The sequence below is a fragment of the Sinohyriopsis cumingii genome, unplaced genomic scaffold (assembly GCF_028554795.1).
Source record: "Sinohyriopsis cumingii isolate HCF-2022 unplaced genomic scaffold, ASM2855479v2 utg002173l, whole genome shotgun sequence".
In the NCBI taxonomy this organism is placed as follows: domain Eukaryota; kingdom Metazoa; phylum Mollusca; class Bivalvia; order Unionida; family Unionidae; genus Sinohyriopsis; species Sinohyriopsis cumingii.
In genome coordinates, this window is record NW_028316146.1 from 111,154 (window position 1) to 352,243 (window position 241,090).

General features: G+C 36.8%; 2 protein-coding genes across 2 annotated transcripts; one reads left to right on the plus strand and one right to left on the minus strand.

The window, feature by feature from the left end:
* Window positions 1-32,012: 32,012 nt before the first annotated feature.
* On the plus strand, window positions 32,013-129,518 carry LOC149770965 (tetratricopeptide repeat protein 12-like). Its single transcript, XM_089948931.1, has 17 exons — window positions 32,013-32,090; window positions 36,905-37,048; window positions 41,575-41,658; window positions 44,554-44,702; window positions 46,869-46,979; window positions 50,464-50,596; window positions 54,349-54,537; window positions 60,979-61,048; window positions 66,646-66,740; window positions 70,663-70,843; window positions 72,596-72,688; window positions 95,377-95,437; window positions 99,175-99,306; window positions 101,399-101,680; window positions 106,326-106,422; window positions 108,972-109,197; window positions 122,447-129,518. Exons 1-17 carry the CDS (start codon window positions 32,033-32,035, stop codon window positions 122,514-122,516), a joined length of 2,175 nt encoding a protein of 724 aa, XP_089805057.1. The 5' UTR covers window positions 32,013-32,032; the 3' UTR covers window positions 122,517-129,518.
* A 2,702-nt stretch (window positions 129,519-132,220) lies between these two features.
* Window positions 132,221-204,130, minus strand: LOC149770966 (serine/threonine-protein kinase SIK1-like). Its single transcript, XM_089948930.1, has 9 exons — window positions 203,705-204,130; window positions 190,192-190,308; window positions 186,671-186,734; window positions 168,415-168,530; window positions 164,660-164,705; window positions 152,077-152,201; window positions 148,489-148,612; window positions 144,821-145,041; window positions 132,221-144,223 (listed from the first exon to the last, which is right to left on the minus strand). Exons 1-9 carry the CDS (start codon window positions 203,960-203,962, stop codon window positions 142,145-142,147), a joined length of 3,150 nt encoding a protein of 1,049 aa, XP_089805056.1. The 5' UTR covers window positions 203,963-204,130; the 3' UTR covers window positions 132,221-142,144.
* Between the last annotated feature and the right edge of the window lie 36,960 nt (window positions 204,131-241,090).

Sequence of the window (241,090 nt, forward strand, 5' to 3'; positions counted from 1 at the left end):
TTTTGGTGCTACATTGGATCGTCAGAGGCCAAACTTTATTCCCAATAGTGCTACATTGGATCGTCAGAGGCCAAACTTTATTCCCAATAATAATAATAATAATAATAATAATAATAATAATTCTTCCAAATACACGTGTATGGGTGTAATAAACACTTGCCAAGGAAGTACAGAACCAGACTGACCCCACAGATTTTTAATAATGTCCGCACTTTAACGCATATTGAAGAATTACAATACGCACTTCTACATAACCCAAAACGACCCATTTCTCTATTTGCAATATTTTTAAATTTACTTTTTAAATATTAGCATTACTACAAAATAAATGTGACAGCATTATATACAGGTATACTCATATAAAAAAATGAACATACTCATGGATACATATATATACACCTACATATATGAGCATATCTACGTATATATACTTGAAAGACAAAGGGTGAGATAGAAAGGGTTATTTTTTCAAAGTCAACTTTTTATTCAGTGATCATATGAAAAAAATATGGCATTATTCATCAGCTATTCCACTTTCATAATCACATGATTCCATTTGGTAAATATCTTTTGTACTTTTGGCTCTCCCAGGTCAGACTTATTAGATTCAAAGTTAAAATGAAATATTAATTCAAAGAAGAGTTCTTGTAGACTTGTGCGGGGGGGGGGGGGCGAAACTTCGATCTAAATATAACAGATTTTGCTAGTAATACTATTAGATTTACGAAATTTGACTAGATTCATTGTAATCTCCAAATAAAATAAGATTTCAGAAATCTCAAAATCTACTCCAATTCTCAGTTATAAAAAAATGTAAAACCCGACCCCAAAAAATGTTTCACAACAACAAAGTTGTAAAATAAATGTTACATCGTTCTTTCGTCAATATTACAGAAAGAGTTCCCTTTATCAGCTACAAAGCCAGTTTTTTTTTTTTTTGGGGGGGGGGGGGTTAATACGAAACTATTTGTAGTCAGTATGTTAAGGTTAATTCTCAACTGGAGCCACCATAATTTTGTATTCAAAGTAGTTTTATGCGGAATCGAATATATCCCATTCCACCATTCCGTGTTTTGTGGAATGTTAAATTTAATTTTAAAATGGTCTCTTGATCTTTGGGGCACTGAAAAAAGACGTTATGAAACTTTCGATACATCTCTCGAAATCCTTGTCGATTCCTGATTAGAACCTCAATATTATTCGTGAGAAAAGGTATACATTTTTTCTTTCTCATGTTGCTGATTTAATATTTTTAAATAAAGCCTGACTGCAATTACAATACGATAATATTGTGTAATCGGGGGGGGGGGGGGGGAATCATATGATTCATAAAACCCTTCATTTGATAAACTTCTACCTTGCTTGGGTTCTATAAATTTTACCCCCTTTGACAGCCACGATCGATACAGAATTGATATGTTGTTAATCATTATATTTTTATGTTTCAAGATACCCTTGTATGAAATTTCAAGGAACTTTCTATTTCTTTCGTGGTATATACGTTTTATCCCATTCAACAGCCACGATCGATACAAAATTGGTATGTTGTTAATAGTTATATTTTTTTGTTCCAGATACCCTCCTGTGAAATTTCAAGGAAGTTTCTATCTTTGTTGGATTGTCATAATTTCTGCCCATGCTAAACCTACATCCTTCCAAAACGATTTGGATACATTTTTGAATAATTACCATATTTGCAAATCATTTAATTGAAGAAAAAATATAATACGACGAATCATATTTATTAAGAAAGCATTCAGAATGATGAATCAGCAGGCACATTATACAAGGTATTTTTTAAGATTTGACATAGGAATTGCGCAATCTTCATTTTTCTATCTAATTAATAAGCGTTGTTCTACTTATTATTCAGGACCGTTAATCCAAATACATTTTTTACATATTTAAAAAAAATTAAAAAATAATAAAAAAAAAAATTAAATTGGTTTTAGAGTACTTGCTATTGGATTTGGTAACATTAAGAATAAATGTTTCAGGCTAGATAAAGCCAGTGATTTTAGAACAACAATTTTCCCATATATTGTTAATTTTCTTCGATTTCATTCCTTTAAAAATTCTTGTATATCGTGAATTTTGTTTTCAAAACTAATTTCCACAATCTCTTCTGTATTCACACGAAGGGGTGTGGAACAGCTCCCCGTAAGAAGAAATTTGAAACCCTTAAAATCCTAAATTTGTACACGTCTGTGTCTTTGAATTCTTAAATGCCCCTATTTTTACAGCTTGTTTTGTTGATATTCACTTTTAGTCCCGATGTTGTTGCAATTGCGTCTAATGTTTCTACCGAAGCATACAAAGAATTCTCTGATTCGTCTAATAAAAACGATGTCTCATCGGCATGTTGTGCCACTTTATTTTCATATCTATTAATGCATATGCTTTTGATATCATTATTGTTCTGAACCATAGTTTTTATTGCGTATAACTGCCCCAAAATGTTGTAGGGCATTTGACTATCTATACTAAATGATGAGTGGGAAATTTGTCCCTGGTAAACAACAAAGAATAGCTATTTCGACCTCTTTTCAAAACTGTGTATTTAGTTTGCAGGCATTGTCAATACCTTCACTTCGGAGTTGGGTTATTTTTGTACACATTTTAATAAATATATTCATGGTCAAAACTTTGATACCGGAAAGGACACACGGGTTGTTCCGCCGGCGATGACCATAAAGATAATAATAATAATAACAACAATAATGCGATTATTAAACATTTACTTCCACTTTGCAGAACAGATGCACCAAAATTACCTCTGTGGGGCTTATACAGTTTATGAAGCGAATTCAAAAGCACTATGCATGCTAAAAGGTGTGTGTGTCAATATTACTTTGTATTTGTGTCAATATTACTTTGTATTCTTTTCAATATCACTATGTATTTGTGTCAATATTACTTTGTATTTGTGTCAATATTTTCAATATGCTTTTACTGTATATATATAGAGAGAGAGAGAGAGAGAGAGAGAGAGAGAGAAGTAACTGCCTACGATCTGATGTGTAGAGAGCGGTTGGCAAAAGCATGGTTCATGAGGTTAGCCATACAAAATTATGGGGTGGTCTGGTGGGGGTGAGACAAAGATCTAAGGCGCTCTCCTATACGACACACGGTACTAATGATATGGAAAAATGGGAACCAGCCTAGAAATGGCTGGACATAAACTAGAGTATATAATGGTTTAGCTGACCAGGATTGGTTAGTAATGTAAGTTATGTTTTAGGAAAAAGAATCTTTTGAGAGCTTATCCTAGTTGTAAGTGAGAACAAAAATCAGAGACATTGTTTTATTGATGGAATTTCAGTCCTTTAACAGTCATCAGTTTGGAACACTCATTACTAAAATTAGTTTTAAGTTACTGAATTTTGAATATCATGGTGTTTGCATAGGTTACTATGGGAACTGAATTAGTACCGTGAGTCCTTTACAGATCACTGCCATCTCACCTCTGTCCGCATGGATTGGTGTGTAGGGCTCGGTCATCGTGGGTATGAGAGAAAGCTTGCCAGTAGCTTCCCGTGGATCGGTGGTTCTTCTCGGGGTTTACCCGAGTTCTTCTTCAGCCAATTGTACTGAACGCCTGTATACAGTATATCCTGTCATGTACTGTTAAAGTCATACCAACAACAAAATAAAGGCTTACTTACTTAATCTGAGCACCGCGACAAATTTTGTGCCGCGGTTATTTCTGAACATACCGTGTAACGTAAGTACCACGGTATACCGCAGTTATATCAGGGACCATCTGTAATGTTATTTGTTATTGAAGAATAACTGCAGAAGGCGTTCTACAATATTTATTAAATACAAGACATCAATACAGCTAGGAAGGGGAGTAAAGACTGCCCTGAGAGTATGTTTCCCATGGAACATAAACTCTAGTGAATGTATAACATAAACCAGCTGTTGGTGTGTATCAGTTCTAATCCAGTGTGGAATATCGTATTACTTTCCATGTCAATTGATATTACAAAGCTGATGCTTCAGAATAAGGGTTTACTCTACAGTGCACTTATTATTATTGTATATTTCCACTGATTTCGAGTCTCCTTTAAGGCTTACACTACATCTCCCTTCCTGAGAAGTTTACATTAAACTGAAACGTGATCTGATGACCGCAAGTACTGAAGTGGGATACTCTACGTACAATGGGAATTAGCATTACAGACAATCTACGTACAATGGAAATTTAACATGGCGAAAAATCGTGGGTCAGTCTACGTACAAGGGGAATTTAACATGGGAATAAATCGTGGGTCAATCTACGTACAAGGGGAATTTAACATGGGAATAAATCGTGGGTCAATCTACGTACAAGGGAAATTTAACATGGGGAATAGATCGTGGGACTGTCTAAGGACAATGGGAAATTTAACATTACGGAAACCCCTGGGGATATAGCATCAAGGGAATTTAACATATGGAAATTGAACATGGTGGATCTGTATAGCGTCAAGGGGAATTGAACATGGTGGGACTATCTAGGGACAATGATGGTAGAGGGTCAAACACAACAGAGACAGAAACATACATACACTAGTACAAGCGTGGGATTTATATATAAAGCATTACCAAGACCTGAAATCTTGCTGGGGTGTTCAAAAATTTGCATAATTGTAATGATGCTATAAATAGCTATAATCAAGGAAATGCTCAACGACAAAATGGATGTGACTAAAAGTAACGCTAAAATGACGAAATTGTCCCAGAATTTAAAGGAAAATAAACATATCCCCGAAAATTAAGTTACAATGGTTTAGACTAAAATGGATAAAATTAGTAACTACTTACAATATCAATTTCTGTGACGATCGTGGATAAATACCTATGTATCTATAATCAGCTGAAATTCCTATGAAATCCCACTATCTATTTATAGCTCCAACTTGTGGGTTTTTCCTTTGGAAAATCCCACTATCTTTTTATAGCCTCAGCTTGAGTGACGTTCCTGTTTATGAATTCTAGTATATATGTATAGCTACAAAATGTGGAAATCCCCAAGTCGATATTTATAGTCTCAAAATTTCCAGCGTCAGTGACGTGACTGTACTGAACACTAGGGGATAAATGGCAACAGTGTTGCAAGTGGCTGACCTGAATACGCGCTACTGTAGGTAGGTAGGTAGAGTGTATCTGATAGGGATAAAGTGAGTTTTATAGGGACAAACAGAGACCAATACACACACACACACACACACACAACATACGCGCGCAGACACACACACACACACACAGAGGGAAGAGGAAAAAACAAACCCCAAATATACTATCCACACTCGGGAGGAAGAAAAAAAACAACCAAACATACGATCTACACAACGTACGCTAACACACACACACACACACACACACACACACACACTATAAAATGGATAAAATTAGTAACTACTTACAATATCAACTTCTGTGACGATCGTGGATAAATACCTATGTATCTATAATCAGCTGAAATTCCTATGAAATCCCGCTATCTATTTATAGCTCCAACTTGTGGGTTTTTCCTTTGGAAAATCCCACTATCTTTTTATAGCCTCAGCTTGAGTGACGTTCCTGTTTATGAATTCTAGTATATATGTATAGCTACAAAATGTGGAAATCCCCAAGTCGATATTTATAGTCTCAAAATTTCCAGCGTCAGTGACGTGACTGTACTGAACACTAGGGGATAAATGGCAACAGTGTTGCAAGTGGCTGACCTGAATACGCGCTACTGTAGGTAGGTAGGTAGAGTGTATCTGATAGGGATAAAGTGAGTTTTATAGGGACAAACAGAGACCAATACACACACACACACACACACACACAACATACGCGCGCAGACACACACACACACACACACAGAGGGAAGAGGAAAAAACAAACACCAAATATACTATCCACACTCGGGAGGAAGAAAAAAAAAACAACCAAATATACGATCTACACAACGTACGCTAACACACACACACACACACACACCACACGCGCGCGCACACACACACACACACACACACACGCGCGCACCACAGAGGGAAGAAGAATAAAACCATTATACACTATCCACACGGAGTGAAGAAATAACCCTTTACATATACTATCAACAGAGAGTGAAGAAAATAACCCATTATATTCCATCAACACAGAGTGAAGAAGAAAAAGTTTTTTGAAAGCACCTAAGCCCTCACCTGCAATGACCAACTCTGCCAAACACCTACACCCCACCCACCCCCACTCCCAACACTACAAAACCCATTTAACCCGTTATTTTATGGCATCAGTGTGTGATTTAGGAAACATCAAGACACAAAAATGATGGATGAATAGACTGACTATTGTTTACGGACTTGCATGCCTAAAGAGCGTGCGTGAAGGAAAACATCCTTCCATTTCAATTCTAACTAAAACATGATCCAGAGGGATAGAGAGAGGTGAAGGAGCACAATTTCATAAAGTGTGAGTAAAAACAAAACACGCCATCCTTATTATACAATGTCAAGACCAAGAGACACTTATGTTTTCTTTCTGGTCTATTCTCTTTTAGAAGGTAGTATGAAATTTCACATCAAGGCCAACGCATCGGCTCACATTGTCAATTTTTCCATTTCCATGTCTTTACTGGCACAAGTTCTTCATCATCTTCAATTTCTTCTTCTTCTTCTTCTTCTGAATCCCTCTTCTCTGTTTCGTCTTGTGTTTTGTTTCTTCTCTTTTCTCGTAGGGCACTCTGAATTCCAGTGTCCTTTCTCCTGACAACGATATTAGGTATCTTGACTTTTGTCTCTCTTTCTTAGACGAAGCAGGTATTCTGGAGACAAATACCCATTTACCTTTGCAGATATAGCAAACTTCATTAGCACACACTTTCGTATGACTCTCATCAAATCAACGACCAAAAGAGTAAGTTTTGTTGCCACTTTCGCCTGTGAATCATGCTTTCGTATGACTTTTAGCAAATATTTGACCAGCAGGTCGATCTGTGCTGACTCTTCCATCTTCTTGATCGTTTGAGAGCGGAATGAATACTCTGACGCTAAGACACTCTCCTTATATACAGGGACCTGCTGCGTATGAAACCTAGTCAAATGTAATTTTGCAATAAGATGAAACGATTTCATTGAGGAAGTAAAAGGCAATGATGTACCGTATCGCCTCACACAAAACCTGAAGTGTTAGCTCAGATCCGTGTCAGCAATTTCGAAGACGACATAACTGAGCTTTCATCAATGTTCTCCAATTATGCCACAAAACCACGAGTCCTGATTCACGCCAAAAGAAATTTCGTTCGGTCCATAAAAATTAGTATCACATCTGAGAAACTCAAAAACGAACTTCCAGAAAACTGAGAACGACGGCTTACACCTACAACGTAAATGTATGAGTTCAAGTAGTGCGTAAAACTTAGTCAAATTAAATTTTTATAGTCAAGACGAAACGATCTCTTTTCGAACAAGAAAGCAGACACCAAGCGACAATGGCAATCCGTGTCACACAACACTTTTCAAAATGTATATGATCAGAGGTTTGTTCTAGCGATCTGCACGGTTAAATTAAATGTTGATGTATTTTGCAATAAGACGGACACAATTTCCATGGGATCGCCCTTGGTACGATTGTTCGTTCATTAGTTTAATTTTTTAAAATATTTTTTATATAAATCGCCTATAGGATAGACCCAGTAAAGCATGGCCATTCTCGTCACTGTCTGAATAGCTACTCAAGTCAATTCGAAGTGAACGCGGTAAGAAAATAAGTATAGCCAATGAAATGGCTTACAACGGGTGATGCATTGTTTTGTTCTAGGACTGTGTGGCATAATAATCCCTATGTTCTTGCGTTGTTACTATTACAGTACAGACAGACTGAAATGTGAACTTACAAGCCCTCTTTGTCTGTGTTGTACCATTTCTTCTTACCACATCAAAATACTGAGCGTCACAGTATTGGTTCGCGTTTTCAAGCTGACCATTTTTTTTTTATATCTCACTTAAACATTTTAACATAAACACTCACACTCACATCGGTAGAGTCAGAACAGATGTGTTACAGTATTGAGGGGCATGTTATCTTTTTTTCCAAACTAATAAATTTGGGGTTTGTATGAAGTAAAGAACCGAAAGTACAGTGAAACTCAAGGATGATGACCCAATCTGTCTGTCTATTGATGCGTGTATTTACTTAAGAAGAAATATGACCTCTAAAACACAAAGAGATACGGCAAGCATGATTAGAATGAACATAACGATGTTTTCCTTCCCGCCCGTGTAATTTAGAGCTTCAATCCTCTTTGAAGACAAACTTGGTCTCCTTTTGTAGGGCTTGAAATAATAAAAAACCTGAAAAAATCTTAAGCACTTTGCTATAGATAATTTCATCAACAGACTAAACAACATAAATACCGTTACAACACTAGAAAGCCTTAAATCTTCTATCAAAAAGAAATGCATCAAAAAATTAAAGATTAACGATAACTAACCAATGAAACCGAATTTAACAAAGGCAGTGACATGTGAAGAAATGGCTCTCACTTTGGAAAGGTAGGCGAATGTACTCTGTCATGCACCATCAACTTGAAAAAAAATTATAAACAGAGAGAAACCTGAATTCAAAATTCAGTTGTTTTTTCTTATAAATTGTTTCGTTTCTTTTTTCTTTTTTTGGAACAAATCTAAGCACTAATATAGAGTGGAAAAGGGAAAATGCACATGCAAGCTTTGATATTTCTGAAAAAATGAGGGGATATTCCTAACGTTCATAACCACCTATGGACTTGGACTTGTCTGTGACTTATCCACAAAACAAGATGTACATATTTCTGGTCAAGCTGCAAGTGTGTGCGTGTTTTTGAAAATGGTAAAAATTGGATATACAATTTTCTCGTGACACTTATAAAGTGAAGAGTCTGTGCAAGTGTCAAAAGCCAAAGTCATATAAGTTTTGTATTTTGTACGGCTTGTAAAGATTTCCACTTTAGAAAATGTGAAGTATCACAAGTTATTATCACAAACAGAAGTGGAACATAGGGGCTTGCAAGAAAGAAAATAACCCATACAGTTGGTGTCATCAAGAGTGCTAGAGACGGTACCCGAACTTGCTTGCTTGCTTACTTGAATTAAAGTGATTTTCGCTCTAATGGAGCATATATCACTGGTTTAATAACGCACCGCGTGATTTTTAATTACTCCTGGGGAAGGAAAGAGAGCCTCATCCCCCAGGCTTTTATGTACTCACAGACTACTTTTAAATTTAGCCACTCAGGTGTAGGACTAACTAATCCTTAACAACCTGACTGAAAGGCTTTAAACATGAGTGGGAATAGTCTCACCACACACTCATTTTTCTGTCCGAGCGTGGTAAAGGAGGGAAAAGGTGCTCAGCAAGACAGCCATGGGTGTTAAGTACTCAACAAAACGCTAGCCCGTACTTATTTCAAATCAAGTCCCGTTTTTGCTAATAGACAGTAAAAAGTACCAATAATGTGTTAACCACTTGTGCAATTAGTTCAAATCCTACGATTCTGTTAAATTTCCTACTTCCTAACATATCCATCTAATATTAGTACTTAGTGTACATAAAAATAGCCATACTGATCTTATTTAAATTATTATGTCTAAGCGACACAACACAACACAACATTTTTGAATTCAAAATTGTTTTTGTGTCTCCAGTCTGTCCATCCATTGTTGACTCATCTTCCTACGAAGATGTGCTCAAGATAAGCCAAGTTGAACGAAGCCTATGTGAATTTGCATAGGGTCATGACAAGTCTGATACCGAGACCTGAAGAGATAGACAATATCATAATGTTGAAAGTCACTGAAGACCTGAAAGAAGAGCTCTTCAAGGAGAAAGAAGAGTGGACGGAGAAGTACAGACTTCATAAACAGCAGAGAGAGCAGCAACAGCAGCAGCAGCATGAACCTGGCAGAGGCTTTGTTAACAGTTTTATCGACACCAAAGAGTTCTTGTTCTCTTTCCGAAGAAGCAGACCTTATCCTGTGAGAAAGCCTGTCGTCAGAGGAGGCCGTCATCTTATAACCTAAGCGATCGCCATAGCTTCAACTTCCCCCAAAAAAATTTCAGGGCTACCCCATACTCTCGAAAGGAAATCACATTCCATTGCCTATGATACGTTAGTCAGTTAGAAGAAAAAATACAGAAGTGAGTCTATCAGCACATGATTTCTTTATCTAGGTTAGAAAGTGTGACTCTAAGTTGTTCGTTTCCGTCGCTTATCAAAATTTTAAAAATAGTAATGTTCTGTAAAAAGTGAATGAGTGTTTCTTTTAGGTCTGTGCGTTTTGTTTTCTTTTGTTGGTGATAATATAGATAATGTAAGTTCGGGTACAACGAAATTTAAAGAATTAGGTCCAGAACTCGGTGTGGAGGGAAGAAATATACGCAACAGCAGCGGGAGCAAGAAATGCAGACCTAGCCAGTTAGCACTCCACCCACCTCGAGAACACAAATAACAGCTAGTCAACAGCCGACTATACCTAACAAACAACCCGTCCCGGAAAGAGTGGTGGCAAAACAAAGGTCCAATTATGTTACACAAACGGTATGGCAAACTCAGATGTAATTATCGGAGGCACTACGTTCTTTTCTCACTCCGATACTACAGGCAATCTCAGCTGAAGGAACAACTACAACAACAATAACAGCGACAGACACCATAGCAGCGGATTTGAAACTATCTACCTCAACTGAAGAATTAGTATCAGAACCAGAAGAGGAAATTGAGGCGGTTGAGGAGGAGGGGGGCGCTGACGCTCGTTGAGAAGTACACCGAAATGGGGCTAGATCAAGCATTGTATGACGTCAACATAGCAGGGCAGTTTATTACCGCCATACAATACGTTGCCTACAAATCTCTAGACACCTTTAAACCAAGACCTTCTCAATGGGGATTAGGGGTCAAAGTTCTTCCCCAATTCTACAGACAAGCCTACACTGGATACACCCTCAGTCAACTGGTAGAAACCGCTGCTTACATTACCGTCCATCATGGCTACGCATTTCCTGATATCAAGAATCATGAGACTAGGAGTGCGGGAAAGAACGTGAAAGCAAAAGAGAGACGTGTTACCTTCTAACAGAAAAAACAGACCTTTTTTTTAGGGCTCCAAAAGATTGCTTTTTATTAACTAGGGAACCATATTTGGCTTGGTATCCCTCCTTGACTAAACTATTCTCGAAACAAACTCGACCAATTGGAACACCACAACAAACTTAACTTTTTAAACCTAACAGTGACCAAACTGGTATATGTCGCTTAGACATAATAATTTAAAATAAGATCAGTATGGCTATTTTTATGTACACTAAGTACTAATATTAGACAGATATGTTAGGAAGTAGGAAATTTAACAGACTCGTTAGATTTGAACTAATTGCACAGGTGGTTAACACATTATTGGTACCTTTTATTGTCCATTAGCAAAAACGGGACTTGATTTGAAATAAGTACGGGCTAGCGTTTTGGTGAGTACTTAACATCCATGGCTGTCTTGCTGAGCACCTTTTTCCTCCTTTACCACGCTCGGACAGAAAAATGAGTGTGTGGTGAGACAATTTCCACTCATGTTTAAAGTCTTTCAGTCAGGTTGTTAAGGACTAGTTAGTCCTACACCTGAGTGGCTAAATTTAAAAATAGTCTGTGAGTACATAAAAGCCTGGGGGATGAGGCTCTCTTTCCTTCCCCAGGAGTAATTAAAAATCACGCGGTGCGTTATTAAAACAGTGATACATGCTCCATTAGAGCGAAAATCACTTTAATTCAAGTAAGCAGGCAAGCAAGTTCGGGTACCGTCTCTAGCACTCTTGATGACACCAACTGTATGGGTTATTTTCTTTCTTGCAAGCCCCTATGTTCCACTTCTGTTTGTGATAATAACTTGTGATACTTCACATTTTCTAAAGTAGAAATCTTTACAAGCCGTACAAAATACAAAACTTATATGACTTTGGCTTTTGACACTTGCACAGACTCTTCACTTTATAAGTGTCACGAGAAAATTGTATATCCAATATTTACCATTTTCAAAAACACGCACACACTTGCAGCTTGACCAGAAATATGTATATCTTGTTTTGTGGATAAGTCACAGACAAGTCCAAGCATATATAGGTGGTTATGAACGTTAGGAATATCCCCTCATTTTTTCAGAAATATCAAAGCTTGTATGTGCATTTTCCCTTTTCCACTCTATATTAGTGCTTAGATTTGTTCCAAAAGAAAAAAAGAAAAAAGAAACGAAATAACTTTGAAGAAAAAGAAACAACTGAATTTTGAATTCAGGTTTCTCTCTGTTTATAATTTTTTTCAAGTTGACGGTGCATGACAGAGTACATTCGCCTACCTTTCCAAAGTGAGAGCCATTTCTTCACATGTCATTGCCTTTGTTAAATTCGGTTTCATTGGTTAGTTATCGTTAATCTTTAATTTTTTTCATGCATTTCTTTTTGATAGAAAATTTAAGGCTTTCTATTGTTGTAACGGTATTTATGTTGTTTGGTCTGTTGATGAAATTATCTATAGCAAAGTGCTTAAGATTTTTCAGTTTTTTTTATTATTTCAAGCCCTACAAAAGGAGACCAAGTTTGTCTTCAAAGACGATTGAAACTCTAAATTACACGGGAGTGAAGGAAAACATCATTGTGTTTAATCTAATCATGCTTGCCGTATCTCTTTGTGTTTTAGAGGTCATATTTCTTCTTAAGTAAATACACGCATCAATAGACAGACAGATTGGGTCATCATCCTTGAGTTTCACTGTACTTTCGGTTCTTTACTTCATACAAACCCCAAATTTATTAGTCTGGAAAAAAAGATAACATGCCCCTCAATACTGTAACACGTCTGTTCTGACTCTACCGATGTGAGTGTTTATGTCGAAATGTTTAAGTGAGATATAAAAAAATGGTCAGCTTGAAAACGCGAACCAATACTGTGACGCTCAGTATTTTGATGTGGTAAGAGGAAATGGTACAACACACACAAAGAGGGCTTGTAAGTTCACATTTCAGTCTGTCTGCACTGTAATGGTAACAACGCAAGAACATAGGGATTATTATGCCACACAGTCCTAGAACAAAACAATGCATCACCCGTTGTAAGCCATTTCATTGGCTATATTTATTTTCTTACCGCGTTCGCTTCGAATTGACTTGAGTAGCTATTCATACAGTGACGAGAATGGCCATGCTTTACTGGGTCTATCCTATAGGCGATTTATATAAAAAATATTTTAAAAAATTAAACTAATGAACGAACAATCGTACCAAGGGCGATCCCATGGAAATTGTGTCCGTCTTATTGCAAAATACATCAACATTTAATTTAACCGTGCAGATCGCTAGAACAAACCTCTGATAATATACATTTTGAAAAGTGTTGTGTGACACGGATCGCCATTGTCGCTTGGTGTCTGCTTTCTTGTTCGAAAAGAGATCGTTTCGTCTTGACTATAAAAATCTAATTTGACTAAGTTTTACGCACTACTTGAACTCACACATTTACGTTGTAGGTGTATGCCGTCGTTCTCAGTTTTCTGGAAGTTCGTTTTTGCGTTTCTCAGATGTGATACTATTTTTTATGGACCGAACGAAATTTCTTTTGGCGTGAATCAGGACTCGTGGTTTTGTGGCATAATTGGAGAGCATTGATGAAAGCTCAGTTATGTCGTCTTCGAAATCGCTGACACGGATTTGAACTAAAACTTCAGGTTTTGTGTGAGGCGATACGGTACATCATTGCTTTTCACTTCCTCAATGAAATCATTTCATCTTATTGCAAAATTACATTTGACTAGGTTTCATACGCAGCAGGTCCCTGTATATAAGGAGAGTGTCTTAGCGTCAGAGTATTCATTCCGCTCTCAAACGATCAAGAAGATGGAAGAGTCAGCACAGATCGACCTGCTGGTCAAATATTTGCTAAAAGTCATACGAAAGCATAATTCACATGCGAAAGTGGCAACAAAACTTACTCTTTTGGTCTTTGATTTGATGAGAGTCATACGAAAGTGTGTAAGTGCTAATGAAGTTTGCTATATCTGCAAAGGTAAATGGGTATTTGTCTCCAGAATACCTGCTTCGTCTAAGAAAGAGAGACAAAAGTCAAGATACCTAATATCGTTGTCAGGAGAAAGGACACTGGAATTAAGAGTGCCCTACGAGAAAAGAGAAGAAACAAAACACAAGACGAAACAGAGAAGACGGATTCAGAAGAAGAAGAAATTGAAGATGATGAAGAACTTGTGCCAGTAAAAACATGGAAATGGAAAAATTGACAATGTGAGCCGATGCGTTGGCCTTGATGTGAAATTTCATACTACCTTCTAAAAGAGAATAGACCAGAAAGAAAACATAAGTGTCTCTTGGTCTTGACATTGTATAATAAGGATGGCGTGTTTTGTTTTTACTCACACTTTATGAAATTGTGATCTTTCACCTCTCTCTATCCCTCTGGATCATGTTTTAGTTAGAATTGAAATGGAAGGATGTTTTCCTTCACGCACGCTCTTTAGGCATGCAAGTCCGTAAACAATACTCAGTCTATTCGTCCATCATTTTGTGTCTTGATGTTTCCTAAATCACACACTGATGCCATAAAATAACGGGTTAAATGGGTTTTGTAGTGTTGGGAGTGGGGGTGGGGTGGGGTGTAGGTGTTTGGCAGAGTTGGTCATTGCAGGTGAGGGCTTAGGTGCTTTCAAAAAACTTTTTCTTCTTCACTCTGTGTTGATGGAATATAATGGGTTATTTTCTTCACTCTCTGTTGATAATATATATATAAAGGGTTATTTCTTCACTGCGTGTGGATAGTGTATAATGGTTTTCTTCTTCTTCCTTCTGTGATGTGCGTGTGTGTGTGTGTGTGTGTGTGTGTTTGTGTGTTCGCGTACGTTGTGTAGATCGCAAATTTGGTTGTTTTTCTTCTTCTTCCTCCCGAGTGTGGATAGTATATTTGCGGTTTGTATGCGTTAGCGACGTTGTGTGGATAGTATATTTGGGGTTGGTATGCGTTCGTGTACGTTTGTGTGGATAGTTTATTTGGGGTTTGTATTATCTCCCTTCTGTGTTGATAGTATATTTGGGGTTTGTTTTTTCCTCTTCCCTCTGTGTGTGTGTGTGTGTGTGTGTGTGTGTGTGTGTGTGTGTTCGCGTACGTTGTGTAGATCGTATATTTGGTTGTTTTTTCTTCTTCCTCCCGCGTGTGGATAGCATATTTGGAGTTTGTATGCGTTAGCGACGTTGTGTGGATAGTATATTTTGAGTTTGTATGCGTTCGCGTACGTTTGTGTGGATAGTTTATTTGGGGTTTGTATTATCTCCCTTCTGTGTTGATAGTATATTTGGGGTTTGTTTTTTCCTCTTCCCTCTGTGTGTGTGTGTGTGTGTGTGTGTGTGTGTGTGTGTGTGTGTGTGTGTGTGTGTGTGTTCGCGTACGTTGTGTAGATCGTATATTTGGTTGTTTTTTTTTTCTTCCTCCCGAGTGTGGATAGTATATTTGGGGTTTGTTTTTTCCTCTTCCCTCTGTGTGTGTGTGTGTGAGTGTGTCTGCGCGCGTATGGTGTGTGTGTGTGTGTGTGTGTGTGTGTGTGTGTGTGTGTGTGTGTATTGGTCTCTGTTTGTCCCTATAAAACTCACTTTATCCCTATCAGATACACTCTACCTACCTACCTACAGTAGCGCGTATTCAGGTCAGCCACTTGCAACACTGTTGCCATTTATCCCCTAGTGTTCAGTACAGTCACGTCACTGACGCTGGAAATTTTGAGACTATAAATATCGACTTGGGGATTTCCACATTTTGTAGCTGTACATATATACTAGAATTCATAAACAGGAACGTCACTCAAGCTGAGGCTATAAAAAGATAGTGGGATTTTCCAAAGGAAAAACCCACAAGTTGGAGCTATAAATAGATAGTGGGATTTCATAGGAATTTCAGCTGATTATAGATACATAGGTATTTATCCACGATCATCACAGAAGTTGATATTGTAAGTAGTTACTAATTTTATCCATTTTAGTCTAAACCATTGTAACTTAATTTTCGGGGATATGTTTATTTTCCTTTAAATTCTGGGACAATTTCGTCATTTTAGCGTTACTTTTAGTCACATCCATTTTGTCGTTGAGCATTTCCTTGATTATAGCTATTTATAGCATCATTACAATTATGCAAATTTTTGAACACCCCAGCAAGATTTCAGGTCTTGGTAATGCTTTATATATAAATCTCACGCTTGTACTAGTGTATGTATGTTTCTGTCTCTGTTGTGTTTGACCCTCTACCATCATTGTCCCTAGACAATCCCACCATGTTCAATTCCCCTTGACGCTATACAGACCCACCATGTTCAATTTCCATATGTTAAATTCCCCTAATCCCTAGATAGACCCACACTTTATTCCCCCATGTTCAATTCCCCTTGACGCTAGAGTTGCCCACGATTTTTCTCCATGTTCAATTCCCCTTGAGGCTAGAGTGACCCAAGACTATTTCCCATGTTCAATTCCCCTTGAGGCTATAGTGACCCAAGACTATTTCCCATGTTAAATTTTGTTGAGGTTAGAGTAGCCCAAGACTATTTCCCATGTTAAATTCCCTTTGAGGCTATATTTGCCCACGATTTTTCTCCATGTTAAATTTCCATTGAGGCTATATTTGCCCAGGGGTCTCTGTAATGCTAATTCCCATTGAGGCTCTAGTGCCCCACCATACTACTGTTGACTGAGGGGGTATCCAGTGTAGGTTTGTCTGTAGAATTGGGGAAGAACTCTGACCCTAATCCTCATTGAGAAGGTCTTGGTTTAAAGGTGTCTAGAGATTTGTAGGCAACGTATTGTATGGCTCTAATAAACTACCCTGCTTTGTTGACGTCATACAATGCTTGATCTAGTCCCATTTCGGTGTACTTCTCAACGAGTGTCAGCGTCCCCCTCCTCCTCCTCCTCAATCGCCTCAATTTCCTCTTCTGGTTCAGATACTAATTCTTTAGTTGAGGTAGATAGTTTCAAATCCGCTGTTATGGTGTCTGTCGCTGTTATTGTTGTTGTGGTTGTTCTTTCAGCTGAGATTGCCTGTAGTATCGGAGTGAGAAAAGAACGTTGTTGTTGTTGTAGGGTTTAACGCCATTTTTCAGCACACGATAGGCTATACATGGCGGCCAGTATTAATGGGGGAGGAAGAACCCGGGAAAAAACCCGGAAAGAACCACCGACCCACGAGAAGCTACTGGCAAGCTTTCTCACATACCCACATTAGCCGAATCCGAGACTCGAACCCACGCAGACAAAGGTGAGATGACAGTGATCCGTAACGGAGAGCGCTTTAGACCACTCGGCCACTCGGGGCCCCAGAAAAGAACGTAGTGCCTCCGATAATTACATTTGAGTTTGCCATACCGTTTGTCTAACATAATTGGCCTTTTGTTTAACCACCACTCTTTCCGGGGCAGGTTGTTTGTTAGGTATAGTCGGATGTTGACTAGATGTTATTTGTGTTCTCGAGGTGGGTGGAGTGATAACTGGTTAGGTCTGCATTTCTTGCTTCCGCTACTGTTGCGTATATTTCTTCCCTCCACACCGAGTTCTGGGCCTAATTCTTTAAATTTCGTTGTACCCGAACTTACATTATCCATATTATCACCAACAAAAAAAAACGCACAAACCTAAAAGAAACACTCACTCACTGTTTTTTTACAGAACATTACTATTTTTAAAATTTTGATAAGCGACGGAAACGAAGGACTTAGAGTCGCACTTTCTAACCAAGATAAAAAAATCATGTGCTGATAGACTCACTTCTGTATTTTTTCTTCTAACTGACTAACATATCATAGGCAATGGAATGTTATTTCTTTTCGAGAGTATGGGGTAGCCCTGAATATTTTTTTTGGAACTTGAAGCTATGGCGGTCGCTTAGGTTATAAGATGGCGACCTCCTCTGACGACAGGCTTTCTCACAGGATAAGGTCTGCTTCTTCGGAAAAGAGAAGAAGAACTCTTTGGTGTCGATACAACTGTTGACAAAGCCTCTGTCAGGTTCATGCTGCTGCTGTTGCTGCTCTCTCTGCTGTTTATGAAGTCTGTACTTCTCCATCCATTCTTCTTTCTCGTTCTTGAATTCCTCCTTGAAGAGCTCTTCTTTCAGGTCTTCAGTGACTTTTAGCATTCTCACATTTTCTATCTCTTCTGGCTTCGGTATCAGACTGTGTCTGACCCTATGCAAATTCACGTAGGCTTCGTTTAGCTTAGCTAGTTTGGAGCACATCTTCGTAGGAGGATGAGTTAACAATGGATGGGCAGACTGGAAACTTCCCCGGTTCTTAAAGTCAAAGCGCGGACGTGAAGAAAAACATTACTACACGGTTTTCTAGCCGGAACGTTCAAATAGTGTTATGGGAGGGATAGAGAGAAGTCAAAGAGCATGAATCAACATTCCTATAGCCAAACAAACCACAAAGGCATTGAAGAAAAAAATGTCTTTGTGGTTTGTTTGGCTATAGGAATGTTGATTCATGCTCTTTGACTTCTCTCTATCCCTCCCATAACACTATTTGAACGTTCCGGCTAGAAAACCGTGTAGTAATGTTTTCCTTCACGTCCGCGCTTTGACTTTAAGAACCGGGGAAGTTTCCAGTCTGCCCATCCATTGTTAGCTCATCCTCCTACGAAGATGTGCTCCAAACTAGCTAAGCTAAACGAAGCCTACGTGAATTTGCATAGGGTCAGACACAGTCTGATACCGAAGCCAGAAGAGATAGAAAATGTGAGAATGCTAAACGTCACTGAAGACCTGAAAGAAGAGCTCTTCAAGGAGGAATTCAAGAACGAGAAAGAAGAATGGATGGAGAAGTACAGACTTCATAAACAGCAGAGAGAGCAGCAACAGCAGCAGCATGAACCTGACAGAGGCTTTGTCAACAGTTGTATCGACATCAAAGAGTTCTTCTTCTCTTTTCCGAAGAAGCAGACCTTATCCTGTGAGAAAGCCTGTCGTCAGAGGAGGTCGCCATCTTATAACCTAAGCGACCGCCATAGCTTCAAGTTCCAAAAATAAATATTTAGGGCTACCCCATACTCTCGAAAAGAAATAACATTCCATTGCCTATGATATGTTAGTCAGTTAGAAGAAAAAATACAGAAGTGAGTCTATCAGCACATGATTTTTTTATCTTGGTTAGAAAGTGCGACTCTAAGTCCTTCGTTTCCGTCGCTTATCAAAATTTTCAAAATAGTAATGTTCTGTAAAAAAAGTGAGTGAGTGTTTCTTTTAGGTCTGTGCGTTTTTTTTTTGTTGGTGATAATATGGAAATGTAAGTTCGGGTACAACGAAATTAAAAGAATTAGGCCCAGAACTCGGTGTGGAGGGAAGAAATATACGCAACAGTAGCGGGAGCAAGAAATGCAGACCTAACCAGTTATCACTCCACCCACCTCGAGAACACAAATAACATCTAGTCAACATCCGACTATACCTAACAAACAACCTGCCCCGGAAAGAGTGGTGGTAAAACAAAGGGCCAATTATGTTAGACAAACGGTATGGCAAACTCAAATGTAATTATCGGAGGCACTACGTTCTTTTCTGGGGCCCCGAGTGGCCGAGTGGTCTAAAGCGCTCTCCGTTACGGATCACTGTCATCTCACCTTTGTCTGCGTGGGTTCGAGTCTCGGATTCGGCTAATGTGGGTATGTGAGAAAGCTTGCCAGTAGCTTCTCGTGGGTCGGTGGTTCTTTCCGGGTTTTTCCTGGGTTCTTCCTCCACCATTAATACTGGCCGCCATGTATAGCGTATCGCGTGCTGAAAAATGGCGTTAAACACTACAACAACAACAACGTTCTTTTCTCACTCCGATACTACAGGCAATCTCAGCTGAAAGAACAACTACAGCAACAATAACAGCGACAGACACCATAACAGCGGATTTGAAACTATCTACCTCAACTAAAGAATTAGTATCTGAACCAGAAGAGGAAATTGAGGCGATTGAGGAGGAGGAGGAGGGGGACGCTGACACTCGTTGAGAAGTACACCGAAATGGGACTAGATCAAGCATTGTATGACGTCAACATAGCAGGGCAGTTTATTACCGCCATACAATACGTTGCCTACAAATCTCTAGACACCTTTAAACCAAGACCTTCTCAATGGGGATTAGGGGTCAGAGTTCTTCCCCAATTCTACAGACAAACCTACACTGGATACCCCCTCAGTCAACTGGTAGAAACCGCTGCTTACATTGCCGCCCATCATGGCTACGCATTTCCTAATATCAAGAATCATGAGACTAGGAGTGCGGGAAAGAACGTGAAAGCAAAAGAGAGACGTGTTACCTTCTAACAGAAAAAACAGCCTTTTTTAGGGCTCCAAAAGATTGCTTTTTATTAACTAGGGAACCATATTTGGCTTGGTATCCCTCCTTGACTAAACTATTCTCGAAACAAACTTGACCCATTGGAACACCACAACAAACTTAACTTTTTAAACCTAACAGTGACCAAACTGGTATATGTCGCTTAGACATAATAATTTAAATAAGATCAGTATGGCTATTTTTATGTACACTAAGTACTAATATCACTGGACAACAAATTTTTACAAAAGTCATGTTACTGAAATAAAATTAGTCAATTCTTATCAATTTTTATGTGCTGAACACGAATATGACAGTCAAATTGCAAAATTGGCTCTAGTTTTTTTGTAATCTGCAAGAAATTAATGTTTACATAACGAAATGCATTCCAATAGTAAAAGGTCAACTGTAATAGCCTACCTATAAAAAATCAAGTCATTGACTACATCTTAGATTTCTTCGCCTGTCTCTTGTACAGCTGTTCGGGAGCATCTCTGAGGAGTGTCCAGCAGTAGTCAGCCAGCATTGTAGTGGACCATTTTCCCTGGTATCTTTGTTCCATTGTTGCGATATCTTGATGAAAACGTTCGCCGTGTTCATCACTAACAATACCACAGTTGCTAGGAAAGAAATCCAAATGGGAATGAAGGAAGTGAATCTTTAGAGACATATTGCAGCCAAGTTTCTTATACTTCATCAACATGTCTTCTACTAGTTCCTTATAGTTTTCTGCCCTAACATTTCCGAGGAAGTTTGTAGAAACTAGGCGAAAAGCATTCCATGCTTGTTTCGCGTCACCTTCCAGCAAGTTGTTGAACCGGTCATCTTTGAAAAGCTCTCGAATCTGAGGACCCACAAAAACTCCCTCTTTAATCTTTGCTTCGCTGAGTCGAGGAAATTTTTCATGCAGGTATCGGAATGCTGGCAAAGTCCGGTCAATGGCTTTCACGAAGTTCTTCATCAAACCTAGTTTGATGTGAAGGGGTGGTAGCAAGATTTTCTGAGCCTCAACCAGAGCTGGCTGTTGGATATTCTTCTCTCCAATGGCTACATTCTGCCTGTGAGTCCATTCCTTCCTCATGTAGTGCATTTCCCTTGCTCGGCTATCCCACTCGCATAAGAAACACATGTATTTTGTATATCCTTGCTGCAGTCCCATTAAAAGGGCAACTACCTTCAAATCACCACAGAGGTGCCAGCTGTACTTGTTATACTCAATGGAATTCAGTAGCTGCCTTAAGTTATCGTATGTCTCTTTCATGTGGACAGCATACGCTACTGGAATAGATGGAAGAATGTTTCCATTGTGCAAAAGCACAGCCTTGAGACTCAGTTTCGAAGAGTCCACAAATAGTCTCCATTCTTGTGGGTCATGAGTGATTTTTAAAGCATTCATGAGGCCCTCAATATCGGAACAGAATATCAGATTACTTTCCTTTCTGAAGAAAGGCTCCAATTGCTGGTGGCGCTTTCGATATGCAGTAATTGTGACATCTTCTTCTAGAAGATTCCATTGTTGGAGTCTTGATCCTAGCAATTCTGCCTTGTTCTTTGATAAGTCCAAATCACGAATCAGGTCATTTAGTTCTTCCTGTGTTATTCTGTGTGGGGTTGATGATGCACCACAGTGAAAATCTGGATCACTGCATGCTGATGGACCAGGAGAAGAACAGGTCGACTCACCTTTGTCTTCGTCAGATGAATCAAGAGAATATTCTGCTGGAGGTTCTGGAATAGGAAGTCCCTCACCATGTGGAACTGGTCTCAATGCAGACGGAATGTTTGGGTAGACTATTCTCGACTTCTTTCGCTTCGTTATTCCGCCGGAAAGAGGAGGAACCAAGCAGAAGTAACAGTCATTTAGGTGGTTGCTTGGCTCTCTCCACACCATTGGGACTGCAAACGGCATTGATGACCTTTTGCAATTCAACCACTGTGAAAGCTGTGTTGTACATGTAGCACAGCATATATGCGGAGCCCAAGGCTTGTCTTGGTCACCAACCTTGCATCCGAAGTAAAGATGATATGCCTTCTTCACTTGAGAATTGATACTTTTCTTCTGGTTGGCAAATGTCACTTCCCCACAAATATAGCAAAAATTGTCCGCGGTATTAACACACTTTCGAGGCATTACTGTTCTTTATTGTACGTAAATGGATAAAATAATAAGTTTTATGTAACAGTAGCTTGAACTGTCTCGCACAACGTCTAAAATATTTTAAATGCTGAACCTATCTGATTGGGCTTTATATAGTACACTGCTTACGTCAGCTTCAGCAGCCGCCTGGCATTAGTATAATAGGCCTACACATGTATAGTACACTGCTGACGTCAACTTACTTCAGCAGCCGCATGGCATTAGTATTGCATTGCATCAGAAAATGATGCAATCAACTGTGGATGATGTGAGCATGATGGTATTATGCAATGTTACATCATTATTCCGGATGTTGCTGCAGTCCTACTGGAGAAATTTACACAGTGAAACATAGAAAATGAGGTATATGAATATCTTCAAAACGAGAGCCAATACAAATTTTTCACGGTTATATTCGTGTTCGGCACACCAAAATACTACAGATTAGGGCCTTTTCAAGTCAGTAATGATTTCACTGTTGACCAGTGTATTAGGTAGATATGTTAGGAAGTAGGAAATTTAACAGAATCGTTAGATTTGAACTAATTGCACAAGTGGTTAACACATTATTGGTACTTTTTACTGTCTATTAGCAAAAACGGGACTTGATTTGAAATAAGTACGGGCTAGCGTTTTGTTGAGTACTTAACACCCATGGCTGTCTTGCTGAGCACCTTTTCCCTCCTTTACCATGCTCGGACAGAAAAATGAGTGTGTGGTGAGACTATTCCCACTCATGTTTAAAGTCTTTCAGTCAGGTTGTTAAGGATTAGTTAGTCCTACACCTGAGTGGCTAAATTTAAAAGTAGTCTGTGAGTACATAAAAGCCTGGGGGATGAGGCTCTCTTTCCTTCCCCAGGAATAATTAAAAATCACGCGGTGCGTTATTAAACCAGTGATATATGCTCCATTAGAGCGAAAATCACTTTAATTCAAGTAAGCAAGCAAGCAAGTTCGGGTACCGTCTCTAGCACTCTTGATGACACCAACTGTATGGGTTATTTTCTTTCTTGCAAGCCCCTATGTTCCACTTCTGTTTGTGATAATAACTTGTGATACTTCACATTTTCTAAAGTGGAAATCTTTACAAGCCGTACAAAATACAAAACTTATATGACTTTGGCTTTTGACACTTGCACAGACTCTTCACTTTATAAGTGTCACGAGAAAATTGTATATCCAATTTTTACCATTTTCAAAAACACGCACACACTTGCAGCTTGACAAGAAATATGTACATCTTGTTTTGTGGATAAGTCACAGACAAGTCCAAGTCCATAGGTGGTTATGAACGTTAGGAATATCCCCTCATTTTTTCAGAAATATCAAAGCTTGTATGTGCATTTTCCCTTTTCCACTCTATATTAGTGCTTAGATTTGTTCCAAAAAAAGAAAAAAGAAACGAAACAATTTATAAGAAAAAACAACTGAATTTTGAATTCAGGTTTCTCTCTGTTTATAATTTTTTTTCAAGTTGATGGTGCATGACAGAGTACATTCACCTACCTTTCCAAAGTGAGAGCCATTTCTTCACATGTCACTGCCTTCGTTAAATTCGGTTTCATTGGTTAGTTATCGTTAATCTTTAATTTTTTGATGCATTTCTTTTTGATAGAAGATTTAAGGCTTTCTAGTGTTGTAACGGTATTTATGTTGTTTAGTCTGTTGATGAAATTATCTATAGCAAAGTGCTTAAGATTTTTTCAGGTTTTTTTATTTTTTCAAGCCCTACAAAAGGAGACCAAGTTTGTCTTCAAAGAGGATTCAAGCTCTAAATTATACGGGCGGGAAGGAAAACATCGTTATGTTCATTCTAATCATGCTTGCCGTATCTCTTTGTGTTTTAGAGGTCATATTTCTTCTTAAGTAAATACACGCATCAATAGACAGACAGATTGGGTCATCATCCTTGAGTTTCACTGTACTTTCGGTTCTTTACTTCATACAAACCCCAAATTTATTAGTTTGGAAAAAAAGATAACATGCCCCTCAATACTGTAACACATCTGTTCTGACTCTACCGATGTGAGTGTGAGTGTTTATGTTAAAATGTTTAAGTGAGATATAAAAAAAATGGTCAGCTTGAAAACGCGAACCAATACTGTGACGCTCAGTATTTTGATGTGGTAAGAAGAAATGGTACAACACAGACAAAGAGGGCTTGTAAGTTCACATTTCAGTCTGTCTGTACTGTAATGGTAACAACGCAAGAACATAGGGATTATTATGCCACACAGTCCTAGAACAAAACAATGCATCACCCGTTGTAAGCCATTTCATTGGCTATACTTATTTTCTTACCGCGTTCACTTCGAATTGACTTGAGTAGCTATTCAGACAGTGACGAGAATGGCCATGCTTTACTGGGTCTATCCTATAGGCGATTTATATAAAAAATATTTTAAAAAATTAAACTAATGAACGAACAATCGTACCAAGGGCGATCCCATGGAAATTGTGTCCGTCTTATTGCAAAATACATCAACATTTAATTTAACCGTGCAGATCGCTAGAACAAATCTCTGATCATATACATTTTGAAAAGTGTTGTGTGACACGGATTGCCATTGTCGCTTGGTGTCTGCTTTCTTGTTCGAAAAGAGATCGTTTCGTCTTGACTATAAAAATCTAATTTGACTAAGTTTTACGCACTACTTGAACTCATACATTTACGTTGTAGGTGTAAGCCGTCGTTCTCAGTTTTCTGGAAGTTCGTTTTTGCGTTTCTCAGATGTGATACTAATTTTTATGGACCGAACGAAATTTCTTTTGGCGTGAATCAGGACTCGTGGTTTTGTGGCATAATTGGAGAACATTGATGAAAGCTCAGTTATGTCGTCTTCGAAATTGCTGACACGGATCTGAGCTAACACTTCAGGTTTTGTGTGAGGCGATACGTACATCATTTCCTTTTGCTTCCTCAATGAAATCGTTTCATCTTATTGCAAAATTACATTTGACTAGGTTTCATACGCAGCAGGTCCCTGTATATAAGGAGAGTGTCTTAGCGTCAGAGTATTCATTCCGCTCTCAAACGATCACGAAGATGGAAGAGTCAGCACAGATCGACCTGCTGGTCAAATATTTGCTAAAAGTCATACGACAGCATAATTCACAGGCGAAAGTGGCAACAAAACTTACTCTTTTGGTCGTTGATTTGATGAGAGTCATACGAAAGTGTGTGCTAATGAAGTTTGCTATATCTGCAAAGGTAAATGGGTATTTGTCTCCAAAATACCTGCTTCGTCTAAGAAAGAGAGACAAAAGTCAAGATACCTAATATCGTTGTCAGGGGAAATGACACTGGAATTCAGAGTGCCCTACGAGAAAAGAGAAGAAACAAAACACAAGACGAAACAGAGAAGAGGGATACAGAAGAAGAAGAAGAAGAAGAAGAAGAAGAAGAAATTGAAGATGATGAAGAACTTGTGCCAGTAAAGACATGGAAATGGAAAAATTGACAATGTGAGCCGATGCGTTGGCCTTGATGTGAAATTTCATACTACCTTCTAAAAGAGAATAGACCAGAAAGAAAACATAAGTGTCTCTTGGTCTTGACATTGTATAATAAGGATGGCGTGTTTTGTTTTTACTCACACTTTATGAAATTGTGATCTTTCACCTCTCTCTATCCCTCTGGATCATGTTTTAGTTAGAATTGAAATGGAAGGATGTTTTCCTTCACGCACGCTCTTTAGGCATGCAAGTCCGTAAACAATAGTCAGTCTATTCATCCATCATTTTTGTGTCTTGATGTTTCCTAAATCACACACTGATGCCATAAAATAACGGGTTAAATGGGTTTTGTAGTGTTGGGAGTGGGGGTGGGGTGGGGTGTAGGTGTTTGGCAGAGTTGGTCATTGCAGGTGAGGGCTTAGGTGCTTTCAAAAAACTTTTTCTTCTTCACTCTTTGTTGATGGAATATAATGGGTTATTTTCTTCACTCTCTGTTGATAGCATATGTAAAGGGTTATTTCTTCACTCCGTGTGGATAGTGTATAATGGTTTTATTCTTCTTCCCTCTGTGGTGCGCGCGCGTGTGTGTGTGTGTGTGTGTGTGTGTTAGCGTACGTTGTGCAGATCGTATATTTGGTTGTTTTTTTTCTTCCTCCCGAGTGTGGATAGTATATTTGGGGTTTGTTTTTTCCTCTTCCCTCTGTGTGTGTGTGTGTGTGTGTGTGTGTGTGTCTGCGCGCGTATGTTGTGTGTGTGTGTGTGTGTGTGCATTGGTCTATGTTTGTCCCTATAAAACTCACTTTATCCCTATCAGATACACTCTACCTACCTACCTACAGTAGCGCGTATTCAGGTCAGCCACTTGCAACACTGTTGCCATTTATCCTCTAGTGTTCAGTACAGTCACGTCACTGACGCTGGAAATTTTGAGACTATAAATATCGACTTGGGGATTTCCACATTTTGTAGCTATACATATATACTAGAATTCGTAAACAGGAACGTCACTCAAGCTGAGGCTATAAAAAGATAGTGGGATTTTCCAAAGGAAAAACCCACAAGTTGGAGCTATAAATAGATAGTGGGATTTCATAGGAATTTCAGCTGATTATAGATACATAGGTATTTATCCACGATCGTCACAGAAGTTGATATTGTAAGTAGTTACTAATTTTATCCATTTTATAGTGTGTGTGTGTGTGTGTGTGTGTGTGTGTGTTAGCGTACGTTGTGTAGATCGTATATTTGGTTGTTTTTTTTTTCTTCCTCCCGAGTGTGGATAGTATATTTGGGGTTTTTTTTTCCTCTTCCCTCTGTGTGTGTGTGTGTGTGTCTGCGCGCGTATGTTGTGTGTGTGTGTGTGTGTGTGTGTGTGTGTATTGGTCTCTGTTTGTCCCTATAAAACTCACTTTATCCCTATCAGATACACTCTACCTACCTACCTACAGTAGCGCGTATTCAGGTCAGCCACTTGCAACACTGTTGCCATTTATCCCCTAGTGTTCAGTACAGTCACGTCACTGACGCTGGAAATTTTGAGACTATAAATATCGACTTGGGGATTTCCACATTTTGTAGCTATACATATATACTAGAATTCATAAACAGGAACGTCACTCAAGCTGAGGCTATAAAAAGATAGTGGGATTTTCCAAAGGAAAAACCCACAAGTTGGAGCTATAAATAGATAGTGGGATTTCATAGGAATTTCAGCTGATTATAGATACATAGGTATTTATCCACGATCGTCACAGAAGTTGATATTGCAAGTAGTTACTAATTTTATCCATTTTAGTCTAAACCATTGTAACTTAATTTTCGGGGATATGTTTATTTTCCTTTAAATTCTGGACAATTTCGTCATTTTAGCGTTACTTTTAGTCACATCCACTTTGTCGTTGAGCATTTCCTTGATTATAGCTATTTATAGCATCATTACAATTATGCAAATTTTTGAACACCCCAGCAAGATTTCAGGTCTTGGTAATGCTTTATATATAAATCCCACGCTTGTACTAGTGTATGTATGTTTCTGTCTCTGTTGTGTTTGACCCTCTACCATCATTGTCCCTAGATAGTCCCACCATGTTCAATTCCCCTTGACGCTATACAGATCCACCATGTTCAATTTCCATATGTTAAATTCCCTTGAGGCTATATCCCCAGGGGTTTCCGTAATGTTAAATTTCCCATTGTCCCTAGACAGTCCCACGATCTATTCCCCATGTTAATTTTCCCTTGTACGTAGATTGACCCACGATTTATTCCCATGTTAAATTCCCCTTGTACGTAGATTGACCCACGATTTATTCCCATGTTAAATTCCCCTTGTACGTAGATTGACCCACGATTTTTCGCCATGTTAAATTTCCATTGTACGTAGATTGTCCCAAGGGTGTCTGTAATGCTAATTCCCATTGTACGTAGAGTATCCCACTTCACTACTACCGCATTTCTAAACAAGCTACATCAGCTTCATTTTTACAAGTTCAGTCTCTCACGTGGTTTTGACAATCTTCCGTTTTGACTGGTTGGCACTGCTTTGCTTTCATCTGAGTCAGTCAAGGTATCAGGGTTTGAAACAGGGAAAGGTTCCGATAATGTAGTAGGCATGGGAATTAAATTTCTATTACGCCGTATCTGTCCCTCGACAGTTACTACCATGTGTGAACGAGGTGTAGATGCCTCAGATTTAATAATTCCTTAAGAAAGATGATCTTTAATCCATACTTAATTCCCTGCCTGAAGTATTTCATATTTCAGGCGCGATGTCGACGATACTAATTTCTTTTTTGAGTTTACTTTTGATAGTTTCCCGATTTCTTCAGGGAACACGATCAATTGTTTGATCCAATAACATGCACGGGGATTTCCAACCAAGCATTTGGTCATCCCTAACGAGACTACGCTTTACTACGACGCCTGTGCACCCGGTGTCTCATAAGACCGTGACTTCTTGTCCGTTGGCGGTACCAGTAGCAGTTGGTACCCTCGCCTCGGGAAAAAGGCAAGTGCCGATCGACTGAATAACATCCTGACTGATCTGCACACGCGCTGCGGACTCGTATACCTTATTCGCGTTATTAGATGCTGAATTATCACGTGGAAAATCATCGCGCTTACCACCTCCTGGCCATGCTCTGCTTTCGATAGCAACCGCGACCCTCTGGACAAACCCTTTCCTTTTCGGACAATCGGGCATGATGTGACCCCTTTCCTTACAGGTGAAACATTGTCTATCCCTACGATTTGTACTCTTCCCAGATTGAAAGTTTCCACCCTTATTCGTACCAAGTTTCTCAGGTTCTCTGATCTTTATCTTGATTACCTCCCTTGTTATCCCCTGAGATCACATTCTGGGTACCTCTCCGAGCTTCGGCAAAATGGTCTGCCTGGGTAGGCATATCAGAGATATTATTGAAGGACTTTTCCATCAGGAATAAATACAATTCCTTACCACAAGTGTTTAACAGCTGGTCCCTAAGTAAAAAATCGGTAAGGCCCTCGAATGTTTTTTGTATCTTGCCACATTCAACCCACCGCTGGAAATAATTTCCCGTCCTACTGACAAACTGGGTGAATGTCTCACCTTTCTCGGGTTTACCATATTTAAACCTTTTGCGGAACCCTTGCTCTGTCAACTCGTATCTTTTAAGGAGGGCCTGTCTTAACGCGTCATAGTTCAATGCGTCGTTTATGGGTAGACGCGAATACACATCTAGCGCTTTACCTTTAAGTAACTTGCTGAGATGGAGTGACCAATCATCTTTTTTCCACTTCTGGATGGTGGCATATCGCTCAAACCTGTGTAAATAACTATCCAAGTTATCTTTGTCATCTTCAAAAGGGGTTAATTTAACGCCTCTTAACTTAGACTCTTGTTTCCCATCTATCTTAGCCTCTAATAATTCAAATTTCCTTTTATGTTCTTTTTCCATATTCCTGTCTTCTAACTCTTTGGTTTCTAACTTTACTCGTTTCTCTCTCTCTCTAACTTTCTTTCCTCAAGTTCTCTTACCTGCTCTATTCTTTCTCTTTCTTCTTCCCTTTCCTTCTGTGCCAGCTTCTCCAACTCTATCTTCTCCTTCTCCAACTGCTTCTCAAACTCTATCTTCTCCTTCTCAAATAGCATCTTCTCCATTTAAAATGCTATTTTTCTTTCCACAGCCTTCTTTTCTAGTTCTGACTTATCCCTCTCCATATCTCTCTTCTTTACCCTTTGATCCCTTTCCCGAGCCTGCTCCTCCTGAACGAATTTTCTAAGGGTCTCGCCCTCATACCCAAACTGTTTGCCCAACTCCACTAGATCTTTGAGTGACGACATTATAAATACTGTTGGTAAGAATACCAATCTTAAGTGCACTATCATATAACACAATTTTAGGATTACACGAACCAACCGTATATTCCTTCTTCAAATATATGCAATATGTATATATAATAAACAAATGGCAAATAAAACGGAATAAGAGTGAGGCTTTTATGTAATTTTGTCTTTCGTGTTGTTCCATTTTAAACATGTATTAAAATAAACGTGTTCTGAAAAAAGTATAAAAACTCTTGTCTTGTCTGTCTTCGCGTCAAAAGTGGCATTCCCTGCACTATGGCTACCTCTGCTGTCTCTGCTCCTTCTTTCTCCACTTTCAAAGTCATCGATGAACACTTAGATCGTGCCAGTTGGGAGGCTTTGTATCTTCGCCATCCCTTTAACATGCTCACTGCTGGACCTAGCGGTTCAGGCAAAACCGAATTTGTCAAACGTTTGATCAAACATAAGCATCTTTTGATCGATCGTCCACCTCAACGGATCATGTGGTGTTACAAAGAGTGGACAGGTGATTCCATCGTGTTTGTGGAATGCATACCTGGCGAAGACGACGGGATCGTGTCTGACCCCAGTCAAACCCATCTGGTCATCTTCGACGACATGTTAGGAGAAGACGAAGAAGAAATTAAACTGTGGTTTACTCGCAAAAAGCATCATTGTAATGCCAGTGTCATTTACATCACTCAAAATTAGTTTCAACAAAGTAAAACCCATCGCACCATCAGTCTCAATGCTCATTACGTGGTCTTGTTTAAAAAGCCCACGAGATAAATCGCAAGTGCAAGTCTTAGCCAACAGTTTAGAACACCTTGGCTGACTCATATAAAGTCCATTCAGTCTATCTTCCTGTCTAATTGATTCGTGCATAGTAAGGCATCAGTCGCGAAAAAATCCACCAATACATGCCCGTGTCTTAGAACCCAGTCTGAGAGAAGTATTCCTATGGTTTACGGTGACAACACGTCAGTTATTGCAAGACATCATTCACATTCCTCATCAAACCAAACGTTTTTTGAGAGAAACAAAGTAGTCTTGACGCAACTGGCCGATCCTCGCATCGTCACCCAAACCAAAAAACAAATCATTTTGAAACCTGTAAGTAACGGTTCTTTAGGATGTGTCATCATTCGCTCCTTCTTAAAATGGCATCTTAATGCCCACAAAGTCCTGCCCAAGAATAAAGCCACTCCCAAAAAGCCAAACGAACCCAAAAGAAGAAAAAGTGCAACGGTCTCAAGACCAGGTCACAGGCCCAGAAAAAGAAACGCCCACATAAAATGATAAACCCCCAGAAAACAGCTTCTACCGCAAGAGATGCACTTCGGCCAGGTCGCAACCTTATATTCACAAACGACGATTTGCAGCGACTAGCTTCCTGAAACCCCAGACAACAACACACACCCCTCCATCCAGCCCTGGTATTTTAAGTAATAGGAAGAAGAAAAAAATACCTGTCGTTTCAATCAAATAGTAATGAGAATTATTGCAAGCAATTTCAAAATCAATTAAGTTTGTAGATTTCAAACTATCAGATAAAGCGCGCCCTTTTAGAATTTATAGCAGACGATGTTAAACAATTAATGAATTATATTAGCTGCCATGAGAACATCTGTCTGTGTGTTTTCATAGACCTAACTGCAATTGGTTCCCATAAAACAAAATAAAACCATGTTTAATAACAAGCAAAACCTGCCGTTGTAGGTTTGTATAAAGAGCCTCGTTTTGACGTAACCATAAACAAGCAAGATGGCGTCCAAAGATGCGGAGGAGTTAGATGACTTTCTAAGTAAAGTGGATGAACTTGGTAATGTGCCGCGTAGAAATTGCAGTGTCAAGTTGTAGGAATTAACATACAATTTCTGGGCAATAATTATTTAATATTGCCGGTGTTGTCTGGAAGTTCAGGCCCCGATCCACGTAACTCCTTTGCATGAGTGCACGTTCAAACGTAAAATTTGGTTACTTACAAGAAATAAACGAATGGAAATACAAGGGATTACAAGAGGGCTACGCGTCTTCAGAATTAAAGAATTTTTAAAGAGGCATATTTAAAGTTTGGTTGAAAAAGGCATATTTAAAGTTTGGCTGTACACGAGTTGAGAACCATTATGACTAGAGGTCTCAACAAGCATGTTCTTCGGGTATGCCGGCCAACGGACTGGGAACAAAACTATTGAGGAAAAAAAATTCAAAAATATTTTTGGCCAAATTTATAAAATGAAAAACATAGAAAAGTTGTGTGAATAAGCTTGTATTCTTTTATATGCATGTCAATGAAACTTATTAGTTGAGATTTAAATGAATTTTCTTATACTAAGTCTGTTGCATCTTAATTTGAGAATAGAAATTGTGCTGATGTACTGAGTGTTTTGACATTTCGTGCTCATCATTTCCCCATATGAGTGGGATTCATGGAATGGATGTGAAATGCATACAGTCCATTTCGATCATACCTGTTGACTTTTCAGAAGCCATGTTGGTGAATGAATAATAAATAGAGAGATTGGGACCTAAAACTTGGAGGTTTTGTGACATTTTTTAAGCAGTGTTTTCACTAAATATTGACTTAAATTTTGGGTCCAATATGCATGAAATTCTCAAAGGACACTATTTCTGCCTGAGACATGCCTTATTTTACCCCAGGACATGCCCCTTTTAATATTTTGCTCATCTGTGTCCAGACTGCACAGTTACTAAAGGTTAGATTTAAATAAACAAATAAGAAAAGCCAGTGTGACTAATTAACAGTTAATCTTTATCATAGTAATTATCTTGTGAAAAGGACTGGCCTTATTTACATGCTTAAAAGAAACAATATTCTACAAAGTTGTACGTGAGCACCACCAATGGATTTGCAATTAAATCTAACCATGTTCTACAGAGTGTATATGAGTACCACCAATGGATTTGCAAATAAATCTAACCATGTTTTACAGAGTGTATGTGAGCACCACCAATCGATTTGCAAATAAATGATGCCTTATTTTTTTTGTAACAAATGGTGCCTGAAACATGTGTTAATTTTTCTTGACATTTCAAATCAGCAGTCTTAAGCTACTGTAACTATTTGTTTTTATATCCCACCTTATTTCCTTACTGTCAACTCGTGCATTTAACATTGTTTTCTAGATAACGTATTTATGTTGAATTAGTTTTTTGAGGGCATGTATGCTGCATGGTGTGTTTTTTCATTCCTTTTAATTTATGTTTATATATAAAGTATTGTATTACTCATGTAAGTTTCTTTGGAGGGAATGGAGATGCCATATTGTTTGTCAAAAAAATTACACAGCATTCACAGTTATCATTCTTTGAATTAAAAGTAATTGCTGACAATTTTTGTGGTTTATTTTTTATGTTGTCTATATTTTTTTTTACTGTAGTGTTGTTTTGGGGGTAAAAATAATTCATAAATTTATGTGAATAATATGTAAACTTAGCATTCTGTTTACTAAAGAAAAAATTCTTTATAGTGTGATAATTTTTTAATTAAAACGATATTCACAGGTGATCGAAATAGAACATGGCTTCTGTAGCTTGCGTACAATATATCTATTCATGTAGGATTTTTACAGGAGAAATAAAAATCGATAGACATATATTGCAATAATCAGGAGTTCTCAGCAAAAATCAGAGATATTATAAGATTGGGAGGTAGGTGTGCAATGACCCAAAGAATGGGGAGTTTTTTTCTCCCACCATGAGATTAGATAATTATGATTTTGATGTATCAATGTACGTAAGAGTTTCAACAAGATTTCCAAACCTCTCATAGTAACTTTATACAGCTACAATGTTTTTGAAACTTTTTCTGAATACTGCCATCTATTTTATCAGTAATCATGTAATATATAATATATTATTATATAATATAAAGTGAAATAAAGAAAATTAATAGTGAAAAATGTATTATATTTCTTCAGTCATATATTATTTGGGCATTAAAAATAAATTCTTGTACTTTTACATGTGAAAATACAAGATTTCCCATTGTGCCATGCAAAGATTTAATATAGATACATAGAACGCTTTTCATTACCTCAGGCAGTCAATGGAAACTGTTACCTTTTAGAGCAAAGAAAATATTATATATTCAAGGTCATGCTGCCATTTAAAGTGGATGACTCAGTTATCTACAAAATGTCAACTTTTGCCGCCTTCTTTTAGGAAAGCAAAACGGACTTCACCATGCAGTGTTTTCGAGGTACATTGAGTGACCATAGTTGTTTTAGATGATCCTTCACCTTAGCCAGTTTGGTTCAAGTGTTGTATTGTACCTCAAGGCAAAATGTTGGCATCAAGCCATCAAATAGCAGGTGTTGATATCGCTTGCACTGACAAACAAACTCGTATATTTACAGGCATGTGTTGTGATATCTGATTGACCATTAAACCTTTCCTGAGTAAGTTGGCAACTATCAATACCTGATTTCCACAAACTATCCTTTGATGATGAAAAAATACAGAGTTATGTTTTGAAACTTAAACAATAGTGTGTAATTAGCCATTTGTGTAAAACAAGAATATAATTTGTGATCTCAAGATTTTAACTGCCACATATTCATTAATTTGTTAATTAAAAAAGATTTGAACCCACAGGTGAACCTGTATGGGGAAATAATTGCGGACATTGCTGTGTCTTGGAAGAACCACATTATTAGATTGTCTGTTTTCATAAGCCGTTGGGCAAATATATTCAGGTAATTATACAATTCATAGAAAGCAAAGTCTAAATATTATGTTACTAAAGATTTAGCTTTAATGCAATTATGTAGGTCAGAAACTTATGGGACAATGCTGTGTTGTCAAATTCATGAGAATGACTGTAAGGTCAAAGTTGACTTAAGTCATTGTTCTAAAATTACAAAGAAAAGCAGCAAAGCAAACACTGTTTAATCACTTCCTAATAGTACTGCAATCACATAGACAAATAATTAAACATTATATTTGCAATTCAGTCAAAGAACTGTTGTAATGAAGCTATAAGGTGAGTGATTACATTATGTAAACCCCTCTTCCTACAAATAGATTTGTCAGTTTGTTTGGAAAGACTGGTTTAGTTCATTTAATACTTATTTGTGTTGGCTATGAATAGTTACGGTATCAAGAAATTGGGATGAACCGTATGATCTGAATATACGTGTGCATTTGAATGAAATTGGTACAGGGGTTGTTTCAAGCAAGTTTAGAAATCTCTTCAAGTGCCATTTTTTATAGTGAGCTTTCAGAAAGTAAAAGAAAAATTGAATTCATGATTAAGATAAAGGATTTTTGCTAACTTGCAATTCCAATGCAGTAATGTATTTACTTAGTTACAATTCATTACAGTGTATAGCTTCTATTCTCTTTTAAAATCATATGGCAAAAATACATATGAGTATCTTAATTTTTATGCACTTACAAAATATGTTCATAATATACTTACAACTCAGAAAAAAAATTCTTTGAAATTAAAGTATTTTTTACATCCGATGTTAAATACAAACATGCATAGTGGGAATAAAGGGCATAATTTAGATAAGAAGACACAAACACACACACACACACACACACACACACACACACACACACACACATTGTGTTTCTTGCTTTGTTCCCACTTCTTCCTGTTCACCTCTCACTTCTTCCAGTTCTGTCCTGCCAAAACGTCACTTTTCCCTAAAATTCAAGTCTAGGTTGACCTCTGATTTTAAATCTCCACATAATAAAAATTTAACGGACGTTCTTTTTGCACTCCCTCCAGCTGTACCCTTGAGCTGTCTAATGTATCAGTACATACACAGTGAAATTCTTGCCAGACTTTTTAAGGTTGTGTATATGACACACATAATCATGTATGGTAATTGGAACTACTAATTAAAACCGGACAGCAGTTTGCTCTGAATAAGGATGAACTGTAAAGCAGGAAGAGTGAATTCATGTATAAATGTTTTTGTGATTGTGTGGATAATTACATTTTTGTAGGTACTTAAATCTGTGGCGTGGGAAGGGTACATCTTATTGTTTATAAAGTTGATTCATTGTTTGGTAGGTTCTAAAGTTTTGGTTTGTAGTGGACACATAGTTCACCAAAATTGATTATCACACAAAAAATAGTGTATTCACAGTATCTAAAGAAAGAAAAAGAAAACTATATCACTTCTGTACAGAGGCACAAGGGGGTCAATACTGCCCATGTCACTTACATAGTACATGGGGTTTAGTTCTGCCCATCTGTTTGCAAAGTACAGACACACAAGAGGGTCACTTCTGTTCAGGTGACTAACAAAGTACTGGCACACAGAGTCAATTCAAGGTGACTTACAAAGTAGAGGCACAAAAAGGGCCATAGTCAATGCTACCCACATACATGTAATTACAGGTCACAAGGGTGGTGGTGGTCACTAACAAAGAATTTAAACTGATGATAATTGAGGGAATGAGGCTGGACTTAATGATTGGAATTTGTGTCCTGGTTTTAGTAGCCAATCATGACAAATGATATTTGTGGGTCATAAAAGTTGGTTGCCATCTTTAATTTTCAAACATGCCAATGCTCATATACATTTTGCCAACTGTTTGTTTAAAATGAAATTATCACAAGACTGATAGTCATTCTTGTTGATTATATTTTTTTAGAATCTATAGTGAAAGGTCTGCAGGCAGCTGATGATAACACTCTTCAAAAGGCCATCCAAAGGGCTGATGAGATGATTGTAAAGGTGGAGAAGGATAAGGGGATAAAGAAAGGGAAAACTGAGGATTGGCCACAGACCAAGACAGGTAACTCAACATTAGATAGGTTCCAACCAGCACTCATGAATAGAAGTTACTTCCCTTAGTCCACCAGTATGCAGGTTAGTTAAGATAAGTAGATCAGTTCATCTTTGTTTACCAGAAGGATTTAAATGCTGTTTCACCAATTTATAAACTTTACTTTGCCTAATATTTTTATGTCCAGCTCCTAATGACACTAAATGAACAGTACTCAATCCAGACTTGACTGTTTCCTGTTCCTAATGACACTAAATGAACAGTACTCAATCCAGTCTTGACTATTTCCTGTTCATAATGACACTCAATGAACAGTACCTAATCCAGACTTGACTATTTCCTGTTCCTAATGACACTAAATGAACAGTACTCAATCCAGATGTGACTATTTCCAGTTCCTAATGACACTAAATGAACAGTACTCAATCCAGACTTTACTATTTCCTGTTCCTAATGACACTAAATGACCAGTACTCAATCCAGACTTGACTATTTCCTGTTCCTAATGACACAAAATGAACAATACTCAATCCAGACTTGACTATTTCCTGTTCCTAATGACACAAAATGAACAGTACTCAATCCAGACTTGACTATTTCCTGTTCCTAATGACACTAAATGAACAGTACTCAATCCAGACTTGACTGTTTCCTGTTCCTAATGACACAAAATGAACAGTACTCAATCCAGACTTGACTGTTTCCTGTTCCTAATGACACTACATGAACAGTACTCAATCCAGTTTTGACTGTTTCCTGTTCCTAATGACACTAAATGAACAGTACTCAATCCATACTTTACTATTTCCTGTTCCTATTGATGCTAAATGAACAGTACTCAATCCAGACTTGACTGTTTCCTGTTCCTAATGACACTAAATGAACAGTACTCAATCCAGACTTTACTATTTCCTGTTCCTAATGACACAAAATGAACAGTACTCAATCCAGACGTGACTATTTCCTGTTCCTAATGACACTAAATGAACAGTACTCAATCCAGACATGACTATTTCCTGTTCCTAATGACACTAAATGAACAGTACTCAATCCAGACGTGACTATTTCCTGTTCCTAATGATGCTAAATGAACAGTACTCAATCCAGACTTGACTGTTTCCTGTTCATAATGACACTCAATGAACAGTACTCAATCCGGACTTGTCTTTTTCATGTTCCTAATAACACTAAATGAACAGTGCTCAATCCAGACTTCACAGAGTGAAGCATGAGGTTGACTTGTTCAAGAATTTGTCCCCCAAAATGTTGGATGTTTATCCTTTGAAATGGTGGAAAGCTCAGCAGTACAAGTTTGCCCTCTTTGCACAAGTATCCAGGAAAAAGCTATGCATTCCTGCAGCTTCCATGCCATCGAAGAGATTCTTTATTACAGCAGGAGACATTGTTCTTGTACAGAAGGCTGCTTTGAGTTCAGACGCTGTTGATGTGTTAATTTTCCTGAAGAAAAATATGCAGTGACTTATTTAATGTCTTGCTGCAAAGATTAGAAAGGATAATTAGATGTGTTTTGTCATTTAAAACAATGCTCCTGTGAAGTTTAAATTAAAACACAGACAAGAAATGGCAGTGAGATTTTTATTTGCCGATAATTTTACCAGGTGCCTAGTTTCATTTTTATGTTAATTTTATATGTTCAGTTCACTACCATTTGAAGTCTTACAAAGCAACATCACTTACAGATCTTGTATTTTTTATGTTCAGTGGTCCCCATCTTATACGGCCACCCCTTCTGCATCGGGAAAGTGGTCTTATAAGACAGGTGGCCTTTCCAGAGGGGGACTAAATTTTTTGTGAGAAGTATATGTAATGTACATAGTAAGAAAGCTACGTACTCCAAAGCATTTAAAATCTTCATTTAATATTTTCATTTTAAAGTAACATTAATTATTAAAAGATAATTCTTGTGATATTAAAAAACTTATTTCAACTGAATATACATTAATAGTTCTTATTCTTGATGTAAGCATGATATGTGAGCGGGTATTGTTGTCATGCACATTACAAAACCATTCAGAAACGTCATTTAAATCCTTGTACATACATAGTTCTCTTTCCATTTGCTCCATTTCCCCAGTGCTGCTGTATAATCTCCTTATCGGTTATGACATTGTTTATTCAAATCTTTTCAGCACAAAATTGTTTTATTCAAGTCTTATTTACATAAAATTGTTCGGCAAGTCCCCCCTCCCCACCCGACTTGATGTTGTCGAGTAGAATAACTGACTTTCTTCTAAAATAATACGTCTCTGTTTACGTGATGACATGTTAATAATTGGTAATGATTTATTCAGATGTTGCTAACTCGATGGGATTTAATTATGCAGACAAAACTTTTGTAGAGTGGACGAAATGCCTTCTTCATAAAGGAAGCAATGAATGTATTGTTGCATGATTTTTCGGGCTTTTTCTGGTACCTTGTTCCGTTCAAGGTTAATTTCTGTGTATGTGTGTGTTAATCCACAAAATCTATTTTTAGCTTATGCTGACCATGTTATGATCTTAAAAATTACATCCAGTTGTAATCATCAAAGAGAAGAACTTGACAGATGTGTGAAGCCCAAAACTCTATTATAACATTGTTGAGCCTGTTTCCTGTAAACATCAGCTTTTAGAGACAATGATGTAATATTAATCTTAGTGTTACATGTACTTTAGTCAACGCCTCTTTCAGTAACGGAAACTTGACAGTGGGAGACATGTGTCAACAATAGAGATAATCTGATTACTTACCTTACGTAATGATATGAATTAATTATTGGTTCTGGACATATTTGAAATAAAAAGTTGCCTCTTGTTTGGGGAACATTTTACATTTGTTTACTAAAATGCTGGCCGCTGGTCGCGTTAGATGGGTGGCCATTCTTGAGGGGTACTTTTGAACACAAACTCATCTGTGCCAAGGGATTCTGGCTGTAAGAAGTGGGTGGCCGCTGGTCAAAGGGGCTGTTTTGAGAGGGGGACTAATGTAGTAAATATTATAGAACAAGTGTTATTGTATTGCGAGATGGGTTTGTTTTATTGCAGTATGTGTTAATATGGTTTGGGGTGTATCATTGCAACCCTATGATCCATGAGCAGTGCTGTTCAGGATCTGATTTTGCAGGAGACAGAAATATACAGTTTGAACAGAGTTTTTAGTAGGACTCTGGAATGCCTCGAGATATTCTTAGCTAAAAACAATATATTCATTTTTGGAGGGAATTTGTTTGTATACAGGTTTTTTAATAAGTTAGTGTCTTTTTATAAATCTAGTTTCACTATTTGTCCTAATTTATAAAAGGTGTAATTGGAGGGGGAGGGAAGAATCATTTAGCCAATTCTTTCCCCAGGAGGGAAACTTCCAGCTGGAAGGGGAAAGAATTGACAATTCCATTGTTTGGAGGGGGGAAAGAACATCCAGCCAATTCTTTCCCCAGGGGGAAACTTTCAAAAGAATTGGCTAGCCAGTTATTCTTCCAGTTAAGATGACTAGCTTTATAAATAAAAATAAAATTCTATTACAAAAATAAATAATTAAAATATAGATGTTACAATTGGGTGCCAGGTGAATCAATTATGCAGATTAAATTTGATTTTCATCCACAAAGGGTATATGTATTCTTTACAACTGTATCATCACAAAACATAGATGTATGATCATTGCAGAAAATTATTATTTTAATTTACCAGACCAGCAGACTGTTGTTCAGAACTATGCCTTAATCATAAAAGCAACCATTGAATTAATATATTTATTATGAGATATTATAAAGAACTAAACAGATTTATTTCTAAAGAAATTTTGGGGTTGGAGAGTTTGGTCCATACCATCATCTGGAGAAAATATAGTTGAATAAATCTTTTAATGTGAAAAGTATAATCTGTTTTCCTTCAAATATAGTCAGCGAGACAACCATGGACCATCGGTCATTGGCTAGAACACCATAGACCATGGATCCTTAGCTAGAACTCCATACATCAGTGGCTAGACCACCATGAATCATTTGCTAGAACTCCATGGATCAATGGCTAGAAATCATTGATTAATGGCTAGAACTCCATGGATTAATGGCTAGAACTCCATTGATTAATGGCTAGAACATGATGGCTCATTGGCAAGAACACCATGGATCAGTGGCTAGACCACCATGGATCAGTGGCTAGACCACCATGGATCCATGGATCATTTGCTAGAACTCCATGGATCAGTGGCTAGACCACCTTGGATTAATGGCTAGAACATGATGGCTCATTGGCAAGAACACCATGGATCATTAGCTAGAACTTCATGGATCAGTGGCTAGACCACCATGGATTATTTGCTAGAACTCCATGGATCAATGGCTAGAAATCATGGATCATTGGCTAGAACTCCATGGATTAATGGCTAGAACATGATGGCTCGTTGGCAGGAACACCATGGATCATTAACTAGAACTCCATATAGCTATGGATCTTTAGAAAGAACTGCATGGATCATTCACTACAATTTCATGAATCTTGCAGAAGCGATATATGCAGTTTTCCTTCTACAGGTTTTAGCAAGACTGTAATAAACAAACAGGCAGCAAACTCTGCATCACCCATCCCAACAGGAACAGATGAAGCAATGGGTCAAGGTAAATCTATTTTTTTTGTATAATTCATTTTACATAATTAGTTTTGTATGGTTAATTATCCTAATGAGTACAGTGCTTACTATATATCTTGGGACAAGATAAAATAAAAGAACTATTTTCTTGTCCCATAACTTACAGTTAAACTTTTGTTACTTAGATCATATGTCCCAGAACTTACAGACACAAAACAAATTGTGTTGAATTTGCTGCTCCTGCCGTCACATGTTACAATAAAAAGGGGTAAATAGAATGATTATTTGGTAGCAAATAGAAAGTAACTAACCTTGTACTGTACTGTTTTTATTTATTTTTAGTTTTGTTCTTCATAACCAGTTTATATCTAAAATTATTAAGTACATTCACCAAGTGCAAATGACTAATTTTGCTTGCACAGGTTACAAAGGTATTCTGAAAGACCATCCAGTATATGCTGTTGTATACTGCAGACATCAGTGCCTGTTTTTATCAGTTATGATAACAAGGTGGCAAACAGTGAAAGCTTAGGCAGTGTCTAAACAAACCTGGTAGAGAAAAATAAACCTGTTGTTTCAACTTGGTCTATCAAATACAGAGGTTATTTTATTTACATCCAAGTTAACAATTTTACAGTATTCTGCAAATAAAATTATTGTCTACTGCAGACATCAATGCCTGTTTGTATCAGTTATGATAACAAGGTAGCAAACAGTGAAAGGTTGGGTGGTGTCTAAACAAACCTGGTAAAAAAAATAGAGGTTATTTTATTTACAGAGCAAGCTAACTCAGGAAGCAGTTTGGATTCTTTTAAGTATGCCAGTTTTTGTATATACAAAGTAGGCTAACCTAAGGTAGCAGACTTTGGTTTCTTTTTACCAGTATTCAGGGGAATTTCAAAAATAATTTGAAACATTTGGTGCTCTGCAAGTGACTTACATGCATTCTATGAAATCTGTTAAAGCATATGCCACAACTGATTAGGTTTAAATTGTGCAGCATGATCACAGGAAGTTCAGATAAACTGTTAACTAAATATAGAACTACTTGGCACTGAGCAAGTATCAAATTTGCAGCTTGATTATAGGGATGGGAGTGCTGCCATTACAAGCCAAAGGCTTTGCTCTGGCAGATAACTAAGGAAACATTGTTGGGTAGTTAGATCTGGTGTATGAAAAGGCAAACATAAATCAGAATTTTTAATGTATCAAACACTTTGTACAGCAAAACACAAAATATGATACAAATACAAATTGTTCTGACTTTCATGAAAATGGAAGCAGTATCTTTACTAGTAAACACCTGAGGTTAAATAACATTGATGGACAATGACTTCTGTGTAAAGTAATGTTAAATTTAATAGTTTAAATTATTAAAATCAAATAAACGTAAATATCATAATAAAACAAATCAATGCAGTGCATACTCTAGTCTATACACAAATTTAAGGTTGAGGACAGTTTTGGAGATTTTCAAATGATTTCATTTTTAAATCCTACAACTAATATCTACCAGCTAAGCATCAATATTATGACTGAAAATTTGTCTCAAAACTTACAACTTAAAAATAAAGATCTGTCCCATGACATAGTGAACCAAAAAATTACTTTAAACATAAATTGATGGTGTCCCAGCATAAACTGTGTCCAGTGGTAAATATGGTACACATATTGTATATTGTACACAATATTATGGTGTATTATGATATCTTGTGCTTTCCTTATATGGTAACACAACATTGCCTAAGAAAGACACTATCTTTGAAGAGTTTGTTTAAGTGTGTATGTTTGTCTGTCTGTACATATGTATGTATGTATGTATGGATGTATGTATGTTGGTATGTATAGGGATTAATGTCAGCATAACAATGTTTGGATAGTGCCTTAGAAAGCTTAGTTCTAAAAATTTGAAGGTAAAAACTTGCAGAAAGAAACTTTAATAAGAAACCTTTTAAAGTAAATGTAAGCATTAAGTCTTACAAAATAAAAGGTAAAGATGTTAAACTTCTTTAAAAGGAAATCAAATCAAATCAAAGATGAAAATAATGAAATGCATGTTTAACAGATTGAAGAAATATTTGCACTCTTTTATTAGGCTAATTAAAAACTGACAGGTCCACTCATTTAAATGCCCATCAGTTAGCAAATCATAATATTTTATGTTCTCATGCATCTGTCTGTCAGTCATCTGACCACTTGTATGTTACCTGTTTGGTTTCCTCATATAAAATTGCATTCTGTGCCATCAGCTTTTACCAAATATTTCAAATAGCACAATGGAGGTAAGAAAGACACCAACTGATTTTGATGTCCAGCAGTCAAGGTAGCATCAAATCTAGGAAGAGGAAATAGTTTCTGTGTGAAAGCTTATGTTCTTTATCACCAACAAACCTTTTGGATGGCTTGTATTTGAGATACCCATTGATTTTTAGGTTAAAATTTTTAGGTAAGAATCTGATGTCTCCACAAAGTAAAATGTATTTTTTGTGTATGTGTGGTTTTCATTCGAGACCAAGAAAACACCAGTTAATATCAGATTCAGAAGGTCAGAGGTCATGTTAGTGGGCATAGTGCAAGAGTTAAGTGAATGCTGTGTCTTTTTGCACCTGAGTAGGTGACTAGTGAAAGAGGGATTTACATAAAAAGTATAGTTATACTACCATATATACTTGCTTATAGAACAAGTCCAACTGTAAACTGCACAGATTCAGGTGGGCTGGCAAATAATGAGTCAGCAGATCTAGGTCTGTGCACCTTGTTAGGAGTTATCAGTAGAACCAAGAACATAGACCTCACTCTGCATTTGCATTTTGCTAGGGCAGATCTGGATCTTTGTTGTTTGCAGTTTGACTTGACGTATAGGTGAGTACATATGGCTGGATATATTATGTACCATTTATGGCATTCTTGTTGTAATTTGTAGAAGCCTTTTTGGCTGCCTTGGAAAAAGATGCTAGAGAGAGAGCAGAAAGACGCAAGAAACAAGAGAAAGAGTCTAATGAGATTAAAGAACTAGGAAATGCTGAATTCCGCCAAGGCAACTATGAGACAGCAGTTGAACATTACACAAAAGTAAGATGACATTTTTAGAACTAGAGATAAAAGGGCATGTGATGAAAGTGCAGAACATGCTTAAGTGAAACATTTTTTATTGACATATTAAGGTAACATTATGGGTTGGAAGCAAGTTTTCCAACTTTGGTAACACCCTCTTCCAATTTAAAAACTTGTTATTTACTTGGTTGGGGTTTACCAGACCTTAAAACACTACCCAAACATGCCTTCATATGCACACACAACTCTTTTAGCCAGAACTCACATAAAAGTTTCTGCTACATAAAGAAATGTGCCATGGTCATGGTGTACGTTATGCAAGGAAGGTGGCTGGTAAAATCTACCATAAATTTCATTGTGTTATTGAAATCTACAACCACTCATGCATTTTGTCTCATTATCACTGATCATTGTGGGTTAAATTTTACATATGCTTTATTTAAGGCGACCAAAATTTGAAAGAATGCACCTTCTAAAATGGAGAGCATCCAACATGTACAAAGTGAGCTAAGTCTTTTGGTATGTACATAGAAATAAAATGGCAACTGTTTATGACATCATCATTGTGTGCACATCTGTGATGAACTTTAAAGAATGAAATTTGCTCAGATGAAAATTTGGTAAGCGTACTGTTTAATGTTATGTTGAATATGGTATGTTTGAAGAATTTGACAGGAGTTGATTTACGTTACCTAAACAATTTTGATGTCAAGATTTACAGCAGTGTAACATAGATTAAAATGTGGATTCATTAACTAAAATGATTTACCTCTTTGAAACATTTTATTAGCAGTTTAGGCAAACAATTTTGTCTCATCTGATATTCGGTAAGGCAGAGATGGCCATATATAATATCCAGATGTCTATTGTCAGTAGATGACAACCAGTCAATTACATGCCTGAACTGGTCTGTCTGTTAAATATGTTGGATTTTCATTGCCCAGACAGCTTTAAAATTAAGTGTAAAACAAAATATTCTGAAGAAAAAATCTTTTAGCATTTACAATTAATCACTAAAAATCAAGATGGAATGCTTGGTCATGTAGCATTACTGACGATCTTCAGTTATTTTGATTGCTCAGAAACAGCACTAATTATAGTTGAAAAATTTGGTCACTAACTAGTGCAGTCTGCCTATATCTTACTATCAATTGATTGTGTTCAATTTCAGAAACATGCTTAAATTGAAATGAAATTTCACTGATCCGGATTGATTTACTCAGACACCTTAGATTCTTAATATAACTGCTTAAGTTCCAATAGAAACTCTGTAAGTTCCAAGTTAAATTCAATGTATGACTTAAAAAACATATTTTCCAACTCTCAAATTTAATTTCCAGACACTGCATAGTCTGTTATTTGCCTCTTGTCCACTTATCAAAATGAAATAGTCAGTATTTTTTTTTTTACAGTTCACAAATAGAAGCCACATAGTTAGCTGCACTTAGAACGTGATGTGTGAAAGACTTATTCACTAACATTACAGCTGTCAATAACAGACTTTTAATAATTAGAACCTTATATTCATTGCAATAGAGGACCTATTTTATCAGTATGTATCGGCTGCAAAAAGATGGCATTGCAAGTGAGACTGTTAATTGCTTGAACCAGGTCACATGGACTCCTGGGTTTTGGTCATCGAAATTTTACTACATAGAATAATGTTCATGTTGAGACATTCAAGCAGACAAAAAGATGTGGTTTGAAATGGAACATATTCCAATTTTAGAAGATAGGTTTGCTCTTTTCCTGTTTAAGGCAGTAATCATTGGTGGTTGCTATTGGGATGTGGTCTTAATTTATGGCTGATTACAATGAGAGTTGTTGTTGTAGGGTTTAATGCCATTTTTCAGCACAAGATAGGCTATACATGGCGGCCAGTATTAATGGTGGAGGAAGAACCCAGGAAAACACCGGAAAGAACCACTGACCCACGATTACAATGAGAGGTTTTACTGCAGCAGTATTTATGCTATGTGATAGTCAGCTTTGGCATTAGTGGAATGCAACCTTTTATATTTACATTGATATATGTGCATGAAAGCTTGCTGTCTTTTACAGCTCAATTCTTATTTATCAATTATTTGAACTTAAACCACAACTCTGTGCACTTTACCATCATCTTTCATTTAAAAAAATGTAATTTGATTTTATTTCAGACATTATTCCCCATGTATCTTTCAGGCATTAGAGATCTTCAGGAACAGCACAGCCTTGTGGACAAACAGAGCCATTGCTTACATCAGATTACAGAAATATGAGGAGGCACTGAATGACTGTGATTGGGCACTCAAGGTATAGTTTGAAGGAAACCTACTTGATCATTATTTTTATTTAATTTCTATGTCAGAACAAGTTCTGACAATACTCATGAGAACCTTTAGAGGTCATGAAAAAAGTTACCATTGCAAGATATCGAGCCAGAGGATTAAACCTGGGATTTCAACTGTACAAAGCATATGTCTGAAGCAAAGCACTGTCTAGACCCCTACTGATTGAATCAAGTAGTGAATTTTGTCTCTGAAACTTCATATGTGCTACTTGGCAGCCTTGCACTTTACCACTATGATTTTACTCTCTTGATTTGCATTGATAACATTCTATACCATAGGTTGATAAAGAGCTACAGTTGAGGAACATGGAGTCAGACTGTATTCATTGAGGAACATGGAGTCAGGCTGCATTCATTGAAGAACATGGAGTCAGACTGTATTCATTGAGGAACATAGAGTCAGACTGTATTCATTGTAGAGTTGCTACTGTTGTGACACAAGAACAGTACAGCCTTGAAGACCAACAGAGGCATGACTTGCATCAAGTTACAGAAGTGCTTTATGAAGAGGCATTAAAATGAATAATAAATTCAATGTATGTCATGTACCTGAATTGGTGATCTGAAGGGACAGTTGATACAGTTCCCATTAGATTATAAGGGACAGTTGATACAGTTCCCATTAGATTATAAGGGACAGTTGATACAGTTCCCATTAGATTATAAGGGACAGTTGATACAGTTCCCATTAGATTATAAGGGACAGAGGATGCAGTGTCCCAAGATTCTAATGGACAAAAGTCATTATTAACCTGTCAATTGTCATTGCTGCCATAGTGCATTGCCTTGCTGCTCAGCTTACTGCTGTAGTTAATTGCCTGTGTGTTGCAGTTACTGCTGTAGCAATTTCCTGGCTGCTGAGCTTACTGCTTTGGTGCATTGCCTGGCTGCTTAGGTTACTGCTTTGGTGCATTGCCTGGCTGCTCAGGTTACTGCTTTAGTACATTGCCTGAAAGCTGAGCTTACTGCCAATCCTTATGATTTGATCGGTAGTCTTAATGAAATGATTCTAAAACTATTGACTTATGGAATAATAGAAAACATTAAAAAAACAATTATTGGAGTCAAATCCAGATACTGGTTCGTATAATATGTTTGATCTGGATCTGGGTTTTCGATTGGATCCAAAAGAGTTGGCAAGAGAGCCATGCAAACTTTACAGAAGTAATGCAGGTGCAAAAAGGTAACAATATATGTATTACAAAATGCCCGCTTAAAAGGAAAATGTTATCTGCCCACCTAGGTGGAAGTTAGATTGAGTTTTCTTTCCTTGATACTGTGATTGGTGCTAAATCCAGCGAAATAGTCAGTTACTTCTGGAGCGGAAGGCACTCTTTTTCTATATGGATGTAAGTATGGGGTGGCTAAGAGGGCGTAAATTATGATCAGGTAAGTACTATCAAAGAAATATATTTTAGAAGAAAATTGGTCAGTGTCCTTTGATATCGAGCACTCAGATGAAAACACTTTGTAAGGGAGTGATCTTGACAGGTGTTTTATTTGTACTTATAGAGGTGGTAGTATAGTTTTGGTTATGTTGGCTGCTTTGGCTTATGTTACTTACTGGAATTAAAACACGGTTTAAGTATTGAACTTGTCAGGTTTTTGATTTCTGCTCATATTGTAGTTATATTATTTTGAACATTAAAGTGACCACCACTTGGATTGGCATATTTTTATTCTTTTGCATTCTTTATTTTGAGTTTCTGTTGAGATTAAACCACATAATGAAATACCTACTAATATGCAACCTTTGACCATGAATTTAAGTAGCCATTAAAATGATTTTTTAACAAAACCGTGAAAATTGAGTCTGCGAAAATAAATGATACTACAGTATTTCATAATATTGTGTGCCTGATGTATTCCATATTTCTTCAATGAGGGTATCAGCCCGCTATCAAATTTGAATGGTCTCAGTGAAAATAAGAAACAAATTCAACTAATGTTTTGAGGTAAGACAAACACCTGTTTTGTTCATATCATTGATTAAAGAATTTAATTTATTGATCTTCCTAAGTCATGAGCTGCTAGACATGATGTCACCTTGATGTAGTGCCATTTGCATTTGTAAAAGCTGTCAGGTGACTACTCCGGTGGCCTAGTGGTTGGAGTGTCCACCACAGATGCAGGAGGTTACGGGTTTGAACCCCTGCCAAGTCATGCGAAAGATTTATAAAAATGGTACTAACAGCTGCTTTACCAGGCACTCGGTATTAAGAGGTTAGTGTTAGGACATGTCAGCCTTGTGTCAGGATAATGTGTCTGGGTGGGACATGTCTGCAGCATGATGCCCCAGTGCTAGACATCACTAGACATCAATATAAACTGCCACACTGCAGGCATCATATTGATATGACTGACATTTTTTTGAAGCTATGTTAAAAATCCAATACACACAGGTTTACTGAGAAATAGGATGAATTTGTTTCCCCATCCTCATAATTAGAACAAGAAAGTAATCAGAATGTCTGCAGAGATCATGATTATATTTAAAGAGAGAGTAAAACCCACAAAAGCTGAGATGAAAGTCTAACAGATAATGAAACATCTGGCAAAGATTTGGATTACAATTGCAGAACCAAAGAAGAAAATATTTATGCTCATGATCCAAGAAGGCTGTAAATATGAGTATAGTCGGCTAGAATATAATGCTGATGAAAATAAAATGTAATCTGACTTGTGCAGAAGTTCCAAGACAAAACTCTGCAATGATTGATGTCAGGACTTTAAGACATCAGTTTTATCTTGCCATGCTACGTGCAGTGACCATTAGCAGGCCATTATAAATGATGCTTTGTTCACTTATTTTGCCTTGGCAACACACAATGTAGTCATGCAGAAGACTGGAGTAGTAATACCACACATTGTGTATACTGGTTGGCTGAGGGAGATATAGTAGCCATGAAGTTTGCATCTTTGATTGATTTCTGTCATTTTCTGGACTGTGATGCTTTCATGCAATATGTTTTGTCATTGATCTGAGGTAATTCAGGAAGCCATTGCTAATTCATATTGTACTTTAACTACTGGAGCTATGCGTGCATGTATCTGACCTGCTGTGACATATTCCTGCTGCTTTTTAAAAAAAACATTCCCATTTACCATGATCATGCATACACACCAGACCAGGTATGTCACCACTGCCACCACAGTTCACTGTCAGACTGGGTCCTTCCCTAACTCAAGATGCTCTAACCACTTAAGTGATACAGTCCAAAGTATCAGACTTTTGCTTGCAGCAGATATATATTTTACTCATGGTGCTTTGAGAATATTTTTAGAAGTTTGTATGCTAGATGTTTGCATTAGGTTGTGTCTTCATTTAGCAGCGTAAAATGGTTGCATTATTTTTACAGTATGATCATAATATTGATTATGCATCTTTATTACATAATATTGATTGATAATTGATTGATAATATGTTTTTATCCTTTTTCTTTACAGGTACAAAAAAATTGTGTCAAGGCTCATATACACAAAGGGAAAGCATATATGGGACTAAAACAGTATGACAAAGCCAGAAAATGCTACAAACAAGCACTAGAGATAGATCCAAAGAAAGAATTGTTGATCAAAGGTATCTATTAGTTGTGCAGATTTGGGTTTTGGTTTACAATTAACCAAATCAGAAGGGAGACTGATTAATACACTTCTTTACAGAGCTGCCCAATGTGGGTATGTGAGAAAGCTTGCCAGTAGCTTCTCGTGGGTTGGTGGTTCTTTCCAGTGTTTTCCCGGGTTCTTCCTCCACCATTAATACTGGCCACCATGTATAGCCTATCATGTGCTGAAAAATGGCATTAAACCCTACAACAACAATAACAACAGAGAGCTACTCTTAAGTTTGCAAAATAGCTTGCCATAATGACTCATTTTTTATAGCTCTAAATTGTCTACAACTTGTAATTGTAAAACTAAAAGTGTTATTGATTATTAGCTTTATTCTCAATATATTTTGAGTGGAATTGATTTTTCATAGCAACATGGAGAGTGGAAGTTAAAGTAATCTCATAATTTTTCATGTAGATCTGTTCAGAAGGCATCAAATTGGGAAGTATTTGAGACTCAGTTGACATGCACAGATCCATTCCTACAAGTAAATTCACATATATTTGAGGTGTATTAAGTACTTAGTTTTATATTATAAAAATATCTGATCTCACATTGTCATACATACGATCAGCTGAAAATTATTAATATTATTGTTTTTATCTACGATTAATTATGGATTGGAAAAAATAATAAAAGGGGAGGAAAAAGGCTCAAGACAATATAAAGAAGGAAGATACTGTAAATCATAATTTCATTATTGCAGCAGATAAATTTAGATTTGCATATTAGCTACAAAATATTTTTGAATGACTTATCTGCAGTGCAAAAGCATATATTTTTGGCAAAAAATATTTTAGAATGTGTAGTTTTAGTGATTTTTGCAGAAGTTTGTGTTTGCTAAAATGTTTGGGATGATAGTATAGTTTTCAAATCCAGGAACACTTTATCAGAAATGTTAACTCTTATAATTGATTATGAACAGCTGACACTGCTTAAACTTACATTTGATTGAGCACATTAATGTCAATGATTACATTTGATTGAGCACATTAATGTCAATGATTACATTTGTTTGAGCACATTAATGTCAATTATTACATTTGATTGAGCACATTAATGTCAATGATTACATTTGATTGAGCACATTAATGTAAATGATTACATTTGTTTGAGCACATTAATGTAAATGATTACATTTGTTTGAGCACATTAATGTCAATGATTACATTTGTTTGAGCACATTAATGTCAATGATTACATTTGTTTGAGTACATTAATGTCAATGATTACGTTTGTTTGAGTACATTAATGTCAATGATTACATTTGAGTACATTAATGTCAACAATTACATTTGATTGAGCACATTAATGTCAATGATTACATTTGATTGAGCACATTAATGTCAATGATTACATTTGATTGAGCACATTAATGTAAATGATTACATTTGTTTGAGCACATTAATGTCAATGATTACATTTATTTGAGCACATTAATGTCAATGATTACATTTGTTTGAGTACATTAATGTCAATGATTACATTTGTTTGAGCACATTAATGTCAATGATTACATTTGTTTGAGTACATTAATGTCAATGGTTCCTTCACTTGATAGAGTAGTTGGTCAACTCTCCAAAACAGTCTCTCATGGCTGTTTCTGTTCCTTAGAAGAAAACATAATGAACTGTTCTGTTCCTCAAAAGAGAACATGATGAACACATGAGATAAACTATCTGGCTGATCACCTCATTTGATTGAGTACATGATGACCACATGAGATAAACTATCTGGCTGATCACCTCATTTGATTGAGTACATGATGACCACATGAGATAAACTATCTGGCTGATCACCTCATTTGATTGAGTACATGATGAACACATGAGATAAACTATCTGGCTGATCACCTCATTTGATTGAGTACATGATGAACACATGAGATAAACTATCTGGCTGATCACCTCATTTGATTGAATACATGATGAATGTTGTGAAATTAATTGTCCTGGCAGATTATCTCCTTGGACAGAGTACATGAAAAAGACAGAAACGTTCATGGTAGTTTTGATGAACACTTTTGAGATATCTTGGCAGATAATCTCCCATCGAAAAAAAGCATGGTTACTACTTTAAATAATCGCCAGGGAGTTTTGTTATGAACACTTTGAGACAAACTTGTCTGGCTGATTGTCTTTCTTGATAAAGTACAAGATAAATATACCTGGATAACCTATCCTAATTGATTATCTCACTTGATATGTAATGGAATGAATCCTGTGATGTACACCAAACAATCCTAGCTGAATACTTCCCTTGTTAGAGTATATCATGAACACTCTTTATATAAACTATCCTCACAGGTTGCCTTCCATTATTGAGTCTATGATTAACACTTCCAGGTATACTATCCTCACAGGTTGCCTTCCATTATTGAGTCTATGATGAATACTTCCAGGTATACTATCTTCACAGGTTGCCTTCCATTATTGAGTCTATGATGAACACTTCCAGGTGTACTATCCTCACAGTTTGCCTTCCATTATTGAGTCTATGATGAACACTTCCAGGTATACTATCTTCACAGGTTGCCTTCCATTATTGAGTCTATGATGAGTACTTCCAGGTATACTATCCTCACAGGTTGCCTTCCATTATTGAGTCTATGATGAACACTTCCAGGTATACTATCCTCACAGTTTGCCTTCCATTATTGAGTATATGATGAACACTTCCAGGTATACTATCCTCACAGGTTGCCTTCCATTATTGAGTCTATGATGAACACTTCCAGGTGTACTATCCTCACAGGTTGCCTTCCATTATTGAGTCTATGATGAACACTTCCAGGTATACTATCCTAACAGTTTGCCTTCCATTATTGAGTCTATGTTGAACACTTCCGGGTGTACTATCCTCACAGTTTGCCTTCCATTATTGAGTCTATGATGAACACTTCCAGGTATACTATCCTCACAGTTTGCCTTCCATTATTGAGTCTATGGTGAACACTTCCGGGTGTACTATCCTCACAGTTTGCCTTACATTATTGAATCTATGATGAACACTTCCAGGTATACTATCCTCACAGTTTGCCTTCCATTATTGAGTATATGATGAACACTTCCAGGTATACTATCCTCACAGTTTGCCTTCCATTATTGAGTCTATGATGAACACTTCCGGGTGTGCTATCCTCACAGTTTGCCTTCCATTATTGAGTCTATGATGAACACTTCCAGGTATACTATCTTCACAGGTTGCCTTCCATTATTGAGTCTATGATGAACACTTCCAGGTGTACTAACCTCACAGGTTGCCTTCCATTACTGAGTCTATGATGAACACTTCCAGGTATACTATCCTCACAGGTTGCCTTCCATTATTGAGTCTATGATGAACACTTCCAGGTATACTATCCTCACAGGTTGCCTTCCATTATTGAGTCTATGATTAACACTTCCAGGTGTACTATCCTCACAGTTTGCCTTCCATTATTGAGTCTATGATGAACACTTCCAGGTGTACTATCCTCAGTTTGCCTTCCATTATTGAGTCTATGATGAACACTTCCAGGTGTACTATCCTCACAGGTTGCCTTCCATTATTGAGTCTATGATGAACACTTCCAGGTGTACTATCCTCACAGGTTGCCTTCCATTATTGAATATATGATGAACACTTCCAGGTGTACTATTCGGGCTGAGAATTTCCAAAGATAGAGTGCCTAATGAATAGCAGCAAGCAGATTAACGTGGCTGATTGTCTCTTTGACAGAGTACATGACAGAGGTGGACAGGAGTGAGAAGGCAGATCAGGAAGAGGATAAAGCCAATTCCTTGTTTGAATCTGGGGACACAGAAGTTAAGGGGCTGGTCCAGACCCTAAACAAAGTCCTAAAGAAGGATCAGATCCCATTGTACTATAGTGGAGGGTTCAGAGTCCTCACTAGGTTACTTATAAATAGTAAGTATATATATTGAAGCTTGCCATAGCAGCCACCAGCATGTGAAAACCACCCATGTATAAATGTTAACATTATATCCCATTATATCAATAAATTATAATTACAGCTTATCTCTCTCATCATTCATACATGCCAACCATTATGCTTTTGGCGTTATTATAATGATTCTTTTTTTAATCCTAATTGCATACGGACTTAGGCCATACAAGCAAAAACTACAGAAAAACGATAGTTGCTGAAAAATCCAGATTATCGGCTCATCCATGTTTGATATGGATCCAGGTTTCATATTAGGATTTGTGAAATAAGTCAGGGAACCAGACTAACATTAGAGCAGCACCCCAGATGCTTTAAACTGCACTTGTTTGTTCATGCACATTGTCTGCATGATCAAACTGTTGATTATAGAATTTTTTAAAAATGGCATCCAGAAAGCGATGCTTGTTTAAGCCGAAAGGTAAAATAAGCTTCTAAAAAGTGTTCATAATCAACACAGAAGAATAAAAAGGAGTGTTCAGATTCTTGTGAATAAAAGCTGGAAAGGACACAATTACGTTTATTGGACATCACATGCCAGTTTGAGTATGTCTTGTGGCTGGAGATATGATTGCCATCGTCATGTGAAATGGAAAAAGAATTTCCAAGAATTACGTCAAGTTGAGAGATAGCAATTAAAATTGCTAGTGTTTTAATATATGTTACTTTTTTAACTTTTGCGACATTGATTTACCATTTAATTTTTATTGATATGTTCAAGGTTTCAAAACGCTAGCAATTTTAAATACTTTTCAAAACTCCCATGGCACACCTGCAAATCTCTCACAGCACACTAGTGTGCCGGGGCACACAGTTTGAGAATCACTGCCATATTCTGTAGGAGAACATTTTCTCTTACATCAAGACATGTCTTATGGGTGTTGTCTCATTTAAACCATTCATTATTGAGTTACGTATGAACCTCATCAATCAACTCCATTTCTTTACATGGCTCTTTTAAATAGCATAACTCTAAGAGTCTTTCAATGAAATTTGATGTGAACATGGTTTCATAGACATGCATGTGTCTTGTATGAGTTTTGTCTACTCTTTTTATAAAAAGAGTTAGCAGTTGTCAGTGAACTCCATGTCATTACATGGTATGTTGATTGTATTGACAGGTCTGGAGTTATGGCCCCTGAATGCCAAGTCGCTTCTAACTTTGATCTTTTTACACAAGACTCTGCTGACCTAATTGTAAAGAGCAGGCCTCCATTGCTAATAGCTATAATTTATCACAAAACTGCTGAACTTTTGATACACAAGAATAAAGAATTACCAATTTCTGCAAAGATGGCAAATATAGATATAATTGGCTGTGCATAAAACTGCATCTGTATTTTATTATGATTCATTCAACCAAAAAATATTTGATTTAGCTTAGATGGCTTTTTCTTCTTCCAAAATCATAGCAAATTACCACACGATATCATCAGTATGACATGTCATAGATCTATGTTGTATTTCTGATATTAGAAATATGTAAATTTATGTTATTGCATCATCCAGGGCAATAATTACATCATACTGACCAGTGGTATAATATCCAAAGTATAAATAATTATAATTGCCGTATATACTTTCGTATAAGCCCGTTCACATATAAGCCTACCCCCAAACTGAACAGGTATAAACACTAAAAAGTGCATGACCCACATATAAGCCGACAGATAACTCTGAGACATATCAAGATGCACGAGGTAAGTTCTAAATGCATTTATTTAGGCAAACTTATATTTTAAAAAATTACATGTATACTTATCTCGAGGTTAGTGTGCATGATTATTAAAAAGAAATGGTATAAACTTGTTTGAAAATTCATTTAATTTTTTGTTTTCTCATTCTTTCTGCCTAATTTAAATTTGTGTAATTTGATCAAACGATGAGAATTTAGCAATAGCGATTTTCTGTAACACTACCACTCCCTTTTGACTCGATTATTGTTTGTTTATGCATTATTGCATTGGACATTGGATATCAGTGCACCGGTAATTACATTTATACTTTGCTTTGAAATTGTAAATACCTAACTCATTAAAATGTAACCCAGTATGACAACACAGCAAACAAACAATATGGTTCAATTCAGTGCTCACAATTAGGCTACTGAACGTATTTACATAATGGTGCCACCACATGTACATTGTAGGTTTGATTACACGCTGAATTAAGTACATCCTTTGGAGTTTAATCAAGGGCACCACTGCACTAAACTTTAATGATATCTCGAAGTCACAATGATAAAGTTTCGGAAATAATGCATAAAAAATTATGCTAATACCGTAAAAGCTTGAGTTGTAGTTTGCTTTGATGTAAGCGACCTTACACCATACTTGTCAACTTTCACGTCATGAGGACTCCTGATTATTACATTTTGTCTTAGATTTTCATTTCTTCTAAACAAGAAAAGTCCTACATGTTCTGTTGTATCACCTGTGAATTATTGTTGTGATGAAATAATTACTTTACTACAAAGAATTCGCTTCTTCACTAAATAGAATGTTTAAACATTATTCACATAAATTAATGATCTTTGACCTCAACAATAATACAAAAATAAAATAAATAAACCAGAACAAAAAAAGTAAACCACAACAATAAAATCATCCGCAATTAATTTCAATCCCAAGAATGATCACTACAAATACTGTAACTCCACGAGTGAACACCTGGCATTTTTATACCATATATACCAATGTTATTTACCATCATTAAATTAAAAGAAGGAATGAAAATACATACCATGTATCAAATGTGTCCTTAAAGAACTAATAGTACATGTTTTATAATAAACACTACTAATTACATTAAGAATTGACAATAAGGAAATAAGGTCGGATATACAGAGAGGGAAAATAGTTGCCACATGTACGGTACCATGAGGTTAGCTATTTTGGTACCTTTGGTTCAACAAAATTGGGAATCCTTTATTTGCCAATCAGTGCTGGTGCTTGCATAACACACAATAGAGCAGAACATGGTTTCTTTGAATTACAATGGAGGGCCAATCGTTTTCACAAAATAGTTGCATGGATAAGGATTAACTTTAAATTAGTCATGCTGGCTTTCTTCCTTGTTTTTTTTTTTACTATTCTTTAGCTATTGTGCAGTTTGACCACAGCTGACCAGAATATGAAAATAGAGCACGTCCTGGGGGAAAATAGGGCACGGCACAGGGAGAAGCGTTGAGTCTTTTTGTGAATTTCATGCATATTGGACTAGGAAGATCGAACAATAGCTAACAAAAACAAGGCTTTAAAAATGCCACGAAAAACCTCCCAATTTTAGGTTCCAATCTCTATTTTTTTTATTCAGTCTCCGTACTTAGCTTTTGAAAAGTTCATCGGTATGCCTTACACCCTGCTTTACAAAACTACAGTAATTGTGCTAATATTATGGAATAAAAGGTAATTATACATCAATGTACTGGTATAGTTACCGGTCAAAATTCCATCATATCACATGCCAGTTTCAGGGTTTTAATGATTAACTGGCCTGTACTGCTGTCGCAAAACGAAAAACAAATTGGTTGACTATCAACATAGGAGATGCCGAAACATCAAGCTTTCCATTGTGTGAAACGTTATGATGTTTGTTCAGCTAAAACACAAAACTAAAATTGATTGATGTTGATCTTAGTTGATCTATATGAGAATTCTAGCCTTTATTATTACCACTCTTCGTGAACATGTAAATTATGATTGTTATGTGCCTTGTACAATTAAACAAGCATACCTTTTTAAAAATATCACCTCAATTTGTAGGATCACTAATATCATTGAAAATGAGTAACTCGTGAGCATGTGATTCAACGTAAATGAAACGGCTATTAAGGACTAGCTCAAATGTTATCTGGAAGAATGCAATTTGGTTGAAACAATAAATAAAGCAAAATCTGCATCTAATATGTTTGGGAATAAGTAAGGATTTAAGTGACGCTTATGCACGCTTTGCACTGTGAAAGTACTGTACACTATAGTTCAGCATGGTCTCCCTGTTAAACTCAACCGGCCTGCGAATTATGAAGTCTGTATTTACCTTTATTTAACTTCCTGTCAGAGTAATCAGAAAATATGCACTTGCAAAATAATAACAAAATCAGTCATAGTACTTTATAACAGTTTAATAATTGTCAGGTCACCAGAAGTTACTTTTTTACATGCCTATATCTTAGGACACGGAAAAAATTCTTGTTTCATGTCACATGGTTTACAGCCATTACAGTAGTCAACAAAAAGACTTAAAAACTGTCAAGTTTAGACATTGACCCGCATATAAGCTACCACCCCCATCTTCCAGGCTTTTATTTTTTTCTAAATTATTTGGCTTATACATGAGTGTATATGGTACATCTTACTGACAAGTGGTATAACATCCAAAGCATGAATAGGTATAATTACATCATGCTGACCAGTGGTATAATATACAAATATGAATGGGTATAATTACATCATGCTGACCAGTGGTATAATATACAAAGTATAAATGGGTATAATTACATCATACTGACCAGTGGTATAATATCCAAATATGAATGAGTATAATTATATCATGCTGAGTATAAATGGGTATAATTACATCATGCTGACCAGTGGTATAATATACAAAGTATAAATGGGTATAATTACATCATACTGACCAGTGGTATAATATCCAAATATGAATGAGTATAATTATATCATGCCGAGTATAAATGGGTATAATTACATCATGCTGACCAGTGGTATAACATCATCATGCTGACCAGTGGTATAATATACAAATATGAATGGGTATAATTACATCATGCTGACCAGTGGTATAACATACAAAGTATAAATGGGTATATTTACATCATACTGACCAGTGGTATAATATCCAAATATGAATGAGTATAATTATATCATGCTGAGTATAAATGGGTATAATTACATCATACTGACCAGTGGTATAACATCATCATGCTGACCAGTGGTATAATATTCAGAGTATAAATGGGTATAAGTACATCATACTGACCAATGGTATAATATACAAAGTATAAATGGGTATAATTACATCATACTGACCAGTGGTATAATATCCAAAGCATGAAATGCTTTTCAAATGTAAGCCACAGGACTGTTATTTGTTAATTTCATGAAGTGAAATATTTTTGTCAGATGAAGTATTGAATCTTATTTTTGTGTTCATTTAATAAGATATTTGTAAAACTGGTAGCCAAGGAATAATTGTAATCTTTGGTTTGCTTGGAAAAGGTTAATTTTTCTATATATTTCGTTTAAAAATATAGAAATGAGTATTTTGGCTTCATCCTCTATATAAATGTGTTTTTATATCCATATTATAAAGTGTTCCAACAATTTCTGTAGACATTTATTTGTTTGCATTCAGTCTGGGAATCTGTAATTACAGACTGTAAGGTCTTGTAGATAGTTCATGGAGTCATTTATATTGTGTGATGATATCTGTCCATCTGCCTATTTGTTACCAATTTTGTTTCCTCACAATAATTAAGTTTTGAACCATCTACAGCTACCAGAGTTTGTGGATAACTTGTGATTGGGGTAAGGAAGAATCTAATTGAGTTTAATGTCATAGGTCAAGGTCACTTTGAACTAATAACACTGATTTCCACAAAATAACATTTATTTTGCATTATATACCTGGATGAAACTTTGCAAGTGGCTTGCACTTGGGGAAAGGAAGAAGCTTATCATTTGGGGAGGTGGGGGGGGCAAAACTGAAATCTATTGGTTTTAGGTGCATAAGGTCAGAGGTCAATTTCACTGTGACTGAAAAAGAGATAAATGTTTTCTGCACAAACATTTTAAGTTATCTACATAGACGATTTTTAACCATTGGATGTGAATATCATACTCTTGTTTGTATTTATAACAGGCTTTTGTAGAACTATTTTGCCTCCATTACAGCTTTGTAAAAGAATTTTAACTTTGAAGAATGACATACATTTCACAAAAGTTAATCAGCCTATGTGACCAGTACTGAATTTCGGGTGCATTGTAGTATTCTGAATTACATATTTTGATGTGTATTGTATGCCGTATTAAAGACATCAAGTAAAATATTTAAGAAAATAAAACACATTTTTCAAAGATTGTCATACTGAGATTCATTGTCATACATGTATTATCAAAATTGATGACAGTAAATCCAGGAGAAAGACAGATTTAAAGGCCAACATCATTTATTGGAGATTATGCTGTGGATAATTCCACTTTGATGATGTTGCAGCTAGATTGTGTAAAATGTATTAGAATGGGATTAACAGTTTTGTATATGATTACTGTATGAAATTAGTGGCGATTGTACTTGCAAACATTTAATTTGTGATGTATGATGCCATCAGATTTTCAAATATAAGAGCCTTTTGCACTAAGTCTTTCATTTCTTTCTTTTTTCAGATGATGAAAAGACACTGTTTAGAACACATGGAGGATTAGATCTTATATCCACTCATCCAGAGTTAGCAAGGTAATATTGACGTTTGCAAAGTTGAGAAGGGATATCCTGTGTTTTGCCTATAAATTGGCTTGTATGTGTATACATTCATGCATTTGGATATTATTAATTTGTTGTTCAGTGAAGTATACCATAGTCCATATCTTTAAGACATTGGACCTAACGTTTTTCAAAATTTTACAGTGTAGAATATTGTAATATTGGGTTCACAACATGCTTTGTCATTTCGAGACCAGTTCACTGTTGCTGTACCAGAAAATGTGTAATTTTCAATTCCTGATTTGCTGTTACTTTATTATTATTATTATTATTATTATCCTACCGTGATTCACAACTTCGTTTTTCTTCTTCTGAACAATATACTGTAAATTTCACCCAGCAGTAGTATTTTGTTCCACACTACTGTTTTAAAAAAGGAATCTTTATATGACAACAAACAATCCTACTATCTCAGATATATATATATATATATATATATATATATATATATATATATATATATATATATATATATATATATATATATATACACATACACATACATAACACCTAGTTGACAGGCATTTTTGGTTAAGTCAGATGGCAAAGTTTTATTTGATCAGGTATCCATATAAATCTTGAAGTATGATGATAAAAATTAGTGGTTGTATTAGTATTTTTTTCATAATTTGTTCCTATGGTACATGTGTTTTATTGTAATGCATACTGTGCTGAAAAATTATAGTATAAAGACCGTGTAAGTTCAGACCCAGGGGCAATAGTTCAATTAAAGGTTATTTTTTATGAGTTAAGTAGGTAAGTTTTCTTATCTCATTTTTAATGTGCTTGTTAGCTATATAATGTTTAAACAATTAGGTAAAGATGATGACCAAATATGTTTAGTTTGTGACACCTCAGATCATTGCCCAACACTGAAAGAATGTTTAAATTAAACCTAGTCACCTTTGAATTTAGTTTGGCTGGTGATATCTTTATTGATTGTCTGACAGAAGCAGTCTTGTAAATTAGATAAAGTGATCTTTGAATTTTACTTTGTTTAGGTGTTTATTTGAAAGTTTAATGGACAAACAAGTCAAAGACAGTTTGATATAAAATATCTGAGGTTATCCTGTGATCAGTGTCCAGTCTGACAAATACAGTGATTTCAGGATCCCTGCTTCCTCCTGATTTGTATGCTATAATAGCCAGGCATCTCACACATCATTTCATATTGTCTTCCTTTAGATTGAGATTTGTCGATCCTATTTTCCACTAACATTATGCAGGCATGAATGATAAAAGACATCAGTTGATTTTCCATTAACATTATGCAGGCATGAATGATATAAAGATGATAGTTGATTTTCCACTAACATTATGCAGGTATGAAGGACAAAAAGATGACAGTTGATGTTCCTTTAACATTATGCAGGTATGAAGGATAAAAAGACGATAGTTGATTTTCCACTAACATTATGCAGGCATGAAGGATAAAACAACAACAGTTGATTTTCCATTAACATTATTCAGGCATGAAGGATAAAATGACAATAGTTGATTTTCCATTAACATTATGAAAGGTGTGAAGGATAAAAGACATCAGTTGATTTTCCATTAACATTATTCAGGCATGAAGGATAAAATGACAACAGTTGATTTTCCACTAACATTATGCAGGCATGAATGATAAAAAGGTTATAGTTGATTTTCCACTAGTATTATGCATGAAGAATAAAAATACATTCATAGCAAGGTTTCTTGGTCTTAAAAGTATCTCATATTGATCTATTTTTTTGTTGCCGTGGTTACATTTTAGGCTTATTGGACCATAATGCCATGTTAGTCAGTGGATCATAAGGTAATGTGAGTCAGTGGGCCATAAAGTCATGTGAGTCAGTGGGCCATAAAGTCATGTGAGTCAGTGGGCCACAAGGTCATGTGAGTCAGTGGGCCATAAAGTCATGTGAGTCAGTGGGCCATAAAATCATGTGAGTCAGTGGACCATAAGGCCATGAGTCAGTGGATCATAAGGTAATGTAAGTTAGTGGGCCATAAGGCCATGTGAGTCAGTGGGCCATATGGCAATGTGAGTCAGTGTGCCATATGGCCATGTGAGTTGGTAGGCTATAAGGTCATGTGTATCAGTGGGCCATTAGGCCATGTGAATCAGTAGGTTATAAGGCGATGTGAGACAATGAGCAATAAGGTCATGTGAGTCAGTGGGCTATAAGGCTGTCAGTGTGCCATATGGCCATGTGAGTTGGTAGGCTATAAGGTCATCTTTGTCAGTGGGCCATTAGGCCATGTGAATCAGTAGGTTATAAAGCCATGTAAGACGGTTAGCAATAAGGTCATGTGAGTCAGTAGGCTAAAAGGCCGTGTGAGTTAGTTGTATGGCGCTGCATCCAGTGTGTGAATGTGAATAATCCGTCACATGTCGACTGATGTTATTTTCAACTTCTCAAAAGAAAAACACTGGAGTTATATCAGCCAAACTTAACAGCGAATATGCTAACATGGAGGTATTTCAGATTTGCACACATGATTTTGATCCATCATTAAATACTGTTGCCATTATAAAATATATATATAAACCATTAAATGATATCTTCTAACAAATTGCTGAATAGAATTTGACCAAAGTTTACATATAGCATCCTGGCATAAGGACCTTGCACATTTGTACAAATGATACCAGTCCTGCTTCAGATATGGACACCATTTCTGAAAATAGAAATACTGTTAAATAAATTTTTCTCAGACTAATAATAGAATTTTACCAAAGTTTACAGAAAGCACCCTGGCACTGAACAGGTTTCAGAATGATGCCAATTTAATGTTAAATATGATCACTCTTACCTAATGTAGAAAATCACCTGTCGGCTTCTACTCAAAAGCTGCAACAGAGATATTTGACCAAATTTGTCAGCAAACAAAATATCCTGGCATGAAAGTCTTTCAGATTTGTGCAAATGATGCCAATATGCCAACAAGTATGACCACCATTACTAAAAATAGAAACCTTTAAATGACTTCTATTAAAACCATGGAATAGAATTAGAATAAGTTTGACAGAAAAACATCCTGTCATTAAGGCTTTTCTTCCCGTCATCAAGGCATTTCATCATGTCATCAAGGTCTCTTCATCCTGTCATTGTGGCATTTTATCCTGTCATCAATGCCTTTCGTCCCGTCATTAAGGCCTTTCATCCTGTCACCAAGGCTTTACATCCTGTCAGCAAGGCTTTACAGATTTGTTCAGATGATACTCAGATATTACTTTGAGCAACCTGTCAGAAATGACTTCATAGCATTTTATCAAATTTGACAGTATCCATGCATGAAGGCCCTTAAAATTGATACAAATGATGCTGCCATTACTAAAAAAGAACAGCTTATAATGACCTCCCCTCACAAGCTGCTGAACAGAGCTGGACATAATTTGATAGTAATTGTCCTGATATCAAGGCCTTTCATCCTGATATCAAGGCCTTTCTTCCTGTCATCAAGGCCATTTAAAAAGTACAAAGTGGTGCTAATTCAATATCTATTCATTATAATTAAAATCAGATCTCCACTGTCCTACATGAAGATCTGACAGCAGCTATTTATGGGTCATGTTCTGTTGACCTATGTTATTGCCATAAAGCAAATAAGATGACATCTTGTATCTTGACATTTAAAACACTGAGTAGTATGGCTGAAGTGCATCGGAGTGTGCTAAATGATTTGATTTCACTTTCAGATTTCTGTAAGCTGCGTTTCCACTGACCAATTCAAAAGTCACCAGAACATGAACCCCTAAGCGGGCATGTCAGATATTCATGTAGGACAGTGGAGATCTGATTTTAGTCGGATTGCTATCAGATTTGACATCTGTTCCCCAAAGAAATGTAAAACCTTTAAACAACTTCATAGAAGCTACAGAATGGAATATAACCAGAATTAACAAAAATTATTCTGTCAATAATTTGTTTTTAAGTCTGTATGAAATCTGCCAACAAATTTGACTGTATTACTAAAATAATTAACCAGAAATGACATGAAGTATTTTGGCATAAAGTTTTGCCAAGAGGATGTTGATTAATATGGTCAGTGCTACTCAACAAAGAAAAACCATTAAATTACTTTCATGCTTAAAAACACACTCCTTAAGATCTGACCAACTTTCTTCTTCAGATCACCACTACCTTGCAAATCCAGCCTGCTCAATTTAACTTTTAGCCACAGAAAAAAGCTAAAAGTTGTCTGCCTATTTTTTTGGGACCGGATGATTTATCTCCCCTTGAATATAAGTATTGCCACACAATCCTGTTCATAGCTTCAGTTACTGCTCTCACTCATGCGAGACACAATCCCTTTTAGAGACCTTGCAAAAATTTCAATATCAAGTGATATTTTCAGCACAACAAGCAAGTTGAAGGAATTTCTCACTTTAGGGAAGTATATTCCATCTATATTTCTACATATTGCTTGCTTGTTTCTTTCTAAGATAAAGTTTTCTAACTTTATTAGAACGACATCTATATTCTGTGTGATGCAATTCAGCACCATTTTGTTCTAAACTTCTTGGGGTCGCTTTTACATTCATGCAGTAACTTGCACTGACCTATTACATTTTTGCCATCACTAATTGAGAATTAACAGGCCAGAACATCTGTGCAGACAATTTCTGTAGACTTTTATTTCTTTGCATTCAGTCTGGGACTCTGTAATTACAGACAGTTAGGGTCTTGTAGTCATTTATATTGTTCACTAGTGTCCACTTCTCAGTGAGTTGGGCGATGCTTAAATAATGTCTTCTGTTTATGCTGTTAGTGTACCACTGGCTACAGGATGGCCTATCTTGATTTATTATTATAGTTCCAGCTGGTAACATCTTGATCCAGAGTCCCAATACCAAGCCCATACCATGGATGATACTTGCAGCAATTGTCATCAAGTTACAATATCACATTTTGGGCAAACTTCAACATAGAAACAACTGTATAGGCCCTATACACATTCAGATGTAAGAAAGTTTTCAAGGGCAATGATGACGGGAAACAGAGAAGATGATCATTTTTACCCTAGTTTCTCTCCATGCTAGTCTCCTTCCCGAAAGAAATGACATGCTGAGTGGGGCATTTTCTCAGTGTTGCAATCAGGAACATATCACTCCACCTAAAGTACCATCACAGTTAGCTAAATTCATCATGTATATTTCAGTAGTAACTGAAGTAAGGACCAGATTTTGGCACCAGTACCAGTATTCAAGGGACAATCACTCATAATCTAACTCCCACCTATATGTGGCAGACACCTGTCAGCTTTTTATTGCTAAAAGTTAACTTGGGAGAGATGGATTTGCAAGGTAGTGGTTGTACTCCTAAGGTATTATGATCAGGTAAGTATTATCGAAGAAACATAATTATTTCTATACACTATAAAACCATTCTTTATTAAAAAGCATCACACTAACCCAGATTTTGTGGCCATCTTCCTTCGTATTTGGCTTTTAGTCAGTTGTTAGCCAGATGAGTGATCTTAGGCCACTTGGGCCTCTTAAGTTTTATAACCTTGGCATTTTAGCAGGTCAGCAAAGCATTGAGTGACTTACCTGTTTTTTATGTACATACCTTGTTTTGCAGGTGCTATTCAGCTGTTCCAAAGAGTGTGACACAGGAGGAGTTGGATATGTTAATCTCTGCTTTTGACATGTTTGCTGAAGCTTGTTCAAATAATGGTAAAGAAACGATTGTATATGACCTGTACGTATAAATATTGTGTTGATCAGCTGGGAGAATCACAGGTACTGACTAATCAGTTGGGAGATTCCCTTATACAGACTGTAAAATTTGTTCCCCCAACCCCTTTCCAAAAAAGTTGGACAAAGTAGTAACCTTATTCAGTAATGTTCAAGAATTCATAAAATTCACTATTTGTGTGCCCTACTGCAACAGTGGTAGGGCAGGTTACTTGTCCATCCATCTCTTCATTACACTGCTTTCACTGTTGAATTTAGGTCATAGTTTATACACTGTTTTGGGGTGTCAGTGTATCAAGATGACATTTTTAGTTGTTACAGTTGGTCAGAGTCTCCAGGAAATGAAGAAAATAAATTTCCCATAAAGTTCTTGAAGTATCAAATGTATGTCAGTGTATTTAGCTAGCATTGCCAGGTTCTAATAAAGAAGTCCTTGAAGTATCAAACGTATGTCAGTGTATTTAGCTAGCATTGCCAGGTTCTAATAGAGAAGTCTTTGAAGTATCAAACGTATGTCAGTGTATTTAGCTAACATTGTCAGGTTCTAATAGAGAAGTCTTTGAAGTATCAAACGTATGTCAGTGTATTTAGCTAACATTGCCAGGTTCTAATAGAGAAATCTTTGAAGTATCAAATGTATGTCAGTGTATTTAGCTAATAGAAAAGTCTTTAAATATTATAAAGCAAACATTACTATTATGAAATGTTATTTTGATCATAATGGCAAACAATATTTATTTTGAAAATAATGTTGAAATGGTAGTAGCTGATGTAGATATAATTATTTAAGATTTTGTCATGGTTATTTATATTTTGTTTCAATATGTCGTAACCCATTCATCATCATTATGTTAAAACGTGTTCCTGCTAATTACTTTAAGTAATTATTGGATTAAAGTATAAAAAATTAATGTCATATGAAAGTGCATAAGTATCCATGATAAAGTCTTGTGTTATTCCATTTTTGGGCTGTAATCATTTCAGTAATATTGCAGTAACAATACCTCATCAATGATGGGATATCCATTGAAAGTAGGTACCATTCATACTTGCTTATAAGACAAGTCCAACTGCAAACTGCATAGACCCGGATCTGCCATTGCATAATTTGCTGGCAGAATTGGGTCTATACAGTTTGTTCGGAGTAATCATTAGAGCAATCACCGTTGACCCTGATCTGCAGGTGCACTATGCTATGGCAGATCTGGATCCTTGTTGTTTGCACTTTTACTCGACCTATAAATGGGTATATATGGTAGTGGCTAAAGAGACTCCGGAGAGAAATAGTCTTATAACGTTGTCATTTGAATATATTAAGTTGATGTTGCTAATGAGTTATATACATCAGTTAGTGATATAATTTGTTCTTGACCATCACTTGATCCAAACTTACAACTTAAGAATATATTTAGGGAATCATCAGTTTGAACAATTGTAGACCTGCCAACCCTTACAATTTGGCCATAGGTCTTACGAAAATGACCCTTAAAATACAGACTTTCTGAATAAAAGCAAAAACTACGGAAAAATGATTGTTGCCGAAAAATCTGGATAATGGTTGATCCATGTTTGATTTAGGTCTGAGTTTCATATTAGAATTAGTGGAATTAGTCAGGGAACCAGACCAACTTTGCAGCAATACTTCAGACACTTTAAACTGCACATATTTTTTCATGCAAAGCATCTGCATGATTAAGCTGTTGATTATTGAATTTTAAAAAATGGTATCAGGCAAGTGATAACATGTTGAAGACGAAATGGAATTAAGCCTCTTAAAAAGTTAATAATTAGCACAGAATTATAAAAAGGAATATTCAGATTCTTGTGAATTAAAGCTGGAAAGGACAGTTATGTTCATTGGACATCACATGTCAATTTGAGTATGTCTGATGGTGGGAGACATGACTGCTGTCGTGTGAAATGGAAAAGAAAATCCCAAGACATATATCAGGTTGAGAAATGGCAACAAACCATTGATCTGCATAGTGTTTGGAACTGAAGTTTGTGCAACTATACTAGTGGTAAATAAGGTCTATGTGTACTTTACAAACTTTTTAGTTGAACATAATGTTTACCGTTGCTGCATGTTTTGAATACCAAACTTTAATATGTTTCCCATTTTTACAATAGCAGTTTTATGATATTTTGTTACACCTTACTTCAGACTGGTCAGACTTACAGAAAAAATCAACTGCCTTACTGAGATGGTCATCAGGGTTGGCAAGTCTGCAGTTGTATACAAATATTGATTTGTCATGTGAGGAAAAGAGTGACAGAAAAGCCTGTATTGAAACATAGTTGGGGGGATTTGATCACAAAGTATTTATGGTGACTTTAAAGCTGGTGTTGAATATGGTACTGACACCATCAGTGCTAGACCTAGCATCCTAAGCAAGTTTTCGTCATGCAGAAAGAAGTGGGAAATAAGCAATCTGCACAGCCATATTTCTTTATTATATATTGGACCATTGCCCCTCAAAAAAAAGGGTGGGAGGGGGCAAAACCCCCAACTTGTACATCTGGTCAGGGAGTTTCTGTGCAGGTGCCACTGGGTAAAGATAACAGTCCAGATCAGACTGGGTAAAGATAACAGTCCAGATCAGACACATTCCGTTGAGATTGAATATGTTTGCAGATTAAAAGGTCAAGCTCTGCATGCCTAATGGTCCCTTCGTCCATCAATCTTTCAGTGGATTTGTGCACTTCAGGGGTGTCCAATGACAGATACCTTTGCAACAAGGTGGAATTACAAAACTGCCAACCTTTATCTCTGTTGTCCCAGACCCATAAGCTTGAGCTTTGGACTAGCTTATAGACATTTGGGATTGGATTTGGAGCGTTGCATTTTGGTCCATTTGTTCTGATTCCAAGAGTCATTTTGGTAGCCCCACTCAGATTTGACAAGTTATGGGTGAATGATCTGTACAAAATAGCAGTAGATATCCCTGGGAAAATCATGTTAAAAGTCAGTCTGCTCAAACAATCCCACTTGCAGTGTTTCATCACTGCCCAGACAGGCTTCTTCATTCCTGGCTCATGTCAGGAGAGCCTTGCATGGAAGAGAATTTCATCATTTAATGCCTCAGTCTCTTGAATACAATATTTTAATCCAAAAGTATAACAAACCATTGGCTGGCATGCACAGGCAACCATGTCAAGTTTTCATTTCTGAAATCTAGCATGACGGAGACATGAATTGAGACTGGTTGTTCCAGTCAATACAGTTCAAGTGGCCACAAGACCCAGTTGAGGTCAACAAAACCTTATAGGTGTAGGTTTCATCTTTCTCTGAATTTACCCAGGTATTTTTTTTTAATGAATAAGAGAAATGTCTGAATGTAGTGGTCATGGAACACATGACCATCAGTTGTTCTGCCATCATATTAGGAGAACAGTTTATAGTGCTTTTAGAAATTCTGACATTCCTTACTCAAGGGAGGGCTCATTATTTGAGGTTGGATGCTTTTCCTCCTATTTTCCTAAGTTTAGTGTAATTAGGCAATGTATTCAAAAATAAGAAAGCAAATTTATTTAGTATATAATTTTTCTCAGAGAATGCTTGCCTGATCACATTAGCAGTAAACCTTCCTACACCTTCTTGCAAATGCAAGCATCCTTGTTGATGTATTGCTCAGCTTAAACTAGGGCCACCTGGCAGGAGTAAAGGGGAGGTAATGGATAAGAGTTTATTCTCTTAGTATGGTAAATACATATGAAAGACGAAAATTTTAATCTTTATGGAATTGCTGGATTCAAGTGGTAGGGAAGCTTATATTCATAACAGTGTGATTGGGTAAGTATTCTCATAGAAACATAATTTACAAAAAAAATATTTGCATTTTTTTCTGGCTGTTTTTTGTACATCTTGCTATATGTATAACTGAATTATTTTTACTTGCAGAGACCAATATCAAACACTTACTTCAAATAGCCGGTTTCACAGATAGGATGTTGATGTTCATGGAGGCAAAAATTAAGGGGAATGGCAAACTTTTCAAGGCAGCATGTGTTCGATATCTGTATATTCTTTCCCAAATGGAGTATGGAAGGAATTCCATCCTGTCTACATTTAATGTTCCAAAGTATGCAATGTGTGAATTTTTGCCCCTGACATTTTTTTAAATAGAAAATATAGTGACTTATTTTATCCCCATCTTCAATTTCAAAATGTTTAATGTCTTTATCCATCAGTTTGGTTATCATTGATCCATCATTCACACTTTAATCTCTAGAGCAAATGCTTCATGTCCTTCACTTCCTTGTACGCCTTGTACATAAAAAATTCCAATATATGAAATCTTAGACATGTCATTTGGTCTCCAAGCTTACATTTTCGAGTATCTAGATGATTTTCTTGTTATTTTTTTTTTTTTTTCATTTTGTGTGTCATATAGAGGGATCTAGCTATCTGTCCGACTCTCCATACACATTTTTATTTCTGGAGAATAACTCAGATATTTCAGCCAGACTTAGTACACTTGTCAAGGAAATCCTCAGGCAAAGGAGACTATGGGAGACATGTGGTACATCCAGTGGCATTGGCTTTGGCATCACAACATGTACATAATGTATAACCTCACTCATTCATTCTTTCTTTCTAGATTCTCTGCAACAGTTTATAGCGGGTTTTTTGGGCACCAAGGAAGGGTGTTGAGGGGTCTAACTTTGTACATGCATGTGTATTAGTTGTACATTATTCTTGATTCAGTCTTTGTGTTTATCTCAGGTTTTATGCACAGTTGGACAAGTTCTACACCCTTATCACAAAAGTATGCCACTGTGACCCATATTTCACACTTCACTGACTTTGGTTTAATTTTGTGTTTTAAGTTTATTCTTGAGCTCTATTTGTATGCTGAAAATGGCATCAACAACAACTTTCTTGATATTTTATGTTAAACTGATTTCTGGGTGCTGTTTATGGCCCAATTTAGAAACTTGGTTATATAAAGAATATCTTTTAGTACTTTAAGCTTCAGTCTACAGTAGGTTCTGGCAGAGAGGTGAAGTTGGAAGTAAGAATAAATATTTCTGTTCACAGTAAACATTACATATTAATGACTTTATTTTGTGTACTATAACTGGTTACCCCCCAAAAAGAGGCCCCAAGTGGCCAAGTGGTTTAAAGCGCTTTCCGTTACGGATCACTGCCATCTCACTTCTGTCTGCGTGGGTTCGAGTCTAGGATTCAACCAATGTGGGTATGTGAGAAAGCTTGCCAGTAGCTTCTCGTGGGTCAGTGGTTCTTCCTGGGTTTTCCGGGTTCTTCCTCCACCATTAATACTGGCCACCATGTATAGCCTATCGTGTGCTGAAAAATGGTGTTAAAACCCCATAACAACATTAACAACCACCAAAAAGTTGACTCTTTTATTCCCCTTGTGAATGAGCAAAGGTTATATATGATTGGATTTCATGCCACATGCTGTTCATGTGAAACCCTATCATTACTGGCAACCCAGGTAAATCACTCGTGCATAAACAAGGCTTGTTCTGCTGAATCTCACACCAAGGTTACTCAAAGCTTGTAACCTAGTAAAAATCTGGATTATTTGGGTTGACTGTGATAATAACTTCGTAAGCCAATTTTAAGAATAATTTTTAAAATAAATAATACAATAAAAAGTCTTATTCACATTTTTGCCTAGCAGGTAGTGATATAGTATTGTTTTCACTTATTAGGATGATTGTGGAATAGTCAAAATTATATTTTGTTTAAAACCTTGCACATTCCCAGCCAAGATACTGTTCCATGAAACCCTTGCTTCTTAAATAATAAACTTAATTCTAAGCAACAGACTTGTGTAATAACTTTTTGTTGGTTCTTATTTCAGGCTTGTATCACTGCTTTTCACCATGACTAGAACTGTCAGACAGGCTTCAGAGACTGGGGCTTATGTCTTAAAGAATCTCTCCATAGAAAGAAAGTAAGTCAGTTTTTTAGATATCCTCAGGTCTCATAATATTTCCCCAGTACACCTCTTCATAATACCATATCAGCTGCAAAATATTCTCTCCCTTAGCATTGGCAACCAGGTGCCAGGATTACAAACAATTTTCACAATGAGAGTAACACTGAATTTGAAATTCTGACATTTGATTGGTCACTGCTTTGATGTTAGCCAATCAGACAAAAAATATGTGTTGTGTATGAGTTTAGTGTGGAAATTGTATACCATCATTGGGCCAGATGTCATGTGCTTAGATCTGGGAAGTGACCTAACCATCTGTATTGACATGTCATTGGGCTAGATTTTCATTCTTTTAAATTTAATTTTTTTTTTAAACCAGTCATAAATGAAATTTGTTACTTTTGCATTATGTAATTATTTGTGAAAATCTACCTACTTGAACAGATTTAGAGACAGAAGTTATTGATAGTGTAATTTAATGGTGCAACACTATATCAGTACAAATTGGTACACTACAATATATCAGTACAAATTGGTACACTACAATATATCAGTACAAATCGGCACACTACAATATATCAGTACAAATCGACACACTACAATATATCAGTACAAATCGACACACTACAATATATCAGTACAAATCGGCACACTACAATATATCAGTACAAATCGGCACACTACAATATATCAGTACAAATCGACACACTACAATATATCAGTACAAATCGACACACTACAATATATCAGTACAAATCGGCACACTACAATATATCAGTACAAATCGACACACTACAATATATCAGTACAAATCGACACACTACAATATATCAGTACAAATCGGCACACTACAATATATCAGTACAAATCGGCACACTACAATATATCAGTACAAATCGGCACACTACAATATATCAGTACAAATTGACACACTACAATTATTCAGTACAAATCGGCACACTACAATATATCAGTACAAATCGGCACACTACAATTATTCAGTACAAATCAGCACACTACAATATATCAGTACAAATCGGTACACTACAATATATCAGTACAAATCGGCACACTACAGTTATTCAGTACAAATCGGCACACTACAATATATCGGTACAAATCGGCACACTACAATTATTCAGTACAAATTGGCACACTACAATATATCAGTACAAATCGGCACACTACAATATATCATTACAAATCGGCACACTACAATATATCAGTACAAATTGGCACACTACAGTATATTAATTCATATCATTCTTCAGTGTCAGTATTTTCACCCTAACTATTTGTTAGACTAGTTTTGGAACTATATTTGTTTACTTAATGATGTTATTATTAAATACCATAGTGAAACATGTAAGTTATGGCTGACAGTCAAACACTACTGAATAAGCCCTAATCAGCTCTCACACTCTGTAGCAAAGATAGTTGTTTGACTCACCTTGGATTTAAATACTTAAGCATGATGAAATTGATGCCTCGATGGCATGAGATATTCTCAAGGAACTACCATTAATCTTGACACACACATTACCACTATCCTTCTGCCACACACGTTAACACTATCCATCTGCCACACACATGTTAACACTATCCATCTGCCACACACAGGTTAACACTTTCTGTTTGCCACACATGTTAACACTAACCATCTGCCACACACAGGTTAACACTGTCCATCTGCCACACACAGGTTAACACTTTCTGTTTGCCACACACATGTTAACACTATCCATCTGCCACACACAGTTTAACACTTTCTGTTTGCCACATACAGGTTAACACTGTCCATCTGCCACACACAGGTTAACACTTTCTGTTTGCCACACACATGTTAACACTATCCATCTGCCACACACAGGTTAACACTTTCTGTTTGCCACACACAGGTTAACACTGTCCATCTGCCACACACAGGTTAACACTAACCATCTGCCACAAACAGGTTAACACTGTCCATCTGCCACACACAGGTTAACACTGTCCATCTGCCATACACACATTAACACTTTTCATCTGCCACACACAGGTTAACACTGTCCATCTGCCATACACACATTAACACTCTCCATCTGCCACACACAGGTTAACACCGTCCATCTGCCATACACACATTAACACTCTCCATCTGCCACACACAGGTTAACACTGTCCATCTGCCACACACATATTAACACTGTCCATCTGCCACACACGTTAACACTTTCTGTTTGCCACACACAGGTTAACACTGTCCATCTGCCACACACAGGTTAACACTTTCTGTTTGCCACACACATTAACACTAACCATCTGCCACACACAGGTTAACACTAACCATCTGCCATACACACAGGTTAACACTGTCCATCTGCCACACACAGGTTAACACTGTCCATCTGCCACACACATGTTAACACTGTCCATCTGCCACACACATGTTAACACTTTCTGTTTGCCACACACAGGTTAACACTGTCCATCTGCCACACACAGGTTAACACTTTCTGTTTGCCACACACAGGTTAACACTGTCCATCTGCCATACACACATTAACACTCTCCATCTGCCACACACAGGTTAACACTGTCCATCTGCCATACACACATTAACACTCTCCATCTGCCACACACAGGTTAACACTGTCCATCTGCCACACACATGTTAACACTGTCCATCTGCCACACACAGGTTAACACTTTCTGTTTGCCACACACATTAACACTAACCATCTGCCACACACAGATTAACACTAACCATCTGCCATACACACAGGTTAACACTCTCCATCTGCCACACACAGGTTAACACTGTCCATCTGCCACACACATGTTAACACTGTCCATCTGCCACACACAGGTTAACACTTTCTGTTTGCCACACACATTAACCATCTGCCACACACAGGTTAACACTAACCATCTGCCATACACACAGGTTAACACTCTCCATCTGCCACACACATGTTAACACTGTCCATCTGCCACACACAGGTTAACACTTTCTGTTTGCCACACACATTAACACTAACCATCTGCCACACACATTAACACTAACCATCTGCCACACACATTAACACTAACCATCTGCCACACACAGGTTAACACTAACCATCTGCCATACACACAGGTTAACACTCTCCATCTGCCACACACAGGTTAACACTGTCCATCTGCCACACATAAGTTAAAACTGTCCATCTGCCACACACATGTTAACACTATACATCTGCCACACACAGGTTAACACTATCAATCTGCCACAAACAGGTTAATACTCTTTGTCTGTAAATGTTTGTTATTACTTATCTTTTAGTCACAAACTCGCATCTCTTGCTTGATATTTCTTCTAATTGTTTTGCCCTGAAAATAAACACATCTAGTAGAACTTGTTATTTATGATAATAAAACTTACAAATGATACCGACAGTTGGTATTGCAGGCATTTTCAGTATGGTCAGATTTGTAGCAATATCTTGAGTTCGAAATAATGACAAAAGAAACTAAATTTACGCAAATACACAATTTGTCATTTGATTAATAATTTGTTTGTTTGAAAAAAAGTAATTCAGAAAACTTAGGTATTATCATGCTGGACATTAGAAAATGAATGGTACATTAAACTGGACAGTAGAAAATGAATGGTACATTAAACTGGACAGTAGAAATTATTGGTATGTAAAATTTTAATGAGAGCAAGATCTGGAACATTCCATGATGCAGCTCATTTCAAGAGGGTACAGACAAAATCCCTCCCAGGATACAATCCCCTTGGGACAAACCTCCCTTGGACAAATCCCCCCTTGGACGAAATTCCCCAAGCAAATTGAAAGATAAGACATAATCCCGTCCTCTCCTTCTAGGTGCATCCCTTTTTAAACTTTTTTATGCCATCACAAATATACATTTTTGTGTGTCAGGTTTGGCCCTTTGTGGCAGCATTCTTATAGTAGGTAAAATTAAAAAGATAAAGATGCCATATGATTGTTTTGATCTTATGACAAATTGCATGTACATATCCTTTGTTGTCACCTCATTTTTTATAAGCATTGAGTATTCTTGTTATATTTTGAGAAGTACTCAAAAGCTAAGCCATAATTTTACTGGATAAACATGAAATTCCACAATTATGTATGAGGTGATGTCACATTTTTTTTCTTTTCCCCTATCGTGTTTCAAAATAGGCCAGTATATTTGTGATGGTTTAAAAAGATTAAAAATTTGGACTGATGTAAGGGATCATGCTGGAAGGATTTTGTCCTGGGGGATTTCATCTTTCACTCCTTTCCAGGCTTACCAGATATTCCAACATGTTAATTTTTTTCATGAGTTGTTTGAGCAAGCAGCAGGGAAGTTGTACAGACCAGACGTTCCAGACCAAATAAAGCTTCCTACGAGAACTTTCTCCGTAGAAGCCTCGGATTTCAAAAATAAGCCTTCCTACGAAAATTAATTTGCGTAAATTCACTCCCGACTGCAATTTTTTGTGTGCAAATTCAATGATTCCGGACAAGGAAAAAAGGGGGGGGGGGAATTTATTCTGGTGTCGACGAAGTTTGCAAAGATTTGGCTGCTGATCCTAATTTTACCTCGCATTAAAACAATATATTTGAAAATAATATGAGTCCGAAAGCTAGTACAGTTGGAGAGCCTCATTCTGCTAGATTAGCGCGAGAGCAATTAGCGGCATTAAAGAAGCTTATCCCGACAAAACAATTATTTAAGAGAAATGTTCGTGGTTACGAAGATGTGCAACATGGAATTGCCGAGGAATCATCGAAATGGTTGAAGCCAGTTACCGGAACAATCGAGCAAGTTGTATTTGGTGACGAAAAAGATCCAGATACCAGGAAAAAGGGAATTTTTCCCATGTTGAAAGGTATTGAGGAACAATCACGAACATTACCCGATCGATTAGCAATAGCAGCAGCAGCACAAGGGCAACAACCTGCAATTGATTCTGGAGCAAGTAATGGAAAACCTGGAAGAGGAAAACCTGTAATGATAAAAGGGAAGTTTAGTATCGAGAATTTAAGAGAAAATTTCACCGATGAGGGATGGGAAATAATATCACGACCGCTCTCGACATTGTATACCATAGATCAAATTGGTCAATTTGCGGAAGATATATTTAGTATTCGAAATGAATATTTGACTGCAATAGGAAAAAAAAGATACGGAACTCGTGATAATTGGTACAACATGATATATAAAGTTTACTCGGGAAAAACACATGTGAGTATGGTAACGGATCCGCGTTACAGGAGATTTTTAGAAGCAGCAAAAGACACACAAAGATATAATAAGCAAGTAGCAGAAGAAAGAAAACAACAGGAGAAGGAAGAAAAAGCTAAAACACGAAGAAGAAAAGTAATACCACAGGAACCAATAATTCAACTACAGGAAGAAGATATTCAACCACAAGAATTAGGAGCTAGACCAAAAGAAAGAACTCCACCTCAGAAAAAAGAGAGAAAATCAAAAAAGAAAAAAGATCAGAGTGATCAGGAATCAGTAACTCAACCAAGCGAATATAAACCATCTGTGGGTAGTAGTTCGTTTGTAATTGATCCTAAATTACCCGCAGATAATTATTTGAACAAGAATTTGTTGCATTTACTCAGTAACTATGATTCAAAAATTCAGATGGCTGCGGATGATTCTCCGGAAAATAAAAGATTTTTTTTGAATAAGGATATTGCCGATAAAGTCAAAGATTTTGATTGGCTGGCTATAATTTATTTTGGTAGTTTAGGAAAACCAATAAAATATTCTGATGAAAATTTTATAAAATTTGTATCGGATGTTAGTATATATAAAAAATCATTAATAACATTTTCGTCACCTACAGTGGTGAGTGACACGTTAATCCCCATGATCCCCCCTCCTTCCTTTTACTCCCCTTTAGAACAATCACTTAAGAGTGATAGTCCTTTTTCCTCCCCTTTTGATCTTCGCCATCCCTCCCTTTCTCCTACAATATATCCAAGGGGGGGTCCTGCAGAGCGCCCCATTTGGCGCCCCCCACCTCCAGAACCAACATCGACAAACTGGAAACCACAGGAACTTTCACCCAAAGAAAAATGGAATGTTCCGAGAGATGAGCACCCTGCTGCTAGAAGCCGCGATCCTCAACAATTACCATATTCGCCAATGACGTCGCCACCGACGTCGTCAGGGACATCACCAGGGTCATCTTCAACGCCGTCAGACGAAGTATTCCGCGTAACGCCATTGCAATCTCCAGAACCAAAAACAGGAAGCGGATATACCGTTTGCCCTGACAGCGTCGTCAATGATGTATCTCGCCTCGAAATATTAATCGGAGGAAAACGAGCCGGAAATAACTCTCGTGAAATAATCAACGAGGCCTCAGATATTTGTCAGCGATTATTCCGCGGTGGCATCATTAATTCTCACATTTACAAGGAACTTGTCGATGAGCTCATCGATTAAAACAACACAATTGAAATAACATGATTGTTCACAAACATCAGCGCAGACCCAAACAGGTCCGCATAGTAAACTCTAGATTGCCCGTGTACAAATATATACACGGTAATGGATTTGGCGATATCATTGGAAGTCTCGTTACGCGAGTAATACCTAAAATCGGACCCACAATCAAGCAATTCGCGTCAAAAGCAATAGGAAAAATCGGCGAGACTGCCATTTCTGGTATCGGTAATTTGGCTAGTAAAGGCTTCAATGCTGTCAAAAGTAAAATATTAAATTTAGTGCGCAAAAAACAACTCGTCAAATTACCCATCACCAGAGAAATGCCACCCGAAGTCAGTAAAGCCATAAACGACGCAGCAAATAAAAAAATAAATGATCTCGCAAAGGAAGTTGCTAAGACAAATATAGCGCAGGAAGTTGCAAATACAAATCTTGCAAATGAAGTTGCTAAGACAAATCTAGCAAATAAAGTTGCTAAGACAAATCTAGCAAATACAAGCTTCATTTCAGGCAGCGGTCTTCGTTTTAGATGATATTCTTAATAATAAATGTTCGCACAAGTGTCAAATGAAGTGTTCGACATGGACGAGCCCGTAGGTAGAGATACATCCGTGCGAGATTTCCAGTATTTCTCGTACGATGCAGTTGACCCAAATACAAATAATCGCTTGGAAATTCAAGTCCATGATACAACAAGATATTTTCTTCCATCTGAGGCATATATCGAAGTTGTTGGGAGAATTGTAAAGGAAGATAATACCAACTACGATCTAGATTTTGGTGTTGGGTTTGTCAACAACGGCATCATGGCATTATTCAAGAGCGCCACTTACATGATCGACGGAAGAGAGATCGAATCAATTACGGACAACGTTGATATAGCAACGACGATTATAGGCCTAGCGAGATACTCGGATGATTTTACCAGGTCAGCCGGTCCTAGTATGATGTTCGCCAAGGATAATTCCAATAACCCGGAACATTCCCCGTATGTTATTGGCAGACCGCAAAATCTCGCTGGTAATGCCGCCGCCACCAACGTCGATGTAGTACTCGGCCCCAATCCCGATTACAACCTTGGATTTGCCACGAGAAGAGCTATGTTAAGTGGAGTTGAACGAAGATTTTCCTGTGCAATTCCGCTATCTCACATTTTTGGATTTTGCAGGCATTTCCGAAAAGTTATTTACGGAGCAAAACACACGATAACTTTCGTTCGAGACGCTGCTGGCAGTGACAAAGCCATCTGGCGAGATCCCGGTGATGCAGGCAAGGTAATCCTAACTAAATTTACCTTGTGGATGCCAGCGATAACCCCATCAATACTCGAGGAAGAAAAATTATTATCATTCATGAATCAAGGCGGAAAATCCGTCATGTCCTGGTTGACAACGATGACCGACTCCTGCGATGTTAATATCAACGGAATATTTACTTGGCGAATTGCGTCACAACAAGGTGTTTCGGCACCTAGACACATCTTTGTTGCCCTTCAATCTGCAGATAGATACAATCAAAATCGCAGTCACATGATATTTGATAATTTCGATGCAACAAACGTTTCACTAAGGATAAACGGCCAGCAAGAGCCATCGGAGGAAATAGCCATCGATTTTGACAACTATTCGACTGCCCGCGCGTATCATCGATTGCTAAGTTTCATGGGACGCGATCAAAATATCGATACCGGATTGCAAATATCACAGTTGGATTTTAATATTCGCTATCCCATCTATTACTTTTCCCTGGAACATCTTGATTTGGTAAAACAATCCGTTGTTGATATTCATTTCAAAGCTAGAATTAACACAGCCGGAGCAGCAAGAGCCATCGCGGTAATCCTCAGCGATAGAACAATGATCCTGGAAGGCATCAGTGGTAGAATGCGAGTTATCGATGCTCCTGTCGAGAACATGTGACAAATTCCAAATTTAGATTAAGCGATTATTAATATGCCATACGAACACGTCAGTGTAACTCTGACCCCGGGTCAGATAAAAAAAACTCCAAACAGCGATATCAAAGCGATGTGGTATGAAATTAACACTGAAAAACGATCAGATTCACGGTGGGCCTAACAAACTGTCGCTAACTAGAGGTCAACGTGAACGATTTACCAAGGCCAAATCAGCAAATTCTGGCGTTCATGTGAGCCTTTCCATAGGCGCCATCAGAGATATGGTCAAAACAGGCGGATTTCTTCCTTTTCTTCCTCTGATAAAAATGGCCCTTCCGATTATTGGAAAGACATTAGGATTAGGCGCGCTCTCGGGCATAGGTTCCAAATTAGGAGAAAAAGTGGTGGGAGGGAGATACAGTAAAAAAAAGGGAGGATTATTTCCCGCCTTCTCTCCCCTAATCGCGAAAATGTTGCAAAAACAACAAAAAGGATCAGGCCTTTATCTAAGACGCCCCCCATACGGATCCGGTCTAAGATTAGCACGGCCTATTCAAATTTAGATTTACTTAGCGAAGCAAAGAAAAAAAAAATAAAATTTTTCAGAGGCGTATTTATGCGAGATCAACTACCGAACAAACCAAACCTTACCGAGACGGGAATAATAAATCTCGATAAAAATACCGGCCCTGGCACGCACTGGGTTGCCTACGCGATTAATCCTCGTGAAGTTATTTACTTTGATTCGTATGGATTAGCACCGCCAAATGAATTTATCAGCTATGTGTCAAAACTAAATCTTCCGATTTGGTATTCGACACTTCCAACGCAGACATTAGCGGATCCACCAATATGCGGCCCTGAATCAATTAACGTCCTCGATGCAATTTCAAAATCATCCGGTCCGTATCACAAAATTGTATTTGAATACGCCGTAGATAAATATCATGGTTGATATTTACGGTAGATTTATCTACAGGAAGGAAAAAGCAGAAGTGACTGACGTCGATCTATCAAAGTTCGCAACCAAGAGCGATATTAACAATCTTCTATCGCTGTCAGAAGTAGATCCTGGCGAAGTTGCTATTTTTCAGAACAGCGAAGGGAGATTACAAACAAGCAACGTGAAAATAACTGATATAATCAAGCGAGACGAATATAATGATCATATTAGTCAGTTTACTCGTCAATCGGAGATGGTATTAAAATCTATTGCTGATATTACCGATCTATTAGCGGTATTGCCACTAAAGGCTAATATCGCGGATGTAGAAAAATCCGACAAAGAGCTATCAGCGGCGATGCTTCTAAAGGCTGATAAAGCATCACACGACGATCTTCAGGATAGAGTGACAAAAAGATTTACCAAGCTAACTAACGATCTTAAAAAACTAGACGATACATCAAAAAATCTCAGTAAAAAACTCGACGAGGATATAAAAAAATTCATCGAAACCTCCTCAACTACACACAGTGATCTTACCGAGAAAACAAAGAAAATAAACGAAGATATCGCCCAAATCAACAGAGAGATTGAATCGGCACGTGCATTAATATTTCAAAAAACCGATAGAACATCACATAACGATCTCAGCGAGAAAGTAAAATCCATCAACGAGGAAATTACCAAAATAAATACCGCGATGGGTCAGAAAATCGATAGAACATCACATAACGATCTTACCGAGAAAACAAAGAAAATAAACGAAGATATTGCCCAAATCAACAAAGATATTGAATCGGCACGTGCATTAATATTTCAAAAAGCCGATAGAACATCACATAACGACCTCAGCGAGAAAATAAAATCCATCAACGAGGAAATTACCAAAATCAACAAAGATATTGAATCGGTTAGTGGGGCGAATCAAGGTGCCAACGGCGATATCACCGAGAAAATAAAATCCATCAACGAGAATATCGCCCAAATCAACAGAGAGATTGAATCGGTACGCGCATTAATATTTCAAAAAGCCGATAGAACATCACATAACGATCTCCACGAGAAAACAAAAAAAATCAGCGAAGATGTTACTAAAATATCCGAGGAAATTAACGTGGTACGAGAATTAGCAAATAAAAAAGACGATACATCAGTTTACGATGGAGAAATTCAAAATATCAACGCGAAACTTCTCGACGCAACTACAAAAATTGACGAAATCAACTTAGAAATATCATCGTTGGATATTCCTGCGTTGATGCGTATTTCGATACCAGATCAGGTAGAATCAAAACATCTTTCCTGCAATGTATCATTTGTGCTGAGGACACAAAATATTACCTGGACACCTGATAATGATTCTTTTAACTTTACCGCGCCAATTCAGGGTGTATATCGAGTATATATTATTTCGAAGTCAATAAAATTTAACGTGACGGCCGATAATCATGAAATTTATGAATACTATCCTGGATTTTTCGTTATTTCCATAGATGAAAATAACATCGTAAATTTCACACTAGAACCACAAGACAGAACCACCATGGAACCAGTGCATTATTTTGTAATTTTCGAATATTTATCGGTTTGGGCCGTAATTGGTCAACCCAAGTCGGTCATAGTTGTCGAAGAGGATCCCGAGCCGGTTGCAGCTGCCGAGATAGAGAATCCCCAATCAATTGGCTAGATAAATAACTAATAAATGACCGCATCGGATTATCGTTATAATCAGGCGCGATCATGGCAGGATTCGCTAAAAAAGCTCCTAGACGAATATCAAACAAAAATAAAGAAATACCAGCGTAGATTAGTTATCATTGACGTTGCTGTGTACGCGGTATCCGCGATAGTCGCTGGTGCTGGAATAATTTTATCCGCGGTAACAACAATCGCGCCAATCGTTGCAACGATAATAATCTCGTCAACAACGACAATCGCAGGTGTTCTCAATATCGTAGCGAAAAAAATCTCATCATGCGCGAATGAAAAATTATCGTTGTACAAAAACAAACTATCCAAGGTCAACGACGCGTATTCGAAATTATCATCGCTGCTTTCGGAGAGTCTCAACGATGGCGTTATCTCCGATCCAGAATTTTCGGCAATGATCAGTATTTACTCCGAGATTGAACAAATGAATATTAATAATGTCCGAACTAGCCCAGATCGTGACAAACACGACACCGCCGACAACAACGTTAATATCGTTAAGCTCAACTAAGCCAGAATTTAGCATCAATTTTCCAACACCAATCAGCGTTAAAGAAATTGCGTTAACACAATTGCGTGTCTACAACAGCTGGCCTAATGTTAGATCGAAATCATTCGGTAAATTATCATCGAATAATTCGCTTGTTTTTGCCAACAAAAACAAACCCGATGGAACACCTGATTGGATCGTCGTTGGCATACCAACAGGCAGTTACGAAATTGATCAGCTGGATAAGGAATTTACCAGTAGAATATCAAATATAACCGGCGATGCTACTCCGGGAATAAAAATATCTGCGCATGAACCAACACTATCATCGATGATAGAAGTGAAATCACCTTACATGGTAGATATTTACCAATCATCGATTAGGACCATATTAGGTTGGCCTGAAATCGCACCTCTAGCAAAACCAAAAAAATCAGATTTTATTATTCCAGGTTGGTACGAGGAAGCTCCTCCAGAACTACCGGAACCAAAAAAAGAAGATTTTACCACCGACGAAGGATGGTATGGAGATATCAAACACAAACCTCTGATCGATAGCGCCATCAACCTCATGAATAACCACAAAATTAACCTGGTAATATTCGCTTTTACTTTTATTAACGAAAGAATTCTCTCGTGGTTGCCTCTTCCTAAAATTCCCCCCGGTGTGAAAATCTTCGACGCTACCCACATTTACAGGATAATAGCCCCCATAGATGGTATCTTGGTAAGAAGAACCCTCGACGAATTTATTCAAGATCATACAATACAATTAAATTTATTGCGGGAATCCTTTCATGAATGCATCTTAAATAAATCAGGCTCATGTAGCGAAATTATCAAACGCGTGAAGATTTTAAATCAACTCGCGAATGATATTGAATATTATCATGGTATGTTTATTCAGGCGATAGTCGACGATATATCAATTGCCGATTATGTTCTTCCTATTAGCAAATTCGAGTTGATCAGAAATTCAGGAGAAAAACAAAAATTCATGAGAGTATTTGGATTAACCGAGGAAACGCTACCAAATTTCAAATTTCCTGATTATGACGTTGATAAAATGAGAAAATCTGTTACTGATACCATCGATGATTTATTTCCGAAGTTACATGCCGCGTGGACTAAAAAAATACAATCAGAATCGATTCTCAAACACGATAATGATCCCGCCGGGCAAGGGCGGCATATCTCGCCAGGTATCGTTAATATAACGGAAGTTATCGCGATTTATCTTCACGCGGATGTTGTCGAGGGCAGCTACAATGTTGATTCATCAGAGTCAAATCAGGCGCAACAGGGATTTATCTTGTATTCGTTTTCACCTAGCGCCTCTCCGGGTTATTTGATAATAAAGGAGCCGGTGAATCCGTTTTATCTGCGATGTCATAATCGATTGTTGTCAAGGATAAATTTCAAACTGACGGACCAGAAAGGAAATTTGCTTGATATCCGCGGGGAAACTGTTAGTATCAATCTACTGGTAAAATCGTAAATCCATCTGCCAGGGAAAAACGGGCCAAAAAAATAAATAAAATCCAGGGAATTTTTTTAAAATTAATATATTTTTTTATTTTTTTTTTGTTGTTTGCGGAATTTCTTCAGGAGGATATTTCCTTGGCCTTGCTCTCATCGACAAGTTTTTTCAGTTGTCTGATGCGCGAGCTTGTAATTTTTCTTGATTCATATTCGTCGGATAAAATCAATCTAGCTTTTTCTACCAGCGTTGATAATTTAACAAAATCCTCGATGCGATCATCGCTGACTGTAGCTAACGATTGATACATCGCAATTTGGATTTTCTTTATTAATTTGTATTCGGATGGTAGCGTGTATTTGTATTCGAGTTTTCCTTGAATGATTGTTTCGAATTCAGATCGGATTTTATTTGTGTCTAGATCCGAGGGAAAATTTATATTTTTTTTCTTAAGATCATCGATGGCTTCGATAATATTGCTTATAGTTTGTTCATCCATATTATATTATTTTTGTAATATTTAATTATTCTTCGTCGCTCTCCGAATCGAATATTATTGGTATATAGGAGAATTTGATCCATTCACCGAGATTATATGAAAATGTCGCGTTGATTATTTTTTCTGCCGCTCGCCGCACCGAGACTGTATTAATATTATAATATTTCGCAGCGGCCCTCATTGACTCAAATGCAAGTTCCTCGCCTGTTGCTTGATTTACCGATTTGACCGACTTAGCAGATCGTGCGCCACCGGTATTGCCGGATCTTGAATTTTCGCTCTGCGTCACTGCGCAAAGGTTAGATATTTTGTTGTTAAGTTTATTTCCGTCAATGTGGTCGATAACAAGACCTATCTTGATAGGTCCTTTGTGACATTCGAATATAAACTTATGGTTGTAATACGCAATTCTTCTCTTTACTGGACCGAAAGTAAATAACAGATAACCCGAATTATTAACATTACCAACAGGATTCTTTGTTTTTGCATTTCTGACAACACCATCCGATGACGACTCGTAACCCTCGATCGTAGGATGAGATCTATACTCGTGTGTGATTTTCATTGCAGGAATCGTTGATTTCATTTCCATATACAATATTCCATTTGTTTAAATCATAATTTGCCTTGAATCGATTAATATAATCCTCTTCGCAGGTTATCACCGAGGAAGATTTCTTTTTGTAATATCTGAGCAATTCTCGATAATTTTTCCCTCCACAGGACAAACACAATCGTGTCTTTCCTCGAGTGCCAACTTGGCAAACTAAACACCGCTGTGGTCCTTTACTGCCTCGTCGAATCGCATATATGTGAGCGCCACAATATTCGCCTCTGCAGGATTTGTCGCATGATTTTGTTGATCCGATTGGTATCCATTTGCATTGCATGATATAATTTAAACATTTGTCTAAAATATAATAATGGATATTTTTGATCTTGATGAGGCAGAATATATCATACCTGAGGTTGATCGTGCCAAGAGAGAATTCCTCGATGATGGAGCGATTCACACTTGGTCGACATGGAAAACTAACGCTGTTGATGCTACGATGAATCTGGAACGGGCCAAGAAGATAATCGAGCACATAAAATCCGAACACAAGGAAGAGCGATTTATCTTTGGGATAAAATTCATCGCACAAATGCCTGACGACACTTGGATTATTCGCGATAAACGAGATCCAATACGTGGCGGTAAGAAAAATGTTATTCTTGATAAAAATTCGAAGCCAGGATTATTATTGGGAATTGACGGTCCTTATTATGCCAGGGCGTATCCATCTAGCGCTGTTGTTTATGGAATTTATCGGCTAAATAATAATCCCGACATGAAAAATCTACCTGCGATGAAAGAATCGCCGATGATAAATTGCGTGGCTGAGCGTGTTATCGAGCATATGAAAAACGCTCGTCGTGGATCTGGATTGACACAGTTGAGATTGAATAAAATTAATTCATGGGCGAAGACTGTTGTTGATGGCGCATCGATTGACGATGTTGCTGTGTTGAGCAAGAAACTTAAATTTCCTATCACGGTGAAAACGCTATCGGGAGAAATATTATACTCGTCGCCATATAAATCTCGAGGAGTACCAATCGAGATTGTTGATCATAATTCACATGCGTGGTCGCAGTCGGTAATGATATTCCCGCGAAATCGTGCTGTTAAATTTTATCCCGTGGAAGGCGCAAAGGATAATTCCGATGCCATGTTCCGATATATCAAAATATTAGCCGCATCTGATCCGATATCGGTTTGGTTATTCTCGAGTGAAGAAAAATATGATCAGTTTATCTTGCCACGAGGAGATATTTACCGTGATGAAAAATTACATGAATCTATGAAAAATATCGCGGTGAAATATTCGTCAAATCCTGATCAATTACTGACAAATTGTTTTACTGTTCCATCTGTTGCTGCTCACGCTGCCAGAGAAAGAAATTCGTGGAAACCTACAAGGAACGAATTTCTCACTGATATTCAACTTAGCTGTATCGAATACGGCCATGGCGGATTGTGGAATACCAAGTATTATTTCGAAGATATGATCTCCGTTGATATGAGCGCGTGCTATCCTGGAAGTTTCCTCGGATATGGCGATTGTGCGGATTATTTTGCTAAATTTGGCCATCCCACCAGCGAGATGACTAGAGTGGCAATTAACGGACCGTTACCTGATTTTGTCATGACCGGATTCGCTTGTGTAACTTCATTCGAGTTTGCTGAAAATTTACATAAAATTTGTTATATTTGGTTCGGTCGGCATTTCTCTCAACGCAGATGGGTCCCTATTGTGTTATTGAGATATATGCTAGATTCGTCAATGTTAGTATCGTTGACGGTTAGCGAGGCGATTATATCGTATAGAAAACAAACTAAGGTGTGGCTACCGACGGACTGTGAAAACGCGAAGGATATCGGAAGAAAAATAATTGGCAAATTTACTCAAGGAGGATCCGTTGATCATAAACACCGACACGCTAGATTGTTTATCAATGATGTCGAGATGGACTTTATTATAGCCGATACGGTATTGCGAGGAATATTCTGCAACAGAGAAAATATTATCATTGACGGAGAAAAATTGGGTACCGTAATTAGCTATCTCGACGGAGAATCAGCGCAGTATACGCATTTGAGGTCTTCGATGCTAGCTTATGTGAGCATAAATTTACTGTCGATGATAAACAAATTTTCTGATATCGCGGTAAGGGTGGCAACGGATTCATTTTATATCGATAGGAAATATCAGTATAGGCTGGATAATTTAATCTCCGATGGCTCCTGGGGCACTTGGAGGATAAAAAACGAGGATATTCTAGATTATTGCGAAGACGCCGATGTTGAAGATTGCGATAAATTTCATCGAGATAAATTTGAGGAAATATCGACGGCTGCATCTGCATTTGACCCGATTTCACGTAGTAAATTCGTTTACCTAAATGGACCTGGTGGTAGCGGGAAAACAACGCGAGCGATAAATTTATTTGCGAAATCTGATATGATAGTGTTGACTCCAACTCACAGATTAGTGCGAGAAATAAGGCAACGCGGCGTTGATTCTGGTACGTATCACAGTTATTTCAAATACAGCGGTGGATTATGGGATTCGGCTCGCATGGGAAATAAATATATCAACAGAATTATAATATTTGATGAAATTTGCACAGTAAATTTAGTTGTATTAAAATCGTTCCTAACCTGGCTGGAGGAGAAAAATACAGCCGTGATAATGTGCGGAGATCATGGCCAACCTGATCCGATTGATGGTGAATCTCCTCACGAATGGCTCAGGAACTTTGTTGACTATTATGAGGAAATCGACGCTGATTATAGATCCGATGATATTTTACTGACTGAATTTAAGAAAATAATTCGATTACAACCGAATAAAATTCAATGCGATGTGATGAGAAGAATAATCGACGAGACTCCGATGGATATTTTTCTAAATTTGTGGCGTCCCGATCATTTGATCGTTGCTAGTAGGAAAATTGTTCGCGATGTTATTCAGGAAATGTTATTCAAGCTTCATTGTGAGAAATTTCCAACGCTGCAGGTGCCGTTGTGTTACAGGCCAGCTGATACCAGGAAACAAAATATTAGTGTTACTTTACCCTGCGGAGAGGAAAAGATCTTGGTACTGAATGATATTATTCTTGTTGATATTAATCTTGTCAATGACGCGATAAACGCAGAAAGATCACCATGGAAACTAGGCTACGCAACAACGATACATTCATCGCAGGGATTAACCGTGGATGGCCAAGTTTGGATCGTCGATGATAGAATTTCCTGGTCAAATTTAGTGTATCTGGCCGTGTCGAGAGTAAGAAAATTATCTCAGTTAGGTAGAATTCGGTTTCACATTAATGACGCTGGCGGTAGTTGAGTATCTTTCGGTATTATTTGTAATTCTTCCTTGGTAAATCCGCGTTGTGGCGCTAGCGAATCTAGAAAATAAATTGCTGGTCTCCCTGACGATCTTGTTACGGTGGATATTTTATGTGTCGTAACGCTCCAATTTGGATCGGTTGCTCTTTTTCTTCCTCCTTCGGCCTCGCCTTCTTTATATAAGTACCGGACAGTGACGTTACCTAATACAGGCGGAATTGTGGAATCTCGCTTTAGTGGTATATTTGTTTTTGTAATTGCAATTGCGGGTTTCATTGCTATTGTTCTCGTTGTCTCGTTATTTAGTGCGTTAATCACGTGAGGCAACCTCGATACCCAATCATGAGATCGATTATCTTGAATAAATTCACGCGCGTACTGGTATCCGAATAATCGTTCTGCAAGCGTTTTATTGAATCTCTCAACGATAGCTTGATTGTGATGAACACCTACAATACCGCGACGGATTTTAACATTATTCTTTTTCATCAATGAAGTAACCGCACCAAGAAATTCTCGACCTGGATCAACCTGAAGAAGCTTCGGCCATGTTAATGGAGATCGTGAATAAATTTCGCTAAACGCCTTAGCGATCTCCGTTGCTGTTTTATTCGATAACGGCTCCGCTTCCTTGTATCTGCTTGCGATATCAACAACCGTTAACACGTATTTATATGTGACTCCGTCGACGGTATCGTAAGGAAGAAACATTAAATCAGCCTGATGAACTTCATTAGGGACGCTGACAGAGAAACTCGCATATGATATTTTCTTAGGTGGGGGAAGATAAATTTGCCAGACTGCCTGTTTCGATAACCACGATTCAGCGGTGGATTGTTTTACTTTTGCTGCCTTGGCGAGTTTGGCTATTGCTGATTTTCCTCGCCAGAATCCTCGCGGAGAATAATATATCTGCTCCATTATTATTTACCAGCACCGAATACTAATTTACCTTTCATCGCGCCTTTTACCAGCCAAGTTGCCAATTTTTCTTTGAAACTTTTGTCAGGAATCGCGTCTATTGCATGAATTAGCCTAATATCAGCGAGATGTCTTTGTTGTAAATCTCCGCTGCGGTATGCGAGATCGTGATAGTAACACGCGTTATCGATGGCGTTTACTGGATCTTCGCCGGGATTTGGTTGATTTTTATCGTTGAGTCTTATATCGAGCCTTGTGCCGGGTCCGCAGTAATTGTATCCTGGCAGATGCTTTTCTCCGGGATATTTTGCCCAAGGCAGCCCAGGTAGATTTTTCATGGAGGCGGTAATGTCTCCTCCGGTTCTTCTATTTTTTTTTTTACAAATTTAAACTTGCGTGTCTTACAAACTTCGCATTCTCCTGCAATTGCGTTCCTGTTATTGCGTGTGACAATTTCGATTGGATTTATCGTAGCTGTGCGCGTGCGACACTTAACACAATATAGATCCATGTATTCTAGTAACATGAATGTAATTGATTTTTCCGCCACGAAGAAACGCGAGCAGGTGAAACACAACGCGGTGTTACCGAATTCGATAAGGATGATAATTATTGGCCCGTCGGGATCTGGAAAGACGCAGTTGTTGCTAAATTTGATAATGCGATGGTTAAAATGGGATAAGTTGTATTTGGTTGCACCGTCCGTTGATGATCAGCGTTGTTATCAAGTGCTAAAGGAATTTAGCGACAATACCGACGAAGGCACAATCGAATTCATCACAGACATCAATGAAACTCCATCCGTGGAAAATTTAGATGGCGATGTTAATAATCTTGTCGTATTCGATGATGTTATGCTGGATAAGCAAACTAATCCGGCTAGGATATTCTCGCGTGGCCGACACAAGAACACCGATGTGATTTACGTGACGCAGCGATATACGCAAATTCCAAAGGTAATTAGGGACAATTGCAATATCTTATCCGTTTTCAATGGCGTCGATACTCACACGCTGAGAAATATTCATCAGACTTGGTGCAACGGCGATATGGACATAAACAAATTCAAAAATTTCTTCAGCCGCGCCCAGGCAACACCGCACGGTTTCATCACGATTAATCTTCATGATCCGCGTAGTAGATATCGAATCGGTCTTGATCAAATTTATTCATGAGACTCGCAGCCAAACTTCGCAAACTTCATCGACACCAGAATAAATTCCCCCCCCCCCTTTTTTCCTTGTCCGGAATCATTGAATTTGCACACAAAAAATTGCAGTCGGGAGTGAATTTACGCAAATTAATTTTCGTAGGAAGGCTTATTTTTGAAATCCGAGGCTTCTACGGAGAAAGTTCTCGTAGGAAGCTTTATTTGGTCTGGAACGTCTGGTCTGTACAACTTCCCTGCTGCTTTGAGCACATGATAAACGTTTATTGCAATAAGTGTCCAAGGAAAATATTATAGTATATACAGTGCATTGCAGTTCTCAAAGGTGGCAAAACTGTTGAAGCAAATATGATGGTTCTAATTTTATAGCACAAGTATTCAATTGTTATACTATTATTTACCTTTGTCGCTCTAAAATGTGTGTCCCACAGATTTTGAAGGTAAATGATAGTGTCTACTGCTTTTGAACTCCTGTGTGCAGTGCAGATTTTATATCATAAGAATTTATTCTCACAAGTTTGTCAAGAGCGCCAACACTCAGCCTATACCACAGAATTGTTTTGATAAATTCAGGTGAGAAAATCCATGCTAACACTTAACAATTGAAATACCTGTGAAATTTCTATCAAACAAATCACGTTCAGGTTCTCTCCTTTCATTGAAACTTGTTTTGTCTGTAATTCAGCTGCTGACAGTCCTCTTTAGTTGTTTTACAAAATGTACTTGCGAATCCCCCACTCGTTTGTGCATCAATACTGATGACTGTATTACAGTTCTCTCTTTGTTGTCCATAAGGAATGCATTCATAGCTGTGACACATCATTAACATTTGCAGTGAAGTGTTAGCTCAAACAGTGAATGCATTCAAAATCGCATGGTCCAGGAATCAGTGATGCACATTTGCATTAAAAATCTATATACACTGTGCTGCATTGGCTGGAAAATCTTTGTCACATGATAACACATCAGTTCTGTACCTCTGAAGTGACTGTTGTCACATGGTTGTAAGAAACTCTTTGCAGAGGACCCAAAATCTCCTAGGTTCACAGCTATCAGCAATGTAAAAAAATCCATCAGCATGTTGCTTCATGGTAATGTACAGCAAATCACTTATTTGCAAGCACTGGTTTTCATTCTTCATATGTTTATGCTTCGATATAGTGAGTACTGCTAACCCAAATAGCGAAACTGGTACCTGTTATTGTCTGATCCAGGCATATGTAGGCCTGCAAATTGAAGAAGAAGAAAAATCATGCTGAATAATACAAATTTCTTTGACCTACTTACCTTCAGATTAAGTTTACTCAGCAACACCTTTATTAATTATCAGAACAAGAAACAATCTGTAAACTTGATATAGTGACCTTTAAATTTTGCTTCATTAAGGTGTTTATTTGACATTTTAATGGATGAACAAATCAAAGAAAATTTGTTATAATGATATTTTGGATATTGCATTACTAATGTATGGTTGCTCAGTGAAAGTTCTGATAAAAAACTTTGAACTAGCAGTCATGTCTGGGAGATTTAAGTAGGCCTGATATGTAGATAAAGTGATCAGTCCAGGCCTGATATGTTGACAGAGTGATCAGTCCAGGCCTGATAAGTAGACAAATTGATCAGTCCAGGCCTGATATGTTGACAGAGTGATCAGTCCAGGCCTGATAAGTAGACAAAGTGATCAGTCCAGGCCTGATAAGTAGACAAATTGATCAGTCCAGGCCTGATATGTTGACAGAGTGATCAGTCCAGCCTGATATGTAGACAGTGATCAGTTCAGGCCTGATATGTAGACAAAGTGATCAGTCCAGGCTTGATATGTAGACAAAGTGATCAGTCCAGGCTTGATATGTAGACAGAGTGATCAGTCCAGCCTGATATGTAGACAGTGATCAGTCCAGCCTGATATGTAGACAAAGTGATCAGTCCAGGCTTGATATGTAGACAAAGTGATCAGTCCAGGCTTGATATGTAGACAGTGATCAGTTCAGGCCTGATATGTAGACAAAGTGATCAGTCCAGGCTTGATATGTAGACAGAGTGATCAGTCCAGGCCTGATGTGTAGACAGTGATCAGTTCAGGCCTGATATGTAGACAAAGTGATCAGTCCAGGCTTGATATGTAGACAAAGTGATCAGTCCAGGCATGATATGTTGACAGAGTGATCAGTCCAGGCCTGATGTGTAGACAGTGATCAGTTCAGGCCTGGTATGTAGACAAAGTGATCAGTCCAGGCTTGATATGTAGACAAAGTGATCAGTCCAGGCCTGATATGTTGACATGTGATCAGTCCAGGCTTGATATGTAGACAAAGTGATCAGTCCAGGCCTGATATGTAGACAAAGTGATCAGTCCAGGCCTGATATGTAGACAAAGTGATCAGTCCAGGCTTGATATGTAGACAAAGTGATCAGTCCAGGCTTGATGTGTAGACAGTGATCAGTCCAGGCCTGATATGTAAACAAAGTGATCAGTTCAGGCCTGATATGTAGACAGTGATCAGTCCAGGCCTGATATGTAGACAAAGTGATCAGTCCAGGCCTGATATGTAGACAAAGTGATCAGTCCAGGCTTGATATGTAGACAAAGTGATCAGTCCAGGCCTGATGTGTAGACAGTGATCAGTCCAGGCCTGATATGTAAACAAAGTGATCAGTCCAGGCCTGATGTGTAGACAGTGATCAGTCCAGGCTTGATATGTAGACAGTGATCAGTTCAGGCCTGATATGTAGACAAAGTGATCAGTCCAGGCCTGATATGTAGACAGTGATCAGTCCAGGCCTGATATGTAAACAAAGTGATCAGTTCAGGCCTGATATGTAGACAAAGTGATCAGTCCAGGCTTGATATGTAGACAAAGTGATCAGTCCATCTGAATGTAGCTGTACCAAGATATACTGAATCATATACCGTAGTTTTATCATTGCAGTATTTTTAAATGGTTACCCATTTTCTTGGAATTTATGATTGATTAAAAACTGTAGTAGCTACCATGAATTTAAGACAATGATCCTTGTGTGAAAACAGAAGGACCATAGGACAGTTTTTAATAAGAACAAAAATGTCATTTTTTTTCTCAAACCACAAAAATTGGTTTGCATGAAAATACATGCATTTACATTACACTGTTTAATTCACTTTAATTCATTTTAGTTCTTTCATTGACTAAAATATGATGCCTTTAGAGAGGCAGTTACAGAAATCAGAGAACATAAATAGAATCATTATTCCTACATTTTTTTAAATTAGATTTCCCAAAGAATTACAAGAACATGTCTCAGAGTGGGCCACAGCATTTGAATTGCTTATAGTAAGTATAAACAGTTCTTTTTTAATTGTATACTTTATTTGATTGCTCCGGTGGCCTTGTTGTTAAGAGCTTCCACCTCAGACGTTGGAGGTTGCAGGTTTGAACACTGGCCGAATCATACCAAAGACTTTTTAAAAAATGGAACCAACAGCTGCCTTGCTAGACACTCAGCATTACAAGGTTAGTGTTAGGACTGGTTGGCCCGGTGTCAGGATAATGTGACTGAGTGGGACATGATGCTACATGACTGCGGCATGATGCCTCAGTGCTAGACATCACTATAAAATGCCACACTGCAGACATTGTAGCAATATGACTGAAAAATTGTTAAAACTACATTATTCTGTACTATGGAAATAATTATCAAATTGTAACTTTTGTCAGATTTCTTCTTAGTATAGCTTTTATACACATGTATGTGTCACTGAACATTGACCGCAGCAAATTGTGGAAGAGTAGCAGTGAAGATGATGATGCCAACATGTTATTTGACTTGTTTTAATGAGGATGGTGACAGCAGTAAAGATAAAATTTATTCATTTTAGGTTGGTAGTGTTTTGAGGTTGCTGCAAGTAGATTAGAATTAAAATCAATTCAGTAATTAATTAATAAAGAATACTTTAATAGGGCCCCTCTGTGGCCAAGTGCTCCAAGTCATTTGCCTTTACAGATCATTGACATCTCACCTCTGTGTGGGTTTGTGTCTTGGCCTCAGCTAATGTGAGTATTTGAGAAAGTTTGCTAGTAGCATCCCATGGGTCAGTGGTTCTTCCCGGGGTTTTCTACCATTTTTCCTCCATCAGGGCATCACATAAAGCCTATCTTGTGCTGAAAAATAGTGCTAGTAACAACACTTTAATAAGTATCATGTAATTAGCATCACAGGAACTCTAATTCTGATGTTGTACTCGCCACTCAAGATATATACACTCAACCTAACAAGACTGAACACTCGTCGGATTGAATCAAATTTTGAAGAGGTTTCTTCCAAATATTGATTTAATTTTATCGAAAGAAGAGAAAATTTTGTGCCAGAAAACTTCTTCTATTCAGTGGTTATTATTGTTTACTGAAGTTTCAGAATTGGAGTTTTAAAATGTTATTTATACAGATAGAAAGACAAATTTTGTGCCCTAAGGGAGACTAGATACATTTGTATTCTGATTGAGTTGTCCTTGGTAAATACAGAATTATTATTATTTGCTTGCCCTTCCTAGTCTTCGTGTGTATCCTTTTGTATATTTTGTCTGAGATAATGTGAAATAGTTTGATGTAAATGCAGGATTCAAAGGTTGCACTTTATGGAGAGCTTGATGTTTGCTGGATCTACTGGATAAAGAGTCTATGTGATGGCCTGTCATCTGTCTGGCATATGTCTGTCATCTGTCTGGCATATGTCTGTCATCTGTCTGGCATATGTCTGTCATCTGTCTGGCATATGTCTGTCCAACCATTAGCACAAGTTTGTTAGAGCTACTCCTAAATTCTTTACATGCACATTCACTCAAGAGGGGAACTCAGATCGTCACAGCAGCCATCTTGAAAATCTTACTCTTGCTACTCTTCCTGAATGGATGGTCATATCGATATAGGGTTTTCATCATAGTAATAACAGAGTTCTTATCTACCTCTGCAGTCTGAATCTGATTTCCAGTTATGGTGGATGTAAGGTGGTTTTTTTTCCTAAGTTATTTAGTTCCACCCCTTTAACACTACCCCACCCCACCAAACCACTGCTCCATTGAATTAACTGGTCTGTAAGGACCTCTTTATAGATAGAAGTTGTTTTATTAGCATTTTAAAATAAATTAAGTTGTTTTTTTTCATTCAGAAGTGTTATACTAAAATTTAGATGTTACTGATTCAGCATGCACAGATTTTGTAAAACTATGCAGGGATATAATATTTGTATAAATATGCAGGGATATAATATTTGTAAAACTATGCAGGGATATAATATTTGTATAAATATGCAGGGATATAATATTTGTATAACTATGCAGGGATATAATATTTGTATAAATATGCAGGGATATAATATTTGTATAACTATGCAGGGATATAATATTTGTATAAATATGCAGGGATATAATATTTGTAAAACTATGCAGGGATATAATATTTGTATAAATATGCAGGGATATAATATTTGTATAAATATGCAGGGATATAATATTTGTAAAACTATGCAGGGATATAATATTTGTATAACTATGCAGGGATATAATATTTGTATAAATATGCAGGGATATAATATTTGTATAACTATGCAGGGATATAATATTTGTATGAATATGCAGGGATATAATATTTGTATAACCATGCAGGGATATAATATTTGTAAAACTATGCAGGGATATAATATTTGTATAAATATGCAGGGATATAATATTTGTATAACTATGCAGGGATATAATATTTGTATAAATATGCAGGGATATAATATTTGTATAACTATGCAGGGATATAGTATTTGTATAAATATGCAGGGATATAATATTTGTATAACTATGCAGGGATATAGTATTTGTATAACTATGCAGGGATATAATATTTGTATAACTATGCAGGGATATAATATTTGTATAAATATGCAGGGATATAATATTTGTATAACTATGCAGGGATATAATATTTGTATAACTATGCAGGGATATAATATTTTTTCTTAAATCCATGGTTTTCCCTAGGCAACCAGCTTTAAAAATCAGGCTGCCTGGGAAATTGCAGATACAGTTGCACCTAAAATTGATGTAATCAATATTTTCACCAGCCTTTGGTATGTGTGTGTGTATGTATGTATGTGTGTGTGTGTGTGTGTGTGTGTGTGTATATATATATATATATATATATATATATATATGGAAAGTGTCACTCAGATTCAAAACACAATCTATTTAAGATCAACAAATAAAAGAAAGTCAAAAAATTTCCCTTTTTCTGATGGTGCCTTGTTGGCCATCCCTGATTGCAAAACTTATCCACATGTTATGTTTATCTGAGGTTCAGCATTATGGTTTATAGTGTCATTAATCTGACACTGGTAATCCAGTGTAAAATTGAAGGGAGCTGCTAATTTTCCTTGTGTATTTTTGTTTAGCTATTGCCCTGCCAGCCAGTGTATATGTAGCAGTATGCAGTGACAATTGTAATTGTTTTGATTATTTAAATGCCATATTCCTTTCACTAAAGTTAGCCAAAACAAGCATGTGTCACATGCTCTAAATTGAATGCCCGTATCTTCAGTGAGATATATCTGCTAGATCTTAGGCGTGTCAAGCTGACGAATGAAAGAAACTATTACTATATGTTGCAGCTGACAAAAGACAAACGTTTGTGATATTTTTTCTTCTTGTGGATCTCCCCATGTGGCCGGTTGTTTGGACTGCGATTACTGAATCATGTTATGAATAGTCGACACATGTGGATTAGAATGCCTTCTTAACAGCAGCAATCCCCTGAACATGTGTTAATAACAGAATTATATGGAGATAACTCATATACTCTGTTATAGGTACCCAGAGACCAATTCAGTGATCAAAGGCTTGTCACTGTAAAATATACAGAATTCTATTATAATTCTTAAATTCTTTACACAATGATTTTTAAAATATTTTTCATTTGCCCAACCAAGCTTTCACATTATGAAAAATCATTGCCTGGCAATCATTTTGAGTTGCCCCAGGCAATGGATTTTTCTACTTCTACTGTGTTATTTCTATTCCTTTCTCTTGCAGAAGGATCCTTCAGTGAAGGCCAGCATGGCTTGGTCTTGCATTGATACAGTGAATCACTTGTCATCAGACAAATATATCAAGTCCAAATTAAATGCAAGAAAAGAGTTGTGGGAATACACATCAGCTATTATTGTAAGTACAAACACATTGATGAAAACTAAAGATTGGGCGCATTTGATTGCCTAGAGACATAACACCACTGCAAAACTGTTGACATATAAGTTACCCAAGCAATAGAAGAAGAGCAATTGACATGAATGTATACTGCTTGCAAATAGAAACACTAAGGTACATCCACTTGAATGGAGAGTTGTTTTTCTGTAATTAATATAACCTGCACAGTGATGGGGAGTAATTAATAAATTAATTATTTGGATTCAAGATGGCTGCCAGTGCTAGCAGCTAATGTAAATCTCTCGCAAGTGTTGGTGTTTTTCTAAGTTACAAATTTGATGGAGTAATTCAGGTTGGAATTATTAGTCTTTGAATGTTTCCTCATAGGATACATGTATTTAGAATTCCTGAGGACTATGTGAGTTAGAAGAAAAACGTTATTTGTTTTTTAGATTTAGTTGTTGTGAATCCCATGAGTCAAACACTCATTTTGTTTTATGTAATTTTCTTTTCTTCATAATTTAGTTTTTATCAACGAGTACACTGTTAATAAATTTCCATAAACTGTTACCCGTGATGAAATTATTTGAATTCAAATACAATGTTACCATGGAGGGGTCAGACCTATAACTTGGTTTAGTTGTCACTTTTCCTATATTTTCTAGTTACCAGTTAAATCACCAAGATTAGCAAAGATTTAGTGAGCTAGTGAAGACCTTTGTTTGCACAAAGAGTAATTTTAGAGCAATTATCTACCCCCCTCCCCAAATATAAAAGTACAGGATAAATAAGAATTTGGAACAAAAAGATAAACAATCATTTTGCTATGTGAAATGAATGAGACAATGAGAACAAGTTTTTGAAAAATAGATAAAAAGTAAACCTGAAGGGGCCTCAAGTGGCCGAGTGGTCTAAAGCGCTCACCATTACGGATCACTGCCATCTCACCTGTCTGTGTGAGTTTTAAGTCTCAGGCTCTGCTAACATGGGTATGTGAGAAAGCCTGCCAGTAGCTTCTCGTGGGTCATTGGTTCTTCCCAGGAATTTCCAGGGTTCTTCCTCCACCAATTATACTGGCCGCCATGTATAGCCCATCTTGTGGTGAAAAATGGCATTAAACCCTGCTATAACAACAACAATTAAACCTGAAACCTCAGTGCTGGCTTGATAATGCACATCTTGTTTGAATATATAGCTACTACATTTACAATTTATAATTAATTATATATTTGTTTCATTTATAATAAAAGCTTTTTACGTTTACATAGAAACCTTAATATATGTCATGATATTTATTATAATAATTATGGTGTGTTGTCTGCACAAGGTATAGAAACCTTAGCACAATCATCACAAAATACACATATATACAAAATACAAAATATACAAAGATCACAATTCTTTGAACACCATTGATATTGTTCAAAAGTGGTGGTATGACAAAGTGTATAGAACACCATTGATTTTGCTCTAAAGTGGTGGTATGACAAAGTGTATAAAACACCATTGATGTTGCTCTAAAGTGGTGGTATGACAAAGTGTATAAAACACCATTGATATTGCTCTAAAGTGGTGGTTTTCCCAGGTTCTTCCTCCACCATTTACACTGGCTGCCATGTATAGCCTATCTTGTGCTGAAAATGGCATTAAACCTTACAACAACAGCAACTAATCCATGTACAGAATTAAAAGAACTTGGCATAATTATAGGTATTGTAGCAGCCTAAACAAATAATATTTAAAAAAATAGACACAAACTAGTCGTAATTTTCTGTCAGCCATGTTTTGAAGGCCACCAGGAAATAATATTACATTAGTTGCATCACACCAAAAGTGCATGTATAAACGTTAGTGTGCCCAAAATAAGAAACCATAATTTCACAAATAAATTTTAAACATTAGGTAAAAATAAAATCCTGGATTTTTAAGGAAATTGTGTTACATTTGTTTTATAAATAAATAACTTTTTTCATTGATCTTTATTTGCACCTTGAAACCATGTGCCAATATTAAAGTTATCAAAAATATTCATGTAAATGGATTTGTAGATGAGAAGAAAAGGAAAGCCCAGTATTACATTTTATTTTGTCACATATGTATTTGATTCCAGGCATATCACCAAGACAAGCAAGAAAGTACATCCAGTGTGCAGATTTTACAAACCACATTGGGCTTGCTGGCAAACCTGACGTTGGAAGAATCACAGAACATGAAAGAGTTTGCTGTTAAAATTTGTGACAACTGTTTAACAATTATCAGAATGAATCGGGACTACAATTTAGTCAATGCTCATTGTCTGGAAGTACTGAGTCATATTTTACCACACTCTATTCCTGCAACAGACAGTGTATGCAATTCTGGTGGGGCACAGATTCTGTTGGATTTTGTCAAGGTTAGTGGAGAAAAAAAATTATGCTTTTGTATGATGCAAAATGCATCAGCTTGCATGTGATTTGTTTCTTATATAAGGCCATTGTTTCTGTCAAGCAAACACTTGATCACAAACCTTTAACAAAGATTTTGACATTGATGCTGCTGTTCTCACCATGATTACATCGGCAGGATGAAAACAAGTGTATATGAAAGTGTACATGCAAAGACGATCGTCAATTTTCTTTCAAAGTCTCATTTGGGGATGTAACTACAGTCATATGGTATCGATCAGAATTTTAATATTTTCATAATGATTCAGTTTATTGCCATGCCTGAATTACAGTATGAGAAATAAGGATTGGTTGAATGGTCTAGCTTTTTATCACATTGTATCGATTTAGATGGTCTAGCTTTTTATCACATTGTATCGATTTGAATGGTCTAGCTTTTTATCACATTGTATCGATTTGAATGGTCTAGCTTTTTATCACATTGTATCGATTTGAATGGTCTAGCTTTTTATCACATTGTATCGATTTGAATGGTCTAGCTTTTTATTACATTGTATCGATTTGAATGGTCTAGCTTTTTATCACATTGTATCGATTTGAATGGTCTAGCTTTTTATCACATTGTATCGATTTGAATGGTCTAGCTTTTTATCACATTGTATCGATTTGAATGGTCTAGCTTTTTATCACACTGTATCGATTTGAATGGTCTAGCTTTTTATCACATTGTATCGATTTGAATGGTCTAGCTTTTTATCACATTGTATCGATTTTCTTCTTAATATTTTATGCCTCCACCGTATCTATGAACAGAGTATATATCTGTTTCCGTACCCATCCCGTCCATCAAAAATTTAATTTCGTCTTGTTAACTTTTGAAGGACTTAATGGAATGAAATCAAATTTGGTATTAGCCTTTATATTAAGAAGCCATCAGTTTAGTTCATGGTCACTGCTTTCTGCCAAACATATTTTGGGGTTCTGTCCCCTGTTTGAGTTAGAACATTTCAGTTCAGTTTTTGTTTCAGCTTAATCACTGTTGAATGACTGAATGCATTGAAATCAAATTTTGTGTGAGGTTTTCATCTAGACGAACTTAGTTAAGATTGATTTTCACCATTTGTCTGTAAATATTTTATAGAACTATAGCCCATGTTCGACTTAAAATGTTGCCCGTTGATTTTGTTTCTTCTGAATATCTTTTGAAGGACTAAATGCATTGGAATCAAATTTGGTTTGAGTCTTTACATTGAGAAGGCCTAGGTCAAAATTGACGTACATCTTTTTAGCAAAATTTTAAAGATTTCTGCCCCTGTTTGACTTAAATTTTGCCTCAGTGTTCTCATTTCTTCTCAGCATTTGTTGTAGGGCTTAAAGCATTTAAATTATGAAAGAAGATTTAGGTCAAAGTCAGATTCCACTTTTTGTTGGCACCCTTCATTTCTCTGTCTATTACCACTTCACTTTACCACTGGATGGAAATTTAGCAAATTTGCTAAATGGCGACATGTACGATGACAATCTGTGTTAGGGGTATGTCTTTTGGGTCTTCTGCTAAAATCCCTGCTTAGAGGTGTTCTGAGGTCAGATATACAAATATTGTAATTACAGTAAAAAAAATTATATTTTTTAGTAGATGTTGCACATGCATTCATCAGAGGACATATTTTATATGTAACAGATTTTAGTTTATAATCACTGGGTCATGGTCTGGAGGGTAGTCTGTGTCCGAGTGGGGACTTGTCAGCAAACATGTAATAAAAAATGTGTCTGAGTGGGGACTTGTCAGCAAACATGTAATAAAATCTGTGTCCGAGTGGGGACTTGTCGGCAAACATGTAATAAAATCTGTCCGAGTGAGGACTTGTCAGCAAACATGTAATAAAAAATGTGGCCGAGTGGGGACTTGTCAGTAAACATGTAATTAAATCTGTGTCCGAGTGGGGACTTGTCAGCAAACATGTAATAAAATATGTGGCTGAGTGGTGACTTGTCAGCAAGCATGTAATAAAAAATGTGTCCAATTGGGGACTTGTCAGCAAACATGTAATAAAAAATGTGACTTTCCATGGCAGAGCCATTTACATAGCTCATTTTTTGTTTTCTTTGAGTGAATTGAAATAAACTTACTAGAGTTGTTTCATATATCTATTTCCCTTGACATGTTATCAGTTGAAGCGGTCATGTATTGCAGGGGAGGATTATCAAATTCTGTACAATGAAATTTGGACAATCAGTACAGAAAATGAACAGTCAGTACAGTATTTGAAACTGATTACAATATTATTTTTTGTGTGCTTTTTATAGCAGAAAAATTGCATTTATTTATATTTTTATTCAAAACCAAACAATTTTTCAAGAACTACAGTCTAAAATGTTTCTTTGTAAAACACTGTCATTGATATTGTTCGAAAGTGGTGGTATTACAGTGTATAAAACACCACTGATGTTGCTCAAAAGTGGTGGTATGACAGAGTTTATAAAACACCAATGATGTTGATCTAAAGTGGTGGTATACCAAAAGGGGTGGTATGACAAAGTGTATAAAACATCATTGATATTGCTCAAAAGTGGTGGTATGACAAAGTGTATAAAATACCATTGATATTGTTCAAAAGTGGTGGTATGACAAAGTGTATAAATCACCATTGATATTGCTCTAAAGTGGTGGTATGACAAAGTGTATAAAATACCATAGATATTGTTCAAAAGTGGTGGTATGACAAAGTGTATAAAACACCATTGATATTGTTCAAAAGTGGTGGTATACCAAAAGGGGTGGTATGACAAAGTGTATAAAACACCATTGATATTGCTCTAAAGTGGTGGTATGACAAAGTGTATAAAACACCATTGATATTGCTCTAAAGTGGTGGTATGACAAAGTGTATAAAACACCATTGATATTGTTCTAAAGTGGTGGTATGACAAAGTGTATAAAACACCATTGATATTGCTCTTACGTGGTGTAATGGCAAAGTCATTGATGTTGTTTTGAAAAGGGTACAGGATGGTTGTATGACTGGAGAGTAGCAAACAACATGTTATTGCAGTAAAAATGATAAATAAAATGGAGGGTGTTAAGGATTCTGATGAGCCTGTTTATGTAATATTTTGTTTCTAAGCTTCTGTCTTTTCTACACGTACATTCAATACCTACATAAGTGTCCATGGGTATCTAGCTGTTGTTTATTCAATACCTACATAAGTGTCCATGGGTATTTAGCTGTTGTACTTTCAATACCTACATAAGTGTCCATGGGTATTTAGCTGTTGTTTATTCAATATCTACATAAGTGTCCATGGGTTTTTAGCTGTTGTACATTCAATACCTACATAAGTGTCCATGGGTATTTAGCTGTTGTTTATTCAATACCTACATAAGTGTCCATGGCTTTTAGCTGTTGTACATTCAATACCTACATAAGTGTCCATGGCTTTTAGCTGTTGTACATTCAATACCTACATAAGTATCCATGGGTATTTAGCTGTTGTACATTCAATACCTACATAAGTGTCCATGGGTATTTAGCTGTTGTACATTCAATACCTACATAAGTGTCCATGGGTATTTAGCTGTTGTTTATTCAATACCTACGTAAGTGTCCATGGCTTTTAGCTGTTGTACATTCAATACCTACATAAGTATCCATGGGTATTTAGTTGTTGTTTATTCAATACCTACATAAGTGTCGATGGCTTTTAGCTGTTGTACATTCAATACCTACATAAATATCCATGGGTTTTTAGCTGTTGTACATTAAGTACCTATATAAGTGTCCATGGCTTTTAGCTGTTGTTTATTCAATACCTATATAAGTGTCCATGGGTATTTAGCTGTTGTTTATTCAATACCTACATAAGTATCCATGGGTATTTAGCTGTTGTTTATTCAATACCTACATAAGTGTCCATGCGTGTTTAGCTGTTGTACATTCAATACCTACATAAGTGTCCATGGCTTTTAGCTGTTATTTATTCAACTACACTGTCAATCATCAAAGCAGGTACTAATCTTCACAGGACACAGGTGTAGGCATCAAATATCCTGGATGAAACGTTGTATATTTTGCCAATAGAATGTCATGTGATGCATTCCACATTAGTGATCCTTATCATCACTGAATGCCAAAGGCTTCATTTGTTTCTGCATTATAATTTAAAAGTATTTTGAGATACAATGTTGAATAGTTACATTTCTCAACTTAGTGGCATCACAGTCAAATTCTGTCTTTAAGATTGAGGTCACTGATCATGTTTTCTTCTGCCTCTTTTCTGCACTTTTACTGTAATGCCCTTTTAGATGGAATCATAAAACTTGCTTACTTTCAGTGTCTGTCCAGTAACTCTTATAGCTATCACAAAAGTATTAGGTTTATCACTGTTTGCTTTTAATGGCCACATCATGGCAGACAGGAAATAAAGAAAACCATTGAGTTTGTTTCTTAATTTAATTTTTTCCAAAACTTGTGAGGTATCTTGTAGTGAGATGTTAATCTTTGAACTTATTTCTGTATAATTTAAAAAATGAAATATTCTTATCTACAGTAATCTTCTTTTTCATCTTATGTTCATCTGATGATGATGATGATATGATTCTGAAGCTAATGAGTAAATGATTCATGTGTATTTATAATTATTACCTTATTCCAGTCTGAGCATGATGATATGGTGAAGGCATCATTAAAGGCTCTTGCAGCTTGCACGCAGATTAATGAAGAAGCAAGGGTACATGTGGTGGAAAATAAAGGTATGTGTTTTATTTGTTTGTGGTGGAATTATCACCTACCGTTTTGCAAAGGCAGAGGGCTTAGTATTGTGTTTCTGTCCAGCATTCATGTTTTTATTTCTGCTGTATAACTTGAATGTTATTCAGAATCAACAAATGAAACTTAGTATACTGTTATGGTTAAAAACTATGTAACAGAAAAGAGTGAAAACCAACAAGTTTTGTAAAATTCAACAAATAAGTTATTTCCCTAGAACATAAAGTGAAAATTTAAAAAGAACTTAGTATTGTATAGTAAGTCCCAAATAGTCCTAAATGTTATATCACAAGCTTAAATGTATGCAGCTCTATTAGTATTGTGTAGTAAGTCCCAAATAGTCCTAAATGTTCTATCACAAGTCTAAATGTATGCAGTTTTTTAGTATTGTATATTAAGTCCCAAATAGTCCTAAATGTTCTATCGTAAGTCTAAATGTATGCAGTTCTATTAGTATTGTGTATTAAGTCCCAAATAGTCCTAAATGTTCTGTCACAAGTCTAAATGTATGCAGTTCTAATTAAATTCCAGTGGTGTTGCATATAACTTCCAATATTAAATGTGTGACAGATATGCTAATGTGTCAGTAGCCTGGAATGTGATGATGTGTTAACAATCTTCATGCAACACAGTAATATAATCCAAAAGTCTTTGAATGAATTCACTATAATTCCAAAAGATTTGTCCAAGAAGTATTAATGAGCACTTTGAAATACCAGTGAATACTTTTAATAAATATATCCACCCAAATTAAAAACTGAACACAACAATTGCTGACTTCACTTGGATGTTAATGTAGGAATAAATAAATTTTCAAGTAAACAACACTGATATAAAAATACTAAGACACAATAATAGTGCATATACGTTGGTTAATTTCCTTTCTAAAAAGTCAAAGTTGTCAACAAGTTTAAGAATTTCCAAATGGAAAACTAATATCCTAGAATCAGATTCAAACAGCCATGTTTACCTCGGACAATAATGATTAGGGCATAACCGACTTTTGATCCGGAAATCGGATTCCACCGGATAGTATGAACTTCCGATTAATCGGAGTCGGACAAGGCAGGAACGACCGATTCGGATAATAAAATAATAAAGTTGAATTTCTATAGCACCGTGTCTAACACTGCGTGTCATTCGATAGTGCGTTAATAAAGTTAAATAAGAAGTCAGAAAAGTCCAATATGGTCAACACAACGGGGTGAAACGATAATACTTGAGTTAGACCGAAAGATTTAAATTTATTAAAATATATAATACAGTCCTACCCGTTTATGTCAACATCCTCAATAATGAAGGCATAATATTGAATACATTGACACATGCTAATGAGGTATTAAAAGAAAATGATTCTTACAATCGTAAATATAAATAAAGTTAATAAGGAAACTTTCACAGCACAATAAACTTGTTTCAATCACCGATCACTTTGGAAAATGCAAAAATCGATCAGATTTCATTGCTTTTATTTAAGTCGCCGCAAGAGGCCAACTTTATAGGACCAAACAAAAGCCTGTTTTATTTTTATTTGACCGCGACATTAAAGCATGGCGGCAAGATCAACTAATTGTTGAATAAAGTACAGGATGGAACTGGCCGCTTGCCGACATAAATGATTAAGGCGGGAAAATTAAAGCCTGGCGGCAAGATCAACTAATTGTTGAACAAAGAATGGGTCGGAACTGGCAGCTGGTCGACATAAATGATTAGGCAGGAAAATTAAAGCATATATGCTGCGTGGATGCATTGGAACTGTATGATAATGGTGTGATATGCAAAACGTGTGTAACACGGTTTAAAAAGTTAATTTGAAAAACGTTTTAATTTAGCATTTCCGATTAATTGAATCGTATCCGGAATCGGAAAAATTTCATGCCCAAAATCCGGAATCGGAAATCAGTAGAAAAATGCTAATCGGTTATGCCCTAATAATGATCTGAATATTTGTTCTATAAGTTAGATTAATATTAACTATTTATTATGTTGCTTACAAATTAAATGTCACTAATCAGGTAGATAAGTATTAGCTATCTATTATGTTGCTTACAAAGTAAATGTTACTAGTCAGGTAGACCATTACCTTGATTTGGACATAGGTCAGTTACAAAATATATACTTGACTTATTGATAATGTCAGCATAAATGTCCTGGTAAACGGGTACAGGAAACCAAAGAGAGACTTAACAAAATAGTATGTACAAGAAAGTTCCAATTCACATCTGCTAAATCTACCAGCAGAACAGAGGAAAACAGTGTAGTACAAATTTGATATACAGCCTGTTAACAAAAAGCAAAATGATAAAAATTTTGACTGTCTTTGCTTGCGTAGAAATTGCTGAGATATGACCTGAATGAACTAGGGGTCTCAGTGAGAGGGTGACGGGATGAAGTAATTTGTGTAATCTGTTGACGCATAAAAAACAGCAAAAAGTTTGCCTTAAAATCTTTTATTAAACAAGAATACTTTCAGCTGGAGATAACATGAAAGGCACTTGGATGTTATAAATGTTCTTGGTTGCTATTTTGTCAGGTCTGGGTAGATTACTGAAGATTTTGAAGTTGTACAAGGAGGAGGCCTATGTAGGGAATGCAGCGCTGTGTCTTAGCCACTGCACACAAGTGAAGAATGTGTGTGCAGCTCTTGCCAAAACGGACATCATCAAGGATCTGCTGGTGCTGGCACGTGATGGGAAAAATTCAGTGCTGCAGAAAAATTGTGCCATTCTCATCGCAAAACTAGCTCAGGGTGATTCAAGGTATTGGGGTTCAGTTTGAAGTCAATTTTCTTGGATCCAGACCTCAGTTTTGACATGAATGCATGCAAAGTATAGTCTCATAAATTAGTCTTCATGTCCATATTGTTTGTGTGTAAAACTGAAACTCCTTCGAGCTAATGGAGGGTCATGCTAAAATTCTTATTTAAAATAAAAGTAATCACCAAATTTCAAAAATATTATTTGAAATGATCACTCACAGAGGAGTCATTTGACCACTGGGTGGACTAGAAATATCCTCCAGATGACATGAATGCCCACACCACAAATAGTGTGACAGTTGAATGGCAAAGTTCTGAGTGAAATGGTGACGATAACTCAGTAATCCCATACTATAGACTCTGCATATAACATCAGAATGATTTATTAGCTCGTCTAATTGTTAGGTCCAGTGAGCTTTGTGGTATACGGCCCAGCATCCAACGTGTGATGTTTGTCATTATTTGCTACTTTAATATTCTTCACTAAAACAACTGGACAAACTTCAGCTAAATTTGGAAGGTAGTGTCCTGGCATGAAGAGTGATGTCATTCTGCCACCATTATCAAAATAGAAAGAAAAAGAGACTTTTTGAATGACTTCTGTAAGGAAGACCACCCAACAGATTTGGCTGAAGGTATCTGAGTATAAAAAAAAAGCTTTAAATTTGTTCAAATGTGGCTAAAGTTAGTAAAGACCACTTAATGAAATTTGCCCAAATTTGAGAGGAAGTACCTTGGCCTGAAGGGCTTTTAGATTTGTACAGTTTATAAGTGTGCACTATCAGATGTGACTACAGATACTAGAAAGAGAAAAACCTTTTAATAAGTTCTAAAATCAAAACTATTTTACCAAATTTCCTTAAAAGTTATATTTATAATTTATTATAATTTTATAGGTGATGTTGATCCACCATTAAGTATTATAGTGTTACTAAAAGTAGAAAAATATATTTTTTTTAAAACCACTCACTTAACAGTGTTTAACTGACTTTGACAAAAGTATCTGGCCTAACGGTCTTTCATGATGCTGATGCGGCATTAAATATGGATGAAGGTACAAAAAGTTGGAGAAAACTTAAAACAATTGTTTTCATTGCATGCATTCAACAAAATTGGATGAAATTTCTCAAAAATGCATTTTTTTAATCTTGTTTTTTGGTGAATTTTTTTAAAATTTGGTTGTTATACTGATGTCATCCAGATGAGTGATCTTCAGCCTACTAACCCTAACCCTCCTAACCCTAACCCTAACCCTCCTAACCCTAAACCCACTTACAATTCTTGTTACATGATGTAATGTCAACAAAATATTACAAATATACAAGTTTATCCTAGCATAATGGACCTCTCAGATTATACAAATGATGCTAATATGCCATGAATGAAAAAGAATAACTTTTTAGCAACTCAAAACTAATGAAGAGAAAAGCATCCAGGCATGAAGCACTTTTATGTTTAAAAACATTTACATTACTTCTCAAAAACCACTGAACAGAATGTAATAAGTTTTGACCAAAGTATTCAGGCTTGAAGTATTTTTCAATTTGTACAAATGATTTCAATCTATCAAGTATTGCTGTCATTAGTAAAAAAAAAAAATAGAAATGCTTTTTAACTTGTTCTAAAAAATCTCTGAGCAAAATTAGAGCTAATTTGACAGAAATCATCTTAACTTTAGAGACTATCAGGTTGTCAGTCTATCAAAGTTTGCTACTGTTACTAAAAATAGAAATTAATATAGGCAGCTTTATGTAAATGGAATGCTTAGCAGAAAGCATCCTGGCATAAATGACCAACAGCTTTGGAGACATAAGAGTGTAGCTCAATCAGATATACATAAAGTTTGTGAAAGTAGTGAAACCTTGACCGAATATACAGTCAACATTGGAAGAAATTTCTACAGAAAGCTTCCTACTGTCTCAGATTTTCTTGTCCATCGGCTTTTGACTGTCAGACTGATATCAGCCATATTTTCTTGTACATTGGCTTTTGACTGTCAGACTGATATCAGCCAGATTTTCTTGTCCATCGGCTTTTGACTGTCAGACTGATATCAGCCAGATTTTCTTGTCCATTGGCTTTTGACTGTCAGACTGATATCAGCCAGATTTTCTTGTCAAATGGCTTTTGACTGTCAGACTGATATCAGCCATATTTTCTTGTACATCATCTTTTGATGCTTTTCATGTCCATCAGCTTTTGACTGTCAGACTGATATCAACCAGATTAGCAATCACACCTTGGGCTTTGTTAGTTTATGCCACAGCAAAGCAGGCAAGACCTAGCATTCTGCAGAATTATTGTTTTAAATTAATGGAGTTATTTTTTTTACATGAACAATGCTGTAAACAGTGATTTACTGCTTCAACAATCTACTAACTTAACCAAAAGTCCTTCCTCTTCATTGGTAACCTGTTTATTTTACTGTTTATTCCTGGCTGTCAGTATTAAAGTGGCAACTTAAAACTCAACAGAACACCTTTACAATATTAAACACGCCCCTTTACAATATTAAACACACCCCTTTACAATACACCCCTTTACAATATTAAACACGCCCCTTTACAGAATTAAACACGCCCCTTTATTTTCAATGATTTTATTTTGAAATCTTTATTTAGACTAAATCTTACTTTAGTATAAAATCGTGAAGTACACTGAACCTCCACCTTCATTACTTTTTATGAAAAGGGTACTTACCTGTGCTAGGGAAACATTTTTCATGCAGAATAGCTTTGTGTATTGTAGCATGTGTATTCTTCACACTGTTGTTAGTGTTATTGTATAAATTGCAGTATTCGTACTCATTTTGGTCATTTGAACTTTGCACATGTACATTTTTGGTGTAAGCCCATTTCAGTTTTCAGAATTAATGTTCTTAGTTGCCATTATGAAAGAAGAAAAAACTCCTCTTAGTAGTTCATAAATAATTGATCCATTGATGACTGATTATGAATGAAAAATTATACTTTTTTGTGTAAAATCAGATGTGTTAGAATGTTTGGGAAAGAGTTGGAAACTTAAAATTGTTAAAGATTAAAATCTTCATTTATGTTGCATGCAGATTAGTTTAAATATAAATCATGCATAATCAATATTATCATTACTTAAATTATAGGATTTAAGGGGGCCTATTTGTTTCTCTGTCTGAATCCATTCCACCTTGAAGTATGTAAATATATCTTTCCATTTATAAATTAAACTAAGGGAAGCAACTCTTGCAGGCTAACTCCCTTTATTTCTGCAAAATGGCAGCTTGTATCCTGATGTAGCCAGTTTCAGCTTTCACTCACAACTGTTACCAGTGCCTCCTGTAATCCATTTAAATATGTACTTAATTTTGACCATCCACAATTTCTTATCAGTGCTACAGTAAGTCAAAATGTTGTTATACATTGTGCATACAACATTTTCCTCATTTCCTGTCAATTAATTCTTAGTTTTGCATTTTTTGGGCCTCCATCACACTGCTGTCTTCCACCAAGAATTGATCCTACTTATCAAGTCAAGGCCTCTATGGATGTAGAGGATGATGACAACAATTCATGATTCAGAATCTTGCCACAATCATGACAGATTGCATAAATGACTTTAGTAACTTTAGAGCCTTCTTTTTGGTGATTCATTTGCCCCTAACTTTCACTCCTCATTGGTATGGCATCATGTAATATGGATTTGATTGAAAGAGATGCACTCCTGCGTTCTTCTTAACTCAAAGCACATCATGTGGTGACCCTGCACTCTTGCACCTATTCCCTTCTGTTAGGGGATCAAATTGAGGAGGTGAAAAAGCAAACAGTACAATAGTCGCCCCTTTAGTTAACAGTTCAAGGCCCACTCTATGCATGACCCCATTAGCGACATATCGGAGAAGGGGCAATTGATGCCAGAGAGAGATGACAGGGGTGGTTCTCAGAATCACCATAATTAAGCAAGTTATAGGTGGCCATATGACTCTAACTTTTGCAGGCTGTTGAGAGTGGGAAGAAAGAGAAAATATTCTCCTCCCCAACCTCTTACTAGCCATTAGTGTCTTGTCCTTCCTCCCACTACTGGCGTGTCCCACCTGTGGGTGCCATGTTCCTTGTTTTTCACCAGACTGGAGAACAATAGGGTGGTGAGAGTTGTTTCAGAAGGTCTGTGGATAGCATTCATCTGGTCCCCTGCCAAGTTTGTCATCCCCATTCATAATCCCATGATGCCCTGCCAATTTGTCATCCCCATTCATAATCCCATGATGCCCTGCCAATTTTGTCATCCCCCATTCATAATCTCATGGTCTCCTGCCAATTTTGTCATCCCCATTCATAATCCCTTGATGCCCTGCCAATTTTGTCATCCCCATTTATAATCCCATGATGCCCTGCAGAAGAAAATGGAGCTTTTGCTTACCCTAGGGTTTCTTCCAGTAACTTTCTGGTGACTAATTCCAATAAATATTTGAGATATATGATAGATGTGAGCAGGCTAACTCAATTTATTTGGAGATGGCAAGGTCTGTCTGTCTTTTCACTATGATACATTGAATACATGATGAGCATCAATCTGTCCAACATGTACTTCGATATTCTGATTTATATGGCATAACTTTGCATACTGTGGAATAGTAGACTATTCTCTCCCCTTCCATTTGACCCATGTCTAAGCCCTTGGTCCTTCCTCTGCATTATATCCCATTCAACCTATGTCTAAGCCCTTGGTCCTTCCCCTGCATTATATCCCATTTGACCTATGCCTAAGCCCATGGTCCTTCCCCTGCATTATATCCCATTCAACCTATGTCTAAGCCTTTGGTCCTTCCCCTGCATTATATCCCATTCAACCTATGTCTAAGCCCTTGGTCCTTCCCCTGCATTATATCCCATTTGACCTATGCCTAAGCCCATGGTCCTTCCCCTGCATTATATCCCATTCAACCTATGTCTAAGCCCTTGGTCCTTCCCCTGCATTATATCCCATTCAACCTATGTCTAAGCCCTTGGTCCTTCCCCTGCATTATATCCCATTTGACCTATGCCTAAGCCCATGGTCCTTCCCCTGCATTATATCCCATTCAACCCATGTCTAAGCCCTTGGTCCTTCCTCTGCATTATATCCCTTTCAGCCTATGTCTAAGCCCTTGGTCCTTCCCCTGCATTATATCCCATTTGACCCATGCCTAAGCCCATGGTCCTTCCCCTGCATTATATCCAATTCAACCTATGTCTAAGCCCTTGGTCCTTCCCCTGCATTATATCCCATTCAACCTATGTCTAAGCCCTTGGTCCTTCCCCTGCATTATATCCCATTCAACCTATGTCTAAGCCCTTGGTCCTTCCTCTGCATTATATCCCATTCAGCCTATGTCTAAGCCCTTGGTCCTTCCTCTGCATTATATCCCATTTGACCTATGTCTAAGCCCTTGGTCCTTCCCCTGCATTATATCCCATTTGACCTATGTCTAAGCCCTTGGTCCTTCCCCTGCATTATATCCCATTTGACCCATGCCTAAGCCCATGGTCCTTCCCCTACATTATATCCCATTTGACCTATGTCTAAGCCCTTGGTCCTTCCCCTGCATTATATCCCATTCAACCTATGTCTAAGCCCTTGGTCCTTCCCCTGCATTAAATCCCATTTGACCTATGCCTAAGCCCTTGGTCCTTCCCCTGCATTATATCCCATTCAACCTAAGTCTAAGGCCGTGGTCCTTCCTCTGTATTATATCCCATTTGACCTATGTCTGAGCCGTTGGTCCTTCCCCTGCATTATATCCCATTCAACCTAAGTCATAGCCCTTGGTCCTTTCCCCGAATTATATCCCAGTTCAGGATGTCACCTGTAGCAATGGCAGGTGTTACCTAGGCGACATGCTGCAAAAAGTAGGTTCATTTGGGTTCTTAACATGAACAGCCTTTTTTAACTCATTTGCAGTTTGGATAATCAGTGCACATAAGTTGGACCTAGTCCCTGATTAACATTTTGTCAGTCTAGGTGTGGAGTTCTTAACACGTCTCACTCCCAAATAAATCAAAAGTATTATTCATGCATTAGTGAAGATATTAACCAAGATGTTCATTTGACAGAGGGAGTTTCTCTTTTTCAACACCTCATCCTATTCAGTGACGCAGTGGACCTTTTACGCCTAAGCTGCCTTTGCATGCACCTGCAGCAGATAGCCCTTTTCCCATAGTTATACCTGATCTTGGGTTGTTTAGAGCACCATAATATGATCTTGACCAAGATGAAGCACTCCTCCTTCAGTGGCAATATAAGGGCAGGAATACCCTTAGAAACCCATGGGAAATAAGCTGGAAATAAGAATCTGTTTAGATCTCATTCTGTTGGGTTGAGGAGCAGACTTGCTTCTGGGCTTTGAAGAGACTTTTCATATCAACTCATAGGAAATAGAGGCCATTATCAATACGTCCATGCTTATTGGAATAATTCCTAGGAAAGACAGTTCAAATAGTGTGTGTGTGTGTGTGACAAAATCACCACACCTTTGCACCTTCATTAATGTTCATAGTAACAGGTCCAGCTCACCCTGGGTTATTGTTCTGGCCACCTCATTATCAAGGAGAGGCCAGCTCCTTCATGCAGTGTGCTCTCTATCGGACTCTCTTCCATCGAGATTGGCCTATGAGGCAGACCTAAGCTAGACCTATTTGCAACAAGGTGGAACAAGAAACTGCCCACCTTCATCTGCCCATTTCTGGACCCAGGGGTTAGGGTTAACCCTAACCCTAACCCTGATCCATGGGCATGGGTTGTCAGTACTCTTTTAATCAGCAGGTAATGAATGTCAACATCAGTTCTGATTGCAAACATAATTCAGAATATGAAGGGGATAGACTTCAACTTTGTTCTGATTGACCCTCTGAGATGGGACAGTTCCAAAATCAATGGGACAGATCCAGATTCAGTGGGACAGATCCCATTCAACCTATGTCAGAGCCCTTGGTCCTTCCCCTGCATTATATCCCATTCGACCTAAATCTAAGCCCTTTGTCCTTTCCCTGCATTATATTGCAGTTCAGTATGTCACCTGTAGCAGTGACAGGTGTTACCTAGGTGACATGCTGCAAAAAGTAAGTTTATTTGGGTTCTTAACATGAACAGCCTTTTTTCACTCATTTGCAGTTTGGATAATCAGTGCACATAAGTTGGACCTAGTCCCAGATTAACATTTTGTCAGTCTAGGTGTGGAGTTCTTAACACGTCTCACTCCCAAATAAATCAAAAGTATTATTCATGCATTAGTGAAGATATGAACCAAGATGTTCATTTGACAGAGGGAGTTTCTCTTTTTCAACACCTCATCCTATTCAGTGACGCAGTGGACCTTTTACGCCTAAGCTGCCTTTGCATGCACCTGCAGCAGATAGCCCTTTTCCCATAGTTATACCTGATCTTGGGTTGTTTAGAGCACCATAATATGATCTTGACCAAGATGAAGCACTCCTCCTTCAGTGGCAATATAAGGGCAGGAATACCCTTAGAAACCCATGGGAAATAAGCTGGAAATAAGAATCTGTTTAGATCTCATTCTGTTGGGTTGAGGAGCAGACTTGCTTCTGGGCTTTGAAGAGACTTTTCATATCAACTCATAGGAAATAGAGGCCATTATCAATACGTCCATGCTTATTGGAATAATTCCTAGGAAAGACAGTTCAAATAGTGTGTGTGTGTGTGTGACAAAATCACCACACCTTTGCACCTTCATTAATGTTCATAGTAACAGGTCCAGCTCACCCTGGGTTATTGTTCTGGCCACCTCATTATCAAGGAGAGGCCAGCTCCTTCATGCAGTGTGCTCTCTATCGGACTCTCTTCCATCGAGATTGGCCTATGAGGCAGACCTAAGCTAGACCTATTTGCAACAAGGTGGAACAAGAAACTGCCCACCTTCATCTGCCCATTTCTGGACCCAGGGGTTAGGGTTAACCCTAACCCTAACCCTGATCCATGGGCATGGGTTGTCAGTACTCTTTTAATCAGCAGGTAATGAATGTCAACATCAGTTCTGATTGCAAACATAATTCAGAATATGAAGGGGATAGACTTCAACTTTGTTCTGATTGACCCTCTGAGATGGGACAGTTCCAAAATCAATGGGACAGATCCAGATTCAGTGGGACAGATCCCATTCAACCTATGTCAGAGCCCTTGGTCCTTCCCCTGCATTATATCCCATTCGACCTAAATCTAAGCCCTTTGTCCTTTCCCTGCATTATATTGCAGTTCAGTATGTCACCTGTAGCAGTGACAGGTGTTACCTAGGTGACATGCTGCAAAAAGTAAGTTTATTTGGGTTCTTAACATGAACAGCCTTTTTTCACTCATTTGCAGTTTGGATAATCAGTGCACATAAGTTGGACCTAGTCCCAGATTAACATTTTGTCAGTCTAGGTGTGGAGTTCTTAACACGTCTCACTCCCAAATAAATCAAAAGTATTATTCATGCATTAGTGAAGATATGAACCAAGATGTTCATTTGACAGAGGGAGTTTCTCTTTTTCAACACCTCATCCTATTCAGTGAGGCAGTGGACCTTTTACGCCTAAGCTGCCTTTGCATGCACCTGCAGCAGATAGCCCTTTTCCCATAGTTATACCTGATCTTGGGTTGTTTAGAGCACCATAATATGATCTTGACCAAGATGAAGCACTCCTCCTTCAGTGGCAATATAAGGGCAGGAATACCCTTAGAAACCCATGGGAAATAAGCTGGAAATAAGAATCTGTTTAGATCTCATTCTGTTGGGTTGAGGAGCTGACTTACTTCTGGACTTTGAAGAGACTTTTCATATCAATCCATAGGAAATAGAGGCCATTATCAATACGTCCATGCTTATTGGAATAATTCCTAGAAAAGACAGTTCTGATAGTGTGTGTGTGTGACAAAATCACCAAACCTCTGCACCTTCATTAATGTTCATAGTAACAGGTCCAGCACACCCTGGGTTATTGTTCTAAACACCTCATTATCAAGGAGAGGCCAGCTCCTTCATGCAGTGTAGTCTCTATCTGACACTCTTCCATTGAGATTGGCCTATGAGGCAGACCAATGCTAGACCTATTTGCAACAAGGTGGAACAAGAAACTGCCCACCTTCATCTGCCCATTTCTGGACCCAGGGGTTAGGGTTAACCCTAACCCTAACCCTGACCCATGGGCATGGGTTGTCAGTACTCTTTTAATCAGCAGATAATGAATGTCAACATCAGTTCTGATTGCAAACATAATTCAGAATATGAAGGGGATAGACTGCAACTTAGTTCTGATTGACCCACTGAGATGGGACAGATCCAAAATCAATGGGACAGATCCAGATTCAGTGGGACAGAGCCAAATTCTGTGGGACAGAGCCAGAATGAGTGATCTGCTTAATCTATAAACAGACATATCCAGAAAAATCATTTCAAATAGCATCCTGCTTTAGCAGCTGAGATTGCCTCTATTCCATCCAAGTCCAGAGAAGCTCCTCTTTAATGTCTAGCTCTTTTCAGGGATGCCATGTGCAGAAAGGGAGTTCAGAGCTTCATTCATGGAGAGAACTACAACAGGTAGAGGCATATGAATGGCAAGTTTACATTGACTACTGACATGTCAAAGATTTCACACCACTCTCAGCCTTCATTTCCCAACCAGCTAACTCCTCTTTCTCTTTGAGGACAAGAAGTCATCCCCAGTAACAAGGAAGGGACACCATTCATTGATCTCAGGCACATTTCAGACATTATGGAAGAGATGATATTGGATGAAGCATTGACCTTCTGACCTGTCCAGCATATCCAGACAATGCTCACTCACTTTGTTTGCAAAAGGGAATCAATCAGGGTCTTGAGGTGACTCGGCTCATATAAGTTCAGGCACCTCTCTCCACCTCACTCCACCTCACTCTACCTCACTCCACCTCACTCCACCTCTCTCCACCTCACTGAAGTGTCTATCATTCAACACTTGCTTTCAGTAAGTGTTAGCTTCAGCATGCATGGTAAGTGAACTAAAGGCAATGTCCATGATTCTGAACTACATGCTGTTCCATTGCAATGACTCACAAGTCATTCTAATGATTCAGCCTGGTTTTACTTTCTGAGATCAGGTTACCATCACTAGGCAACCGACAAATAACTATTTGTTCTCTTGCCTCGATTGGAGAGAAGCTAAGCCACAGGATCCTGTACTTGACATCTGAAGCACAAGGAGAATATCTGTAATGGCCATAACAGACTGTTCCTTCCACGTAAGCCTGGAAAACAAGAAAAACCCCAAAAGTTTAGGCTACTTGACTAAAGGGTCTTATTAAGTTGGTGTACTCTGAACTCGCGCTGGATCAGGTATGACAAATGAAAATTTAAACTCTTGAAATAGGAGAGAGCTCAAAAAATCTGCCAGTACAGTTGCCATGCCCCATTCATTAAAACACAATCTCACACAAGGCATCACTTTGCCTCTTTCACTCAGTTTCCTGGAAACTTCTGAATGTAAGACAATAATCAGGTTTGATATTCTACAAGGATTTATCTAACAATTGTGCAAGCACATTGCCTTTGTTTGTCTTGAACTAATTTTAGGAAAGGTTCATCATTTCAGAGTCACAATCTCACACAAGGCATCACTTTGCCTCTTTCACTCGGTTTCCTGGAAACTTTTGAATGTAAGACAATAATCAGGTTTGATATTCTACAAGGATTTATCTAACAATTGTGCAAGCACATTTCCTTTGTTTGTCTTGAACTAATTTTAGGAAAGGTTCATCATTTCAGAGTCATGTTGCTACAGGGTGACATGGGTAGAGGTTGGATGCTCAGCATTTCCTCCACCAATTACATATTCTCCAAATGTTAATGTGATGAGGTAGTGCATTGGATTGCAAAAGCAAACTATGTTTCTCCTTTATTTCTTTCCTGATCACATTACTTAAAAATCCTTCCATGCTTACTTGCAATGAGAGCACCCTGTTAAAGGTTTTGCTCAGCTTAAAACTGTTTACATCTGGGACAACAGTGGTCACCTTGAAGAGTGAAGGGGAGTTATCCTTAAGAGTTGCTTCCCCTTGCCTACATATTGTATCGACAGACTGACTTGTTTTTCATCTTTTTGAGAGCACTGGATTTGGAGGTAGTAGAGAGTAATCCAGATGTTAATGTGATTTAGTAAGTATTATTGGAGAAGAATAATTTACCAAAGAATTCTATTTACACGGAACAGTAATCATTCATTGTGTCTTTAAATTCATGATAGTGATAAGCATAAAATCCATGAAAATAGTGATTTCACATTAATTTGTATGACAGGAGCAGATCCAGAGGGATTGTTGGGATGTGTGGAGTTGGGTAGGACAGTTAAAATCTATTTAACATGGTTGAGTAGGTACTAATTACTTCCAGTTTTCAGAAATGAAAATACTTTACCAAATTCAAATGATAACTAGAAACCATATCATGAAAGTTCAGTGATTTCAAGCAGTAAATGAATGCTGATATTAGCTAGGACTACATATTATAGTAGATGATGGCAAACACAGAATTCATGTGCGAATTGGCCATTTTTCTAAGACAGTCTGGGTGATTTTCTACTGGGCATTATGTATAAAATTGTTATAGTGTTATAATTTCACTTTATTACCTCGTATATCAATATTTTTTGCTACAATAGAACCTAATGCCAGTCATACCCATAATACCTTGCAGAAAATAACCCTTAATAACTTCCTGTTGTATTAGGTGTCATCTTCTGAAAATCATGCCAATTGAAATTGACATTCATTTATGTTCTCAAAACAACTGAACTCTCATGTTGCATGGTTTCTAGTTATTATTTTTAAATTGGTGAAGTAATTTGGGGGGTTTTCTTCAGAAAACTGGAAAGGTATACTTTTTTTACCATACTGAACTATATTATGATGAGTTCTGTTTACAACAGTGAATTCGCTTTTATTTTTGATGTACCAAGTTTTGTGAATTTCATGATTGTTGCAAACAACAAATATAGAGGTCCATAGAATAATTGTAGTTATTTATCTTTGAAGACAATAAAACTGTAGAGGTCCATTGAATAATTGTAATTATTTATATTTTAAGACAATAATACCTTAGAGGTCCATGGAATATTAATTATTTATATTTGAAAACAGTAAAATGAAATAATTTCAATTATCTATCTTTAATTGCATTAAAACCTTAAGCTTTATTCTGTTTACAGTTTCTTGCTCTCTCAATTGTAATTATTTATCTTTGAAAACAATAAAACCTTCTTCCTAAGCCAAACATTCACAAATTAGCTCAGACAAAAATGTAATTATTTAATAGCCAAGAAAATGTATATGTTGTCACTTTCTTGATTGCATAAACTTAGTTTCTATGAAGTAAAATATTTTCATTGAGCACTGTAGGTTTTCCCAATTTATTCAGTTCTTGGGAGACGATATCTCCTTCACATCTGTTCTCATTTGACATTCACTTTATTCCATTCCATGACATTCACACAACAATCTAATGTCAATACTGAATTGCAGATTCAAACTAAACCCACTGAGTTTAGTCTGCACAGTTGCCGCTGGCATGCCCATCTTGAATTGGAAAGCCCAGTCTTTGCAGGGGTCCTTCAGTTTTCTTATCCATAGTATTCTGTTAGGGAGTCATCCATAGTATTCTGTTAGGGAGTTATCCATAGTATTATGTTAGGGAGTTATCCATAGTATTCTGTTAGGGAGTTATCCATAGTATTCTGTTAGGGAGTTGTCCATAGTATTCTGTTAGGGAGTTATCCATAGTATTCGGTTAGGGAATTATCCATAGTATTCGGTTAGGGAATTATCCATAGTATTCTGTTAGGGAGTTATCCATAATATTCTGTTAGGGAGTTATCCATAGTATTCTGTTAGGGAGTTATCCATAGTATTCTGTTGGGGAGTTATCCATAGTATTCTGTTAGTATTCTGTTAGGGAGTTATCATAGTATTCTGTTAGGGAGTTATCCATAGTATTCTGTTAGGGAGTTATCCATAGCATTCTGTTAGGGAGTTATCCATAGCATTCTATTAGGGAGTTTCACTCCCAGTTGTGACCTTTATACAACACTGTTGTGCCCATTCTGTAACTGCTGAATCACTCACTGACAGAATGAAGTGAAATTCATCAATAGTAGCAGGCAGTCCTCCTTGGCAAAACATACATGACTATAAATAAAATCTTTACAGTATTATTTCTAGACCTATTCTGTTAATGTGTCTCAGCACATAATTTTCTTTTCAATTCTTTTCAGACATCTTGACAGGTTACGAGAGTTGCATGGCATTGAAATTCTTCACACTTGCATGAAGTATATGAAGTAAACTCTCCCTCCAGGATTCACATAAACTTGTATCTCTTTGATAAAGGCATCATTCTGAGGTTCTTCATGACCTGGATTCACCTAAACTTGTACCTCTTTGACAAAGGCATCATTCTGAGGTTCTTCATGACCTGGATTCACCTAAATTTGTACCTCTTTGACAAAGGCATTATGGTTCTTCATGACCTGGATTCACCTAAATTTGTACCTCATTGACAAAGGCATCATGCTGAAGTTCTTCATGACCTGCATTCACCTAAATTTGTACCTCTTTGACAAAGGCATCATGCTGAGGTTCTTCATGACCTGCATTCACCTAAATTTGTACCTCTTTGACAAAGGCATCATTCTGAGGTTCTTCATGACCAGGATTCACCTAAAATCGTACCTCTTGTTTAAAAGCAGACAGAACTTAAGGTTAATTGTGCTCAATGTTTGATTTATGAAAATATTTAACTCAAACAACATTTTTACCTTTTGCATAAAAAGCACTGCCCTGAACACCAATTAATCTTATGATGTAACAGGCTCTTCCAAGATCCTCTGAAGATTTCATATCATTCATGAATTTTATCTCTACACAGAGCAGATTTTCATTACTTTTAAGTAAAATATTTCCATAAGTATGGAATTTACAAAATTCATTTTAAATTTCTGTCTTTGTAAACTTAATATGCCAATAATAGGAAATGAAAATTTCATGGACTTCCCCTTTCAAGTCAATTGATATAAGTGAAATTTGTCAGATATGGTTGGCAAGCAGTATTTAATCAGTTGACAAACAGTATTAAATATGGGTGGCAAAGTATTAAATCAGTTCAGAAATGTTGGTAATTCTATCTCTATAGTAACTAAATTTGTTAAAATTTACATTGATTGCCAAATTATAACAACAATACAATGTGTATTATGCTGGTGTTCATATGGTAGTGAGAACCATGGTGGCTCAGTGGTTTGTGTGTTGCACTTTCAAGCAGAATGATGCAGGTTTGAATCCTATCATTGGATCAGCCTGCGTCAGCTGACACATTGTGTTTCTGAAGTTTTCTCTGCTTGCATTGGTATGATATTTAAAAAATGTGTGTTCATGTGTTGTACAACACCAAAAAAGCAAAAATTCCAATATTGGTGTACTGTAAAATACCAAAAACAAATCCAAATTTTGATATATTGTAAAGTGCCAAAAACAGAATCCCAGTTTTGCAAAAGACCAAAACAGGCAAGAATCCCAATGTTGTGTGCTCTAAAACACCCAAATAAGATAAGAATATCAATGTTAGTGTGCTGTAAAACACCAAAACAAGCAAGAATCCCAATGTTGTGTGCTTAAAACACCCAAATAAGACAAGAATATCAATGTTGGTGTGCTGTAAAACACCAAAAACAAACAAGAATATTAATGTTGGTGTGATATAAAACACCCAAATAAGACAAGAATATTAATGTTGGTGTGCTGTAAAACACCCAAATATGACAAGAATATAAATGTTGGTGTGCTGTAAAACACCAAAAACAAACAAGAATATTAATGTTGGTGTGCTGTAAAACACCTAAAACAAACAAGAATATCAATGTTGGTGTGCTGTGAAACACCCAAATAAGACAAGAATATAAATGTTGGTGTGCTGTAAAACACCAAAAACAAACAAGAATGTTAATGTTGGTGTGATATAAAACACCCAAATAAGACAAGAATATCAATGTTGGTGTGCTGTAAAACACCCAAATATGACAAGAATATAAATGTTGGTGTGCTGTAAAACACCAAAAACAAACAAGAATATTAATGTTGGTGTGCTGTAAAACACCTAAAACAAACAAGAATATCAATGTTGGTGTGCTGTGAAACACCCAAATAAGACAAGAATATCAATGTTGGTGTGCTGTAAAACACCCAAATATGACAAGAATATAAATGTTGGTGTGCTGTAAAACACCAAAAACAAACAAGAATCCCAATGTTGGTTTGCTGTAAAACACCAAAAAAAGAAGAAGAGAATATCACTGTTGGTGTGCTGTAAAACACCCAAATCAGTCAAGAATCCCAATGTTGGTGTGCTATAAAACACCAAAATCAGACAATAATATCAATGTTGGTGTGCTCTAAAACAGAAAAAACAAACAAGAATCCAAATGTTGTTGTGCTGTAGAACACCCAAATCAGTCAAGAATCCCAATGTTGTGCTGTAAAACACCCAAATAAGACAAGAATGTCAATATTTGTGTGCTGTAAAACACCAAAAACAAGAATCCCAATGTCGGTGTGCTGTAAAACACCCAAATATGACAAGAATGTCAATGTTGGTTTTCTGTAAAACACCAAAAACAAACAAGAATCCCAATGTTGTTGTGCTATAAAGCACCCAAATAAGACAAGAATATCAATGTTGTGTGCTGTAAAAAAACAAAAACAAACAAGAATCCCAATGTTGGTGTGCTGTAAAACACCCAAATAAGACAAGAATATCAATGTTGGTGTGCTATAAAACACCCAAATGACGAGAATATCAGTGTTGGTGTGCTGTAAAACACCAAAAAGCAAGAATCCCAATTGGAGGAACAACGAGGATACCTTTCACATGGTATCAGCAACTGCACATGCCAGAATTGGGTATTGAACTTGGGATGCCAGGCATGCAGATCACAAAATTGTGAACTTGAGTTTGAGATTTTTCAATTTGAGACTGTAAATGATGTTGCCAGAGAAATGAAATCATTTTTGATAGATTGAACAAAATCTTGAGCTCAAAACTGAAGCTCATGTAACATGTAATTCTGTTTCCCTATCCAGGAAAATTTTGAAATGGGACATTGTGGGTTTAAGTTTTTGTGCTAAAGAAATGCAATAACCATGGATGGGATGTGCTGGGTTACTTGGTTTGCCCTGCCTGTTTGCATTTTTGAAGACTATACTACAGTCAAAAGGGACATCAAAAATACATATCGTTAACTACAGAGAAGTTAGGATTTATATAAAAAATATGTAATGTGTGGGTATTGTAATCAGTCAGAGATTGCTGAAATGTCCTGAGTAAGGTCATTGGAACTGTACCAAACTAATGTGTGACTTAAGTGTTTATTCAATATAATTTACATTCACTGAAGTCCTTCTTTTGGAGAAAATCCACATTGTTTCCCATATGTAACCATTTCTTCTTCAGACTAACATTATTTCATACATCTGCCGTGAATGCACAAGGGTACATCATTATCACCATGACTGTGCCAGTGAAATCATGAATATATATTTTGTTTTTATATTAAAAACAGAAATAGTGTTAAAAATGTCATATTTATATTTCCACTAACCTCATTCATTGGAGCTAAATCTTGTATGCATTGTTATCAGATGTTGACATCAATCCCCCCCCCCAAAAAAAGAAACTATTAAAAAGAAACTGAATTCATTATATTTGGGAATTCCAAGTTTTATATCAGTGAATTTACACATGATAAAAAATTTAATTTTTGCAAAAATTTAGAAAATGAATGATTTGCATTATTTTGTCCATGTTTAATTATAGATATATTGTATGAGTGTACATACTGTGTTAGCCATTTTGAAAGGCCCATTATATCTCATACTGTATCAGAAAGAACAATTTATCTTCATCGTCTTGGGGAAATGTCATCCTTAAGCACAGTCACTGTAGGCAGACATTATTATAGATTTATGATTATTTGTGGAATATGGATTTTCGGCTAGACTACATCATGATTGCTCCTGTTCCATTTCCTTATGTAATTTGTATACCCCACCCCCCCAACTACCGCATTTAGTCATGTCTGTCCAGAGAAACTTTTTAGCAGGATATCACAAAAACTACTTGATGGAGACGAATAATGTTTGATAGTCATGTTTATAAACATTTGGAGACAAACTGACAAGATTTTCAATTCTATTAAAGAATTTATTCCATATATGTATTTTTTTTTTAAATGGAACATTTGGGCTTCATTATTCTTGAAAGTGTTCATAATACAATTAATAGACAAAATACATTTGTCAGATAAATGAGTTATGGAAGGTATGTGTGCGTACTATGGCTGGTATTGGTTGGCTTCATTGTATTTTCAAGCCACTAAAACATTTTATTTTTAAATGAAGTTTGCCCAGTTTTTAGATTAAGTTTATTTTTTGGGAAAACCTCGTTAAAGAATACCACTTGACATAGACAGAGTAAAAGATGTGTATGTTTGTATGCCTATGAGGATAATCTGATAAGATTAAAGCAGCATTTCTATTTTCTATGAAGTTTTGAACAAAGAAAACCATGTTAGCAGGATTGTCAAAATTTAGTAGCCAAGAAAATGCATTTTTCAACCACATATCGAATGTGATAGCACCAAATTTAAAGTGGTTAAAAGTATTTGTCTGGGTAATGCCCATTTACTTGAATGAATACTGCCCAGTTGCTTGACTAGGTAATGCCCATTTACTTGACTAGGCACTGCCCATTTACTTGACTAGGTACTGCCCATTTGCTTAACTAGGCACTGCCCATTTGCTTGACTAGGCACTACCCATTTGCTCGACTATGTACTGCCCATTTACTTGACTAGGTACTGCCCATTTGCTTAACTATGTACTGCCCATTTACTTGACTAGGTACTGCCCATTTACTGGACTAGGTACTGCCCATTTACTAGACTAGACACTGTCCATTCACTTAGCTAGATACTGCCCATTTGCTTGACTAGGTACTGCCCATTTGCTTGACTAAGCACTGCCCATTTTCTTGACTAGGCACTGCCCATTTGCTTAACTAGGTACTGCCCATTTACTTAACTAGGTACTGCCCATTTTCTTGACTAGGTAGTGCCCATTTGCTTGACTAGGTACTGCCCATTTACTTAACTAGGAGGTTCCAATTTGCTTGACTAGGCATTGCCCATTTGCTTGACTAGGTACCGCCCATTTACTTGACTAGATACTGCCCATTTGCTTAACTAGGTACTGCCCATTTGCTTGACTAGGTACTGCCCATTTACTTTACCAGGCAACTGCTCTAGCGGTTAGTGTGTCTGCCTCTAATGCAAGATCGAACATAGGCCATATCATATCAAAGACTTATCAAAATGGTACTAACATCTATCAGCATTAAGAGGTTAGTGTTGGAACTGGTTGGACTGGTTTCAGGATAGTGTGACTGGGTGGGACACCATGCTACATGTCTGCAGCATGATGCCACAGTGCTAGATATCACTATAAACTGACACACTGCAGACACTGAAGCGATGTGACAGATTTTTTTTTAAAGCTACAATAACAAGCCAAAATCACACACACACTTTACCTGCCTAAGTCAGTCTTTTCTACAAAGCACATGCCATTATCATTTCATTTTATTTTTATTTAAATAAATGTAGTTTTTACATAGCCGTTTTAGAAAATGTTATCTTCCATTTGTGTTTTATGTTCACAAAATAATTGAACTAGTGTTAATGAGCCCAACTATATGAACAGAATGGATTATGTTTTAATTGAGTGTGAGAATCATATATCTTGATAAGCATTTTATAGAATTTGATGGAACTGGTAAAATTGTATAGGGTGAGGCAGGAAAAAAATTATGTTGTGAAATTTGTCAGCAATTATTTTATTACCAACATGAACAGTGTTATGAATTCTATTTTTATTAGCTTCGACTACCATGGTGTATTCTTTGGCAAGGCATTTCACTTCAGTTGCTATGGCACTAAATAACTTGTGGTACAGTGCTGTAAAAGAAATAATCCACACTAGTCAGTCATCTGATATGTTAAGTTTTGTCTGCCATGACGGTACATAAACAGAATGTAAGAATTGCTCTTCACTGACCAGATACTTTTATTTAATCATCTTAGTGTTGGCCTATGTATTGCTGATCATAGTTTACAATCAAAATTTCTCAGGCAGCTACGATTCTAGCAACCTTTCTGTGTTAGGATTACTGTGTAGTATTATGTATTTAGTTGAAACTTGGCGTATTTTTATATACAAATTGTGAAACGTAGTTGCATTGCAATTCTTTCTTTTAAAATAGGCTTTGACATCTGTACATTGCATGCACAGTATGATGACATAGCTATTATGATGCAAAGAAGAGCTGATTTCACAAAACAGTTGGTGCTGTTTTCACTGAATACTCAGAAACATTAGGACACTAAATATTGTTATACCTCCCACCCACCCACCCACCCCGGTTGTATATTATGGTTAAATATCCAAGAAGTTCAACAAAAAAAGATGGGGAATCAAATAGATATGTGTGATCTGGTAAAGCTGTAATTAACAAAACTATAAAACAATAAGCAAATATTGTGTTTATGATGAACTAGGTGAATTTGCTTCCATCATACCATGCATGCACTATTAAAAAAAAAGGAAACAGAATTCCTTTTCAGAAGGTTCAGTATTAATTTGCTATTGTGCTAAATATTCAGGGTCTATGTTGCTTGAATACTCAATTGAATACGCCTAACAAACTGCATAGATCAAGATCTGCTGGCACATAATGCGCATACAGATCTTGGTCTGTGCAGTTTGCAGTTGGAATCTGGTAAGTGAGAAATAATGGTATTCAGATGGTTGTGAAGGAGCTTGTACTCCTATTTAGAGGATGCTGCTTCAAAATAAGAATGTACTTATTCAGTTTTTCTCTATAATGTACCCCAATATAAGCTGTCCTCGATATACGTTTTCATTGCTCCAAAGAACAGTGTTACAGTGGGATACCATTGTATATCAGTTAGGTTTTCATGTAAATAATCTTGTTGCATTTTAAAATGAGCAAAATTGTGAAGTAATTAAAGAGTTTAACTAACTGTTTTACAATATTAAATGTTGTGAATCAAATTAGTTCCGTTATTGTTCATGAAATAGAAAACTAGTTTCCATGAATTTCACTAGATTTTCTTTTGATCTTCATTTTCATGATTTAGAAATGTAGAATGTGAAAAGTTTAAGGTGATTTCATTATTTCATTCGTTAATGTGACACCAATAAACAACATGACACTGACTCTTGTATTTGTGGGTGTAATTTTTTCCAAGTTCCTGTCCATTTTAGTTCTCAAGTACATGTAAATAGTTTGTTTTATTTTGTTGCTAAGTTACAAAGCAACTCTACCATGTATTGATGTTATCAGTCTATCTCTCAGTCCATCTTATCCAGTGTCAACATTTTGTTTACATCTGCATTTAGCTCATTTTATGGGACACTTATGTGCAGACTGGTGTAACTTGGTCTGGAGCTGTTCCATGGCAAGTACAGCACCAACCAAAGTAAGGTCACTGTGACCTACAATTCAAACTTGAGTCATTTGTGTCACATACTGTGTTAGGTTGCTTTTGCAGTAACTATTACTCAAGGTCATGTAATGTGTAGTCAAGGTCATGTCATGTTTAGATGTATCAAGTTTTGCAGCAAACTCAGTTTCTTGGACTCTGTAACCTTGGCATTAAAGATGTGATACAAGTAGTGTATACTTGTGCACAGGTATGGTCCAACTGTATAAAACCTGGTCAGCTGTTGCAAAATATTTAAATAGATCTGGGTCTTTCGTCCTACTATTGTTTTCATTAATTCTAACAAACTGCATAAATCAGGATATATTATTAAATGGCATATCTGTCTGTGTCCATGCCATTTATTTTTGGATCAGACCTGTACTTTAATATATACAGCCAGGTAAGCTAAAGTCATCCAGTCATTAGTATATACAACCAGGTCAGCTAGTCATCCAGTCATAGTATATACAGCCAGGTAAGCTAGTCATCCAGTCATTAGTATATACAGTCAGGTAAGTTAAAGTTATCCAGTCATTAGTATATACAGCCAGGTAAGCTAAAGTCTTACAGTCATTAGTATATACAGCCAGGTAAGCTAAAGTCATCCAGTCATTAGTATATACAGCCAGGTAAGCTAAGTCATCCAGTCATTAGTATATACAGCCAGATAAGCTAAAGTCATTCAGTCATTAGTATATACAGCCAGGTAAGCTAAAGTCATCCAGTCATTAGTATATACAGCCAGGTAAGCTAAAGTCATCCAGTCATTAGAATATACAGTGCTGGTTCAATTTTATTGAAAGATTTAAAGCATCCACCTCAGATGTGGGAGGTCGCAGGTTCAAACCCCAACCCAGTCATACCAAAGATTCATAAAAATGGTACTAACAGCTGCCTCACTTGGTGCTCAGGATTAAGTTAGGACTGGTCGGCCTGATGTCTGGATAATGTGACTCGGTCTCATCATTCTACATGCCTGTGGCATGATGTTCCAGTGCTCAACATCACTAAAAACTGCCACAATGCAGACATCATAGCAATATGACTTAAAAATTGTTAAAGCTACATTAAAAGTCCAATTCACACACACATGTGCACAAGGTTTTTTATTTTTTTTAAAACTGTCATCTTTTGGAACACCAGAAATTTTCTTTGGTGACAAATCATCAAAAAGTTTCTGTATCCAATTAACATTAAAATTCATGCCAAACATCCCAAGTATGAACTAAACTCATCAAGAAGTTGTTGTTGTAGGGTTTAACGCCATTTTTCAGCACAAGATAGGCTATACATGGTGGCCAATATAACTGGTGGAGGAAGAACCCTTGAAAACCCTGGGAAGAACCACCAACCCACGAGAAGCTACTGGCAAGCTTTCTCATGTACCCATGTTAGAGAAGTTATGGTAATATAGGCTAATAAAATCATTCACCAAGCCAGGACAAAACTGTTCATGACAATATTCTGCAACCATCACCAGAAATGTGATTGCCATGTCTTGCTTTTCTACACTATTTTGATATGGGGTCAATGTGACCTAAATTATAGGTTGAAGTTAAGATTGTTCAGGAAACCTACTTAAATGAAAATTTAAAAAGTTTCAAAATTAACTGGAAGACAATGAAATTTACCTCCATATACTGCTGCAGATGACACACTTGTAAGTATAGACTTTTTCCCCATGTCTGACAAAATCGTTCTCTTGAGCAGTCTTCTAAACTAAGAACTACTTTTAAAATCTCGTAGTTCACTAATGCCACCTGGTAAGAGATCATGGTAATGATGGAGTTCTTCTGTCCGAGTCATAGCATAGCATGGTGATGATGGAGTTCTTCTGAGTCATAGCATAGGATAGCATGGTGATGATGGAGTTCTTCTGAGTCATAGCATAGCATAGCATGGTGATGATGGAGTTCTTCTGAGTCATAGCATAGCATGGTGATGATGGAGTTCTTCTGTCTGAGTCATAGCATAGCATAGTGATGATGGAGTTCTTCTGTCTGAGTCATAGCATAGCATAGCATGGTGATGATGGAGTTCTTCTGAGTCATAGCATAGCATGGTGATGATGGAGTTCTTCTGTCTGAGTCATAGCATAGCATAGTGATGATGGAGTTCTTCTGTCTGAGTCATAGCATAGCATAGTGATGATGGAGTTCTTCTGTCTGAGTCATAGCATAGCATAGCATGGTGATGATGGAGTTCTTCTGAGTCATAGCATAGCATGGTGATGATGGAGTTCTTCTGTCTGAGTCATAGCATAGCATAGTGATGATGGAGTTCTTCTGTCTGAGTCATAGCATAGCATAGTGATGATGGAGTTCTTCTGTCCGAGTCATAGCATAGCATAGTGATGATGGAGTTCTTCTGTCTGATTCATAGCATAGCTACAAAGTACTTTGCAATGTAAACACAAAAAAATGCAAACTAAAATAGTTTTGACATTGTTTATTGTAATATCAACATGTTACACAACTAACTCTGCCTGATTGGACTATAATGCTGAATTGTCAAGGGATTTAAACTGAACCAAGATTGAATAACCCCTTAACTAATCACTGTATACTAGTTATAACAGCATGTTTTCTTTCATTTAACCGATTCCATACAACATGAACTGAATTACATTAAAAAATAACTAAATGGCAACAAATCTGGCATTGACTAGATAAATGCATTAAAACATAAATACATCCACATTACAGACTAGCTTCTTCAACTAGATTATTGAATTCATCGGTGTGTAAAATATACCCAACTCGAGAGTACAGACCTCGTTCAACTCGAGTTGGATTCTACATGAACATACAAGGTACACAGCCACTTCTTAAGAATGATCAACTATGAAACATTGAAAACATTAACAGTGTAAAACATTTTTTTTATATCACCCAAAATAACTTCTCGTCTTGCAGTGACCCTAGTCAGTAGCTGAATATACATCTCCATGAAAAGTCATATCATAGGAAAGTACTGAAAGAGTATTTAAAACTTCATCAAATTTAGACAGGACATTGCTTTTTTTACCCTAACAAAATGCATCTATGACCAATTTATGGCAGTTGTATAAATTGAAAAAGCTCAAATACTTCTCTCCGACTTGATTATTTACTCTTAATGAGATTACTAAATTTTTACAAATGTTTTTCTTTTTGATTATTTAGTAAGAGACATGTGTCATAACTACATTTTAAAATCCAATTTCTCCAAGTTCAAAACCCTATAATACACTCGGGTAACAAATGACATCATAGCAATGACATTACATCCAATCTCTCCAAGTTCAAACCCTATGATACACTCGGGTAGCAAGCTGTGTTTTATTGATGAAGTCATAAAGTAAAGATATCATTTCAAGCTGTGTAGTAAACATCGATGTTTGCAAATGTCAACATCCAATAACTTCTTAAATGAACTGATAATTTTGCCAAATTTTAAACGTTCAGTAATTTGATTTTATCATTTTCTTCACAGAATAGTTATTGCAATCATTATCCATGAATTTTGTCACTAATACAAAGGCATACATATATTTTAATTTACAGATACAAAAACAATAAATTAGATACAATTTACAAAACTTCATGCCACCATATTCAAACATTCAGCAATTCAAACTATTACCAATAGAGGCTTGTACATAAATTTACCAAGTACAAAACAATAAATTAACATTTACAAAACTCAAAGCAATGAACTTCAAAATGTACAATCTCACCTATTAACAATAATGACCCCCCCCCGTTGACAGTGACTTCATACATTAAGCACCAGTGACCCTGACCTTTGAATTTTATGTTGCTCATAATCCTCCAATCATTTGATAAAGTTACAGCTAAATTCCAATGACAGAAGTAAATAAGATACAAGTACATTTAAGACAGCTAACCAACTGTTATGGCAACACAGCTGGAAGCTGTGATACCATTTAAAACTGTTTAAAATAATTGTTCCAAGTGGGATTATCACAGCAGTGGTTGTTTCCTGTCAATGAAATAACAAGAGCACTCTGAATTGTAGCAGGAAGCTGTATTTGGAATGCTAACAATTTGCACTGTGCCTTCATGTTCTAGAACTGAATGTGTTTGTGCCCCATTTAACCATATGTACCACACAATTTGGATACAAATCCAATCCAACACTAATAATAGCATAATGCCATATCTGCTGGGGCATAATGTGTCCACATCTGGATTTATGCAGTCTGTTGATCCCAAGGGCCTCTTGGGAGAACAGTACCCTATGTACTGGTGTTTGCTTATAATACGAGTCAAACTGCACCGGCACAGACACAGATCTGCAGTCACATAATGCGTTGGCAGAGCTGGGTCTGTGCAGTCTGTTACGAGTAATCACTGTAGCCAACAATACAGACCTTGATCTGTAGTTGGGACAGGTTGTATGAGGGTATGTACGATACTGTGAACAACATAAATCAAAAAACTCTTAAACAAGAATTTAAGTCTCAGATTTTGTTTTGACCAATCATAAATGATTTTACTTTTGAAAATTTGTTTCAGATGACTGATTGCTGGATCACATGTTTTTGCAATGAGGCAAGTGTTATCCATCAGCAAGAAAAAAAAGGCATTGTACATGTAGTTCAATGTCACAGATTTTCACTCAAGTATAAGCGTTTCACACATACATTCACGGAGATAATCACACATTTACAAAATCAGCCAAGGCTGGCTTACTTATGAGACAAAAACTTTACTGAATATTGTCTATACTCACTTTTAAGTCTAGTCAAATTGCAAACAACAAAGAGCCTGATCTGCCATAGCATAATGCACCTGCATTATGCGAAAGCAGATCTGCAGTGAAAAAGTTTGTAGTTTTAATGAACTTATAAGTGTGTATATATGGTGTGCATTTTGATGGAGACAATTTTTGTGGCCACCAATAAAGTTTTACCTCATACTAATCGACAAGATAAATGCAGACATTTACATAACAGAACAAGCAGAATTTTTTTATTGTATCGTAACTGAACATGAAAAGTAACTGCAGTATCATGAAAATTTCATAAAAAGTTAAACCTGAGTTTGATGAACAATTTCTCATTAAGAAACCACGGTAGCATGTTGTGTATAATTTTCTGTCCGTAATAAGTCCTCCCTTTTTGTTTTGTATACACTATCAATAAAATTGACTTTTGTTTTTTCTTCCTCATAAAGAACACTCTGCTTTTAGTACAAAATTAAATACATTAGTTAATAATCTACATATAGATAACTGCACACCTCAGAAATAATTTGAATACAATGTGTACAAATGATACATAAAGTCAAGTTTTCTGGGAATGTTTTTTCTTTTCTTCCAAGTTGTAATCTCTGGCAATAGAATGCAAGGTAATGGAAATTATCTTCCAAACACTTGTTTTCTTTCAAAATATCTTTACAGCTGCTATTTTTCTTTAACATTTTTAGATTTTATCTAAACATCTAGAATGACAATTAGTTCATTGTGTTTATTATGCAGGCTAGCATGCAATCCACTGCCCAGCCACAGATCAGTTGCACTATTGTCCATGTTCATTTTTTTTTTGTGTCATACCTTGTAAAGCATTTTGTTTAGGTCAGAAAATTCATAAACTTTAAAACTAGTGAGGGTAAGCATGTGTGTTCTATAAAAAGATTTAAAGTTTCAAATTCAAAACTGGTGTCATGAATGAAAATGTCATGAAAAAAACAATATGGGAAGGAATTTATGTAGGCCTTTTCAATCCACAAGTAAGGACTGTGGTGAATGTACACTACAGTTTGGCCTCGTTAATAAAAAACTTCTGTTTACCACTCTCATATGTCATCAAAGTCAACAACAGGAGAACAACAAAGACCCTGACCTGAATATGCACTATGCTAGGACAGATCAGGGTCTTTGTTACTTGCAGTCTGACTTGTCTTATATGGTAATTACAAATTAACAGCAACTGCAGTGCAGAATTTCTAAACCACCATGACTGTTTATCAATGCTGATCTAGTTACTGTAAGCTATAAGGGTCGGAACATGAATTAGAGTACTCTCGTGCTAGAGCAGGAAAGATGTCATTATTTAAATAGATAATTGTACAAATGCTCATTACAAAGTATCAAATAATTTCCAACTTTTATGACCTTCAGTGGGCAAAAGACTGAAATTATTTGATGCATTTCATCACATTAATTTGGAATGCAGACAAATATTAGATTCTATTCTCAAGACAATGAAAACCACCAATTTAATCTGATGCAACTGTTAAATAGTGCTGTAATGTGACTTTGAAATACATTCAGATGCCTTAGTCATTATGCCTTTTCCTTATATAACATTTGTAACATCTGGAGGTATCATTATACGCTACAAATACAAAATTATCATATTAGTATATTAACCTAAATCACACAGTAATCATGTGATATTATATATAAAATACCTCAATATGAGGTGACCACCCATAAAGAAGGTAATCCACCTGTATGGCTCCCTTAAAGAGTGTTATAACAAGGGAGTACTGCAAAACAGTCCACACTCATCTGCAAACAATCTACACTGACATGTGCCTTCTGATAATGTGCTGGCAGATCTGGGTCTATAGTGACAATTCCATGTATGACTTTTAAAAAACCCCAAACAGACCCTAAACTATCAGCACATTATGTGATAACAGATCTGGGACTACACCGTCCATTCCATGCAAGACTTCAAACAAACCATATAGACCCTAAACTATCAGCACATTATGTGATAACAGATCTGGGACTACACCGTCCATTCCATGCATGACTTCAAACAAACTGCATAGACCCTAAACTATCAGCACATTATGTGATAACAGATCTGGGACTACACCGTCCATTCCATGCATGACTTCAAACAAACTGCATAGACCCTAAACTATCAGCACATTATGTGATAACAGATCTGGGACTACACCGTCCATTTCATGCATGACTTCAAACAAACCACATAGACCCTAAACTATCAGCACATTATGTGATAACAGATCTGGGACTACACCGTCCATTCCATGCATGATTTCAAACAAACCGCATAGACCCTAAACTATCAGCACATTATGTGATAACAGATCTGGGACTACTCTGTCCATTCCATGCATGACTTCAAACAAACCGCGTAGACCCTAAACTATCAGCACATTATGTGATAACAGATCTGGGACTACACCGTCCATTTCATGCATGACTTCAAACAAACTGCATAGACCCTAAACTATCAGCACATTATGTGATAACAGATCTGGGACTACACCATCCATTCCATGCATGATTTCAAACAAACTGCATAGACCCTAAACTATCAGCACATTATGTGATAACAGATCTGGGACTACACCGTCCATTCCATGCATGATTTCAAACAAACAACACAGATCCGGAATTATCAGCATATTATATTATCTAGGTGTATTATGTTTACAGATGGTGTATGTTACATTTGGATACATACAGTATATGACTTTAGCACTCTTTTGTTCTTAAGGCTGCAGTTGGAATAAGGTTCTCATAATTTTAAAATACACTGTTCTTGTTCAACAATGATTTTTCACCTAGCAGTCATCAGGTAGGTATGGAAGGTTATCACGTATCAATAATCCTGTGATATCTTGGAGTAAAACTAAAAACAGTTCAAATTTCACCAATTCCTTACATTTGTTACAGGAAAAAAATTGGTTCCTAGCTGTAGAACAATGAAAACAAAAGTGTTATTTTCCATTCTAATTACTATCTCTACCTTTGACAAAACTCTCAGTATTGTTGGAAGAATTGAAAATGAGATATCATAAAAACCTGAATTTGTGGGGAGGGGGAATGTAGAAATGCAGTGAAAATGGAGCCTTATGCCTCCAGCTCACCCAAACACAAGTTTCCTGTATCCCGATGAGCACCAAGGTTTAAAATGAAAATATAAATAATAAAAATTAAACAAAATACACAACATATATAATGGACAATTACAGCTCTTCTGAATATGAAATTTTCAGTTCATGTCTGTGGGATTCTAGTAATGGAAATGCTACAAATATACAATTATATCTGAACTAGCCTCATGTTCACCAATGGTTTTAAAATAGCAAGTAAATGGACAAATTTAATCAAGAAGAAAAGAGGAACACTTTGCCATGTAGGGCAAGAGTAAATCATGAATAAAAATCAACCCTACAACTGGCCCATCATTTAAGAACATGGTTGATAATATTCTAGTACTACTTGTAGTGCATAGCAGAACATGAAATTCACATTGTGGACTAGAACTGTGTTTATTTGCTTTATACAGTATTAGCGTGTATACTAGCTTTATACAATATGTGTGTGTGTGTGTATTAGCTTTAACCAATACCCATGTATATTAGCTTTATACAATACCTTTGATAACAAGGACTTTGAGCAAGTAAATGATTTAAATTTCAGTTCAAAGTATAATTTGTCGCAGACAATTACAAACAGAAACTCCAGGTAAATTCAGATATTTTTTTTCCCAAGCCAATATGAGTAACTTTTGGCAAGGCAGTATGAGTAAATTTTGTACATGTGGCATGTTAAACCTGACCTAGTTCATCCCTTATATCAATAAAAACTCCTCCAATTGGTCTCATAATACTAGTCTTAAGCACATTACCCACAATGACTTGTAAAGATGGCAGTAAATAGTACTGGAGTTTACACATCTACAAATCAAATTTTTTAAATGGAAAATAAAATTCATTTACATGCTCAAAATAACTTGAGCTAAAATGTTGTCAATATGTGTGGTTCAAATATTTAATTTTTGGGGTATTCTTACTCTTAAGGCTATATCTACCTGTTAAAGTGGTCTTTACTTGCTGGCTGACAGGTTTACTGACTTGACTTGTAAATAATGACCACCCAATTGTGAACAGTACAGAATCTGATATGCCATTCCAATGTGCACTGACATATCAATATTTATGCTAGTCAGTCAAAATTAAAACTAGGATAAATAGTGCTCACAACAATCTACCTGCAAAAGAGGTAAGAGCAGATAATGTGTACTGTAAATACTTTCATATAAACAATATCCAAATACAAATAGCATTCCTCAAGAAATGCCAATGTATAATGCATCCACAGATCAGGGTCTACATTGTCTGCAAGTGGATCCAACTTGTACACAACTTGTATATACTGTTGACAGCTGAGTGGCTATTATATGCTGTTGACAGCTGAGTGCTGTTGACAGCTGAGTGGCTATTATATGCAAGAAAACAATATAGCTTTTTGTTATGTTACAAGATAATAAACATACAGAAAAATAAGTCCAGCACTTGTCTTGCTTACAAAGAAGCACCACAAAAAATACATTTCTTGCACAAAAAAGCTTAGAATTATAAAATACAATAACACATGTTAAACATATTTTACATTATAGTCATCGATGAGAATACATTTGACATCTAAACAATGATATGGCATGAATTATACTTTCTCTTCCATACACTATTCAATACTGACTTAAATATTTTTGAATGCACGGTAAACCAATGTTGACACGATAAAAAAGACATTTACATGCTCACATCTCTTATTACATTCAATGCATGAAGTAAACTTGAACCAAGAATAGCAATGAGTAAGCCATTTCTTTATACTCCACTATTATCACACAGGGAATTTTTGCACTGACAACTTCATCTCATGTCAATATTAGGAGAGACTGCTTATTGACATTGATTGCCTATTTTTATTTATTCAACGTTTCTGAACTTCTTGACTAGATTGTGGGATAAATTCTGCATATGTTCCTTCTTGGTGAAGAGTATCAGTGCTATGTCACATCTCCATCTCAAAAGGAATAGCACATGTTAGAGATCAGAAAATGATTTTTTTTAAATCTTCCATTTAAATGGGACAAAAGTAATAACAATAAATAATAACAATGCAAATGTATTATTTATACACTAATCATTTTCTATTCTCATGTTGACAGCAAATGCATAAATATTTATATCAGTACTGTCAATAAATGCATCTAAAATTGGACACCGATATATAACACTGTGCACTAACGAGTTTTCAATGTTAATATTTTATATACATGTATACTGTTTAGTTATATCTCAATTAATACGTATGTACCATATATACTTGCTTATAAGTGTAGTTCAACTGCAAACTGTACAGACCCAGATCTGATATCACATAATGCACCCAAAGACCTGGGTCTATACAGCTGGTACACATTCACTCTCTGTCCAAGAGTTTCAATTGTAAATGAAGCTATGGGCATTATGTTTATGAAAAACTTAAATTATTCTTTGATTAATACAGAAACAAGTGGTCCCTGCCTATAAAAGGATCTTGGTACAGGGCTGTCACTCATTATAATGGGCATGGTCACAGAGCCCCCCCCCCCCCTTTTAAAACTGCTTTTTATTTTGATCTTTAACCAGTGTTAATATATACATCCTGTTATTTAGAAAAAAGTAGGTCAATGTCATCCATCTTTTACCATCCACCTGGTCATTCAGAATATTACTGAGACCATGATCAAGTTTGAAAATAATACCATGCATAGAACTAAAGTTGCAACAGAAACCTATGACAAATTAAATCATTTAATCTGGATTTTTAAAACTAAATTTCAAGAAAATATGCAGAAGAGTAGTAAGTTAAAACTTAAAGAAATATGCAGTGTTAAAGGAGGTCACGAGGTCAAGGACACAGCAGAGATGCCAACTCTGGCGCATGCTTATTAAAGAAATATGCAGTGTTATAGGAGGCTACGAGGTTCAAGGACACTGCAGATATGCCAACTGGAGCATGTTTATTAAAGAAATATGCAGTGTTATAGGAGGCTATGAGGTTCAAGGACACTGCAGAGATGCCAACTGGTGCATGCTTACTAAAGAAATATGCAGTGTTATAGGAGGCTACGAGGTTCAAGGACTCTGCAGAGATGCCAACTCTGGAGCATGTTTATAAAAAAAAATATGTGGTGTTATGAGGCTACCAGGTTCAAGGACACTGCAAGTCTAGTTTATCATAAAAACCAATTTTGTCTATTAAAATACTCATAAATTGTCATATATACTTATGTAAAGTCAAGTTCAACTGTGAACTGCAAAGACCCAGAAATACCACTAAATAATGTGCTAGAAGATCTGTGTCTATATAGTTTGTTATCAGCAGAACAAACAACACAGACCCTGATCGGCTGGTGCATTATGTAAATAAAGGCATATCAGGGACCCTACTGTTTCCATCTGGACTCCAGTCATAAGCAAGTACATGCAGTATGCACAAAGTGTATTGACCATTTTCAAGTTGTGCCTGTGTAGATCCCACTAATTTACTCCCTACAGAACTGCGAAATACTGATTTTGGTAACTGGTTCAAGTTCCATGATCAACAATTGGTTCACTGTAACAAATCAACACAAGTCCAGTAAAAAATAACTATCGCCTTTTGTGCTCTTTTTATCCCTAGCACAGCCAAGAATCTAAATTATATTCCATTTTCCACTTCTGCTTGAACTTGCTAAGAGGCTTGAGTTTCGAAAGAGTTCTGATAAAAAAGAAACTGATGGAGTACAGTCGCTGGCCCATTATGTAATCTATTCTGGTCTTTGACAAGAAGAGCTAAAAAAACCTTTAATCACTTTACATTCAATTATGGAAAAACATAACTGAGTGATTAGCCATTAAAAATTTTCTGGATAATCTTAAATTATCACATGTCGAATGTACAACCCAGGTATTACAAGTGGAGTCGGGCTCAAGTTACACTACGCTGTTTATATGTGGAGTCAAGCCCAAGCTGCACTGTGTTGTGGGGTGTTCGATTTAAAAGCACATGTAGTTGCCACCTGCTACAAGTCCTTTAGTAACACAGATGAAATAATCCATATACTGGACAGGTAGACTCTGATGATACCTGTAGAGTTGAGCGTAAGAGAGTGAGAGTAGTGAAGCCAGAGTCAGAATATTACACCAGCTAATATCACTTAAATGCACTAAACTGCACCCTACACCAGCACACATGTAAACAGGGTCAATCCACTTTGCTTTTACTGAAATTGTTCATAACTCTTACAATATCCTGATCACTGATAACAACAGATGTATAAAAGGTCATTAGATAAACAAATCTAGACTATTTTGTTACAGCTGGCTTCAAGCCAAGAGCCCTGCTGAAGCCTGTACATGCCTATATCCTACAAAAGAAAATGTATCATTCTGACATAGCATTTGACTTATCTCAATAACAACCAAAATGCAAACTTGAGTCTGGCACCTTGTAAATAGTGTATATCATATAACAAGTAATATTTTTAAACTAATCTCTACAAGCATAACCAACAATAAAATCAAATACAATGTAAACTAAGGGAAGCTAACTCATATCCATCTGTTCTTCAGAGGTGACTGTATTATATCCACCAGGTGTAGGAAGTCCCATATTTTGTGCACAAGAAACGGAGTACAAACCAGTTGCATACTGTTCCTGAACATACGGGCTGGGACGCATCATTTTTTCATACATTTTCACAAGCTGCTGTTCCTGTTGCAAATAAAATGATTCTGACGTGCTGTATGGATTCATTACATTTGAGGTGTCGGAGGTATCAGATTGATAGGAAAACTGATCATCAATTTGTCCCAAATTTGAAGACAAATTAAACAACTCTGAAGAAGGCATCTGCTGAGACTGACTTGGCAAGCCTAGAGTGTCATTTTCTACTTGTTGCATTTGATAAAACTCACAGAAAGACTGGGTTTCAGGTATTGACTGAGATGGGGGAAGTTCTGAGCTACGATTGGTCATTTCTGACTGGGTTAGGCCTTCCTGTGTTGCATTCTCCAAAATAGCCCGTTGCCATGGTAACAGCACCGCCTCATCAGCACATGGAGGCATGACAGGCTGCTGTTGTGCAAGTTTGTACGAAATCTTTCTAATAATAGGTTCCCTTATTCTCATCCCTTCCTCCTTTGCATGAAGACCTAAGCCATTCCTTGTATGACCTGATGAATCCAAGAAATCTCCTTCCCCCAACCCCTGCTGCTGACTAGAACTTGAATAAATACCAACCTGATAACTTTTGGGGTCGATCTGTAATTGCTGCATATCTTGATGTAGCGGATTCTGAATCAGAGAAGGTCTCTGATGAAAAGACTGGCGTTTCTGATTCCGAATGTGCTGCATTAACTGCTGCTGCTGTGGTCTGCCGGAGTATTCTCCACATGGTTGTTGGTTGAGGAAACTGCTGTCTTGCTGCTGACCATTCTCATGGCTTGCATGCCGATCCAATTGTTCTTCAACCTGTAAACTTTGTTTAAGAGCTAGATATCTATGTGGCTGCATATCAAAAGTCTCAGATGGGAGACTCATTCGTTTCATCAATGGCCTTGGCCGAGGTTTTTGCATGGACTGCTCTTCCAGGGAATGCTGTCGTACATTTGACCCATCCATTGTAGGATGATCGTAAGCATGATTAGGGGCCATTTTAAGTCCATACATGGTTTGCAATTGTTGATGTTCCTTATGTAATTCAGTAATTCCTGGTGACCTCATACTCTCTTTTAATCGTTGTTTGAAGGCAATAATTCCCTGTGCAACCAAACCATCTGAAGCTCTTCGACCCTCGCGGAAATTTACTGGCGACCGTGTTTGTGCTCGATCTTGACTAGGTTCATCTCCGCTGTTTTGACACTCTGGCATTTGAAGAGTGATACCGTAAGTTTGTCCATCAGATGCAACCGTATAGCTAGCACCTGTTGTCGAGTCTGCTGCAGCTGAGTATGTACAGCTGACAGAAGTTTGCGGACACAAGTTCAAACTTGACATCAGGTCAGGCTCCAGAGAGGAATCAAAACTTGTGAATGGGGACTGCATCCCCATATTTAACAATGAAGAACTGGCAATACTACTGCTTTCATTCAGCTGGGATAAGTCACCAAAAGCTGAACTAGGAATCAATCCAAGTCCAAACCCATCCTTTACAAAGGTCTGACCTTCTTGTGTGACAGTCTCACAGAAACTATCCCGATCCATAATATCTGCTTCTACCCCTTCATCAATCGATGTTGTAATTCTATGACCTGTCATCGTTTGCATCATTGTAACACAAGGCTGAGGAATAATATCCAGTAAGCAAGCACTAACCCCAGGCGTTGGCACGGAATCAAGTTCCCCCAAAAGTTGCATCTGTTGATAAGCCAAACTTTGACTGGGCTGTATGGTGTCCATTGTGTGAGTGACTGGCTTAATGCCAATCACCTGCATTCTACCATTCCCAGAAGCTGAGGTAGTGGGAGTGATCCTTAACATTGCCTGTTCTGCAATAATGCTGGGGCGTCGCCGGCGACTATCTATCCTGTTATCAGCTGGGAAACTACTGCGGTGAAGTCGAAGCCTCTCCAAAAGAAGGTAGTAAATAGCTGTATAATGATCATACGAGTCATTACGGAGTGCCTGAATAATAAAGAGAAAAGGAAAGTAATTAGTTTAACAGGCTGCCTTCATTTAACATGTTCTCTCAGTACATGGCAATAGCAGATTAAACAGATTCCAAAAACTGTACCTACCAAAACCAAAACATTTACTTCCCAGTAAGGGAAAAAAAAATAGATTTGTTCTTCAGCAATTCTTACATTAAAAAAAATTTCTTTCTTCAATCTCACTTTGTTACTCTAGCCATACTGAAAAAAACTGCTGTGTTTGTGATGTAGACAATATATTCAATTTTCATAAATATACTGTTAAAGTACAACTCCCCTAAAACAGCCCCACTGTAACCCAACCGCTACTGCAGACTGGTGTACAAATATTTTTTTTATCCCAACAAGTCCATTCCAACATCAATCAAAAATCCATGTACTGGCCAGCTTTATAAAACAGACGAAACTTTTTCGTCCCAATGGTGTCCATTTTATGGAAGTTTCATCAAACCCAAACAAAGTGAGATAGATACCTGTGACAATTTAAAAAACTGGAATGCAAACAAGTCTACAAAAATGTAACAATAACGCCAACATAAGAAAATCAAGAAAAAACAAAACAAAAACAAACCTCCATCGTCTTCTGCTGATCAATGCCAAGACTTTGCATGAGCCGTAGAATTTGTTCATTGAACTCTCCAACCTTTGCGTTGTAACCTATTAGAGGGCTTGACGGAGCTGATTTAGGTGAACCACCATCCATTTGCATCCACTGGTGGTTCTTTACCTGTCCGATTGTAAACCGCTTGGTAGGATCTAGCACCAACATTCTTCTGATTAAGTTCTCACACTCTAAAAATAAAAGTAAACAGTAAGACATGAATACAATGCTGTCAGGCATTTATGCGCACCTAAGGTTTCCGTCTCCAATGTTGAAGCAAAAAGCTTACTGAATTCGACCAATTGACAAAAATAAAATACTGCAATGCTTACCATCTGAAAAGAGGCAATTGTCATCAGAATATTCTGTTCAAAATAATATTAATTTTTGACACACGGGATACCACCCCCGTATTTTCATGACTAGTGATATGTCTGCCTGTTCTGCTCACAGCTTTAAAAAGATGTAATGTTTATCCATCGGGCTAAAGAAATTAAATGAATTACTTTTGACTGTTTCTGTCAGCATTTGAGTCGAGTAATTATGACCTAATTTTATAGCTTTATAGCTAGTTTTATAAAATTCAACACAACAATGGCAATAGATATTAAGCAAACTAAACCGATCTTTTAAAAAAACTAGTACATTTCAATACTTTATAAAAAAAATAAGCTATTATGCGGAAGAGAAACAAAAATTAATAGGATTCTATGTGTTTACAGCATTTTGTTTATGGGGAAGAATTACTAAAGAATTTAGAAACAGATTATACGCTGAGGAATTTCTTGAGAATACCGTTCTAGTGGCAAGTTGACATGCTGGGTAGCAGACAATATTGTACATGTGGGACAACTTCTTGGAAACTTGGATTAAGATGCAGAATTACATTTCCATCTTTTATATAATGTATTTATTTGTATGATTCTAAAAGATACATCATAAACAGACTTCCAACCCCAACAAGTCCGCCTCAGTAAGGCAGCTGATTTTTTCTGTAAGATTGACTATTTTTCAGTAAGGTGTAAACAAATATCAATAACTGCTATTTTAAAGCTGGAAAAAATTAAAAGTTTGATGCCGCAATGTTAACATTATGTTCAACTGAAAAGTTTGTAAAGTACACGTAGACCTTATTTACCACTAGTACAGTTGCACAAACTTTAGTTCCAAACCCTATGCAACTCGATGGATTGTTGCTATCTCTCAACTTGATGTAATTCTTGGAAATTCTTTTTCCATTTCATATGAAGATGGCAGTCATATTTCCTGCCATGAGACTTACTCAAATTGGCACGTGATATCCAATAAACATAATTGTGTCATTTCCATCTTTCATTCCCAAGAATCTGAATATTCCTTTTTATTCTTCTTGTGTTGATTATTAACATTTTTTTTGAGGCTTACTTTTCATTTCGTCTTAAACATCACTTTCGGGATGCCATTTTTCAGTTTGATCCTGCAGACTCTTTGCATGAACAAATAGGTGCAGTTTACAGTGTCTGGGATGCTGCCATAAAGTTAGTCTCATTCCTTACCTAATTTCACTAATTCCAATATGAAACCCAGATCCAAATAAACACAAATGAATCAATTAAGTAGTTTTTGCTTTTATGCTGTAAAGTCCATATTTTACGGGTAATTTTTGTACGACTAATGGCAAAATCATGAGTTGGCAGGTCTGCGTGAATAGGATTTTCTAGGTTACAGGTTAAAGAAGGTCATGGAGTGGGTCCTCATGTTGACATTTAGAAATCATATTTTCATATGCCTTTTGAGCCAAAATTTTGGATATTTTTGTACATTTTATATCACTTTTCTTAATAAACTGATACATTTAATAACAAATGTGAATAATGTCACTGCATGCTCATGCAGACTGTATGATTGAGTTTCACATGCAATTATGAATGTAATCCACCTTAATCTTTAATTCCACTTCTGACCTTGACCTCTGCCCTTATATCATGCACGGGTCATGAAAATTTAGTATCATTTGGTAAATAATAAAAGGTTCAATGACAATCTTTTGAATTCAGGTAAGAAATAAAATAATTTCCAATAAAAACAAGTACCATGAATTGCACATTTTATGCTGGCCCATGTTTAATAGTATCCTGTGTAAGCACTAGAAAGGCATGATTGAATGGACATTATTGACCAATGGGACTCAGTGACCAGGGCATTTGGTCGAGATATGCAGTCCTGGACTAAACTTATTCTGCAGGAGTGATTATGTTTTGTCTGTGTTTTTAATAAGACTTACCATGACCGTGACCTTTGACCTTGAGACCCTGAAATCAACAGGTTTCTTTTTCACACTATGCACAAGCCAACTACAAAGTATGGTCAAGGAATTTGTTCTGGAACAAAATGTATTCAACAAAACCCAGTTATTTGGCACAATGACCTTTACCATTGACCTTTTGACCTCCAAAATCAACAACCTCTTCTATATCAAAAGACTAAACCTTCTACGAACAATGGTCAAAGTACTAAAGTTATTATGTAGAAGCTTCTTTAATTTTTCAGTCCGAGTGAATGTGACATTTGATATTGAACCTTTTCAACCCAATATCTATCGGCTTCTTTTGTTAAGTAATCCACAAACTTTTGGTGACAGTACATGCTCAAGAACTATATTTTTGTGCAGATTCATTTTTCTTTTCTGTCATAATGATATTGACAAGTCACCATCTGATCCCAAAATAATAATTGTAATCAGTTTTCCTCTTGAATTAGCTACATCTTCTCACCTATTTACAATTTTAAAAAATGCCTGATTTCTTTTATCCACATTTTGTTTCTCATACTGAGAAACAATAGTTTAAATGCAAGTCAATCACTGGGGCCTTTCAATAAAGTACTTTTCTCCCTACTTCTTTCCACACATAACTCCTGTTATGACATTTTATTCCCCAAACTTCTAATTTTCCAGGATTTCTGCCATACAATTTCATGTGCAGAATGGTCATTAAACATTATTATACTAAATGGTTGGCATCTCTGCATTTACAGTCTGTTCAAGGTTTATGATGAACTAATTTTTTCTGGTTTCTGACACAGTGACCTTGACCTTTCACCTTTTGACACCAATATCAATAGGGTTTTTCCTTACCCCAAATGCAAGCCATCCACAATGTTTGGTAACTGCCAATGGTGTAGAACTCAAGTTACTGTGCAGAAACAAAATTGGTAACAGACGGATAAAGTAATAAACACAATACATTCTGTCTTATGGCACACATAAAAATGAAACGTGTTCATGGAACAGGGCTTTCAATGCCACAGTGAACTAAATGGAAAACTTGACCAGACATACATAAAGACAGACAGACATACATAAACACAGACAGATGGATAACATATTCACATAGTAGGGAGCATATACAATTAAACTGTGTTCATGGAACAGGAATTTCCATGCCACAGTGAAACAGATTCAAAACTTAAGGGAAATAAAAAAAGGATAAAGACAAGGACTGATATTATGAAAGCTGCTATTTTCCTTTTGGTACATTGATTAATTTTAAGACTAAATCTTATCTATTCTACTAACAGAGATAAAAAAATGACCATAAAATTATGTTTAAAAAAACAAACAATATCTTAATAATGTAGGAATTTCCCTTTTATCTCACCTGTAGACATGAAGAAGGGGATTCTAAACCTCCCTGACAACACTCTATCACGCAACATCTGAAGATTCTGGCCATCAAACGGTAAAGTACCACAGACTAGAACATATAGCACCACTCCTAGACTCTGAAATGCAGAAGATGATAATCGTGTATTTTGTGTAGCCAGTGAATTTCTGAGATAGGGCCATGCAGGTCATGCAGACAATGGCTGAAATCGCCAAGAGGAGACAACTTTTGGATGGCATTTTTACCAAAAACAACAGCAGCTGCAAATATCCAGAGACAAACATTTTTGCTTTGGAAGGCCACTGCCGACTGTCATTGTTTTAAACATCATAACAAAGGGCTTAGCATGGTGTAGCATTAAATAATAAACGATTGACATTAAACCAGTCTGACCAAACAACTTTCAAAGGCAGACATAGGGAATTAATACAGAAGAAAAAAATCACGATCGTAAAGCTGAACTTAAATGAGAACAGATTCAATTTAATTTAAAATTTAATTTTACCTCCAACTAATTAAATATGTAAGATAAAATACTGTAGAAATTGTTTTGTTGTTCATATTTTCATTACAAATTTTTTTTTATCTAAATGCTTCTATCACCGACTTATTATCCATCACATCTGATCTAATTTCCCCTCTCTCAGCCACCACTTCAACTTTATGGCCCTTTAAAAATATTCTTGGCTCTGTACTAACCCTCTACAGAAATGTTTTAGTGGAAGCCCTGTTATAATACAAAAGTCCCTCAAGAAACTGACACTCAACTGTCCAAAAAGAATTTCCATTAATTCAATACAAAACCATTTCTTGTTTTTAACTGCAGTCTTTGAAATTCTTGAGCAACAAGATTTTTGAATTAGCTGCTGTGGCAGTCATATTGGATGGAAGATTAGTATCATTTCTATTTAGGACAAACCAGACTCCATAAAACCCTTTGGGTAAAAACACCAAGCCAACATGACTATCCATTCTGGAGAATTAGTGATATGATTTTAAATATGTTCATCATGACAGCCTAACTGGATGTCTGTGGGGCACAATTTTCATTCAGCACAAACAATATATCGTAGGAAGTCTATTGCTGAAAAGCCGCTGTTGATATGACCTTAAGTCGGAAGGAGTAGGAATAAGAATTTCAAAATGGCTGTCGTAGCAGCCATATTAGATATCTGATTAGCACAGCTGTTATTTAAGACAAGCAAAAAAAAATAAGTCTGGTGAAAACCCCATGCTGATATGACTTTCCATTCAACAAAAGTAGCAATACCAAGAATTTCAAGATAGTGACAGTCAATTTGTATGACTGGGAAGTACCATTTTCACTCAGGACTGACTAGACATAAGAAGTCTTCTAGTGAAAACTCCATACCAATACAACTTTACATTCAGAAGGAGTAGCAATTACAAAATTTTCAAAATGGATGTCAGATTAGCACCATTTTTATTTAGGACCAACTAGACATTCGAAAAAGTCTTTTAATGAAAACGTCAAAATGATATGGTCAATCAGTGGAATCAGTATTAACAATATTTTATAGATGGCTGCTATGGTGGCCATATTCTTTGTGAGCGATCCAGCTGCATTTAGGACCAACTAGACCTGTAAAGTTTCACAGCAGTCCTCCAGGTAGACTAAGAAAAGGCATGACAGTAAACCTGTGCTAACAGACTGATGGACACTGGATGGTGGACAATGGATGATGGATAATGGAAGGTGGACAATGTATGAAAGATGATGCACGATGGACAACAGGCCATCCCACAAGCTCTTTTGGTTTTGAACTAATAAGCACAAAGTGTAAAATATAAACAATGTCACCATCACACATAATACTATGTACATACTAACAGAGTAAGCTCCCTTATAAGAACTCCTCCAATGAATTGGAGGGGGTCTTTCTAATACGGCTACATGCAGTAAAACACATGTAAGATCTGTTCTGGTGACCAACTGAACCCACAAAGTTAAGTCTCAGATAACAATACATCAGGTGGTTTGGTAATGATACATAAGCCATCCATGGTATTAGCTATGGAGAAATTTATTATGATCTAGGCATATTTCAGCAGCTGTACTCCTCCCAACTAGTATTCTAGGATTGAGACAAATGTACTATTTTTATGTAAGTCTTGACCGAAGAAGGAGCAAATGTTCATTATCTCACATGTTACTAGTGTATCAAATACAATAATAATTTTGCACAGTTTTATATATAAAAAGTTTCTTGACCAAATCTTCATACCACTTATCAGAAACAATGGATTTTTTTTATGTATTGTGGTGCATCCTTTCAGTCCTCTCTGCGAGTCTTTTGCCAGATCATTCAAGTGCTTTATTGAAACTCGTGCATGCTTTTCTTATCTTTTTGGTTTTTCATGTCATCTTGTTTACGATACAAAGTGATTATGTTTCTGTATTTATATAAAAATAAATTGTAAAATGAAGAGCTCTAGATAAAAAAAAGGAATATTCACTTCCTTTATTCATATAAATAGAATAAAAATTCATAAAGAATTTTTTAAAGTGTGCTAACTATACAAAAGTATAAATTAAAGCATTTAAATTTAATCTGAAGCTGTGTATTTCTCCTGCTGTAAGAACCATACTGATACCATCAAGGTCCATCACCGCTGGATTTAGCATGATGTCAGCCAAAACTTTAGATATTTCAAAGATCTGAGATATCAAACATCCACTTCCTGTTCAGTGCAATATAAACACTATTACAGAGTAACATATTTACGATAATCAGCTGTATCCTCAACATTAGTCCATTTTAATGGATACATGTTTGATACAAATTGCAACAATTTACAGGCAATGATCAGAAGAAAAAATCACAAAAAAACACAAAGAATTTTCTAAAATCTCTTTGATCTTGGCACCTGGCCAGGCACACCAAAGGACAAAGGATAAACTTAATATTACTGCAACTATAATGTACAAAAAAAAAAAGGGCTGACATCACAATAACTTTAGGCTCATGATGATATCACTAACAAACAGTTGGTATGTTATTACTGTACATCTAATCAATATGCAAATGTAATCTAATCAATATGCAAATCTAATCAATATGCAAATGTAATCAGGACAAGTTGTAGATCTTCCACAAAAAATTTCAAATATCATTATTTGTTCACGGTGATTATAATTATCAAACAGACCTATATATTCAGGTATTCTTCAAGGCAGGTATATATAACCTATGGCTGCATGAAACTCCAGCTGACAGCCTGGTTTAATCTGGTTACAATTACATTATACTGTGTAGCTTTAAAAATTGCTATTCGACATGCACCCTGAAGGAAGCTGTACATGTTTGCTCCAAGGCATGATAAATGCTTGATAATTGAGACTAAGTTTAATACGATCATTTGTGATGTATGTTATTTACAAAATATCAACCATACATTTTTTTAAAACCAATTAGTAACAAACCAGGCATTAGAATAGTCATTAATTAAAATTAAAATTGTCGGAAATGTAATTGACATTTAGCATAAATAGTAAACAACTTTTTAAATGCTGCAAATTTTTAACCTTGATCTACACATTTCATGATATATTCAATTTACCCATATATCTATTTGAGGACCCAAGTATTTCTTCCCTTCAAACACCTCTGGAGCTGCATAAGGTGGACTTCCACACCAGGTGGCCAGGGTTTCGTTTTCCTTATAGAAGTTACCAAACCCAAAATCTGAAGAAAAAAAATGATATAATGTTAGCAAAGAACAAAACTGTATCAAAGCATAACAGATCCAAGATATCAATAATGCTTTTAAATAACACCCTTAATAATATACATTTCCAAGGTAATATACCACTATCAAGGAATGCAACATTACTCTCTTTCATGTGTGTGTGTGTGTGTGTGTGTGTGTGTGTGTGTGTGTGTAAACTAGTACTGTAGATCACCTTTGAATCTGAAAAGGCCAAATGATTAGTTTTTAATTATACATCAACACATAAGAGGTTATACAATGTCAAGGCCTTTAAAATCAAATGCTTGCCTGAAGACAAATCACAATCACTAACTTTGGATTCAAACCCAAACCCTTAGGGTTAAAAGTAACTCTGAGATAATGTGGTTCCTTGCATATGAAAGGAAACATTACTAAAGGAAAACAATTACCAATATTCTGAGAGCTGGTAACAGGTTTCTACAGGTTGCAACAACCAAACTGTTTTGACTTTTCCATGACCAAAGGTAAATTTTGCCTCGTTAAACTGTAACCCACTGAAATCTAATATTATCATTATTCGTATGATTCTTATGAAGGCTACATCCAGGAGCAAGCTAAAAAGGGCAATAACTCAACCAAAAAAATTGCTGCAGCATAGAGATCTGTTAATACGTGCATATTCATATAATAACCATAATGTGCACAGGGATTCAGAGTGAGCCATGAAAAACTATGAGACTAGTTATATTCACAAGAGGGGGCCCTGAGTGGCCGAGTGGTCTAAAGCGTTCTCCGTTGCGGATCACTGCCATCTCATCTCTGTCTGCATGGGCTCGAGTCTAGGATTCGGCTAACGTGGGTATGAGAGAAAGCTTGCCAGTAGCTTCTCGTGGGTCGGTGGTTCTTCCGGGGTTTTCCCGGGTTCTTCCTCCACCATTAATACTGGCCGTCATGCATAGCCTATTGTGTGCTGAAATATGGCATTAAACCCTACAACAACAACAATAACAACAACATATTCATAAGAGTCTATTATACAATGTATTCATATACAGTACAAGACAAAAAGGGCAATAACTCTAACAAAAGTTGCAGGAACAAAGTGATTTGCCTATGAGGACATAGTCAGATGGTGACCATTTGATTTAGCAAGTCTCATTGTGAATATGTTCTGTGATGATTATCTGTTCCTGCATTCTGTGGTGGTGCTATACAGTTTCGCATTTTGCATAGGGTTAAGATTTTAAAGAAAAAGAATTTCCCCGGCTTTCCTCACTGGTTATACTGGCTATTTAAAAAAGACCTTGTATATCTTAGGTATAATTAAAAGAACCTTTAATTCCCTTTATTTTGATGTATGATTGATGGGTGTACTATGGGTTATAGAGTGTACAGCTTGGCCTTACTTCAAATGTGAACCTTTCAAAAAAGTGCTAGCTCTACTTGGTCATTTTCACTTCCTGAACTTCAGAGGGAAATTGTATAAAAAAGAGCCAATAACTTTTTTTACATTTTATATATTTGGTAATTCATTCATTGCACTTTCAGAAGCTGGTATTGTCTAGTCTGGCAAAATTCATTTTCCCTATTTTAATAGCTGCTATGTATAGTGTACTTTAGACTAATTCTGGCTGATTTTTTAACACAAGGGAGCAGTCATTTTAGTTAGCAGTGTGCTTAAATCATGTAAAATTTTCAAAAGTACAATATCCAAAGAAATATCATCCACATTACATTACTGTAGCATACAGGTATGCCAACATTCTCTCCACTGTGCATGTTTTAAATGCAAACTACTTCACCTTACATATGTCACTCTCTCTAAAGTACATATTAATTGGTGAGCACCCCCTGTGATAGTCTTGATAATTTGGCACATTTTAATATGTTCTGTCACAGTCTTGATCATTTGGCACATTTTAATATGTTCTGTGACAGTCTTGATCATTAAACACAGTTTAACATGTTCTGTGACAGTCTTGATCATTTGGCACGTTTTAATATGTTCTGTGACAGTCTTGATCATTTGGCACATTTTAATATGTTCTGTCACAGTCTTGATCATTTGGCACATTTTAATATGTTCTGTCACAGTCTTGATCATTTGGCACCTTTTAATATGTTCTGTGACAGTCTTGATCATTTGGCACATTTTAATATGTTCTGTGACAGTCTTGATCATTTGGCACATTTTAATATGTTCTGTGACAGTCTTGATCATTTGGCACCTTTTAATATGTTCTGTCACAGTCTTGATCATTTGGCACCTTTTAATAAGTTCTGTGACAGTCTTGATCATTTGGCACATTTTAATATGTGCTGTGACAGTCTTGATCATTTGGCACCTTTTAATATGTTCTGTCACAGTCTTGATCATTTGGTACATTTTACTATGTTCTGTGAGTAGTCTTGATAATTTGGCACATTTTAATATATTCTGTGACAGTCCTGATCATTTGGCATATTTTAATATGTTCTGTGACAGTCTTGATCATTAAACACAGTTTAATATATTTCTCCTGGCTTCTTAACAACAGCTGACTTTGAATTTAGTGCAAATAACCAAAAGTGTACAGTTCTTCAAAGATCTATAGGAGATATCCAAAACATTTTGCACTCAAGTAGGTGTGTGTGATTTAGATTTTTAATGTAGCTTTAACAATTTTCCAATCATATCACTAAGATGTCTGCAGTGTGGCAGCTTAAAGTGATGTCTAGCACTGAGGCATCATGCACAGACATGCAGCATGATATCCCACCCAGTCATATTATCCTGACACCAGGCTGACCTGTCCTAACACTAACCTCTTAACGCTGAGCACCAAGCGACGCAGCTGTTAGTAACATTTTTATAAGTTTTTAGTATGACTCAGCCAGGGTTCGAACCCATGACCTCCCACATCATGCTCTTATCACTAGGCCACCAGAGTGATCAACTCAAGTAAATTTGACACAACATATTTCCTCATTGGTTTGATTCTTATTAAAAAGGTTCCCTGATCAATGGAGCAAAATTTCTTGGACTATTCCCCAAGTTCTAACAAAAATTTCAATTTTCCAACTTATTCCTCAACTATTCTCTGTCTCTCCTAAAAACTGAAAATCTCCAGACCTTTTGGTGACCTTTGGACGACCTGGGTAATATTGAAGATATGGTCACAACCACAAAGAAAATGGCTTACGGCCTATTTATATTTATCCATTTAACATCATCGTCATGTAAACTTGGCTGTCTGATTAACAAACATTGCCTAAGGACCTTGAACAGAACAATCAAGTTCGTAAATGTACGAGGCCACTAATAACATTTAATCAGCAACAGGATAAAATCAATACCCTTGACCAATCCACTAGATACATGTGAAGCTATGCATTTTAGTGTTTACACCATGCAACTGTTCCTATTGTTGTCATGGGTTTAATGCCATTTTATGATAGGATATATGAATTTTTTTCGCACACGAGCAATGAGATCCTTGCATTAAAATTACACGAGTCCTTGGAAATGACCAAAAGTAGGCAAACTCTATTGAAACTACCTACCATAATTGATCTATGTGTATACAAGTATGGACCTAAAGTCTCCTCAATTATACAATGTTCCCTCTTTTACACTACTGCTTCAGTAGCCTGAGTGGTTAGAGCATCTGCCTCAGATACGGGAGGTTGTGGTTTCGAACCCTGGCCAAGTCATACCAAAGACTTATAAAAATGATACTAATAGCTGCCTCGCTAGGCGCTCAGCATTAAGAGGTTAGTGTTAGGACTGGTTGACCTGGTGTCAGAATAATGTGACTGGGTGGGACATTATGCTACATGTCTGCAGCATGATGCCCCAGTGCTATACCTCACTATAAACTGCCACACTGCAGACATCGTAGCGATATAACTAAAAAATTTTTATAGCTACATTAAAAATCTAAATCACACTCACACTCACACCCTCTTTTACACATATGTGGGCAACAAAGTCCCTTTGATGCAATGTTCTATCTTTTACAAAGTATGGTCCAGAAAGTCCCCTCCATGCGATGTCCTCTCCATGCAATGTTCTCTCTTTACAAATATGGGGGCCAGAAAGTCCCCTCCACACAATGTATATATTAAAGGTATAAATAACAAAATTGGATATGCTGTGAATTGTTTTGGCAGCAAAGTGGTGGTGGGGAAGAGTTCTATGACATAGCTGGAGAGGGTGGGGGCAACCAGCAAGACCATATTCAAGTTTCCAGCGATTTCTCAGTCACTGAAACCAAAAAATTATGAAAACAAAGAGGTAAATATTTTTGCAATATCATATTTTAGATTGAGATCCCATCATTCACAGGAGTTTGATGTCTCTTGCATTGAAAAGATTAACAGTGAAGAAAACAATGAAATACCTACAGTCTACTATAAATATATTGATAGTTGTTTGTGTAAATTATGTTGTTGTTTAATGTCATTTTTCAGTACATGATAGGCTTTACATGGCTGCCAGTATAACTGGTGAAAGAAGAACCCTGGAAAACCCCAGTAAAAATCACTGAACCAATGAAAGCTACTGCGGTGTATCCCCATGGGTGCAAGACTGAGAGTCAAAAAACACCTTGGTGTCAAAACTGGGGGGTCAGACTGAGTAAAAAACAAACTTTGGTATCAAAACTGAGGGTCAAATTAAAAAATAAAGGGAAACACTGCTACTGACAGCATTCTCACATACTCACATTGGCTAAATCTGAGACTCGCACCCATGTGGACAGGTGAAATGGTAGTGATCAGTAAAGGCGAGTGACCACTTGACCACTTGACCAGGCCCCATCCGTATATTGTTGTTTTTGTATATCTTAATTTGTCTATCTTGATTTGTATATCTTGAATTGTATATCTTGATTTGTATATCTCAAATTGTATATCTTGAATTGCATATATGTATATATGATTATGGTATTTAGGATGTTCCTAGGCTCTGTTAAAACCCAGCATTCTAGAAGCTCCTGGGTTCTGGGCACAGCACTTGTGTGAACCTAATGTTGTACATGAACATGTTGCCAAACAGCACACATACAAAAATGCCCCCAAGGTCCATTTATCAGTAAATATCTAGAGCAAGAAGCCAATAAATGACCTACTGAGCTTATCTAAAATATAGTGCCATGTGGGGTCAAGGAAATATATCCATCTATTCATCATTATACAAAGGTCAATTACCAAAAACTGCTAGTTCTTTGAATATTTTATTGAAATTAAATATATATATACTTAATGATCTTTAACTACACAGCATTACAAAGTTACAAAACAGTCCAATCTTTTTTCCTTAAGGTATACTATTATATATATGCATGTACTCACTTATAAGTCGCATCAAACTGCAAACAAAGATCTTGATTTGCCATAGCATAACGCGCCTGCAAATCAGGGTCTATGTTGTTTGTTCTTCTGATTACTTCTATTAAACTGCACAGACCCAGATCTGCCAGTGCATTATGCGACAGCAGATCTGGGTCTGTGCAGTTTGCAGCTGAACTTAAATGAGAATATACAGTAACTTTTAAAAAAATATTTTTATGTCTAGCAGAATATACTCAACAAATAGGATTTACAAGTGTTTTACAAAACCTTATGTAACCGCTCCAGTGGCTTAAATGATTAGAATGTCCATCTCAGATGCAGAAGGTCACGGGTTCAAACCCCAGCGAAGACATAATAAAAATGGTACTAACAGCTACCTGGCTTGGCAATCAGCATTAAGAGGTTAGTGTTAGGATTGGTCGGCCTTGTGTCAGGATAATGAGACTGGGTGGGACATAATGCTATATTTCTGCAGCATGATGCCCCAGTGCCTGACATCACTATAAACTGTCACTCTGCAGACATTGTAGCATATGACTGAAAAATCATTAATGCTACATTAAAAATTAAAACCACACACACACACATAAATCCAATGAATAAGCTATGAAAGCAAAGCCATATGGAACCAGTATATAAACAAATGTGTCATTAAGTTAGATTAACCCAATGTTTGTTATATATACCATATATACTTGCTTATACATCAAGTCAGACTGAGAAAAAAAATCCTGATCTGTTGTGGCATAATGCACCTGCAGATCTACTTGCTTATACATCAAGTCAGACTGAGAAAAAAAAATCCTGATCTGTTGTATCATAATGCACCTGCAGATCTACTTGCTTATACATCAAGTCAGACTGAGAAAAAAAAATCCTAATCTGTTGTGGCATAATGCACCTGCAGATCTGGGTCTGTGTTGTTTGTTTTATTGATTACTCCAAACAAACTGCAGAGACCCAGATCTGTTGGCGCATTATCTGAGTCTGTGGTCTCTGCAGTTGGATCTGATACACAAGTATATGCGGTACCTAGCAAGATGCTGACACACACAAACAGTAAAGTGATCTCCACCTCTCAATTACACTGTAATTACAAAGGTAAATCATAAATGGACAACTACAGTGTACTAGGGTTCTCCAGTTATGTACTTCTGAATGGGGTCAGGTATAAGGTGAAGTTATGTGCATTTAAGCACACTGGAGAGAATATTAGCATACCTCTGTGCTACATTCGTGTATTGTGGCATGAATTTCTTCATATATGGTATGAATATGCTGCCTAACGCAGAAAGTGCAAAGTACCCTAACTGCAGCAGTTATTAAAATTGAAAGAAAGAATTTTACCACAGTACAAAGTATTACATTTTTAAGGTGCAACAAATGAATTATTAAATAAAAAATAAAAAATATAATAAGTTATAAACTAAGTTTTTTAATACCTCTAAGGTCCAAAAAGTGAAAAAAGATCAAATGGAGCTAGCAGCCTTTTTAAAAGTACACATCTGAAGTAAGGCCAAGTTGTGTACTTCATAGCTAAAATTACACCAATCAATCATGCACAAAGGAAATTTGTTAACAATGCCTAAACTATACATGATGCTTTTTAAATAACCAGGATAACAAGTGAGGACCATCTGGGGAATTCTTATTCTTTAAAAATCAAACCACCTGTGAAGTACAGAACTGTAGAGTGGAACCATACTGAAGTGACCTACATTTTTCTATTATTAATCCAACAGCACAGACCAAGAACTGTCATCCCTTACTGTGTTAACAGACCAGGATCTCTGCCCACTTTGTTTGAAATCATATAAAGAACTAACAGTGATGACTGATGTGCTACAACAAAATGTAAACCAGCAGACCAATAACTTCTTCTCTGCTTCTTTTAATTACTTTCTGACATCAATGACCACACAATGAATAACTTTACAGCTGCAATGTCAGTGTAGGATGGTCTGACATGTATATATTCTGAATTTCAGACAACTCATGACTAATGATTTCAATGGCATGTACAGTATTTGGACTGGCTTTTACCCAAATGACACAACTAACACCCAACTGACACAACTAATACCCAAATGATGCAACTAATACCTCTACTATCAATCATTTACATTTAATCTTCAAACACTGTTTATTAGTAGTCTGTCTTGGAAAAGAACACCTATCAGTCTAGTACCTTTTATACTCCTATATGAATCGCAAAGGCACACTTGCAGGTTATCCAGCAATGAATTTCCTATGACTGTTTTCAAGAATCACCAGTAATCTCAGAAGAACTGGTACATAATTTGGTTTAATATAAGCCAACATATCTGAGATCTATATCTCCGGTACCTAGCTGTGTTACATAAGAAAATGTTTATCAGCCGATTGAAAATAACAAGTTAACTGATTTTTATTTTGCAAATAAAAAGTCCAATACTTTAAGACTGATCTTAATACAGGATGTAGAGACAGACAGACAGATAGACAGACATGGATAGACATGCACATGATCACTGTCAACTCAATGCAGATTATGCAAATTTCTGGGTGGAATAAGCTGTCAAATTTGATCTCAATGAAAAGCCACTGAAGAGGGCAAAAAGCAGCGTAAAAATATGTCTCAACTTTCCTGTGAAATATAAGTCAACAAGCGAACTTTATAAATCAGCACGTAACCACAGCCATATGCCCATAAAAAGGCCTGAGTTTATTTGACCTCCAGAAGCGGAATATCAGCAGTTCATTAACTTTACTTTGTCATCTCTTCCTTACTAGCATAGCTTTAACTTTTGTTTGATGGAACAGTGGAGCAAATAATGATATCCTGAAAAAAGTTGATAAATGGAGTTTGGCCACTATATCTGTTATTGTTGTTGTTGTTGTTGTCATTGTCATTGTCATTGTTGTTGCATTACAAGCATGTGTTTCAAGGATAAAGCTTCAAAGTTTCAAAACACTCTGAACCTTATTATCAATAGAATTTTGAAGGAAATTTCATGTGGAAAAAACTGTCATTTTGATTTTATATGACATGACCATGCCTTACAGGTCCATACGGGTCCTTCCAGACTTTTAAAAACTTTCTTATAACTTAGTATGCATTTGTATCACAACGTATATTTTGTCTCATGTACATATAACATTCAGCATTGCTTTCTGTATTATCTCCACAAAATTTAGAATGTACATGTACATAAGCTTGAGATGTTTTAAGGAGTATTCTGTGTAAACGTGCGTAATGACAGATATACATGTAGCTGGAATCTTTACTATTCTATTTTAAACTATTTTTATGATATACATTGTACATGAGGATAATCTGAGGCAGACTATTTTTTCTTTCTCCCTTCCATAATTCCTGTCAGAGGAAAATGTATAGAATACTTATTTTTGCCGCACCATTTGGGATTATTCATTAATTGAATCACAAAAACAATTTTCTCAAAATAAAGATTCATTATTATTTAAAAACTTTTCAGGATTGTCCTTAAGGTGAACAATGCCTCCAACTACTACCCAAAACATCCCTATGTCCCTACAGATATCACTGATATGATAGAGTGAACAACTTTGAAATACAGTGTACAATGTTTAAACAATTATTTGTTTTATGTATCAGTAGACTGTGAATAAACAATTTGCCAGTGTACTTGTGATGACAAGTTGTCGCACATACTGTATATATAACATTTCAGTATCATTACATTTTCACAATAGAGTAAACACAGCATATTTGCAAACTCAAAATTTTGCAACAAAAATATTTACAGGAACAACTGCTCCATAATCTGTGTGTGTGTTATGTGTGATTTAGATTTTTAAGGTAGCTTTAACAATTTTTCAGTCATATCGCTACAATGTTTGCAGTGTGACAGTTTATAGTGATGTCTAGCACTGGGGCATCATGCCGCAGACATGTAGCATTATGTCCCACCCAGTCACATTATCCTGACACCAAGCCAACCAGTCCTAATACTAACATCTTAATGCTGAGCGCCATGCGAGGCAGCTGTTAGTACCATTTCTGTAAGTCTTTGGTATGACTCGGCCAAGCTCTATAATGTAAACTTTTCACCAAAAATATTTCAGAATATACAGTTGACCCACTAAATTTGCAAAAAAGTTTCTGCTTGGTAAAATACAGTGGTTTACAGCAAAGTACTCCCTCACTATAACACCACTCATTACAATACTATTCCTGTTATAAAGCAGGTACAAACATGGATATCTTTACTCTAAAGTATAGTTCTCAAATTACATGCAGGGATTTACAAAATTCTATAAAAGTCATCTTGCCTAGGGCAAGGTGATGGTAATATTCAACTTGCCCTTGGGAAATCTGAGCTTGCCCCATATATATACTCCACCATCAGTAAAAAATATAACAACATAAAATAAAATATGAGGTATTTTAAGGAAATTAAATTTTTTCCCCTAGATAAGATGGCTGACTCAACATGAGCAAAAACAATGGCAGATATTTTGTAATGATTGATTTATACTCACAACTAAGAACATTTATCCATTTACTTAACAACTGTCATCTAGTCATACTGAAATCGGTGACAAGCATCAAAATATTTGACAAGCCAATGTAATATTTATTTTTTTCCATTTACTGGTACCTGTTTGCCAAGCAGAAAATATGTATAGGTCTTGTGTATTTATCAATTAAACAACACATAATAACCACCACTTGTGAGTGCTACATTTCTGGTACCTGAAAATGATTTGAATGAAATCCTTCTGGTGATTAAGTTAAAGACATGTGCCTTTTATTCCAAATATAAATGCCAAATCTAAATAGTTATGTTATTAACAATTAACACTGACTCAACTTAAAAATCAGCAACATGCTTAATAACAACCTTTGAAAAGCCAATTGTTTCGAGTCTTCAAGCTCACAAACTGCATGAACTTAGGTTATCACTAGACAGTCTGTAAATCTCGGATCTGAACAAATTTTACAATTAAACTGGAACTGACAAGTTAAAAAATAAATATTTACTCCTTATTTGTCAAAACTTGCTTTAAATAGTAAATACCCACATAATCTTGTTCGCACAAGAAAATATCAGACCTTGATGTAGATGAAAGAAACTGCAGTCAATAACGCAATAAATAAAGTACAAATAAAGACAAAAATAAATCAAAGGGTATAAAACTTGCTTACTGAAAACATTATGATCAGAATGAGACCCCTTTCAACCTCTCTATCAATTTTTTGGTCTTACCCAATAGGCACATGTTTTTCAAGCTGGAAATCTGACCTTGTCTTGTGAGTCAGGCAAGAGGATTTATTATTCCCTGATATGTGTAATATACTTAATTAAAAGGCAGTCTGATTACACAGCAGTATATTCCGTGACTCACATAGCACTATAATGAGGCTGAACAGTATCATGTACCTCATAATAAGGCAGTCTCAATTGAAAACTGCATATTTTAAGGCATACATTTACAGCATTATAATGTGAGAAACAGTGTCATTAGACAGCAATATACTCCACAGCTCACTTTTCCACCATTATGTGGTGGTAATACTGTCATTATGTAGTGTTATACTCCATAGCTCACATGGACAGCATTATAATAAGGGGATATTTTGTATCCACCATGCACTTCATTATAAATTGGTCTCAGTATAAGGCTGTACACTCATGGCTGCCATGGAAAACATTATAGTGAGGGAGTAGAGTATGCATCATACTTCATGACAATCTCTCATACTTCATGACAATATCTCACTATCAAGCAGTCTACTCTGCTGATCACATGGATAGCATTATAGTGAGGGAATACAGTATGCATCATACTTCATGACAATATCTCACTATCAAGCAGTTTACTCTGATGATCACATGGACATCATTATAATGAGGGAATACAGTATGCATCATACTTCATGACAATATCTCACTATCAAGCAGTTTACTCGGATGATCACATGGACAGCATTATAATGAGGGAAAACAGTTGATCATCCCCCCCGATCCTCCCTCCAACAACACATCACCTGTGTTGAAAATAACCATCCCTGCATGTTTATTCATTAGCATACATGAATTATTTGCCTCAACCCACCCACCCCCACAACAAAAATTATATCTGCAAATGTTATCACATAATTTAAGTGTTAACAATATCTATTTCACAAAACAATATCTATTTCACAATGAAAATATATTGGATAACAAATACTAAAATTAGGGCACTCTGGATTTGACGTGATATATGAGCATGCTCAACAAACTTTCTGCTCCAGGGTAATTATGCTATGATTCATGTATAACCCATTAAGTAAGACTACAGGTAATGAGCAAATCTAATGGAATTTTTTATATATGCAGCAAATTACTGACATTATGTCACATGATTTGTCCATTTAATACCCTGGATGACACATATACTATGGTATGACTAGGACATTCCCATGAAAGGAAATTAAACCTTAAGCTATTTAACTGAGTTATCCAACTCTGAATTGTACCATTCTTCGCTTTTGTTTTTAAGTTGTTTCTAGTTCAAGCATGATTAAATAAAAATTTGTTTTGATGACCTGTTAAGTTATGCAATCAGATATCTATCCAACCAAGGAAGAATCTTTTGCATGATATCTAATGACAAACATTGCAACTATCATCAAAGGTATCAACTGTTGTCCATTATCTAAATTATGTTACAGCTAAACAAAGATCGGACAAATGTACTAGTAATCTACAGAAAGGTACAGTACATTACTCAATATCAGTCACACTACACTAATATCATATGACAGCTACAGTACATCAATAAATATCAGTCATATTACAACTAATGGAAAGCTGGTATCAAAATCGTTCACAACAGTTCCAAGTGATTGCCATTGATGCTGCAGCTTGACGAGTTCAAGAAAATGTCTAAAATCACCATAATAAGCTAAAACAACTGTTACTATCTCTTTTACATGTAATTAAAATTACAACTGTATTAATTATATGGGTTGCAAGGTTTGTGATGTTATGAAATGCTATCACATTCAAGGCTCCATGCATGTCTTTATTTTGCTACATCAAATGTAAATAAAACTCTAATACATGCAAAGTTTACTTAGCGTTTTCTTATCTGTTGGATCTAATAAATTAAATTTTAGCAATCTTACCTGCAATTTTAATGTTCATGTTGGCATCTAGTAGTAAATTTTCAGCCTGAAAAAAAATTAAAACAGAAGCTGGAATGCATTTAAAACTGAATTTACATTGCAGTTAGAATTCATCCCCCCTTTCCCTTGTGTTTACATCATGGGTCCCCATTTTCCCTTGTATTTACATCATGGGTCCCCATTTTCCCTTGTATTTACATCATAGGTCCCCATTTTCCCTTGTGTTTACATCACAGGTCCCCAATTTCCCTTGTGTTTAAAATCTCAACCTAGATCAATAATACCATCATATGTTCTAATATTCTTGCCATTCCCTCAAATTTTGACCAAAAAAGAAATTAAAGATTAATAATAATAATAATAATAATAAAAATAAAATAGTGAGTATTAATATTTAGAATATACCAGTAATTAATAATTAAATTAACTATAATCGCAATCATATTCACTACAATTACAACATTTTAACGCACACAAAATTATCAGTATTATGTATCAGTAATAACCTCTGAGAAATAATGAGGGAAGAGGGAGAGATTCTCTGTGTACGTGTCATTTTGTGCATCTGTGTGTGTGTGTATGTGTCATTTTGTGCATCTATGTGTGTGTGTGTATGTGTGTGAGTTCACCATTCTGCTTAGAGAATAAAATGCTGCATTGCTTTCTCAGAAATTCACATGTGATATAACAACAAATCTTCTTGTCTTGAGTAATTCAATACAAATTTCAACTTATTTTCAACTTAATTTTTTTCAACCACAATTCTTTAATATTACTTGTAGCAAGTCTGTCCACTATTTAATCAAATGTACACCATAATTTCTTTATCTAACCATAATTTTCTAGCCCATTCTATTAAAACTGAATTGACAAAACCAGTCTCCTTATTTAAACATGAACAAATACTATGGTACTACTTGGGGCAAAATTGGAATTGATGCTTTTTGTAATTACACCTTCCTTCCACTCCCCAAGAGAGGCCTCTCAAGTGAATCTCTAGTTTGTTTAATGTGTAAGAACAATAAATCATACGACAGATGATAATGCAAACAAAGTGATAAAACTACTGATTACAATTTGCGTCATAAGAGTCAGGTGATTTTTCATCTGGAGACTCCACAATAAAGAAAACATCATTAATTCAATGTAAAAACATCCATTTTTAAGTGAGCTGATCTGTGTCAACCCTCATGGTGATCTTCTTTAATTATCAAAGAATCAGCTATCTGCTGAACGAGCTGTATGCTCTTTGTCAAAAATGCTTTGTGATATACTCAGTATCTTCGACCCTTTCTTTATGTGGGCAGTTTAAAAAACACTGATGGCAGTATATTTCTGCTTTTGAGTTTTTAAATACACTACATACCCGCTTACGAGTCAAACAACAAACAACAAAGATCATGTTCTGATGAGGAATAATGCACTAAAAATCTGGGTCTATATTGTTTGTTCCACTGATTACTCTTAACAAAAACACAGACCGAGTTCTGCTGGCACATTATGCGATGGCAGATCTGGATCCGTGTAGTTTGCAGTTGGATTCATCTTACAAGCAAGTACATACGGTATATATAACTGAGCAAAATGAAGGCCTGATGTTGCCATACTGCAAAGTATAGTCTTCAATGGTTTTAAAGCCTCTTAAATGTAAAATTTATTAACAATGATAAAACAATGTATTTTACTTGTATACACAAAACCCCTAAGTAAGAGAAGCACATCTAGAGTGGCCAACAATAAAATGACTGGTATAGAGGAAATTACTAGAATCACTCAAAGCTGGAAATTAGGAGCACTGTGACCTACTTTTGGTAAAGCTGGGCTTCTTGTGATCATGAAGTCACCCACGTATACTAATCAGTCACATTTGCCTATTAATGGTGTCACTGAGATACTCTTTGAGGTGCATCAACATTGCAATTTTTTCAGAAGTCTTAGTGAGATAGACGTTAAGATGGTAATTAAATATCTCATGATTAATGAAAAAAGGAACAAAACACAAACTCTGTTATTTTCTCTCAACTTTGTTGCTACGGGGATAATAGTAGAATCTGGGAATCTTTACATTAATAACCTTATTATATGAATATACACTTTATTGGGCAATATAATTCTTTTGGACATCATTCATCAACAACAACAAAAATACCGTATCTCATGGAACAAAATAATCAACTTAATTATTTATACTTCCAAATACAAAATGCCTATTTTCAAAATCATGCAACAAAAAACGGAACAATCCAAACCTTTAATGTCAAAGCCATCAAAATATTGCATTGCTTTGGTGAAATTTTGTGATATCGGCATTTTACTTTTTGTCCAAAAGCCTGAATGCTGGCTGTTATTCCATGTGGGCTCTTATTCCAATTACAAATCATGTAATGCTGGTAATAATAGAACAGCATGACAGGAAAAAGCCTGTAGGCTGGCTCATGTGTCAATCATGGATCATGTAAGGTTGGTAATCATGATACAAGAAATGCCAGTATGACAGTAAAAACTTACAAGCTGGCCCTTGTGTCAATTATGGACAATGTAAAGTTGGTAATCATGATACAAGAAATACCAGTATGACAGTAAACACTTACAAGCTGGCCCTTGTGTCAATTATGGACAATGTAAAGTTGGTAATCATGATACAAGAAATGCCAGTATGACAGTAAAAACTTACAAGCTGGCCCTTGTGTCAATTATGGACAATGTAAAGTTGGTAATCATGATACAAGAAATACCAGTATGACAGTAAACACTTACAAGCTGGCCCTTGTGTCAATTATGGACAATGTAAAGTTGGTAATCATGATACAAGAAATGCTAGTATGACAGTAAAAACTTACAAGCTGGCCCTTGTGTTAATTATGGACAATGTAAAGTTCTTAGCATAACTTGAACTTTTCTTTTATTCCACCCCATTTTTTTTAATTCGATTCAAATGATGAAATTAATGTGATAATACAAAGCAGGTCTTCTTTTAACCGAGTGTAACAACACACCGAGTGTAACAATACACTGTGTGTAATGACACAATGAATACTTACTTCTTCAAGTGGGAAATCAAAATAGAGTAGGCACTTAATTACTAGGTTGTCACAGTAACACCCACAGACAATGCTATGAAAGTAGATTAATAGTTTTCATGTTTGAATGCAAGAGGGCATATTGCATTTATGACGATTACACTGAAACCAAATTAAAAGGCAGAACAAAACACAAAACACTTGACAAAATGTATCTGATGGGTTAGGGTTAGGGCTAGGGTTAGGGTTAGGGCTAGTTAATTTGTAAAGTTGCTGCCATCTGTAGGCATCAGCAACAATATCATTGAAATTTTGTTGAACATTGTTTTCTTTTACAGCATACTGAGGATGCTGTTTGGAAGAATATTTAACAAATTATATGACTCCTTATTAAACGTTTAAAATTTCATGATGTTACTTCAAAATTTAATGATACCAGCTGCTGCTTTCGATGAGAAAGCGAGTGATATATCAAGTTTTCTTTTACCATATTTGATCATGATTTTCTTCGCATTCAAGAAAAAGGGACCCATTTTTGTGCATTTTCTAGTGGAAAAAATAGAATCCATGCCTGACTCAGCATTATCAGCAGGTTCATGGGCTATCTGGCACATGGTTTGGTGGAAGTGGTTAAGTCTCCTTCTGATATTTGTATTTTTCGTAAATTTAGAAGGTAATTCTACCAGGACAAGATACATATCTATCAACGGGTCTGGACAATCGGTCAAAATCTACCTTGAGATCTCGGTGCACTACATGTCGGTTGTGACAGTATTCCACTGCATTGATGATTTGCCAGAACTTTTTTCTTGCTTCTGGTTCTGTCATTCTACCATGATTTGCTATGTAGTCTGAAAAGACAAGATAATATCATGTGTTCTTTATTTCATTCAAGGTGAATTCCATACAAACTTTACTTTTACCTTGTTCAAATGCAAAAGGGTATTTTAAAAAAACCAGCAGATAAGTGACCTTCAACCCCCCCCCCATAAAAACCAGTAAAAAGCTTAAAGCCGCAATTTCTGTATTTTAAGAACTAGCTGAAATCTACACATTCTATATGACTTGCATGACTTATTCTTTCACAAATTTTCAGTAACACTGTTTAACAAATTAGTTAGTTTCTGGCCATTATATAATCACGGAATTTTAAGATTTCCCATTTACTGCAGTATATTTGAGAATTTCTAAATATGCAAACTGTCTAACAAACTAGCATAAAACAAATGAAAGTAAAGACAATTGCAACAACCATGGGCTATTTATATTAATACACCACTCCCTCGATAACTTGTGCCATGATAACTCGTGAACCCACGTATAACGTGGCACCAGGCGTAGATCCCATTTTTTAAACCAGAAAATACCCAAAAATGTATTCCTAATTGTTGAACTTGAAGAAAATTGCGATCAAAATTTGTAATGGAAACTGATATATCACTTGTTTTATCATCAAAAATGGTAGATAGGACCTGGAAATTGTAATCAACATTATGAAATATCAACTTCAAAAAGAAGTCACGAAAAATTCATTACCATTTCTTTGTAAACAACATTCTCAGTACACCGTAATTAACGATACTCAAGGAAATTTTGATCAATGAAAATAACACTTACGTCTAGTGGATGCAGTACTTTGATAATTAAAATCCAATTAAATAATTTTCTGTATCAATTGAAATCTGTGTTCTAGTTCTATTTTAGTTCCTTTTAAGTGTAATGTGTTCTCTTGTAATTAAGCGTAAAATGTGTCAATCCACCATAACAGCTATGTCCGTGACCGTTTCTCTGAGAACCTAATTAAGTGCCGACCATGTTTTTATATTAGACTTGCGGACACATTTGTTGTATTGTTGCACTAAATAAAAAAAATCGGGCCTCCTTCTCTGTAATCACATTAATTATGTCTTTTGAATCAAATAAAGGAGGTGGAAGACACAAAAAAGTTAAAAGGCACACAACTCCTACATGCTTAAGAACCAGCAGCTCCGGTCATGTATCGGGTAACTCATTTCAGTTGATCAATCGAACACTGTTATTAACGTTACACATACATAATCTAATTCAACTACCTTAAATTAACATAATCATAACTGTGATTAAAGATAGCAAGGCAACGAAGCAAAATGAGTATTTCGTAAAATAAAGAGCTTTGTTTCACAGAAATGGACCATTGAGGGGAAAACGAGTTTCAGAGATTTCCTGAATTGGCACATAGAGATATTCTCAAGGATGATAAGAAATTTCACTGTTACTTGCAATGAAATCACGGCATCTATATTTTACTAATTGAACAATTCAAAAATTGAGTTTCGATGTTGCTGATTGTCTCATGAAATGTTGCATTTTTTTTATAAAAAGGAATATTGTTTGGTAGTGTATCAACAGTTAGTCTCATTCCCTGTTTCACAGCCTCCTTATTTTGCAAAAATAACTATAAACAAACCACTCTGGAAACCAGGCTAATCAACAAAAATAAAAAGTGACGTAATAAACAAATTTTTTGTGTGTACCGTGAGGGTAGTTGAAACCATTTTAAATCATGTCATTAATCTTTATGATGTTGAACATTTTGAAAATAAATTAATTTATACTGAATAACAAACAACATCAGAAAAAGTGTTTTATTGAAATTATTCTCGACGTGATTATTAAACGAGGATTTAGTCATTAAACAGCCCAGTCGCTCCCCCAACCCTGCGGTTCTCTGGATGTCTTTTGTCTAGTGGATTTTTGGGAGGTCCCTCGGTAACTCGTGCCCTCGCTTATAGTGCAGTCTATGTTTTTGGACCCACGAGTTATCGAGGGAGAGGTGTAAAGACATGCCATTCAAGGATGACTGTTGCAAGTTATTATTTATTTTTAAGATAGTTTTGTTTGTGATGCATATACATTAAAGTAGGTAGTAAAAAAGTAAAAATGGAGAACAGCTGCACTAATTGGGTGGTTGTAGTTAGTTCATGAGTACTAATTACCGTATTTTCTGGTGTGTAAATCGATACTGTTTGACTTGAAGTCAGGTCTTTGTCTTATACTCTGAATCGACTTGTATATGGCTTATGTCATTGAAATCGCATTGACTTATATATGGTTTACGGTACCCGGTATGCTATTAAAATTGCTTTATAATTGGCACAATCAAAAACAGGTCACATAGAAGTACAAATTCTTGTTATATTACTATCACAATAAAATGTTATAAACTAATATAACTGCATTACCGATATAGCTTTTTCATTGATCTTATTGATCCTACAAAGGGATGTAATCCATATTAACTCGAGTGTTCAATGATTATTTATAAAACAATGTAGATTATGCTTTCTACTGAATCTCCTAAATCATATGTTTATAAGTGTATTTGACAAAGTTTCTCAAATAAATATGGTTTAAACTAAACTACCTTATTTCATGTAATTTTTTGCATATGAAAAAACAATTATTAATTTCAGTGCACGAAAAATTATATGTAAAATAAATGATTATCATTTTGTAGTTCTGACTGTACGAAAAACAAAGTAAACGTATATTTTCTGTCTCATTCTGTTCTCAAGAATCAACTCAAAGAACTCAAGAATCTAATTACAATAAAAATAAAAGTACTAATAAAGATTTTTATTGTTATTAGTGAACAAGAGAAAGGATTATCTCTCAATGTGAAAACTTGTCTGCATTTAGAGCATATATAGCTGTTATGTTGTGTAATGTTAGCAAAATGATAGTCCTACATGTAAAACGTATCACATTATTATGTTTTAGTATGCACAAAAGTCAAAACATAAATATCAGCATCAAGGTCTTACATGTAGACTAGCAAAATGAGTGAGATGGTTTGAACATGTGTTAGTTAAGGGTATTATTTATTGGTAAATTGTACGCAACGATACAAGTCCACATTGTCAAGAAATTAAGTGCAACTTGTATTTTTACAGCAGCAATAATCTCATTATCAAATTACAATAAATAAATAAAAGAACTTGAAATCACGTTTTAGTTAATGTGTGTGAGCACGTGTGCATGTGTGTGCATGCGAGAGAGAGAGAGAGAGAGATGAAAACAACTGTCCCTGTACAAGATTATATTTGTTCAGGCCGGTTTTTATTTGTAGCTTTTGAAACCAGACTGAGGGCAATAACTGACAGAATATGTCAAAATCAGTGAGGCTGCCAGTAAGGAAATGAGGCTCTCTTTTGGGAAATGAAAATCTGTCAATGTACTATTGAAGCCGTTGTCCATACAGAATTTGTTATAAAGACAACCGATCATATGCATTACTTGTAATTTGAACTCGCTAATAAAGATAATAGAGGGGTATATCATTGAATAGATTTGCAATAAAATGTTAATTATATCCAAGTCAAAACAGAACAAACACCTAAAAGATAGTATATGTATACAGTGGAGCCTCCTTAATCCGGACTCCGTTTATCCGGAAACCTCGTTATCTGGACATAATTCAACAGGAACGGAATTCCTAAACGTTAATTTGCTCCGTTAATCAAGAAATTCCGCGTTCCGGATCCGGAAATCAAAATCGTGGGACCAAAGTGTAAAATTACATTAAAACTTGTCTCGATAATCAGGAAATAATCTGTCCAAAAATAAGAAAATTCGAAAAATCGTATGTGAAAATACAATCAGAAGAATAATACATAAAACACAGTAGTAAAGCCCTTGAGAATCTATGGCCACTATCAATAACTAAGTAGCGTGACCATATTGTAACCAGCGATTGTATAAACAATGTCTGTTTTAGCTAGTCGCCGATGGGGGTGTTAATAATTAAATAAACACACTGGGATCAAATCGTCCACGCTTTTTGACATAACATATGGTAAATAAATTAAAAGTGTCATTAAGCCTCTTTGTTGTTTACAAATTGTATGTAACAATCACAGTTTATTGTTTGCTGTGCAAATACAGTTGACATTTTTAAGCTGTGGACAGTATAGGGCTTCATTTTCGAATAAAATGGGGACGTCAGTCATTAGCAACTGTAAAATACAAATTATAAAAATGACTGCATTAGTTTACCATTACGCATTTAACTGGGAGATAACAGTTTGTATTCGTTGTACTTTTTACATATATTATGGCGACACCATCAAGCAAGCGCAGACGAGTAGAGATACCGGCCAGCATAAAAAAGATCATACCGACAATAACCACTAATGTCGAAGATATTGATGACGAGATGACATGCCATTAAGTGAGCTCAGAGATCTAATAAGAAGCCTTCCCACCCAGACTGAGATGTCTGCCGAGGAATTCGTACGGATAGACAAAAAGAAAAGACAGGGCAACAACTCAACGATGACGACATTTTGACTCTGGTATCTAAAGATGAGGTTCCAGACAATGATAATGAAGAAGACAATGATGACACTACCGACCCCGAGGGAAAAGACATTACCATCAACCAAGCCAAGGACAGTATAGCAACATTAATTTCGTATTTTGAGCAGACGTCAGCAAATTGAAATAAACACAAATTAATAGATGTATTCATTAATTTATTTCAACCATTATTGAATATACAGTACATTACATTTAAAGCTAGCATATACATGTACATATATATGGTGTGATGATATCGTAAAATAAAAAATGTGCAAGGTTCAATTATCCGGAAACTCGTTAATCCGGACATATTCGCTGGGAATGAATGTGTCCGGATTAACGAGGCTCCACTGTATATACAAATCGATTTAATGGAGTCTGTGAATTTCAAATTTACAAAAGAAAATGGGAAGGTTTTTATATTTTACGTTTGTACGACTATAATGAAACAATAAGACTAGTTGACCAAGGGTCTGTGGTCTTCACTTTAGCATGTACTTAGATGTAATTTTAGTTGTATAAAAACACATCAATGGGCTTCCGAACTCATTTTAAAATACACGTGGTATTTTGTTATGGTGACGGACTTAATAAGGAGAACAAATTAATGATGATGTTTAAAGGTATGGTCTGTTAAGTCCTTTGTCCATTTGTTAATAAACAATAAGAGGGAAAACTGTAGTTTTTGAGACCTGCTTTTAGATTTTTTGACCTGATATCTAAGGCAGACCAATCTGAACTGCACATGAACAGATGAACCTTTGCAAAAAGTAGGATAACTTTGAAATCTGGGGTAAAAAGTGACCAGGAAACAAAAACGTTGTGTCCAATAAGCACAAAATACCTCAAACTTTTACCCTTCTGCACATGAACAAGCAAAATAGCCATTACGAAAACACAACCAGGCAGCCATTTAAATGAAAATCCCATGAAAGCAGCTACATTTTGATGTATGCAGAATTAACCTCCAAAATGCATTTCCTACCCCCACTGTAGGTGAAAATGATAAAAATAATAAAAAATCTCCAGGGCTGGATAAGTTATGACTACAGTAATAATCTGTTAGCAATTCTGATGGCATCAAGAGTAAAGCAATAACTGTTATGGCAATTTTGACTGCACTGAGACTAGAGCAATAACCTTCAAGGCAATTTTGACTGTACTGAGACTAGAGTAATAACATTCGGGCTAAATTTGACTGTACTGAGACTAGAACTATAACCTTCAGGCTAAATTTGACTGTATTGAGACTAGAGCAATAACCTTCAAGGCAATGTTGACTGTACTGAGACTAGAGCAATAACCTTCTAGGCAATGTTGACTGTACTGAGACTAGAGCTATAACCTTCAGGCTAAATTTGACTGTATTGAGACTAGAGCAATAACCTTCAAGGCAATGTTGACTGTACTGAGACTAGAGCAATAACCTTCTAGGCAATGTTGACTGTACTGAGCCTAGAGCTATAACCTTCAAGGCAATGTTGACTGTATTGAGACTAGAGCAATAACCTTCAAGGCAATGTTGACTGTACTGAGACTAGAGCAATAACCTTCAGGCTAAATTTGACTGTACTGTGCCTAGAGCTATAACCTTCATGGCAATTTTGACTGTATTGAGACTAGAGCAATAACCTTTAAGGCAACTTTGTATCAAGAATAAAGCAATAACCTTTAGAGCAACTCTGTATCAAGAACATAGCAATAACCTTTAAGGCAACTTTGTATCAAGAATAGAGCAATAACCTTTAAGGCAACTTTGTATCAAGATCAGAGCAATAACCTTCAGGCTAAATTTGACTGTATTGAGGCTAGAGCAATAACCTTTAAGGCAACTTTGTATCAAGAACAGAGCAATAACCTTTAAAGCAACTTTGTATTAAGAACAGAGCAATAACCTTAAAGGCAACTTTGTATCAAGAACAGAGCAATAACCTTTAAGGCAACTTTGTATCAAGAACAGAGCAATAACCTTTAAGGCAATGTTGTATCAAGAACAGAGCAATAACCTTTAAAGCAACTTTGTATCAAGAACAAAGCAATAACCTTCAGGCTAAATTTGACTGTATTAAGACTGAAGCAATAACCATTAAGGCAACTTTGTATCAAGAACAGAGCAATAACCTTTAAGGCAACTTTGTATCAAGAACAGAGCAATAACCTTAAAGGCAACTATGTATCAAGAACAGAGCAATAACCTTTAAGGCAACTTTGTATCAAGAACAGCAATAACCTTTAAGGCAACTTTGTATCAAGAACAGCAATAACCTTTAAGGCAACTTTGTATCAAGAACAGCAATAACCTTTAAGGCAACTTTGTATCAAGAACAGCAATAACCTTTAAGGCAACTTTGTATCAAGAACAGAGCAATAACCTTTAAAGCAACTTTTGACTGTGCTAAGACTGCAATAGCTGCCATCACCCTCCAAATTACGATCCATAATGCAAAATCTGCCACAAATACAATGCCACAATTGTACATATGAAGTCTGGGCAAATAATGTCATTATAACTGAATGTTTTGAATATCTGATCTTTTACTCTGCCAAAAACTCCCAAGGAGGAAGCCAAAGAAGCATGTAGATGGTTATCCCAACCTAACTAAAAAATTTCACTCATTTCCACCAAATCGAGAAGGAAATGTGATAATGGACATATAAACAGACACACGGGCTGGGAAGCTAACAATATTTCCAAAGTTAAATGTTTAGGTCCTTGCTGAAATGTATTGAGCAATAAAATACAGTCTATTTTAAGACATGTGAATGCAGGATCTGCACAATTCTGTAAACAAATTGCACAATAAAAAAACAAGCTAACATCCAAACATTTTTATTTAATCCCTGCAATATTCAGGAACATTCCATTTTTTTTTTAAATAGAGGGTTGAATTTCTCCCTTCAATTTATGGTGTATGTACCATGCTGCCCAACTCAATTATATGTTGCAATACATGCACATTAATAGAAGTATTCAATAAAATGAGCATGAGATGATGGGGGAGGGGGAAACCTAATGGACAATAGACTTTATAACCGCCAACAATACTGTGTGGCCTGACTATAAGTCACCAATTCCTAAAAACACACAGACATAGCAAAAATTCCAGAACTGATGACCCCCCCCCATCTCATCTTTTCACTGACCTCATGAATATCAAGTTGCCTATAAAATTTAGTTGAAATCCAATAATAATTGATGGAGTTAATATATGGAAACAAAAGTAAGTGGGTCTCACCATCTATCAAGGGCCATAACTCTGATTAATGATGCAGAATAGTGACAATCAAACAAAGTCACAGTCTCAAGAAAATCATCCTTTATACCAAACTGGGTGAAATCCAATAATTATGAAATAATTTTGCAGAAAGGAAAGTGGGTGGGTCTCACAATCAGGAGTTACAATGCAATTAAAGAATGAAAGAGTACAAAATTAGGGTCATTCCAATATCAAGCAGCATAACACAATCAGTTGAAATCTATTAATGATCATGGGATTTCCTATGTGGAAATGAAAGTGGATAGTAATCACAAACAGGGGCTATAACTCTAATAAACTGTAACACAAAAGACTGATAACTTTATTGTCTCATCAGCATCAAGCTGCTTAAGATGGCTGAATGAAATCGAATAATAATTAAGGGAGTTGCTGTGTTGAAACAAAATGAGGGTGCTTGACAATCGAGCTGTAACTGCTCAACAAATGATACAAGAAGCTGACAATCGAACTCAGATAATGTCTTATCAATATCAAGCTGCATACCTAATTAATTTAATTAATGGAGTTACTGTTTTACTGTTGAGAGACAAAAGTGGGTTGATCCAACAACCAGGAGCTACAGTGCTGCTACAAGATGACCCAGAATGTTCATAATCAAACTGTGCTGGTATCTCATCAATACCCAACAGCACATTAGATTAGCTTGAAATACCAATTAAAGGAGTTACTCCACAGAAATGAAGTGGGAAGGATGGATGGATGGAATGACAGAACGAAACAAAACAGGCATAATTCAATATCCACCCCCCTTTTTTCCCCCACAAAAATGAAGGGACAACAGACAGAAACCTAGTACAATGGGAACAAAATTTTATTTTACACCCTGTAATACAGATTTATCTCAAATATTTTTTTATTTATTTTAAATATGAATTTCGAAGAAATATGAAAGTAATAGATTGAAACACCTCTCCTTTTATAAAATGTTTCAGTTATTTTACATGCTTGTAGAGCAACAGATACATATAAAACTGCTCATTGTTTATACGAGTCAAGTAGGTATACCAGTATTACATCCAGGAAGAACCTTACTAAGGCAAGGGCTGGAATCTGTGCCAATATTAATGTAAACAGGAATTATATGGCCTACAGCACTTGCTACAGAATAGTTTGTACTGCAGATTACTGTTTGGAATCAGTTTGTGATGTTTAATACAAACGCAAACATATCCTTGTTATTTTTTCATTCTCTTTTATATTTTCCTCAAATAATTCATGTGTAATTATCTAAAAGCCTCTTTGGTTTCAAATGAACTTCCAGAATTTAAACTGGTATAGAAACCTGACTTTTAATGCTTATTTCCAGGCTCATTATTGCCTTGTTTTACGTCAATGTAGCCAAGTATTATGAGTCTGTTGCTATGGCAACAGGAAACTAAGCTGACAAGAAAATATGGCTAAAATCACTTAGAAGAATTGTTGGCTGGAATTGCACAAGAAACACTGATTCTAGCTGAATAAAAACAAGAAATAAGTTCATAATAAGGAGGAGATGATTATAAAAGAATGTCAGCTGGTGCCCTTTGACATTTTAATTGTTATATTTTGATGTATGTTTATCTATTAAGCATTTTACTCACAGGTACACCATATCAAACTAACAGACAAGAAAATTTCACCAACAACCATGTAGTGATTCAATCTCACCAACCACCATATCAAGATTCAATTTCACCAACCACCATATCAAGATTCAATTTCATCAACCATCAGGTACCTGTATCCTAAGATGCAGGCAAACACCACCACCCCAAACCCAACAAAAACATAATTTTACATTTTTTTAACTAAAATGCCAGGCAGATGGCATGCAATTATACCAGTCCAGCATAAATTGAAACCTGATAATCTTACATGTTTAAAATGAAATGCTGGGCTGATAACATGCAATTATGTGCACTATACAAGAAAACAAAACCCTAGATTTTCCAGTAATTTCTTTAAAAACTTCTGTATAATGATATTAAAATTTAAAAGAGCACTATATATATATATATATATATATATATATATATATATATATATATATATATATAAATATATATAAAATCATATGCAATCTTTATTTTGTTAGACTGCAATGAATTGTCAGCAACAGAAATCCAGATCATTGCAAGATGAGAAGCATCAAGTTATGATCTAGACTATCCGATGCTGATTACAAGATGTGATCACTCAAATCAAGACCGAATTATTAAGATCAAGACACCTATCAAGTTTCAAATAAATTAATAAAATACAAGATCATAAAGCTGCTTAAAATCTCAACCTTTCTCATATGAACTTCTTCATAAACCAAATTATATATTTCTGAACAGCTGATATGCCAATGAATATCAGAGTTAATGACGTTTCCACGCATAACAACAGTAACTCATCTGACTGGTAACACAATTAATAACACAAGTTCTTTGATGCATGGGGGCAACAGACTCATGTGTGATTTATAGCTATCGTGCACTTGTCAAATTCTGCATCGTGGAAGGTATCACCAGCTGAATAACATGGAAAGTTTACATCTGAGGCCCGGCAGTTAGCCTTTCAACTGTTTCGAGTGGACCACTGAGAAAGGTTCCAATGGGGATTTTGCATCGGAATTACAGCACTATTTCAACAGTTATCATTTGGAACATGATGATTCTGATTAGTTAAAAGCAGAATACTACTCATTTGTATGTCAAGTGAGGCTAACACCTAGTTATTCATACTTGTAACAAAAACCTTCAGGAAAAGGTAGTTCCTTCCACATTCGAGTGTATGTTAATAGGGAATCAGAAAAAGACAGTATCATTTTCCTACCTTTTGGATTTGATGGTAAAATTCTGGCTTATTCTGGGGTAGAAGATTGATAGGTACTTTAACAAAGATCCTAATACTCCAAATAGTGACTAACATTGTCGTTATAATTCTTTTTATGTACAACCCTTTTATCGGTCAGATACTCTGGTATTAAAAGATGTGACACCCATTTAACTTATGTACTGCACCACTACTGTCATGACATCGACTTCAATCCACTGACCCTAGAATCAACATGCTGACTCCTTGCTTCATAGGCACATCGTTTAATAATATTCCCAATCAACTAATGAAATCGGAACTATGTATATGGCACAGAAGAGACTCTTCAATGAGACAGTCAGACCTCAACTTTTGATATTCTGAATCCAAAATCAGTAGATGCTTATTATCTCAAATGCAAGACACAAATTCTGGTTATGGTGAAAGACAGAATTCAAGTTATGTTGCAGAAACCATTTTTCTTCCCAGTCTTGGTGACCTTGTTCTTTCATAGGTTGACCCCCCAATTTGACAGGTGCCTTTCTCAGCTCAAATGCAAGCCTTCAAAGGCTTGATCATGGTCTTTCTGTTGGACAATTTTTCCGCCTTCTTTGGGTCCATCTGACCTTTCAAACCCCCAAAACAATAAGTGTTTTGTGTTTCAAATGCAAGCCATAAAAAAAAAATACTAAAACCATGTGGCACAGAACTTAAGCAGCTTTGTGATATTTTAAGCAGCTACGTGATATTTTTTTTCTTTTAGTCACTGTGAGCTTGATCGTTCACCTTTTGACCACAAAATGGATAGGAATCTTCCTTGACTTAAATGTAAGCCAACAACAGTTTAGTCAAAGTAGGCAATCCAAACCTCAAGATATCATGCAGAAACCAATTTTCTTCTCTGAGTCACTGTGACCTTGAACATTGATGCAAAAATCAATAGGTGTCTTTCTTACCTCAAATGAAAGTTACTTACAAAGTTTCCTCAAGGTAGCTATATACAAGTTACTGTATTGAAAGGTTTCCTTCTTTCAATAAATGCAACCTCGACCTCTGACCCCTTTCAAATCGAAATAAATAGGTTTCTTCCTTACCTCCTTGGAAAATTGTAATGATACATTCAGTATTATAAAAAGGCAGAAAGGTTTAAATACCTGTCACAGAAAATTACACGATTTAAACATAACGGTATACTAATAAGGTGTGAGATGTAAAAGGATGGCAAAATTTATTTCTCTGACAGGTAGAATTTTCCTGTGCATTAAGAATTTTATCTCATTAGGCCACAATTTTTAATCCAACATGAATGCATTTTTTTTTTTTTTTTTCTTCTCAAACTGAGACAAAAAGACTATGTTTCACTTTCATTTATCTAAATTGTCTTGTAAACTACACTACTTTCATTCCAGTTTTATATGCAGAAATATAATGGCAAAACCCCACCAACTGTGGTACATGACAAGGGGAAGATTAGATTTGTTCAGATGTTATCAACAACAATTGACACTTGAAAAAATAGTCTGTGTCATACCACCTCCTACTTAAGTCAGGCTTCTATCTGATTAGTGAAACGAGCTACTTGTTTACAGGAAAGAGTCCAACAGTTACATATATTTTATGTGCTTCTGGTATGATGTTTTCACCAAATCAACACATGAAATGCTACATCGTGATAAGGCAATCAGTACAAAGTGCACTGCCCTGGTGAATGACACAACCTGATCAGGGAAGGATTCGATTCTGTAACTTCTGAGTTGCTGTAACTTGCAAGTCCAGTTTGTGTGTGTGTGCATGTGATTTCGATTTAACATAGCTTTAACAATTTTTCAGTCATATCGCTACAATGCATGCAGTGTGGCAGCTTATAGTGATGTCTAGCATTGGGGCATCATGCGGCAGACATGCAGCATGATGTCCCACCCATTCACATTATCCTGACACCAAGCTGACCAGCCCTAACACTAACCTCTTAATGATGTGCACCAAGCGAGGCAGCTGTCAGTAAAATTTTCATAAGTCTTTGTTATGACTTAACAGGGGATCGAACCCACAACCTCCCGCATCTGAGGCGGTGCAAGTCCACTAAGATAACCACTGACGTAATGTTGTTCCAATGTTTACTTGGGCAGTAGTTGATACTGATAATATTATTAATAATAATAAAAATAATAATAATCATCTAAATAATAATAATAATAATCATCTAAATAATAATAATAATAATAATAATAATAATAATAATAATAATTTAAATAACAAAAGTAGCTCAATTAAACTACAAATTAATTGTGTAAACAGAAATTTTAGTCAGAAACACAAACATAATAATGTCAGGTGTCATACATGAAAAAACAAATCAGAAAAAACATTGATAATGTTAAGCACATCAAAGAAATAAAACACTGATAAACACTGTCCTGCAAAAATGTAAAGCTAATGATGATAACAAACTGAAGTAAAACAAATCATTCACAAAGCAAGGTTCAAACATGCCACTACATCAAAACTGCTGAATAATCTGTTTAGGAAATATCAAGCAACTTTGTGAGGAAGATCATCAAGTTCTTACACATATTCTGGTATATTAGAATGTACACATTTGTAAACAAGTAGTGTTTTACTGCATTTTATTGTCACCTATTTTACATGTATATTTTGCCTTAAACCATGCTCAACTATCACTCCTAATTAACAGTCATGTTTGATATTTTCAATCACTTAATTTATTGTCAAACTGAGAACTGTAAGAGTTCTTAACTCCTTAACCTCTGGTGCCGTGTTTACGTGACAGGAGGTAGTAGCCTGCTGCCGAGCTCCGTAGCATCAAGGTCTAATAAGATACACTAAAGTGGGTGGTATTATAGAAAGGTAGACAGATGTAGCTCTACAATGATACCAAATAATTTGGATGTTTTAGTTGCACTACAAAATACTGCGGGAAAAACCTAATTTTTTGGACCCATTTTTTTCCACAAAAAATTTGCCAGTGGTCTGAATCCGATTCCAAAAATGGAGAAAGTGGGGGCCCAGTTGCCCTTACCAGATCAGAAAATGGGGTCATAAAAGAGCAAATATCATAACTACCAGTACACATCATTATCACAGACACTCGTGTCATGAATTTATTAATTTTTCTAATAAATATTCATTTTTTAGCATCCATATGCTGGAAAAAGTCACCATAGAGTCGGACTAAAGCAGTGTTTTCAAAAATTTTCCATGTCTCTTAAAATAATGGTCTCCGCTGTTCAGGATACAGTATTTGAGCAGAAAATAATAGTAAACTGTGCTAAAGTCTGATGTGATGACAACTAATAAATGAATTCCCCAATGCAATAAGATAGAAACAATTCTGAACGTGTTCAAAACAAACTCACAGGACTATTATCTTGAAAGGAAGTTTTCATTGTAAACATTGAAATACATGCACTCCTATTTATTCTGTTAACATACACTTTGTGCTTTTACACTCAAAATATTTAAGCATGATTTACTATTTTTGGGGGTTTTTTTTCTTGAATTTTCAACAGTTTAGTCATACTGAGGGCCTCAGGGGATTATTGTATATTATAACGAGTTACCTCCATCAAGTAAAGTACTTTTACTTATAAAATTAAATTATATTCATACTAAATCCAAACTTTCTAATAACTATCAAACCCACGAATCACTTCTAACTGTTATATACTTGTCACATATTCTGAATGGACTTAACTTCCTCACCCTTCCCCCCGGTCCAGGATTTGGGGGTGAGTGAGGGTTGCCATCATTTTCTAATGTGTTTCACTTAATTTTGTTTATCTATGTGAAATCACTCTAACCAGAAACCCTGCTTTCCTCATTTCTGTATGTATGTTCATATTCATGAATATATTCTGTGAAGAACATAGTATCATTATTATTGTTATTATTATCATCATTATTATTTTTATAATACGTATTGTTATTAATGTTATCATTATTATTAAAAGTATATAATACTGGAAAAGTGAATATTTACTGCAGCAAAACCATGACCCGAGTGCTGTGATCACTATTGGCTTCTCCTACCATGTACCATCTCTACTGGGATTTGAATTCCTTCTACGATGTACCATCTCTACTGGGATTTGAATTCCTCCTACCGTGTACCATCTCTACTGGGATTTGAATTCCTTCTACCGTGTACCATCTCTACTGGGATTTGAATTCCCCCTACCATGTACCATCTCTACTGGGATTTGAATTCCTCCTACCATGTACCATCTCTAATGGGATTTGAATTCCTCCTACCATGTACCATCATTACTGGGTTTTGAATTCCTCAAGCTCAAGTAACCATTCCTGTCTAGAATTAATTCTGAACACTGGAGTCTACAATGGTTTCTCTCAGCACGCTACTTTTGGCCCCAAAACAAACAAAAAATCTTTGTTTTTGCTGAAATTTTCATCATCTCTTCTTTACAGTTTCTATTAACATGCTCTCAACTAGCCGCTAAAGCAGAAAGACGTTTTTAAGATAATGTAATCGATCATCCAATGCTTCTTTGGCAGTGAGCTCTATTTCAATGAGATGCACCTGACTTAGTCTAAAATCAACCAAAGCATTTGACGATCTTCATTTTCATGGGCATATCTTTTGCCAGAGGTGAAAAAAAGGGTCTCTTGCACAAGTGTACAGCCTAAAATGAACCTTACAAAAGGGTAATTTAGTACAGAGGCAAAAGGAGTAAAGTGAAAGTACATGTCCAAGGAGACGTAAGTCACTGTTTCAACCAGCATGACCTAATAAGATCATATGTTAGGACTTGAACCTGCACTATTTCGGTCACAAGTCTGATTCTAGTACACAGCACTAAACATAATGCATATTCCTCGCACAATAAACAGTACAGTACTCCCTGCACTATTTTGGTCACAAGTCTGATTCTAGTACACAGCACTAAACGTAATGCATATTCCTCACACAATAAACAGTACAGTACTCCCTGCACTATTTCGGTCACAAGTCTGATTCTAGTACACAGCACTAAACATAATGCATATTCCTCACACAATAAAGAGTACAGTACTCCCTGCACTATTTCGGTCACAAGTCTGATTCTAGTACACAGCACTAAACATAATGCATATTCCTCACACAATAAAGAGTACAGTACTCCCTGCACTATTTCGGTCACAAGTCTGATTCTAGTACACAGCACTAAACATAATGCATATTCCTCACACAATAAAGAGTACAGCACTCCCTCATTACAAGGCCCTTCATTTTAACACAGTTCCAAAATGGCCATGGCTCAGTTTCATTAGGTGTCAGCGAAATCTGTATCCATAATGAACACTTAATATGTATTCAAAATTTATATCCATAATGTTCAATGTACTTAATATGTATTCAAAATTTATATCCATAATGCAAACTGTACTTAATATGTATTCAAAATTTATATCCATAATGTACACTGTACTTAATATGTAGTCAATGACTCCCACTGACTGTTATGACAAGCGAGGACTATACACAACTCATTTCACAAAACAATGACTCTGTGGTGTTTTAAATGTTTACCAATCCACTCCACCATAAATAACGTACTTTCTTGATGTTGTGTGTATTTGCTTTAACCTCTTTTCCAAATTTCAAAAAATTATTACCGTATATACTCGTTTATGAGTCCAACTGCAAAATCCTGCCATCACATAATGCCCCCGAAGATCTATGTCTGTGTAATTTGTTAGGAGCAGACAGCAGAACAAACAGTATAGATCCCGATCAACATGTGCATTATGCTATGTAAGATCGGCATCTTTGTTGTTTGCAGTCTGATTTGGCTTATAAGCAAGTATGAACCATACTCTTGTTGGTGAAAATGCCTTGACTTAAAATGAGTAAATATGGTAGCACAGTGTCTAGGAAAAAGAGCTGCTACAATGAAGCCTCAAGGGATGGTGTGGGCAGACCATTAAACATCAACAAGCCATCAAATACCAAACATGAGCCAGGCTACCATCAGACCAATTAAACTGTCTTTAAATAATATCTAGGTAACCTTATGGTGATGATGTTAAATTTGCTAGATATATACGTGATAAGTAAATTAATGGAAAGCTAAAAACATAAAGTTTTAAATGTATTCTGAACATGTCCATGTGCAAGATAAAGTGCTTCAGACTTTATGCAAAGAAATCAGTGGAAAACTAGAATCTAAGAATAACCAAATTACGAATGCTTGAACTGATATATTCATGATCTGAAACTATACACAATTTGAGTGGTGGAATAAGATAAATGAATCATCAGTACGCATATACTTGAAATGTTTGTATTGATAATCATTAATACATTTAATTAATTATATTTTCATTACTTTTTTTCTTTTCACGAAGGCACAAGAACAACTTCAAGAATGGCCAATCTGCCCATTTTTTATTTCCTTATTCCCATTTCTTCTGGCCCACCTAACACAGTCCTCCCTCTTTGTGATTGTGACCCATGGGAGTCTTTGATAGTATTATCGGAACTAAGAAACTTTATGGAACAGTCGAATATCAAACTTCCCATTAAAGAAGTTTAATTTCTTTTCCACCATTTTTTTTAACCACAAGTCATGATATCTTTTTTTGACAGTAATTAATATCAATAAAACATGATCTTCATTTTGAGAAAACTCCGGAAAATGTTTGTCTGGTGACTCCCACTTCCTGTTCATTATTTCCATCATACATAATCTCACCTTCAGAAGAAAAGACTTGCAAACAAAAGAGATCCAACTATACACTATGTTCTTAAAAACAAACGGCATATAAACTTATGATGTAAACTACTACAGATTTTTGCTGGAACCTTCTTTATTCAAACAAGGCCAAAGCATTGGTCCCTTCTGGGACCACTATTACCTATAGGCATCAAAGAGTAAGGGGGGCCTTGACTGGCCGAGTGGTCTAAGGCGCTCTCCGTTACGGATCACTGCCATCTCAACTCTGCGTGGGTTCGAGTCTCGGATTCGGCCAATGTGGGTATGTGAGAAAGCTTGCCAGTAGCTTCTCGTGGGTCGGTGGTTCTTTCCGGGATTTTCCCCGGGTTCTTCCTCCACCATTAATACTGGCCGCCATGTATAGCCTATCGTGTGCTCAAAAATGGAGTTAAATCCTACAACAACAACAAAGAGTAAGGTTGCCTTGGGGTCTTTATGGTAAATTATGACATAAACACAACAGTCTTGCACCTTAGTTGAGCTGTCTGGGTTTATGTACCTCTGTCCACCTATAATGACAAAGATCATTGGCAGTTTGGGTGGAAGAACGTTCCCTGAGCTCACTCAAGATGGAACACTGCAGAGAGATAGATGCCTGAAAAAGCAAAACAAAGCAGGAAAGGGCTGGGTACAGTGACTTGGATATCTCAAGCTGTGAAGCAAAGATGCCACCTGTTTTTCCTTCATAAAACTTAAATCATGGTAATGAAGGATTCAATTCATGTACATGATATGTATTGGGGCACAAGACGGATGTATGTTAATTTGAGAATTTGAAATAACAAGATTCACTTAAGTAGGATGCAATATGTTTTACTTTTGTCTAAATTAAAAGTTCCACTATATTTATTTACATACCAAATATTTCTCCATTTGGTGCATACTCTGATACCAAATAAAGCATGTTCTTTGTTTCCATAACCTGAAATGGAAAGAGAAAGACACATGTACATGTACGTTAACAGAAACAAAGATGAGAATCTTTAACCAACTTACCCAAAGAAAAAGGGTAAATTTTACCACAAATCCCGAAGACAACAAACGACCAGTGCAGAATATAAGAATTAACAGGTAGCATCGCAGATCATCAAACTCTGAACTTTACAAATCCAATGTGCAGGGCCAGCAGGACCCTACACTGCTGAGGTCGGGGTAAGCCAAGCACTGGTCATTAACTACCATATATACTCACTTACACGCCAAGTCAAACAGCACACGACAAAGATCCTGATCTGCTGAAGTACAATGCAACTGCAGATCAGAGTCTATGTTGTTTGTTCTACTGATTACTCCTAACTGCACAGATCCAGATCTGCCAGTGCATGTGATGGCAGATCTGAGTCTGTGCAGTCTGCAGCTGGCAAACCCATAAAATAAATGTCTTGGCTTTTGCAGAGGGATTGAGAAAAGGCCCACTAGCTACATTAGAAAGGTGCAATGATATGCTGTTCTAATGGTTTTCTGCACTACGTGCCAGCTTTTGTATTTTTACCCAACATCTTGTCATTTTTCAGTTGCAGTATGCCCTTTCATTTCTTTCAAATGTAAACAGTTTCTTCTTTGCACAATTTAATTTCAACATTTGCTCAATTCATTTTCAAAATCTGTTCTAACTGTAAGTGGCAATATACATGTGCCAACATCTCTGGCTATCCCAGCTTAACAAGTCACAAAGATTAACATAAAAAAGGTCTGCAGTGTGTGCGCAGATATGATTTTTAGAGTTATACGATTTAATGGATTATTTTTTCCCATGTATAGATATGAATAATTTTTCAAAAGTGAATTTCTGTACAACTTTTATCTGGGTATGGTCAGTTCTTTTATTCTTGTCTATTCCCCAGGATGGTAAAACTAATGTGAGAAAACAATGCACTTAACCCTTTACCTCATGCAAGTGTCTCTGAACACCTCTATTCCATTCGCAAACAAGCACCTTTGGACGCCTCTACAGATTCGCATGCAAGCACCTTTGGTCACCTCTACCCTATTCGCATACAAGCGCCTTTGGACAACTGCTGTAAACATCAGCCATTTTTAGTGAGTTTTTGTAGTGCCACCTTCGGGGAAAATCCCTTATTAGATACTACATTCATTGCTGTGAATGACCATTACATCAGATCACTTGGTCGCTGTTTATGCTTTGGTCGAAATCTGCTATTTAAAATAACTGGGTCGTATTCTCCACTCTCCAAAATGGAGGTCGTGGATTTCGTTCAGTACTCACAGAGTTTTCATAATTAGAAACACAACTATTAAAGCTTCACTAACTTAGATGAAGGTTCTCATATTGATGTAGGCAGCTATTAGTTTTTATAAATTATCAAATTCAGATTACTTAGTGATGTAGACGCAGACAAAGAACTTGTAAAGTTCGAGTATGAGAAATGGCAGCTACGGCTGGTCATGCGACTTCACTGACTTGGTGGTGAACGAGTTCTTTCAAGATTTTAAAGCACATTTTAAAAAATTCAGGAAAAATAATTACACAGTTATAATGATCGGACTTTACTCTTAAATTTTTCCATACATAATAGATATATACCAAAAATGTGAAATGGTTAAAATTGCTGTTAAACGTAACATACACTACGCTGCTTAATAGTTAACAGGCAGGCCTATGTGTATGGAGTCGAATAGGTAACCGGAGTTCTATTTATAGTGCATTGCACTGGGTAACTTTGCTTGATGTGTATTGAAGGGCTAAAAAGCCATACACTCTCTGAGGTAAAGGGTTAACTCAACCCTTGAAAAAAGGTTCATTTTCACTGAAGGAATTGAAAGATGCCAGTTTAACAACAGTCAAGCTGCTTACTGCCCCATATTAAAGCTGTAAACTGAATAGGAAATCCAGCAATTTAGCAGTATTACTCTATTCTTGCAAGGACAAAATCCAAGGGTACTCCAAATACTACTATCTTGTTTTAGCAATGTCTTAACTCATCAAACCCTGGCACCATGTTTACATGGCAGGAGGTAGTAGTCTTCTGCTTAGCTCTGCAGCATCAAGGTCATGTATTGTACACTAGTGGGTGGTATTATAGAAAGGTAGACAGATGTACAATGATTCCAAATAATCTGAAAGTTCTAGTTGCACTACAAAATACAGAGGATAAATCCTAAGTGTTTAGACCCGATTTTTTCCCACCCAAAATTCGCCCTAAGTCGGAATCCAATTTTGTGTTTCGATTTTTTACTTTTTGGCCTCAGATCTAAGGCAGACCAGTCTGAGCTGCACACAGACAGATGAACCTTAGCAAAAAGTAGGATAAGATGGGCATTTGGAATAGAGTGGTCTTGACTCGAAAAAAAAAAGAACTCCAACTTTTACCCTTTTGTCATGCGCGAGCGAAACAGCCAATGAAAAATGATGTTTCTAACACAACTAGGTATTAGGTAAATGGGAAATCACTTGGAAGCTGATGTATTAGGATGTATTCAGAAACAGCCCACAAAATGTGTTTCCTACTCACATTTCATGTGAAAATGACAAAAACCTCAAGGGGTTAATGAGCTAATAGGTGCATTTTGATGATGTCACCAAATTTGAATACTCCTTGCATATTTAATCACTTGTGCATCAATATTGCACAAATTTAGCCATTCCTTGACGATTTGCAAAACAAATCCAAAATCTCTGTTACTATTTTAAAAAATACTGAAGCTAAAGGTAAAATCAAACTTGATATACTAATTTTCACTTGTCCTGGACTGGCCAATAAAATGAATACCAGCAATGGAAAATTTTCATTCCATATGGACAACATTTTTCAAATTCTGCTACATGATTTTGCCACATGCTATATAAAGTACATTAGTAAAGTCTAACTAACAGCTGTCATTAGCTGAATATAACATCATAAATGTTGTCAGTGACAACACTCGTATAACAAGATTCAAGTCACAGTTACCTATTTAAATAGGAATTGAATGAAAACCAATCAAGGTACAGAGACATCACAGAAATTCTACAAAATGGCATGCTCAAAACATTACCTCCCTTTCAATGATGAGAAAACCATCCTCAGAATTAATAAAATAATACCTTTCTGTGACAGCAATCAATAGCATAAGAGATATGAATTAGAAGCAAATGTTTAAGGAACTTGAAAAGTAGCTCACTTTAACCTACTTTATGCTGGCAGTGAGTAATATTGCTCAAAATAAATTTAACCATCAAGTTTTGTAACTGTAAATGCAACTATTATGACCAATGGAGTTCAATGCAAAACTTTGATGTTAAAACATCCATGTCAACTACAATATCATCAACAATGCCATATTGAGAAACTATGTAATCAGATAGTAATAATAATAATAATAACAGTAATCATATACACATCTCTGTTTCACAGGCAAATCAATAAATTGTTAGTTACCTGATAAAGTTTGATAATATGTTGATGGCTGAGAAGTTTCATTATTTGCACTTCTCTATAGACCTTCTTAAGGTTGTTTTGGTCCAGTCGGGTTTTGTCTATGATTTTGATTGCAACCTGCAATGTAAATATAAACTGATATGTAGCTGAAATGTAATTATAAACTGATATGTAGCTGAAATTTAATTATGGACTGATATGTAGCTGAAATGTAATTATGAAGTGATATGTAGAAATGTAATTCCTAACTAATATTTAGAAATGTAATTATAAACTAATACATAGAAATGTAATTATAATCTAACATGTAGAAATGTAATTATAAACTAACATGTAGAAATGTAATTATAAACTAATATGTAGAAATGTAATTATAAACTAACATGCAGAATTGTAATTTTAAACTAACATGTAGAAATGTAATTATAAACTAATATGTAGAAATGTAATTATAAACTAACATGCAGAAATGTAATTATAAACTAACATGTAGAAATGTAATTATAAACTAATATGTAGAAATGTAATTATAAACTAATATGTAGAAATGTAATTATAAACTAACATGTAGAAATGTAATTATAAACTAACATGTAGAAATGTAATTATAAACTAACAAGCAGAAATGTAATTATAAACTAATATGTAGAAATGTAATTATAAACTAACATGCAGAAATGTAATTATAAAATATGTAGAAATGTAATTATAAACTAACATGCAGAAATGTAATTATAAACTAACATGTAGAAATGTAATTATAAACTAATATGTAGAAATGTAATTATAAACTAATATGTAGCTGAAAGAATAAATGGATGCAAACTTATAGAAAGGCAAAAGGATCATCATGACTACCAAATACTTTCGTTTCACAAAATGAGTAAAGGGATTATTCTTATAAGTCAATAATACACATTAAGTTGCAAAGATCTACGTGTATTTTCATAAAGGTTCTGTAACCATCAGTCTAGAAATTCATCTCAGGTTTGCTTCTTTTTTTACAAACAAGTGCATCCTTGTAAAGTGGCATACAAAATATGTCACAATGACCAATATGTATTTTCAACAAAGTGCTAAAAATCACTCCAGCGATCTGTCCATTTTATACCAACAATTACATGGTATGAATTGACTTGCAAACAGACTTATCACTAAGTAAACACATCATAAAACAAAGTTGTTTTAGCATGAAAATAGGTCACAGAGAATTACTTTATTGGCAGGACAGTGTAACAGATTAAATAAGAACTATGTCAAGTTTATTCTGCTTTGAAACCATGAATGCAATGTGATGCATCAATAAGGTACTGGTAATCAGAAACTCTTACAAAGAATGTAAAACATCCCATCCAGACTGAGAACACTACATGTTATGTAATAATAAAATGTAATAATGTAATAACTGGTCACAAGGTCAAAACACCCTCAAGGCAGGCTCATGATCTATTTGCATCCAGACAAGAGGAGAGGCTGAATGATAATTAAAGCCAAGATAATCTTTTGCCAGATTTTTTGACAACTGATGAAATAGGTCATGATTATATACATGCACATAAACCCAATGATTTTTACTGTTTTACTAGCTCAAGCAAAATTACAAAAATTAGCAGCAGGGTGAAAGAAAAACAATTAATAACAACCACCACTACAAATGGACCAAAGTCTAGAGTTAGTAATAATTCATTTACAGGGTCCATTATAGGCCACCACCACCACCCCCATGCATCAATTATTTTTTTTTCCATTTTTGGCACAAGAAAGTTCCCAAGAGGCACGTAAAAAAAGATTCCAGAAAATAAAGATGAAAGATAATTAGTTGGTTTTAAACTGTACTCCATGCATCTCAAGCTTCTTGTAGTGTGCTCACTGACAGCATTACATGATCACCTTCATAATGGATGACAGATTTGTCCCATCAATTTTGATTTGCTTGCTTGCCAATTGAAAGCTCATGAGCCGTTATTAATGAAATCTTCACTCAAAATACTGCTGCATTTATTGCCAAAGTAGTTCCCAGAGAAAAAGTTTAAATGTCCAAAATAAATTCTTTATTGAGGGGAATGGTTATTCAAGCATAAGAAATTCAAATCCCAGTACAGAAGGTTCATCACAGGAAAGGCTGATAATGAACACAACGCTCAGGTCATGAATTTTTTAATTTCTGCAATCAATATTCAGTTTCCAAGCATTATATACTTTGAATCAATTACTGACAAGTCAGACCATCACTCAGTTTGGTAAAATTTCCTTGTCAACTAAAATTACCATAACCTGTATACAATGGAAACTTATTTTATCAGACAAGGAAACTTACCAAACCATACTGAAGTCCAACTCCATGATGACTATTCAGAGCATCTAATGCTGAAAAATTTACTAGATTTTGCAGAAATTAAGTGCCTCTATGATGTGATACTTGTTTGAATTTCTTGAACAACAAGAAACAAGTAAGAGTGTGACCAATGTTTATTTCTACATGCCCTGACTTTTTCCACCTGGTAGGGACCACTGGGCTCCACTTTTTCAATATGTGGAATGAACACTACTACATGCATTTATTAATACAGAGTCAAACATTTATTCATTAGTCCAATAAAGAAATCTGACAGAAACCGAAGTTAATCTTTTGGTGACCTCTGGAATTCCCCATAGGTTTATTTTAAGAAGCCAATCAGATAATGCATTGCACTTCATGTTCGTGATGGTTATTTTGGGATGTTCTGAATTACAAGTATAACTTTCAGGAATCTGTGATTTGACTTGTGAACTGCAGCAACAACATAACATGACCTCTTGTCGGTGTACTTAACATAGTATTGTGGAGATTTTTATTCTATTGCGTATTACACATAACTGTATTGTTTGTTCCAAACACAAGATTGAAATGATCACACAGCATAGTAGACTGAAATCATGTTAAGTTGGTGCCTACAAAACGAAACCTTGAAAAATGTACTTAATATTTAAGGTACTCTCCCAAATCCAAAGTGTTTTTGTTTGTGGTTTTTGTAATTCGTTTTTCAAATGAATCACTTCATATGCAGATTTTGTATCTTGCAGGACAATAGGTTTTCATGATTCATTTTGGATACACTTACAAACACAAATGCTTTCTTGCAATGCTTGCTTTCCTTTCTCATGATACATTTTAGGCTTCACCCATGTGTCAATTATACTTATGTTTTACCTTTGTTGCAAAGAAAGTTCCATCCATGGCTAACATAAGGTACATTTAAAAAACACAACAAAGGACACAAAAAAGATGATAGTTATGGTCAATTTTAAAACTAAATGAATCAAGTGCATCTTAAGCTTAATGAATCAAGTTCACACAGAAGCTTGATGAATCAAATTCACACAGAAACTTAATGAATCAAGTTCACACAGAAGCTTAATGAATTAAGTTCACACAAAAGCTTAAGACCATCAACCGCACTGACTGGCAGAAATGTTCGACTGTTTTTGATTAGCTTGGGCACCAATCAAGAGCACATGATTGATGATCATTAGGGCTGTCAAAAACCACAGAAAACTTCACCGGGTACCTGTTTCAACCAGCACTGTGTAATTCAACAGATGAAATCTAAATATCCAACATATGAAACGGAACTTTCAACATAAACTCTTACAACCAATACGTAAATTAGGAATTCTCTATGTATGACATTGAAATTTCAACCACTGGTGTATAATTCAAAAGTCTGTCTAAAGCCTTGACATAGAAAATATAATTTACAACCACTACTGTTTAATTCAACAGATACAATCTAAAATCTCAACCTAGAAAATGGAACTTTAAGGAGAAGCATTTTTGATACAACATGTGAAACTGGAATTCTGGACATATGACATTAAAATTTCAACAGCAACATTCTGATTGGCCTAGATTTTGTCTGCTACAGTGCCTCATAAAATCACACTCCAAATCAACAACTTAGCAAAGCTGTCCCAAAATTAGCCCAACCCAGGTAATCACTATGTGCCAGAAACCAAATAACTTGCCTGCCGAATTCTGCCACTGCAACAGGCTCAATTTTCCTGACCCCTGTAGTGCTGTGCTGGGTGAGCACCATCAAACACCCGTTACTTTAAAATCTTTATCTGGTATTTCCAATTTTATGGAATGCCCTGCCCATGTTCTTCTTACCATCTCTAACCACACTCAAAACATTTCATCATCATTATTTTCAGATATAGCCATGTCTACATCATCATGACAAGCCACAAGTGAAAATCTGTTCTCTCTTTTTATCCATGGCTGCATACATTCAAATTTGCATGTTACTCATTAAGACTGATATGCATATACCTACCTAACAAAACATTACGAGGCCCACCAAAGCCAAAGTAAAGCTTTTTCATACTGACTGAACAAGTCAGTCAAATTATCTCTTCTAAACACACCATAGCTGATCAAATCCCATAATCTGATACCCCTGACTATACTTTTTCTGAGCTGGAAAAGTAAAATTTTCCAAACCGCAAGTTTGAGACAAAAATTCTTTTTTTCCAGTATGTACTTCAAAACAAGTTGGGTAAGCACTAATTGTCCACTTTAATCTGACCATCCATGACCCCTGGGCATTCTGTATGCTTGAATCTAACTTAAATTGAATAATTCATTCACTTTGATCCTATGATTCTACAATGAGTGGTAATGATAACTGTCTCGTTTGAGCAAGTTCTCTTACTGCTTGACTGCATATTGGGCAAAGTGACCAAATTATCGTCCAATCAAAACAAATCTAGTATGACTGATTAGCGGTGTTTTAAACCTCTTACTCAACCCAGATATGTGCACATGGATCAGACTTGGATTTCAATCCACGAAGTCAATGCAATGAAGTTAATGAAAGGCACTTTGCCAACATAAAGGTCCATTTCCTCTATGAACTGATCAAATGATAGTAATGAGTATTTAATTTTTGTTAATTAATTAAACAGGGGAAAAACTTCAGTGTACAATATTGAATTTGTGATGAGTGCGTTAATCAGGGAGCAATTAGCATCAACAAAATGCACATTACGGTCACTTTACTAAAACAAGTTTACTCAATTATCGTCAGACTCTGTGGCAACAAAAATATTAAATATGACAACCTAAGAGACAAAGAAATTTCAATGAAATTGAATTGATAATAATCCATGGCTTGAATTCACTGACATGGAAAGAAAGATGTTTTGCAGCTATTGCAAACAATATCCAAAACTAGCAAGGGTCGGGTATTCAGAAAGTTTATTTGTCAACGGAAATGACAAATTCAGGATTTAATCAAGCAAGTCTCATAACTGTTTTGGGCCTCGTAAAGACACGGTATATGCATGACATTAGCCAGCATGTTCAAGCAATCCCTGATGTTGAGCTGCTAACACTCCATTCGGAAAAGCCATTTTAAAATTAAATGAGAATGAAAAATAAAATAAAATGAGAGCTGTCTTTAACACACTACACTATAGCCCAATACGGAACACCAGTTTCTGGTGTGGAAATGTTTTGTATGCTCCAGGAGAAGAAAAGAGCCAAACCTGGTGATAATTATAAGAAAAGCCTTGAGGCAAGAAACTTTGCTTGTGTCGAGTTAGAGAAAGTATGAACTCAATTTCATTCTTGCTGATGGATACTACTGTTTGAGAGCAAGAAATAGTGCAATAAGATAACCTGACAATAAAAAGTCAAGCACTTTAAAGAAATAAATAAGTTATATATATTTCTTCTGGGTTTGTTTTTTCTTTTACTATGGATTAAAATAGATACATCTCATCAAATTTAGACAAGACAGTGAAATTTTGGGACAAGTGAATTTTGTGAAACCACTGGCCCTGGAGAAGTGGGTAAAAAAGAAATTTGTTCAGCGCTGCAGTCACTTACTGATCGATAAGAGATCACATCCATTGAAATACAAGAGCTCACTTCATCAGCTAACTGATGATGCGTTTCTAATTACGTATATTCCCGAGAAACAAGGAAATCTTCCTGTAGTGGACCATAGGTGAAAAGAGAACACAGTGGACTTCTGGACACGCCTTGCCACTAAAGATACAAGATTTACATACAGTATGTAAACAGGTTAGCTTAATTTACTGCCTGTAAATGTTTTCAAAATCTAAAACTTTGTAGCAAACATGTACATGGTAAATATAGGCAGAGTATCCAGCCACATTATTGATGTTTCCATCACAAATATATGTAGCAAGACGAAAACAATATTGATGTTTCCATCACACATGTATGTAGCAAGACAAAAACAATATTGATGTTTCCATCACACATGTATGTAGCAAGACGAAAACAATATTGATGTTTCCAACACACATGTATGTAGCAAGACAAAAGCAATATTGCAATGGTTCTATGGATGTTTTACCTAAATTTACAGAAATATTAAACCGAGACAGAGAAATGAGCTCAATTGGATCCTTCCAAAAATGAGGTAAAATACAGCTGCTAAAAAAGGGAAGATAACTGAAAATGAGTTAGGTATTTTTTTAACGATGTATATAATAGATGTCAGCTGTAAACCTAACTTAAAGACTGGGGAAAAGGCCTTTTTAAACTTAACAGCATTGTTTCAGTTATTGTATACAATATACACATGTAGAAATTTTGGTCAGCGTTGTAGCCTTATTAGCAACATTGAGTCTGTATGCATTCCCTTCATACTGCCCCATAGGAATTTTCCTTACATGATTAGGAATGGGGCTGGGGACCATAATTTTCACAAGTCCACTGTTAAAACCGTGAATTCTACATGTTTTAAAGTTTGTAACAGGTGCCTTTTATCAAGCCCTGGTTATCCATCAAAATTAAACCTGCCTAGTCACTAAAAACAACTTGAAATGTGCTGACTGATATTTTAAAACATTTACAAACAACCTTCATTCATGGTTTTGAAGTCTCTCTTTTGCATGTGTCACAGTACATATATACAAACTACCACATGCATACCTTACAGTATACACACGTACAAGTCGAGTCCAGCTGCAAACAACATACATCCGGATCTGTACTCAAATTAGGCTCTATTCTGTCCATTCTACTGTTTACTCCAATGATACCTGGATCTGCTAGTGCATTATACAATGTAAGATCCAGGTCTATGCAGTTTACAGTTGAGAATATACAGTATAATTACACACATAACTACTGACACACAATAAACACAAAACATCCCCATAAATGGGAAATAAAAGGTGCTGCAATGACTCAACTCCTGTGTCATATTTCACCCACATATTTTCCATACTAAACTACATCCAATTTTGAAAAGCAATTTCAAATCTTTCAAATACAGGAAGAATTAAGTGAGAATGAATAATACAATGTCCAGTCTGGTTAATCTCAAAGTACGGTTGGTCTTCACTAAATAAAGGTACTAATATATGCACTGGGGTGGGGTGTAAAACTTCCAGGATATAAAGCATTACAAACAGATCACACCTCCTTTCTCTCTATCTCTAGTGAATTTTTTTAGTATTTGCCCACAGGCAAGTACCTTGAAAACTTAAGCTTGCCCGAGTCAAATCTTAGCTTGTCCTGTTATTCAGGCAAGTTGTCTGTAAATCCCTGACCTTGATGAACATTTTGTGCATTGTACTGACCATGTACCTAGCTGCTTTATGATTCACATTTTATAAATTGAAAGGAAAATCATGTAATGTTTGAGTTGTACTCCGGCACAACCAATGAGGAGTGTTCTGAAAAGATGTTTCATTCCTGTATAAATACCATTATCTCTTTAATATATCCAATCTCTGAAAGATAATTTAGTCCAGTCAGAGAGGTAATAGTGTGAAACTGTGGCACATCAGCAAGAATGAATGCACGTGGTGACATTCATCAATCTGGCTTTTGAAAGTTATATATTATCCTTTTAAAAAGTATCAATTTTCAAGTCATATATTTATTCACTGAAAAGCTGGTGTTAAAATTCAGTGCAAAGTATACAAAAACATACTTAAAATCTTTTTAAAACTTATTTTCAATGGAATTTTTCTTTTTAAAATTTTCTTATTGCCCATATATGTAACTATGAAATGTGGGGTAATTTTTATAAAGTTTAAGAATAAAACTTACAAAAATCAATCAAGAATGTCAAAGGTTATTGCAATTTTATCAAATTTACTTGCACGAGAATTGGAGTGCAAACAGAATCAATACTGAAATTCAACAAATCTGCATTTTTTCTTTCAGTATTTTTATTCTGAAATAAATTCCAATGCAAAAATACAGGAGATTTGATGAGTTTATTATGGTCACTCTGAAGAATGCAGTAAAATTTCATAACTTTATAAACACATTTATAAAATTTTAAACTTTTATTGTCTGAATGAGTTTCAAAATTCAAAACTGTATAAGGGCATGTATTTCCATATTTGTTTGAAATGATCATGGGACATAATCATTACTGTACCATCAAAAATAATCTTGAACATCCATTTTATTTTGTCCCAGCTGTCATTCATGGATGAGACATAAAACGCCCATGCAAAAACGTAAGCCAATAAATGCATTCATAGCTGGAATATAAACTGGTGTCCATTTTGGTGAAAAGGGTGGGTGGGTGTTCTGTAACTAAATGTTGCATATGATCTTGATCAGGTCAGCAAAATAATGCGGCACACTTCATCTGGGTGTAGAATCACTGTCACTCAAACCTATGGGCAAAGTTCAGGAGCAGTTAAGTTCTCAAATGTCTAGTTAGCCTGGAAGCCATCAAAGACTTCATCATTGTCAATATCAGACGGACAAAAAAACTAACTATCATTCACAAAGTTCATTTTGTCAAAATCTATATCCTCACAGCCTATAATATCAATATCCCACAAAAAGTTACTATTCGGGAAAACAAGAGATTGTGTGTAAAATGCTAGGTATTGACCTATATCATAGATATTAAATAAAGGCCAAGTAATTATTGGAGTGTTCAGAAATCGTTGATCTTTAAAGCATCTATGCATGTTAAATCTATGCAGGGCATGGATGGATGGAACAATAGATGGCTGAATGAATATATGCAGTGATGAACATAAACTAAGAACATACAGCTATAGGTCACAATCTGTCTTTCAACTCACTGCCCTGAAATCATACACTGTACTTTGAATGAATTTAAATTGTGTTGCAACGAAGACACTGGTTGTTGCAACGAAGATAATGGTTGTTGCAAAGAACATACTGGTTGTTGCAAGGAACATACTGGTTGTTGCAAAGAACATACTGTTTGTTGCAAGGAACATACTGGTTGTTGCAAAGAACATACTGGTTGTTGCAAAGAACATACTGTTTGTTGCAAGGAACATACTGGTTGTTGCAAGGAACATACTGGTTGTTGCAAAGAACATACTGTTTGTTGCAAGGAACATACTGGTTGTTGCAAGGAACATACTGGTTGTTGCAAAGAACATACTGGTTGTTGCAAAGAACATACTGTTTGTTGCAAGGAACATACTGGTTGTTGCAAGGAACATACTGGTTGTTGCAAAGAACATACTGTTTGTTGCAAGTAACATACTGGTTGTTGCAAAGAACATACTGTTTGTTGCAAGGAACATACTGGTTGTTGCAAGGAACATACTGGTTGTTGCAAGGAACATACTGGTTGTTGCAAAGAACATACTGGTTGTTGCAAAAGAACATACTGGTTGTTGCAAAGAACATACTGGTTGTTGCAAAGAACATACTGGTTGTTGCAAAGAACATACTGGTTGTTCAAGTTTAAAGAGTTTCAATGCCTGATATGAAGGGTCAAAACTGCATTTGCTGCAACTACATGTCCGCCTCTAAGAACAAGGCTTCCTTCCATTTCAAACTGGGATGGGAAGAGGACAGACTACTATGTGAATAGTGTGATACAGCTAGTTTTCTGGGGAAGGGTTAGTTCAATAATGTAAGACATATCACATGTTTTTGTTTAAGTGCTGTGTCTTACTATCCAAATAACAGGCTTGTATAGCATGTTCCAATGTCAAGTTCCAGGAATATGTCACATATTTGGCAACATATATCGACACTCTTCCACTAATTTATGTGTAATTAATATACTTACTGTGCTGTCTTTATCCTGGCGGAATGAAAATATGACACTAGCAAATGGCCGCATTTTCATGTTCTGTTGACATGCATTTGAATTTGTTGCAATGCAATGGTAGTCGAGGTATGCCAAAGTATGTTTAAGTAGGTTCATGTGGCAGATTTGTTTCTTGAATGAACAAAACCTTGGTTTACAGTTCAAATAAGCATAATATATCGTTTCTTTAAAGAATATTTCAACTTAACCCAATTTTGGCATTCCCGGCTTTCATTGGTTTCCAGCCATCTGAAATGCATGCCAACAAAACTTGAAAACAGGTCCATTTCTTTTGTGAAAATTTGAATTTATTGGAGAAAAGACATCAGGGTAAGTAAAGTCTGACAAAAGCATTGTAACTTTACTTTGCTGGAAAGCATCATTATTGGTTGCGAGTTGTATGTGATATTTCTGAAAATTTGACCTTCGTTATACCGTTAGTTGACATCAAAACAAGCTACACAGCGCCGTTAATTAGGTTGTAAGATCCATCACTCCCCCAGAACAAAAATAATGTAGGACTAGGGAAGGGTAAATCAAACTTATGGCATCTTGTTTTGGATAACCATTTATGGAGGTTAGGTCAACTGTCTCCCGAAGACACCCTTAGCACAGTGAACTGACAACTTACACTAACTTGCTAACAATATGCACTGTTTCCCATTACTCTCATTTATGCATCAGCGACCCCCAAGTGTTGTATTTGACTGCCAGTTTTGACAAGGTTTGTGTCTTACTCAATCTATCCCTCAGTTCTAACATGTTTTTTTTCTTCTTCTCTCTATCTTGCACCCAGGATACATGTATTTGTTGGATATATACTATTGCAATTAATCAGGATCTATTCAAACTCCCTAAACTATCAAATAGGCAGACTTTCAAAGCTTAGCACCATGGTAATTAAAGATAGATAACCCTATCACTGTTCAATTTTATTGGTTGATGATTAAAAACCAGCTATATCCTTAATTAATATTCTATAAAATAACTACAAATGTACATTTACTGTATTGGGTTACAAAATAAAAACATGTAGGCATCTACATCACTGAGTACTGCTTTACATGTGAAAAAGCAAGTCAAATTTTTTTATTAAGTACACATGCAACATTCACTCATCCATCCATCATAAAGACAAACCCATTTGAAACAAACTGATTGATGGTGCAATGGACAGAGAATGAAAAAAAAAATACATTCCCACCAAAATGTTGTTCATAACATCTACACATATATAGAGAGGCTCTGCACAAACTATCACATGGTACCAGCATGACAACTTATTTTTAAAAATGCTATGCACTATTTTTACAGACAAAAAAATGTGTGCAATGTATTGTGTGTTAATGATTCCCACAGTTAATTCAAAATATAATGTACAAGTCAAGAGAAAGTTATGATCATGCAGTAACTAGTTCTATTTGACACTTGATGCAGACTATGAATGAACACATGTAAATAAGCTTGGTTTTAAAATTTAAGTGTTTAACAGCTAAAGCCTCAAATTGGGAATGGTACAGAAAATAAATGACTTTCAGACCTGTGCTATGGGCCTAGGCATACCTTACAATCAGCAGAAGGCCACATTTTATTGAAAATAATAATAATCTTAAGAATGAAACAATCAAATGCAATTTTTAAAAATTAAATTGTAGTTCAATACCGCAGTACCAAAGTAAAACAAATATGAAACCATTAATTACTAATGCAACAAAACAAAAAAAAACATTGTTTCCTATGCACTGGTTTTTAAATTTGGGTAGGCAGTTCAAAGTTATTTTTTTTCATTTTCAATATATATTCAATGTGATTTCTGTGCTCTTTTTTTACTGGTGGTGTGGGGGTGCTAAGGTTGGCAATTAGCAACAGGGAGGTCTGCCAAGCAGAAACATGCATAATTTCTTGGCCTAATATTTTGTATTTCCATATCTTTTACTACAAGTTTGTCATTTAAAAAAAATTAAAAAATGATATTGCCTAATTGATATAACTTTGCACTCTGACATAGCATTTAAATTCAAAGTTAAATCAGACAGAAAATAATAAATAATAAATAATGTGAATTTGAAATTCTGTTTTACTTTGTGAAGTGCCAGATGTAAAGAACTATTCAATTGTCTGCCATGAGATGGGTGTCTGCCATGAGACAGACGTCTGCCATGAGATGGGTATATTCAATGATTAGTATTTTCACTCACTGTTCTATCAGTGTAATTATATACTATAGCATGTATCACATATTTATGTGAAAATGGCAAGTGATGAAAGTGACGAGCAGATTAAGCCCGAGCTGAAGAGTGTTACGTTTCTTTTGGTTTCATTAAGTCCATGAAAGTTCCTGCAGCCACCTCGTATTTCCATCACTGTCTTCTCATATGTTCTGTACAACTGATTTTCATTCCAAATGTCATGCTAAGTTAACCGACTCAATTATCAGTTACTTGTATACTACTGATGGTCCAGTGTCTCCTATAGGATGGATGATTGCACAAAATCTCTCTAAATGTAATCCCCCCCCCCATTAAAATGTAATCTTATAAAAGCTTAATCTGACATATGCAAGTGAGTATTGTGACACTTTCATTAATTACCTCATTATTAAAAGTTATCTACCAACTGCACTTGGCAATGATGAGATTGCAGTTTTGATGCAATTGCAGTTTTGGGCAAGATAATGTCTCTACATATGACCATTATCATAACACATAATCACTGCCCATATGGACTGCACAACTATAGGATGGATGATCGCACAAAATCTCTCTAAATGTAATCCCCCCCCCCCATTAAAATTAAGCAAGCATAAGATAAATGTAACAAAACCTATAATATTAATATTATAAAAGCTCAGTCTGACATATGCAACTGAGTATTGTGACGCTTTCATTAATTACCTACTTATTAAAAATTATCTATCAACTGCGCTTGGCAATGATGGGATTGCAATTTTGATAGGATTGCAGTTTTGGGCAAAATAATGTCTCTGCATATGACCATTATCATAACACATACTTCGTTTCATCTTTATCTATTTAAAGCAATCTATAAAAACAGATATGTCGAAAATTAACTATAACGAATCTATTTATATTCTACTCGTAAATCTACTTCCCCCCTCCCTTAAAAAATGACCTACCCCTTACGAAATGCTGGAGAGGGAATTCTCCCTCCATGGAGGAAAAAACAAAAGAAATCAGTGTTAGTAGAAATGATATTGATTCTGTAGAGTACTAATTAAGGCCGAAGTCATTACGCGGCCTTTTCATACTTCCTCTTCCACCTACAACGTTCAGTCGCCATACCTCCATTGGAAATGTATACTTACAGGTAAAATACGACAAAAAAATATTAATGTAACGCATGTGTAATTATACAGGTCGCAAAACATATTTTTTTAAAAAAACTTTTCATTTGACATGTGTTAACTTTATAAATTAAGTTACCTCTGTTTTTGTGATGCGGTGCTTCGCTAGTTTCACAACAGCAAAGTTGCCTTTGCCAATTGTCCGTTCTATATCATAAAATCCCACCCGGACCTGACCCTTGGACCGTTCAGCCATGACCATGGTTTTTCTGTAACGGCTATCTGTTACTAAATTTCCAGAGAAAAACACAAAATATGAATCGTTTGCCTGCCTTTTTTCTTCTTTCCGACATTGTCCAAATCTACATGCTGCGAGTTCTTGCTGTGACGTCAACATTTACGACAGTCGACATGTAAAGCTAAACTCAGAACTTCAGTTTAGTTTCGTATCAGCTGGTTGCTATGGCTGACACGCGCTCTGACGTAATCTGACGCACTTGGCTGGGAAATATATGCAGCCTTCAATCATCACTGAATCGTTCCTATATATTAACGACCCGGCTCCTGCAAGAGAAATCAATTAGCTTTACTTTAAATTATCCATTAAAGGCAGTGGAAAAGAAAACATCTGCTAAAACACTGTAAATTTAAGATCTTTCAAAGAACATTAGATGGTGAACTTGATTGATCAGCACGAGATGTACATCACTCAATAGATTAGTTGTGGTTGTACTGACGTAAAGGTTGTGGTGGACCCGATACCAGCACGGTCATAGTACTTTGAAGTTTGAAAGATCGGGCGGCCTTTTTTGGTCACGAATTCACTAAGAAAATGCCTGCCTGTGTTACAGCTAATACGTAGGATAATTTCAAGTATTTATGTGGTATTGGCAGATTACACTTATTATGTATAGCTGATGTTGATTAGAAAGAGAAAAGGCATAGAAGCTCACTTGGACATGAACAAGGAACAGACATACTTAGCAGAGCGACTCAATGGGCTAGCTATGTCCTGTTCTTAAAATTTTGACTCACTTAAGGGGATCTAAAATAAAATTAAATGTACCCCCCCCCCCGCAGAAAAAGCTAAGACAGGTGATTGGGGTGGGTGTTTTGACAAGAAGAAAAAAGCAAAACAAAACTTTTCTAGATCTACCTGTCGTCCATTTATTACTATGCGGTAACAAGTTGCACATGCCGTATATGGCCTAAGTGGTTAGAGCGTCCGCCTCAGATGCGGGTGGTCGGAGATTCAAACCCCGGCGAGTCATACCAAAGACATAAATATGGTACTAACCGCTGCCTCGCTTGGCTCTCAGCATTAAGATGTTAGTGTTATGACTGGTCGGCCTGGCATCGGGATAATATGACGGTGGGACATGATGCTCCATGCATGCAGCGTGATGTCCCAGTGTAGACATCAGTATAAACTGCCACACTGCAGCCATCGTAGCGATATGACTGCAATTGTTACAGCAGCGTTAAAAACCAAAACACACATACACACAAACACACGCACATTCTCTATACAGCAACGAAATATTTGGCAGTAAAATCCTTAGGGAAAAATCCTCTAGCTCACTACTGAAAATAATATGGTTGGCGTCATTAGACCGCGAGAGCGGATATACTGTCGCACTGTGTGTGTATTCCGTCAGAGGTTGAGAGAAGCCTGGGCCACTTCGAGAGTTTGAGGCCCCTATGTCCTGGTTATACTGAAATTTAGAAAATAATGACAAAACAAGCCCATATAGTTTACTATATACATATTTGAAAGACAACTAATTATTACATAACGAGTGTGTTTAAGAGATAATAAAAAAATTATTGGTAAAAACCGAGGCCCCTTAGGGGTTTGAAGCCTTGGCCATATACCTAACCCAGGTATGTAGGTGTGGGTGGTGGGTGTATGATAGTACCAGGATTTACGTAATTCATTACTCACAGAATACATTAACAGGGCCGTGCGGGTTCGAGTATCGGGCTCGGTCAGTGTGGGTGAGAAAGCTTGCCAATAGATTCCCGTGGGTCCGATCAGTGGTTCTTACGTGACTGAGGTTCTCCCGGGTTCTGGGCGCTGAGAAATGGCGTTAAAGTTAACCAAAAGCAACTACCACAACCAGGATAGTTTGAGAATGGGAAGCAGGCTATATTATCCTCTTCGTCAGTTATTGAAACCTGAATGAGCAGTTGAATGGAATAACAATAGTCGATGTTTGTATACATGTTTGACGGACAGTCGGATGACGTAGAGTGCTTTGGGATAAACAAGCTTTAACCGAAAAACTCCGGATTGCATTCGAATAGAGCCGTGCCAGAAAGAAGTTGTAAACACAAGGCAGCGAATTTTTGGCAAAATTAAAACCGGCTATGCATAAATCGAGTATAATTTTATGATGGGATGTTATTAATAGTATGACACGCTTGTTATTCAAAGAACCCGAGCGAGTTAAGCTTGTAACCTTCAATTATACACGTTGTTCTTTGAACCTGTATGTACAGTACAGTATTCAACCTACACAAATCAGCATGGTGCTGTACCGGTTAATCGAGTTCATCACGAGTCTAACACCGGTCACTTGCAGTGAAATAAACATTTAATCGAGTGTAGCTTATGTGATTGTGGTCCAAATCCAGATTTGTAACTTTCCAGGCATTTGATATTCCTCGATCCGAACACTCCCCCACCACCCCTATATCCCTACCTTCCCCTGTCTAACTTGTATGTTGTTTGTCTAATCCACTTTTCGGTCTTTATCTTTATAAAGAAAACAAAAATACCCGGATATGCATGCGGTGGATGGTCTTTCAAACGTTTTCATTTGTTATTTTTAACCTTCCATCTTTAAATAATATTGGGTTGTTGGTGTGTAATAATAGAGGCGTGCTGTCCACAATATCGCTTTTCCAGAAAATTTGAGCTCATTTGTTTATTTATATATAAAGTTATGCTGCATTAAAAAGAAAATCCTATTTGGAAAATTTCTTTATGAAGCTGTACAATGACTGTATTAAATAGCTGTTTATAACCAAACTAGGCTCGCAGTTGGGATCTACTGATCAAGTGTTAATGTTTCATCACAAATATTCAACGAGCGTCCGCCTCGGAAAGCGGGAGATCGTGGGTTCGAACCCCGGCCGAGTCATACCAAAGACTTGCAAAAATGGTACAAACAGCTACCTCGCTAGACGCTCAGCATTAATAGGTTAGTGTTAGGACTGGTCGGTCTGGTGTCAGGATATGACTGGGTGGGACATGATGCTACATGTCTGCGGCATGATGCCCAAGTGCTAGGCATCACTATAAACTGCCATACTGCATACATCGTACAATTTTCAGTCATATGTTAGATATGACTGAAAATTGTTAAAGCTACGTTAAAAAATCCTAATATCACACACACACACTTCTGGGGATCCCGAGTGGCTGAGTGGTCTAAAGCGCTCACCGTTGCGGATCATTGCCATTTCAACTCTGTCTGCGTGGGTTCGAGTCTCGGGTTCGGCTAATGTTGGTATGTGAAAAAGCTTGCCTGTAGCTTCTTGTGGTTCGGTGGTTCTTTCCGGGGTTCTCCCGGGTTCTTCCTCCACCACTGATACTGGCTGCCATGTATAGCCTGTCTTGTGCATTAAACCCAACAACAACAACATTTGTTTCGTCAGAAATGTTATCGTATATATAAATGATCTACGATCAGTCTTTCTTAGTTATGGAACTCATGATTGCCGTCTATGCTAATATACTTACTGGTTTGTTTGCTTATTTTGACGTAATCAGGATCTCGTAGCGTTACAAAAATACACCAACCGATTTGTAGTGGGATATAACAACACTACAATTAAAAATAAATCTATCTTCTTTAGCAAAGAGGACACGACAAAATAAAATGTCGTGTATCAGTACAAGTTTCGTAACTACGACCTCTTCATATAAGAGCATCGCGCGGTTTTACAGATCGCGGGCTTGGTGGTGTGAATATTGATTACATCACAACATTAGTCAGTGATGACATGTACCTTAAAATCATAACACGATTTCGACTTCTCTTCCACGTAATAGTACACATCATTGTTCATTATATTGCACAAAATAGTGATGAAATATACAAGTTAAACTTTTAACATGGTTTTCGACCTGCTTCCTACATCACAGGAACAGATGACAAACGACTGATATATATAATACATACATTAGATTCCGCTCTACGGTCATTAAGTACGTCAACAAACCGGGACTGGTCTACGGTTTGCATTTAAAACAGCACACTGTACAAATGTTGGTATACTTCAATATATGTACTGTGGCTGAAATTTCTTTATATGGGTCGGGAGGGGAAACAACACACTGCCTAAAGAAATGGCTGATCCCTTGTGCTAGAGAAATAGCTTAAACTTTTCCAAAGCAAACTAACTTTGATCATTTTTTTTAAAAAGGAAAAATAATTTTGTTAGTGTAATCAATACTAACGTCTGAAAGCGCAACTAATTAAATTTAGATGAAGGATAACTTTGGGGATAAAATGTGTACATTTATATTCTTTGTTTTTTATTTATTTATGTTTTGTTTTGTCTTGTGTTTTTGGTTTATGTGTGTTGTTTTTGTTTTAGGGTGGGGTTGTAATTCGCTATTATGTTACTTAGCAGTAAACTAGTGCATTTATTCATGTGATATATTAGATTTTACACATGCTTGAATTGAGAATTTGCGAAATGGTTGAAGTGTGTAAGGTAAGTTAATATGGATGTATGGATATATCATGACATGGACATTTGAACATTTGTGTACTTTGTATGGGTTGTAATATAAAGAAATGCGTCTGATTGTTGTGATATTGTTTAGTATAATGGGATTAGGAATATGTACTGATGTGACACAATTTATTGATGTATGTATGAGAAGTAATTCATAGCGTGCTTTTATTACGACGTTGTTTTACCATATAAGAATGTATTTGTATTTCGATGTGAATGAATGCGTGACCGGAGAAATTTAATAGCCGTTATCTGATGATAGGCTGTGTCTAGTGTTAGATGAGAGGGCTAAGGAAAATAGTGTAACGCCCTTATGTTTTCACAGGAAGCTTTTTGGGGGACAGAACTTCCGGTTCAGTTGAGTACCGAATCTCTAAGAAGGGAGACGGAAGTGAGACTAGCAGAACAGCCGGAGTCGACAAATTCTAGTCGGTGGAGAGAAGATGGATAGAAGGTGGAGGAGGAAAAGGAGTCGAGGAGGAGAAAGTGGAGAAGGAGGATCTGAATAGAAAAGTCGAGGAGATAAGGAATTTTGGAGAAAGTCGGGAGGAAGAGGAGAAGGAGTTGAAGAGATAGGAGAGAAGAATACACAGATGAGTAGAATACAAGGACAGGTGGAAAGCCATCTCACACTACAAATCAAATTATGCCTTAGGATATCACAGGATCGAGCGGAAGGAGAGTACTTAGGAAATTTTAATCAATTGATTATTGAATTGTCATTAAATTGTTATTAGTTGAATTTCACTTTTTTATATTTAATCAATTAACCGTCGGCATTGCTGGCTGGGGGCTCGGAGCTTTACATCTATCTTTCACTCATTTAACTTCCAACCAAAATCGAGCTGGGTGGGACTTCTGTAATAATTGAAATAAATATTGGAAGCACCCCACCCCACGCCCACCACAGTGACGGCATAACAACCCCTCACGCCACAGTGGTATAAGATAATTTGTGCGAAATTGTTGTCCAGCGAAAACAACCCACTAACTTCTTGTCTCTCAAGATTCCGAGAACCTGAACGAATACGATAACAATGAAAAATTATATTTAACAATTCCACTTTGGTAAATAAAGAAAACAACGCATCCACTGTACTTTTAATTGTTTACGTTCTTCCCTATCAGATAAATGTAACAAAACGTAGTTTTAATGTGATATACTGAATTTATTCCCACCTACTTTCCCCCATTTAACATTTTTATTTTTCCTATACAGCTATCATCCAAACGTTAGTGGCATAGCAGCTCCTCGATAATAATTCAGAATACACGTGGAGTAAGTGTTAAGGGCATTGTGAAATACGTCAAGTGCGTGCCTACATATCTGATGACGTAAGCGATTATTTGTGCTTGAGCACGATAAAAGTCAATTATTGTCAATTAATTATAGGATAAGTTTCTTTAAAAAAAAAGATTTTTTGTCAATATTTTGAGTATTGATAATTGTATTCAAAACTTAAATCAAGTGGGCGATAAGATTAGATGCTTGGACCATTCAAAATTTTGGATTGAAGAAGTGATCGAACCAATTCGTTCAAATGTTATCATTATGTTTTGACAATACCTTCCCATCACAAAAAAAATGGCATATGTCGGAATGACTTCACGTTTCGTCAAAACGACAAAACGAGCATTAAGAGCTAGCAGTTTCCTTTGATGTTTCGCATCCCGTGTATATATTTGGTCAGCTAGATTGAGGTGGCGCTCTGGTAGAGTTCCCTCTCGAAAACGTGACATTAGCTGAAACCACGCAGTTGTGGCATGCCGAAATTATATGCTTGAATAAAATTAGAATATTTATCTTCTCATTCGTATTAACCAATTAAAATTGATTTGGTCAGTTTTTACTGACTGGACATCGAACGTTATCATTTCTTATACTGCATGGTCAGGTGATCGTCAGTCTTGCGGCCTGTGTTATTTTTGAAATTTTTTTTTACAGCCTTCAAAGGATATCGTGATACAAACAAACTATGTACAGAACTGACCAATCGAAATTAACACATCGTGAATGGGGAATTAGAATATGTGCGCAGGGATCATATCTAGAAATAATGCCATTTGGACCACCTCGGCAACTGATAAAAGCTGATTGACTAAGAAGTTGCGAATGAATCGAAATATTTTTTTTTTCATTCGTAACTTCTTGGTCAATTCTTCAGTCCACCAAACGTAGAAATAACCAAGGTGGACCTAACAGGTTTCGATTTCTTTTTATTTTGGTGTAGATTCCGACGAACAAATTAAATATTAATACGCCAGCATACAGTTCAAGGGTATATTGATTCTCTTGCAGAAATAGCCGAGATGTTTCGAATGCGTAAATATAGTATTATCGACTCAGATGTCGGATTATTAAAAATACCACTTGTCTGAAAACACGAATATTCTGCTTATCAACTTCAAGCAGATAGTCTAAGACACAGTGTCGCATATTTTTGGTAGCCCAAGTTTAAAGCAGCTAACCTATGCCGCTATCGTATAATTTCGGTAGCCCAAGTTTAAAGCAGCTAACCTATGCCGCTATCGCATAATTTCGGTAGCCCAAGTTTAAAGCAGCTAACCTATGCCGCTATCGCATAATTTCAGTGAATTTCGTGTTTCGATAGGGAACGCGCCCTGACTTCCCAACAAAACTGGACAAAGATCTAAACGGGATGGGAAAGGAGGAACCTAAAACTAATATCGATAGAAAAGTGAAGTTTATTAGCGTATTTGTGATTTGTAATTTTAGCTTAGCATGTTCACTGGCATCCGACTTTGATTGAGAATCTCTTATTCCGTCCAAAAAAGGTTTACTTTGCTTGTATCCCGTTAGATCCTTTGACAAGATTAAATAAGAAGCCATTATTCTACATAACGCGACCCATATTGCCGAAATATAGGTCACAGTCTATCATTTAAATCATTTGCTTAGCTTCCCAGAAATGTACCTAATGGTCGATCTCATTCTCATTACAGCTGTTCTAGATTTTCCCCAAACAGTGTGAAAATGAGCGCCCGCAGGATTTTGTGCGGGGGGGGGGGTCAGTCAGTCACGGCCAGGAGAGTTAGTTGCGTAGTTAGGATAGTAAGCAGTCTGAAGCTAAAGCTATTATTTACTAAGCGTTGAAAAGAATCTTGTGACATATTTTCAGCTTCATTTACATGATTATTTGCAGTATGATTTCCATGGGGGATCACGTGACCCCAATGACCTATGCTGCGGACACCCATGAGTGTGAACAAGAGTAATTTTTATCTTTAAAATGCCAATCTTGCCCTTCCATAATGATTCTCAGATGAAGAAGGAGGAGTAGGAAAAGAAGGAGCAAAAAAAAAAAATAAAGATAAGGGGTGAAAACATGGTCTTACCTTAACGATGTAAACATGTTGAAAAGTAAGTGGTGAAAGCTATGTTATTCGCCATGCCAGGATATACTACGATAAATATCAGGTGTTTAAATAATCCCGGAGCTGATCACTCGTCCACGTGTTGTAATCAAGGAAGTCACAAGCTGCGGTTTTCGTCTATAGTCTATTGCACGAGGGAACGTATTAGGAAAATTATACCAGGTATACAGGGAAGCGGACTTTAAAAACTGATTTGAATGCAGGATTTTTAAAGTAATTTAATTTCCGCCTTCCGTTTCTCCGTTTGCTTGTTTATTTTTAAACACTGCGTAGAATGGTTCTTATTATCAGACAATTAACTTTGTATATCGGAAGAAAACCCCAGTAATTTTATTTTCCCGAAAATATTTATCATTCGTGAATTAGGCCTTTACCGGGAACGGTGCATTATACGCCCCTCAGAAGACGATGGGGTCTTTCCATCAATGATTGGAAACACAAAATATTACAAAAGCCGCCTGTAAATATGTATGTGCCGTGTTTACCAAGTAAGATCATCCAGGGCGGGATCAAGGTAATAAGGCCCAAGGCTAATACGAGGGAAGGTCTTAAGTAGTATGTACGTATTCGAAAGAAAGACCTAAGGCTATATAACCTTATTAGTCTATGGATTAGTCCGGACATGATGTCATTTGTACGTCACACACCAGCCTTGCATCCATTATGGGTGACTCGACTGAGATGACAACATGAACGCGTTACTGAACATGGTGAAATTATTCCATAGAGGTATCGTAGTTTTGTGGGGGGGGGGGGTTTCTTCTTTTTTTGTGCTGACAACTATTGCATATTTCTGATGGTCGTGAGATCAATTAATTATTACCCACCAACCATCTTTTATTGTTTTGCACAGAATTAAAAGATGTCATTCGGGCTGTGCTGGTGTCAAGCTACCAATCATTCGCTGCTGGTGGGGTTGGTGGGTGGGTTGAAATGACTTAGGTTGTTTTCACAGACGTCACAATTGTGTACGCAAATAACCACAATGCAACGCGCACGTACCTTACGCTGACATTTTGAGCCCCTAACAAACATTTATCGACACGAGTCATCACGTATATTCAAGACAATAATCTGATTTGATTGTCGATAAGGATATTTACTTAATCAAAACGATACATAGATTATACTTGAAATTATGTGCCCCTATAGCAAGAAAATAAAAATCAAACTAAGTTCCCTGGCTTATATCGAAAGAGAAAAGTGAAGTTGAACCGTAATCGAGCATATTGCTATCAAATATAAATGCAGCTATACTTTTTTTAAAAAAAACAGACAATATTATTTTTTGTTACAAGTATTTTATATGATGTCCCTAAGCTTGTCACCTTGAAAGACTATTGCCGGACAATGATCTTCGGGGAAAAATAACAGTTACGGAAATATAATTTCATAGCATTTGTATTATGCCAGAACTTTTATGTACAAATACAAATACTTTATGCGAAAATATGTACTTGTGCCAAAGACAGCTGATAAATCAATTTAATAAGTTCGTTCAAATATTGTATTTGTGGTGGAAATGGCGGACGTAGGATGATACTGAATGTAAGCTATAACCGTTCAAAGAAGTTTCATCTTTAGTGTATTAAAACGAAACATTTGCGTAACGAAGCATGCCTAATGTCAAAACCGATTCTTCTTGAAATGCTGTTAGAAATGCGAACTTATATATTAACGATTGGCTTTTTAACTTGAATTATAACCAATAATTTGTTTCAGCCCATATAAATTGAAAATCATTACATGTTTCTATTGTTTGTGTATCCATTTGTTTATGCGCCACTTTATTGAAGGATCTATTTGTTTTTGAAAGAATAACAAAGATAGTTGAAATTTCAGTGTTTTACTTGAAGAAAGAAGGAGAAAAGTCACGCATTTGGTCTCTTGCATTTGACATGCACAACAGAATGTGATGTATTAGGATATCCTGGCACAAAAAAATGCCTTCATAATTATGTGGGAAGAACAATGTTGTTAGGTGCCGGTTTGCATGGCTAGAGAATCAAGATGGCGGATATGGAAGTATGCACGTTTTGTGAAGTCACGTGAAAACAGCGGATAAGATTCTCGGCAATGAAGTCGCTTTTGTATGAATAACGTCACTAATAAACCAGTCGGAAGTCACAGATTCTACTAATTACCGGTGGAAAACTGGCTTTTGGAATGGTTCTTTGTTGCCTAGCTTGCTTTAGCGTGTGACGGTTCTCAATCATTTTTCAGTGATTTGTACTTTTTTACGATATATCTTTCTCATGTATCGAACAATTTCAGAAGTATTTCAGAGATGAAGTTTTGTGGAAATGACACGATCCGTTCAGATTGCCTTTCGGACCACCTTGGTTATTTCGAAACAAGAAACGACCTAGGAATTTCGAATGCACTGAACTATTTTTTTTTTTTTTGCATTCGCAACATCTCGATCAGTCCTACAGTCAGTCCAATCGTAGAAGTAGCAGAGGTCAGCCAAATAAACCGTGCTTTCTTGTTTTTGCTTAGAAAAAATTTCTGGCGAACAGATTTACTGCGCCGACATATATCCGAGGCATATTTTTGTCTAACAGAAATTGTAGAGGTAATCAGAATGGTCAAGCGTTTCCGAACATCCTAGGCCTTTTCCCTGAAGTCGATAAAAATATCGCATGTAATTCGCTGAGAACTATATTTACATCTACTTTGGTTCATGTGGTGCAAGGCGGTGGAAGGGGACAAAGTCACAATCCTCACATTGTCGGCCTTTTCTGTCGCGACATAAGCAGTGCACTCTGTCGGAGTAGAACCATAAAACCCACCAAATTTTCATGTGGCTACATTCGAGGTTATATCTTGCCTCGATGGAAATGGCCGGGCGACGTCTAATTGTTTCATCGTGGCACAGTAATTCCCTTTCTTTTTTTCTAGATTGGACAAAGTTTCTACATTGTGATTGGCTGTAGAATGGCCATGCGATATTAGTCTGGGTTTTTTTTGGGGGGGGGGGGATTGTAACACATCGAGAAATTTTGGGTACTACTTTCACTGAAGACGTTCATGAAAGAAAATTAAAGTTAGCTTTTAAGGCAAAGTGATGCCACGATAATGTAGAGTAAGAAAGTTAACAACGAAACAAAAGTGATAATACGAAACCAGTAATATTGAAATAATTTTTTTAAATATATTTTATTTAATTGAATATGTTTATGGGAATACATCTCCATTATCAAATAATGTTGACTTATTAAAATTCTTCTCAAATGAGTAATGTTGTTCAATATCAGCATTGTTCTAGCCAAATGAATGAAATGTCAGTTCCTCAGTTAACAAAAAAAAAAAAAAAAAAAATAGAACCAGAAACTGTAATGAAGGTGGAATTATGGCATATGTTTCCCATATATTAATTAGTAAACGGCTGAACAATGCCAACATTGGGTGTCATTCCATTCAGCTTATGTGTACGGGTGTTATGATGCACTCGGAGTACCTGTTGACCAATACATCAAACCAATCACGTACTAATTTCTGGGAAAGTTTTGTAACTTGGACCGATATCATAAGCGACCCGTATGAGCATATATGATTGTTGGAAGATCTTCGACCGATATCATAAGCGACCCGTATGAGCATATATGGTTGTTGGGAGATCTTCGACCGATATCATAAGCTATCCGTATGAGTATATATCATTGTTGGGAGATTATAAAACTGATTTCTTCAGACCTTCTATTTCGGCCAAATTAAACCGATGATATAACCAGATATAATCTACTAAACGCGATAACAGTCCCCGTAATAATTAATTTTACTGTTAGAATCTTTCTTGATCCAGTCTTGGTGTCTAGTGGTATAACTATGCATCCAACTACCGTTTCGAAAACTAATCGAGAATCTCCAAGCGAACTAAATGAGCCGTGACGGTATTTAAAGCAAAGATGATTTAAGTACATTCAACGTTCTGAAAGCAAAAGCTAATTGGATAGACTTATTAATAACTGGCAACGATACCGCAAATGATATATTTACTACAAAATGTTATTATAAGTCTGCATATGCCTTCTGAAACTGTAACAATTTGCCCAACACAAACCTGGTTCATTGTGGAATATGTCTGTGTAGTCTGTTGTGCATGTTCTTTTATAGATTAAGGGAAAAAATGGTCGAAAAGACTTAAAAGTATACAGCTAGAAGCGACCAAAATAGTTAAATGACTTTCATAATACACGTGTATCTCTTTATTTTGAAACTTGGTGGGAAAGTCTGTAATCTAGACGAAAGAGACAATTGCATTACCAATCTACAAACACCGTATTATCTTATTGAATTTCTTCTTCCCGATATATCCAGATAAACAAATTATAATCATCGACACTCAAAATAGTTTGCTCACTTGCGATTTCTGGCTAAATTCTACTAAATCATCTTTTATACCCTCAGAAGTGATTTTGTGAAACAGTCTTGGACAAAATGCTCAGTTTAGCATGTCTTGTAGCGTAATTTGTTTGTCTTAACACCAGACCATCCACAAAGTTTGATTAATGTATATAATTTGCATTTTCTGCTAGCCATCCACAAAGTTTGGTCAGGAATGAGGCTTGCCTTTTCAGCTAAAATTATTGCAACTCTTGTTTTTATGACGAAAAGCCTACTTTAATGTATCGAATCGAATTAAAACAAAGTATGAATTGTCCCACTCTACACACACACACACACACACACACACACACACACACACATGCACATAAACAGATAGACAAACAAATGAGCAAGCAAGTAGGTAGATAGACTGGCGGACGGACAGACGGATGGGCAGGTAGATAGATACAGTGATATGTAGACGAACTATATTTTTCAATTTCCTTTAAAATGTATCGCTAAATTACTTTATCTTTTTTAAGTTAAATACTAGTTTTATTGTTTGTAGCACTAACGGGCATTATTCCCTGTCCTTGGAATAAATAACGTGACTCTGTTGTGTAACCACAAATGTCATACATCAACGAAATGTGTTATCTAACGGCAATAGAAGTAAACAGTAAGGTTCCATTCAATTATCGTGTAGGTCACTGCGATGACATTTATTCCTATCAGCGAGAACCAAATTCTTTCATTTTTCATTGTCTTGTAACAAGTAAAAACAGTCAGATTTCTCTTATAAATAACACCATTCTCTGATTTACTGTGATAACATTGAAAAAGGGTAACCTCCTATTACCACTAGTAAAAAAGTTCGGAATAACTATCTTTGCAGGTGCTCTGAAATTTGTTTTCTTGAAAATAAATCTGAATCAAATGTGTCTTTGACTGTGTGTAGTGGATGTGTTAAATGGCTTTCAAACGATAGATAATCACATCTTAAACAAAAGAAATTAATGATGTCATTAAATAAAACACACCTATTGGTGTGCATCAGAAACAACCCCATCCCCTCCCCAAACAAAAAAATCTAGTATGGCTGTGATAAAACCGCTGATATCCCTCCTTATAAATTATATTGATTTTCTCTCCAACTGGTTCTCTTTGACACGTAATTCAACACCAACGGGGAAAACGGAGTAAAGGAAAAAGAAGTTTTAAGAGAATTTCAAAACAACACTGTTATGGAAGTACTTTACGGTTGAACTTTGAACCCTTCCAAGGGATACCCAGGGGAGGGCGTCCAAACTTCACCCCTCTTATGCATGGCTATCGCATAGAAAACTAGCAGAATAACAATGGTGAATTTACACTTAAGGGATTATGAGGAAATACAGTTGCTGACTGATAGCATCACACTATTCCCGAAGCTAAATGCATGGGGACACAAAAAAGACGAGATGCTTTTCTCTATTTTTGCTTGCATTTTAGGGAAAACTTACCAAGCAGCAAGGATAAACTGAAACCGGACTATTCAAACGCGCATGCTCGCGATATCAAAGCCCTCCCTTCGTTATTACCTAGCTCCGTAACATATGTTGTGTTTGGTGTTCCTGGTGTCTGAATACTCGGTGTAGATCAAACAACTCATTGTACTTTAAATATATCATCGGGGTAAATTATAACTTAAAACAGACTAACACAGCCAGATACGTTTCCAAATGAATATTCTCTCTATTAATCGAAACGGGGAAACATTTATTGATCACGCAGACTTCGCGATCTCGCACATACACGCACACTTACGATTAGATGGACACGGTTCAAATTTCCGCTAATCTTTGTGATGGGTAAAGGCAAATATTCAATATAAAAACTTATACAGTGCGGAAACAAAGTTTATATTTAGCTTGATGAATTCGAAGCGAAAGTGCAGGTCCTGTTGTGTTGAATTTTTTTTTTTTAGAAGACTTGGAAGTGAATGCTCGGCGGGGTTCGTTCCAAAGTTTGGACAAGTTATATCACCAATCGAAAGGAGAGGGGAGGGGTCCGATACGTCCACATTGTGTGTGTGTGTGTGTATATATATATATATATATATATATATATATATATATATATATATATATATATATATATATCACCTGCTGACTAATGGTGACATCATTCCATGGCCATATGGCCAGGTGGTGGGAGATATTGCTTTATTTTAAAACCACATCTTTGCTTACATTTTGGGCAGCAGTAAAATATAACTATCATTTGCATAATTAGCATTTCAGATTTTTTGTGAACAGATTCTTTTTTTATTTTATGCTCGTCCGTGAATTAGTGGAATTTCCAAGACAAATAATTTTGATAGTTCACTTCCCCACTCTTTAGTTATCCATCTCCTCCTTCAAAAACGTATCCGTTACGGACTCGATATAAGCAAATAACACGTCTATATAAGTATGCTAACGACGGGTTTACGGAAGTTAAATGACATTAAAAATTCAGCAAATAAAACGTAAGGCTGTACTCTGCACCAGAGTGTACGCTAAACTGCAGCAAATGACTGTCGTGAATTCAAATCTTGCATGTTTTATTGGTGCAGACAGTGGGCCTGTCATAGCTTTCAGCTCCATGTTTTTAGTACATCAATGCAATTAGTAATGTCACAACCACCACCACCATAATCGCCATCATCATTGCCAACATTTTCCTAAAAGTATTAACTAGAAAGGTAAAAGTTGGTACTGTACGCATAAAACACCAATAAGAGTGCATTCGGTGACATCTTATCCAGATTGTTTGGAAAGATGTACTTAGTGATGTACTAATTCAGCCATTAAATAAAGTTTACAAAAATCAAGACACAAGAAAGAGTGGTTGCGATCTATATTGTTTTGCAAATATTGGTGACAAAAAGTTTATTTTGGGCACATGATAGCTAGGTCGACGAGTGGAAATTAGTGCACGTGCGATGCGTCATATTCAAAAGTGATTCTCAAAATTGTAAATAGATGAACGATAACAACAATAACAACAACAAAAAGGACAAAAGTATTATAACAACTTTCATCGCTTGCCATTGCAAATCCTCACGCGTGTCGCAGTGTATTTCGAACAAAATCCTCGTGTTACTCACCCCAATAATGAGTCACGATGCAAAATACGTAAAATGTACAATGTGTCTTCCAGCTTCCATTATACACAGAATATATCTGACTGCTTTCATTGTACATGAAATTCAAAACCTATCCTAAATAACCTAAAGAATTAAATAAAAATCCAAGCCAATTTCCAATAATTTTTAACGGAGAAGCTTGTTTATTCTCATGCCGTGATTATTGATTGGTTAGTCGCTATCGTACGCAGCCGACATAGTCCCCACCCCTAGCCCAATTCCTTGGCCATTTCGCCTTGTCTATGTAGGGTACATTATGGCACGTGGAGTAAGGAATATGGTTGAACCTACATCATCGCTCCGGTGTTTATATGAGTTTGGTTTGGCGGAATTCTGAATTTGAATCGGTTTTCTTTAATCATGCCTAAGATTACCAACACACGGAACAACATTTAAGGGTGGTCACGCGCCACAACAACACCCGCGTGTAATGGTAGACGCTTAGGCAATGAAAACAAAATGCTCGTGAACTGTTTGGCTGTGGGAGAACGGTTTTAGTGAAGACAACGTAGTAGTGTTTGAGTAATAGTCATTAGGAACCCCTTTATTTAGTTTAGTTACTGCTTTAAAGATTCGTTTCTAAATGATACTGTACTTTTAAAAATGTAAGATTCGGGTAATTTGATATAGGTGTATATATTACATGAGCCGAACTCTAGCAGAAACTGAACACAGAAGAGCTCTTTCAATAGACTGACCTCACCCTGAAATGTAACGAATACAGGGTCAATCAATGGTGTTATATAAAAGGAGCTCGGAACGATCATATTCCGGGTTTCAAAAAACATAAATGACATTGGTAAATTAAGGGATACTGTTTTCAAACGAAGGTCAACAATGAACCTAACGACATTTACGTATACTGATATCAAACGAAGGTCATCAATGAACCTGGCGACATTCACGTACGCTGTAGGTGAAGAATAATAACATGAACGGAAGGAAAAACTGGATTCCACTCAATGTTTGTTTCTTTGTAGTGACCCCTCATTTTTTTAATTCATTCAAGCAAACCCTAAAAAGAGGAACAAAAGAAGACAAGACCAGTATATACTTTAATTGTATCAAATGTGGACAAGGCACTAGTTTATGACGTAGACAAATTTAGTCTTTTACTGTATTAAATGTTGAAAGTACTCTAATTATATGACGTAGACAAATTTAGTTTTTAATTGTATTAAATGTTGACTGGAGTCTAGTTAATTGGCCAATACAAATTAGTCTTTAGCTGTATTAAATGTTGACAAGACTCTATTTATATGACCAAGAAAAAGTAGTCTTTGTATTAAATGTTGACATGACTCTAGTTATATGGCCAATACAAATTAGTCTTTAATTATATTAAATGTTGACAAGACTCTAGTTATATGACATAAACAAATTTAGTCTTTGTATTAAATGTTGACATGACTCTAGTTATATGACATAAACAAATTTAGTCTTTGTATTAAATGTTGACATGACTCTAGTTATATGACATAAACAAATTTAGTCTTTGTATTAAATGTTGACATGACTCTAGTTATATGACATAAACAAATTTAGTCTTTGTATTAAATGTTGACATGACTCTAATTATATGACAAAGACAAATTTAGTCTTTAACTGCATTAAATGTTGAGAAGACTCTTGTTATTTGACCAAGTCAAATCTACTTTTCAATTGTATTAAATGTTGACAGGAATCTATTTATATGACCAAAGCAAATCTAGTCTTTAATTGTGTTAAATGTCGACAGGTATCTAGTTACCTGACCAAGTCAATCTAACTTTGAATTGTATTAAATGTGGACAAGAAACTAGTTATATGAACAAGGCAAATCTAGTCTTAAATCGTATGAACAAGGCAAATCTAGTCTTAAATCGTATGAACAAGGCAAATCTAGTCTTAAATCGTATCAACAAGGCAAATCTAGTCTTAAATCGTATCAACAAGGCAAATCTAGTCTTTAATTGTGTTAAATGTCGACAGGTATCTAGTTACCTGACCAAGTCAATCTAACTTTGAATTGTATTAAATGTGGACAAGAAACTAGTTATATGAACAAGGCAAATCTAGTCTTAAATCGTATCAACAATGCAAATCTAGTCTAAATCGTATGAACAAGGCAAATCTAGTCTTAAATCGTATCAACAAGGCAAATCTAGTCTTAAATCGTATTAAATGTGGACAAGACACACGTTAGATGTCACAGTGCTAAGAAAAGTCATTGAAAATTCAAGGAAGTTCCAAGACCTGATGATCAAATAAGTTCAAGTCCATTCATATAATTAGATCTATATAGCAGTTGACAAAGAACTGACAACTGACCACTCGGTACCATTGGGTGACTGTGACGTCATAAAAGGACTTTACATTCTCACCGTCACGTACGCCGAAATAATCGATAGTCGTAAATTAAGTAAGCAGACGGAAAAAGTATTTAAAAAACAAACAAAATTGAAATATTTTATTTCAGGCAAATAAGAATACAATATATAGATTCTGTAATGTAATTTTTTGGTTGATAATTTATTCTGTATTGACTGCATGATTTTTACAGTGTAAATGCTTAAATATTACTGTTCATACATTGTGATTATTTACGTCTCCTTATCATTTGTCCTACCCGTAAGTAATAATATCGGAGAAATGCAGGGGGGAGGACATATCAGTGGGAACAAGGGGGAAGTCTTATGTTAAATTTGTTTATGGGTTTAACGTGGGAATGGTATAATAGGGACAAACAGGAATGGTAATGTTTAAATGGTGACGGAAAAAGTGTCGAGAGTTTATAGGGACAATGGAAAATGTAATGTTACTACTATCCAACACCACACATATACTATCCAATACGTCGTGTGTAGTTACCAATACTTCATCATCCACTATCCAACATCACATACTATACCATCAACATGCTTTGTTTAGTGACCTGCTGTCTAGTGACAATATGTATATAGCCGAGATGCATGCAAAAGCATTACCTATACCCCAAGTCATGTTGGAGGTATTCATAAATTTGCATATATTGTACTAATGTTTTAGCTTTAATCAAAGTAATCTACTCATACTAACACTAAGCTGACATGAAAACAAATTGCACGAAATATTGGTTTTTATACACTGCGTTTTGTATAGTAGATGTGGGGTGCTGGATAGTAAATGACAGGTTATTGGTGTGTTCTGGATTGTGAATAAAACCTTTTAACATTACAGGTTTCCATGTCTCTCTAAACTGTCTGCCCATTTTTCTCCTTTCACCTTTTATAGCTACCATTCTCGTTTGTCACCATAAGCAGGCTTGTCCCTATACAGACTTTGGCCACAATTATACCATTCCTATGTTAAACCTATTGAAAGATTTTACACAGGGATTTCCCATGTCCCTATACCGCCCCCCCCCCCCCCGCATGTTTACCTATGGGCGCCTCTATAATTATGATATGTATAGTTTCCTAATATTACTACTTCCGTATTGGCAAAGAACAAATCTTTCATTCTAATTGCGCGTTCTTATCTCTTTTAAAAGAAACACTTTACCACTGATTTTTACCATAAGGACGTCCTGTTTCTAAGAACAGAAAGCATTTGGTTCCCTCTGATCTTATCATGAAACCGTACCTAAGTTCACCAGTGCTATAATCACAGATTTCCTCAAAATAACTCTTTTAGAATATATTGCAGAATTATTAATATCATATTTGCGATACATATTTAGTTCTAAAACAAACGTGACAGCTTAGTTGGGTTTTATCTGTCATTAAAATCAAATCAGAGGATAAATGCAAAATGAATCACCCCAGCAAATGAGCAGATACGTTTAAATTGAGTTTTTCTATTGGTCTGATACCAGTGATGACGTAAAGGAAAGATTATGGATTCCAAGCAGGAAACTAAGCTACACAGATTTGCATCGTAATGACTTTGTTTCTCATGATGTCGATTAAACTTCTTAATTGATCTACATAATATGTCGAGTCATTATTACTTCCCGGATAAGAAATCACATCTAAGGCAAATTCAGACGGTGTTACAAACTCTTTTCAAAAAGGCAAATTCAGACGGTGTTCCAAACTCTTTCTCCTCTGTTTAGTAAGATCTATTTTCAGTAAAATGTATTTTAAGAGCTGGAAGTAAATGTCATTTCCGATGATAAGAGAGAATCGTTCAAAAGAGTATGCAAACAGTTTGATCATTTGCTCGATCAATTGCTCAATTAGCATTTAATGAGGATAGAGAGCAACCGTTAATTCACCTATTTTTAAAAATATCCTGTAATAAAATATACATAACTGCACTTATCAATATTTAAAAAAATCAGTTCAATTCAAACCGTTGTTTAATTTACGCCAGCTGATTTTCATACAATTAATAGTCCAAAAGACCATTCAAGTTCAGTAAAGAAGGTGAGTTACACATCGTACTAAGTTCTAATTTTGTATTTGACTTTAGTTGTGTGAAGAGAAGATCGCTATATTTCTAAATAGATTAAATTCTTGCGGTGGAATTGCTGTTTTGGTGTGCTGAAATAAGGTGGACAGCCTAAATAAGGAATGTAAGCCTTCGGACATTCTCTAAAGTTATAAATATCTATTGCAGACTCAAATCCAGAGTCCATCCCAAACTCTACCACCTGATTGGTCGGTTATATTTATGTCAGCCAATCTGATGTTAGAGTTTTGATCAGAGTGCGAGTCTGAGCAGGAGATTATTTCTCTCTCTCTCTCTCTCTCTCTCTCTCTCACACACACACACACACACACACAGAAAAATAGCAAAATAACCAAAACAAAGACATAGATACATACGTACGTACATACATTAAACTATACATGGATTCAGGAAAGCAAGGTTTCTATAAGAGTTATTTCTCATACCAAGTAAGCCTTAGGTATAACACATTTGAAAATGATGGCGATCCCGCCCATCCCCTCCAGAATACCAGGTTCAATCTAGGAATCCTCAGAGAGAAAAAATTAAAATAATATAAAATACAACAAGAAGTGACAGTGTTATTTCTCTTCTAACTCTAAAACATGTGTTGTCACATTCGAAGTCTGGCTGGCTAAAATGTATTGTTAAACCCGATCAAACATTTTCTCTGAGTTTTTTTATTTATTGAGTCTACAAATAACTAAACAATGTCAGTAGTAAATGGGGATACCCTAGCCTCAATGGGAATAAGCATTACAGAGACCCCTGGGACACTCTAGCCTCAATGGAAATTTAACATGGAGAAAATTGCTGGGCCACTCTAGGGACAAGGGGAATTGAACATGGGGAATAGAGTTTGGGCTTGTCTAGGGACAAGGGGAATTGAACATGGGGAATAGAGTTTGGGCTTGTCTAGGGACAAGGGGAATTAACATGGGGAATAAATTGTGGGGCTTGTATAGGGACAATGGGAATAGAGTTTGGGTTTGTCTAGGGACAAGGGGATTGAATATGGGATTTTTTTTTTTAAAGTTTTTTTAAATTTATATTTAAATTTAAATTTAAAAAAGGGTAGGCAATGGAAAGGCTATCTCTTTTCGAGAAATATGGCTGGCCCTGAAAAGGGCCTTTGGGTTTTCTTCTTCTTCTGCTTCTAATTTCTTCTTTTACTCCACCAACTTCTTATTTTATCTCCAACACTCTTTCTCTTCTTTTCTTTCTTTTTTCTCCTCCTCTTCTTTCTTCTTCTCTTCCTCCTCTTCTTTCTTCCTCTTTTCATTTTCTTCTTCTTTTTCAATTTTTTCATTCCATGCTCTCATCATTGTCCTTTCCTCTTCATCCTCCTTCTCCTCCTTTATCTCTTTCATTACACCACTTATCTTGTCCTTTACCTTTCTCAAGTTATTAATTTCCATCTTTACACGATGGGGACTATAGGAATAGTGGTCTTCAAAGAGTCTTATTAACATCTGCTCCATCATTCCTAAATTGTCTAAAACGTCTTGCAATGTTTGCATCTTGTCCATTTGGTTCGAAGCCATCTTCTTTGTAGAATGGTTTGAACGACGAATACGGTGGGTTCTTATAGTGAAAGCGCGGACGTGATGGAAAACATCCCCCTTAAAACATAAAATTGATCTTACCTAGATCATGACAAAAGAAACAGCAACGTGCGGACGTGAAGGAAAACATCCCCTACTTTTCTCATTTCATATAATAAAACCCAAACTATACTCTCCACATACGCTAAGAAACAATAAACAAAATCCATAATCTACTATCCACACAATCGTACGTGAGCGGTTACAAAACCCAAACTATACTCTCCACATACGCTAAGAAACAATAAACAAAATCCATAATCTACTATCCACACAATCGTACGTGAGCAGTTACAAACACAAACACACAAACACATACCCTCGCACTATGAAAAAAGAGTTAGTGTTTATAATCACACTACTCTACCTACACACACACACACACACACACACACACACACACACACACACACATACACACATTGGCAAATCGATAGTTATTTCTTTTCTAGAGTATTGGGTAGCCCTTAAAAGGGCTGTTTTTTTTTTTGAACTCCAGATGCACCTATCTAATGGTTGCACCTTCCTGGCCTGGCGCCACACACGCATCTTCTTCCCCAGTCTCCTTTCACCTTTCTTCTGGGTAGCGCAGAGGGAGGATGATTCGCTTCAACACCCCAATCCTCTGTCTCGGGAATATTGTACGACATCCTCTCTTCTAGTTTCTTTTCCTCCTCTTCCCTCTGTCTTCTCTCCTCCTCTTCGTTCTTCATTCTTTCCTCTTCTACTATAGCCTCCGCGGCCAGTTCATTTAACAGGCGCCTGACATATTCCAGATGTATCTGGAGTTCAAGAAGTTTGCTTATTCTGCTATTCATTCTTGTGTTGATCAATCAACAAGGGTAGCTAGACTGCCCAGCGAGTTTCAATTTATAGTGAAAGCGCGGACGTGATGGAAAACATCCCCCTAAAACATTAAATTGATCTTACCTAGATCATAACCAAAAAACAACAACGCGCGGACCTAAAAGAAACACTCACTCACTTTTTTATGCTACCCATCACTATTTTAAAATTTTTGTATAAATCACTTCAATAGACTATCCACATACGCAAAGCAATCCAATCTAACCCCAAATTTACACCTCAAACACCAAAAAAAGACATCGTTTTAATCTACTATCCATACCAACTTACTTAACCACTTACAAACACAAACACATACCCTCACATTTTTTTAAAAAAGAGTGTTTATTTTCACACTACTCTACCTACACACATTGGCAAATCGATTGTTATTTCTTTTCTAGAGTATTGGGTAGACCTGAAAAGGGCTGTTTTTTGTTTGCTATGGCATTCTTTTTTAGTTTCTAAGAATGCGATGTCCTCTGAGGATAGACTTTCTGGCGATAGGTCTGCTTCTTCGAAAAGAGAAGAAGAACTCTTTGGTGTCGATACGACAATCGACAAAGCCTCTGTCAGCTTCAGGTTGCTGCTGCTGTTGTTGTTGTTGCTGCTGTTGCTGCTGTCTCTGAAGTCTGTACTTCTCTGTCCATTCTTCTTTTTCCCTGTTCATTTCTTCTCTGAAGAGCTCTTATATCAGGTCTTCAGTGATTTTTAACATTCTCACATTCTCTATTTCTTCTGGCTTCGGTATCAGACTGTGTCTGACCCTATGCAAATTCACGTAGGCTTCGTTGAGCTTAGCTAGTTTGGAGCACATCTTCGTAGGAGGATGAGTCGACAATGGATGGTTAGACTGGAAACAACCCCGGTTCTTAAAGTCAAAGCGCGGACGTGAAGGAAAACATCCCCCACACGGTTTTTGAGTCGCAACGTTTAGTGAGTGTCATGAGAGGGATAGTAAGAAATGAAAGAGCATCAATCCAACATTCTTATAGCTAAACAAACCACAAAGGCATTTTTTCAAAACACAACATTTTTTATTCAAAAATCACTTAACACTAAACAACAACTCTAACATTTTTAACAATAATCCAACAATATAACATCAAACAATTTTTTCAAAACACAACATTTTTTATTCAAAAATCACTTAACACTAAACAACAACAACTCTAACATTTTTTAACAATAATCCAACACTAAAAGTTTCTCCACTAGGTAAAGAGGGATAACAGTCTTCCATGGTTTCTAGTAATCTAGGATGACTTCTCTCAAACTGTTGATTTCTATGGTATTATCGAATTCTGCATACAGGATGACGTTCACCGTTTCATCAGGGTCTCGGTCTTTAAACTGAATTTCCACACGAATCTGGCCGGATTTTATAGGGTGGAAATGTCCCTCGTCGCTGCCTTGGTCTGGAGTGAAATCGAAAGCCCACAAAGCGTAGCCTCCTGCATAATCCTCGTACGTAATACCGTGACTGGTATTGGTTCCTAACTGTCCGGTGGCTTCGTACAGGGACAAGTACGATCTCAAGTAATTCTTCTTGGTAAAGTCAGGTTCAAACGGTCGGGTACACAAGGTTTTGCCATCGCGACTGACTTCGATTTTGGACACGCCAAAGTGTTGAAAGTAGAAAGGATTTTTTTCGGCAGCTCCGTTGAAGGCTGTATTCTCGACTATACCAACGATCAAACGTTTGGGTAACTGTCCTTGGAACAGATGATCTTCGATCATGGATCGCTGTCCCTTGGGGATGGTGAAGGTTTTCACTTCCACGCGTCGTATGGGATACTTGGCGGTCGTTCTGCTCAACGTCTGACTGATGTCGTTTCCCACTTTAGGTAACACTTCCACACGGCGTACGTAGAGTCTGGCTTCTTGGATTTTGGTTTTGTAACCGTCACTATCAGCCATCAAATGGAAAGCGGCACTGCTACGATTCAGTCTCAGGCGGACATCCACCCCGTTCAGCAAATACTTTTCTTGCAACCACATGTCCAAATGCAAACGATCCATCAGTTCTAAACTTGTGTCGGCTCCCGTGATTCTCTTTCTTCGTTCTACAAATCCATCATTGTTGTCTTTCTTTTCATCAGTTTCCAATATTTCAAACTTGGTAGGTTCGTCAGCTTCCCATACCACACAGGCATTGAGATGAGTGTTCTTGGCATCTATTCCGTACGTCAAGAGATTTTCCAGGTAGGCACGATAAGGGTAAGTATCCATGCTGCTACTGACCAGTTTGTTATTCAAGTACAAGTCCACTCCACTGAACAAGGAATGCATGAAATTGTTGACGGGAGCTACTGCTTCATCGTCTATAGGACCTCCAGTCTTATCTAGAATTTTGACTTTCAGGTACAAGTAACTGCTATTCAGATCGATGTAATCTTCGGGCTGTCCTTTGATTTCAAACTCGATGGGAGCGGAATCGGTCAGTGAGGAGACGGGGTGAAATTCCACCCATTGGGATTCTTGCATCGTCATCATCGTGGGGGGCATGGCAAACAGATCCAGTTCCGTCTTGGAACAAGCGCAAGATTCTCGGTGCATCATTTTTTTTGTCTCTTTTCTCAATAATCGAAAACGTCTAAGTCTCGAACGGTTCGTCTTTTCTTGGCCTTTCTCGCCTGAAGTCTGGTGAAAGGGTGTTTTCTTCGTCGTCTCTTTCTGCCTTGTCCTTGCTGAATGCCTGACTCGGTAGCGTGCAGGGCATTTATAGGTGTCTCTCGTTGGCCTAAAATGTCTTTGCCCGTTTGCAGCAAGACATTTTTGCCTGCCCTCATGAAGGCTTCTTTAGGGTTTTGTTTGTCGATGATGACATTTTGGAGAAATTCTTTGCCTTGCGTCAGTGCCGCATCTTTCAAGGCGTGCAATCCGCGTGTCACCATCGGTTTCAACACTGCGGCCACCGAACGAAAGGCCGATTTTAACATGTCTCCTAAACCGTGTCCTCGCTGTCGAGCAACCCCTCGGTACACTGGATACATGACTTACTTACGAGTCGTGAGAGAACCGTTTTCGAAAATGGAGTTTCACCGTGACTTTTCCTTTGGTGAATGGAATATTTTGTCCCAGATCTCCTTTTATAGCAATGTTGACCGTGTCCAAATACGACTTGCTGACCGGCAAATAGTGAGGATGGACAAATTCGCGGTGGACGTGGTAAGTGTTTCCACCTTCCTCGTCAGCGCCCGTGGCAGAATCTACTTTGAAAGGAATGACACGCAGTAACGGTACGGAGGTGTGTCCCACCACGTTGTACTCCACCACATCGGAATACACGAACATCAAATTCAGTCCTTGGTTCAGTTCTACCGGGGCACGAAATAACTTGCTAAAAGACTCGTTGTCGTAAACGATGGGTAATTCGTTTTTCTTGAGCATGGCCTTTCTCATGTCCATGTCTCCGCCCAACATGTCAAACAATTCAGGACAAAATAAAATGGACACGATTTTACTTCGTTCAAATTTCATCAAGAAGCGACGAGCTGCTTTGTGGTACTCCATGGTGACATTTTTGTTGACATGCTCCAAAGCTTTCAGAAACACGACATTAAACCTGGAGGTTATGGTGCTGACCAAATGTTGACCACTAAAATAATAGCCCGGGGGAATGAACAAGTGATAGGTGGTGTACTTTTGTGTACGGGTTTTCTTGTCATATTTGACATTGCTATCCATCCACTGTTGCATTTGCTCGTCATGAACTTCCACATCAAAAAAAGTTTGATTGGGAAGGACATTGAGGACTTGGGTCGGGTGAATCATATCTACTAAAGCCACTTCCCAATGGGCTTCGTGATCTAACTGGATGGCCTGAGGTAATTTGGCCGTGTAACAGCACAACGTGTTCTTGGGAAACACCTCCATGGAACTGTCACTGGGTAAAGTTAAGTAAAATTGGTTTTGGTGACTCATAATTCCAGAGTTCTGTGGCTGTCCGAGGGGTTAGTGGACGTCAGAGGCGTGTCTCCGTCTAAAATAGGGTTCTGGTTGTGATTGAAGTGGTGACTTGTACTGGCACTGGACACAAGGTTCCCGGGGTTCCCGTTCGAGGTGAATTTCAGGGAGGGATTAGGAAGCAGGTAACCGATGCAACTGCTCAATAAAATGGTCCACAATTGTTTGTCTCCTTGTTGCAAACTCAAATTGGCGATGGCTGCCCCGATGACACAATGCACCACGAAGATTTGGCAGAAAAAGACGATTTGCGTTTTAGGCACACGTTCTCCACACCACACCCACAAGGGTTGTTTTTGTAAATCTTGCACGGAAGAACTAGGTGAAGGAGGATTGGTCGACGTAGCTGCGTCTGCTGTGTGAAAGGGCATGATGGTCACTTCTTTTTATAGTCGATGACTTGCGAAGCGTCGATCCAAGAATCAAAACTGGGCGGATATCCTTTCCAACGTACTTTGACTTCTTTGACACGTCGTTTGCCCACTTTACGGGTTCTGCGTTCGAGAATGCTTTCGATGTCGTACACGTCGTCTTCTTTTTTGGTGACACGTTGTAACTCGGGCAAATAAAACGTTCCTTTGAGCACTTCTCCATTCATGTCTTCCAATTTATAGACGGCAGGATGACGGCCATGCACTCGTCCAGTGACGCGAAACAATTCGGTCGTCCAGTTAGGTAAGTAACCTTTGTCGAAAGTGCGTTTGGTTTTGCCAATGCGCACCCAATCTCCTAAGGCCAACTCTCCACTTTTCTTGGGGACAGCCCTCGTCCGGGACGTACCAAACAGGCGCTCAAACACCAACACTTCGTTCTCGGGAGTCACGTCTTGCGGGGCACGTCCAATGCTTCGATGGTAAAATTGGTTGTACGCTTGCACCAGGTGCGGTAAGATGTTGATGTACTTCAGAGTGTGGTGATGCGTAAAATATTTCCACATGCGTTCTTTCAAAGTGCGTTGAAAACGTTCCACGATGCTGGCTTTGGTTTCGGGATTCTCGGTGGTAAAAAAATGAATGTCACGTTTCTTTAATTCTTTTTGGAAAGCTTGGTTCAGAAATTAGGTACCTTTGTCCGTTTACCATCGAAGAGGGTGACGACCGCTTTGTTTCAACACTCGTTGCAGGGCTCGCACTAACTCGCTGCTCGATTTGGAAGTCAAGGGTACGACCCAGGCAAATTTGGAAAAGACGTCGATGACACAAAACAAATATTTGTAGCCATGATTGTAGCTGGCCAAATGAGAGACATCGGCTAAATCGGCTTGCCATTGATGATCGATGCCTTCCACTCGGGTGCGACTTCTGGCAAACTTGCGTCGAATGGATTTGTGTAAAGTGTAGGTAGCTTGTTCTTGTAACCATCGTTGCACTTGAGGTAAACGGAGACTTTTCAGTCGAGTTTTGGCAGCACGATACAATTTTTGAACTCCTGCGTAACCTGCAGGATGGGAGGGATCGTAGTAAATGCTGGCTAAGACTTTTTCCATTTTTTTGTGTTGGTTGGTGTGTTAATAAGACACCCACTCTTGGAGGATGCTACTCTTTTTCTCCTGGGGTACTTTCTTGGATTGCAATGCTTTGCGTGTGCGCCCGGCAATAGGTGTTGAAGAGGAGGATGTCTGAGCGGGGGATATCGGTTCTTGTTTCACTTCTGTCTTCACTTCTGTCTTCACTTTCTTTTTCTCTTGTGATGAAGAAGAGGTGGCCATCATCTTTTTAATCCATCCAATTCTGGAGGTAGGTGGTGTTGTTAACTTGCGTACTTTTTCTGGTGGAGTTTGAAACCCTTCTTCTTCTTCTCCTTTTTCTGTCTTGGTCACTGGTAGTGGTGGTACTGGTACTGGTACTGGTGATGGTGCTGGACTTTTCATCAAGGTCTTAAAATCTTTTAGAGTGGGTAGAGCTGTTTCGTCTAAAGCTTTCTGGTGAAAGAGTTGCAGTCGTTGCAAGAGTTGACCGTACTTTTGCGATTTTTCTGTTTCGGACAAATCTTGGCGATCCATCAAGGACTGCAATTCGTGTTGTAACTGGGACATTTCGCTCAAATTGGGATTGGGAGGTAAATGCGGGGTGCGTTGTTCTTGCCACCGATGGTATTCCATCCATCGTTTGTAAGGCACTAAAGCTAGTTTTCGTCCTTCCATGGGGTTGTCAGGGGTCGATTCTGAGATCTTGTGACTTCCGAGGGCCTTTTTATCTTGCTCCCACCAGTCCTCCCAACATGGTTCCCAAGACTCCTTTCAGTATGGGGCCTAACAAGAGAGGCAAAATGCCTCCACGTTGGACCAACATCTTCTTTTTTTGACGAATGGGAATTTTCTTTTGAACCATTTGGCGAAGAACGTGACGATGTTTGCCTAAGCATTGTTTCTGGTGTTTGGACAAAGGGATCGTGCCTTTCAAGACGTTCAAACAACATTCGCACACGGTATCGATGACCTCTTTGGAGGCCGTTTGAATGAGTTTTTTTCGTAGGGGTGGAGAAGCTTTGGACAGGACAGATAACATGTCCCCATGTTTGGCTAAACGTGGTGGCAGTCCTTTCCTTTTCTTTCCTTGGGGTTTTCTGGAGGGTGACATCTTTGAATCTTCAGGAGCACCAAAAAAACACTGATACCCTACTCGGTCACAGGCCTTTTTTATACTGGAACGCGTCGCCACTGATTGTCTTGACGTCGTATCAGTTTGAGGACAGGCATGACACGTCGTGCAGGGGTACGTAACGGACTAAATCGAGCCAGTTCTTGCTTGGACAAATCCAGTAAACTTTGTAACATGCCCGATCTTTCATGGACTTTGATTTTGGGAGAAGGTACTTTGTGAGCAGCAGCCACTGCCACTAAATTGGAGGGTCCTGCGACTGGGGAAGTTCTTTTGGGGGTCATCAACGGAGAAGTTCTTGGTGTGATCGACGTCTCCAAGAACTCTTCAGTTCCTGGTGTCATTAACGGAGAAGTGGACAAACGTGAGGATGCCGGAGACGCAGTCACTGCCGTGGCAGATCGTGGTTTGCGAGTGTAAGGTTGCGTCCTGGCCGAAGTGCCTCTCTTGCGACTAGTTTTCTTCTGTGGACTTTTCTTTTTCTGGGGACTTTTTTTCTGTTTCTTTTTCTGGGGGCTTCTTTTCTTTTTCCGGGGTGGTGGTGGTGTCTGGTAAGAGGAGGGTCCTGCCACTGGAGAAGTTCTCCTTGGGGACCTGGTCTTTTTCTTCTTGGGGCTTCGTAGGACTTTTGTCTTGGGTATAACTTTCGGGGCATTAGGATCCCATCTTAAGAGTGAGCGAATGATGACCCCTCCTAGAGTACCGCTCCCTCCAGGTTTCAAAATGATTTGTTTTTTAGTTTGAGTGTCGATGCGGGGATCGGCCAGTTGGACCAAAGCGACTTTGTTTCGATCGAAAAAGCGTTTGGTTTGATGAGGAATCTGAATGATTCCTTGGAGTAATTGACGTGCCGTCACCGTGAACCATCGTAAGACTTCTTTGAGACTAGCTTCTAAGACACGAGCTCGTGTTTGTGGATTTTTTTCTCGACTGATGCCATACAAGGCACGAATCAATTTGACGGGAAGATGCGACTGAAGGGACGTCATGTTCACACTGTGTGAGACAGACGAAAAAGGGTTTGAGGTTTTTATAGATTTTTTGATGGGGAGTGAAATGAAGTCGAGGACGGAGACGTGTACAGGACAGGCCCTCCGTCTTGGCACCAGTGGTGAAACAAGTGGGTACGAAATCGCAAATCCTCGGGAGTCGTAGGTTTCAAATCGACGAGTAAATAGGCGTGTGGCGTTTGAGTGGCATCGTCGTACGCCTGAATCAGCCAAGGCGTTCCTAACTGTTTGGCTAAGACTTGCACTTGCGATTTATCTCGAGGGCTTTTAAACAAGACATTACGGTGATGCCCTTTGCGCGTGAACCACAGTTTAATTTCTTCTTCGTCTTCTCCTAATATGTCGTCGAAAATGACCAAATGGGTTTGACGGGAGTCAGAGACGATGCCGTCGTCTTCTTTAGGAATGCCTTCCACAAACACGATGGAATCGCCTTGACTTTCTCGCAAGAGGTTGTACGCCGATTGCCACTCTTTGTAACACCACACGATCCGTTGAGGTGACCGATCGATCAAATGATGTTTATATTCGATCAAACGTTTGACGAATTCGGTTTTGCCTGAACCGCTAGGTCCAGCAATGAGCATGTTAAAGGGATGGCGAAGATACAAAGCCTCCCAACTGGCACGATCTAAGTGTTCGTCGATGACTTTGACAGTAGAGGAAGAGGGAGCAGAGACAGCAGAGGTAGCCATGGCGTGAGAAATGTCACTTGTGACACGAAAACAAACAAGACAAGAGTTTATATACTTTTTCAGAACACGTTTATTGAATGTTTTTTTCAAAATACATAAAAGCCAAAGGCTTAAGTACAAGGATAAAAGGCACATGATAACCATGAACGTGGAATAAAAACAAGTGTCTGTACAACATGTTTTGGGTAATGTTCTAAGCAGTTCTATAGTAGGGGGTAAGGTCACACAAGTGTCCTCCCGAAAGGGTCTTTCAGGCCTGTCCACGACATTCCCGTCCTGGGTGACGGGTTCTTCTGGCACCGTCACTAACACGGGTTGAAAAGTAACTTTTTTCCTTGAATAACTCTCGTGCATACTGGGCCACCTCTTCTGTCCAAGCCAAACCAATCTGGTTTCTTCTTCGTCAACGACATGGTAAGTTACTTCAATGAACAATGAACTATCGATCTTGCCTAGGGTTCCTTTTTATATACAGACCAATATCGACGTGACCGTACGGCAACGTAAAGTGATTGGGAAGTCGCACTCGCTTCTGGTATACAATTTGATAGACTTTTTCCAAGGGTCGACTGACGATGTGGTGAGTGAGTAAACGTACAATCTTGTTCGGTTGATAGGTGGTCACTTTAAAGTTTCCATCCTCTCCCGATTGCAAGGCTTCTTTCAATACCCCAAAGTTGACCACTCGACTGGTACGATGATTCAGAGTCAGTCCTTTCACTTTGCACGTCGTGTGCACTTCTCCTTGTTCGTCCCGGTATTCGTAGCCGTAATTTTTGGGGCCGCCACTGACGAAACTTAGAATCTTGTCGTCGGGATGCTCGTCTGTCCAGGCTCCTAAACGGTCCCCTTCGATGTCAGGGTGATGTTGAATCGGGTGATGGATGTAAATGCAACTGTCCGTGTCAGAGTACAGGACGCGTTCTTCTAACAGTTCTAAAGCTTCGTACAATTTTAAGCGAGCATGAGCTGTCACGTAAGCCGCAATGATGACATTTCCAAAAGGGTCGTCTTGTACAAAGTCCAGATCTTCTTCGTAATTGACCAAGATCAAATCCTCTCCAACGACGTCCACGTGTTTCATGTATTTGGTTTTGTCGTGAATCATCTGGAAGTAGCGGCAAGGTTCTGTCAAATATTCCGTCTTGGGTAAACACGGTCGTTGTGCCATTTTACCCCACAAGCAATTTAACATCACTTTGGCAAACGATCGCCTGCCTTCGTTTTTCTCGATGTGGTCTAAAGAGATGCCTTCTTGTTCGTAGTATTTCTCTTTGAATTGTATTTGGTCTTCGGGAGTGTGACACCAGGAAGGATAGCCGCTGGCTTCTTGCTTCAGTTTTCAAAAGGCATCCACGTAGTCGGCGAAAATGCCTTTCTGAGTAGGGTCACCCTTGTGGTACTGTTGTGTCTTGGGAAAGTGGCAAATTTCGTACACTTCTAACAGTTGGTATCCCATGTCCAGAGCTTTGAACAATTCCACGCTGACCCAGGTTCCCGTCAAGGCACGTTCTTCCTGGCTGTGATGGCAAGGTTGGTCCAGGTTGCACGTTTCGGCACAAGTACCGCACAAGAGAAACATCAGTTTGCCTTGACAATGGTGAGGTAAGACGGGATGGTATAGGTTCGTGGGAGGCAAAACTTTACACTTGATCAAGCCTTCGTATTGTCGAATGTTTTTCAGGTCGATGTGTTCCGTCAGCAATTGCGGGTGCCCTACGGGAAAGCGACAATATTTGCATACGTAGGGATACAGTGAACACACGTCCAAGTATTTGATTTCTTCTCCTTTCTCTTCGTCGGCTTGGTACAGCAAACAGGTGGCATTGGTCCTTCCTCCGTACAAACTATCCCTCGGGTTCAACGGGTCCATGAACTGGTAACTTTCCACGAGGCGTTTAAACTCGGGATCGGTTTTCAAACGGTGATCGTACTCGTGTTCCCACATTTCCACCACTTGGTATCCTTGCTGTTCTAACTTTAGGCGTCGCTGACAAGTGTCCTTGTACAAGTCTTCCATGGTTCGTTGCAAAAACTGATTTTTAGTGTCACGGTCAGGGTAACAGACGGGACATCCATGAAATAAGCAACCGTTAAACTCGTACACGATCTTGGGGTTTTCTAAATCCCAGCCATCGACCGAATACGTTCCGATGGTCTTTTCGCCTCCTCCGTTGCGGGCATGCTGAATCCATTTGTCTTCCTTGTCGCACAAGTAGTGTAACCAACGTAGGGCTTTGACCGAGTATTGACGCTTGACATAGTGGGTCGTTTGAGGACTGATGACAGCCACGGTGTTTTCAGGCATGAATCGTTGTCGGTACACTAAGGAACACGCTTTGGCAATGGTGCAAGCTTCTTTCAAAGGATCGACCCCTCCGTGTTCCATGAACAGTTCTCGAAATTTTCCACAGCAACGCCGTAAAATGTCCACGTCGGAACGACAATACTTTAACATTTCTTCCTGAAAGTCGAAAGGGTCCGAGGCGTGAGCCTGGTACCAAGCGTAGAAATCTTCTCGTTGTTCGGTACGCATGTTGTCGGGGTCGTAATAGTGAGCCTCAGGCAAATGGGTTAGAACGGCATGTTGATTGGCTTCCGTATTGAAAAAGTGTGGAAAGTACCCTTTAGCCATTTCTGTCATTCCAAACGTTTTAGGCATTCGACTCAAAGGCATGGCCAAATAGCTCATCGAATCTTTAAACTGTACTTGTCCCACTTGCATGAAAATGATTTTAGCTCCGTTCAAAGTGGCTTTAGGACGCTCGGTGCCTTGTTCCGTATAGTACCTCAAAAGAAACTGTCCATCGTATCCGGAGAAATTGTGAGCCATCACCGTGGCATGACGATGACAATCTCCGTAACGTTCGATGTCCTCTTGGCTCCACGTCTTGTCGATGGGGTCTAAGACCCATCGGGCAAAATCGGCTAACGTGTTCGGTCCCCGAAAGATTTTTTCACGCCCTCCAGGAATCTTGCTGCAGTGAGGGCAATGACTGAAGATAGGTTCTTGAATGCACTTCTCGCACGCTCGATGAGCCACGCAGAAATTAGGAATGTGAATGCCGGTCTCTTGCATGCATTCGAAATCGAAAAAGATGAAATTGCCTTTCTTCTTGTGACCGTCCTCTTCCTCTGGTGGGGGTTGGTATTTTTGCACGTAACATTCGTGTTCCAAGTCCACGATGTGGTGACAAATGTGACATTTTTTCTTTCCTCGACATACGTGTGCCTTGGTACTATTGGTACGTATGCCTTGTCCACACGTAGGGCACAATCTCAGCAGTTGACAAGCACATTTCTTCTGTGAACCTTGTGTTTTCAAATGTTGCTGGTAACAGGTAGGACTGACAAACGTGCTCAGACAAGTTGAACAAGGCACTGGTTCTTCGCTCAGACAGGGTGGAGAGGCCAAACATCCTGGGCATTTCCATCCACAAGACTTGTGTTGCTCTCGATTGTTATAACCATAATCACATTTTTCACAATAATAACCGTATCCCAGGAATCCAGTGATACTGGTAATGGTATCGAAATGTTCATCGTGATAATAGACATGAATGTATTTTCCGTCCTTAAAATCTTGGCCTCGAAACAACAGAGACCCACGCATTTCTTGAGGGTGCACTTTCAAGGTGTAGCGTGGAGCTAGGGCATCTTGCAATTTTTGCATCTCAGGAATGCCACAGGGTGTGTCTTTGGACAGGCCAGCTTGTTGCAACAGGAGTTCTGCTTCGTTTCGTTGTTTGGCTCGGTCCGATTGTCGAATAGTTTTCCAGGCTCTTTTCCATTCTGTCGTGTCGTTCTTGTTGGCATAGGTTCGTCCCACCACGATGGCTCGAGCTAAACACATCTGGTCTTGAGGGTTGTTAATTCGGACGAGACTTGTTTTGGTGTTGCGAAGGTCGTCCACCAATAACATCTTTTTGCGTCCAGTCCCTTGAGGAGGAGAGACGTGGGCCATTTTCAGTGTGGCTTTACCATCGGTGATGTCAAACTGGTCATTAGATTGTTGTACGTGTTGAATCTTGTCCATGACTTTGGAAGGGGTTAGTTCTGCGGGTCTGCTAAACTCGATCCAAACAGGGGATTTCAAACCGTCGTGTTGTATGGATAGTGTCAAGCGATCGTCTTCTTTGGCTTGACATTGTCGCTTGAGTGCGGTGAGCAAAGAATCCCACATCTCGGTGATAAACCCTTCTGCTTTCTCCAAGGGTACGTCGGACTTGAAATCTTTAAACTTCACCGTGTAGGTGTAAGCCGTGGTTCTAAATTTTCTAGAGGAGCGCTTTTCCGTCTCTCGAATGGAATAGTATTTTTCAGTATTGACTAAGGGTGGTGAACATGGTTTAGAGGTTTCAAATTCTGGTTCACTCATGTCCTCTTCAAAATCACTGGCATGAATTTGTGCCAAGATTTCAGCCCTGGTACGAGGCGATAGATCACGTTTCTGCCTCTTACTTTCTTCTTCTTCTTTCTTCTCAAATGAATAGGTTCGTTTCATCTTGAGTGAAAAACGTCAAATGACTCAAGTTCAAACACCATAGACTAATTTATAGTCATGGCAAACCAGCGTATATAAAAAGGGTGTGTGTCCTGTCCTTTCACTATTCATTTCACTCTCAAGCCGAGCACAACGATGGAAGAGACTAACCAAATCGAACGTTTCGTCAGAGCTTTGCGAGGGGTCATTAGAAAATTCTCTTCAGACCAGCCTACGGACTACTCTCCTTCCTTTCGAGATAAAAGTCAAGATACTTGCTATATCTGTCAGAAGAAAGGGCATTGGTCTTCAGAGTGTCCAGACCGTCAAAAAAAAAAAAAAACAGGGGCTAAAAAAGACAAAAGTCAAGATACCTGTTATTATTGTAAAGAAAAAGGACATTGGTCTCCAGATTGCCCAAAAAAGAAACAAGAGGAGTCAGAAGAAAAGAAGGATTCTTCAGAAGAAGAGAGGGATTCTTCGGAAGAAGAGAGGGATTCTTCGAAAGAAGAGAGGGATTCTTCAGAGGAAGAAAGAAGACAATTATATTTAAAAGAAGGAAAGAAACAGGAGAAGAAAAGAAGAAGGGAAGAAAATGAGGAAAAAACGGTGAAGAAATTCAAAAAACAGAGAGACTAAACAAGGAGAAAGAAGAAGTCAATGAACTTTTAATTAAAGTGTTCTGTGGTGAATTGTGAATTGGATTGTAAAAATGGAGAAAAGAATGATATAAGGTAAGTGTCTTTGAGTTTTGATTTTAAAATAAGAAGCTACACTCACGCACTCATACACAGACACGTACTATAAGGGTAAAATGGGTGGGGTTTATTTTTGAGTTATTGGCAAATTGAAATTGTATTTCTTTTCGAGAAATGTGGGTGGCCCTGAAAAGGGCCTTTTTTCTTTACGGTGTAGGAGTGAGTTTAACCAATCAACTTTAACTGCCTTAAGCCTTTGCCACGGCCAAGGCCTACTTCTGATGATTGGGTTGAAATCACTAAGGGTGGTACGACAGGCTTAGTCACAGGGTTGGCGTGTTTAGCTCGGGAAGGTCGTATTCTCTTCGGTCGTGATAAAGAAGTCTGATACATTTGTTTCAGACTTCTTAACTCCGCTAAAATGTCCAACAGTACCGTAGCCGTTTGATTTTCACCCTCTTGTTTCTTTGCTGCTACTTCTTCTTGCTGTTGTTGCTGTTGTTTTTTTCTTACCTATTCCTGTTGCTGTTGCTGTAGGAGAAAAGCTTGTTCCGCTTCCTTTTGTCGTTGCGTAAATTTCTCCAATTCTTCTTTCTGTCTCTGTCTAAAATTCTCCACTTGCGGTAATGACGAAGGTTCCGGAACAAATTCTTGCGAGGTAAGAAAATCCACAAAATCCCAATGTACCTCTTCTGAAAGTAAGTCCGGGTTCCCTTGGGCGGTCTCCCCTGCTGGTGCACCCCAATGGATCGTTTTCTGAATTTTCGTCATGTTGAATCACTGTCGCATAGATTGACTGCACACAAGCGCTAGCGAATCTGTATAGACCAACTGACGTCACAGACTAATCTCTTCGGATTGGATGCGGGCTGACTGAATTTTGTAACGCGTGTTTGGATTGGTGAATGAACTCAATCCGTTTCAATCCTACCTCTACCTATAAATAAGCGCAGTTCAGTGCATTGATTCACTTGTTCTCGTCGCTTCAAGATGTGGACCGATGTGCAATCTTTTACGCTTGTGTCTTCCATGATGTTCCGGACGGACATACCCATGTATGTCCGATCCAAGTGGACCGTTGTCCACAGGACAAACACCAGTCTGTGGATACGTAGGATCTACGTAGAAAGACAAGGATGCCTCAAAAGAGTCCTGATTTACGGTCCTACAGTGAAACGCAGCCTAAGGACAAGAAGAAGACCAATGCGGTGCCCTTTATGTTAATGGATACATTAACATAAACCCAAAGGCCCTTTTCAGGGCCAGCCATATTTCTCGAGAAGAGATAGCCTTTCCATTGCCTACCCTTTTTTAAATTTAAATTTAAATTTAAATTTAAAAAAACTTTTAAAAAAAAAAAAAAATCCCATATTCAATTCCCCTTGTCCCTAGACAAACCCAAACTCTATTCCCATTGTCCCTATACAAGCCCCACAATTTATTCCCCATGTTAATTCCCTTTGTCCCTAGACAAGCCCAAACTCTATTCCCCATGTTCAATTCCCCTTGTCCCTAGACAAGCCCAAACTCTATTCCCCATGTTCAATTCCCCTTGTCCCTA

Excerpts from the sequence above, each read along its gene's own strand:
- LOC149770965 (XM_089948931.1), top strand. The coding sequence starts at position 32,033 with ATGGCGTCCAAAGATGCGGAGGAGTTAGATGACTTTCTAAGTAAAGTG. Across the intron at positions 46,980-50,463 it reads ACTGTGATTGGGCACTCAAG|GTACAAAAAAATTGTGTCAA; the intron begins GTATAGTTTGAA and ends TTTTCTTTACAG. Across the intron at positions 70,844-72,595 it reads TCTACATTTAATGTTCCAAA|GCTTGTATCACTGCTTTTCA; the intron begins GTATGCAATGTG and ends TTCTTATTTCAG.
- LOC149770966 (XM_089948930.1), bottom strand. The coding sequence starts at position 203,962 with ATGTTGACGTCACAGCAAGAACTCGCAGCATGTAGATTTGGACAATGT. Across the intron at positions 190,309-203,704 it reads ACCGCATCACAAAAACAGAG|GTTGCAATCAAAATCATAGA; the intron begins GTAACTTAATTT and ends TTTACATTGCAG. Across the intron at positions 148,613-152,076 it reads GTCCTCAAATAGATATATGG|AGTCTAGGAGTGGTGCTATA; the intron begins GTAAATTGAATA and ends TCTGCATTTCAG.